The 276,885-nt window shown below is 43.9% G+C and overlaps 3 protein-coding genes and 1 long non-coding RNA gene across 7 annotated transcripts; 2 read left to right on the forward strand and 2 right to left on the reverse strand.

Annotated features, from left to right (window-relative positions):
• Nucleotides 1-2,070: 2,070 nt before the first annotated feature.
• LOC135539932 (homeobox protein cut-like 2) lies at nt 2,071-126,954 on the forward strand. Of its 2 annotated transcripts, XM_064966211.1 has the most exons (22): nt 2,071-2,208; nt 55,325-55,435; nt 57,673-57,720; nt 86,933-87,011; nt 108,877-109,017; nt 109,825-109,972; nt 110,308-110,384; nt 110,469-110,535; nt 113,951-113,999; nt 114,745-114,849; nt 115,080-115,271; nt 115,363-115,421; nt 115,520-115,568; nt 115,744-115,843; nt 116,176-116,817; nt 117,392-117,493; nt 117,683-118,518; nt 118,959-119,124; nt 119,298-119,594; nt 121,434-121,622; nt 122,036-122,312; nt 122,475-126,954. In XM_064966211.1, exons 1-22 carry the CDS (start codon nt 2,146-2,148, stop codon nt 123,289-123,291), a joined length of 4,614 nt encoding a protein of 1,537 aa, XP_064822283.1. In that variant the 5' UTR covers nt 2,071-2,145; the 3' UTR covers nt 123,292-126,954. The 2 variants fall into 2 exon arrangements, with proteins under 2 accessions (XP_064822283.1, XP_064822276.1); XM_064966204.1 differs by lacking the exons at nt 2,071-2,208; nt 55,325-55,435; nt 57,673-57,720; ... (4 more) ...; nt 110,469-110,535; nt 113,951-113,999 and having other exon boundaries at nt 114,471-114,849; nt 122,472-126,954.
• Nucleotides 126,955-127,546: 592 nt separating this feature from the next.
• On the forward strand, nt 127,547-149,007 carry LOC135539947 (myotubularin-related protein 3-like). 3 transcript variants are annotated; one of them, XM_064966223.1, is made up of 21 exons: nt 127,547-127,730; nt 133,170-133,250; nt 133,566-133,639; nt 135,179-135,268; nt 135,658-135,774; nt 139,791-139,873; nt 139,993-140,159; nt 140,266-140,362; nt 140,726-140,839; nt 141,123-141,334; nt 141,576-141,707; nt 141,919-142,030; nt 142,550-142,745; nt 142,936-143,121; nt 143,398-143,568; nt 143,895-144,040; nt 144,675-146,397; nt 146,609-146,719; nt 146,881-146,969; nt 148,090-148,116; nt 148,732-149,007. In XM_064966223.1, the coding sequence occupies exons 3-21, from the start codon at nt 133,637-133,639 to the stop codon at nt 148,907-148,909; spliced, it is 3,954 nt and encodes a 1,317-aa protein (XP_064822295.1). In that variant the 5' UTR covers nt 127,547-127,730; nt 133,170-133,250; nt 133,566-133,636; the 3' UTR covers nt 148,910-149,007. The 3 variants fall into 3 exon arrangements, with proteins under 3 accessions (XP_064822295.1, XP_064822306.1, XP_064822299.1); XM_064966234.1 differs by lacking the exon at nt 148,090-148,116; XM_064966227.1 differs by lacking the exons at nt 127,547-127,730; nt 133,170-133,250; nt 133,566-133,639; nt 135,179-135,268; nt 135,658-135,774 and adding an exon at nt 135,880-135,898.
• Nucleotides 149,008-152,544: 3,537 nt separating this feature from the next.
• On the reverse strand, nt 152,545-205,325 carry LOC135539965 (citron rho-interacting kinase-like). Its single transcript, XM_064966245.1, has 38 exons — nt 205,182-205,325; nt 203,564-203,683; nt 201,221-201,391; nt 201,045-201,098; nt 200,790-200,843; nt 200,152-200,292; nt 197,220-197,345; nt 196,228-196,323; nt 195,885-196,001; nt 195,500-195,609; nt 195,220-195,394; nt 194,564-194,761; nt 194,391-194,444; nt 191,329-191,526; nt 189,906-190,099; nt 189,693-189,828; nt 189,507-189,611; nt 187,357-187,497; nt 178,605-178,715; nt 177,848-178,067; nt 177,520-177,690; nt 172,594-172,767; nt 172,266-172,446; nt 171,888-171,976; nt 170,936-171,040; nt 170,606-170,771; nt 162,597-162,645; nt 161,048-161,128; nt 159,448-159,583; nt 159,186-159,325; nt 158,972-159,064; nt 158,636-158,744; nt 158,285-158,413; nt 155,338-155,418; nt 155,109-155,187; nt 154,622-154,795; nt 154,029-154,320; nt 152,545-153,864 (listed from the first exon to the last, which is right to left on the reverse strand). Exons 1-38 carry the CDS (start codon nt 205,323-205,325, stop codon nt 153,841-153,843), a joined length of 4,938 nt encoding a protein of 1,645 aa, XP_064822317.1. The 3' UTR covers nt 152,545-153,840.
• Nucleotides 205,326-243,597: 38,272 nt separating this feature from the next.
• On the reverse strand, nt 243,598-259,129 carry LOC135549153 (uncharacterized). The gene is made up of 4 exons (XR_010456957.1): nt 258,930-259,129; nt 258,208-258,269; nt 245,445-245,506; nt 243,598-245,250 (listed from the first exon to the last, which is right to left on the reverse strand). It is a non-coding gene; the product is annotated as an uncharacterized LOC135549153 (long non-coding RNA).
• Between the last annotated feature and the right edge of the window lie 17,756 nt (nt 259,130-276,885).

The following is a 276,885-nucleotide window of genomic DNA, read 5'->3' on the forward strand; positions in this document are numbered from 1 at the left end:
TGGTCTTACAAATGCATTTACTTGTATTTATTTAACCTTTATTTAACTAGGAAAGTCAGTTAAGAACAAATTCTTACAAACCCCTTCATGTAAACAGAGGCAGGTTTTCCAGAGTAGTGGTGATGGACATGAATGCCTGCGTAGTATATCGTCTTCGTATTTGATGTACATGTGTCTGTCTACCTGTGCTCTTCAAAAGTAAACTACCACTGAAAAACACTATATCAATATGATATTCATTACATATGAATCCTTCTCTGATTCACAGGCGTTGAGTCAATGTGGAAGAGACATTTCGGATTAATGCATTCAGATGTGCAACTGACTTAGGCATCCCCTTTCCCCTTCCTTTCCCCTGTATAGCCTCCAGATGTGATGAAACAGAAATACACACGTTTGTAACTCCTCAGATACCATATACGTACTGTTTTCACACTATAATCTTTCATTCTCTAATCAAAATTAAGATCCAGTAATTGACCTCATAAACATGTTATTTGACCCCCTACGGGCACTGCTCAGAGTAGACTCTAGAGGATTTCTGTCAATTTGTCAATAATATGCATTATTTTAAGTAGGCTACTCAATACCTCCCATATGCCTTTGTTTTTACAGGTCTCATATCATCCAGTACCAGTCTGTATCCCAGATATACAATACCTAGATTTTTTCTATGCCTGCATACCCACTTTTTCTGAGACCCAGTTAACCCACCATATACCAGCCACTGTTCAATTTCAGATATCAAAGCTAGATCCAATTGCTAGAGTGATCAATTCATTTTCACATATTAACTAAGTTCTAAAATATGTTACATATATTTTTTTATGGAACTTTGAAATATCTAAATAATCAGTAACTAGGCATGTGTGGGAATCATTTTGCAAAGTTTAGACAGTGAAATGTTTATGAAGTTATTTCAAATTAGTTTCAAGTTTTTCTAAGTCATATGTACAGGATACACATGGTATATACTGTCCAATTAAATGCTTACATGCAGGTCCCTTCTAGACAATACAACAACAATAAGAAATAATAAAATATAAGAATTACAAATATAAAGTAAATGGCTCAGTAGAATAGAATAGTACATTTTAGCACAAGTATAAAACAGGAAGGCAACAATCTATAGTACAATATTTACACAAAGCAGTAGCTACTCTTCCTGGGGTCCAGCAACATTAAGGCAGTTATATTCAATTTCAAATATTACATGACATTACATTTCATAACACTTTTCACAACACATTAAGTGGGAAGGGGGGATTTTGGGGCAAGAATTTGAATTGTGCAGTTCTAGCAATAGTAAATAAGAGTATTGTAGCAGCAGTTGTAATATGTGTGTAGTAGCGTCAATGTATGTATGTATGTATGTATGTATGTATGTATGTATGTATGTATGTATGTATGTATGTATGTATGTGTGTGTGTGCACGCGCGTGCGTGCGTGTGCATGTGCGCTAAGGTTTTTGTGGTATTACTATTTCACATTTTGAAATGGTAATGAATTAACATGATCACAAATTAAACTAGTTTTTATTCGTTCACCAGAGCAGGTGCATGCATTGCCAATGATCTGCGCCTATTTATTCAGATGAGCAGAAATCCAAAGTGCAATGGATATATAGTCTATTCATCCATTCACTGTTATTTGTAGCCTAAACTAATGGAGGGAGGGGTGTAAACATAAAAAGAGGTGTTCTGTGTATTTCACTATTTAGGCTCCATTAAGGACTGAAGATATGGACGCAACTGTTTTATACCATGGTAGACGGATTTCCATAAGCACGATATGCATAGATTACATTGTTGTTCTCCTTCCCTTTACCAGACGGTAGGCTATTGATCAACCCCTTACGTCATTATTGATAACTTTGACAAACCAAAATCAAATGCAATTTGTCCGGTTAACCGGGACTGCACAAATGCGTTGATACTATTTTTCTTTTCAAAAACACTCGCGGTCCACCAGGACATCACTTATTTTTTTTAACAAACACATTTGCGTTAGTTCAGTGGACTTTCTTGTGTTCGTTGCATTTTTTTAAAAGTAGAACGAGTAATCGTTAACGTTGTTTAACAAGGGAAATCCAGCCCACATATTTATTGCAGCCGCTGAAAAAAATATCTTCAATATCCCCCAAGATGGCCGCCGAAGTGGGATCGATGTTTCAATATTGGAAGAAATTTGATCTACGGCGGCTTCAGGTTAGTGTTATCCTTTACCTTTTTGCTTGCATGTGTTCATAGAACATTGTGTACTTTAAAATGATGGGAAATATGTTATTGTGGACGAATGGAGAAAGAAATCGGCGGTGTTGCATTGATAGTTATTAGAAATTGATCCTTTTCTGCCTTTGTTCAGTTCAATCATTGATCAGCGATGGAACGACCATAGAGTAGCACAGGCGCTCTGTAGCCTCCGCTCTGCGTTCACCACTGGGATCAGCACCACGGACACAGACCTTATTTTTATACGATTCGGTCTTTATAATGCCCATCAGTGGTGTAGACAGAACGGATTGAAACTTTTTATGTCCTCATGAATCTTGCTCCAAGGACGTAACTTTTCACCAGCTTAATGTTTTATTCCGTTTGTGTCATGATGGTGCGTGGTTTTACGATATCTTTAGCGATATTTGGTTCTATTTTATTTTCTGTGTTTGAAAACAATATGATCATTCGTTTTTGCTTGTCAATCAACTTTGTTTGCCACAATTAGATTGATGAAAGTTTTTTTCTTCTTCTGTTCGTCTGCTAAATAATCATCACTTATTCAAGCCATAGGCTATAGGCTACCGTTGGATAGCCTACTTGATTGACTGTTTGTTATTTCTCTTTTAGATAATAGCCCAGTCAGAAAAACTTGACGCGTATTTATTATAGGCTGAGTCTACCAATGACGTTATCATGTAATCTATTTGGGCTATTGTTCATTCCGGTGTTGCACGTTAAAACATATGTGTAAAATCATGATAGTCTGTTTGGCTAAGGGCAATGATGTAGGATTAATGCAAACCGTGTTCAGTGAATAGTCAGACATTTGAATGAGGATTTCACAAAATATACAGCTTATATTGACTTGGTTATCACAAAGTTGTCAATGATCCTGTTTTACAAACTTGTCTAGTAAATTGACAAATAGTTTTACAACCTATTAGGCTACTGACATACGACTATAGCGTTTTTCTATTAACCTTTTCAATTGAATTTCTGTAAGACTTGACATCACTAAAAAGCTAGAGTGTTGACGATGTAATTCGCTTATCTGTGCGTCTCGGTACAGATGTTTATAGCCCCTTCCTCTCATCTCGAGCCGCATTGTGAGCACAAGGCTATTCGGGCAAGGACTGTTGTAATTGTATTCCTCGCTAATGTTTGTAAATCAGGCTCGGCCAGCGCAAAAGCACAGTCTCTACTGTATGATTGATGTTCTGTAATATGAGAAATGACTGGAGCATGGCAAGCCAGGTCCCGCGGAAAAGCCTGCCGAAAAGAAATCTGATCTGTTCTGGGTTGTCTTGTGTGGCCGGTTGTTATTGTGCCGCCCAATCGCTGGACTACTCATTCAATCAGTGATGCAAAGGGCGAGTTTAGCTATTATGTAGCTATAGGCTACGTCGAGATTCATTTGCATCTTTCCTCTTACAAAATAGCATGTTTTTACATAATTCGTTTGCTGCAATCCTGGCATTAGTGACCAATGCTTAAAATCAAATTGCCAACTTCTCATTTTTTCAGGTTTGAGTCGAATAAATCAATTTGCACATTACTTTTTTTCTACCTGAATGAGGCCTGACACCTCAAAATAAAGTGTTTCCAACCAAAATATCTAAATATCTATCAAGTCTATGATTTAACGTAGCGAGAGGCCACTGATATTCTGTTTGACAAAGTCATTCATGTTCATAATGTAACGTTGAAAATGATAACATGACAAAATTACTGTTAACTGAATAATGCAATATTACTCAAAAGAAACATCTTGAAAAATCCCAATATTGATGTCAGTCATATGTTGGAGTTTATTTAGTAGGCTAAAGTGAACATTTATAGAATCTATAGAAATTACTATAAAACTTATATCTACATGGCCTTCAGGGCCTACAGCCTGAATTAAAAATGGATTAAGTCGGTGGGGGGTTTCTACACACAATGACAAAGTGAAAACATGTTTGGAAATTAATTGAAAATGAAATACAGAAATATCTAATTTACATAAGTATTCACACCCCTGAGTCAATACATGTTAGAATCACATTTAGCACAGATTACAGCTGTTAGTCTTTCTGGGTATGTCTCTAAGCCTGGATTGTGCAATATTTGCACATTATTCTTTTCAACATTCTTCAAGCTTAGTCAAATTGGTTGTTGATCATTGCTGGACAACCATTTTCAAGTGTTGTCATAGATTTTCAAGCAGATTTATGTCAAAACTGTAACTCAGGAACATTAGTTGTCTTCATGGTAAGCAACTCCAGTGTAGATTTGGCCTTAGGTTATTGTTTTAGGTTATTGTCCTGCTGAAAGTGAATTCATCTCCCAGTGTGGAAAGCAGACTGAACCAGGTTTTCCTCTAGGATTTTGCCTGTGCTTAGCTCCATTCAGTTTATTTTTTGTCCTTAACTATTACAAGAATACCCATAACATGACGCAGCCAGATATTATGCTTGAAAATATGGCGATTGGCACTCAGTAGTGTGCTGTATTGGATTTTCCCCAAACATCACACTTTGTATTCAGGCATATTCATAATTGCGTTGTCACATTATTTTCAATATTACTTTAATGCCTTGTTGCAGAAAGGATGCATGTTTAGGAATATTAGTATTCGATACAGGCTTCGTTATTTTTGCTCTGTCTATTTGGTTAGTATTGTGGAGTAACAACAATGTTGTTGATCCATTCTCAGTTTTCTGAACACCATTGGCCTCATAGTGAAATCCCTTCCCCTCCGGCAACAGAGTTAGGAAGGACACCTGTATCTGTGTAGTGACTGGGTGTATTGATATACCACCCAAAGTGTACTTAATAACTTCACCATGCTCAAAGGGATATTCAGTGTATGTTTTATTTTTAATCTACCAATCGGTGCCCTTCCTTGCGAGGCATTGGAAAACCTCCCTGGTCTTTGTGGTTAAATCTGTGTTTGAAATTCACTGCTCGACTGAGGGACCTTTTACAGATAATTGTATATCTGGGGTACAGAGATATGAGCTAGTCATTCAAAAACCATGTTAAACACTATTATTGCATGAGTGCATGCAACTTATTATGTGGCTTGTTTAGCAAATGTTTACTCCTGAACTTATTTAGGCTTTCCATAAGAAAGTGGTTGAATACTTATTGACTCAAGACATTTCAGCTTTTCATTTTTAATTAATTTGTGTGTGAACTTGATTTCTGTGGTAGAATAGTCAGAGATGGCTGATTCACCCCGAACCTAACAAAAAGAGAACAGGTAATGTGAGCATTGAGGTGGAGTGACCTTGGTTCCCGCTGGCCGCAGGTCACACGGCCATTGCCAGTGTAATCATTCACCCCAGCCAGATGGCATTTCCGTGGGCGACCATGGAAAGGACGGGTCAGGAGATGTCCTGCCGGGCCCAAGCCAAGTCTTAGCCAATAGCGAGAACGCCCAGGAATCAGGATATTATTCAGCCAGTAGGGAGCATTCTCAGACCCAGGTGACAAAAAGGTGAGGTCAGACTACAAGAGGACACAGTTTACGAAGTTATTACATTGTAATAACATTGTTTATTGTTTTCACAATATAAAGCACACTTTAGCTATCCAAAATATCAGAGAGGAAACATCATGTGTTTAGAAGATTATTTTTTAAAGTAATCAACCTTCATCAGGTACATTTTGAAGTGTAACGCAATGTGTTTTATCAGATTTCCAGGTAACCTTTTTTATTTTTTTATTTTTATTTTACCTTTATTTTACTAGGCAAGTCAGTTAAGAACAAATTCTTATTTTCAATGACAGCCTAGGAACAGTGGGTTAACTGCCTGTTCAGGGGCAGAACGACAGATTTGTACCTTGTCAGCTCGGGGATTTGAACTTGCAACCTTTCGGTTACTAGTCCAACGCTCTAACGACTAGGCTACCGCCCCACCTTGTCCAAATGTAGACACCAACTATAGCTTCAAATCATTACTGTGCTCCAAGTTTATATAAAATACATTTGAGTATCCCCCTGTTGTCTTATAGTGATGGAATGCTGTGTTCATTATATATGGTTTAAAAGCAATGCACTTATTTGATGGTATTTTCCAGACCCACACATCTCCATACTCTTCTCTCCATCATTCTCTGAGGCAGTGAGTTTACATCAGGAACGAAAGGCTGTGATTGTATACATTTAGCATGACACAGGCGGTCCCGTGTCAGCTCTAATCCACAGACAGAGACAACAGTATTGCCAAACAGTGAAATTGCTTTGCAGCCTGTGAGCCTGGCTGCCGCTGCTACCAGCCTGCTCTCTCTGTGTGCCGTTTGCCGGCTGCTCCCGCCCCCCTAAACCCAACCCTGCAATCTCAAATTGGCTGTGAAAACAGGTCTCTCATTCCCTTTCATTCATGCTTTAATAGATTTGTTTCTCGTTATTGTTTTTGTCACATAAGGCCCTACCATCATTTCATAATTTACCGGAAATGCCAGGTCTAGGGCACTATAGGGTTGAGGGGAGGGTTAGTGTTTGTGTCCTGAGAAAGCTTTGTTCAATATGACTGAGTGATCTATAAAGGAGGAGAGGGGGAAATGGCTCTAGAGGCAGCCATTGATAGCCTCAACCACAAACAGCATGGGCAACCCAGGGAGGCAGCATGGATAGAGACAGAGCCCCAGGGTATGAAATAGGAAAATGCACACACAGACCGACACGCTCATGCACACACATACACGCTTGTGTGTAGACATGTGGACACGTACCTCCTCCATAGGGTACATATTAATCACATAAGGACAGCCATACTCATACATGCACATGTAATGCAAATGTGCAGATTGTCCTTGTTGACTCACTCCCACATACAAACATATGCAGAGTCAGAGATGGATACCAAGCTGACCTAAATTTATACTCGAGTAAAGAGAAGATAGGTCCATCCGTTTAGACCTGCAATCTCCTCTTTGACAGACCTTTCCAAACCAAGCCACAGTGGATTAAGCATGGTTTTTAGAAGCAGTGGGACTGAAGCTGCAGCCTCATCACCACAGGTCTGTGTTGCATCCATGCCCTGCTAGATAAACATTCTTCAAACATGCTTTCACACCTCCTCATTGGGAGATAACGGACGGGTTACGTCTGCCATGGTCTCATTTACCATAAGCCCCTTCTTATTCTTTGACAGTGAGAAGGACAGGAAATAAGAAAGGAGAGAGCTTTTACAGAACTAGCTGGGTTAAATTGAGTTGTGAAATCCAGGAGCCATAACCCGGGTATATAAAACGCAGGCAACATTAGAGAGAGAAGTGAAACAGACTTCAGCATTAAGCTGTTTAACCTCTCTGTGTAGCATTAGTGGTAGAGACTTCAAAGCAGATGCTTCATCGTTTGGAGCGGAATTACAAATGGGTTTAGAGACAGCTACGGTGAGCATTCACACAGAAAGAGTAGACCTGTCATTAATGTCAGCTTAATCACTTTGACCTTCCTTCGAGCAGATTTCCATACCCATCCGCATTCGTTTTTACCTCATTCTTGCCCCTGTTCGCAGGATAAGTACTGCAGTTTGATATGGGTGTGTGATGTCTTTGTAATGATGATGAGTTCTTGCGTTCACAGAACTAGTCATAGGCTTTCTTTGAACAGTGTGAGAACATTTCTAACAAGGATATACATTGAGATATTGTTATTAAGAAACATGGTTTAGTTTTTGATCATCTGTTTATGACCCTCTGTATTCTTCTCAGGTGTCTCACCCTCTGCTTTAGCATTCAGCCTTACCTAAATGTCCTATCCAAAGCCTGCACCCCAATTTTGAAGCAGTAATCCCCCTTGGTAGTTGACAGTGCTTCATCGCAAAAGGCATGTGCTATTTCACAGTCCTGTTTATTATTTTTTTATTCTGCTGCCCCTAGGCTGAAGCAATTGCTTTGCAGGAGTAAATAACCAGCTTTAACAAAACTTCAGGGACACATTAGTCTGCAGGATGAAGGTTCCATGGCGGCAGGCTCCTCTTCCACAGCAGTGGGCCAGGCAGGCAGGCAGGCAGGCAGGCAGGCAGGCCAGGGGGGATTCAGCGGGAGTGGCTCATCGGTATGGGTATAAAGCGGTGTCCCTTCTCCCTGCTGGCAGCCAGTTCCCTGCCCAGTGAGTCCATATTGAGTTGTGTATCTCTACAGCGGCCGCTCTTTATTTGTTTTGATTGTCTGACAGCACTGCAGACGTATTGAGCACCAGCCTTTCTTGTTCATTTTACTGAGCTTACATTGAATCCCCTCCATTTTCCTCCCTTTTCTCTATCTTTCTCGTCCCTCTTCCAGCCTTTCTCTGCTGTATTTGGCAGGGCTTCAGTGGCTGTAATTCATCCCCCTATTGTCCATTTTGTTCTCAGGGATAAAAAGGAGACCCTGGTTTTTGTGTGAGCGCTTGGCTTTGTATGTTGTATGATGTGTGGTGAGGATGCTAGCAGGCCTGTTCTGTTGTGCAGTGGAGGTGTGGATAGTGTGGAGGGTGCTCCTGGGCCCCTAAGCTCTTGACATCAATGCCTTCATGCTCTTCTCAAGGGTCTCTGGGGATCCCTGGCGGTCTTATGTGTCATTGCTCAGAGTGTTTACTAGAAAGGAGGAATATGGTGGACTCTACGTTGCACACCTTTCTAGGGCCCATTTGTCCTCAATTTAACAGAAGAGGGAAGAGAAAATATGGCCCCTTTATTTCTGTGTTTAAAAAAAATAAAATCAAAACAGCTTTTTTATTTCTAAGCAGATGTCCTCTGTTTTATCAAAATGATACAAAAGGTGTGTTACAATAAAAACCGATGAATCAGGCTTGTTATTTTAGCCAGTCCTGTCTTTGTGCAGCTGCTATCACGCTCCATAGAGAGCAAGTCTATCTCTCCATCCAGACCACTGTTTCCCTGCCATCGCTACTGCTCTTGTCATATCTCTTCTTTGGTAATTTCTGCATCTCTTCAACACCATAAGGAAAATGCAATTGTCTTGTCTCTGTACTTCCAGCTAAATATTTTGAAATACCGAGGTAGTTTTGCGAGTCAATGCTAACTAGCATTAGTGCAATGACTGGAAGTCTTGCTAGTTAGCAGTTTGCAACTTCCTTCAAACTAACACATTTCTTTAGGTTGTTGTAACATGGTGGGGACATGACAAAAGATATGTTCCCAAAACAAAAAACCTGTCCAGTTGTGCTGATGATTACAATGTTTCTATTAGGTTGAAAAAACAATCCCCTGACGTTGCAAGAATGTTCCCAGAACACATTTTATGTTATTTTATTGTTCCTTTAGGTTGTGGGAACATAGGAACATTGTGGGGACATTACAAGAGATAGGTTCCCAAAACACTAAATCTGATGATGACATTCTTACAATGATTGTATCAGGCATAGGAGGTTGGCGGCACCTTAATTGGGGAAGATGGGCTCGTGGTAATGGCTGGAGCAGAAAGAGTGGAATGGTGGAGTGTGATCCCTGGAGTGTGATCCCTGGAGTGTGATCCCTGGAGTGTGATCCCTGGAGTGTGATCCCTGGAGTGTGATCCCTGGAGTGTGATCCCTGGAGTTGTTACACTGCGCCTGCTGGGATGAAACTAACAGAAATAGAAACCTGTTTACACCTTTACTCTGACTTCCAGGTTCTGGTCTTTGTCTAGAAAAAGAAGTATCCTTTATTATTTCTTACTCTACAAATGTTTTTTATACACTGTAAAGTCTGGCTGTTTTGATGTTTATTAGTAGCCTACAGGGCTTGAACATGGCAGATCGCAGGTTCAATCCTACTTGATTACCATTTTTTTTAAAAGATCCAGCTATGTCTGGACAGTACCCTTATAAAATATAATCATGTAAGAAGATTGAAATGCCATTTCTTTAAATGTTTGGCAACTTCAGATAATACTGTTACATTACACATCAATATTAGCAGAACATTGCAGCAATGTGTTTAGAACTACTCCCATTATTGTTGAAGTATGTTTTTAGAACAATTCTGGATCGTCATAACCTTAATACTTTTATAAGCGTCTTGCAGGAACGTTTCTTGTTTGTTGTTATAGGTGTTAGTTGTAATATCTTCAACATGAACGGAATATTCCGGGAACTTCTATTGCTCCAGCACTTTATTGCTGGAGTATGTTCAGGGAATGTTATTAGAACCATCATAATGTCACACTATTACATTATGAGACCATTGTAGGAATATTCCCTGCTTCTTGTTATGTGTGTTTTGAATAACATATCCATCAACATTAGCAGAACGTTCCTGTCATGTTTCCTCAGAACCACTTCTATTGCTCCCACATTTTGTTGCGGCAGTATGAACATTACCGGAACATTATGTAATTACATTCCCTGGCAACCTAATGAGAAAGTTAGGGGAATGTTCTGTGGTCTTTTTTACAGATGTTGTGACCAACATTTTAGTGAATGTTAGGATATTCCAAGGATATTGAATAAACTATTTTTAAATTTGTGATCAAAAACATTCTTTGAATGTTTGTGGGACGTTATCATCCAAACGTTATCATCCAAAACTAGAACATAATGGGAATGTTAGCTAATGTTTTGGGAGTGTTCCCAGATTGCTGGGTATGTTCTGAGGGATGAGAGAGCAATGTCGCAGACATCAGTTCTTCCCCCACATAACCATGCTCCCCTCTCCCCATTCCTCACACCTCCGTTTCCATGCAAACGCTTATTTTGGAATCACAACTGATGGCATCCTTCTGTTGTCACTTTCTAATTTATGTTGATGGCGGAGGACGTTGGGGTATTGATTGTGTGTTGCAACTGTGTTCGCAGCTCTGTAATGTAGGCCCTGAGGCAGGCCTCTCTTTTTTGCTAGTCTCAAGGTGGCTCCTGAACTCTCTAATCTTAATTAAATATGCACTTTTTCATGGCAACAGGGTCACTGTTTTTGCATTATAATGTGGTCACAGAATTCCCCTCTTCAGTTGAAAGAAAAGGACTGTTTAGGCATTTTGAATTGTAATTTTAAAAAAAATAAAGGAGAAAAAGAACAAAGAGCTGAATTAAATCGCTTCTTTTCAATTTCCCTTGTTAGTCTCTTACTGCATTCTCCTATAGTTTTTCCCTTTTTTCCAGATTAATTTTATGATAATTTTTTCCCCTCTCTCTCTTCTCGGCTGTTTTCCCCAGACAGGTTCTACAGTGTTTTAGAGGGGATGGATTTAATTGCTCTGTGGGGATTGGTTGGCTGTGCCGGGCTCGGCTGTTTAATTAGTGTACCCTGCCGGGATTGGTTTAATGCTTCATGATCTTGAAATTGTCTGATTGTTCAGCCCTCTGGGGACTCTCTCTGCCTACGTAAGCCAGCAGGTTTAGCTAAACGTTGCTCTAGGCTTCTACAGGATGGGACTGGAGGAAGAAAACCCTGAAGAGAAGAGCAGGAATAGGGAGGCAACGATGGCGGATAAATGAAGATAGTTCACTCAGGCTGTTTACTTTTTTTTTTAAATTGTAAGTTCCTGTCTACTTCAGGGGGTGGCTCTCCCATAAACACCAATGCGATAGCAGCTGGGTCTGGTCTATGTAGTTCATTGACTTCCATTGAAACAGAAAAATGTGGGCGTGGGATGTCTCGCTTTCTCTTCTGTCTCTAGGGAGGTTTAAACCTGAGGGCCAGCGCCTATATTATGACACACCAGTGGACCAGTGGATTGCTGAATAGGGCAGCATTTAAAGTGCATCCCTTACCCTAGGTGCTCTCTCTCCTCACATCAGGAGATGTAGCTTTAGGCAGCATGACTGTCTTTGCACAGAGGATGAGTTCATGTTGCTCTCAAATTGCATGCCTGTGGATGAATGTTAAATATAGCACATGCTCATTAGCCATAGCCATATTACACACAAAACATCTTGTGATTTGCATATTTCCAACTGGTTTGCAATTCTTGTGTATAGAAGGATTATTTAGAACACATTTGACATTGGTTGTTGTATTTTGTGACTTCTGTTTTCACAGTGTTTTGAATGTTCATAGTGCATCTCCCCCACCTTGTTTTCTCATTGTTATGACATCCCCATCAGGAGAGCCCATGTGGATCTCTAAGTTATGTGCATAGTCAGTCACCTTGAGGGACGGAGCTGTGGAAATTACATTTGTGTAAATAAGAGAGGTGTGTGTGTCTGTGTGTCCTCTCTACCCTGCCATGGGATGCCCTTGGTTTGGTTCAGTCATGGCAGAGATGTTGACCTCAACAGTAAATGTGCTTGGTATCAGATGCAGGATAAGCAGAGCACAGTGGTGGAGAGTGGGAGTACATATGCCTATTGAAGGCTAAACTCATTCCGCCTCATCAGACCTATCGAGCACACTCTCTCTTAAAGAACCCAACCTTGAAGTTCATGAATCTATTTTGGATGATATTATAAATATGCTTCTTTAACCCCAGCCTGGACTTGATTATCTTTTTGTCCGCTCAATTGACGATGGCTTGGTGCTTGGGTATACTGTTGATTACTTTTCACTAGTTTGTAAATCTGAACTTACTCCCCTCTGTCGGTGCTACTTTGCCTTGATGTGTTTTGCTGTTGTTGATTGGCTTGTCTCTGGACTACACAGGAGGTTGTGCTCTCCTGTGCCTGTTTTTCCTGTCGTGCTTATCCCTTAGATTGGGCGGATGCACTACATACAGGTCTGGGCATCTCCAGTCCTCGGGGGCCTGATTGGTGTCACACTTTCCCCCCATCCCTAGCAAACACACCTGATTTAAACTAATTGCATTTTTAACTGAAGATCATGATTAGTTGATTATTTGAGTCAGGTGTGTTAGCTGGGGCTGGGGCAAAAATGTGACACCAATCAGGCCCCCGATTGTAGTTGCCCAGGCCTGCGTGACACAACATGATCACCAAGGTGATAGAAGAACTCATGACAACAGAGCGGTTGCCAAGAGTGTTCCCCACCCTTGTGCCTTAACCTCTCAGGGAGAGATGCCCTGATTACTGAATGACTCTCTGCCTGAGGAGGCTGGTGGAAGGAGCTATAGGAGAACAGGCTCATTGTAATGGCTGGAATGGAATAAATGGAACGGTATCAAACATATGGAAACCACGTGTTTGACAGCGTTCCATTTATTCCATTCCAGCCATTACAATGAGCCGACCTCCTTTAGCTCCTCCCTCAAGTCTCCACTGTTCTCTACCGTGGTGGAGGTGCCACTGTAGTGGTTTTAGTTGTCTGTGTGATGATAAGGGGGTAAGTGTATGTAGTCACTAATCAAGGGGGCTCTGTAGGCGAGCTTAGAATTCCTCCTAGTGATTGTGAATTGAAGAGGTATTCCCTCATTTGATGTATTCAGTTTATGATATGAAGTGAACTCTCTTCACCTGAGGGATTTTTTTATTTATCAAATCAAATCACATTTTATTTGTCACATACACATGGTTAGCAGATGTTAATGCGAGTGTAGCGAAATGCTTGTGCTTCTAGTTCCGACAATGCAGTAATAACCAACAAGTAATCTAACTAACAATTCCAAAACTACTGTCTTATACACAAGTGTAAGGGGATAAAGAATATGTACATAAAGATATATGAATGAGTGATGGTACAGAGCAGCATAGGCAAGATGCAGTAGATGGTATCAAGTACAGTATATACATATGAGATGAGTATGTAAACAAAGTGGCATAGTTAAAGTGGCTAGTGATACATGTATTACATAAAGATGCAGTAGATGATATAGAGTACAGTATATACGTATACATATGAGATGAATAATGTAGGGTATGTAAACATTATATTAGGTAGCATTGTTTAAAGTGGCTAGTGATATATTTTACATTTCCCATCAATTCCCATTATTAAAGTGGCTGGAGTTGAGTCAGTGTGTTGGCAGCAGCCACTCAATGTTAGTGGTGGCTGTTTAACAGTCTGATGGCCTTGAGATAGAAGCTGTTTTTCAGTCTCTCGGTCCCAGCTTTGATGCACCTGTACTGACCTCGCCTTCTGGATGGTAGCGGGGTGAACAGGCAGTGGCACGGGTGGTTGTTGTCCTTGATGATCTTTATGGCCTTCCTGTAACATCGGGTGGTTTAGGTGTCCTTGGAGGGCAGGTAGTTTGCCCCCGGTGATTCGTTGTGCAGACCTCACTACCCTCTGGAGAGCCTTACGGTTGTGGGCGGAGCAGTTGCCGTACCAGGCGGTGATACAGCCCGTCAGGATGCTCTCGATTGTGCATCTGTAGAAGTTTGTGTGCTTTTGGTGACAAGCCAAATTTCTTCAGTCTCCTGAGGTTGAAGAGGCGCTGCTGCGCCTTCTTCACGATGCTGTCTGTGTGGGTGGACCAACTCAGTTTGTCTGTGATGTGTATGCTGAGGAACTTAAAACTTACTACCCTCTCCACTACTGTTCCATCGATGTGGATAGGGGGGTGTTCCATCTGCTGTTTCCTGAAGTCCACAATCATCTCCTTAGTTTTGTTGACGTTGAGTGTGAGGTTATTTTCCTGACACCACACTCCGAGGGCCCTCACCTCCTCCCTGTAGGCCGTCTCGTCGTTGTTGGTATTTAGATAGCATGTTAGATCGCATGTTGTGGTAGACAGCACCATCAAAACATATAGCAAATCCCAGTACATATCACCAGCAGCCGAGATGGTCATTGTTTCATTTGGTTTATGTGGTGGTTGAAATATGGATGCACCCAGTGTAACCATGTGTGGATCCATGGCAAAAGTCAACAACACCAGCTTATTACAAATGCCCCCAAAGAGTTAATGTTTTGGCACTAGTTTTCCTTTAGAGATAAAAATATTAGTGGACCCCGGCCACACCCCCATAGCCTTTTGGGAAGGGTGTGAGCCCAGCGTCCGTCTAGACGTGCGACATCATTAACCCGCTGTGACCTCAGCCACTGATGAATTCTCTCTTACATCCCCTGCAGCCCTACGCTATGGCCCCTCCTCCCTCCACGGGTGACTCCGCTGGGACCCAGGGCTCCTCTGGACAGGCCATTAGAGCCACTACCCCTTTCTGCCACGCATAAATAGACAAGGTGGCCGTAGCCTCTGCTAGACTACTGAATAATTCAGGGCGTCTGGGCCGTGTCTGGTCCCGGGGCGCTAGGGGACGGGTGCTGCTGGGGTGCTGTGTGGAGGTGCAGGGGTTAATAACAGGTCTGTGTCAGCTGCTGCCCCACCACCACCTCCACTCCACCTTATCCCACATATGAAAGAATCCTGTTCAGTTGATTAGAATTTTCTAAATGGATCAATTTTTAATCAGTGGAGCATCTGACTACGGTCAATATAATTGTCACTTGGAAGACAGCTGTCTTTATTTACAGGAATGTTTTTTTTCTGTATGCAGATCCAGAGACAGGAAACATCTAAGTCAGGCTACTGCACCACTGCAGTCATGGGTCCGTCTTGCCTGGGCTTTGGCCTTTTTGATACTTATCTGTAAGAGCAAAATTGTTATATTCAGGTCCCAGCAAATCCTCCTCATCCCAGTCTTTCCATATTGTGGGTGTGTCTACTTCTGTAGGAACACAGTAGTGGACAGTTATTGTTATGTCTGTGTTAGTCCAATAGAGAGGGCCTTATCATAGCTGCCTTGGCTTCTCTCTCCCATTTGCATGCGCATAAATGTTGAGTAGTAGTGAGGAGCCAGTGAACTAGCTGTAATACTGCCATGAAATTTTCATAGGGCCATGGGGAGACTCTATCATGTTAAATAATGAGAGGCCTATAAACCCTACGTTCAGTGCCCACTCCACAACAGCTGTCAGGATCTAGTTATGACTTAATATCGGCAGAGAAATATGAGGTGTTTTTCATTTCCTTTGATCTGTTATTATCACTCCTCCTTTTCTCAACTGCCCTCATATTGTCTCTGTGTGTCTCTGTGTGTCTCTGTGTGTCTCTGTGTGTCTCTGTGTGTCTCTGTGTGTCTCTGTCTAAGGATGCTTCAGCATTTTGATCAGGTGTACAAAATATTCTTTGTATGTCCTTTATTATTATCCACCATTTGCTACTCATAGTAGATGTGGTAGTAATATGTAGTAATATGGTTTTGTGCAAAGTTACAAAAAATATCTGCTAAATGACTAAAATGTAGTTGGTGTCACTTTAAAAATGCCTTTCTTACTGATTTGGGAAGATGTTTTTGAGTCTTTGTGCCATGATGCCAAAAGGGTTAATTTCCTCCATTTGCTCTCTGATTATACAACTGTGGATTCTGGGCTAGCTTTTGAATTCCACGCTGATTGCATGCCTGTAGCAAACACACTCTGAGTTTTTCTTTTAAAGCCTCCGTGAAAACCTCCTAACGTTGTACTTTTTTTGCCAATATTGAGACACCATTTACTGAAATAGACAAATGCACGATATGTGTTTTTGATGTAGGGTCTGAAACATACATTTAAAAATGTAACCTTAGGACAGGTATGTGACATACAGTCTGTTCATTGTGCACTGTATTTTGAATGCATCTCTCAAGCCTATCTAATATGCTGACTATCAATTAGATTGTCAACTCCTATTTGTATACATTCTAGAGCACACTGTCTCACTGGGCAAAAACTGGTTGAATCAATGTCATTTCGTTCAAAAAAGTCTGACGGCCTCCTGTGGTCTAAGGCACTGCATTGCAGTGCCAGCTGTGCCACCAGAGACTCTGGGTTCGAACCCAGGCTCTGTCACAGCCGGCCGCGACCGGGAGGTCCATGAGGCGACGCACAATTGGCCTAGCGTCGTCCGGGGTAGGGAGGGTTTGGCCGGTAGGGATATCCTTGTCTCATCGCTCACTAGTGACTCCTGTGCACGGTGTTTCCTTCGACACATTGGTGCGGCTGGCTTCCGGGTTGGATGTGTGCTGTGTTAAGAAGCATTGCGGCTTGGTTGGGTTGTGTTTCGGAGGACGCATGGCTCCCGGAGTTGTAGCGATGAGACAAGATAGTAATTACTAACAATTGGATACCACGATAAGGGGGGTAAAATTTAAAATTTAAAAAAGAAAGTCTGATGACTTTGATTCAGTGTGGAAAACTGCTTGCATTTGCAGAAAGTCATCAACTTAAGGGAATTTCGTCATTTTTTTTCACCCAACTTTTAACCTAAATCCAATGACATGGTGACATTGTTGGTTGATTTCACTTTGAATTCACGTTAGTTTACAATTCAACCAAATGTAAATCAAACTAAACGTTGAACTAATGTCTGTGCCCAGTGGGATGTCTCTTCCCACCACGTCACTGTTCATGTTTAGTTCCTCTCTTGTGCACCAGCAGTGTCTCCATTGTCTGTTTGTCTGCTTAATATGCAAAGGCAGTCATTCAGGGAGTCATTTTGGACCAGTGTAAACGAACTAGCCACAATGATTAGCTTGGGCTGGGAAGCAAGTGTCCATCAGTGCATCTAAATTCATTCTGAGCTCATCAACCCTCATTGCAGCGGCCCTGAGACTGAAATGACAGCATTCTTCAGACATTACCATGAGTGTAAAAATAAAAGTGAATGTACTCCAAAGCGACATTTCCATGCTTATTTCATGCATGGATTAGTAGTCCATTGAATGGCATCTGTATTTTTAATGAATACATGTACTGTATGGATATGCCTGCTTTTTATGGTGGGATTGATTGATTGATTACATATCGTTTTACCGGTAAATAGCGTTTACACAAAGATACAAACACAGTACATTGTCATAACAACAGCACGTGAAAGCATTAGACAGAGGGTCAGGTGGTTTGTGGCTATCTTGCCAATGGTGGCGTTTTTTTTTCATAATATTGAAAAGAGGTGCCGGTGCTTGACTTTATGACAAGTACATTTGTCTGAATTTACAAATCAAAATCAAATCAAATTTATTTATATAGCCCTTCGTACATCAGCTGATATCTCAAAGTGCTGTACAGAAACCCAGCCTAAAACCCCAAACAGCAAGCAATGCAGGTGTAGAAGCACGGTGGTAAGGAAAAACTCCCTAGAAAGGCCAAAACCTAGGAAGAAACCTAGAGAGGAACCAGGCTATGTGGGGTGGCCAGTCCTCTTCTGGCTGTGCCGGGTAGAGATTATAACAGAACATGGCCAAGATGTTCAAATGTTCATAAATGACCAGCATGGTCGAATAATAATAAGGTAGACAGTTGAAACTGGAGCAGCAGCACGGCCAGGTGGACTGGGGACAGCAAGGAGTCATCCTGTCAGGTAGTTCTGGGGCATGGTCCTAGGGTTCAGGTCCTCCGAGAGAGAGAAGGAGAGAATTAGAGAACGCACACTTAGATTCACACAGGACACCGAATTGGACAGGAGAAGTACTCCAGATATAACAAACTGACCCCAGCCCCTCGACACATAAACTACTGCAGCATAAATACTGGAGGCTGAGACAGGAGGGGTCAGGAGACACTGTGGCCCCATCCGAGGACACCCCCGGACAGGGCCAAACAGGAAGGATATAACCCCACCCACTTTGCCAAAGCACAGCCCCCACACCACTATTTACACAGCTAGTAAACAGTCCGTTTTGTTAGTTTGTATTCATATGCAAGCAAAGCGTGCTTCAGGGTGGCAGCATCAACGTCTCCAAGGAAATATCAGCATCATTTATTGGAACCTTTTTTATCTTCAGTTCAATAGGAGGAGTCTGAGGGACTATCTGGAGGAGTCTGAGGGACTATCTGGAGGAGTCTGAGGGACTATCTGGAGGAGTCTGAGGGACTATCTGGAGGAGGTGGAGCCTGGCTTGGCATCAGCCTCAATGACAAGCTCTTATTTACCGTCCAGATCTATGGCTCATTTTATGTACCTAATCGTAAAGCACTGAAATTTATAAGAGGGAATGGGCCAGTGGGGAATACCCCAGGAGACACACTGATTGACCCCCCTTTGAAAAAGGTAGATACTGTAAATTACAATATGTTTACTACATGGGCATCTTTGGAGAAATTGACTCAACTCTGTATTCAAGAAGACATAAGACAAAGGTCTAAGGCCACCTAACTAGCCTAAAGTATCATGCTCAATTCAATAAATGCTAGCAAGGGTTAAGAAAAAACCTGCCACCTGCTCCATTTTGGTTCACTGGTTTGGTGTAATTTATACACAAGAAATTAAAACAAGAAATAAGAAGAACACAACAAAGTAAGAAGCTGAATACAGTGTCAGCTTCAATACCATATTTACAATATGCAGGCGTACTGGAGGGATAGAGGAAGATATGTATAGGGGTAAGGCATCAGCTTATATGATAAACAGAGTAGCAGCATCGTAGATGAAAAGTCAGTATAAATGTGTATGCTTGTTATGTGTGTATTGGAGTGTCAGTGAGTAGAGTCCTGTGAGTGTGCATATAGACAGTGCAAAAATAAAACACAGTACAAGGGTTAAGTCAGATAGTCCGTGTAGCCATTCTGTTAGCTATTTAGCAGTCTTATGGCTTGGAGATGGAAGCTGTTCAGGAGCTTGTTGGTATCCGGTACCGCTTGACGTGCGGAAGCAGAGAGAACAGTCTATGGCTTGAGTCTTTAAAGATTTTCCAGCCCTTCCCTTCAAACTGCATGGTATAGAGGTCCTGGATGGCAGGGAGCTTGACCCCAGTGATGTACTGAGCCATCCGCACCACCCTCTGTAGTGCCAAGCGATCGAGGACAGTGCTGTTGTCGTACCAAGCAGTGATGCAGCCAGTCAAGATGCTCTCAATGGTGCAGCTGTAGAACTTTTGGAGGATTTGAGTGCCCATGCCAAACCTTTTCACCTTCCTGAGGGGGAAGATGCGCTGTGTGAGTGGACCATTTTAAGTCCTTAGTGATTTGGACACAGAGGAACTTGAAGGCCTATCACCATTGTGTCGTCAGCAAACTTGATGATGTTGGAGTCATAAATAGCCACGCAGTCGTGGGTGAACATGGAGTACAGGAGGGGACTAATTAAACACCCCTGTGGTGCCCCTGTTGTTGAGGGTCAATGGCGGAGGTGATGTTGCCTACCCTCACCACCTGGGGTTGGCCCGTCAGGAAGTCCAGGATCCAGTTGCAGAAGGAGTTGTTAAGTCCAAGGGGCCTAAGCTTGGTAATGAGCTTGAAGGGGACAATGGTGTTGAACGATGAGCTGTAGTCTATGAACAGTATTCTCACCAGTGGCGGTCAGTGCTGTTTAAAATGAGGGAGGACAATTTTTGTTTTTCATGAGCATGGCCTTATTTCTATTACAGCATTTTGGATGACTCTCATTCCATTCACCCAGCTCAATGTAACAGTGCTCGGTTTAGGCTACTACATGATACTCAAATGTTCCCTATACCCATCGTGATGTTGCTACCTTTGAATGAAAGTTTACAACGTAGGTGCACACAGGTTGAGAGACAAGTTTGAGGTGACAGACAGTGACACATGGACAGACAGTAACGTTCAATGCCGCCTGCATCTAGCTGATATAGGGTGTAGTCATTAGTCCAACAGTTGCAAATTAGAGTTTCTATTGAACAAATTCAGGTATGTTTATCCCCATTTTCTTCCGTTTGCCTCCATTTAAGAAACTTTTTCAATAGAATCGGCAGAATGAATACACCCCTGATCACACGTAAACACAGTTCACTTTCATAGCAGCCACGTTGTATTCCTTCTAGCGTCTGTACGCTTTCTCCTCTCACCTCTTCCCTTTGCTTGTGGACTTCAATACACAACACATCAGTTGTATGTGACCAGGTGAAAAACGTTACCAAACCAAACCGCTACACACAGCCTACAGCTTTGTCACTATATTAGCTAAAGTAACGTCATAGTCACTAACGCGTTAGTAAACCCGCTACAATCATGCAGTAAGGTTAGTGTACAGTCAGTAAACAGTTACACAGGCGGGCCCCGGTGGCAATAAATTATTAATACCAGCTAGCTAACATAGCATCCCTCTGTTTGAGCAGGGTGTTTCAGGAGGCTAAACTAGCTTGCTGCATTTGCTAGCTAAGTAAGTGAAAGTGCAAAAAAAATATGAAAAAATCTCTATCTCTTGCTTCTCCTTCATTTTGGAAGACATGAATTTGTTCTAAACTGTTCAACTATTATCTTGCTCTCTCTTTGAGTCAACTACTCACCACATTTTATACACTGCAGTGCTAGCTAGCTGTAGCTTATGCTTTCAGTACTAGATCAAATATCTGATATTTTGATTGGGTGGACAACATGTCAGATTATGCTGCAAGAGCTCTGATAGGCTGGAGGATGTCCTCCGGAAGTGGTCATAATTACTGTGTAAGTCTATGGAATGGTGTGAGAAACATGAGTCTCCTAGGTTTTGTATTGAAGTCAATGTACCCAAAGGAGGATCAAAGCTAGCTGTCCTCCGGCTACACCATGGTGCTACCCTAAATAGTGCTGTGGAGGCTACCGTAGACCTTCTTTGCAAAATAGTGTTTTCATCAGTTATTTGGTGACATGAATATATTTAGTATACTTTTATCTAAAAAGGATAGCTTTTTAAATGTATTACCATTTTTATGAAATTCACTGAAGAGGATGGTCCTCCCCTTCCTCCTGAGGAGCCCCCACTGATTCTCACCTAGGTATTCCTCTTATCTAGGTGGGTGAGGGCAGTGTGGAGTGCATTTGAGATTGTGTCATCTATGGATCTGTTGCAAATGCAAATTGAAGTGGGTCTGGGATGATGGTGTTGATGTGTGCCATAACCAGCATTTCAAATCACATCATGATTTCAGATGTGATTAATGGATTAGCGTGAAAACAATCCACCAGGGGTTGACTCTCAGTATGATCGTACGTCCTGTAGTAGTGGGAGATTATTGAAAACTGAGGTTATTGAAATACCGCCTTTTGAAGTGTTCTCGCAGACTCCGAGCCTATTTCAATGAGTGCCGAAAAAGGAAAAAAAAAAAAATGTAATTGTTGTGCATGCTGTTTAATCCAATAACCATCTGATGTTACAGACTGCTATATTATCTCTCAGCATACTTAATCGGAGCGGACTTAGCCCTGTCACTTTGTATTAACCTCTGTTGCAACGGGAGAAGGGTTTCACTAATCTGCCATTGTTGGGTTTTGCAGTCTGTAGTGCAAAACAGACTTGGCAGTCAGCGTGAAAGTAAAGGATTTTTAATGATGACGGGCCCCACTGCTATTTGAGCTTATTAAATTGAATAATGTAGTGCTCTTTGAATTAGATAGGAGGGGGATAGTGGTGGTCTGGCAGGGTTTATTTTAGGGGTTAACTGAAATTGCGTGTTCCCTTTCCTGTATTCCTTTCTCTCCCTCTCCCCCTGGAGGTTGGCAGACAATTTAATCCCCAATGGCCTCTAACTCCGAAGTGTCTGTTAGCAAAAATGTTGTGTCTGGTAGAGACAGTACCCCCAAGTATATGTTGGAGATAATTGCATTTTGTCTATTTTGGTTGTCTAAGTGTTGTATTAGGAATAAATTATGAGCTTCATCAGGAAGTATTTTACTAGGGGAATTCAGTCTCCTGTGACAAGCTGATCTCCTACAGTACAGCAAGGCATCATCTGCAGCGTCATCACAGCACTTAACTTCTGTGTCCCCTCTGAATGCTATCCTGTAACTTAGACAGATAGCTGATCGCTGGCTTGCACACCCTCCTCCACAGCATCTAACATGGATGAGGTTTCAGCTCAAGAGATAAAGTAGCAGTTATTTCTCATGTGCTTTGCTCATTTTGTCAGTTTGACTGTTCCACTTATTCAGTGTTTTCTGACTTGCTGAGCTTGAGGGCATCTGAGTGCCATTTCGCAGCCAGATCTGAGTTGTGTTGATTGAATTAGACAAAGTCGGAAGATAATTAAGAACCGCAAGGCGCTGCAAAACTGTCTGCTCCCAAACTGGTGAAAATGAGACGTTGCCACATCAATGAGCGAGCGCCCGCTCTGCTGGATGTCAGCACTGGGTTATATCAGTTGACACCCTACCTCCTAGAGCTGGAGCCATTTCTCCCCTCCCTTTCATGTTTATCCAAATAGAATTAATCACAAACCCAAAAAACCCTGCTCCTGACAGTGCAAGACATTTGCAAAGCTTTGTTCCCTTCTTTCACCTAAGCATTTCATGACTTTAAGCTGCCAACAGTAGTTTAGCATAAACACCAAAGAGGTGTATGTGTGACAGTGTAATGTGCATGTTAAGTTTCGTTCCCTGCAATGCCATATAACTGCATCCGAAATATGACTAATTATAATGCACTAATGCTCCAATTTAGGTATAGGTTATTTGTGTAAAGTATTCATGAATAAATAATTCATACATTTTATTGAACACTGACACCTGATCACATTTCCTGGTTTTCACATAGGTTTACTTCATGTAGCCTATTTGCTTCGGCGGGCACTGGTTATCTTTTCTGTCCTTGATAACAGATCATTGATAGTGACAGGCATGGATTTGGTGCTTTCTGACCTTGATGTCCTTGGACTGCATGTAGTCTCCTGTTCTTTAATGTTCACCCTGCCCTGTTATTCTCCAGACAGTACAGTTCATATTTGATATATACAGTGTTTATAAGACTCCAAAACTTCACAAACTCACAGTAAACTCAGACTTGAAGATAAATCATCGGAACATCCTGATTCTCTGAACCAGATCCTTTATATTACAACCATAATCCATTCTTCAACACAAAGCAGTCCCATGTAATTCAGTCCCTTCCCAATGCCCCTGAGTTTCTTGTATCAATAAGCCAAAAGGTGAAGCATAATGAACAGCTGCTACTTGACTGAAAAACAAATACTTTCTGGTGTTTAATGTAGAACACAGGAGCTGCTCAATTATATGTTTGAGTCATTAATGTACAGGAAAGGGAGTAGGGCAGTTTTCTGAGGCTTTATGTCTGATGTCTGTCTTGGAAGCTCTTCTACACTCTCACTCACCCTCTGTCTATTTCATGCACTTGGTTTATGGATGTTGGCTGGGACGGCCGCTCCCTCCCCTATGTTCGTTTTGGGTTGGGGAGCTGTGAGTAATGGCTAATGAAGATTTGCTGCTTATATATTTTCAATGGAACAGTAGCTTACAGTATCACAAGGGGTGAGAAAGGGTGCAGTGTTTTTGTTTGTGAAAAGGGATTTGCCTGCGCAGATCCCTTTGGTGGGCTAGGAGGGAGGCGGGGATGGAGTGGAACACTGGCGCAAAAGGCTAATTTTCAAAGCCACTCACTGGCGCCCATCTCTCACCATGAAGTGGCAAGCGTGGTGAGTGGCTTGTACGTTGTCATGGATACTAAAGCATGGGACCCCAGAGATGGGGAGCAGGGGGACGAATGCCGCCCTGCGTATAGGATTCCTGTCAGGTCTGCCCTAACAGATGGCATTGATAGACCATTTGTCATACTCTAATTGTTCCAGCAAACAGGAAATACCCACTAGTAAAAACAGTGCTATGTCGCTGTGCTTTTAAAGCGGGGAAATGGGAAGGGGATGCGTTGATATACTGTCTAGCACTCTCACTTAAAGAGACAATGCCTCTGTTCCGTTTTTCTGGCCAGCTGGACTGATTAGACCAAGAAGAGTGGTGGTGGTGAGATGAAAGCAGGCAGAAGAAAATAAAGAAAGCTAATCATAAAGCAAACGGCAGTCACTTCTCTGTATCGATGTGGCTAGATGGGGGTGAAACAGGCTGAGGAGTGTTGACAGCCTGGGGAACAACAGTGGTGGGGTTGGGAGTGATTCGTTCTCTCTCCCCTCTTTATTCTACCAGTGAAATGCTGTGGGATAATGCTTGTCCAAGATAATAAATAAAGCAGGGCAGAAGCATAGATTAATGGCTGGGAATAGCACTTCTCTCTTTGACACCCGGAGATGGCCAGACTCCTGAGTTGAGTACAAATTGCACTGGGTACAAAGGTATTACTTGTTCGTACCTGTATTGGCAAGGCTCCTGTGTTTCTGGTAATGCTGTTGAGATTAATCTGGTAGTATATCCTGATGGGTGGCTTTCCTCCTAGGCTTCCCTGGTAAGCAGGAGGATCTCTGGATCATATATGCAGACTGCAGACCTCTGGGATCACCCAGGTATTTAAGGGTTCAAGTTGAATTAGCATGTTGAACCCCCTCCCCATCTTACATCCATAGGTCCTAATTCTGTGAAACCTGGACAGATACTCCTGGAGTTAAAGATTCAATTTGATGGCATAGTGCCATAACTCCAGATGGAGAGAATAGTTTAGGACCTGACGACAATACGTCGCTTTAATCATTCATGGAGCCCTGTCAGGAGCATAATAAGTATGAATTTGGAACATATTGTTAGCAATTCCAAAAATCCCAAATTGGTACTTTTTAATAGATTTCAAGGTGATTTTCCCTGAAAGTCTGTGTGTTAAGTTTTCCCCCTGACCTTGTACCCCAATTATTGTCATAGTTATGCAGTAAGTGCTAACGTTACGAGGTGATGAGTCTGTCAGTGGGGCCAGGAGGCCTGGATCCCAGAGACCTATGGGGAGATGAGTGTTCGTAGGGTCACAGTGTGACGGCCCAGCACTTTAGCGTGACCTGGCTGCTCACCTCCAGCCTGATGGGCAGATTAAAGGACCATTAAGTATAATTACAACTTCAGTTGGAGAAGTGAACTCACGGTGTCAGAAATGGTTACAAATTGATGCCCTACCCCATCTGCCTTTTAAATTCTGCCTTTCATTAGATTCATCTACTTTTACGATCAACAAGTTTGGACTTTTGACAGGGAACAGAAGGTGTGGTGGTGTGGGAATGGAAACTTCACAGTGCTGGTGACTCGGAGTGTAAGGGGTGCGAAATATTTTATTTAGCTGTTTCTTCAGGTATTTTGAAATACATTTCTCTGTTTTCCCACTGAATCCAATTGTGTCATGGCCAGTCAAATTGTATTTGATGGCTGCAGAGGAGACAGTGACAGGTAGTCCCAATGTGATCCCATGTGCTGCTGTGTGTGTGGCCTGACTTGCTGTCTGTCCATCTGTTTGTCTGATTATGTCAAATGTGGTGATGTTGGTGCAACATTAGCTGGGTGTTGCCGTGGTGTGCCAGCTCCTTCGGGCAGGTTGCCAGCTTTGTATGTGGATGGTAATGTACTCATCTCTGTATCCATAAGAAAACCCACACTACCGCCCAAGAGAAATTGGTTGATGTCATCATCTCAGGTGGAGGCCCAGGCGGCAGACAAAGTTTTCCCAGTTTTACATCAACAGTAATGTTTAAAAAAAAAAAATCTTTACGGTAACCTTCCCCTCTCCTTCTCATTTGGGGCGATTATTACACCCATAGTGAGAACAAACAGTTTCTCTACTTAATAATTCTCATCACTTTCATCTGATATTCAGTTACCACGGGCAATTTAGTAGTTGAATAATTTTGTGAAAAATTCATTTATTATCGCTGTACATTATGAATCTGGAGAGACATAGAGTGGAGTGGTGGAAGATTTTAAATGGTGTCTGTGGAGCGAAGGATCCAGGGGAAGGTAATGTGTTCTAATGTTCTCAGCCATATGCATTGTTTTCAGGGCTCATCGGTTTTACATCGATTCCCACTGAAGTGTTTAATTGCATCATGAATATGATCTAATTCTGTCCTTTTCTTGGAAACTGGAGCACTCTCCGCCAATGATGTACGGCCTTGACAGCGCCACATCGGGATGTATCTTATATGGAATGTAAATTATAGTGTTAAATTAGCCCAGAAAGATAACTAGCTGGCACGGGGAATGGACTCAACCGTTTAATTTAGTGTCAAAAGGCCGTGAAGGGATAAATCACCTCTTTCACTCCCATCACAGGTTGGAATTACTTCCCTTCCCTTTACTGTATGTATCGTATTTCAGTGCTGCTGCAGGAGTTCTTGTGAAGTTCAAACGTTATGTTTTTTTTGCATGGCATCAACTGACTGGTGCCTGTTGGTCGTAGTCAGAACACCTGCTATGTGGTCTCAGACCTCTTATTCCACAGATCACTCCCTCTTTTCCCTGGGGGTCTGCATTGCCATATACATGTCATGCAATTTTACACCAGTAATACTGCGGTACTGCAGGGTCTGGTCAAATGGACCCGCACTGGCTACTTGCATTTCCCCTTTTCATTCCTCTTTTTATTCCTTCTCCACTCCTTCCCTCAATGTCCTATTCTGAGTAAGAGTGATTCCTCATGAAACCAGGACAAAAACTAAACAAAACATTGAATAATAATGTAGATATAGTTGCAAAGTCTTAAAGGGGTTATTAATATGGTAAGTGCTACAAAGCAAACATTGATGCCATATGAGGCTTTACCGCTTGCTCTGTAATATGAGGACTATTTTCATTTAAATTCAAAAATATTTACATAAAATTATGAATATTGAAAAAAACACCAATATCCCACTCTGGAACGTTGGTATGTCCGTAGAGTATGTTATGTTCAACAATATATAGAAACATTTGCAAAATCAATAATGGTGTTTTTTTCAAGATTCATGTTTGTCTTTCAGTAATCATAAATGTATGTGAATAAAAGCTGTGGGATGTAAAATACTCCTCATATTACAGAGCCAGCTGTAAAGCTTCATATGGCAGCAATTTTTGCTTTGTAGCACCTACAGATGTGACGACATGGAGTCTGAAAGGAGGCCTGGGTTATGCCAAAATGTCATAACTATGCCAACTTTGATACATTTTTTTCTTAATTATGCTTTCAGATACAAATGTCAAGGGCAGGGCTTTGAAACAGATTATTTTAAGTGGGTATTCATGGAGCATTGTGGGTATTCAAGGGTGTTGGATCGGCCTTGTTCATGTGAAGGAACTCTCCCAGTTTCCTGTCTTCAGGAGTCAAGTGCTTGTCTGAGTTCCCTGCCTCTACACTGACTTACCCTGAATGACCCAAATAGACCAGTGTTCCTGCAATCGTCAGCATGATCTTGCTCAGCCATTTTCATTGATAACAACTAACTGAAACATTCAGCCCAATAGGTACGTTTAATGTGAGAACTTCTGTTTCTGGTGTTCCCAGAGAAAAGTCGAGCAGTCTTATGGAACCTGGTCTGGGTATTTACATCCTCAACCTGTCTCCGTCCCCCTGGACTGGACGAGTGTTTGGAACTGGACAGAGACAGAGCAATTCCTAGCAACATAAGTATTACCGTGGAACAAAATTGGCATTAGAGATGGTATAAGTGTGACATGTCATCAAAGTGGTCCTCTCATCTAAGTGTGATGCTTTAGTAATGGTGGTTGACATGAAGACATTATATATTTTTTCTTGCCTTCACTACCTACTATTGGGAATAGGCATGTCCACAGGTGTTCCTCACCACCTACTATTGGGAATAGACATTTCCTCACCACCTACTATTGGGAATAGACATTTCCTCACCACCTACTATTGGGAATAGGCATGTCCACAGGTGTTCCTCACCACCTACTATTGGGAATAGACAGTTCCTCACCACCTACTATTGGGAATAGACATTTCCTCACCACCTACTATTGGGAATAGACATCTCCTCACCACCTACTATTGGGAATAGACATCTCCTCACCACCTACTATTGGGAATAGACATCTCCTCACCACCTACTATTGGGAATAGACATCTCCTCACCACCTACTATTGGGAATAGACATTTCCTCACCGCCTACTATTGGGAATAGACATTTCCTCACCGCCTACTATTGGGAATAGACATTTCCTCACCGCCTACTATTGGGAATAGACATTTCCTCACCGCCTACTATTGGGAATAGACATTTCCTCACCGCCTACTATTGGGAATAGACATTTCCTCACAGCCTACTATTGGGAATAGACATTTCCTCACCGCCTACTATTGGGAATAGACATTTCCTCACCGCCTACTATTGGGAATAGACATTTCCTCACCGCCTACTATTGGGAATAGACATTTCCTCACCGCCTACTATTGGGAATAGACATTCTTCACCCAGTATTGCTGATTTTGACACTTTACCAGAGAAAAGGGCCTTTACATGATCAAGAGGGGCTGTTGTTTTCCTTCTTGTTTTCCTCCGGGGGGGTTGTTGGGTTTGGGAGGGATTGGTATGTTAAATGAGCTATGGGAGGTCTGCTGAGGTGTTTTTTTTAGGTTCAGTCAGATGAGAATTGCTGTGTTGGGAGTTTGAGGCAGCTGTGTGAAGTCATTTTCCAGGAGCGCAAGCGGGAGAGAGGTGCGGATTAGACAGCGCTTCTGAGCCGGAACAAGTCTGTCTGGGAAGGGATGAAGGCTACAAACAATAGATCTAATTCCCCGCTCACACTGCTAGACAACAGAGGCACTCACACAGCCAGTGTGAATTAGGCCTATTTGCTCCTCTCACAGTCTGAACTGAGCGTGCCATAGCACAGGATCTGCCCGACAGAGAGAAGCTGACACATTCTTTACATCCTAGCCTTTCTCCTGATCTTCCAATATTTCTGTTTCCAACCGACCTCCAAAAACTGTCTCCACTTTTAGCATTTTTGTTTCATGTGCTGCAGGTCTTCATTATTGGTGACATAAACATGAACACAGCAGAAAACAGGCTCCAGCATTGTGTTTGAGGGCGAGAAAGGGCATTCCACTGGCGGTGCAGAGAATGTGTGCACCTGTGGCCCCATTTGATTGCATGTTTGAAACTCCAATGCTGAGACGTTCATGCCTTTTTTAATGTCAGTAATGCTTTGCCTCAGGTCATGCCATAGCCCCGAGGTGAGGGAGGGATCACCAGAGTTGAATCACAACAGCCCTCCTCCCCCAGTCGAATCAAACAGACCCAGTACCACCTTCTCTCTCAAACACACACACACCCCTGACCCCCAGAGCCATGTGGTAGGGTAGAGATCAATGTCACTGACCCAAATGGATTTTGTCCCTCTTCTCTTCCTTCTGATTGGGGACAGTAATGGGTCAACCTCTGTTTGGTTGTGTCGACAACTGTTAACGCAGCAGGTAAATAAGCATTTCTATTAGACTGTCGTGACCTGTACATGTAGCATGCTTGTTTGGTTTGGAGCCTACTACTGTGAATGTTTCCTCAGGTAGCCCTCAAACAGTTTCCATGTCAGGATTGCATCTTGCTTTTGAATACCTCATTTAGTATTCAAACAGGAGCAAAATAGCAGCCTGATTGTTTAGAGAAGTGTAGTTGTTATGTGGCAAGTGAATGAGGGAGATGTTGGTATACAGACCTGCTCTTTCCTCTGTGCTTCTCTTTCCCATCTCGGCCATCTCCACCCTGTGAGCCCAGTAATGAGCTGTGGTGGACATGCCTTGTGTTCCCAGGCTAAATTCAATCTCTGGCCTCTGAATGTAGGGAATGGCTCTTTGTGTGTCTTTGAAATGAAATGAAATGGTGTGCACTGAGTGAAGCTGATTTAGAGTCCTGAGAAGAACATGTGGATGCCTGGCAGGCAAGTTTGTGTGTGTGTGTGTGCGCATTTATGCACGTCTGAGTGAATGCATGTACGTGTGTGTCAAGGAATGTGCTGCCTTGTTGGGTGTCTATTGAATTAGGTTTTTTATTTAACTCTGCATTACCAAATGGTCTGCCAAAAATACTGTCTGAATGAACATCTCTAGCCCGCTGGTTCATCATTGAGAAACTCATTGTGCTCTCATTGTGACCCATTACGGGGACTGGCGAAGGACCGAGCAATAGGCTAAGTGATTTTATGAGCCAATGTCATTGGCACAAGTCTTATTCTTTTTTCCAGGAATGCATTTTCCCTTTAGATGGCAACAAACTACATTTGCACTTAAAACATATTATTTAATCTTCTGTTATTTTACATACAAATTGCATCCTGGGCGATGCATTCATCATTGCTCATATCCACCCTGCTCCTAAATGAAAAATGGATCTGAAATGAATAATGGATCTCTCGCTATAGTATAATTTTCTGTTTCTTGAATATAGTCATGTTTCTTCCCCTGCATTCTTTTCCAAATGTTCTTCCTAGTTGCCTGGGAGAGGTTGGGATGTGTGAGGGGATGATATGTTCTTCCTAGTTGCCTGGGAGAGGTTGGGATGTGTGAGGGGATGATATGTTCTTCCTAGTTGCCTGGGAGAGGTTGGGATGTGTGAGGGGATGATATGTTCTTCCTAGTTGCCTGGGAGAGGTTGGGATGTGTGAGGGGATGATATGTTCTTCCTAGTTGCCTGGGAGAGGTTGGGATGTGTGAGGGGATGATATGTTCTTCCTAGTTGCCTGGGAGAGGTTGGGATGTGTGAGGGGATGATATGTTCTTCCTAGTTGCCTGGGAGAGGTTGGGATGTGTGAGGGGATGATATGTTCTTCCTAGTTGCCTGGGAGTGGTTGGGAATTTTTGAGGGGATGATATGTTCTTCCTAGTTGCCTGGGAGAGGTTGGGATGTGTGAGGGGATGATATGTTCTTCCTAGTTGCCTGGGAGAGGTTGGGATGTGTGAGGGGATGATATGTTCTTCCTAGTTGCCTGGGAGAGGTTGGGATGTGTGAGGGGATGATATGTTCTTCCTAGTTGCCTGGGAGAGGTTGGGATGTGTGAGGGGATGATATGTTCTTCCTAGTTGCCTGGGAGAGGTTGGGATGTGTGAGGGGATGATATGTTCTTCCTAGTTGCCTGGGAGAGGTTGGGATGTGTGAGGGGATGATATGTTCTTCCTAGTTGCCTGGGAGAGGTTGGGATGTGTGAGGGGATGATATGTTCTTCCTAGTTGCCTGGGAGAGGTTGGGATGTGTGAGGGGATGATATGTTCTTCCTAGTTGCCTGGGAGAGGTTGGGATGTGTGAGGGGATGATATGTTCTTCCTAGTTGCCTGGGAGAGGTTGGGATGTGTGAGGGGATGATATGTTCTTCCTAGTTGCCTGGGAGAGGTTGGGATGTGTGAGGGGATGATATGTTCTTCCTAGTTGCCTGGGAGAGGTTGGGATGTGTGAGGGGATGATATGTTATTCCTAGTTGCCTGGGAGAGGTTGGGATGTGTGAGGGGATGATATGTTCTTCCTAGTTGCCTGGGAGAGGTTGGGATGTGTGAGGGGATGATATGTTCTTCCTAGTTGCCTGGGAGATGTTGTGATGTGTGAGGGGATTATATGGTCTTCCTACTTGCCTGGGAGAGGTTGTGATTTGTGAAGGGATGATATGTAGTGTAGAGATGGGGATTTTAGAACGAGAAAGCTTCACTCTTAAATAAGGCTGTAGGGAAGATTGCCATCTATCTCTGGCACGATGACCCTGGTTGTGGTCCTTCATTCTACACTATTTTGTGTTGGTGTTTTGAGATGTTTCTGTTTTATATGATAGGCTTATGGATCGGTACTGGAGGCATACATAATATGGGTTGTGGTTGGGTATTCACAGGTGGCTTATAGATGGTAGAGCTGTGATGGGTGGTTGTCCTTTGGGAGGTTATGGGTGGGCAGTGTAGTGTGAACCTGGCAGAGTTGGGGTTGAATACCCTGGTTCTGTGTCTTTATCTGTAATTACATGGTGGAGCTTGGTGAGATTGGGCAGAACTCTAAAGCCCTGTAGATATCTCTGCAGGGACACCGTGCTCTAGGCTGCAGGCAGACAGACAGCAGGGTCTGGGAGTGTGAAGCAGAACCAGCCCTCATCATGCTGTAATCCCACCACAGACGTTTTCTCCTGGGACCAGGGCTGGTGTTCCTTCCTGTCCTCTACGGTTCTGGTTCTGTGGCCTGGCTGCCTGGCGTTCTCTGCCGAGAAGCCTGCTGGGGCGCCGGGAGAGGCAGCCCACTCTGTCGTGCTCTAGTTGTTCTTGTCGGTTTGTCATCCCTAAAGTTTCCAGCGTATCCTAGGAGACGTCCTGACACTCAGTTGCAGATGGTAGCCGGTGGACCATGGCAGTTTGTCACAATGTGTATTGGAATTCACAGTAGGAATGAAATATGAAACAAATATGTCATTATTATACTTATGTGTTTTCAACTTCACTCTATCATTTCCTTTGAACAACTCCCTCCTACTTGTATCTCAACCTTGCCAGGATTATAGGATGAAATACCTGATTTGTCTGAGACATTGTGAATGTCAATTTATTTTACTCCGGTGGCATCCAGCTAATGGTTATATATACTGTGATGCTGCTGGTTAATTTACTTGTTGCATCTGACTGGTCCACTTCACAGTAATGACAATAATTGCATTATGAAAAAGAGGACACTGTCCTGGATTTAACATCTTCATACTCTGCCGTGATGATGATGTTTGGCTTCACCATAAAGAAGAACAGAGAACAAACTTCAGCCCAAATGAAGAGGGCAGAATTATTCCCACTCAGTTAAGTGTCTTTTGAAGTTTAATCTGCAAAAACCAATATGAGGATGCAAAGTGGAGCCTGTAAGTCAACAGTCCCAGTGTTTGATGGGTAAACAGACAGTCAAATGGATGATCTGAAGAGACGTTAATTTTTCTTGAGGCAAATTGGGCTGCTAGGCGACTAATTGATTGATTGCGTGACTTGCTGATACAATCAAAGATCCGGCCTGATTTATGGCGATAAATTGATTGATTAATTTGATTTCCTGTGATGGAGGGGAAACCCTGCGATGGCGGTGAAGAGTGGGGGAAAGACACCACCAAGTCATACATCCATCGTGGAGCCGACAGCCATGAGGGTTTAGTGTGGTAATGAGAGCAGCCTAGATCTCACTGCTGACATTTCCAATGCGCCGGCTACCTCTGACCCACTCCCTAGATTAACCTGCACATGTTCACATAAACACTGCTGATATTAAAAAGATGGGGAGGGAAAGACGTGAAATGAAGACTTTTTCAGTTTATCGGGTGCATGCATCATTAGGGGAACAACTAAAAAAAATCTATTGCACGTTCCAGAGTAAATAAAAACATATCTTGTACAGGGTAACACGAGTGCCTCTTGTTGACTCTGCATATTGCATTTAGCTGGGTGTTTAAATGCTGATTTAAAGCAAGATGGAGCCCATTCTCACCCTTATGGCCCTTTTGAGAGACATGGCAGGGAACTGGCTGTGTGGTACCCACTCCACACCCCCCTGCACACACGTACAGTTCATGCACACACATGCATACATGCAGACGTACACACATACACCCCTCCGAGGAGAGCAGCTACAATAAACTGTGTGCTGTGGACATCAGGGATGCTTTTTATTTGCTGTGGTTCAGAAAAGGCTGTTCTGGTGATGTGCAGCATCTTATAAAACCACTCTCTCTGCCTTCCTTCTGAGATCAGTACTGTACAGTATACTAATGATTTAAGTTGCATTGGGCAGCTCTTTGTCCAGATGTTATTTGCCTTGATAATACAATACAAAAAATACAGGCAGTTCATTTTATTTAGGCATACATTATGAAAGTTACTGTGTTCACCAAAGCAATCTACTTTGCTATTGCAAATCTATAAATTGTTTTCCCATTTCAAATCTCACATAAGATTCCCATTCATGGGACGTTAACGTATCTGCTGGGTCTTGCAGCTTTTGTGACAACAACACTCTGAAGTTTTACACGGCTTGTTGTCAGCCCAGGTTGTATTTTCACTCTCACAGTTCTATTTAAATTCATTTATTTTTGGTTCAAATGCTGGAAAATTATAAGAGCGAGCGATAGTGGCAGAGAATAAAGGAGCCCCTCTCTCTGACAGGTGGCCCTGGTTCATGATGCCGGGCCCCAGGGGCCCCTGGAACACTGAGAGAGAGAGGAGGGACGAGTATCTCAGCGCACAGGTGGTGTGAAACGCAGCCCTCTCTTCTCACCTGAAATATTTAGATTCTTCTGGCGGCGGCGCTTTGATCTTCCTGCAATCGACAAGGGAAAATAGGGGGGAGAAAACAACAAAAAAACAAGAGGAAGATCAGCACACCTGAGAATGAACAGATTGGCATTTTCTTAAGAGAGAATAAACAATCGCAGGTTGTGTGTTTCGCTGCTTCACTATAGTCATTTATGGTGAAAAGTGGGCCAATGTGGTGATGACTTTATTTGTAGAGCTTTACCGAGTTGTCTTATTCTCATGCTGAAATTAATGGTTGGTTTAGGAGAGAGAATTGTCCATCGCAGTCCATACAGTAATTGTAGAGCATCATTCTTAAAATATATATACACTAAGGTTCAAAAGTTTGGGGTCACTTAGAAATATCCTTGTTTTTGATAGAAAACATTTGTTCTCCATTAAAATAACATCAAATTAATCAGAAATGCAGTGTAGACACTGTTAATGTTGTAAATGCCTATTGTAGCTGGAAATGGCAGATTCTTTGCTGGAATATCTACATAGGCGTATAGAGACCCATCATCAGCAACCATCACTCCTGTGTTATAATTTCACGTTGTGTTAGCTAATCCAAGCTTAATATTTTAAAAGGCAAATTGATCATTAGAAAACCCTTTTGCAATTATGTTAGCACAGTTGAAAACTGTTGTTCTGATTAAAGAAGCAATAAAACTGGCCTTCTTTAGACCAGTTGCGTATCTGGAGCATCAGCATTTGTGGGTTCGATTACAGGCTCAAAATGTCCAGAAACAAAGACCTTTCTTCTGAAACTCATCAGTCTATTCTTGTTCTGAGAAATTAAAGCTATTCCATGCGAGACATTTCCAAGAAACTGGAGTTCTCGTACAACGCTGTGTACTACTCCCTTCACTGATCAGTGCAAACGGTCTCTAACCAGAATAGAAAGAGGAGTGGGAAGCCCCGGTGCACAACTGAGCAAAAGGACAAGTACATTAGAGTGTCTAGTTTGAGAAACAGACGCCTCACAAGTCCTCAACTGGCAACTTCATTAAATAGTACACGCAAAACACCAGTCTCAATGTCAACAGTGAAGAGGCGCCTCTGGGATGTTGGCCTTCTAGTCAGAGTTGCAAAGAAAAAGCCATATCTCAGACTGGCCAATAAAAATAAAATATTAAGATGGGCAAAATAACCATTTGTAGACCTCCACAAGTCTGGTTCATCCTTGGGAGCAAAAACCATGGGGCCACGCAGCCGTCATACCGCTCTGGAAGGAGATGCATTCTGTCTCCTGGAGATGAACGTACTTTGGTACAAAAAGTGCAAATCAATCCCAGAACAACAGCAAAGGCCCTTGTGAAGATGCTGGAGGAAACGGGTACAAAAGTATCTATATCCACAGTAAAACGAGTCCTAGATCAACATAACCTGAAAGGCCACTCAGCAAGGAAGAAGCCACTGCTCCAAAACCGACAAAAAAAGCCAGACTACGGTATGCAACTGCACATGGGGACAAAGATCATGCTTTTTAGAGAAATGTTCTCTGCTCTGATGAAACAAAAATTAAACTGTTTGGCCATAATGACCATCGTTATGTTTGGTGGTAAAAGGGGGATGCTTGCAAGCCGAAGAACACCATTCCAACTGTGAAGCATGGGGGTGGCAGCATCATCTTATGGGGGCTCTTTGCTGCAGGAGAGACTGGTGCACTTCACAAAATAGATGGCATCATGAGGTAGGAAAATTGTGTAGATATATTGAAGCAACATCTCAAGACATCAGTCGGGAAGTTAAAGCTTGGTTCGAAATGGGTCTTCCAAATGGACAATGACCCCAAGCATACTTCCAAATTTGTGGCAAAATGGCTTATGGATAGGGGAGATGCTAGCGTCTCAACTGGCCAATTGCTGGGGGAAGTGCAGAGCGCCAGATTCAAATAAAATGCTATAAAATTCAAACTTTCATTAAATCACACATGTAAGATACTCAATTAAAGCTACACTTGTGAATCCAGCCAACATGTCAGATTTTAAAAATGCTTTTCGGCAAAAGCATAAGAAGCTATTATCTGATAGCCTGCACCATCTGCACCAGCAGTAAACAAAGGAGTTAGCATATTTCAACCCTGCAGGCGCTACATAAAACGCTGAAATAAAATATATGCATTACCTTTGACAAGCTTCTTTTGTTGGCACTCCAATATGTCCCATGAACATCACAATTGATCCTTTTGTTATTAAATCCGTCCATATATATTGAAAATGTCCATTTATAAAGCGCGTTTGATCCCGAAAAAAAACAGCTTACAAAAACGCAACGTCACTACAAAAGATTTCAAAAGTTGCCTCTAAACTTTGCCAAAATATTTCAAGCTACTTTTGTAATACAACGTTGGGTATTTTTAAACGTTAATAATCGATCAAATTGTAGACGGGGCAATCTGTATTCAATACAGGAAAGAAAAGAAACCAGCACTGCTTTTCACGTCTTGCATAACTCTCACAAGTGTCCCCAGTTCCGAGTTGGCCTACTTCTTCATAGCACAAAGGAATAACGTGAACCATATTCCAGACTGGCGACATCCAGTGGAAGCGGTAGGAACTGAAAATAGTTCCTATTAAATATCCAATGGCAAAGAAACTTTGCCATTAGAAACTTCAGTGTTTTCTATCCAAATATATGAATAATATGCATATCTTATATTCTTGGCATGATAAGCAGGAAGTTGAAATTGGGCACGCTATTTATCCAAAAGTGAACATTTTGCCCCCTAGCTTTAAGAGGTTTTAAGGGTAACAAAGTCAAGGTATTGGAGTGGCCATCAAAGCCCTGACCTCAATCACATGGAAAATTTGTGGGCAGAACTGAAAAAGCGTGTGCGAGCAAGGAGGCCTACAAACCTGACTCAGTTACACCATCTCTGTCAGGAGGAATGGGTCAAATTTCACCCAACTTCACCCAAGCTTGTGGAAGGCTACCCAACATGTTTGACCCAAGTTAAACAATTTAAAGGCAATGCTACCAAATACTAATTGAGTGTGCGTAAACTTCTGACCCACTGGGAATGTGATGAAATAAATACAAGTTTAAATAAATCATTTTCTCTACTGAGTTTAAATATATTTGGCTAAGGTGTATGTAAACCTCTGACTTCAACTGTGTATATATATACAGTACCAGTCAAAAGTTTGGACACTCCTACTCATTCAAGGGTTTTTCATTTATTTATTTTCCGAATTTCTACATTGTAGAATAATAGTGAAGACATCAAAACTATGAAGTAACACTTATGGAATCATTTAGTAACCAAAATACTGTGAAACGAATCAAAATATATTTAGTATTTGAGATTCTTCAAAGTAGCCCCCCTTTGCCTTAATAACATCTTTGCACACTCTTGGCATTCTCTCAATCTGCTTCACCTGGAATTCTTTTCCAACAGTCTTGAAGGAGTTCCCACATATGCTGAGCACCTTTCATTCACTCTGCGGTCCAACTCATCCCAAACCATCTCATTTGGGTTGAGGTCGGGTGATTGTCGAGGCCAGGTCATCTGATGCAGATCCCCATTACTCTCCTTCTTGGTCAAATATCCCTTACACAGCCTGGAGGTGTGTTTGGTCATTGTCCGGGGAAAAGCAAATAATAGTCCCACTCAGCACAAACCAGATGTGATGGTGTATTGCTGTGGTAGCCATGCTGGGTAGGTGTGCCTTGAATTCTAAATAAATCACTGACTGTGTCACAAGTAAAGCACCCCCACACCATCACACCTCCACCTCCATGCTTCACTGTGGGAACCACACATGCGGAGATCATCTATTCACCTACTCTGCGTCTCACAAAGACACAGTTGTTGGAACCCAACATCTCAAATTCAGACCAAAGGACAGATTTCCACCTGTCTAATGGCCATTACTTGTGTTCCTTGGCCCAAGCAAGTCTCATATTCTTATTGGTGTCCTTTTAGTAGTGGTTTCTTCGCAGCAGTTTGACCATGAAGGCCTGCTCCACTCAGTCTCCTCTGAACAGTTGATGTTGAGATGTCTGTTACTTGAACTCTTTGAAGCATTTATTTGGGCTGCAGTTTCTGAGGCTGGTAACTCTTATGAACTTATCCTCTGCAGCAGAAATCCTGGGTCTTCCTTTCCTGTGGTGGTCCTCACGAGAGCCAGTTTCATCATAGCGCTTGTTGGTTTTTGCGACTGCACTTGACATTCCACTTGACATTTTCCAGATTGACTGACCTTCATGTCTTAAAGTAATGATGGATTGTCATTTCTCTTTGCTTATTTCAGCTGTTCTTGCCTCATTATGGACTTGGTCTTTTACCAAATAGGGCTATCTTCTGTATACCATCCCTACCTTATCACAACACAACTGATTAGCTCAAATGCAAGAAGAAGGAAATAAATTCCACAAATTAACTTTTAACAAGGCATCCTGGTTAATTGTAATGCATTCCAGGTGACTACCGCATGAAGCTGGTTGAGAGAATGCCAAAAAATGTGCAAAGCTATCATCAACAATAGTGTGGCCACGATTAACACTTTTTTTTTTTGGTTACTTCATGATTCCGTATCTGTTATTTCATAGTTTTGAGATCTTCACTATTATTCTACAGTGTAGAAAATAGTGAAAATAAACAAATATCCTGGAATTAGTAGGTGTTTTCAAACGTTTGACGGGTACTGTGTGTGTGTGTGTGTATGTATGTATATATATATATACTGCTCAAAAAAATAAAGGGAACACTAAAATAACACATCCTAGATCTGAATGAAATATTCTTATTAAATACTTTTTTCTTTACATAGTTGAATGTGCTGACAACAAAATCACACAAATTATCAATGGAAATCAAATTTATCAACCCATGGAGGTCTGGATTTGGAGTCACACTCAAAATTAAAGTGGAAAACCACACTACAGGCTGATCCAACTTTGATGTAATGTCCTTTAAACAAGTCAAAATGAGGCTCAGTAGTGTGTGTGTGGCCTCCACGTGCCTGTATGACCTCCCTACAATGCCTGGGCATGCTCCTGATGAGGTGGCGGATGGTCTCCTGAGGGATCTCCTCCCAGACCTGGACTAAAGCATCGCCAACTCCTGGACAGTCTGTGGTGCAATGTGGCGTTGGTGGATGGAGCGAGACATGATGTCCCAAATGTGCTCAATTGGATTCAGGTCTGGGGAACGGGCGGGCCAGTCCATAGCATCAATGCCTTCCTCTTGCAGGAACTGCTGACACACTCCAGCCACATGAGGTCTAGCATTGTCTTGCATTAGGAGGAACCCAGGGCCAACCGCATCAGCATATGGTCTCACAAGGGGTCTGAGGATCTCATCTCGGTACCTACTGGCATTCAGGCTACCTCTGGCGAGCACATGGAGGGCTGTGCAGCTCCCCAAAGAAATGCCACCCCACACCTTGACTGACCCACCGCCAAACCGGTCATGCTGGAGAGGATGTTGCAGGCAGCAGAACATTCTCCACGGCGTCTCCAGACTCTGTCACGTATGTCACGTGCTCAGTGTGAACCTGCTTTCATCTGTGAAGAGCACAGGGCGCCAGTGGCGAATTTGCCAATCTTGGTGTTCTCTGGCAAATGCCAAACGTCCTGCTCGGTGTTGGGCTATAAGCACAACCCCCACCTGTGGACGTCGGGCCCTCATACCACCCTCATGGAGTCTGTTTCTGACCGTTTGAGCAGACACATGCACATTTGTGGCCTGCTGGAGGTCATTTTGCAGGGCTCTGGCAGTGCTCCTCCTGCTCCTCCTTGCACAAAGGTGGAGGTCGCGGTCCTGCTGCTGGATTGTTGCCCTCCTACGGCCTCCTCCACGTCTCCTGATGTACTGGCCTGTCTCCTGGTAGCGCCTCCATGCTCTGGACACTACGCTTACAGACACAGCAAACCTTCTTGCCACAGCTCGCATTGATGTCCCTTCCTGGATGAGCTGCACTACCTGAGCCACTTGTGTGGGTTGTAGACTCCGTCTCATGCTACCACTAGAGTGAAGGCACCGCCAGCATTCAAAAGTGACCAAAACATCAGCCAGGAAGCATAGGAACTGAGAAGTGGTCTGTGGTCACCACCTACAGAACCACTCCTTTATTGGGGGTGTCTTGCTAATTGCCTATAATTTCCACCTGTTGTCTATTCCATTTGCACAACAGCATGTGGAAATTATTGTCAATCAGTGTTGCTTCCTCAGTAGACAGTAGACAGACAGATTTCATAGAAGTGTGATTGACTTGGAGTTACATTGTGTTGTTTAAGTGTTCCCTTTATTTTTTTGAGCTGTGTGTATGTGTGTGTGTATATTATATATATATTTATTTATTTATTTAGAGTGATGCTCTACAGTTCCCTTGCCTTTCACAACTACGAATGGACTGCGATGGACGATTCTCTCTCAGAAACCAAACATTAATTTCAGCATGAGAATAAGACAACACACGATAAAGCTCTACAAATCACCACCACGTTGGACCACTTTTATATACAGTCAAATCTTTATCATTCACATCCAGTCTCCATTTTACCAGACCTTATTTGGCCTGTTGAGGTTGTTTTCACTCAGGTTTCAACCCCCCAGCTTGCTAATGAATCCAGGGAGGTCTAATCAGTCAGTGGCCATGTATTACAGTATGACAATAGACATCCTGATTGTAACCACAGACTTGGAGATGAGGAGAACAATGGGCCTAGCTTAATGATGATAAATAAGCTCTTCTAATTGGCTGTTCAATTAGAATGTTCACCCATAGATAGCAGTTTGAAGGTTCTAATTGGAGGAGATTTAAAGACATCCCTAGGATTCTAGATTCAATGGAAGGGCTATGTTAGGCTGTAGTTTTTATTAGTAAAAAATGTTTAAGGTGCTGTTTCAACTGAAAAATACCATAATGGTAATGTGTTACCCTTTCTTATCAGTGGTTGTGTTTGTGTGTGCACGTGCCTGCTTGCATGTGTTTAAAAAGAGAAAGAAGCGTTGACGGGACGATGTGCTTTGGTGCATCAGGCTCTAAAACTCCCTAAATGAAGCTGGCTATGACGAACAATGTCTGACAACACCAGTCACACCTTTTGCTGATGGTTGTAACGCTCACGCGCCTCTCATCCCCTTTGTGAGATTTAGCTTGCTGTTTAAAGACAGCCTGACTGACTGGGGATTAATTATTTGGGATGATTTATCAGGCTTACTAGTCCAGGGTTTAGAAAGGTGTCAAAATTTAAATGTGATTTTCAGCCTACACAAACTGTTCAACACCACCACTTTCTACTTCCTATGTACTGTACTACTGCTGCACAGTGGACACTGGTACCAATCACTGTACTACTGCTGCATAGTGGACACTCTGATACCAATCACTGTATGGTTTGAACACAGTGGAGAGTGGAGTAATGGAAATGAGAGCAGCTGAATTTTTTTATTTTACCTTTACCTTTATTTTACTAGGCAAGTCAGTTAAGAACAAATTCTTATTTTCAATGACGGCCTAGGAACAGTGGGTTAACTGCCTGTTCAGGGGCAGAACGACAGATTTGTACCTTGTCAGCTCAGGGGTTTGAACTTGCAACCTTTCGGTTACTAGTCCAACGCTCTAACCACTAGGCTACCCTGCAATGAACAGGGAGGTATTATAGTAGACAGTTGTGTAGAGATGTAGAGAGCTGCTTGCCTGTCAGTGGGTCGGTCAGCCCAGGGAGGGAGGCCAGATAAGGGCTCATCCTGTATATGGACAGAAGCCAGCCAAGGCCCTGCCTGCCCTGAACCCCTCTCCCTCCCCAGCCTTGTTTTTCTTTTTCTCCACCCCTCAGCGGCTGGGGGGTGCCAGTAATAACGTTGAGGCCAGACTAGACTGCAGCGATCGGGGCCATTGATTGTGGTGATTTGATTTATAGATCGATCCCACTCAAATGTGGCGTCTGAGATGCGGGGCCAATCTGGTGCCCTACAGAAAATAGGAGGGGATAAGGAATGTATAAAAGGAAACTAGACTTATCTTAATCACACACTGGCTCCAGTGCTGCCTTGCTACGACCAGTGTGTGTGTGTGTGTGTGCTCTTTTGTGTGTGAGCTTGCATGCAATGTGTGTTTGTGTCTCTTGGTGTGCGTATGCAGTGGGGGTTGTGAGGCTCCACAGTCACCAGGCAGAACAGAGTGGATCTATAAATTGATGGAATTCAAAGCCTCCAGCATCGATTACCATTATAACTAACAGCAGCACACAGAATGTCTGATTATTTTTAGACAAAGATTCTGTGCTCTCAGCAGCAATTCTGCTGATGCTGTCACACTTTCAGACATTTGCCTATGATTGCAATTAGATGAGATGCAAAAAGAAAAATAATACCCATCTGCATTTTCCCCTGTCCTCCTCGCCCTATTTTCCCCTTTATTTGTGCTGTCCAAGCCCGCTGCATACAATAGTGTGTGCCTGTGAGTCTTCATTCTATTGCAGTATCTTGGTAGTTTTTCCCACCATGTGTTGTCTTGGTGGAAGGCCAAGAAACAGCTTATGGCCACAGATGTAATTGAGAGGGGTAGGTTTAAGGAATCAATTTCAAATATACTGTTTTACAATATATTAGCTTCACATTTTTACAGAACATTTTATACATGCTTCTCACACACTACTGATTTTGTATGTCTTTTATGTATTGAATGTTTTTACAGACGAACGTCAATGGATATGTCGTGGGATTGATGGACTTAGAAGCATTAATAAGCATTAATATTATTACTACTTGCTAACATCAATGTTTGTAATGGTCCAATGGTGATTTATTTCATAGTATTGTTGATACATTGTAGTACCAGAAATATGATGTTCCTGATATCAAGATCTCTCCACTGCTTTCTTATCACCATTATCCTCCATTTTGCTTGTCTTGTTTTTCATGTCCCTCCGTGGAATCTAAAAGGACTACTCTCTGCAGTCTTTTCAGCAACACAACACACAAGCTTAAATACCTGACCCACCTAATGCTGTGTGACTGGCTTTGTCAGGACATGTGACTTCTCCTCCACAAAGACTGTCCTCAGCTCCTCCACAGATACTGTCCTCCGCAGGACCAGGCCTGGGCACACCCTCCCTCCCTCTGGACCGGCCCTGCTCAGCATCCCCCTTACCCCCTCTCCTCCGTCAACTACCCCCCCCTCTTCCTCCTACCCCCACCACTTCCCCACCCCAGTGATAGCTCTGCCCTCCCTCGGGGAAACTCATCAATTACGTCCGGATGTTTGACTGGCAGAGGCTTAATGACAGGAGCTCGGTATTGACCTGACTACTACATACTGAAAATTCGGTCCCGTTCTCCTTTTTAAAAAACTTGTCAAACGATTCCTGGGAAATTCTTCTTTGCACAGGGAATCAAACTTGTTTACTCCCCCTATTTTCAATGTAAGTAATCAAGAGTATAGTAGGTGTGGATGTGTGTTTTTTTGGACTCTTCATGCGGATTCATGGAGATAAGTGAATCTTATCAGAGACCTCAGTTACCCATAACTCAAGGTGAAATGGATCAGCTTGGATTAGTGAGGTGTAAAATATTTTAGTTCAAGAGACTTCAAGTACACTGTGTTGTACAGTTGCTCCATCATCCGTCTCTTCAAGAAAACCAAACAGGGAAACAATGTTCTGCTTCAGTTCCCTTCAAGAACGTGGGCAGACACCAGGTTTCATTTGATGTGCTATTGCCCAGCCTTTTCAGCTATTGTTGTTTTACTCATATAGATGTATTCACTTGTCTCGTTGGTTGTATCACGACTTCCGCCGAAGTCGGTTCCTCTCCTTGTTCAGGCGGCGTTCGGCGGTCGACGTCACTGGCTTTCTAGCCATCGCCGATCCACCTTTAATTTTTCCATTTGTCTTGTTTTCCTACACACCTGGTTTCAATTCCCTCAGTATTAGACGTGTATATAACCCTCTGTTCCCCCCCATGTCTGTGTGTGGAAGTGTTTGTTGTTTTGTGTATGTGCACACTAGGCTGGTTTGCGCTGGGTTATGTCAACCCATATTGTGTTTAGTGTTCTTAGTGCGGTGTGTTTGTTCGCCGAAATAAAAGGCTCCTTTGGCTACCCAACTTCTGCTCTCCTGCGCTTGACTCCCTTACAGCCAGTTACGCATACCTAACAGGTTGAGCTACTCACAATTGAATGGAAACTGAAATCCATGGTATATTTAACATACAATAAAAATAAGTGGTATGTTATGATGCCATTTGGTAAGTTTATACATTTTACATTCCTTGCCCATTCCTTGACCCAATGTTTAGACTTTTGCAACTAATGAACTTGGTGGAGACTTTGAGAATATACTGCAAACACTGAACTATACACTCCAATTACACTTTACCCACATAACCAGTACTCCCTCACGACGCCAGGACAGCGGAGTCAATCACCACCTTCCGGAGGCACCTGAAACCCCACCTCTTCAAGGAATACCTAGGATAGGATAAAGTAATCCTTCTCACCCCCCCCCTTAAATGATTTAGATGCACTATTGTAAAGTGGCTGTTCCACTGATGTCAGAAGGTGAATTCACCAATTTGTAAGTCGCTCTGGATAAGAGCGTCTGCTAAATGACTTAAATGTTAAATGTTAAATGTTGACTTGTGATGAAAGAAGTGCAGGAGCTGTCTTTTTCCGAGTTGGTCCATTTAGACTATGTTCACCGAAATTCACAAACGATATTTTGCTATAGAGTAGAGGTCGACCGATTTTATGATTTCAAAACCGATACCGATTATTGGATGACCAAAAAAAGCCGATACCGATTATTCAGATGATTTTTATTTATTTTTAATTTTTAAATGTATTTATTTGTAATAATGACAATTACAATACTGAATGAACAGTTATTAACTTAATGTAATACATCAATAAAATCTATTTAGCCTCAAATAAATAATGAAACATGTTCAATTTGGTTAAATAATGCAAAAACAAAGTGTTGGAGAAGAAAGTAAAAATGCAATATGTGCCATGTAAGAAATTTAACGTTTCAGTTCCTTGCTCAGAACATGTGTCACGCCTTGGTCTTAGTATTTTGTGTTTTAGAATATTAGTTGGTCAGGCCAGGGTTTGACATGGGTTTATGTTATTGTGTTGTTGTATTGGGGTTTTTGTAGGCATTGGGATTGTGGTTAATTAGGGGTGTGTTTAGTATAGGTTTGGCTGCCTGAGGCGGTTCTCAATCAGAGTCAGGTGATTCTCGTTGTCTCTGATTGGGAACCGTATTTAGGTAGCCTGGGTTTCACTTTGTATTTCGTGGGTGATTGTTCCTGTCTCTGTGTTAGTGTTCACCAGACAGGCTGTATAGGTTTTTCACGTTCCGTTTGTTGTTTTTGTATTTATAAGTTATTTCATGTATCGTCATTTGTTTCATTAAAGACATGAGTAACCAACACGCTGCATTTCGGTCAGACTTTCTTGCGACAAACGAAGAATGCCGTTACAGAATCACCCACCACACACGGACCGAGCAGCGTGTTAAAAGGCAGGAGCCACAGGAGAGGCAACAGAAGCAGCTTCAGTGGGAGAGGCTACACCATTTGGAGAATTGGACATGGGAGGAAGAACTGGATGGAAAAGGACCCTGGGCTCAGCCTGGTGAATATCGCCGCCCCAAGGAGGAACTAGAGGCGGCTAAAGCGGAGAGGCGCAGGTTTGAGGAGGCAGCACGGCGACGTGGATGGAAGCCCGGGAATCAGCCCCAAAAATGTCTTTGGGGGGGGGGGGGGGGGGCTATCAGGGAGTATGGCTACTCCAGGTAGGAGACCTGCGCAAACTCCCTGTGCTTACCGGGGGGCTAGAGAGACCGGGCAGGCGCCGTGTTATGCAGTGGTGCGCACGGTGTCCCCAGTGCGGGTGCATAGCCCGGTGCGGTATATTTCAGCTCCACGTATCGGCCGGGCTAGATTGAGCGTCGAGCCAAATGCCATGAAGCCGGCTCTACGCATCTGGTCCCCAGTGCGTCTCCTTGGGCCGGCTTACATGGCACCAGCCTTGCGCTCGGTGTCTCCGGTTCGCCTACATAGCCCAGTGAGGGCTATTCCACCTCGCAGCACTGGCAGGGCGACCGAGAGTATTCAACCAGGTAAGGTTGGGCAAGCTCGGTGCTCAAGAGCTCCAGTGTGCCTGCACGGTCCGGTCTATCCAGTACCACCTCCACACCCCAGCCCTCCGGTAGCAGCTCCCCGCACCAGGCTTCCTGTGCGTGTCTTCGGCCAAATACCACCAGTGCCAGCACCACGCATCAGGCCTACAGTGCGCCTCACCTCTCCTGCCCTGTCGGAGCCTTTCTCCTCTCCAGCGCTGTTGGAGCCTCCTGCCTGTTCGGAGCAGCCTGAGCTGCTAGTCTGCATGGAGCAGCTAGAGCTGCCAGTCTGCAAGGAGCTGCCAGTCTGCAAAGAGCTGCCAGTCTGCATGGAGCAGCTAGAGCTGCCAGTCTGCATGGAGTTGCCAGTCTGCATGGAGTTGCCAGTCTGCATGGAGTTGCCAGTCTGCATGGAGCTGCCAGTCTGCATGGAGCTGCCAGTCTGCATGGAGCTGCCAGTCTGCAAGGAGCTGCCAGTCAGCCAGACTCTTCCAGATCTGCCAGTCAGCCAGACTCTTCCAGATCTGCCAGTCAGCCAGACTCTTCCAGATCTGCCAGTCAGCCAGACTCTTCCAGATCTGCCAGTCAGCCAGACTCTTCCAGATCTGCCAGTCAGCCAGACTCTTCCAGATCTGCCAGACTCTTCCAAATCTGCCAGTCAGCCAGACTCTTCCAGATCTGCCAGTCAACCAGACTCTTCCAGATCTGCCAGTCAACCAGACTCTTCCAGATCTGCCAGTCAACCAGACTCTTCCAGATCTGCCAGTCAACCAGACTCTTCCAGATCTGCTATTCAGCCAGACTCTTCCAGATCTGCTATTCAGCCAGACTCTTCCAGATCTGCTATTCAGCCAGACACTTCCAGATCTGCCAGTCAACCAGACTCTTCCAGATCTGCCAGTCAACCAGACTCTTCCAGATCCGCCAGTCAGCCAGGATCTGCCGGATTCAACTGCCTGGCTGGGCTTCATCTCAGTACTGGGCTTCCTCTCAGTACTGGGCTTTCTCTCAGTCCCGAGCTGCCCCTCAGTCCCGAGCTGCCCCTCAGTAACGAGCTGCTCCTCAGTTCAGTGGGGTTCTGGGTGAGGACTATTAGGCCATGGTCGGCGGCGAGGGTGGATCATCCCAGGACGCGAAGGGGAGGAACTATGACATTTATGGAGTGGGGTCCACGTCCCGAGCCGGAACCGCCACCATGGACAGACGCCCACCCGGACCCTCCCTATGGTTTTGAGGTGCGTCCGGGAGTCCGCACCTTAGAACCCCCCCCCCCCCCCCCCCTGTCACGCCTTGGTCTTAGTATTTTGTGTTTTAGAATATTAGTTGGTCAGGCCAGGGTGTGACATGGGTTTATGTTATTGTGTTGTTGTATTGGGGTTTTTGTAGGCATTGGGATTGTGGCTGATTAGGGGTGTGTTTTAGTATAGGTTTGGCTGCCTGAGGCGGTTCTCAATCAGAGTCAGGTGATTCTCGTTGTCTCTGATTGGGAACCGTATTTAGGTAGCCTGGGTTTCACTTTGTATTTCGTGGGTGATTGTTCCTGTCTCTGTGTTAGTGTTCACCAGACAGGCTGTATAGGTTTTTCACGTTCCGTTTGTTGTTTTTGTATTTATAAGTTATTTCATGTATCGTCATTTGTTTCATTAAAGACATGAGTAACCAACACGCTGCATTTCGGTTCGACTTTCTTGCGACAAACGAAGAACGCCGTTACAACATGAGAACATATGAAAGCTGGTGTTTCCTTTTAACATGAGTCTTCAATATTCCCAGGTAAGAAGTTTTAGGTTGTAGTTATTATAGGAATTATAGAACTATTTCCCTCTATACCATTTGTATTTCATTAACCTTTGACTATTAAATGTTCTTATAGGCACTTTAGTATTGCCAGTGTAACAGTATAGCTTCCGTCCCTCTCCTCGCTCCTCCCTGGCCTCGAACCAGCAACACAACAGCCACCATCGAAGCAGCGTTACCCATGCAGAGCAAGGGGAACAACTACTAGAAGGCTCAGAGCGAGTGACGTTTGAAACGATATTAGGCCACGCTAACTAGCTAGCCATTTCACTTTTGTTAAACCAGCCTCATCTCGGGGGTTGATAGGCTTGGAGTCATAAACAGCGCAATGCTTGACGCACAACGAAGAGCTGCTGGCAAAGCGCACGAAAGTGCTGTTTGAATGAATGTTTACGCGCCTGCTTCTGCCTACCACCGCTCAGTCAGATACTTAGATACTTGTATTCTTGTATGCTCAGTCAGATTATATGCAACACAGGACACGCTAGATAATATCTAGTAATATCATCAACCATGTGTAGTTAACTAGTGATTATGATTGATTGTTTTTTCATAAGATAAGTTTAATGCTAGCTAGCAACTTACGCGAATGCAGTAAGCCAAGGTAACAGGCAGTCTCCTTGTGGAGTGCAACGAGAGAGAGGCAGGTCGTTATTGAGAATGTGTTCTTAACTAACTTGCCTAGTTAAATAAAGGTATATAAAATTTAAAAAATCGGCGCCCAAAAATACAGATTTCCGATTGTTATGAAAACTTGAAATCGTCCCTAATTAATAGGCCATTCCGATGAATCGGTCGACCTCTACTATAGAGACCTGATTATTCACAGTTGTGGGTTCCTACACATTTTCCATGACTTCTCCATGACTTAACCACATTTTCATGACTTATTACAGCCTACATGAAAAAGTAACCATTATTGACCCTGGAAGGCTGCTGTGTCTGATCCTATACAGGCCTACCATCTCATGCCATTGTGCTCTTGATCAAGGCACTTAACCGCACACAAAGTAGAACTGCACTATTAGTCACATGTGGTCAACCCTCCACCTGGACAGCTCCTGGGTGTGCAGGCTTGGCATCCAGCCCTGAAACACCCACGTCTGTTTATCAAGGTCCTGTTGAGTAGCTGTTGTTTAGTCTACAATGTGGCTTGAACAAAAGCCTGCACACCCAGTAGCTATTCTGGAGGATGGTTGCCACCTTTGATATACATTTATTGCAATATTACAACCAAATACTTTTGTCTTTATAAAAGGATTCCCTCATTCAATAAATCAGGAATCAAATGGATAAGGTAGGCTACTTCAAAGCAAGGCATCTAATTAGACATGTTTATGTTTAAGGCTCAAATATTCATGTTTCAGGGTAGATGTTTAACATTACATGGCTACTGTTTAATAGAGGTGTCGTAACGTTGTTTTAGTTAATGTGATGACTGTTGCTCATCAAATGATTAAAGGTTTCTAATTGTGTGATTAACTGAATCAAGCAATTATTACCTCATTAACCTGGGGCACCATGGGAAAATTTGTTTTATTGAGTTTCTATTTCCCAAATTAACTCAAAGAATATCAGAACATCGATTTTACAGCAGTTGCTAATGAATCAGTTTCCTCTACAGTCTCATTCTGAACGTCGCATAATCCGGGAATCTGCACGGACCCGGGTCTTACCAATGAGTTCATACCACACCAATCTTAGTTGAGTATTTATTTACTAGAAAGCTAAAATGATGATAAAAGATATACATACACAAAAACACATTCTAGGCTATTGATTATAACTTAGTATAACGGGCCAACACACTATGGCGCGTGTCACCCAAAATGGGGATTTAAAAGAGAGAGAAAAAGAAAGTACACGAGAGAAATATACATTTGGGTGCATTTGTCAGCTAGGCTTATTTTAACCCTAGCCTCGCCCCAAACTGCCACTCTTATGGGTCAGAATATAATGATGTAATTACGTGTGGGAGTTCTCAGATGGGAAGCTCCACGTGGGTCGTTTAGGCTTCTCAATGACTCACTTCTCCGGCGCAACTCTCGGGTCGTCCTCACGATGTCAGTGTCCTTTTGGTCTGATTCCTCGCCCTTGCTCTGGGAGGGGTCTTCTGAGGACAGACAGCTCTGTAGCTCAGAGCTCACAGCGTAGGAATGAAACAGTGTAGATACCACGATTCGATGGAGAGTGGAGGTTAGGTGGTCCGGCTTGAATTCACCCGCTTAGAAACAGCTACTCATCAGTAGCATGGGTAGAAAAATATTTCTTTGTTTTCAACCTTGGGTTGAGTTTTGGGTTCGTTGACTTTTTAGACCTCGGCTGCAGCTCGGGTCACTTAGACTGCCATGTTAATTCTTCACTCACGTCTTATACCCTCGGGTCAGAAGTTGGCGTATCCTCCTTTAGAGCAATTCTCCGGGCGAACAAAGTTAAGAGGCAAGGTCTAGATTTGACTCAAATCCAATTTTAGACAACTAACTTCACATTTCATCTTTACCAAATCATTCTCTTTGATTTGGAGACTTTCCACACAACGTACAATGTATAAACAAAAAGCATATCCTAGTAAAACTTTTACAGTTACAATGTTTCCGTAATAATGTCATCTATTAACCTTTAATAACAAAACAAAAATGACATTCATTTTCATATTCCATCTATCGTCATGACCACCATTGTGGCTGACAGAGGTTAACCTTTAATAACAAAACAAAAATGACATTCATTTTCATATTCCATCTAAACCAGAAACCATTGTTCCAAAGTTCCCTTTATTGCATGTTTAATGTTCTGTGGCTGGTTCTCCATAGTGAGAGGACAAAGGGATGTTGTCTGTGGCCTAAGATTTACCTTGGGTGTGAGGGGTCATAAAACCCCCACATCTTCAGACCCCTAGATCTCTCCTCCTCTGTTGGGGGTCTGTAGGGTTATGGTCTCCTGTAACCTGACCTGATCAGGACAGTCATGACCGAGGGGAATCCCAGCTTTCCAACGGTGCACGTGGAAAGGCGACAAAGACATGAATGCTTAGCTATAGTTAACTTGTAGCAGTTATCGAGCTAGTTATGTTTTGAATTGGCTATCTAGTTAGTCTGTTGTCTGTCATTGTTTTATACGTGCTGCTGAAATGTCGCACTCTCTCTTCTCGGGCAACGGCCCACTCGCACTGGCACACACGCAGCACACACTGGCAGGCACGCAGCACACACTGGCAGGCACGCAGCACACACTGGCAGGCACTGGCACACACTGGCAGGCACTGGCACACACGCAGCACACACTGGCAGGCACGCAGCACTCACAGGCACACACTGGCAGGCACTGGCACACACTGGCAGGCACTGGCACACACGCGGCACACACTGGCAGGCACTGGCACACACGCAGCACACACTGGCAGGCACGCAGCACACACGCAGCACACACTGGCAGGCACGCAGCACACAGCACACACTGGCAGGCACGCAGCACGCAGCACACACTGGCAGGCACGCAGCACACACGCAGCACACACTGGCAGGCACGCAGCACACACTGGCACACACTGGCAGGCACGCAGCACACACTGGCACACACTGGCAGGCACTGGCACACACTGGCAGGCACTGCACACACTGGCAGGCGCTGGCACACACTGGCAGGCACTGGCACACACGCGGCACACACTGGCAGGCACTGGCACACACGCGGCACACACTGGCAGGCACTGGCACACACGCGGCACACACTGGCAGGCACTGGTACACACGCGGCACACACTGGCAGGCACTGGCACACACGCGCACACACTGGCAGGCACTGGCACACACGGCACACACTGGCAGGCACACACGCACACTGGCAGGCACTGGCAGGCACTGGCACACACGCGGCACACACTGGCAGGCACTGGCACACACGCGGCATACACTGGCAGGCACTGGCACACACGCGGCACACACTGTCAGGCACTGGCACACATGCAGCATACACTGGCAGGCACTGACACACACTGGCAGCACACATGCAGCACACACTGGCAGGCACGCAGCACACACTGGCAGGCATGCAGCACACACTGGCAGGCACGCAGCACACACTGACAGGCACTGAAGAGTCATTCCGATAATGGCTGATATGTAGATTAAGTGATTGATCATATTTAAAAGTGTGACTTCATTAATTATATTAACACAAATTATGAAACTCATTTAATTACTTTTTATGACCTCCAAACCTTCATTTGACAACTTGGAATAGTGCATCATGCGTATTCATGACACATTTGCGCAATCTTGAACAGCCTACTGTCACACACGGAGTCACAGACTACTGGCAAATAAACTTGAACAAAGTGGAATCAGGAAATTAATGCCCAGTCTCCATTCAATGCATTCTGCTTTGCTCAACATTCTTTTTCGTCTGTGTGTGCGTCTGGGTCTGCAATAGGCTACTTAGTTTTATAGAGGAGCCGGGAACCAATTCCCCAAACATGAGAAGTGCCAGAATGGCGCTGCTGACAGCTCCGGCCCAAATTAAGCACCGCACATAATTACAATGTAAATACATATGTTATTGGACTTTTCATGTGAAGAAGCAACCAAACATTGTGTTGAATTTGACTGAAATGAGGCATTAATGTGATTTGCTTTACTTTAGTCTCTTCATGGACAATGAAGGGCTGGGCAATTCAGAAACAGCACTATAATCCACACAAAGCCACTTCTAACAGGATTCTCTCTCAGCCAGATTAGCTGGTGGTCTAGGGCTGAATCTGTTGGAGGCTAGCCCACTCCTAACAGCCAAGTCCCAAATCCCCCAAAAGTCTCATCCAATATGGGTTAGAATGGCTGACTGAAGAGCACAGGCAGTCGGAAACCAAATAGGAATGTGTTTCTGACCAAAAAAAAGATTTACAATCTGAGATGCATGAGAATGGAATAAGCAAAGGGAAGTGTAATCCAGTCTGACTCTTGGAGAAAGTCCTTAGGCAAAGGAGCCATCTCTTAAGAAGGCACAACTGTCCCCAAGAGAGCTCAAATAAAACTCATCAATGGGAGCATTCTGTCGCTGGTTTTGGAGAGAGAAAGGTGGCCTCTTTCAAGGACCAGTATAGTAATCTATTTACATCGAGATCTGATGAAACTGAAGGGTTAAACTGTTTCACTGGGAATAAGTGGAATCAGTTACATTTTTCAAATATGGAACTAGAGTTTTCTCTCTTTGGCTCGTGATAATTTATTAAATTGCTTTTAAGTAAGACTGGAGATTAATTAAAACACAGTCAATTTCATTTTCCAGCGTCATATATAAATTCACTGTGTTAATTGAATCCCTCACTCCAGTTTTTATATTATATCCCAGCAGATACAAGGGAAGACCATCAAATAAAACCAATCCAAGAGGACAGGAAAAGAGATGGGATTAAAAGGGACAAACATTGTCAGTGGAGACGAGTACTGTAGCAAGATTTTACATGTGTTTTGTTGGTTTGCAGAAAGAGTTGGAAATTGGATGATTAGTCAGTGGATGCTATTGGATTTGTGAATGGCAAGTGGTGTGGTGAGGCTATAAATGCATGGGTCTGAGGAGTGGCTGTGTACACAGATCGCTGGGAATTGTACAGTGGATGTTGATATGGTGGAGTTTTGGCAAGTACTGTATCACCAGGTATTGAAGGATTTAGACAGATTAATTGTGATTTAGGCAATTGTGACACTAATAGGAAAATGTGGGTTATTAGCACTGGGCCTAGATAAGATACCAGCAGTATATTTATGTTATTAAAATCCACCTGAAATCAATGCAAAGATGTGGAAGAGATTTTAATGAAATAGAGGCTTCAATGTGATCTCTGTTAATCATGGAAAAATAAATTATGTTGTGTGTTGAATTGTGTCTTGTCTTAAAATCAGCTCTTAATTTCTCCAGGAAGCCCTATATGTGTTTATAAGGTTGTTTGTCAGGTTATTGGTTCCTTCACACGTGACTCTGCTTGCCTTGTTTATTCTTTCTCCTCTCATCTCTTCTCTCTCCCCTCTCTCCTCTCATCTCTTCTTTCTCCTCTCTCTCCTCTCTCTCCTCTCATCTCTTCTCTCTCCTCATCTCTTCTCTCTCTCTCTCCTCTCTCTCTCTCTCTCTCTCTCTTCTCTCTCTCTCTCCTCTCTCTCCTCTCTCCTCTCTCTCTCTTCTCTCTCTTCCTCTCTTGCTCTCTCTCTCTCTTCCTCTCTCTCTCTCTCTTCCTCTCTCTCACTGGAGTTCCATGGCCGTTGCAAGCGTATTGATTATTTCAAATACTGATTATCTAAAATGCCTTCTGCTACTGTAGGCATTGGATTTATTTTGGCTTAATTATTTATGGGCCAGGGCTTGCAGTAAGTATTACCTCTATAAGATCATGAAGGATTACATAGTTAATATTCAGCACTGTATTTTTATTTATGTACAATCTAAGCTGCACAGTATTACTGTTGGCAGCCTCTCTAAGTGGCCTCTCTCTCTCTCTCTCTCTCTCTCTCTCTCTCTCTCTCTCTCTCGCGCGCGCACGCTCTCTGCTGCTCTTCCCCTCTCCCTCTTTTTTTGTGTTTATAGAGGGAGTTAAACTCAGTAGCGTCTGAGCTGGCAGGGCGACAGGAAGAGAGCGAGCACTCACACAAGCACCTGGTGGAGCTGAGCCGGGAGTTCAAGAGAAATGTCTCAGAGGTTAGTGCCCCCTACCCCCTACCTCCTACACCCTGCCTCCTCCCTACTCCCTACCTCCTAAACCCTGCCTACCCCCTACACACTGCCTCCTCCCTACCCACTACACTCTGCCTCCTCCCTACCCACTACACCCTGCCTCCTCCCTACCTCCTACACCCGACCTCCTTCCTACCCACTACACCCGGCCTCCTTCCTACCCACTACACCCGGCCTCCTTCCTACCCACTACACCCGGCCTCCTTCCTACCCACTACACCCGGCCTCCTTCCTACCCACTACACCCGGCCTCCTCCCTACCCCCTACACCCTGCCTCCTCCCTACCTCCTACACCCTACCTCCTCCCTACACCCTGGCTCCTCCCTACACCCTGGCACCTCCCTACACCCTGGCTCCTCCCTACACCCTGCCTCCTCCCTACTTCCTACACCCTACCTCCTCCCTACACCCTGGCACCTCCCTACACCCTGGCACCTCCCTACACCCTGGCACCTCCCTCCACCCTGGCTCCTCCCTACACCCTGGCTCCTCCCTACACCCTGGCTCCTCCCTACACCCTGGCTCCTCCCTACACCCTGGCTCCTCCCTACACCCTGCCTCCTACACCCTGGCTCCTCCCTACACTCTGCCTCCTACACCCTGGCTCCTCCCTACACCCTGCCTCCTACACCCTGGCTCCTCCCTACACCCTGCCTCCTACACCCTGGCTCCTCCCTACACCCTGCCCCCTACACCCTGGCTCCTCCCTACCCACTGGCTCCTCCCTACCCACTACACCCTGGCTCCTCCCTACCCACTACCCCCTGCCTCCTCCCTACCCACTACCCCCTGCCTCCTCCCTACCCACTACCCCCTGCCTCCTCCCTACCCACTACCCCTACCCCCTGCCTCCTCCCCCTACCCCTCCTCCCCCTGCCTCCTCCCTACCTCCTACCCCTGCCTCCTCCCTACCCCTTGCCTCCTCTCTACCTCCTACCCCTTGCCTCCTGTCTCCCTCCCACTCCATCCTACTCCCTACCTCCTCCCCTGCCTCCTCCCTACCCCCTACTCCTGCCTCTTCCCTACCTCCTACTCCTTGCCTCCTTTCTACCTCCTACCTCCTACCTCCTACCCCTTGCCTCCTGTCTACCTCCTACTCCTTGCCTACTCCCTACCTCCTACCCCTTGCCTCCTCTCTACCTCCTACTCCTTGCCTCTTCCCTACCTCCTACTCCTTGCCTCCTTTCTACCTCCTACCCCTTGCCTCCTTTCTACCTCCTACCCCTTGCCTCCTCTCTACCTCCTACCCCTTGCCTCCTCTCTACCTCCTACCCCTTGCCTCCTCTCTACCTCCTACTCCTTGCCTCCTCTCTACCTCCTACTCCTTGCCTCCTCCCTACCTCCTACTCCTTGCCTCCTCCCTACCTCCTACCCTTGCCTCCTCCCTACCCTGCTATGAGTTCTGTGTGTCATTCTGTTCATCTCTGCTCCACTAGGCAGACTGATTTGCTCAGTGTTTGAGCCCTGCTTACCTTTGTGCCTGGAATGATTTAGTTAATTTTATAATCCACTTTAGTGCATATAATTTGCGCACAATGCTTGGGACAAGTCAGTATTATTACCACCACCCCCCTTCTCCAGGTATGTAAACATTTAAATTAAAATATGTGGTTTATAGTTAGGTGTTGTTTAAGGCCAGTGTATCTGCAGTACCACTAGGGTCACAGCCAGGGTTCCTAGGATCTCCCAGAGTCAGACTGCAGAGCCCCTATCCCTGGTTGAGAGTGTGGAGAGTATGCTGTAATCTTGTCAGTATAATACAGGTGCAGATGGCAGGATCAGGTTGTCCACACAGGCAGCCCAATCCCTCTACCTGGGGCTCACTGAAAGCCAGGAAGAAGGGAGAAGCTGGAGTCTGAGCTAATACAAGCAGGAAATCCCCACTTACACTCCCCACTTTTAACCCCCCCTTCCTCCTCCACCTCCCTCCCTCGCAAATCAATCCAAACCAGGGACGTTGCTTCTTCTGCTGAAATTTGGCTAAAGAAAAATACATCTGGGATCAAACAGCATTTGACAGTCTTCCTCATCTTAAAGTTGTCCATAACAAGTTAGTATATTCAATACTATTGAGACAAATTATAATACAAGGTGCAGTAGAAGTCTTCCCCTGTTCTCAACAGGGCATTTGGTCCCTAGTTAGATGGAGCTTCTACTGTCTCAAAAATGGTAAACCTTGGTTCTGTTTATCTGTATTCAGGAAGTGCGGGAGATGGTGGCTCCTGTCCTCAAGAGTTTCCAAGCCCAGGTGAGTTGACACCTCCTTGCTTATGTTTTGCCAGTGGGGCTTTGACATGATTTACAGACACTTTACCAATTACATTCTGACACAAAGCACTGTAAGGATGGATGATAGGGTAGCAGGGAAAGAAATTCATGGCCAAGTGTAAGGAGGACCCAGTTTTCATCTTATGCTTATTGACTGATGCCTTTTCTGTCAAAGTGGAGTAGGTGCCATTAGATGATCAGATACTGTATCTGATTGCTCATATTATCTTGGCTGAGACAAGCCCTCATTTCCTGTTGGGATTGTGCATTCTTAGTGCCCTCTCTGACGCTACCATATTGAAAAAGTCATCTGATACCTAACAAGGCTCTTCTCTAGCCATTAAACCAAGGTCATAAATCATATTTGTGAGCTGCGTTATGGTACACAAAGTAGAGGCATATTGAAATGATACTGCAAATAATGTTTCCAGTCACCCTCTCTCTCCTCAACTCACCATTTTGAAAGGTAACCTGAAAGTAACCTGAAACTCCATGGATTGTTTGGTTCTCATTTATTATCATAGTCTACTTGTTTAAAAAAAAGTTTTGTAAATAGCTAGGCCAAAGCAGCAGTCTGTTTTGGCTGGAGTTATTGTATTCAATGCTGCTGCTATGTAAGGTTGATGTCAAGGCAAATTGAATGTCTGTGACCTCAAAGGCACAGACACAAAAATATCAAAAGGGCCCTGCCATATCTTTGTTGTGCAAACATGCAGTAAAAATATTTGAAAGTATTACGAAAGTACTTTTTGGGGGTATCTGTACTTTACTATTTATATTTTTGACAAGTTACTTTTACCTCACTACATTCCTAAAGAAAATTCTGTACTTTTTACTCCATACATTTTCCCTGACACCCAAAATTCACACACTTGTCAAGAGAACATCTCTGGTCATCCCTACTGCCTCTGATCTGGCGGACTCACTAAACAATGTGAGTGTTGGAGCGTGCCCCTCGCTATCGGTAAATTTAAAAAACAAGAAAATGGTGCTGTCTGGTTTGCTTAATATAAGGAATTTTAAATGATTTATTATTTTACTTTTACTTTTAATGCTTAAGTATATTTTAGAAATTACATTTACTTTTGATAATTAAGTATATTCTAAACCAGATAATTTTAGACTTACTCAAGTAGGATTTTATTGGGTGACTTTTACTTGAGTCCTTTTCTATTAAGCTATCTTTACTTTTACTCAAGTAAGACAATTGAGTAGTTTTTCTACCACTGCAAACATTAACCTAGGGGATTAATTTGAGCACTATTGATGTTTGACAACAGGGAATATAGATGTTTAGAAAGTAAATAAAGTAGATGACTGATAATTAAATATAATATTAACGTTTTCTCCAGAGGTATCGGTCTTGAAGGATGCAAGGTCTTCACTGTTACTTTGGATCTCTCTTATCAAACTTCCATATGTATAGAACACAGATTTGAAAAGTAAAATATACTAATGTACATACAATCAATCTCACTATGCATAATCATAAATTAATGAAACCCCTTGTGTTTTCTGGTACATTTTGACCTTCCTGCTTAATGTCAAACAGCTTGCGGAGGCTTGTGAACTTTACTCACAGTAGTCAGCCAGGCCTTAGAGTAAAGCTGTGGGAGTTATACCTGCTGCTTCAGGGGTGAAATACAGTAAGGAGGAGGTGTAGTTGCAGGAGCTTGTTTGGCTGTGTGTTTTGGGATACACTAAAACTCCCCTACAGCTGTGCCGTAAAGGTGGAGTTTGAGCCAGAAGTGTGTGTGTGTGTGTGTGTGTGTGTGTGTGTGTGTGTGTATGAGAGGCACACAGACAAACACACACTGAGGCTCGGAGGAATCCCTCTTGGTGTTTGGATCCTCATCATGCCACTTTTAAAAGAGAAGTCTCTGCCTTTGAAGTGTTTGCGACATGACAGGTTCTCTTTCTTTTCTGTTTCATTTCAATGTACCCCTCCCACTTTTTCTCTCTTCCCTCGTCCGATCCTGGCTTCTAATTATCGCTAACCAGGCGACTGATTAGAAACACGTCGACAACGACCTAGTTTCTACAGCGCTGAAGTACCACAAAGGGTTAATCCCAGAGCTGGTGGCTGTCATTGGTCGCGTCCCTCCTTCTTCTTCTCCTTCTTTTTCATTCCTCTTCTCTTTCCTTCCCTGGAAGTTTGCTAATGAGGTCCCGTCAGAGCTGGGGAGAGGTGTTAATTTGGCCTTGTGAAGTGGGAAGGAGATTAAGGACAGTGAGGAGTTTACAGCTTAAAATACACCGCTGTCCTTATTAATCCACTGGGCCCTGGGAGACCAGCGTTTTTGGTTTTATAATGAACACTGTCTTATAATGAAGGTAATTTTAATAAAATGTACTGCAGAGACAGATGAGATGGTACGTGTCTCCATGGTCTCCGGCACACCTTTGGGGCTGGGGGATATGACAGTTATTTCTCAAATAACCGATGGCAGGAGAGAGAGGCCTTTTGGACTGAGACTGAGCCTCTCTGCTCCACACGCTGTTCACACAACTTTCACACAACCTTCCGCTGTTCACACAACTTTCACACAACCTTCCGCTGTTCACACAACTTTCACACAACCTTCCGCTGTTCACACAACTTTCACACAACCTTCCGCTGTTCACACAACTTTCACACAACCTTCCGCTGTTCACACAACTTTTGCACAACCTTCCGTTGCAATCTGACTATACGGTATGGCAAACTCCACCAAGGATCCAAGAGGCAATTTATACCTCTCTCTCATTCTAGAGTGTAAATCCCCCTAAGGTCTCATATTCTCAACAAAAAACTGTGACGGAATTCTGGAATCTGTTGGCTGTGGATTCCTGTGTGGCTAGATTCGTCTTCATATAGCAAGATACTGTAGATGCCAGATATAGTAGATATTGGCTCTGTATTGGGATGTCAGGCCAAAATGAACCAGTCATCTAATTTCCCCCTCTTCACTTGATGTCGTTCGGCAGCCTACTCAGAAAAAGAAAACAGCAGCCCGGGCTCCTAATTACGGAAACTTGCTTTACAATGATAATCCGAGGAGTAATTTAGCGTGCACAATGAGAGTTGTGGTGCTTGAGTTGCGCAGATGGAGAATCTGATAAATAGTTTGTAACGTGTAATTAGCGGCTCTGCCGGTTACATGCCATTAACCCCTCGAGCACGGAATCATTATTGGCCCTCATTATCAGCCAGAAAGGTACAATGGAGCTGACTAGACATCCAAACCATCAAACAGCTTTTAACACACTGCTGACTGGGGGTTGGGGTTGGATGGTGGACACCTGTCTTTGATTCTAACTGTGCCATCTCTTTCCCTGAGGTTGTGGTGATGTTATTCATACTCTAGTAGTAAATTAAACTTACAGAAAGGAGGTAATCCTACATCTCTTTAAGTCAATAGCAAATACAGTGCCGGGAAAAGAGTTTTTGCCCCTTTTCTGATTTTCTCTATTTTTGCATATTTTTGATACTATATGTTATCAGATCGTCATCCAAACCCTAGTATTAAATAAAGGGAACCTGAGTTTTTATTTAATTAATTAACAAAGTTACGCAACACCCAATTCCCCTGTGCGAGAAAGTACTTGCCCCCTTACACTCAGTAACTTGTTGTGCCAAAATTGGCTGCAATGACTGCAACCAAATGCTTCCTGTAGTTGTTGAACAGTTTCACATCATTGTGGAGGAATTTTGGCCCACTCTTGCATGCAGAACTGCTTTATCTCTGCAACATTAATGGGTTTTCAAGCATGAACTGCTTGTTTTAAGTCCTGCCACAACATCTCAATTGGGATTATTAGGTCTGGACTTTGACGAGACCATTCCAAAACTTTACATTTGTTGCTTTGTAGCCATTTTGATTTTTAGCCATGTAGACTTGATTGTGTGTTTTGGATTATTGTCTTGCTGCATGACCCAGCTGTCAGCTCACAGACAGATAGCCTGCCCTTCTCCTGTAGAATTATCTGATACAGAGCAGAATTCATGAATCCTTCTATTAAGGCATGTCATCCAGGTCCTGAGGCAGCAAAGCATCCTCAAACCATCACACTACTAATGTTGTCACCATGCTTGACCGTTGGTATGAGGTTCTTACTGTGGAATGCAGTGTTTGCGACCCATGTCATCCAAAAAGTTGACTCAAGTTTGCCCATCACCTGGAAGCACATCAAGACTCTTGGAAGAATGTTATATGGACATATGATTCAAAAGGATAACTTTTTGGATGACATGGGTCCCATTTTTGCCTGGCGAAGACCAAACCCTGCATTCCACAGTAAGAAAATCAGTGTGCAAATGGTGTGCCCACCATTTTGACTCAATGCAGCATGACACATCTCCTACAAATAGAATTGATGAGGCTGTTGATTGTGGCTTGTGGAATGTTGTCCCACTCCTCTTCAATGGCTATGCGAAGTTTCTAGATATTGGCGGGAACACGCTGTCGATCCAGAGCATCCCAAACAGCTCAATGGGTGACATGTCTGAGTATGCAGGCCATGGAAGAACTGGGACATGTTCAGCTTCCAGGAGTTGTGTACAGGTCCTTGCGACATGGGGCCGTGCATTATCATGCTGAAACATGAGGTGATGACGGCAGATGAATGGCACGACAATGGGCATCAGCATCTCGTCGTGGTATCTCTGTGCACATTTTCCCACTAAAGTTGGTTACGAGGCCGAACTGCAGTCAGGTCAAGACGCTGATGAGGACGATGAGTATGCAGATGAGCTTCCCTGAGATGGTTTCTGTGCAGAAATGATTTGGTTGTGCAAACCCACAGTTTCATCAGTTGTCCGGGTGGCATGTCTCAGACGGTCCCGCAGGTGAAGAAGCCGGATGTGGAGGTCCTGGACTGGCTTAGTTACACGTAGTCTGCGGTTGTGAGGCCGGTTGGATGTACTGCCAAATTCTCTAAAATGGCGTTGGAGGCGACTTATGGTAGAGCAATGAACATTCAATTCTCTGGCAACAGGTCTGGTGGACATGCCTGCAGTCAGCATTCCTGCTGTCAGCTTCTTGATAAGCCACACATGTTAGGTGGATGGATTATCTTGGCAAAGGAGAAATGCTCACTAACAGGGATGTAAACAAATTTGTGCACAACATTTTAGAGAAATAAGCTTTTTGTGCGTATGGAAAAATGTGGGGATCTTTTATTTTCGGCTCAGAAAACGTGGGACCAACACTACATGTTAAGTTTATATTTTTGTTCAGTGTAGATGTGGTTTTAATTCAAGCTCCATTAATAATCATGCTATGTATGTACATTTCAATGCTTTCCAATCACGGTAGACTTCGGAAGTACTGAATGTATCAGCTGATATGAAACTAATGTCCTGCAGAGACACCAGTCTATCAGTCCCCTGTTGCAGACCTGCCCATGAACCCTGAGCCCAGAGCCTGAACCCATACAGAGCAGAGCGGGCAGCATTGCCGCTAGCTAGGTAGACACACAGTCTTTGATCATCCATCGAGAGGACACCAGTCCTTCCTGTTTTTGATTAATTCCTGAAGGAAATTATAATTTGTCTTGAAGGTCTAAATATGTTATGAATAGTGGAATGAATCAAAGAGTAAAGAATGATGGTTCATTATGGCACTGTGATAAAAGGCGGTGTGTGTTATGACACTGGTTTCCTCCTTGTCATTACGAGAGGCTTCATAATTACTTTTCTACACAAAAAAGCTCCTGGCTGTCCTGCCGGTGGCAAGAGCGCCGCGGCGGTGAGTCTAACGGTCATAAAGCTTTTCCTTGTCTAATTGTCAGTGGGGCCCTATGGCACTTTCATAGATGAGGGACTGTGCCGTTTGTGAAATACAGTGGTGATGCTCCCACTTTAACGACTCAATGAAGACAGATCTTCATTATGGACTAAATTGGTTGGTTATTAGGTGCATATAGGCTGATCAGATGGGTATCATGGGTCGGTGGGTTTGGATTGGTTCGTAGACTCCTCATCTCAATGCAGTTGTCTGTAAAGGTGAGGTTTGGAACAGTGTTGAAGCTGTCACTAAGTACAGTACAGCACAATTTGATACCTAGAAACTCCCCTCACTAAAATTCCACATTCACATATCTCCAGAACATCTGCATTAAGATGTAGCTGTGAGATACGAGATATCTCTGGATCTGACTCACTCCAAGTCTGTGTTGCTGGGTCTATCCCTCTCAACCGTGTCTATTGTCATGCCTGTGTGCTGAGCTGCTGAGGTGGTTCTAATGCTGTCTCTGTCTGCTGTCTGTCTCAGGCTCATTGAGCCAGTCAGCCTAGGCCCATACAGGAACTCCAGGCCATTAGGTATGAACAGCACACACCACACCTCCAACCTATTGTTGGGAATATAATGGACGGCAGGGGCCATGTAAACCAGTGACACTCTCTCGCCTCTCTCCCTCTTGCTATCTCTCTCCCCCCTCTCTTTCTTTCCCTGTCTCCTGGTTTATCACTTGTGTCATCTACATTGGGGAGAGTGTGGGGTTTCTCTGCACCAATAGGAGCTCACATTTAAGGCCCCCTACCCGAGGCAGCAATAGTGCTCCGATTAAGGACATACTGTACTGTATTTGTTTTGTCTCTTTGCTTTTTTATTAACATCATTAGTATAGCTACATTACAGTAGCTGGTAGAGTAAGAGAACACGTTATTCAGTCAAATCACATTTATTTACCAGAGGTTATTGGGTTAGACACAATAACATAATGTCCCTCAGCCCAGTTCATCCATTTTTTTTTACCTTTATTTTACTAGGCAAGTCAGTTAAGAACAAATTCTTATTTTCAATGACAGCCTAGGAACAGTGGGTTAACTGCCTGTTCAGGGGCAGAATGACAGATTTGTACCTTGTCAGCTCAGGGATTCGAACTTGCAACCTTTCAGCTACTCGTCCAACGCTGTAATCACTAGGCTACCCTGCTGCCCATGTAGTCTGTCCTGCGGAACAGTCTTCTCTCTCTGCTGCTGCCTTTGACACTGGTCACAATTAGTGCTGCTGCTCTGCTAATTTGAAGTCCATACACAGAGACAAGGGAGTCGGGACATGTCACAGAAGATTAAACCCAGAGTGAATACACAAAGCTATATGACTGTTCCAGACTTGTCTCATCCATCTTGACTGATGTTTTGACTGGGTTGTGTTTGGGCTGGAATCCCTCATCCTCCATCAGACTCCCAGCGTTAGTCTCATTACACGTCTCAGGGTTGTGTGTGAGGACGCGTTGGGATGTGGTTGTGTTTCGGTGTGTTTGTTTTCCTGTACTGACTGATGCCCTGTCTGCACATCCCAGTTGGAGACATTCATCATTATGGGAGCGTGTTTAGATATAGGGATGCACACCAGGTAAAGAGAGAGAGGCGTGATGTTATAAATAGGCACTTGCCTCTCTAGCCATGTGGAATTGATGAGTTTTAGCACATTGTCCTCTGCGGTGCTAGGTTTCATTTCCACAGTCCTGACAGCACTAACCTCTGAGCCAAGAGACTTCATATCTGAGTAGTGCTGCTGTGCAAATGTTAGCCATGTTTGACGACGGTGATGTGCTGCTGTTATTGGGCATCCGACTGCCCATACATCCATTCTCTGTAAACCTCCCACTACCTTAACAGCCACTCCTCAGACTCCTTTACTCACCCCTTGATAAACAGGCAATCTTTGAAAGAACCACAGTAACTCTCTCCTCTCATCTAACAGGCAGTCTCTGAGACACCTAACTCCAGCCCCAGCTCCAGCCTGAAATGGTCAATTGACTTGTTATGAGACAGGCATTAGGCTCCCCAAGGGATCCCAGTCTGAGAGCAAAGCAGAGTAAAGCAGTTGTGTTCTTGGGATGTTCTGACTCCTAGCTGGCTCCCTCTCCGCTGCTGGCAAGAGCACAGTCGAATTAGCCAATAAAAATGTGTGAAATCGGTGGCTCTGTTCCGGCGAGGACATGCCAGGAGAAATAAACGTCAGCACTTGTACAACCAGGAAAACCCCGTGTGAGGAAGAAAAGGCAGAACAGGGGAGCTGCTCCGCCAATTCCGCGACGTGATGCTGTGATTTCAGGACCAAAGTCAGTGCTACACAGCCACTGAGCCCAAGACCCAGTCAGTCACAGACGCAGATGCAGTCAGAGACGGAGAGCAAATCTTCTTACAGCTACCACAGATACACAGCTAGAGATCAAACCAGTTGCAGCGTAGTCACATACAGAACATGGGCTGCTGTCAGAAGACGAGGTCCTCCCATGTGGTGTTGAAGAGATTTTAATTCTGTTTGTCTGTTCCCCTGCAGAAGTCTGTATCCTGTAGTTTTCATTTCACATTATGTTGGGCTGTGAAGTTTAATTTCAGCAGAATCTAAACACACTAATTAAATATCACAACTTTTCTGAAGAAGGCACTCCTAAAGGTACCTGAAATTTTAATTTAGACTTCAAAAGAAGCTAAGACTTTAAAGTAAATCTATTGTTTTTCATTTAGACTTGTGAAAGCACCGCTGTATGTAGTTTGATTGATCTGGTAATTAAAATATGCAGAGAGGGAAAAATATTAACTGCTTGTTTTAGAAAACAGCCAACACTTTTTCAGCACAGATAATTACATTTCACACATTGATGTTCTTTACACAGCATTCATCGGTCTCATTATTTTTCCATTTTCATCTTTCTGGTGGGAGATCGATAGATTGATAAAATGATGGAGCATATCTTAAATAATGTAAAGGAGAGAAGTTGGGCTCACTTTGCAGCTGGCTAAGTGCTTGAACTTTTATTCTCCTTTCAAATGATGTTTAATATCCCATGAAGGTACTGTAGACTTCACAATGCTACCGTCTTTACTTAATCAATATAATTCAAGGGGTTAAGTCATTTATTTTCATTTTTGCTTTCCCTATAAAGCAAATGTGGAGTTCTGCTGACACTTGTCAGGGCTAATATATAAAACTATAAAGAAACTGGCAATTTGAAGAAAGACCTGCGTAAATTAGGCCAATTAGTATCTAGGGAACATTTAGCTAGGAGAGAGAGCAGCTCAAAATGTCCCACAGACTACCGTTGGGTCCTATTGTTTACAATGTGACCTGACAGTTTGGGTCTCTTCAATTTCGGATTAACTACAGTACTAATTAACATGGAAGGAACTCTACTGCAGAGGTAGACAAATGTGCATTAAGAGAAAAGCAACCCATGTATAGTTTTAATTAAAAGGTTTTTTTCCTTCTACATGCTGTCTAATGTGATTCTTACAGATCCATTTGCACTATTCTGATGGTACTTTTTACGATTGCATCTCCCAAACCCGGGTACCACAGAGCTCTTTGTCTTTCCCACAAACAGATATGTGTGTGTTCAACTCCCCACTGTAGCTCCCCTGTGTGTCTCTTCCCTTCATCCCTCGGTTTCATCAGAGAGAAGTAAAGTGGCAATGGTGGCCTGAAGAAGAGCGAGTGAAAGAGAGTGCAAGAGCGTAAAAACACATCTTCAATTAAAGCCGCAACTCTGCATCTCCCTGTGATTCTGCTTCTATTGCCGAGTTCCGTCCCTTTTAATTGGGTCTCCATGGAGTAGTGTGAGTTCTCGCTCCTTCAGCCTGATGGGCCCAAGCTGGAGAGGGGCTGCTGGGACAGCCAAGGGGAACAGCTGCTGATGTCGGGGCCCTGCCACTGACACTGGGAGAGTGATGGAGGACTGGGGGAGTCAACTGGATCTGGATGGAAAGGGAGGACACACTGGTACAGGGGCTTGGCCATGTATCACTCTTTACAGATGGCCTAGGTTATCCACTCTGTCAGAGACACAGAGCATTAAAGCACAATAACTGATTCAGTGTGTGGCGTGAACTGGTGTGCTGTATGCACACTATTCTGTCTTTGTCAATGTCATTTGTGTGCGTACATGGATGTGTGTGTGTGTGTTGTCTAGCGAGACCCATGAAGAACGGCTGGAGGTGCTGTGAGATTCTGTGATGTCTTTTTTATGATCTCATATTGAGACCAATCTCTGTCCCTTCACCTGAAGGACAGCCAGCTATTCCCCAACTAAATTAGCCAGCATCTGGGAGCAGGCTTTTACAGGCTCCCTTTAATACATGCTTTAGACACACACATGCTCATACACACTCCCTCATGGGCACATACACATGTGTATTCTCAATCTGCCCTCTCCTCCACTTTTCTTTCATAATTTTCCTTGTTTGTTGTGAAAGATGGGGCTGGAGGGTTGGGGTGTAATTGCAGGCATTGTCTGATGGTGCCCCTGTTGGACGGGGCTGGAGACCCCAGCCTGGTGGAGTGTGTGTGACTGTGATGTCCACGGACACTGCCTATCAAGCCTGGCCATGGATACAATACTTACTCTTTGTGTGTGTGGTGTTTGCTTCCTGAAGCCATCTCTAGAAGATTACCATTACATTTCGCCCATGAGGCTGTGGGCAGGAGGCAAATGTGCATTTCTCTTCCACCAGTCTTCACTAATTAAACTTTTTTTGTAAAGGCTGGTTTTCCACTCATGGAGGATGCTTCCTCTCTTTCTAATGAGGCAGAGCCTGAAATATCAGTTGGGCTAGCTAGCGCTGCAGAACTATGACATCCCGTGTGGAAACCTCCCCAAATCACAGTGGCTGCAGCCGTGCGTCTGGTTGCTTTATTTATACCCCGGGTGGAGTTGTCCTACACTGAGCATACGGAGGCTTACGTAACCCATGACAGCCAGTAGGAGCTCAGTCAGGAAACTCTGGTATAAAGCTTCCTGAAAGGTTGCTTTATTAGATTCAATTCATGATGGATCTCCTGTAGCCTAAACAGTGTATATTTTTCATTATGCTCACATGCTTATTAGAAACTCATTTTGAACAATATGATTAACCTTCTATCCTCTGTAGCTCAGTATTCCTCAGTAAGGGCTGATTTCTCCTTATTTTCAGTGTGACACTCATCCCATGTGCCCAACATTAACCCCAGATCTGAACCACTTTTGACCTGTAACATGAGAGATCAGACAAATAAGCTGCTCATTACAGTCATGACACCAAACTTCTGGCAGAGCCCATTTTGTTTTACAGCTTTTAGAACAGTCTTGGCACTGGGGCGCATGGGCTTTTGGCATGCAAGAGGTCCCATTTAGGAGGGAGGGGCGAGCCATGGCCGTCCGGGAGGGAGGGGCGAGCCATGGCCGTCCGGGAGGGAGGGGCGAGCCATGGTCGTCCAGGGAGGGAGGGGCGAGCCATGGCCGTCCGGGAGGGAGGGGCGAGCCATGGCCGTTCGGGAGGGAGGGGCGAGCCATGGCCAGCCCTCTCACAGAGAGAGAGAGGGAGTGTGTGTTATTGTGCCCCCCCACCACCAGACTGCTGATTTACGCTGCTGAAATGGACTGCCACAAACTGGGCTCTCAAGCCTCTAAATGATCCTCAGGTCAGCTGCTAAAAGGCTTTATGTACTGATATGACAGTTACTCCAGTTTTTTGGGAGAATCTTGGCTCACCTCTGAAAGCAGTGCACTATATAACGTTTTCTTTTAAAGTGTCACTCTAACATTGTAATATTTTGTCATCTAATTTTCTCCAATATATAGTGTTGAGAAGCACCCTTACATGCACATACACACCTTGTGAATATTGCTATTTGTCCTTAACTGATTCTAATTATAGTGTATGATGGCACACCTTCACGGAGCCAACAGTGATCTGTCATTGACAGGCCCACAGAGCTCCATGCTCACTGTGAAAGGGAGTGATATCTCTCTGTAAAATATGTATGACATCAAAAAGCCTTAAAGGTTATTACAAATGAATAATGAGTAGTGGGGCGAGAGCAGTAATGTTTAATTTAACATGCACCAATATAGAGCTGGACTGGCTCCCAGCAGTGGTAACTTGCCTGTTGGCCTGGCTGGCCCATACTGCCTGTCTGCCTGCCTGTCTGATAGGAACATGGGCTCCAACACACACATTCTTAAATGAACATTCATGTTCAGTAGTCTGTATGAATGATCATACATTTGGTTTCCTTGAATAGACTCGATCTAGGTCTATATTAACAGCATATTTGATACACACAAGCACAGGCTTCAGTAGCATCATCCTCAAATCCTCTGTAGGTTACAAGACAGAGAAAAGCTCTCTCTCTCTCTCCCAGTATTTCTCTGAAGTAACTTGAATCATGTCTCTGAACAGCTCACGTTAATGTCTTAAGACACTGTACAAAATTGCCTTGTTTATGCCTGTAATGTAACCTGTCTGTTCCAGTGTCGCTCATTCTCAGTGAAACCGGCGACGGTGGCAGCCGAGTCTGGAGTGAATTTGCAGGGCGACTACCTGGGAAACAACAGTCATTAATTATGTAAAACTCTTCTCACAATGGGAGCAGAGAGCAGCATACAACTGCAGCTCCGCCTCCTATTAGAGTCACTGTACTCTACAATAAGCCCTTGCTGCCTGGGGCGCTGTGGAGGGATTATAAACCTTCTCAACAACCACCACCCCCTTGACCCCTGACACACACATATGTGTCCTGGTATGTTTAGCTGGGGATGAGAATGAGATGAGTTTGTGCTGTCTCCCTCTCCTTACAGCCCTATCATTCACTGCTCTACTCTACGGTCCCGGTTATTTGTTTTGTTTGTGTTCTGCAATTGCCTGTTTTCCGGCATCCTCGAAAAACAATAGGTGAAAGAGAAAAATCTGACAGGACAAATTATATATCATACCAGTGGGGAAGGGAAGGGACTGTTTCATTGCTGATGGTGCTGTCATAAATAGCCCTGTTCATAGGAAGTAGTCATTTTGTTCACATGCTGAATTAAGACCTATCTCCCCCAGTGGACATCACTACTGACAGCTGATAGTTGTCGTCCTTTCTTCTTTCAAGTTGGTCACTATTACAAACCGTTTTGGAACACAAAAGGCCTGAATTCAATGTCACCAATCTGTCTACAGACACTTGGCATCAGATGATGGCTGTTTAGAGTTGTGCTTTCCATTGTCCTTACTGTTTACTGTAAGCAGCAAGCATTTGGTTTCATCTCTGTCAGCTGTGCCTCTGAACCCCCATTCAGCACTCGTTCATCAGATGCTCTCTTTTGAGCATCCGGTCGGGCTGTATCACCGCCTGATACGGCAACTGCACCGTCCGCAACCACAGGGCTCTCCAGAGGGTGGTGCGATCTGCCCAACTTATCACCAGGGGCACGCTGTCTGCCCTTCAGGACATCTACAGCACCCGGTGTCACAGGAAGGCCAAGAAGATCATCAAGGACCTCAGCCACCCGAGCCACAGCCTGTTCACCCAGCTACCATCTAGAAGGTGGAGACAGTACAGGTGCATCAAAGCTGGGACTGAGAGACTGATAAACAGCTTATCTCCAGGCCATTAGACTATTCAATAGTCACCACTAGTCGGGCTACCGCCCTGTACCCTGCCCGGATCTTTAGTCACTGTTACTAGCCGGCTACCACCCGGTATTCAACCCTGCACCTTATAGATTGAACACGGGTCACTTTAATAATGTTTACATACTGTTTTACCCACTTCATATGTACACTACCGTTCAAAAGTTTGGGGTCACTTAGAAATGTCCTTGTTTTTGAAAGAACATTTGTCAGAAATACAATGTAGACATTGTTAATGTTGTAAATGACTATTGTAGCTGGTAACAGCAGATTTTGTTTTTTAATGGAATATCTACATAGGCGTACAGAGGCCCATTATCAGCAACCATCACTCCTGTGTTTCAATGGCACGTTGTGTCAGCTAATCCAAATTTATAATTTGAAAGGGCTAATTGATCATTAGAAAACCCTTTTGCAATTATGTTAGCACAGCTGAAAACTGTTGTTCTGATTAACCTGTTGAGTGCAGGGGGCAGTATTTTGATGTTTGGATGAAAAACGTACCCAAATGAAACTGCCTTTTTCTCAGGCCCAGACGCTAGAATATGCATATAATTGTCAGATTAGGATAGAAAACACTCTAAAGTTTCCAAAATGGTCCAAATATTGTCTGTGAGTATAACATAACCTGATATTGCAGGCAAAAACCTGAGGAAAAACCAACCAGGAAGTGCTTCTTATTTTGAAAGCTCCCTGTTCCATTGCATGCCTTCCCTCCATTTAAAGGGATAACAACCAGATTCCTTTCCCTATGGGCTACACATGGTGTGAACAGTCTTTAGACATAGTTTCAGCCTTTTATTCTGAAAAATGAGCAAGAACGATCACATCGCGTCGGTGGATGGCTGGGTCCCAGCAGAGTTTTGCATGTGCAACAGCTTGGAGCAGACATTTTCTCAATCTCTCTCCTATTGAAAAAGCTACGGTCCGATTGACATAATATCGATAATTTATTGTAAAAACAACCTGAGGATTGATTATAAAAACGTTTGACATGTTTCTACGAACTTTATGGATACTATTTGGAATTTTCATCTGCCCGTCATGACCTGCACAAGCCAGTGGATTTCTGAACAAAACGCGCCAACCAAATGGAGGTTTTTGGATATAAAAATAATCTTTATCGAACAAAAGGAACATGTATTGTGTAACTGGGAGTCTCGTGAGTGCAAACATCCGAAGATCACCAAAGGTAAGCGATTCATTTGATTGGTCACGAAACTCAGAAAATTCATTCTACTTTGCTGCTAGATGTTTGTAATGTTTTGTCTGCTGAGAGAGATGTCCTAACATAAACGCTTGGATAGCTTTCGCTGTAAAGCTTTTTTGAAATCCGACACACCAGGTGGATTAACAACAAGCTAAGCTGTGTTTTGCTATATTGCACTTGTGATTTCATGAAAATTTAATATTTTTAGTCATTTAATTTGAATTTGGCGCTGTGCAATTCAGCGGATGCTGACACAAATGATCCCGCTAAAGGGATGGGTGTGCCAAGAAGTGAAAGAAGCAATAAAACTAGCCTCCCTTAGACTTGTTGAGTATCTGGAGCATCAGCATTTGTGGATTCGATTACAGGCTCAAAATGTCCAGAAAGAAAGATCTTTATTCTGAAATTCATCAGTCAAATCAAAGTTTATTTGTCACGTGCGCCGAATACAACAGGTGTAGGTAGACCTTACAGTGAAATGCTTACTTACAGTGTCTAACTAATAGTTCAAAAAAGGTGTTAGGTGAACAATAGGTAAGTAAAGAAATAAAACAACAGTAAAAAGACGGGCTATAAAAGTAGCGAGGCTATAAAAGTTGTGAGGCTACATACAGACCCTTCAGGTTGATTTTGAGGTAGTATGTACATGTAGTTATGGTTAAAGTGACTGCATGATGAACAGAGGGTAGCAGTAGTGTAAAAGAGGGGTTGGCGGGTGGTGGGACACAATGCAGATAGCCCAGTTAGTCAATGTGAGGGAGCACTGGTTGGTCGGCCCAATTGAGATAGTACTTACATGAATGTATAGTTAAAGTTACTATGCTTATATGATAAACGGAGAGTAGCAGCAGCGTAAAATAAAGGGTTTGGGGGGGCACAGAATGCAAATAGTCTGGGTAGCCATTTGATTACCTGTTCAGGAGTCTTATGGCTTGGGGGTAAAAACTGTTGAGAAGCCTTTTTGTCCTAGACTTGGCACTCCGGTACCGCTTGCCATGTGGTAGTAGAGAGAACCGTCTATGGCTGGGGTCTTTGACAATTTTTAGGGGCCTCCTCTGACACCGCCTGGTGTAGAGGTCCTGGATGGCAGGCAGCTTAGCCCCAGTGATGTACTGGGCCATACGCACTACCCTCTGAAGTGCAAACTGGCTCTATTCTTGTTCTGAGAAATGAAGGCTTTTCAATGCGAGAAATTGCCAAGAAACTGAAGATCTCGTACAACACTGTGTACTACTCCCTTCACAGAACAGTGCAAACGGGCTCTAACCAGAATAGGAAGAGGAGTGGGAGGTCCCGGTGCATAACTGAGCAAGAGGACAAGTACATTAGAGTGTCTAGTTTGAGAAACAGACGTCTCACAAGTCCTCAACTGGCAGCTTCATTAAATAGTATTCGCAAAACACCAGTCTCAACGTCAACAGTGAAGAGGCGCCTCCGGGATGCTGGCCTTCTAGGCAGAGTTCCTCTGTCCAGTGTCTGTCTTCTTTTGCCCATCTTAATCGTTTATTTTTATTGGCCAGTCTGAGATATTGCTTTTTCTTTGCAACTCTGCCTAGAAGGCCAACATCCCGGAGTCGCCTCTTCACTGTTGACGTTGAGACTGGTATTTTGAGGGTACTATTTAATGAAGCTGCCAGTTGAGGATTTGTGATATTACGAAGGTGTTCTTAATGTTTTGTACACTGTGTATATTTATATTCCAAACTGACATTGCTTATTCTAATGTTTTATATATTTCTTCATTCCTTTTAATTTTGGGGATTTGTATGTATTGTGTATTACTGCACTGTCAGGTATTACTGCACTGCTGGAGCTAGAAACATAAGCATTTCACTACCCCCGTAATAACATCTACGCTCCCAATACATTTGATGCAGGTTTGGCATGATGTTCCTCTATAGTGAAACAAAGGCTGACACCTGTAATTAATTAGGCTATTATGCATTCTGCAATGATAATTGCTTCACTGGAAAGTCACCAGCCTTCTGAGAGGGAGAGAAAGGAGAGGTGGCTTGAGAACACTATCCATCAAGAACACTCTCTCTCTCTGTCTCGCCCACACTGTCTCACCTTGACATGGTGTAGGCCAGGTGGAGAGGTACATTGTCTTTGTATGTCGAAGGGGGAGATATGCTGCTGTGCCTCCCGCTGCCAAGCATGTGCCATGCTCCACTATTGGCCTCAAGCTGGCATACCCATGCCTTCTCCTCTGCTGTGGCTTTGTCCATGGGGCCGTCTAGGAATGGGAGTAGTCCCTCACACCTCTCCACTCTTTTCTTCCCCACAGTATTCTCTGGCAATGCTGCAATGTCCCTGTCCTAACGAAATGTCATATGATACACTCCACCTCCCTATAGCTCCATTTGTTTACCTTTTATTGAACTAGGCTAGTCAGTTAAGAACAAATTCTTATTTTCAATGACGGCCTAGTGGGTTAACTGCCTTGTTCAGGGGCAGAACAACAGCTTTGTATCTTGTCAGCTCGGGGATTCGAACTTGCAAACTTTCGGTTACTAGTCCAAATGCTCTAACCACTAGGCTATCCTGCTGCCCCGTTCTTGGTACATCCTACTCTCTCCTGTCACGTCACTATAGATTTGTGACTCCTCTTCAGCAGACACACGTTTTCCAACCTTTTATGTCACTCAGCACTTCAAACATTTAGAATCTCATGTCTCAAAAATAAAGGATCCTGTCTTTTGAACTACAAAGACTTTCACAGAAGAGTTATTTTCCTTTATTTGTCTTACTCCGTCTATCTCTGTCTTGACTTTCTTCTGACTTTGAGGTGTTAAGCAGAGGTTTATGTTGGGTTTTGTCGTGTGGGTGGGTGGAGCTGCTGGCTGGCTCTGTCTGTCTGTTCCGTGGTGGTGGTGGTGATGGAGGTGGTGGTGGGACCGAGCCTACTAGACTCCTGCAGGATGGCAGAGCCAAATAGGGCTTTGATCTGAGTTTAATGCCTCACACTGTTCGGTCTCACACGGAGCTCACCATGCCATGTCCATCAGGATTACTCTACTCTACCTTGACTTGCTGGAGATCTGCTCACCGCTCTGCCCGCGTCATTTTTCTCTCTCTCTCTCTCTCTCTCTCTCTCATGTCTCTGTCTAAATCTCTGTGTGTGTCGGTCTTTGTACTATAGCTACTATAGTTCTTTTTCACAAATGTAGTGTCCATCCCCTTTTATTGATTTATTCCCTTTGTTGTTTGATTGGATTGAATGTATTGATTGAGATGATTGATTTCTTTATAATTGATTGGTTAGAGTTATTGCTTGGTTTGGTATTGATTGTTTAGATTGAAATTATTGATTTGTTTGTTATTGATTAGTTAGATTAATGATATTGATTGGCTCAAAGATCATTGTGACCGCAGAACATCACAAAATGACCTTAGATGTTAGGATAATATTGTGGTCAGGTTGAATGGATGAGTCTGGTCTGGTCAGCGTCTGTGTGCTGGCGTCTGTGTGCAGGGAGCGTCTGTGTGCTGGGAGCGTAACAGGAGGAGTGACAGGAGCTGCTGATTGGAATTGACTTGGGGACTGGATGTGTGTCAGGCCACCGACTGCTCCTCTCACTGGGCACCTGGAGACGGACTCAGCCTCAACCTCATCCTCAGCCACCATTCCACCACTCAGAGAGGGGTGTCATCCAGAATAAATGCCCTGCAAATACAGAAGTGTGTGTGTGTGTGTGTGTGTGTGCGCGCACGTCTGTCTGTGTGACTGTCTGTGTGTGTTTGTGTTCTCCCCCTCCTTTAAGCAACTTGAACCAGTGTGGGTGTGTATGACAGTGTGATGTCCCTCTCCTCTACCCACTCATCTGTCACTCAACACCAGTTCATCCCTTCTCTCTTCTCTAAACACTCAAGGAAAAACAAGCACGGATGACAGTGGTTGTAGCTTCACCAGCATTGTAGCAGTAGCCATATTTACTTATAGCTCTCACTCTCGTCACCCAAAGAATGGGTGAAGGACAACCCATCCCTGTCTCACCCCACAGTCCTGTGACTTGCTGCATTATGTTGCGGTGGAATTCCCAGTGTGTTGTTTTAATAGGTATAAAGGCTGACTGGGGCTGTGGTGACACTGTCAGCTCCTGGGCTGTGCTGGGTCTCAGTGAGCAACACAGATCAGTACAAAAGACCAACTGCCATGATTGTGCGCTGACCTTTGCATCATGTGCAGATGACAGGTAATTTAGAGGCCTCTGGGATTGAGGCAACCATACAGTCCCTGTCCCTTATATACACACTGCTTCTCTCACCCACCAGCAGCAATAATCTTACCAACACACACATGTACGCACACACAAACGTGTAGACAGACAGACAGACAGACAGACAGACAGACAGACAGACAGACAGACACCCCCACCGCCCTCACACATTCTAATCACCTGCATCATCACACCCCGTCCTCAAACACCCAAATCACAGGAGGTGGCAAGCCGGTAAGGCTGAGGGGGAAAAAATATGCTTTAGAGTGATAATTGCATAATCACCAGTTGTGATAATTGTAATTGATGACTGCATAATTGCTAATTGCAGTCTTTATGGGAACCTGTCTTTCGCTCTCTCTATCTTTGTCTGTAGTTCACTGCCTGTCTCTGTCTCTCTTCCCTCCACTTCTTTATCTTACACTCATCTTTTTGCAATGACTTGTTTGTCTCTTCTCGCATGCTTGCACACACACACGCACATGCACAGAGACTCACACATCGACCATGTGTTCCACTATAAGTATCCTCCTAGGCCTCAGTAAGAATTTCCCAGCAGTGCTATCCCAGAGACCGCAGCAGTTGCCTGCCCACACGGACTGATCCTCTGTGAAGAATTATGGTCCACTTCTAACAGGTTTCCCCGCTCTCTGTCTCTCTCTTTCTCTAGCTTTTCTCTCTCTCTCTCTCTATCTCTCTCTCCCTCTCTCTCTCTCTCTCTCCCTCTTGCTATCTCGTTCTCGTATTCACTCTCTCTCTTTCTTTCTCAATTCAATTTACGGGCTTTGTTGGCATGGGAAACATGTTTACATTACCAAAGCAAGTGAAATAGAAAATAAATAAAAAATGAACAGGTAACTTTACACTCACAAACGTTCCAAAAGAATAAAGATATTTCAAAAATCAAATGTATTTATATAGCCCTTCGTACATCAGCTGATATCTCAAAGTGCTGTACAGAAACCCAGCCTAAAACCCCAAACAGCAAGCAATGCAGGTGTAGAAGCACGGTGGTAAGGAAAAACTCCCTAGAAAGGCCAAAACCTAGGAAGAAACCTAGAGAGGAACCAGGCTATGTGGGGTGGCCAGTCCTCTTCTGGCTGTGCCGGGTGGAGATTATAACAGAACATGGCCAAGATGTTCAAATGTTCATAAATGACCAGCATGGTCGAATAATAATAAGGCAGAACAGTTGAAACTGGAGCAGCAGCACGGCCAGGTGGACTGGGGACAGCAAGGAGTCATCATGTCAGGTAATCCTGGGGCATGGTCCGAGGGCTCAGGTCCTCCGAGAGAGAGAGAAAGAAAGAGAATTAGAAAGAGCATATTTCAAATGTCATATTATGTGCAAATAGTTAAAGTACATAAGGTAAATAAACATAAATAAGGGTTGTATTTACAATGGTGTTTGTTTTTCACTGGTTGCCCTTGTGGCAACAGGTCACAAATCTTGCTGCGGTGATGGCACACTGTGGTATTTCACCCAATAGATATGGGAGTTTATCAAAATTGAGTTTATTTTTTCAAATTCTTTGTGGGTCTGTGTAATCTGAGGGAGATATGCATCCCTAATATGGTCAAACATTTCGCAGGAGGTTAGGAAGTGCAGCTCAGTTTCCACCTCATTTTGTGGGCAGTGGGCACACAGCCTGTTTTATCTTGAGAGCCATGTCTGTCTACGGCTGCCTTTCTCAATAGCAAGGCTATGCTCACTGAGTATGTACATAGTCAAAGCTTTCCTTAAGTTTGGGTCAGTCACAGTGGTCAGGTATTTTGCCACTGTGTTCTCTCTGTTTAGGGCCAAATAGCATTCTAGTTGGCTTGTTTTTTTTGTTAATTACTTGACACATTGGAAATAATTATATTTTTGTTTTCTCATGTTTTGGTTGGGTCTAATTGTGTTGCTGTCCTGGGGCTCTGTGGGGTCTGTTTGTGTATGCAAAAAGAGCCCCAGCACCAACTTGCTTAGGGGACTTCTCCAGGTTAATCTCTTTGTAGGTGATGGCTTTGTTATGGAAGGTTTGAGAATCTCTTCCTTTTGGGTGGTTGTATAATTTAATGGCTCTTTTCTGGATTTTCATAATTAGCAGGTAACGGTCTAAATCTGCTCTGCAAACATTATTTGGTGTTCTACGTTGTACACTAAATCATGCCACATTGAGCCAAAAGTTTTTTTAAATCAACAAAGCATGAGAAGACTTTGCCTTTGTTTTGATTTCTTTGTTTGTCAATTAGGGTGTGCATGGTGAATACGTGGTCTGTTGTACGGTAATTTGGTAAAAAGCCAATTTGACATTTGCTCAGTACAATGTTTTAACTGAGGAAATGTATGAGTCTGCTGTTAATGCAGAAGATTTTCCCAAGGTTGCTGTTGACACATATCCCACAGTAGTTATTGAGGTCAAATTTGTTTCCACTTTTATGGATTGTCCTGTAGTTCATTCAATGTAATTGGAGAATCCAGTGAGTTCTGGTAGTCTTTTTTGTTTGCTTGTACTTTTACCCCTTCTTCTCTGCAATTGGTAGTTACAGTCTTGTCCTATCGCTGCAACTCCCCATGGTCACAGGAGAGGCGACGGTTGTGAGCCATGCGTCCTCCGAAACACGATCCTGCCAAGCCACACTGCTTTTGACACACTGCTCGCTTAACTCGGAAGCCAGCTGCACCATTGTGTCGGAGGAAACACTGTCCAGCTGGCGACCAAGTCATCTTGCAGGTGCCTGGCCAGCCACATGGAGTCGCTAAAAAGCAATGGGACATGGAAATCCCGGCCGGCCAAACCCTCCCCTAAACCGGACGATCATGGGTCTCCCAGTCAAAGTAGGCTGTAACACATCCTGGGATCGAACCTGGGTGTTTAGTGATGCCTCAAGCATGGCGACGGAGTGCCTTAGACCGCTGTGCCACATGTGAGGCCCCTTCTGGTAGTCTTTAATAGTTGATTCTAAGATTTGTATTTGATCATGTATTTGTTTTTTGTTATACAGTCCAAAACGATTGGAGAAGTGATTTATCCAAACATCTCTATTTTGGATAGATAAATCTTCGTGTTGTTGTTTGTTTAGTGTTTTCCAATTTTCCCAGAAGTGGTTAGTCTATGGATTCTTCAATTACATTGAGCTGATTTCTGATGTGCTGTTCCTTCTTTTTCCGTAGTGTCTCTCTCTCTCTCTCTCTTGCTCTCTCGCTTTCACTTTCTCGCTCTCTCGCTTTCATTCTCTCTTGCTTTCTCACTGTCTCGCTCTCTCTCTGCACTGGGTGTTTGTTTACTGCTTGTAAAGTTAACCTTCATCACATCCCTTTCAGAGAAGCCATAGGACAACCATCTCTGCAGCACTCCACCAATCAGGCCTTTATGGTAGAGTGGCCAGATGGAAACCACTCCTCAGTAAAAGGCACATGACAGCCCACTGAGTTTGCCAAAAGGCACCTAAAGGACTCTCAGACCATGAGAAATAAGATTCTCTGGTCTGTTGAAACCAAGATTGAACTCTTTGGCTTGTTTGCCAAAAAACTGCGGAAAACTGGCACCATCCCTATGGTGAAGCATGATGGTGGAAGCATCATGCGTGGGGATGTTTTTCAGTGGCAGGGACTGGGAGACTAGTCAGAATCAAGGGAAAATATGAACTGAGCAAAGTACAGAGAGATCCTTGAGAGAGATCCTACTCTAGAGCACTCAGGACCTCAGACTGGAGACAAGGTTCACCTTCCAACAGGACAACGACCCTAAGCACACAGCCAAGACATCGCAGGAGTGGCTTCAGGATAAGTCTCAATGGCCTTGAGTGGCCCAACCAGATCCCGAACCCGATTTGAACATCTCTGGAGAGACTTGAAAATAGCTGTGCAGCGACGCTCCCCATCCAACCTGACAGAGCTTGAGAGGATCTGCAGAGAAGAATGGGAGAAACTCCCCAAATACAGGTGTGCCAAGCTTGTAGTGTCCATACCCTAGAAGACTCGATGCTGTAATCACTGCCAAAGGTGCTTCAACAAAGTACAAAGAGTAAATGGTCTGAATACTTATGTAAATGTGATATTTCAGTTTTTATTTTTAATACATTTGCAAAAATGTATAAAAACCTGTTGCTTTGTCATCATGGGGTATTGTGTGTGGATTGATGAGGAAATGTAAAAAAAATATATACATTTTAGAATAAGGCTGTAACGTAACAAAATGCGGAAAAAGTCAAGGGGTCTGAATACTTTCCGAATGCACTGTACATTTAGATACATTGTATCATACTACTATACATATTGAAACATACACAATGGAGAGGTATAGCATAGGTTATGTATGCAGCAGGTAACCTAGTAGCTAAGAGCACCTGGGCCAGTAACTGATGGCCGCTGGTTGGAATCCCCGAGCTGACGAGTTGAAAAATCGGTCGACGTGCCCGTGAGCAAGTCACTTAACCCTAATAGCTTCTGTATGTCACTCTGGATAAGAGTGTCTGCTAAATGAGTGGAAGAGTCCCTCAGATCAGACATTAAACACCACATCTCTGAGGTGCTTTGATGAAACATGCATGAGAGCATCAGCTGTTCCGGACAACTGTGTGATCACGCTCTCCGCAGCCGATGTAAGTAAGACCTTTAAACAGGGCAACATTCACACAAGGCCGCAGGGCCAGACGGATTACCAGGACGTGTACTCCGAGCATGCGCTGACCAACTGGCAAGTGTCTTCACTGACATTTTCAACCTCTCCCTGTCCGAGTCTGTAATACCAACATGTTCCAAGCAGACCACCATAGTCCCTGTGCCCAAGAACACTAAGGTAACCTGTTAAATGACTACCAACCCGTAGCACTCACATCTGTAGCAATAAAATACTTTGAAATGCTTGTCATGGCTCACATCAACACCACTATCCCAGAAACCCTAGACCGCCCCAACAGATCCACAGATGATGCAATCTTTATTACACTCCTCACTTCCCTTTCACACCTGAATAACAGGAACACCTATGTGAGAATGCTTTTCATTGACTACAGCTCAGCGTTCAACACCATAGTGCCCTCAAAGCTCATCACTAAGCTAAGGACCCTGAGACTAAATGACTCCCTCTGCAACTGGATCCTGGACTTCCTGATGAGCCACCCCCAGGCGGTAAGGGTAGGTAACAACACATCCGCCACGCTGATCCTCAACACGGGGGGCCCCTCAGGGGTGCGTGCTCAGTCCCTTTCTGTACTCCCTGTTCACTCATGACTGCACTGCCAGGCACGACTCCAACACCATCATTAAGTTCGCTGATGACACAACAGTGGTAGGCCTGATCACCGACAACGATAAGACAGCCTATAGGGAGGAGGTCAGAGACCTGACAATGTGGTGCAAGGATAACAACCTCTCCCTCAGCGTGATCAAGACAAAGAAGATGATTGTGGACTACAGGAAAAGGAGGACAGAGCACGCCCGCATTCTCATCGACAGGGCTGTAGTGGACCAGGTTGTGAGCTTCAAGTTCCTTGGCGTCCATATCACCAACAAACTAACATGGTCCAAGCACACTAAGACCTTCATGAAGAGGGCACAATGAAACCTATTCCCCTCAGGAGACTGAAAAGATTTGGCATGGGTCCTCAGATCCTCACAAGGTTTTACAGCTGCACCATCGAGAGCATCTTGACAGGTTGCATCACTCCCTGGTATGGCAACTGCTCGGCCTCCAACCGCAAGGCAGTACAAAGAGTAGTGTGTACGGCCCAGTACATCACTGGGGCCAAGCTTCCTGCCATCCAGGACCTCTATACCAGACGTTGTCAGAGGAAGGCCCTAAAAATTGTCAAAGACTCCAGCCACGCTAGTCATAGACTGTTCTCTCTGCTACCGCACGGCAAGCAGTACCGGAGTGCCAAGTCTGGGTCCGCGGTCAAACGACCACCCCTCATCACTGACAAACGCTCCCTAAAACACTTCTGCGAACAGGCCTTCCTAATCAGCCTGGCCCGGGTATCCTGGAAGGATATTGACCTCATCCCGTCAGTCGAGGATGCCTGGTCATTCTTTAAAAGTAATTTCCTCACCATCTTAGATAAGCATGCTCCATTCAAAAAATGCAGAACTAAGAACAGATATAGCCCTTGGTTCACTCCAGACCTGACTGCCCTTGACCAGCACAAAAACATCCTGTGGTGGACTGCAATAGCATCCAATAGTCCCCACGATATGCAACTTTTCAAGGAACCAATACACACAGTCAGTCAGGAAAGCAAAGGCTAGCTTTTTCAAGCAGAAATTTGCATCCTGTAGCTCGAACTACAAAACGTTTTGGGACACTGTAAAGTCCACGAAGAACAAGAGCACCTCCTCCCAGCTGCCCACTGCACTGAGGCTAAGTAACACGGTGACCACTGATAAATCCATGATAATCGAACATTTCAATAAGCATTTCTCAATGGCAGGCCATGCCTTCCTCCTGGCTCCTCCAACCCCGGCCAACAGCTCCCCCCCCACCCCCTCGCAGCTACACACCCAAGCCTCCCCAGCTTCTCCTTCACTCAAATCCAGATAGCAGATGTTCTGAAAGAGCTGCAAAATCTGGACCTGTACAAATCAGCTGGGCTAGACAATCTGGACCCTCTCTTTCTAAAACTCTCCGCCGCCATTGTTGCAACCCCTATTACCAGCCTGTTCAACCTCTCTTTCGTATTGTCCGAGATCCCTAAAGATTGGAAAGCTGCCGCAGAGTTCAGTGTGTCAAATCGGAGGGCATGTTGTCCGGACCTCTGGCAGTTTCTATGGGGGTACCACAGGGTTCAATTCTCGGGCTGACTCTTTTCTCTGTATATATCAATGATGTCGCTCTTACTGCGGGCCATTCCCTGATCCACCTCTACACAGACGACACCATTCTGTATATAGTTCTGGCCCTTCCTTGGACACTGTGCTAACTAAACTTCAAACGAGCTTCAATGCCACACAACCCTCCCTCCGTGGCCTCCAACTGCTCTTAAACGCTAGTAAAACCAAATACATGCTTTTCAACCGTTCGCTGCCCGCACCCGCCAGCCCGACTAATATCACCACCCTGGACGGTTCCGACCTAGAATATGTGGACAACTATAAATACCTAGGTGTCTTGGCTAGACTGTAAACTCTCCTTCCAGACTCCTATTAAACATCTCCAATCAAAAATCTAATCTAGAATCGGCTTTCTATTTTGCAAAAAAACATCCTTCACTCACGCTGCCAAACTTACCCTAGTAAAACTGACTATCCTACCGATCCTCGACTTCGGCGATGTCATCTACAAAATAGCTTCCAACACTCTACTCAGACTGCATCCAGTTTGCCATCACAGTGCCATCCGTTTTGTTACTAAAGCACCACCACTGCGACCTGTATGCTCTAATATGCTGGCCCTCGCTACATATTTGTCTCCAGACCCACTGGCTTCAGGTCATCTATAAGTCTATGCTAGGTAAAGCTCCCCCTTATCTTAGTTCACTGGTCACGATAACAACACCCACCCGTAGCACATGTCCCAGCAGGTATATCTCACTGATCATCCCCAAAGCCAACACCTCAATCGCTGAAGTTGGAGACATTTATTTCCCTCACCAACTTTAAACCTCAACTATCTGAGCAGCTAACCGATCGCTGCAGCTGTACATAGTCCATCTGTAAATAGCCCACCCAATCTATCTACTTCTTCCTCATACTGTTTTTATTTTATTTCCTTTTTGCCTATTTGCACACCAGTATCTCTACTTACACATCATCATCTGCTCATTTATCACTCCAGTGTTAATCTGCTAAATTGTAACTATTCGCTCCTATGGCCTATTTATTGCCTACCTCCTCCATGCCTTTTGCACACACTGTATATGGACTTTCCTTTTTCTACTATGTCATTGATTTGTTTATTGTGTTATTGGCTTGTTTATTGTTTCATCCATGTGTAACTCTGTTGTTGTCTGTGTCACATTGCTTTGCTCTATCTTGGCCAGGTCGCAGTTGCAAATGAGGACCTGTTCTCAACTAGCCTACCTGGTTAAATAAAGGTGAAATAAAAAGGTCAAAGACGTTTCTCAACAGCTTCTACCCCCAAGCATAAGACTCCTAAGACCCCCCCCCCCCCCTACGCTGCTCTCTGTTATTATTACTTTAACTCTACCTACATGTACATATTACCTCAATTGCCTCGACACCGGTGCCTGTGCATTTTGACTCTGTACTGGTTACCCCAAGTATATATCCCCACTATTGTTATTTACTGCTGCTCTTTAATTCTTTGTTATTCTTATCTCTTACTTTTTTGGGGGGGTATTTTCTTGAACTGCATTGTTGGTTAAAGGGCTTGTAAGTAAGTATTTCACTGCAAGGTCTACACCTGTTGTATTTGGTGCATGTGACAAATAACATTTGATTTGATGGTAGTGGCAGCATGCGTAAGGGGAGAGGGTTACGCATACCGAGTGTGCTCACGTGAGGAGGCATCAGGCATGTGATAGATGTCTACTCTAGCAGCTGCAGACAGGTTAATGGTGTGATTGTGGAGGTAATCTCCATGTTCTCTCGTTAAAGGATGATGAAGGGCCAGGAAAATGGAGCTTGTTGCATTCCCAGGTCCTGTGCTTTTTACATTTGCAGTTCAGGGCCCTGTTTGATGGATTCGTCAATGCATTGACACAGTTGACAGTCAATGAGCTCACCATGGCATCATTCACAATGGGACAGTAGCCTTCTTCTTTGTTAATGCATCTCATTGACAGGGAGACAAAGGGCATTTGACATTTAGAAACAGCTGGCAAGTAGCCTATACATATGTGAATAATGTTAATATCTACCGGTTCTTCTTTACTGAGGGTGGATCGGTTTACAGGCACACACAGCACACTACATTTCGTAATTTGGATTTTGGATTGTTTTGGGATTTTGGAGTCAGTCACACATATGCATGTATACATGTTTTGTATAGAGAGGCCACTTATTTTATACGTGTGAAGGCTATTTGCTGAACCAACAACGCAGAGGAAAGAGAGGGGAGAGAGAGAGAGAGAGAGTAGAGGAGTCGGCTGAGAGCTGCAGACTATTACATCTGTATTGATTGGGCTCCAGCTTTTCCATGAACTCGGAGTGGGAGTGATGGGAGGGATTTGTTGGATCTTTATGATATTTCTTTAAACATGATGCTGTCGTTTTGCCTCTCCAGGGAGGACACAAGCCATTTCCAGTAAATCAAGGGCTCTTTGTCTCTCTCTCTGTTTTCCACAGTTGTTATTTATAAGCCTCTAAACAGTTTCTCCACCATTCTCATAAGTGTTTTCACTCAGTGTTCCACAATACTATTGTTGAGCTGAAGATGGACCATTAAAGAACGTCTCAGACATAACCAAACACTTGGCCCCTTCAACAGAAGTCATTGTGTCTGATCAGATCAAAACTATAACACTGACAGGAATTCTATAGACAATAGATGGAAATAATTAGCTTTCACTATGCTCTTGGACTGGAGGGACATTTGAAGTGGAGCTGATGTAATATTTCAGAGTTGCTAAACTACAGATGTACGATCTTAATTTGAGCATGTTTGCTACAGCAGGAAAAGAATCCTGCAGCAACAGGAAAAGTGGTTTGTAATTCATAAACATTTTTGTAGGGGTTGATTACATTTTTCGTAGGGGGCAAATTAGGTCTGAAATTTCCATGTGGAAATAAAAAACTTTAAGAGTTTTTTTAAAACTCAAATGCTCTACAAGTTTGCATTTCCTTCCTCTCAGCAACAAAAGAGTAATCAAATTAAGATCCTACATCTATAAGACTTTCAGCCAATGACATCCTCCGACCACAGGGCTGCTGGTGTATTATAGGAGCTGTGAGGACTGTAACCCATATATCTACCAGGGCAGGTGCCCTCTCCATGGGGCCAGGTGGCGCCTAATTCCCTTCTTTGTCCCTCCTAATGAATTGTTAATTGGTTTGCATCACCCGTGGAGTGGAGAATAGCAGGAGGGTCTGGGTGCCGGTGTGATGGAGGTCACAGACGCTGACATGCCTCATAGAGCACACCAGCACCTGCGTTTTAACAGGACAAATGTCACCTCACTACACACTGCAACGTTGGGGTTTAAGAGGCCAAATATCAGCTTGCAGTATTACCTCAGAACCTTGTTCACATAATTCAGCACACAAACCCCATCAGAATGTCATGTTGGGGATTAACTTCTACAGATAGATCATTGTGGCTTTGTTTCTGTCTGTCTCATTTGCACAATTACTTTATATGCTGGCTGTTTACTTCATATGTCAAAACAGTGTAGAATGCATTTAAATGTAGATTGGCGGTGTGTATGGGTCAATAAATGTCCATTCAGCACAGGTGTAGTATTGATGCCTGAGTGTCACCCTGACGGCTGTGTCCTGTCCTGTTCTCTCTAGGTGGTTGCTCTGAACAAGCGCAGTAAGGAGGCAGAGTCTGCATTCCTGGGAATCTACAAGCAGCTTATCGAAGCCCCAGGTGAGTCTCCCACCTGGAACAGAGCCACACACACACATCACAACACAGACACAGCCAACATACATTACTCATGTAACAACCCTCCCATAGGGGATCACTCTTCCCAGCCAGATCAACTACACACCAAGCCCAAGTCAACATCATTAGGTCAACCACAGAGTTTCTAAACCAAGAGGCGTAACATCGCGAGACTTCCGGGAACGCTTGCGAAACAGACAAAGCAGACCAGGCTGTGGTTTGGGGTTTGAGAAGTCAATGAGAGAAGTGAAAAACTAGTGAAAACAATTTCTCAATATAAAGGCACAACCTAGATTCAAGCCAATGTCTTAAGTAGTTGAACATGTGACAAACTGACACATTTTCGTTAAAAAAAAACATCGAAGGAGGGCCTTCGATTTGACTGCACATGCGCAGTACACAAGAGGACTGATGGGGGCCACTGTGTTAAGCTGCCACGCCTCCATCTTGGCATTCTCTCACCATTGTAAAAAATATTTTGGAAGCTATAGAAAAGCATTTATTAATGTCTACATTTGTTTCTGCCATGTTTATTCTATTACAGACAACTTAATTCATACTTTTAAATTATATTATGTGACCTAAACATACAAATCAAAAATGGAAGAAATTATAAATACTTTAGGGAAAATGTATAATAACAACAACAATAACAAAATACTTAAATACATGTAATTTTGTCCTTGAAACAGTGAAATCCGCAAAACACCAGTCTCAACATCAAGAGTGAAGAGGCGACTCAGATGTTGGCCTTCTAGGCAGAGTTCCTCTTTCCAGTGTCTGTGTTCTATTGCCCATCTTAATCTTCTCTTTTTTTTGGCCAGTCTGAGATAAGGCTTTTTCTTTGCAACTCTGCCTAGAAGGCCAGCATTCCTGGAGTTGCCTCTTCACTGTTGACGTTGAGACTGGTGTTTTGCGACTACTATTTAATGAAGCTGCCAGTTGAGGACTTGTGAGGCCTCTGTTTCTCAAACTAGACACTCTAATGTACTTGTTATCTTGCTCAGTTGTGCACCGGGGCCTCCCATTCCTCTTTCTATTCTGGTTATAGACAGTTTGCGCTGTTCTGTGAAGGGAGTAGTACACAGCGTTGTACGAGATCTTCAGTTTCTTGGCAATTTCTGGTTTGGAATAGGCTTAATTTCTCAGAACAAGAATAGACTGATGTTTTTCAGAAGAAAGGTATTTGTTTCTGGCCATTGAGCCTGTAATCGAACCCACAAATGCTGATGCTCCAGATACTCAACTAGTCTGAAGAAGGCCACTTTTATTGCTTCTTTAATCTGAACAACAGATTTCAGCTTTGCTAACATAATTACAAAAGGGTTTTCTAATGATCAATTAGCCTTTTAAAATGATAAACTTGGATAAGCTAACACAACGTGCCATTGGAACACAGGAGTGATGGTTGCTGATAATGGGCCTCTGTACGCCTGTGTAGATATTCCATTAAAAAATCATCCGTTTCCAGCTACAATAGGCATTTACAACATTAACAATGTCTACACTGTATTTCTGATCGATTTTGATATTTTAATGGACAAAAAAAGTGCTTTTCTTTAAAAAACCAGGACATTTCTAAGTGACCCCAAACTTTTGAACGGTAGTGTATGTTTAAACGGTTTCTCATGCTTGGAGTTTTCACAGATTTGGCAAAAATCGTGTGACATAAAACACTACCTTTCTTTCTTACATTTATGATACTGTTTGTCGTTGTACCATATACTAAGCATTTAACAATTTAATTGCACATTGAACTTGATCCTGTAAAATTCCTGGATATTGCTGTTGTACACTTTTTTTTTTGTATGGAGATTTCGGAATTGTACTGTACCTCCTTAACATTTCGTATCCTGTTCGGGGTGTGTACGGGAAATGAAGTCAGGTGCAGGAGAGCAGAGTGTAGTAAGCAGGCGCACCTTTATTCCGGTCCAAAAATGACAGCGCATAAAAACATATAAACGTGCCAAAAACACGGAACGTAACAAAAGTATGGCGCCTGACAATATCCACATAACAATAAACAATTACACACAAAGACATGGAGGGGAACAGAGGACTAAATACATGCAGTGTGATTATGGAAGAAATCCAGGTGTGTATGGAACAAGACAAAACAAATGGACATATGAGAAATGGAGCGGCAATGGCTAGAAAGCTGGTGACGTCAATCGCCGAACGCCGCCCGAACAAGGAGAGGTGCGGCGGATGTCGTGACATATCTTGCTATCTTATGGTGTGAAAACAGTTGTCATGGGCACACATCCAAAATAATTATGTGGTTGCAAAATCGAATACTTCTAACTGAAAGAGTAACTTTAACATGACTAATAAAACTAAAATGTATACTGTCATTAACGGGGTTCTTCAATAATCATGCATAATAGTTGTTTCATGCACCTTTATCTCGCTGTTTAGTTATGTGGGGACATTGTCACGCAACATCAGCTGATTCAGGAAAGGATTTTCTGAATGACAGTCAACTGATAAAGAGCTTGTGTGATGCTGCACAAGACTGAACAACAGCCAAAGTGCGGGAATTAATGTTTATCTCGAAGATTGACAGAACATTTTGGTGTCTAATGTTGTTAGAGCAGTCAAGTTAATTAATTAGCCTATGTCATGGACAACATTAAGTCAAGATTCCTGAGGTTAGATAACGGTCTGTGTACGTTTTGATCGTTTGCTTTCCAAGTTAAAGCGGCGCTATCGGGAACATGAAAACAGTTTGTTTATTTAAATTTTTATAGAAATATAAATATAAAAAAAATCTTGTTTTTTTTTCTTCAGTTTTTGCTATAAAACCCAAAACGACTTGATATTTCAACTTTCACATGTGGACGGGGTTAAATTTGGAATTCCTGTCATTGGTCAAGTGCACAGCCAACACTTCATGTCCTTTCACTTCATGTCCTTTCAAAGTAGGAGTTCACTCTTCTATCTCTATTCTATGAATCTATTAAAGTATCGGTGTGTGGGTAAAATCCCTGGGGAAGCCAAGCCAGGCAAAAATGTGCTAGGATAATTGTGTTGTTTGCTGTATAACCTATTAGTTCATATGCTCTGACACCATGATATATAAGCCTAAGGCCGAGACAATAAGAAGATACAGTGGCAGAATAAATTCAAACACACCTTTGTCTCATCAGAAAACCTGAGAGTATCATCCACAAAACATACCGCATGTACCAAACAGTTACATGACCTACAGCATGGTCAAGCAAGTTCATGTTTCTGACCTTTTCGGACTACTAAACAACTATTGATTTAGAACCACAGAGAATTACCGCCAGTCGCAAAGAAAACAGGCGCTGCCTCCACTATTCCAGCACCATTTCAACTTCAACATTTCAGCATCATCTAATCACCTCTGCTCAGTCCTAATGCAGTGACAACTAAAATATATCAAAAAACGATTTAGTCAAATAAACATTAGCTAAATATGATGTGGCTGTCCATGCTATCCGAATGATTTCTGTGTGCGTGCAAGTAGAAAGACCTGACTCGCCCTACTTGTAGAGAAACACCAGTACCATCCTCCTCTTTCATGTTGCCTAGATGGTTTATGACTGTCATACAGTACAAGCTTTTAGATTTGATTGTCCTAGGTTACCTGGCTAAAATGCTTGCTCACTAGCCTAACTTCCTTTCATGGGCAACAATGTGGCAGGCCAGCTAGTAGCTAGATGTAGTACGTTTAATGTTAACATGTTGAACTTCCATCCTCTCGTGCCTCCCGAGTGCATTTCTGTGCTAGAAGCATCACTACAGACCCGGGTTCCCAGGCTGTGTCGCAGCAAGCCGCGACCGGGAGACCCATGCGGCGACACACAATTGGCCCAGCATCGTCCGGGTTAGGGGAGGGTTTGGCCAGCTGGGATGTCCTTGTGCCGATGTCCTTGGGCCGGGCGCATGTATGCTAACTTCGGTCACCAGTTGTACGGTGTTTCCTCTGACACATTGGTGTGACTGGCTTCCGGGTTACGGGTTGTGTTTCAGAGGCTGTATGACTCTCAACCTTCGCCTCTCCGAGTCGGTACGGGAGTTGCAGCGATGGACAAGACTGTAACTACCAATTGGATATAATGAAAGGGGGGTAAGAAGTACAAAAAAGAAAGAAAAGAAGGTCCATCCTCTCAGTCCAGGGGCACAATGTCTGATCAAAATCACCGTTATAATCATTAGCCAGTATGGAGAATTAAATCACTGTTATAATCATTAGCCAGTATGGAGAATTGAATCACCGTTATAATCATTAGCCAGTATGGAGAATTAAATCACCGTTATAATCATTAGCCAGTATGGAGAATGAAGTAAAACCACAAGTCCAAACCCTATCTCCATCCATGGCTAATTTAGGAATGCACGATTTTAGCTAGCCACCGGAGGACAATGACACAACGAGATGTGTTGTTAATGTTTAGCTTCTAATGTGATGTGATTGGTTTGAAGCCAAATCCAAACTAACTTCCTTTTGACACTTTTTTTTGGTGCACCAGGACCATTCACAGCTGAGCTCACTCAGTTGGCTATTATTTTATAAAACAAATGATCAAGGGGAGGCCAAATGCTCGCTGGCTTCCCTTGCATTCAATGCTACAGGCAACAACAATGTCATACTCTTTTTGATCAGACAGAATCTGATAAATGGGCTACACATACTGAGACAGAGGGGCGCTGTTTCATTCGCTCGGATGCTTTCTCCGGTGAGATACTGTACATTCAAGAACATTTATGAAACACAGAGAGATGAAAGAGACACTTTATTTGGGGAAGCCTGGCTAACCCAAGGCACCCATGAATACACACCACAGATCTATTATCTATTAATTAATATATTAATAGCTGCACATACCGTGCCACAATGCCAAGATAAAGTATTATTTCTCAAATGTTTGCATAAGATTTAGTGTGTATTGACTTATTAATAAACTGTAAATTGTTAGCAGACTGACATATCCTAGCTACCTACACTACCGGTCAAAAGTTTAAGAACACCTACTCATTCAAGAGTTTTTCTTTATTTTTAGCATTCCTGGTGAAGCTGGTTAAGAGAATGTGCAAAGCTGTCATTGGGTCTTCACCATGTGTCATCGAAATGTACAGCTGTGTGTCATCTGCATAGCAGTGAAAGTTAATGTGATGTTTCCAAATGACATCACAAAGAGGTATATATATATATATATATATATAAGAAAATATATAGTGAAAACAATAGTGGTCCTAAAATAGAACCTTGAGGAACACCAAAATGTACAGTTGCTTTATCAGAGGATAAACCATCCACAGAGACAAACTGGTATCTTTTCAACAGATAAGATCTAAACCAGGCCTGAACTTGTCCGTGTAGACCAATTTGGGTTTCCAATCTCTCCAAAAGAAGGTGGTGATCGATGGTATCAAAAGCAACACTAAGGTCTAGGAGCACGAGGACAGATGCATGAATTAACTCAAAGTGAATGAAATAGATGTTTTATTTTTAAAAGCCCAACAGTGAACAGTCTTGTCAGGAAGGGAGTTCCAAATGTGTGGCACGTGGCAGGAAAAGGTACGGTTTGTTTGGAGCTGGGTCCTGGGTGCATTAAGCAGTTTGGCATGGCTTATGAATTATGTTATACATATGTGATTTAATGTGGGCATGGAAGGAGAGTGCACGGAATATCAAACCCAGGTTGGTGATGACTGAGGAGAGATGGCAGGGCGGATGCTGCAGGAGTTGCCTCGGGCTTGCTGCTGTTGAGTTGGATGAAGTTGTTCTGCATCCAAGAGGTTAACCTCTTCCAGACAGTTGGACAAAGTTGACAGAGCAGATGTTGAGGGGCTAGGGGTTGTTTCTGGACAGGACATAGGTATTATGATAGCCCAGTATGGCACTTTCTAGAAATTTTCATTTTTTTAGACACACACACACACAATGCTTGAAGAGTTTACCAATTGTAATGATTTCATTATTGGTTATTATTATTGTCAAGGATTTTGCATTGTTTGTCTGCCAATCAATGTTTTAGGGACCACCCGCCATAATTCTTTACTTGATTCTACATGCTGTGCGCACTCAGTTCGCAAATTACTTTCAGAGGTGCTAAGTACTCTCGACCAACAAACGCTATTGGTGTGTCTGAGCCTTAACAGTACGTGTGTGTGTGTGTGTGTGTGTGTGTGTGTGTGTGTGTGTGTGTGTGTGTGCGCGCAAGTGTTAAACTTCAAGAACATTGATAAGAGGGAGTAGGCCTACTTCAACAATGGGAACATTAATAGCTGTGTGTTACAGTAACTTGTTGTGTTATTTATGGGTATAATGCAATTAAAAACATTCTGATACAGATTAAATATCCTGTAACATCATAAGACAGTAGCTCTTATCTATGTTTTAGAGTCGGTGTTCTCTGTGGTTTCCAAGACTGTGTGGGGCCACTTCAAAACCTGAGTGCTGGTCCTTGAGAGTTGCATTGCTGAGGAGAGCCGATCCTTGTGGGGATAGACTGGTGATTGCAGCGGGCCAATTAAAAGCCAACTGTAGCTTGTCTTAATGTGGAACGGAGGCCTGATGTGACCAGCAGGGGAAGTGAGAGAGAAAGAGAAGGCGCGAAGGATGGAGAGAAAGACTGTGTTTATTCTGTTGTTGTTTGGTGCCGGGGAAAACTATACAGTATTGCTCTTTGTTGCAGGAGACGAGAGGAAAACACAGTCCAATCTCCAGCTAGATCAGAGGAACACTCATGGCAAGAGTAGAGAATGCTGTTTACAGATTTAATGAATTCAAGATAAAAGTGGATGTCGGAGAAATAGCAACTTACTTTTAAAGGTCTCCATTTTTCATTGAAGTCTCCTGCTTGATATTGTACCACACACTTTGAATTTAGTTATTTTCTTGATAAGAAATGGATGTCTTTTAAGATGTATTCAGTTTGATTTCCTGACCTACACTTTCACGTATCAAGAGCTGAATGAAGGACCCAGGATGGTTTTAGGGGCTATATTTTGTCATAAACACATTTCTATCAAAAGCAGACTGAACCAACAGTGGTAATGTAAGGCAAGGAGGACAACACAGGCATCGACAAGACAGTGTACTCATAAACCATGTGGCGGTTAAACTGTATCGGAACCCTTGTAGCTAGGATAAGGATGGAATTGAACATTTACTTTTACTTGCACGCGCATACACACACACACACACACACACACACACACGCATGCATACTCACTTTCTAATCAATTCCTATTTTCTGTTCATTTGACCAATGTGATGTAATTTGTAAACATATATGACATTGAAGTGGACATCCAATCCCAACAATCAGTTTTTTTTGATTGTCCGGGTTGGGGGTTGAGCCTTGTCTAAAAGTGTGGGCCTCTCTGGCTACATCAGGTGTCCTTGGATTAGCAAATCCAGACACTCATCACCATCTGATTTTACCTAGACCTGCGCTAGCATTAGCATCTAGGAGACTTTCCCTCATCGGAGGCTCTAGTCTTAGCTCTCATACTGTGTGTCACTGCAGGTGTGTGCATGGATGATTTCTCCTGGGCTTACTACACAGAAGGAGTTAATATTGGAGTTGTTTTTTTGCACTGCAGTAAAAGCAAAAACTGCTGATTTTATTATTTGCCTTCTAATCCCATAATGCTATACCAATAATTGTCGTTAACTGCTAATTGCTAAAAGTCTCAATCTGTTAATTATTATCCTTCAGATATTCTTTACCTCTGTCTGATTCCAAACAGGAGTCACAACAACAAGTAGGGTATTTGTGTATCGGCCCCCTCACAGAATATGCCATCTGTGACTGTGAGGTGGGCCTGCGGTATCCAACGCCTGTTTATCATTGTGCATCTCACTGGCCTGTCCAAGGTCACCCCCTCTTCCCAGAATGGATTGCTCCAGGTACACCAGAGGACAGTCAGTTGGCTGTGGTTCCCACTTTATCTCCCTCCTCCCCTATAAACACAACAATGTGCTGCTTTCCCACCAGTCTCCAAACAAATGCTCCAGCTCATGTATTTTTAATATTCTGACAGACGCAATTATTCTTTACACGCCGTGCTCGTTAATCTTAATGCCGTTATTACTATTCATTGCCAGGCATTTTTTTCTCTCGCTCCTCATATTTCAATTGAAAGGATCCTTGCATGCTGGTCGGTCTGCTGACACTCAAAGGCCATTGGTCCAATGAGAGCAGCCGACAGCAGAGTTAATGAATGCAGAAGGAGAGCCGGGGAGGGGGACAAGGGCAGCACCTCAATATGTGACCTGTGGATCCATTTAGCAGTGACGTTTGGTGTCAGGTATCAGTTATCCACAAAAACGATGAACATGTTATGATGCTGTTTTCAATTTCACAATTCAAATGAATGTTATAGACAGAGGAAATACTATACACTGTGTGTCACCAATCTCTCTCTCTCTCCTCTATCTCTCTCTCCTGTGAACACACACATATCCACGGGCAGACATACAGACACTAACATACACATCACTCTGCTCTTTCGGCTGATGTCAACAGAAATCCTCTATACTAATGGCTCATTCTTCATATTTTGTTATGATTTGGCTTTTGTTTTTACTGTAAAGTCAGCAAGTGTATCAATTCCCAGCTGCTAAACAAGATAGCTATCATTATATTTGATGTGTCTGGACTCAGCTTCACTTGACATTGACATTTGTGGTGTGTTTACATATATTTTAGAGGCTACTTATACAGGAAATTGGTATAAAACCCATATAAACTGTATTTATGATAATATAACAATATTTTAGGTTGACAATAATTATATGATACAATACAATTTTGATACAGAGTATCACATGCCTTTGTTTTATTTCCCTACATAAGTAAAATGAGGATAATGGCTCTACTGTCATTCATTCCAATTCGACTGGTTTGGATTTCTCCCTGAACAATATGGCTGCCATTTTCACTTCATTCTGGAACTTCGAGGATTTATGGCATAGCCCCTCTAGTAATTTAATAAGATCTCTGTGGTCCTAACTCCATCCAGATAGGATATGAACACATCATGAAGTTAGCTAGCTTTAGTGGTACCACCCAGAGTGATGCAGAGCGGTGTTGTTTCCTGTGACAAAGAAATACATGTAGCACGACAATGTGACTATGGCAACCTGGACCGGTATCATGAACAGTTCTACAGGGCGTGCTCTATGAGGCAACTCCACTACATCCTATGCATTTTATGGGGAACAGTATATGTTTTTGTCTATGGTCTGAGCAATGAGAACACCTTGAAAATATTATACAAATAATAAAACTATTATTGGGTCTCCAAGCCCAACTGTCACACACCAGAATCATAATGTCTTGCATTTTAAGACTCATATCAGGCCTGGAAAAATACTTGTATACAATGCTTCATTGTTTCTATTTTCACCTCCATACCTTTTGATCAGTGTAAATAAACTAGTTCTCCAACACAGAATGTGGAAAACAGTGACAGTTTCCATGACTGCATTGGCTCTCCAGAGCTATACCTCTCTCCCGGTCTCTCCCGGTCTCTCCTGGTCTCTCCTGGTCTCTCCCGGTCTCTCCTGGTCTCTTCTGGTCTCTCCTGGTCTCTTCTCGTCTCTCCTGGTCTCTCCTGATCTCCCCTCAACTCTCCTGGTCTCTCCTCTCCTCATCTCCCCTCAACTCTCCTGGTCTCTCCTCATCTCTCCTGATCTCTCCTCATCTCTATCCCTCACTCTCCCTCCTGTGTGAGTGTCTCTGACTCTGAGATGGCGTTTGAACCTTGCTGTTTGTACCTGTCACTGTGAGAAGAGGAGCGGGCCTTGTCGCCAGGAGCGTAGCCCTGAGACTGGCGCTCCAGGTGTTTGCTCTGCCTCCCCTCTCTTTACTCACACTCCTCCCTCAGGATCACCCATCCCTCTCTCTCTCTCGCTCTACCTCCATCTCTCCTGAATAACACAGTACCTTTCATCTGAGCAGGGAGCTCACTTACTGTGTGTGAAGAGGTGCTGATCTGAATGCACTCGTATGTTTGTGTGTGTGCGCGCCTGCGTGTGTTTGTGTGTTTTATGTTTGTTGGGCCCTTGGCAGGGCTGAGATCTGCATCTGCTGAAACGTTGGGCCAACAGTGCTTGCTAGTGGTGACAAAATACTACTGCATGGTACAGGTTCAAGGACCAGGTACAACTACTGTATACACACAATTCCATCATGGCTTTGTGACTTCATTGCACAGTGAACATTCATGTATTGAAGTCTCCTTGGCCCGTGAGATTGTAAGTGCAGTACATATTTCAGTCTGTTAGTTATTTCCTTTGGCTCCAAGGTTGTAAGAACAGAGCGTTATTGACTGTTGCGTTGACCCTATTCTATTAAAATAGCATTACTTTCCCCTTGTATCTCTCTATATACGTTGGCAGACACCTGAGAGAGAGAGAGAGAGGCTTATGGACGCCTGTAAGGTATTGAGGGGATTTGTATAATAAATGTGCTGCTGAGTACATTCCATAGAAAATTAGGGAACTCAGAGAGCTATGTGTGTGCCATGTTTGTGGCGGTTTCAAAAATGAAAGCTCCTTTGGGCGGGACAAGATTCTGCACAAGTGATTAATAAGAGCAGTAATAAACAAAGGCCCAGGAGATGTTTGAGGTGCTTAATAATCCATTATGTTCATAAAAGAGCTGGGCCTCTCCAATGGATCCCCGTGGAGCAGAGACCCCAGAGGGACCGGTAGAGTGTGTGCTCAGAACAGAGAGGAAGTGTGTGTGTGTGTGTGTGTGTGTGTGTGTGTGTGTGTGTGTGTGTGTGTGTGTGTGTGTGGAGGGAGAGATACACTACATTACCAAAAGTATATGGACACCTGCTCGTCAAACATCTCATTCCAAAATCATTAATTCATATGGATTTGGTCCACCCTTTTCTGCTATAATAGCCTCCACTCTTCTGGGAAGGCTTTCCACTAGATTTTTGCAACATTAATGTGGGGACTTCCATTCAGCCACGAGCATTAGTGAGGTTGGGCACTGATGTTGGGCGATTAGGCCTGGCTCGCAGTCGGCCTTCCAATTCATCCCAAAGGTGTTTGACGGGGTTGAGATCAGGGTTTTGTGCAGGCCAGTCAAGTTCTTCCACACTGATATCGACAAACCATTTCTGTATGGACCTAGCTTTGTGCACGGGGGAATTGTCATGTTGAAACAGGAAAGGGCCTTCCCCAAACTGTTGCCACAAAGTTGGAAGCACATAATCATCTATAATGTCATTGTATGCTGTAGTGTTAAGACTTACCTTCACTGGAACTAAGGGGCCTAACCCGAACCATGAAAAACAGCCCCAGACCATTATTCCTCCTCCACCCAACTTTACAGTTGGCGCTATGCATTCAGACAGGTAGGGTTCAATGGTGGCGAGCTTTACACCACCCCAGCCAATGTTTGGTATTGCACATGGTGATCTTAGGCTTGTGTTGTGGCTGCTCGGCCATGGAAACCCATTTCATGAAGCTCCCGACGAACAGTTGACGTCGCTTCCAGAGGCATTTTGGAACTCGGTAGTGAGTGTTGCTTCAGAGCTATGTCCCATTTTGTGAGCTTGTGTGGCCTACCACTTCATGGCTGAACCATTGTTGCTCCTAGATGTTTCCACTTCACAATAACAGCACTTGCAGTTGACCGGGGCAGCTCTAGCAGGGCAGAAATATGACCAACTGACTTGTTGGGAAGGTGGCATCCTGTGACGGTGCCACGTTGAAAGTCACTGAGCTCTTCATTAAGGCCATTCTACTGCCAATGTTTGTTTATGGAGATTGCATGGCTGTGTGCTTGATTTTATACACCTGTCCACAACGGGTGTGGCTGAAATAGCCTAATCCACTAATTTGAAGGGGTGTCCACATTCTGCTGTATATATAGTGTATATGGTAGATCTGTATACAAAATGAACCCAGTCAAAGAGGAGAGCAGCAGGGGTACTCTGAGGGACCAGGGTGTAGCTCTGAAAGATGGGCAATCATTTGGGGGAGAGTCAAAGAAGACTGCTGATAATGAAAGAGAACAGGGCTACTAATTGAAGATGCTAATATGCAGTGCTGGATATTCCTTTAAGAGAAAATCTCTAACCGTAAATCTTTTCTAAAAAAGGAATATTGAATACTTGAATGGAATTTGTCCACGTACTTTTGTATATATAGTCTATATAATGGTAAGACTGACACTCAAGCTCTGAAGTCTACATGACTTCAGTTGTTCATTGCTTATTAGTTTTGTAATGCAGAAAGAAAACATGAATGCTTACTCTAGTTTTTTATTTATGTATATTTCTAAGAGTGTCTTTTGACATTGTTGTAGAGACACTAGTTATTGATGTAATGCCATCTATGTCCTTCAGTCTGCCAGACAAAGGCATGTGTGGAACACATACAGCAGAGCATGTTAAAGAGTGTCTCTTTCAGCTTGTCTGTCAGTGAAAGACTCTTCTTTCGCCATTACTCTTTCTGTTTCTTTATCTTTCACTCTCTTCTTCACATCAAGACGTCAAGGGACAAACGTTTGTTCTGCTCTCTGAATATCAGGTGTGTAGTATTGAAAAGACAGCACAGAAACATACTGATTTTACTGTAGTATTAGGATTTTTGTATTTCTTTCATAGGCTTGTCAAAGTTAATATTTTGTTAAATGGTTTTATTGTAGCTACAAAAATCAATATAATCTAGGTTGAAACAAGGATAGACATTAAATAATTGTACCTTGTGAGTGCAAGTGACTGCAGCTGTTAAAAGAATAGATGACTTTGTAAAGACTATTAGACTTGAGCTGCTTTGGATGGAAACTCCCGTACTCTAAGTTTGTTATTTTTTAGTTTAATTTTAAAAAGCTAACCTTTTTCAAAGGTAGTCATTTTGATGATGCACTTTGTCTTTGAAGGTTGAACTAAGGACTAACAGTTCAGTCAACCTAGTTTCGATCCATGACAGTGTTACGGTTTGTTGCAACAGCAGAAAATTATGTTTTTGGACCTTGAAGACCACTTGGAGAAAAACAAAAAACAAAAACAAGACTGTTTTGAATGAAAATAAAAAAACCTTGAAGCACAGCCTTATAAATTAATTTGTTCGTGTTGTATGATGGGAACACAGCTGGCCTCATTAACACACGCACAACACATAATTATAGAGTTTTTTTCCTCTCTCCAGCCAGCCAGTGCTTGGCTAATGGGCTTGCTGGGTTAATTATGTCAGAGCGTAATTACACAGGGCCCAGGGAGACGTAGTGGTGCACCCCGCTGAGCCCACACCGCCTAATGATGGTGTATCGCTGACAGGGCCAAGACGGACCGCCCCAACACACCTGCTTGTCTTGGCTCACGCCACCCTCGTCCACTCCTACGCACCACCACGCCCACCCAAACACATGTTTGGGACCTGTCTGTCCCACCAGACACAGTTTCTATGTGGACAAAAACACAGTGGGCCCTGGCCAAGCCTGTTCTATATCCAACTTCATAGGAACAACCATAGGAGTTAGCTATCCAGCACAAACAGATCTGTGGTGACCAGGCTAGCCCTGGCCTGTCAAGGAGCAACACCCAGCACCCAGAGAGCTCCCCCCTGCTGTGGAATGAGCAATAGCAGAGTAACACCAGACCAGTGGCTGCTAGGAACCAGCCATGGAAGCCCTTTATTTCATCTGTAACGCTGATGCAAACTCTGCTCACAGTGTAAACAATGTAGATGATGAGACCACACACACATAGATTCTATGATAGCTTACACAATAACACCAAACCAGGTAGAACTTTTTAAAGAATTGTGGCGAAGTACAAATGATGCCAGGATCCTGAATGCCATCTTGTCTTTGCTGGTATACTGCGAGGACAGCAGGCGTGTGTGTGTCCAGAATGACCTCTGAACCTCCTCATAAAATTCTGTTCTTCAACACCTTCTCCCAGTCACTGTGATTCATGTGGTAATGAACCATGTTTCACTGAAGAATATGATGTATTAATGTGCTACGATTTATGACCCTCAATGAGGTGCTGTTATGCTATCTGTTATCATGACCTCAGGGCAGATGTCCAATCAACCATAATTAAGATAAGGGCTGAATTAAAACATTTACTGTAGTTGCATAGATAACGATATGACTGACTTCTGTACATAATGGTGGGTCGGCCATGGTTCACTTCATGATTGGGTTTAAGTAATTCTAGGTATAATGGCAGGATAGTGTACTCCATTAAATGATTTAATATTCCTTTTTTTGTAAAGATTTACAGTTAGAGATTTGCTCTTAAAGGAATATCCAGCACTGCATATTAGCAACTTCAATTAGTAGCCCTGTTCTCTTTCATTATCAGCAGTCTTCTTTGACTCTCCCCCAAATTATTGCCCATCTTTCAGAGCTACATCCTGGTCCCTCAGAGTACCCCTGCTGCTCTCCTCTTTGACTGGGTTCATTTTGTATACAGATCTACCATATACACTATATATGCAGCAGAATGTGGACACTCCTTCAAATTAGTGGATTCGGCTATTTCAGCCACACTCGTTGCTGACAGGTGTGTAAAATCAAGCACACAGCCATGCAATTGCCATAAACGAACATTGGCATTAGAATGGCCTTAATGAGAAGCTCAGTGACTTTCAAGGTGGCACCGTCATAGGATGCCACCTTCCCAACAAGTCAGTTCGTCATATTTCTGCCCTGCTAGAGCTGCCCGGTCAACTGCAAGTGCTGTTATTGTGAAGTGGAAACATCTAGGAGCAACTTTGGTTCAGCCCATAAGTGGTAGAACAGGACCACCGAGTGCAGAAGCACCTAAAAATCGTCTGTCCTCGATTGCAACACTCACTACCAAGTTCCATACTGCCTCTACAAGCAACAGCCGAGAGTAGAGTGTTACTTCATTAATCCCAACTGGGGAAATTGTTTCATCACAGCATCATCAAAAATGACTTACAATGACCAACACATGAAGAAAAGGGAAAAAAAGACTTTAGGCACATGCACCAACCATAGTATTCCTAAGATAGTCTGATTCAAGTGCTGTTTTCTATCTTACTCTGGAGGGAAACAAGCCACAAAAAAAACATTTTAATAGAAAGACCTCATTAAACAGTTAATCAATTATACTTTAGGATTGTCCCCGACTAAAAGAAATCTTGGTCCACCGAAAGTTGTCTGTTCTTTCTACCAATGGATTGTTTGACATTTTTTAAAGTATTTTTCCATATATAGGACATATGTTTTAATAAAATCATCTATATGCATTGAGCTTGTCTAATACTTCAAGTTTATGCTTTGATGAAATAAGACATGCCTCACGAGGGCGCCAGAGATCTAGATAACCAGAAGGAAAAAAACTTAGCTGACCCAACGATTCTCCTCCCGCTCCTGCTGGCTTTCGCAGATTCTGCCATTACCCCCCTGAAGTTGATAGGCTACATGAGGAGTCAGCAACCTTTCTCATGTTGAATGCAAATGTATCTTACCATTTCTACCGATCTGCGTGCCAGTTATGGTTTTATATGTAAATGTGCTTGAAACAGTTTCATTTAATGTATAATAAGTCTTCTTATAAGAGCGTCTGCCAAATGACTTAAATGTAAATGTAAAAATGTAACATTGTCATGTGGTTAATCAAAATGATACAATCCTAAAAAGTTACTTATTTGCCATGACCAACTATGTAAAATAGATATAAACATAAAGCCAACAAATGAAAACATTGCAGCCTGCAGGTAGAAAGCATCCTGATAAAAATTAATATCCTAGAAATCACATTGGCTGCACATGGCTTGTCTGCAACATTGTGTAAAATATTCTGGGCCCTCAGTTACCCCGCCAGTGAGCTCCGGACAGACACAGCTGTAGGCTATTTGCAAGGGATAAGAGGCAGTGCTTGACTTAGGGAGCTGAGTATTGGCACCTCAAATGCTCTACTGCTTGAGCTTCTGTTCCTCTTATAGAATATGAGCTCAGTATTATTGTGGAGCTCTTGCACCAAATTAGAAACAGTACCAGCACCCAAAATGAGTACCGGAAACTATTTCAGTCCCTGCCAAGCGCTGAGAAGAAGTGATCAGGTATCAGGCCTATTTTATGACGTTTCCACTGGATCAGAGCATGACATTTTTCGCATTCACGCTGAGTGGTTATCGAAAGGGAGACAGCTGGAAAGATTTTGCAGGTAGCCTAGACTACTTCTATGCGTGCGCGTCATTACTCAACATTGACAGGAGAGCACCAAACAAAAGACAAAGACTAAATTGACAAAACTCGTAAATGGAATGAAATATATCAAAACTTGTTTCTCACAAGTGTACCATAGGTTGTGCAAACAATGTGTCCACTCAGACAATGAGAACGGAAAGACTATAATAATATTGAAAGCATCGAAGTAATTACCGTGACCAATGTAACAAACATTGTAGATTAGGGATTAACGGTATATGTAATGGTGAATATACACTAACAATCAAACGCTAACAATTTGTCAATCCGACGTCTGCATTGGCCATGCAGATTTAGGGTGATATGCAGAAATCAGGGCATTCACTTCTTGTGCTTCACCGAGCAGTGCAGAGCTGTTGTCAAGGAAGTGCGTTTGTGTTTATACAGGATGTGCCGCGCCCACCTACTGTCAACCAATCATGTCAATGCGGAGCTGTACAGAGCTCTCCGTATTGTTGCAACATTTGGGAGGGGCATGGTGATGTGGTACAGAGCTCGATTTGGAGCCTCCAACATGGAGCCTCCAACCATATTTTCGGTTCAAGCATAAATTGGCTTTTAGTTTTGGCCTCCGCGATGGATCAGTTCACTGAGATGGACGCATATATGTATATTTTACCGTTCAAAAGTTTGGGATCACTTGGACATTTCCTTGTTTTTGAAAGAAGCACATTTTGTCTATTAAAATAACATAAAATTGATCAGAAATACAGTGTAGACATTGTTAATGTTGTAAATGACTATTGTAGCGGGAAACTAAATATTTTTTTATGGAATATCTACATAGGCGTACAGAGGCCCATTATCAGCAACCATCACTCCTGTGTTCCAATGGCAAATTGTGTTAGCTAATCCAAGTTTATCATTTTAAAAAGCTAATTGATCATTAGAAAACCCTTTTACAACTGGTGTACTGATTAAAGAAGCAATAAAACTGGCCTTCTTCAGACTAGTTGAGTATCTGGAGCATCAGCATTTGTGGATTCGATAACAGGCTCAAAATGGAGGGAAACAAAGACATTTCTTCTGAAACTCATCAGTCTATTCTTGTTCTGAGAAATTAAGGTTATTCCATGGGAGAAATTTCCAAGAAACTGAAGATCTTGTACAATGCTGTGTACTACTCCCTTCACAGAACAGCGCAAACTGGCTCTAACCAGGATAGAAAGAGGAGTGGGAGGCCCTGGTGCACAACTGAGCAAGAGGACAAGTACAGTAGTTTGAGAAACAGACGCCTCACAAGTCCTCAACTGGCAGCTTCATTAAATAGTACTTCATTAAAACACCAGTCTCAACGTCAACAGTGAAGAGGTGACTACCGGGTGCTAGCCTTTTAGGCAGAGTTGCAAAGAAAAAGCCAAATCTCAGACTGTCCAATGAAAATAAAATATTAAGATGGGCAAAAGAACACACACTGGACAGAGGAATTCTGCATAGAAGCCCAGTATCCTGGAGTCGCCTCTTACTGTTGACGTTGTTTTAGTCGAGCAGTAATAAAATATATATATTACAGCTCGACTAAAACCATCTTGGTTGACCAACAGCCTATTGACCAAACAATCGACCAGTCGACTAATTGGGGTCAGCCCGGACACTCATTAAAATACCTCATCGCTGTGGGTAAAAATGACCGTCTAAACCTCTGGTTTAGACAGGATGAACCTGCAACTGAAGCTGCTCCTGTTTTGTATTTGAGTGCTGTGGAGTGGTCAGCACCATAATTGTTAACTGGGAATTTCATTAAATGGGTTTCCATGGCTGAGCAGCCACACACAAGCCTAAGAGTGGTGTAAAGCTCGCCTCCATTGAACTCTGGATCAGTGGAAACGTGTTCTCTGGAGTGATGAATCACACTTCACCATCTAGCAGTCCGACAGACGAATCTGGGTTTGGCGGATGCCAGGAGTACGCTACCTGCATAGTGCCAACTGTAAAGTTTGGTGGAGGAGGATGCCCCCGTGCACAAAGCAAGGTCCATACAGAAATGGTTTGTCGAGATCAGTGTGGAAGAACTTGACTGGCCTACAGAGCCCTGACCTCAACGCTATTGAACACCTTTGGGATGAATTGGAACGCCATCTGCGAGCCAGGCCTAATCGCCCAACATCAGTACCCGACCTCACTAACACTCTTGTGGCTGAATGGAAGCAAGGCCCCGCAGCAATGTTCCAACATCGAGTGGAAAGCCTTCCCAGAAGAGTGGAGTCTGTTATAGCAGCATAGGAGGACCAACTCCATATTAATGCCCATGGTTTTGGAATGAGATGTTCGACGAGCAGGTGTCCACATACTTTTGGCAATGAAGTTTATCTACCATCATTTTAAATTTGATTTAGCCACTGATTGATAATCCCTGCTTGTCCAGGTTATGAGAGCCTACCGTAATCTCTGCGTTTTGATCATGGAAGGTTAAAAGGATATATGGAAAAGAGGCTGAGGAAGGGATTTCTGTGACAGTGGGTCGATGTGAATAGCACTGTTTTAAGTCATCCTGTTTGTCTAAGAAGAGCTTTTCTCTTCAGTGTGATGTCCCATGTGACTGATGCAATATCTCCAGTGTTGGTGTAACAGTGAACATAGACACGCAGGAGGCTAATTTTACTGTAAACGGTCCTGGGAAAAAATGGTTCAATCGGTTATCTCTGACCCAGTGTTTCTGATGAAACTTCAGATATGTCAAGTGGCTGTGGAAGTCGTTCAACAAATTGCTCATTTAAACTTGTGCGTCCCTGATCAGTGTTTGTATGTTTGACTGTTGTGTTTCTGTGGCCTGTTTAGTCTTGGCTGTCTTGTCTCAGTGGTGTCTGTTGAAGTGTAAACGTCTGTGGTTAGGCTCTCTGAAAAGTCAGTTCTGTCTGTGCCCATGCTATAAAAGGATACGATTGTGATCCACACAGCAGCAGAAAGACGAATGGATGAAAGCTGCGGGAGAAAAGTTTGTGCAGCAAAGCAGCGATTTCCCCTCCTCTTTTGGAGTTTTAAAGGGCTGGTGTGTGTCTCTACATCCTCCCTTCCTCCTTGTCAGACAGCTCCCCTGAGCCTCTCTCTCTGTGCTTTGGCACTAGAAGTCACCTCCTTTGGTGTGCGGCAGGCAGGTACACAACAGGAGCAGCTCTCTCTCTGAGCTGTTGAACTTTTCGGGAGGGGAAGAAAGGGAAGGGAAGATTAAAAACAGCCCTGTGATGTGGAGTGCCGAGTCGCCTCCTGAGAATTCCTGGCATAATAATTTAAATGATCAAATGATACAGAGGAGACTTGTTAGCAGAGAAACAGACTCCTAGTTGGCCCCATGGGGCCCAGCTCTGCTGCACATGCATTGCAAAGCAGCTCCTCTGTTGTGCTAAAGAATCCAGCTTCTTTTTTCTTCCTGTTCGTTTCAGGAGCAGACTTTTTCCACACTTTGTTTAGGTGTATACTCGGGACTCAAGTGCGTGTCATATTCTACTGCAATCTATGCGGTTTACTTTTTAATGAATTTATACATTTAGGTGATGCTCTCCATTGAATTTGATCTCAGTAGTTTAGTCTATTCATGTCATTAGGCCCAGCCTGTGAGATTTTCAAAGGCATCTCATTTGAGTGAATTCCAGAGACACTCTTGGGAACAATTTCTCAGTGGGATTCTGTCTCCTACTGTTGATACTGCTGTGAAGTAGCGCATATGATGCACTGTCCTGTACCGTCTCATGCAGGATTTGGGATAGTAGGCTGTTTAAAAAGTTACATTTTAAAGATCCTGACACAAGTTGAATAATAGGATAAGTATTTTGACAGCAGAACCAGGATAATTGTGATATCTCATTATATTTGATCAAATAGACTGCAATGAAATTCACTTGACTGAAGTGTTGAACTTTATACTTGACCGTTTTTACATTATGTTCAGATGTACAGTTCAGAAAGTATTCAGACCCCTTGACTTGCACATTTTGTTACGTTACAGCCTTATTCTAAAATGGATTAAATAAAAAAATGTTCATCAATCTTCACACAATACCCCATAATGACAAAGTGAAAACAGGTTTTTAGAATAAAAATAAATTATATCAAAATAATACCTTATTTACATACAGTGGGGCAAAAAAGTATTTAGTCAGCCACCAATTGTGCAAGTTCTCCCACTTAAAAAGATGAGAGAGGGAAAAAAGGGGGTTGGGGGGCACACAATGCAAATAGTCTGGGTAGCCATTTGATTACCTGTTCAGGAGTCTTATGGCTTGGGGGTAAAAACTGTTGAGAAGCCGTTTTGTCCTAGACTTGGCACTCCGGTACCGCTTGCCATGCGGTAGTAGAGAGAACCGTCTATGACTGGGGTGGTCAGTGATCAGGCCTACCACTGTTGTCGTCTGCAAACTTAATGATGGTGTTGGAGTCGTGCCTGGCCATGCAGTCGTGGGTGAACAGGGAGTACAGGAGGGGACTGAGCACGCACCCCTGAGGGGCTCCAGTGTTGAGGATCAGCGTGGCAGATGTGTTGCTACCTACCCTCACCACCTGGGGGCGGCCCGTCAGGAAGTCCAGGATCCAGTTGCAGAGAGAGGTGTTTAGTCCCAGGATCCTTAGCTTAGTGATGTGCTTTGAGGGTACTATGGTGTTGAACGCTGAGCTGTAGTAATTGAATAGCATTCTCACATAAGTGTTCCTTTTGTCCAGGTGGGAAAGGGCATTGTGGAGTGCAATAGATATTGCGTCATCTGTGGATCTGTTTGGGCAGTATGCAAATTGGAGTGGGTCTAGGGTTTCTGGGATAATGGTGTTGATGTGAGCCATTACCAACATTTCAAAGCACTTCATGGCTACGGACGTGAGTGCTACGGGTCTGTAGTCATAGCCACAACACAATAATACCAAGTGTCACGTCTGGAGGAAACCTGGCACCATCCCTACGGTGAAGCATGGTGGTGGCAGCATCATGTTGTGGGGATGTTTTTCAGAGGCAGGCACTGGGAGACTAGTCAGGATTGAGGGAACGATGAACGGAGAAAAGTACAGGGAGATCCTCGATGACAACCTGCTCCGGAGTGCTAAGGACCTCGGACTGGGATGAAGGTTCACCTTCCAACAGGACAACAAACCTAAGCACACAGCCAAGACAACGCAGAAGTGGCTTTGGGACAAGTATCAATGTCCTTCCATGGCCCAGGCAGACTTGAACCCGATCGAACATCTCTGGAAAGACCTGAAAATAGCTCTACAGCAATGCTCCCCATCCAACCTGACAACTTGATAGGATAATGGGACAAACTCCCCAAATAAAGGTGTGCCAAGCTTATAGCGTCATACTCAAGAAGACCCGAGGTTGTAATCTCTGCTAAAGGTTCTTCAACAAAGTACTGAGCAACGGGTCTGAATACTTATGTAAATGTAATATTTCCATTTTTTTATTTATAATATATTTGCAACAATTTCTAAAAACCTGTTTTTGCTTTGTCATTATGGGGTATTGTGTGTAGATTGAGGAAAAAACAACAACATTATTTTTAGAATAAGGTTGTAACTTAACAAAATGCGGAAAAAGTAAATGGGTCTAAGTACTTTCCGAATGCAATGTACAAGCTTTTGAATTGTCTTTATTTGTGAGTGGCTGTTTTGTGTGGAATGGTTCATAGAATAATAGCAAATTCCTCTCCATGGTGTGTTTTTGCTCTCAGACCCAGCTCCTGTGCTGGAGGCCACACACACCCTGGAGGAGAGGCTGCAGCAGCTGCAGAGTTCGGCCCCAGACAGTGAGGCCCTGGTCAGGGAGGTCGGCAGGCACTGGAGGAGACACCTGGAGTGCCTTAACAAGCCAGGTCAGTGCCATTGCCACAGCACTCACCCCAGAATGGGCCCAGGCCCAGCTCACTGCTGCTTGTGTGTTCAAAGTTGTAAAGTATTTATTTTTCAGATAAAAACATCTAAGAAAGTGATTTTGTTGTGCAAAAACACACTATAAGCCTCACAAGCAGGGTAGTAAAACAGAAATTATTTAAAAATTGTTTCGTTCTGAACAGAATTTTTTTATTGTCGTTTCGTTTCACTGTTCCCGACGTCTTACCTTTTTGTCATTAATAAATCCAATGTGAAACGTAATAACTATAGTATCCTTAACCAGCATTGAAAAAGTTAATCCATTCTTCTCTTATTAAAAATCTCTCTCTAATTTCTGAATCACGCTTGTAAAGTCAATAGGCTATAGTAGACTGCTTTGGCGGGGCAGGTAGCCTACACACACACACACTGGCAAAGATTTTCAGCTGACAGGCAGACACTTGAATAAGTTTCTGAGTGACAGAGTGAGGGATTTGCATAGGTGCTTTGTTGCCTATTATTTGTTGTGTGACTGGGAAAAAAAATCACGTTTGTAAAAAATAACGCTATTAACCTGTTCCCATGCTTTTAAAATAACGGTTCTGTTCCAGAACGGTATCGATCACTTTTGTTCCTGATTCTGGTCCTTGAAAAATGACGTTGTTTTCTGTTCTGTTCCCTGAATCGTTTCCAACCCAAGTGCACAAGGATGTCTCTGTTCCATACACTCTCTCTGTGGCCCCTCACTTCAGATGACTACAGCTCTCATCTGTACTCCTCTCCCTCTCCTATCCTTCTCTTCTCCACAGACAACACAGAGGACGGCCCAGCAGCAGCATCAGGAGCTGTGGAGGCATCGAGCCGGACCGCCTGTGTGATGACTCCCAAAAGCAAACAGGCCTTCAGAGCCACATGCTCACCTCAGCAGAACCACCAGATCCAGAGTCAGACAGAGGGGTGAGAAACACAGGCCTGGTCCTCGCCTCCTTCACACCCCTGTGTATAATAACCCCTGTGTATAATAACCCCTGTGTATAATAACCCCTGTGTATAATAACCCCTGTGTATAATAACCCCTGTGTATAATAACCCCTGTGTATAATAACCCCTGTGTATAATAACCCCTGTGTATGATGTGTATAATACAGACAAAAATTAAAACAGCCCTCATCAGTCATACTGTACAATGAAAATAGACCTAGATGTAAACGGAATGCAATGCAGTATTGTGTGCTGTATTCCTGAGAGTCTATGAAAGTTTGGTCATCTTAGACATGGTGTCTTCCTCATAGGAAGGCCGAAGACGCAGATACCACTCTGGCCGACAGACTGGGTGAGGCCGAGGAAAGGATCAAAGTGCTGCATTCATGTGAGTATTTTTGTCCGATGGTCCTTTCTGGACACTGTGAGGCGAAAGGACATCATGACTAATGGCCTTCCTTTATCTTTCAAGCTCTGAGCACAGCCCAGACAGACCTGCTGGACCTGCGGTGTAAATACGACCAGGAGAAGGCCAACAAGTAAGAGCCTGGCTGTCTCTCTACACTATGTCCATACAGTCCTCTCTGCTGCTTCTCTAACATGTCCATACAGTCCTCTGCTGCTTCTCTAACATGTCCATACAGTCCTCTGCTGCTTCTCTAACATGTCCATACTGTCCTCTGCTGCTTCTCTAACATGTCCATACTGTCCTCTGCTGCTTCTCTAACATGTCCATACTGTCCTCTGCTGCTTCTCTAACATGTCCATACAGTCCTCTGCTGCTTCTCTAACATGTCCATACAGTCCTCTGCTGCTTCTCTAACATGTCCATACAGTCCTCTGCTGCTTCTCTAACATGTCCATACAGTCCTCTGCTGCTTCTCTAACATGTCCATACAGTCCTCTGCTGCTTCTCTAACATGTCCATACTGTCCTCTGCTGCTTCTCTAACATGTCCATACTGTCCTCTGCTTCTCTAACATGTCCATACTGTCCTCTGCTGCTTCTCTAACATGTCCATACTGTCCTCTGCTTCTCTAACATGTCCATACTGTCCTCTCTGCTTCTCTAACATGTCCATACTGTCCCTCTGCTGCTTCTCTAACATGTCCATACTGTCCCCTCTGTGCTTCTCTAACATGTCCATACTGTCCTCTCTCTAACATGTCCATACAGTCCTCTGCTGCTTCTCTAACTCCATAACATGTCCCTGCTTCTCTCTGCTGCTTCTCTAACATGTCCATACAGTCCTCTGCTCTGTCCATACTGCTGCTTCTCTAACATGTCCATACTGTCCTCTGCTGCTTCTCTAACATGTCCATACTGTCCTCTGCTGCTTCTCTAACATGTCCATAACATGTCCATACTGTCATCTGCTGCTTCTCTAACATGTCCATACTGTCCTCTGCTGCTTCTCTAACATGTCCATACTGTCCTCTCTGCTGCTTCTCTAACATGTCCATACTGTCCTCTGCTGCTTCTCTAACATGTCCATACAGTCCTCTCTGCTGCTTCTCTAACATGTCCATACAGTCCTCTGCTGCTTCTCTAACATGTCCATACTGTCATCATGCTTCCTAACATGTCCATACTGTCCTCTGCTGCTTCTCTAACATGTCCATACTGTCCTCTGCTGCTTCTCTAACATGTCCATACTGTTCTCTGCTGCTTCTCTAACATGTCCATACGGTCCTCTCTGTTGCTTCTCTAACATGTCCATACTGTCCTCTCTGTTGCTTCTCTAGCATGTCCATACTGTCCCCTCTGCTGCTTCTCTAACATGTCCATACTGTCCCCTCTGCTGCTTCTCTAACATGTCCATACTGTCCCCTCTGCTGCTTCTCTAACATGTCCATACTGTCCTCTCCTGCTTCTCTAACATGTCCATACTGTCCTCTGCTGCTTCTCTAACATGTCCATACTGTCCCCTCTGCTGCTTCTCTAACATGTCCATACTGTCCTCTCTGCTGCTTCTCTAACATGTCCATACTGTCCTCTCTGCTGCTTCTCTAACATGTCCATTGCAATCCTTCACTTTTCTCATGGTCTCTCCATCTACACTACTGCATGTCCCTACTCAACCCACCTATGCATACACCACTATGCTCAGCCTTCTCTCTTTAGCCATGCTTGCTCTACCCGAATCAACACATGGTCACTCCCCCACTGTAATGTACTGTACCCATTTCCAGTCTGAACCCTTAGAATGCCATTGTAAAAACAGACCTAGGCTGCATCTGAAATGGCACCCTATTTCCTGACAGTTCACTACTTTTGCCCAGAGCCCGACTCACCGACTAATGCAGGTCAATGGATGGGAGACTCTGTGTTGGCCTCCTCTGTCTGCAGCCAGAGCCTTGACACGCCTCAAGAAGGATGGCTCCATTTTAAAGATTGCTCCAGAAATATTCTACCTTGTCCTGGATCTGTGAGCGCTATGCATCCAGCTCAACGGTTGAAATGAATCTGAAGTTGTATGACGGATGTCGATACACATTAAAAGTATACACTCCTTTGTTTGGGTAGTGCTGCGGACGGAGCACAGTGAGCCGGTGCTAATGGATTGTCTCCCAGGCTTAATGCATGGTGCAATTGAACTGGAGTTTCCAGACCCACCACCATCCATTCTGCTGGATTTGAAACATTTTCCATTTGACTCCCCTCATGTTCAGCAGCTGTCCACAGTGACAGCTCTTTAGCTCCCTGTGAGGAAGAGGAAGGATGGTTGTGTGTTGGTGCTTGGGCCACCGGGCCAGTGCTTCATTTGTGAATGGCTGGGTTTGTAGTTAATGAATAGGTAATGAGTTATACATCCTATAGGGGTTGACATATGAGTGGGTGTTGTCCTCAACTGACTGCAGTAGTCAAATAGGAATACTAAATACACAACCCCCTGGCCCATAATCACCACAACCTCTCTCTCAGGACTCATCCCCATGGCTCTGTGATTCCAACTTTACCTCTTCTTACTCTCAATGACTTTTTCCTTGATGTTGATAATTAGGGTCATTTGGCTACTTTGGCTGATTTTGAGTATCTGAACAGGTAGTCAATATAAAGCCCTTTTCCATGCTGCATAAGTTCATTAAATCTATGTGACACCTCTTACCTTTTTCTGTCAGTGTGGTCCCATCTATCAGAGGCTTATTGGCGTGGCCTGGACACTGCCCAGAGCCCTATGAGTCTTGGACTGTACACCAGCACAACACTACTACTAATTAATATGGAGAAATATTGGATGATTGGGCATTTTAAAGGTCTTGAATTTGGGGTTCTAACTGTTGTTAACCACACAAAATGTTGGAAAGCAATGCTTTGTGACTATTCAGAATGGGTGATGAGTTATGTTGTTTGTGTCATTCATCTTCCTAAAGCAAGCCCATAATAACCAGCAGTGAGATGAAGGGCACTGTGGGGGCAGAGTGAGGTGAGGAAGAACATGGTTGGTTTGAAAAGAGTTTGTTTGATAGTGAACAAGATCTCTGATTTCCTCTCAAAAACACATTTAGTGAAACGGAAATGGGTTTCTTTGTCCTGAAAAATTCCAGAAATCTATGTGCATATTTTAATCAATCTCGCAATCCTCATTAATTCATTTTTCTCCACCTTTTGAAAATCAAGTCCCATGTGTCTAAAAAGAAACTGTTGAACTTCAAACAAACCTCATGAATAATCTGGCTGAGCTGCTATTTAAATTAGACTTCTGATTGTTAGATGTATGGAGGCATGTTGGGATGCATTCTCCACAGAACTCTGAGTAGGGGTCAGACAGGCAGTCCAGGGGCTATGTGAGGACGGATGCTTTCTTGATGTTGTGTGAAGACGGGGTCAGTGTGTGATTTACTGTGAATCATGTAAGGAAAGTGTGTAAAAGTCAAGGAGGGTGTATAAATCATACTATACTATGAGATAGCCCCCTCAGTAACCCACTGGCTGGTTCTGTGTGTGTTCCAGGGTAGAGGAGGTCCGCGTGATCATGATGAACCTTGAGAAGGCGAACCAGGTGAGTGAGACCTGGTGTCCTGTAGGCAGCCCTCTGATTGAGATGCTCATTCGTTAAGGTAATCACTCCTGTAATCAAGCCTCCTGTTTTAATTAGACACCCTGCATCCTGCAGCCCCCATGCCGCCTCCTCCCCTGCCTCCCACTCCCTGAGCCCCTGTGATTAGAGACAGAAAAACCTGGCCCCCGTCTGTGGGTGCTCCACGGCACCACGGCAACACTCAGTAGAGGACAGGAGAGACTGCCGAGCGCGATTGATGTCGGAGTGCCATGAGCTAGGGCTCTTACTTACCTCATTGCCTTGATTGCTATCTTTCCTTCCTAGTGATTTCTCTCTCTCTCTCTCTCTCTCTCTCTCTCTCTCTCTCCCGTTCCTCTATTTCCTTCTCGCTCTGTCATTTGCTCTCTATCCTACCCTCTCTCTCCGCCAGCAGCTCTTAGATAAATGTTCTCAAAATGAATCATTAATTAGCAGCCCGAGTGTGACAGAGCAGGTAAACAGTTTGGGAAGAAAGTGCGCTGACTAAACAGTCCTCTCAGCAAAATGGAGTGGTAGATGCACACTTCTGCTGGTGGGTGTTGTCTCAACCCCTCTCCTATTTCTTTTTTTGCTGAGGGTCTGTCCTCAGATTTGTGTTTCTGTTCTCTTCAGGACCAGTTCATCTGTATATCTGCTGAGTGACTGACAGATTGGTTGTGTCAGTGTTTTGTTGTGTGAGTTGTTATTCTGTGATGTTTGGTTGTAGAAAGTGGAGATGGCACAGAGGCAGGTGGAAAGGCTAAAGGAGCAGCTGGCCGGTGCCCGGAGCACCACCCCAGGCAGCTATAATCCACCAGAGGGCACTAGTGGGGTAAGACAAGACCACATCCACTTCCTCTTTAGATCAATGTGTTCCTCCATTTCTTCCCCTTCAAATTCATTGACAGGGAGCCAAGTCAAGCTTCATGTCATGGATCTTTTAAGTGTGTGAATTCTGGATGGCAGAATATTAGAATTTTCGCCTTTTCATTAACTTACCCTTCAGCGTCTTTTACTCTCTTTGACTTTCTTTCTCTCACACCCTGCCTTTCTTCCCCTTAGGAGAGGGATGAGAAGGGTGGTGTGTTGTCATCCAAGTTGGAGGCTAAGCTGATTGCTAAAGACCGTGAGATCCTCAGGCTGTTGGAGAACGTACAGAGACTGCAGTTCTCACTACAGGAAGTCCAGGACACCTCAGCCAATCAGATCATATCGCTGGAACACCAGCTGGCCTATAAAACAGAAGCTATTGAGGTATGTTCTATAGCACACACTCAAATGGCAAGAGGTACCTTCTTGTTAGTGGAGTTTTGTGAAATATGCTTCCTCTCTTTGACTGTTTCAGAGATTAGAAACTAAACTGCAATCCCAGATGGACTATGACGAGATTAAAACAGATCTCAGGTGACCCACAGTGCTTGATAAGAGACTACTAAATGTTTTACACTGTCTTATATACAGGAACACTATTACATTGATACTGTTTTTTTTTCCTCTTGTAGTATCCTGAAGGTAATGAAGTTGGCCTCAGCGAATGGTAGCTCATCCCAGGTGAGATATTTACTAACGGTCTGCTGTGTTTCCTCTTAATGTTCCACTGCGGTCAAGGAAGGAAACGTACAGCAGGGCCATTGAATGCCTTAGTGAGCAGCATCCATTGTAAGGATATCTACAGCCACTATAATTGATACATCGGTTAACAGCCTGTGTGTGTATGTGTCACCAGGAATCTGCCAAGGCTGCAGAGGCTCTTTTGCTGGACAAAGAGGCCTTTCTTCCCTCTCACAAATACCTGATGGATAAGGCCAGAGTCTTACACAACAATGGTGAGGCAACAGTGTCTATGGCCACGTTCGAGAGCATCAAAACCGTGATGTATCATGGGTAAATTGTGACTGACTGATCTACAAATCATATGCAGTAGTTATTTTTGATGTAAAGGTTATTTGTAGATCAGGGTGTCAGTCTCGACTCACCTTCCAAGTCAGCTGGTATGTCTATGACATCTAATTGTAGTTCTTGAAAGCTGTTTTGTAGTTTATAGACCCGAGACTACACAGTGTATGTAAGCTTCACGTAGTGTCTGTGTTGGTTCTATGCAGCTTTAACCCCAGTGGCTGTGAAAGTGCTGTCAAACTGAGTGTGTCTGTGTCTACAGATGAGGACCAATCGGAGGAGTCAGGCAGAGAGGGGGGCAGGCCCACAGGGTCCTTCTTCTCAGTCTCCCAGGTGGATGTGCGTACCTCGGCCAGCCCTGGTCCTCCCACCATGGAAGTCTCCTCCTCTAGCTACGACCTCCCCCGACCCTTTTCTGTGTCCCCCTGCTCAGGGGGCAGGCTGTCTGTGGACCACGTCCTCCACAAGCAGCTCCTCTACTCCCCACTTTTCAAGAAGGAAGCCGGCAGCCCCATCATGGCCTTCCCCACCGCCCTGTACGCAGCCAAAGCCGCCCTAATGTCAACCAATCAGGGACCTGCAGGAACTGGGGGCATTGAGGCTGGCCTGCCCAGCGACCAATCAGAGAGTGGGAGCTCCACTGCAGGCGATGATGACCAGTTGGAGACAGCAGATATTGCCTTCCAGATCAAAGAGCAGCTGCTGAAGCACAACATTGGCCAGCGTGTGTTTGGTCACTACGTTCTGGGTTTATCACAGGGCTCGGTCAGTGAGATCCTGGCCCGGCCCAAGCCCTGGAGGAAGCTGACAGTGAAAGGCAAGGAGCCCTTCATCAAGATGAAACAGTTCCTGTCTGATGAGCAGAACATTCTGGCCCTCAGAACCATCCAGGTCCGACAGAGAGGTGAGTGGACTGGACAGTGGTTATCCTGAACCACAGATATAACAGCAGATCACTGGGTGTGTCAGGAAATACTGGACAGGATCACAGTGTCCAGCCATGAAAACTCACTTTCTAGACTGAAAGAATTGCAGGCATTCATTTAAAAGCATTGAATGTGCTAAAACTGAAGGTTGTCTGCAGATGTATTGCGGTAGCAGTGTTTTCATTTCAGGATTTTATTAGTGCTGAGGGATAGAGCAGCATTGCCCACTCGTCTCTCATGTGGTGTGTTTTGAAAGGCTGGTGGTGTAGATTCTGGACCTCTCTGCGGTTCAACCTTTTAATCTCCTTGGCTTGCACCTCAAACTTCTTCATGGCTTCCTCTCCCATGTTTGTTGTGTTACTTTTAAACTTTGTTTTCTCCCCAGATTTCAGAGCTTTTGAAAGTTGAACTTGCCGTATACTGCAACCTCAGATGCCAAGATCTCAAAGGCAGCCATTGATCTACCAGTCAAAAGCAACGCCTTGTAACTGCTCTCTGATCAGCCATCCCACTCACCCCCTTTCTCTCTCTCTGTTACCCTCTCTGTGGCAGGGAGCATCACTCCTCGCATCCGAACTCCTGAAACTGGGTCAGACGACGCCATCAAGAATATCTTGGAGCAGGCCAAGAAGGAGATCCAGTCCCAGAGAGGAGGTGGGTCTGGAACAGGTTATACATCTACTCTTTATTCAACTGTGCTAGGTCAGGTGACATTTTGATTATCATTATTTTGGTGTATACATTTTGACAGCAATTGGTTTTGATGGCAGTTTAAGTTTTTGAAGTTGGTATGGAATATGTATTCATAGAGGTGTGTTGTGACTGTGTGTGTGCGCTCTGCAGGTGACATTAAGTCGACCCTGGGCAGCCCCTCGGGCAGGAGCAGTAACGGGGCAGACAGCAGCTCAGACGACACCATCAAGAACATCCTGGAGCAGGCCAGGAGGGAGATGCAGGCACAGCAGCAGGCTCTGATGGAGATGGAGGTCTGTGGCAAGGCCTCTGCCACCAGCGCTGGGCCCCAAGTGAAGCGCCTGGGGCTCCCTGAGCCCTCCAAGGGCCTGCCCCTACCCACCTTCATCAAACAGGAGGAGGGGGGCACGGTGACTATGTGCATGGCCAACCCCATCAGCAGCCCCCAAACCCCCCTCAGTGTCCTCTCCCCTGCCGCCTTCGTTCAGAACATCATCCGTAAAGTCAAGTCAGAGATCGGCGAGGCAGGGACTTACTTCGACCAACACTGGTCCGTGGAGCGGGGGCCCATAGGCATGGTGGGCGGCGTAGGGGGCGGCAGCTCTCAGCCCTTCACCTCAGTGTCTCCCTCCCTGTCCTCTTCCTCGTCCTCGGGCCCCTCGGCCCTGCCCCGGTTGGAGAACGGAGAGTGTCTGCCTAACAGTGAGGAGGCGTCTGCGGCCGAGGAGGACACTGGCTCGGGGATGATGCAGTCTGTGGAGGTGAAGGTGGAGTCCGACGTGTCAGTGAGTGGAGAGTCGACTGGCCATGGCCTGGCCTACTACCCATCATATATCCCCCGCACCCTGAAGCCCACCGTGCCACCCCTGACACCGGAGCAGTATGAGATGTACATGTATCGCGAGGTGGACACCATCGAACTCACCCGACAGGTCAAAGAGAAGCTGGCCAAGAATGGCATCTGTCAGAGGATCTTTGGTGAAAAGGTTTGTTCACTTTACTTTGCTGTACTAACTTCCTTACTTCGTCCTGATTTGTCTGTCCATGCTTCATCTAAAATGGTTTGCATTGTTTTTCTGTGACTCTTTTATGCCTTGTAGCATCATACAACTAGGTAATTAGCAAGGCTTCTTTTTAAGTAAAAGATGATTCCAGAGCAAAAGCTTTATTTAATTTTATAGGTTGTGTGCTACCGCCCTCTAGTGGTTGTAGATATGCAACATTTAAAATAGTAATGTGGTGAAGTTGATTTGCCAGTCACTATTTTGTCACATCTCAAACTGATTTTCATCTTGCAAAAAACTTTTCTCCCCAAGATCTTTATCACCGAGAGTCATATTCACATTAGAAATAGCTGTTTACTATTTACTCCTGTTTACTCTATTTTACTTGCTGACTCTTATCCTGTTTCTGGTGTCCTCTCCAGGTGCTGGGTCTGTCTCAGGGCAGTGTGAGTGACATGCTGTCTCGGCCAAAACCCTGGAGCAAGCTGACCCAGAAAGGCAGGGAACCCTTTATCCGCATGCAGCTGTGGCTACTGGATCAGCTGGGACAAGGCCTCAACCAGCTCCCCAGCCAGAGCCTCTCTCAAGGTGGGCCACTCCATATCACATTGCAACATGGACACATTTATTTACTAGAAGTAATAGTTTGTATACATTTAAGTTCTGGTCAATCAGTTGAATGGAGAAGGTCTCTTTGCTTCTTTATCTGTTTCTCTAACTGATTATATTACCCTCTGATGTTTTGTGACTTCCGCCCATAGATAAAAGCCCAGTGACGGCCCAGTCGTCGCCCTCCCCGCCCCCCAGCCCAGAGGAGATCCACCCCAGCCCGCTGGTGGAGCCCGTCAGCCTGACCCTGGAGAGCAGCAAGGAGAACCAGCAGCCTGAGGGCCTGGTGAACCCCCACCCAGAGGGAGGGAAGTCCACCCCCAGTCTGCTTTCCCTTCACCAGCCCCATACCCCGCTGGGCATCCAGGAGCTGGTGGCCATGTACCCAGAGTTGGACACATACGCTATCACCAAGAAAGTCAAGGAGGTACTGACAGACAACAACCTGGGTGAGTCTGTTGGTGTACAGTGCCTTGCGAAAGTATTCGGCCCCCTTGAACTTTGCGACATTTTTCCACATTTCAGGCTTCAAACATAAAGATATAAAACTGTATTTTTTTGTGAAGAATCAACAACAAGTGGGACACAATCATGAAGTGGAATGACATTTATTGGATATTTCAAACTTTTTTAACAAATCAAAAACTGAAAAATTGGGCGTGCAAAATTATTCAGCCCCTTTACTTTCAGTGCAGCAAACTCTCTCCAGAAGTTCAGTGAGGATCTCTGAATGATCCAATGTTGACCTAAATGACTAATGATGATAAATACAATCCACCTGTGTGTAATCAAGTCTCCGTATAAATGCACCTGCACTGTGATAGTCTCAGAGGTCCGTTAAAAGCGCAGAGAGCATCACGAAGAACAAGGAACACACCAGGCAGGTCCAAGATACTGTTGTGAAGAAGTTTAAAGCCGGATTTGGATACAAAAAGATTTCCCAAGCTTTAAACATACCAAGGAGCACTGTGCAAGCGATAATATTGAAATGGAAGGAGTATCAGACCACTGCAAATCTACCAAGACCTGGCCGCCCCTCTAAACTTTCAGCTCATACAAGGAGAAGACTGATCAGAGATGCAGCCAAGAGGCCCATGATCACTCTGGATGAACTGCAGAGATCTACAGCTGAGGTGGGAGACTCTGTCCATAGGACAACAATCAGTCGTATATTGCACAAATCTGGCCTTTATGGAAGAGTGGCAAGAAGAAAGCCATTTCTTAAAGATAGCCATAAAAAGTGTTGTTTAAAGTTTGCCACAAGCCACCTGGGAGACACACCAAACATGTGGAAGAAGGTGCTCTGGTCAGATGAAACCAAAATTGAACTTTTTGGCAACAATGCAAAACGTTATGTTTGGCGTAAAAGCAACACAGATCATCACCGTGAACACACCATCCCCACTGTCAAACATGGTGATGGCAGCATCATGGTTTGGGCCTGCTTTTCTTCAGCAGGGACAGGGAAGATGGTTAAAATTGATGGGAAGATGGATGGAGCCAAATACAGGACCATTCTGGAAGAAAACCTGATGGAGTCTGCAAAAGACCTGAGACTGGGACGGAGATTTGTCTTCCAACAAGACAATGATCCAAAACATAAAGCAAAATCTACAATGGAATGGTTCAAAAATAAACATATCCAGGTGTTAGAATGGCCAAGTCAAAGTCCAGACCTGAATCCAATCGAGAATCTGTGGAAAGAACTGAAAACTGCTGTTCACAAATGCTCTCCATCCAACCTCACTGAGCTCGAGCTGTTTTGCAAGGAGGAATGGGAAGAAATTTCAGTCTCTCGATGTGCAAAACTGATAGAGACATACCCCAAGCGACTTACAGCTGTAATCACAGCAAAAGGTGGCGCTACAAAGTATTAACTTAAGGGGGCTGAATAATTTTGCACGCCCAATTTTTCAGTTTTTGATTTGTTAAAAAAGTTTGAAATATCCAATAAATGTCGTTCCACTTCATGATTGTGTCCCACTTGTTGTTGATTCTTCACAAAAAAATACAGTTTTATATCTTTATGTTTGAAGCCTGAAATGTGGCAAAAGTTCGCAAAGTTCAAGGGGGCCGAATACTTTCGCAAGGCACTGTATCTAGATATGGGTTTTTAGAAATGAGTGTCTATGTTCTGGTGAATTATTGATATGTGTTGTGGTTTGGTCTGACCACCTGACTAGGAAAAAAAAAAGTCTTAGTTATGTCATGTGTCTACTAGGTCAGCAGTGTTTGGGAAACGTGTTAAGGTGTGTGTTTACACCTTTTTGTTTGTGTGCGTGTTCTAGGCCAGCGGCTCTTTGGGGAGAGTATACTGGGCCTCACCCAGGGCTCAGTGTCAGACCTGCTCTCCAGGCCCAAGCCCTGGCATAAACTCAGCCTCAAAGGCAGGGAGCCTTTTGTCCGCATGCAATTGTGGCTCAACGACCCGCACAATGTGGACAAGCTGAGGGACATGAAGAAGATGGAGAAGAAAGGTTGGTCTATTTACAGCATGGTATCTGGTGTTCTGTTATCAGTATGTGTATTTGCTGTACCTGCTCATATACAGTAGAGCACTGAGTGTATCCATTGATTTATGTACAGCAGCTATTTATTTATTTAATTTTTTTATTTTATTTTACCTTTATTTTACTAGGCAAGTCAGTTAAGAACAAATTCTTATTTTCAATGACGGCCTAGGAACAGTGGGTTAACTGCCTGTTCAGGGCCAGAACGACAGATTTGTACCTTGTCAGCTCGGGGATTTGAACTTGCAACCTTTCGGTTACTTGTCCAACGCTCTAACCACTAGGCTACCCTGCCGCCCTACGGTGTGTGATGTATTGATTCATGTTATTCCGTGCGTCGTCATTGAATTCTCTAACTCTTTCTCTCTCTGTCCTCCAAGCCTATCTGAAGCGGCGGTATGGACTGCTGAGTACCGGCTCAGATAGTGACTCTCCCAGCGCCAACTCTGAGTGTGTGAGCCCGGCCCTGGTCTCCATAGACCTGTGTCCCTACAGCCAGGTGAAGAAGCCCAGGGTGGTGCTGGGGGCTGAGGAGAAGGATGCTCTGAGGAAGGCCTATCTCCTGGAGCCATACCCATCCCAGCACACCATTGAGATACTGGCCTCCCAGCTCAACCTCAAAACCAATACCGTCATCAACTGGTTTCACAACTATAGGTCAGACATTGCTTCAGATCCCCACCCCCAAAGCGACTAGAATAATGACATTTGATCAATATAGTACATGGAATTACTAACAGAATACTTGAATGCTTTTTTAGATGAATGAAATACACGACTCCTTCCAACTGTTTGTTTGATTGTTGTTTTTCTAAGCAGGTCCAGGATGCGACGGGAGGTCCTCATGGAGGGTCTCCAGGACAACGACACGGATGCAGAACACCACAGCTACTCTCCCTCGGCGACACAGAGCCCCACCTCAGACGGGGATGAGAGGGGGCTGCTGCACCCCACTGGACGCACCCCCCACCCCATCCTCCCCCTCAGCGCCAACGCATCACTGCCTCATGTTAAACAGGAGGCCAGTGAGGGAGAGGAGGAGGAGAGAGAGGGCTTCAACGGACAGTCTGAGATCCAGTGTTTCTCTATGGGCGTCCAGTTCCCTCAGTTGAAAACGGAGCATGGGGACCTGATGGTCGGCTGCCAAGAGCCCCACCTGGCTCCACACTATATTCAGAGCCTGAGGCAGGAAGAAGGGATGAGTAGCCAGGCTCAGGGGCTCTTCCATGGGGAGCTCTCCCTTGATGGCCCCCAGAGAGCCAGCCAGTCCAGGCACGAGGGTGACAACTCCAGCAAGTCTTTTGTAGACCCAGTCAGCTTCAAGGCATCATCGGAGCCCTGTCGCAGCAGCCTAGAGGTCTCCCTCAACTCCCCCTCCGCTGCCTCCTCACCCGGCCTCATGATGTCTGTCTCCCCTGTCCCGTCTTCCTCTACACCCATCTCGCCATCCCTGCCCAACCCACCCACCACAAGCACCAACCACAGCCTGGACCCTAACCCCCTGCCTCCCATCCAGAGCCCCAAGCCCAACAAGAGTGTTCAGAGACGCACTGAGAAAATGGCCAACCTCAACAATATCATCCATAGGCTGGAAAGAGCAGCTAACCGAGAGGAGACCCTGGAGTGGGAGTTTTAGGCCCCTCCCTCCCTCCACATTTCCCCAGTCCTGCTGAATCGCACTGCACATGGGAGACTCTCTCAAAGAGAAGCTTCCTGAGCACATGGAGTGGAGCCTGGCTCCTCAACGCCTGTGCTCCCTGTCTGATCACACTAAATAAATAACCCTTTTCGGAAAACCGGGGGAACCAGAGCTAAACTCTTACAGAAAAATTCCCTTAGAGGACTTTTAGAAAATAAAAAATATTTATAGATGTGTTTTAGGTTTTTTGATAATGGATACTACTTTGAAATATATGTAACAGCACTAGCTGTTGTTTTACCTAATGGACTCTGACGTAAAGACTTTTGCAGCTATGGTGTCATGAAATGTACACTGAAGTTGTGTAGATTGCCACTGGGTGAGATTAAAAAAGACCCCTGTCTTAAGCCATCAAAAGCACTATAGTTATTTAAAAAGAGACTGACCAAATTTGCTACTTTTTGAATAGCAATTTTTCAGATTTTGTCTGTAAGACGGGACTGTTTAAGTCAAGTACCGTGAAATTCTACTACTGACTGAGAGATAGTCCTTTAAGACTCTAAATATTCAACATCTTGTATGTACCTGGGTTCTTGGTTGAATGTTTTGAAACATTTGTAACAAACATATAAAGTGTGGTTGTACATGTTGTAGAATTGTCTGCAATAGCCTTCTGAACCAGATGTAGCATGGTACTTCACTGACCCTGTTATCCTCTATAGTTAGTCACCTGTGATATACTTGAGCAAAAATTTGTGAGGAAAAAAAAAACATCTGCAAAAAATAAGAAAGGAAATGTAGAATCTATTTAGTGTATTTTGTATTTATTTTTTATCATTGAGGTTTACTAGGCAGTAAATGAAACTCACTACACATGAGCACAGTTTACATGATTTCTTTCAGACTGCTCTCGTCCTCTAAATCACTGGCGTCAGACTATAATGGGCCAATGCACACCTGGTTACCTCAGTTTTTGTTGATGCAGATCATGCCATGATTGCGTTGTCATTCACACTCATGACCTTCCAACCTTTGAATAAATGGATTAAGATATGTTTGAGTGATGTCTCAGACAACAATGGAACCTGATAATCTTCTAGTGAGGAGTCTCAGGCAAACATGAGCATTCTTTAAAGACCACATTGAGAACCCCTGCTCTTGGATTACAAAGGACAACATGCTTCATCCTCTGCTCCCTTTCTCTCCATCCTAATTCTGTCCTTTCAGAGACTCATGCTGTTCCTCCTGCATTCATGTCGATCTTGTTCTTAGCTCAGTGGGCAAACACAGTCTTGAGTCATTCAAACAACTCTGGTTGGATTACATGGTGGAAACATACTGTAGAAAGAAATAATGCACTATAGAGCACTGACAAGTCCCTCTGTTTGGCTCTGTCTGACTGGAATAAAAATCTGAAAGCATGCAAATGAATCCTGATGGAAAGAACATGATACAGTATGACCAACATTTGACTCCATTGAATTCAGTTAGAATGTACATTCTATGACACAGAATGGAATTGATTGTCTCATTATCCTTGCCGCTGGCCACTACTGTATTGAATATATTAGTTTTGTCATGCTTGCAGTTTGTTATAATCTTCTGTATTTTCCTTCTGTTTTGTACTCAACCATTTTAATAGGACTTCAATACCTTGTGTATGAACTACTTACAGCACTTAGATTTAAATAATTGTGAGGATTCAAAAAATGTAATTTTTAGTGTCCACAAGTGAGTCTTTGCCTTTACTGTATTGTTGAAATTGGTAGTAAACACTGTCTAACTAGTTCAGAGGATTTGGATTGTATATGTATAGATATATAAATATTACACATTTACTGAAAATTATATCTTGTTCTTGAACAAAATGTGCTGCCTATATCGAAATATAGTGTACAGATTTATTCAAGGGATCATTCTTCCAAATGACCAAATGACATTGCTTACAGGGTAAGGAAACCAGTCTACGGACAAGGAACGACAGTAATCCATGCTTTGGCTTTATTTCCCTGGCACTGTTCCCAAATGTTAACCTTTTAGCATTTGTGGCACAAATCCCATTCAAGTCATGTTACCGATATTAGCATTTTCACACATCATGTTCAAATCATCTATAAGCAGCAATTTCACTATACTTGTGCACGTGACAAAATCCCATCCAACAAACTAAACCAAAGCATAGATTGCAGCCAAACCTTGTCCGTAGACTGCTTACAGGGTAAGGTAACCAATATGTAATTTTGTTATTTGGGGGAACTATCCCTTTAACTAAAACCCATATGAGCCAGTTCTGGTCTGGCAAGCATGCCCGTGTTTTAGACCTTCTCTCAGGGTAGTCTTGCTTCTTAAAGCTTTACTGAACCAGTCGCTTTCATAACTGGTAAACACAATAATTAATGAATATAATAACAGAAGAAACCAGTAGACAGAATGGTTCTGCCATATGTTATATGGGATTATGGAAGTTTTAACTATGGGAATGCACATGGAAAACAAATGGTTGTTTTTTGAGAGAAATGGCAGGCTATTTTGTAATCCATTGGTACAATGACAGTGTTAGGTCATTAAATATAGTGTTTTTTTGTGAAGCAAACAGGGAGAGGTAAAAGTATAAAATTGCTGACATCCTGACAGAACTGACTCTTCCATACTTGCTGAGCAGATACAGTATGTGCTTGACACTTCAGAATGACACTGTATACCTCTAAGGATGAAATGGGGAATCTGGATATCCTATATTAATCTATGATGAACTGTCCTTTATTTTTACAACTCATTTTCTATATCAGTGATACTGTGTATGGGAGTACTTAGAAGTAACATTTCTTGTATGAGATCTCATCGTCTTACACAGAAGAATTGACAAATAAATGGCTGAAAATGGAATTGATTTACACAGACCCTTATGGACCTTTACATATTCACATAAACCTAATTTAACTGTTTGAATTTTGCATGCAATTTCATACTGATCACTTAAAAGGGGAATAGACTGTTTTGTATTATTGTTCTGGCGCATTGACATTGAATCAGCACTCATCCCTTTTTACACTGGTGAAACCATGCATGTTGCAATTGGCAATTTTTGTGACAGACACAATGTGTTGTATATTCAACTGACTGAATTGACTCTTTGTAGTATTCACAAGACTGGTTTAGTAATGTGTGAATAAGATGGTGAAATGAATGAAAACCAGACTAAACAAAGTCCCTCTGAAATTTTCTATCCCAAATCCCTAAGTAAAAAGCAGACATTTAGAAATGACTTTTTATCCCATATCAAGTAAGCGTCATGATTTTTCTGGACTTGTTGATAAATTGTGATTTGATGGTCATAGACCTCTGTCACTAGAAGGTGTAAAGTGGTTGAGTACACTGGGTAAAAGCAAGGATGTGATTGTTTTACTGAATTACCTATGAGATTTGGGTTTGATCATAAAGGGATTCCAAATGTTGTTTAACAATATGTGCTCTGGCGTCACCTCTCCTGTCAAAATAAATGTAATTAAAACCTGTTAATACAGATGAGGTGCTCAAAAGGCTAACATCTCATCTCATGTTTCAAGGCATTAGAAGCTGTTAAGGAATGGACAAAAATATACCAAGTGTCTTGGATTCACATATGTATGAAACCATCATCCAATACATTATTGAATAAGATCCTATGTGTGTTGTGTTTTTTGTTACCACTTTAGGCATCACAAATTAGTCTCAGTTTTTGGAGTGCACACACACACACACACCGACACACAGGGAAAATATAATATTCTAATGTATTTTTTTCTGGCAGTGGTTATTGATGATAATTTAAAATCAATAAAATCCAAATGAGTGCTTCAGCTTGATCGTTTCTCAATGCTAAGTTGGTGTCAACATGCACAAAAGCATAGGAAAATAGGTCAATGCTGGTTTTCTACAATGACAAATTCTCTCTGGTGGCCTAGTATAAGTTTAGGCCTACTAAAAATGTATGTAACGTTAAGACAGATGTAAACAAATATAGTAGAAATAGGTTTAAAAACGGTGTACTTTTCTTGGAAAAGTCTCAAACGAATCCTTGGGACATCCCAACTGACGCTACCCAATTGAAGTTAACATTTAAAACGGTTAGGATAGGTGTCAGGGCTTATGGTATGGACGTCCCAACGACACCGGATAGCGTAAAGCTTGCATTTATTTATTTGTTTACATGCTCATGTGATTCGTTTGCGTACCCATCCCCCACATCCAAATAAACGTGGTTACGTTGCGTACCACGTCACGTATAATATTGGGTTGGCGATTCGCAGCGATGGCGACTCGATTCTTCTACGGGACGTATTGAAACTGGCCTCGAATATGACAAATGTATATCCTAACGTGTAATTTATTGCAAACCCAGTGCACGGATCTTCAACTGGATCATTAACGTTTATATTGTCATTTCTTTCTCTCTGGTGAGTCCGCCGGTTGTTTTCCTGCTTCGGTGTGTTTTGACAGAGGCCTCAGTTTTGGGGTCCGCCCTCATAACAACAACAAAAACAGTTCCAGAAAGAGCAAGCAATGGCTAGCCCTGACTACGATTACTAGCTAACTGTAACTTTAGAACTGGAAGAAGCATAACTACGTCGTACCCAAACAGCAATATATTTATTTTGACCTGTCAAAGTCATAACGAGAAAATAGCATTCTCACAGCTTAACTAACTGACGTTAGCCGCTAACTAGCCATGTGATGTATATTGTTTCGATTGACTGGACTAGGCTAGCTCGCCGCTACTAGTTAACGTAACGTTAACGTGTGCTACGTTATAAGATGGCTCAAAGAGGAAACTACAACTACCCAAGTTAGCCAGCTAACTAACGTGGTAAACTCCAATCGGGTACAAAATTGTCTGTATCAATTGTTGACAGTTAACATGAGAAACAGAATGGATATTTGGATAATTAGCCAGCCTGCTAACTAACGTTAACGTAGTTGGGTAATAAAACGTTTAAGATTAGTCTCGCTAATTAGTATTAACCTTGAGTTAGCTAGTTATCCAATAATACTTGTTGAAATTGCTATTTTTCTATTGCACGTCGCGAATCGACCTTTAACATGCATTACATGACCAAAAGTATGTGCACACCTGCTCGTTGAACATCTCATTCCAAAATCATGAGCATTAATATGGATTTGGTTCACCCCTTTGCTGCTATGACCTCCTCCACTCTTCTGGGAAGGCTTTCCACTAGGCGCCGTAACATTACTGTAGGCACTTGCTTCCATTGTGGTTGGGCATTGATGTTGGGTGATTAGCTCCGGCTCACAGTCGGTGTAACAATTCATCCCAAAGGTGTTTGATGGTGTTGAGGGCAGGGCTCTGTGGAGGCCAGTCAAGTTCTTCCACACTGATCTCAACAAACCATTTCTGTATGGACCTCACTTTGTGCACGGGGGCATTGTCATGCTGAAACAGGAAAGGGCTTTCCCCAAACTGTTGCACAAAGTTGGAAGCACAAAATCGTCTAGAATGTCGTTGTATGCTGTAGCATTAAGATTTCCCTTCACTGGAACTGAGGGGCCTAACCTGAACCATGAAAAACAGTCCCAGACCATTATTCCTCCTCCACCAAACTGTAGTTGGCACTATGCATTCGGGCAGGTAGCGTTCTCCTGGCATCCGCCAAACCCACATTCGTCCGTTGGACTGCCAGATGGGGAAGCGTTATTCATCACTCCAGAGAACGCGTTTCCACTGCTCTAGTGTCCAATGCCGGCCAACTATACACCACTCCAGCACATGGTCATCTTAGGCTTGTGTGCTGCCCAAGGGCTGCACGTTTTGTTTTTCATCCTAACCAACGAATCAAATGATCAAATTTATTATTTGAATTAGCTGTGTAGTGTTAGTGCAAAAACCAAAACGTGCACCCCTTGGGGTCCCGAAGACTGAAATGAAATGAAATGGAATTCAAATAATTAAACTTACCTTTGTTTTAATAACCCCAAAATAACATAAATGTTTCATCGCTCAGCACTATATTCTAATTGCTTGCCTTGCTAGCTTAATCTCTGTAAAGATAACAGTCAAGGCAAACTGCTACCGTTCACCAATAACGTTAGTTGGCTATCTGGAATTCAAAAGTTTCTGCTTTGATGCATGATTACTAATATGTTAGTCAAATTATCTGATAGGCTAGTTCTTCTCTACTGGTCCTTGATTAGTGTTGGTGATTCACACAGTTAACAATAAATAGTTTGAGAAACATGTTTTTATTCACTGCTGGAAAGATTGGCTTTGAATGTCACATGTTTTGATAATATCAGGCTTATCTGTCAGAACATTACAGCTAGACTAGCTCATGCCCTTATCATGACTCCAATTCCCTTGCACTACAGTGGAGTCAGTGAACGTCCCTTTTTGCCTTGTGAGGGAAATGGTGAGAATTAGTAACATTTCTAAATGTTAAAGCAGAGCCACAGGATTGTAGTTAGTTAACATGGAGCTGTGGTCAATATGTTTTATCAGTCAGTGCCAGTGAGGAGGAGGGTACCTCTGGAGCATGCACTGCTAACTTAGCTCTCGGCTCAGTCAGGTGACAGAATGACGTCCCTTTAGGCTGTGCCTAGGTCTTCACAATCTAGTAGGTTCAGGTTCTACGGTTCAGAAAGGAATCAGGCTCTTTCAGTCTGCAGGGTCTGACATTTTACAAGCATTTGTGGAACTGTTAATGCAGGTAGGTTGAGGTGAGACAATGAAGGTGCAATGTAAAGGCAAAATGGCCTGGTTTGTAGGGCTGGGCAACATTAGAATTAATTCAAATTCATGTTTTAGAGCAAAGTTCCAAATGCCTGTATCGTAGAAATCAAGGTTTGTTTAAAAAAAAATATATAATGTATGAGTGTTCTGTGTCTTTGGTTTCGACTCCCTCTGTGCACTGTGCAACTTCCCACTCGCACACAGACACCAAGCCCTTCCCACTCACAGAAAAGACGAAAGATGACTTCTTCCTTTCTGACAACAAGCCATTTAAACTCTATTTGAGGTTTGGTCCAACAGAATCGGTCATATGGATACCGTAACGCTTAGACATTATTTGACTGAAATAGACGAGAACTTAATCTTTCTAACGATAGCCTTAGTGATTAGAGCGTTGGGACAGTAACTGAAATGTTTCTGGATTGAATCCCCTTGCTAACAAGGTAAAAATCTGTCGTTCTGCCCCTGAGCAAGGTAGTTAACCCACTGTCTTCGGGTGCTAAAGACGTGACGAGGTATCCCCCTTTGTCTGAACGCCCAAAATGTACAGTGCCTTCAGAAAGTATTCACACCCCTTGACTTTTTCCACATTTTGTTGTGTTACAGCCTGAATCTAAAATTAATTAAATTGAGATTTTTGGTTACTGGCCTACACACAATACCCCGTAATGTCGAGTTATGTGTTTAAAAATATTTGCATATTAATTAGAAATGAAAACCTAAAATGCCTTGAGTCAAAAAGTATTCAACCCCTTTGTTATGGCAAGCATAAAGTTCAGGAGTAAACATTTTCTTAACAAGTCACATAAGTTGCATGGACACACTTGTGTGCAATAGTGTTTTAACATTAATTTTGTATGACTTCCACATCTCTGTACCCCACACGCACACACACACACACTTTGGGTGGTGTATCAATACACCCAGGGACTGCAAAGATAAAGGCGTCTTTCCTAACTCAGTTGCCGGAGAGGAAGGAAACTGCTCAGGTATTTCACCATGAGGCCAATGGTGACTTTAAAACAGTTAGTTTAATGGCTGTGATAAGAGAAACCTGAAACAACATTGTAGTTACTCCACAATACTAACCTTATTGACAGAGTGAAAAGAAGGAAGCCTGTACAAAATACAACTATTCCAAAACATACATTCTGTTTGCAACAATGCACTAAAGTAGTGCTTGAAGAAATGTGGCAAAGCAACTAACTTTTTGTCCTGAATACAAAGTGTGATATTTGGGGCAAATACAAATCTTCAAGCGTAGTGGTGGCTGCATCATAGGGGTATGCTTGTAATTGTTAAGGGCTGGAGAGTTTTTCTTTTTTTTTTTTTTTTTTTCTCAGGATAAAAAAAACAAACAATGTTGCTAAGCACAGGCAATCCTACAGGAAAACCTGGTTCAGGCTGCTTTCCACCAGACACTGGGAGATTAATTCACCTTTCACCTTTCAACAGGACAATAATCTAAAACACAAGTCTAAATCTACAGTGGAGTTGCTTACCAAGAAGACTGAATGTTCTTGAGTGGCCAAGTTAGTTTTGACTTAAATCTGCTCATAGATCTATGGCAAGACTTAAATTGTTGTCTAGCAGTGATCAACAACCAATTTGACAGAGCTTGATTTTTGAAAAGAATGGGCAAATATTGTAACATCCAGGTGTTCAAAGCTCTTAGATTTACCCAGAAAGACTCACAGCTGTAATCTCTGCCAAAGGTGATTCTAACATGTATTGACTCAGTGGTGTAAATACTCTGTAAATTAGATATTTCTGTATTCTGTTTTCAATCAATTTTGCAAACATTTCTAAAAACAGTGTCATTATGGGGTATTGTTTGTAGATGGGTGAGAATAAAACATTTTAAAAAACATTTTCATTCAGGCTGTAACAAGAACATGTTGAATAAGTTGGTGTATGAATACTTTCTGAATGCACTGAAGAACAGAGCAGACCCTACTAAAACGAAAATATCAATGAACGTGGAAAATTAATGCTCAGTTTTTCATTGCAGTACCACACACTGCCAGCAGCATTTTAGTGACTGACTGTGCTGGCTGTCTACTCTGTTTTGTAAATGTAGAATGAGTAATGAATGACACGTTTTAAACTGCATTTGGAAAGCGTTCAGACCCCTGGACTGTTACGTTACAGCCTTATTCTCTAAATGATCAGGATTTTAAAAAAAAATATATAATCTACACACTACCCCATAATGACAGCAAAAACAGTTTAATTTTTATGTTTTGTGGCACAGGTTCTCCCATCTCCAAAGAGGAACTCTTGAGCTCTGTCAGAGTGACCATCTGGTTCTTGGTCACCCCCTGACCAAGGCCCTCTCCCCGACTGCTCAGTTTGGCCGGGTAGCCAGCTCTCGGAAGAGTCTTGGTGGTTCCAAACTTCTTCCATTTAAGAATGATTGAGGCCACTGTGTTCTTGGGCACCTTCAATGCTACCCTTCCCTTCAAACCTTCAATCCCACCCAGATCTGGTACCCTTCCCCAGATCTGTGCCTTGACACAATCCTGTCTCTGAGCTCTACGGACAATTCCTTTGAACCTCATTGCTTGGTTTTTGCTGTGACATGCACTGTCAACTGTGGAACCTTGTATATATTTTATATAGACAGGTGTGTGCCTTTCCAAATCATGTTCAATCCATTGAATTTACCACCAGTGGACTTCAAGTTGTAGAAACATCTCAAGGATTGTCAATGGAAACCGGATGCACCTGAGCTCAATTTCGAGTATTGTTTGGAAATTGTTTTGTCTAATCCATTTTAGAGTAAGGCTGTAATATAAAAATGTGGGAAAAGGGAAGTGGTCTGAATTATTTTCAAATGCACTGTAGCTGTACCTTAGCTTACAGTTACCCCCCCTTATCAGAATTGATGAGCATAGTATACTGTGGCCCAACTGGACGTAATTGGCTTTTTTTCCATTACATAAATGTGTTTTAAGTGGTGTCTCTCACCTCACTTGCAGCCTACTGTACCCACCAGCACAGCTATATTTACCAGGGAATGAAAAGGTCTATTGTAGATTGAATGTTCCAGCGAAAAGTAAGCTGTTTGAGATGTTTGCAGATTAACTATTTGTTCATTCCTTATAATAACTAGTTTCATGTTCTCTTTTTTTTCTTTTCTTTTTTACAGAATTCAATGTCTTCACTCTAACTGAAATTTGCAAAACAGGATCATCAGGATCGCACCTCATCTGTTGCTTGTTCTCTTTTGGTACGTAGCAAAACCGGTGCACATCAGTTCTCGCTACTCATTTTGTTTAGTTTCTTATCATTTTGAAGTGATAACCTATTGAAAAGAACATCTTTGTCTGCGTAAAGGCTGTATTTCATTTTCTACATGTGACACAGAATGACTTTGTGTGCCCTGCACTCCAAATCCAGGTACTGCAGGGTGTTACACTCATCCATGTGGTCACTGTTAATGAGAGATTGTTTACAAGGGATCCTCTGCAATAAGATAGACTACTGTAGTCCAGTTTTATGGCGCAATCAAATGAGATCTTTCCCCTTGTTCCACTCTCTACAGACTTAGATTTGGGGTCCAGTGAAGAAGGCCTGTGGTCCTTGTCCAGTGACCCACACTCCTTCACAAGGGCCATGGTAAAGTCCATCCTTCATCATGACCGTTTTCTATCTACCAGTGCAGAAGAGCTATCTGTGTGTCTGCCGAATCGGAAACTCCATTGATTTTCAGCCTTTTTAAATCCGCTGTGTTTACTGGTAGCTAGATGGTCGCATCGGACATAATGTCAAAGTTCCACCCAGTCTGCTGCCTCAGCAGGGATTGTTTGATTTTGACTGGAAGCCTTAGTGATATGGAGTAGTATTACCACTGCGTGTGATGAGTTACATCTTGGTCAATCATAAACCTTGTTCTGAAAGTGTGTGTGCGGGGATTGACATTAAGGGTAGCCCTATAACTTGGGTGGGGGTGTGACCTCAGCAGTCACGCAACTTGAGGTTGCCCCATTGGCAAGGAGATATAAAATACCTGATATCAATCCAAAAAAATACTCCTGGTTTGCCTGGTGGGCGAGTGTCTTTCAGACCGTAAATACCTGATGTGTATGTCTTTTTATGCGTGTGTGTCTGCCCGTGTGTGTTGTGCGTTCCTGTGCCTGCCCCCTGACTGGCCCCTACAGAGTGTTACCCCAGCCATGCGGACGAACAGGACAATGAGCTTGGCTCCCAGACAGCGTTCAGTTGGTGGGATGGTCACACTGAGCCTGCTGCCCCAGCCATGTCTTTTATCTGCAATGTCTACGGACCACCCTAATCTCTCTTTGTCCTTGCCAGTATTGCCATTATGTTCTCACTAGACTGAACTCCTATTGTGTCCTAGCCTTACTGCGCATGGGCCCCAGGGTGCTGCTGAAACGGACCGGGACAAAGCAAAGAGCACAGGGCCCTATTTCAGAAGGCAGTTTTAAAAAGAATTCTACAATTTAGTCCCTGAATAAAAACTATTAAACTGCTTACGTCTTCATGCCTCACATTACCATCAAAGAAATGTCCTCTGTGGGTTTCTGAAATATGCTCATTAAATTGAGAAGTATGGTATGCAACATCAAAGAGCTCCTCACGTGTGGCACAGACGGATACCAATAGAAATCAAAGGGGACCATAATTGGATCCAGCCACCCAAATTACATTTAGACCTGTAATTATTTAAGACACTTGGTTGTAAAAGGATTACTTATGATATTTTGTACTTGGCGTAGTGTGCTCTGCAGCCGGTATCTGTTTCTGGCTCTGAACTGGGTTACACAGACACAGACTTTAGTACCATGCCAGGCTGTCAGCCAAGGGTGAGGTACTCTTCGCAGGGGACTTGGGCCTGTGTGTGTGTGTGTGGAGGATTGAGAGATTGCACAGGGATGATTTAAGACCACACACCTATTTATAGTTGGTTTTAGTATCAACACTCCTCTGATTACATTTGGCTTCATCATTGGCTGTTTGTGAAAGCCTATTCAATTAAGTTCCTGTTAGAGGTATGGTTAAATGTGGGAGTGGTTGGGGAATGGCTACAGTCGTTGCTGGTTGTAACCAGTGAATGGGGATAGTAGTGGACTATTGAGTTATTTTACAAGATAACGGACATTCCACATAATCAACAACATATTTTCTGATTGGCAGGAGGAGGAGGGGCCGCAGAGCATGGAATGTATCCAGGCCAATCAGATCTTCCCCAAGAAGCCCCCAGTCCTGGAGGAGGGGAGCCTGCAGGTGAGAACACTAATTGCCGGAGCTGGTTAGCACAATTTCAAGTCATGCCTGTACAGTTATCGCAAAGTCATTCTTCTACATGTGTTTGTAATGGTAATTTAGAGTAGGTGTGTATTTATATGGGGCGGCAGTGTAGCCTCGTAGTTAGAGCATTGGACTAGTAACCAAAAGGTTGTAAGTTCAAATCCCGAGCTGACAAGGTACAAAAATCTGTCGTTCTGCCCCTGAACAGGCAGTTAACCCACTGTTCCTAGGCCGTCATTGAAAATAAGAATTTGTTCTTAACTGACTTGCCTAGTAAAATAAAGGTAAAATAAAATACAAAATATGGCACCTTTATAAGTGATAAGGTTCTGTGCCCTTTGATAACTTCCCTCCTGTGGTGCCAGGTGCCCTTTCCCGAGCTGCATGGGGAGTTCACAAAGTATGTGGGGAGAGCGGAGGATGCAATCATCGCCATGTCCAGCTACCGCCTCCACATCAAGTTCAAAGAGTCCATCGTAAATGTAAGTACTGCCGACTAACTAAGTGAAGGCTTGGGACTTGATAGCACACAGTTTATCACCCAGCTCTAACACACACTTTAATTTCACAGACAGTGCCTAAGTGTCTGAAGAAACTCTACAGCTGGTCAGTAAAGTGAAACCCTATTGTCTCCAGTCTCTGCACCTTGACTTTTTATGAATGGAGACTGTGTGCTGGGTCCAGTGACAGTGTGCCACTACTGTTGTGGTAACAAGGCAGGCAGTCTGGAGAGGGCATTCTCAGTTGTTTTGCGCTTCTCTTTCCACATGCCGTTGCCATGGTTGCAAAGATCCCATCAGGGATGCACAACACTTCCGCCCTCTCCCCCTTTTGCCCTGTTTTATAAAGACCGTCTTTGTTACCAATGTGTGGTTATTCTTAGAAATTGACATCTCATTATTACACTGTTAGTAGTATAGAACATTCCCCCAATTTACAAACAAATGACACTGCTTCACTTCCTCTCACTGTAGTAGTATAGTACCTTAGTGATAAACATCATTGTTGTGCAGGTTCTGCGCCTTTTGGATTGGCATGTTTTGACATATACAGGGACATTTTTGCTCAATCACCTGTGTTATAATGTTCCAGTTCTTACCAGCTCGCTCACGTGTTTTTTGTTTTTGTTTTTTTCCTTTTTCCCCCTCCCTTTTCTGCCATCAGTCTAGTTATATTGGAGCTGAATCTCACTATGTTTAATAAAACGGAGTGTGTTCTCTTCACACATTTGGATTGGATGGTAAAGCGTTTGCATCACATGGCTGTGGTTCACCACTCACATAAAGAGAGAATGGAGAGAGAGAGAGCGCGCAGTGAGGCAGGCCGTTAACAAGCATCCGAGGAATTTATTATGTGGTCAGATGTAGATTAGAGAGCAGGAATTATAACAGAGCGTAAGGAATGTGTGGCCAGGCAATAGCAGCAGAACAGACACTGCTTTAACTCTGTTTCCCTTGTCTTTTATTGTCTCTCCTGTTTTGTTTTGAACAACAGAGTGACAGTTGTTGTGAGGTGTCAGTAAGTACCCAGCAGCCCCTGCATGCACAGCGTGTTGCCCTGCTCACAGACTGGGCTGGGATGGATAATGACATGGCAACTGTGTGTGAACCTGTTGAACACTGACCGCCTGTCCATTCTGCATGGCATTGGACCGTGTTGGAATTGTAAAACCAGCATTCGCTGCACTCCCCTCTGAGTCACTGCAGAGCAGAAAATGTGCTTTTGGGTGAAACTTTGCCCTTCCATTTCCTGGTTGCTAAAATTCTTTAATGTTTGCCTAATTTCAGTTTGTGACCAAACAAGCAATGTATAGTGTAAAGTAAGGATATTTAACTCTTACCAGGTCCGGATGCTGCTGTTTTTCCTGATCTACCTGATAATTAATTGCACCCACCTGGTGTTTCAGGTCTTAATCAGTCCCTGGGGGGAAAAAAGCAGTGGGACTGGTTTCGAGGTCCAAAGTTCAGTTTGAGGGGTGTTGAGAATGATCGTATGATCTAAACCACTGTGACATTTTTTGTTTCAATAACCCAAAATTAATATTATTTTCAGCTGTTTGAAGCTGTTGTACAAAACAAAAGCTAAACTCACTCCTCGATCACACCTACAGCGTCTTTGTGTTTTGGTCCAATGGAACGCTGTGTTTGTCTTGCAGGATTGCGTTGCAGAGGCAGTTGCAGTGCATTCTATGTGGTGACTACATTGGATAAATTGAACGTATGCATCAAATTGTACACTTAGACGGCTTGACAGAAATAGCAGAAGGTGAATGTATAACTTTTTTTGCATACATATCCAGATGATGCTGCGTACCATTTTGCACAAGGACGCTGTACAGTCGTGGCCAAAAGTTCTGAAATATTAATTTTCAAAAAGTCTGCTGCCTCAGTTTGTATGATGGCAATTTGCATATACTCCAGAATGTTATGAAGAGTGATCAGATGAATTGCAATTAACTGCAAAGTCCCTCTTTGCCATGCAAATTAACTGAATCCCCAAAAAACATTTCCACTGCATTTCAGCTCTGCCACAAAAGGACCAGCTAACATCACGTCAGTGATTCTCTCGTTAACACAGGTGTGTGTGTTGACGAGGACAAGGCTGGAGATCACTCTGTCATGCTGATTGAGTTCGAATAACAGACTGGAAGCTTCAAAAGGAGCGTGGTGCTTGGAATGATTGTTCTTCCTCTGTCAATCATGGTTGCCTGCAAGGAAACATGTGCCGTCATCATTGCCTTGCACAAAAAAAAAGCTTCACAGGCAAGAATATTGCTGCCAGTAAGATTGCACCTAAATCAACCATTTATCAGATCACCAAGAACTTCAAGGAGAGCGGTTCAATTGTTGTGAAGAAGGCTTCAGGGCGCCGAAGAAAGTCCAGCAAGCGCCAGGACCGTCTCCTAAAGTTGATTCAGCTGCGGGATCGGGGCACCACCAGTACAGAGCTTGCTCGGGAATGGCAGCAGGCAGGTGTGAGTGCATCTGCACGCACAGTGAGGTGAAGACTTTTGGAGGGTGGCCTGGTGTCAAGAAGGGCAGCAAAGAAGCCAATTCTCTCCAGGAAAAACATCAGGGACAGACTGATATTCTGCAAAAGGTACAGGGATTGGACTGCTGAGGACTGGGGTAAAGTCATTTTCTCTGAATCCCCTTACCGATTGTTTGGGGCATCCGGAAAAAAGCTTGTCCGGAGAAGACAAGGTGAGGGGTTGCATCTCAGCCAAGGGAGTGGGCTCACTCACAATTTTTCCTAAGAACACAGCCATGAATAAAGAATGGTACCAACACATCCTCCCAGAGCAACTTCTCCTAACCATCCAGGAACAATTTGGTGACGAACAATGCCTTTTCCAGCATGGAGCACCTTGCCATAAGGCAAAAGTAATAACTAAGTGGCTCGGGGAACAAAACATTGATGTTTTGGGTCCATGGCCAGGAAACTCCCCAGACCATAATCCCATTGAGAACTTGTGGTCAATCCTCAAGAAACGGGTGGACAAACAAAAACCCACATTCTGACAAACTACAAGCATTGATTATGCAAGAATGGGTTGTCATCAGTGGCCCAGAAGTTAATTGACAGCATGCCAGGGCAGATTGCAGAGTCCTTGAATAAGAATGGTCAACACTGCAAATATTGAGTCTTTGCATCAACTTTGTGTAATTGTCAATAAAAGCCTATGACACTTGTGAAATGCTTGTAATTATACTTCAGTATGCCATAGAAAATATCTAAAGACACTGAATCAGCGCAGTTTGTGGAAAACTTTTGGCCACGACTGTAGGTGTGATCGAGAAAGCTTAGAACGGATCTACCAATTATCAGGCTAGATCTATAACTTACATTTTTATGTGAATTTGGTTGAGTTGCCCATGAAGCTACATGTTGGATCTCTTCAGTATAATACTGTAGTTTTGGTGGTATTTGCCTAGATCAGATGAGGGTTTAATAGACAGTAAATATGAGGCGATAGGGCTGCAGATGAACATTTACTGCACATTGATCCAGCAGTTGTACGTACTGAATCAGTACACGAGGGAAGCACATCAAATCGGAAGGCGGTGTTGAAGGAGATGTGAAAATGGCAACCTTTGCCTGGGAAATGCTATTTGACATCTAATGCAGCTAGTTTGCAGCTGTGAAGGAGTAGTATGTGCTCAGATTTTCAAGGTGACAGCAGTGTAGCTTTTAGTTCTCTTGGCATGATCGGCATTATCACACTTAACGTGAAACATTTAACTAACCTACTAACTTTTTTTGAAATGTAGACATTTTGTTGGTGGCATTATTGCACAAGCATTTACTGCATGTGCTTGTGACTTCTGCTCTTTTACTTTAGGATGTCCCCTTGTGTGACTGTAGAGCACATTTAGGCCTGGAGCCTGAAACTAGCTTATTTGTTTGTGCGAGAGAAAGTCAGCTTGCTGGTTTGGAGATTGTGGTACACCAGAGTGTGACTGTTGTGTTCCTGTGTCTGTGTTTATTCTCTCACCAGGTCCCTCTGCAGCTCATAGAGACTGTGGAGTGTCGTGACATGTTCCAGCTCCATGTCACCTGCAAGGACTGTAAGGTCGTCAGGTAGGAGGACCAACTGAAACAATACACACATGCATATTGCGTGCAACATTTTTGCTGATGTTCATGTCTTGGTTTAGGCCTATAAGCTAGTATGTATGATTGTGCTGCTTGTCTCCCAGGTGTCAATTCTCCACCTTAGAGCAGTGTCAGGAGTGGCTGAAGCGGCTGAACGCTGTGGTTCGCCCTCCGTCTTGCTTGGAGGACCTCTTCTCCTTCCCCTTCCATGCCTGGTGTGTGGACGTGTATGCCGGGGAGAAGGAGCAGCACGGGGAGCTGTGCAGGCCAGGTACATAGACCAGGACACCGGTGTCCTCAGACAACCTCTACTCAGATCCTTCCCGTCATTTTGGCTAATCTCATCTCTCCTCATGTGTCCCTGTGTGCTCTGTTAGGAGAGCATGTGACCTCCTGGTTCAAGAATGAGGTGGAGAGGATGGGCTTTGACACTCAAAACGCCTGGAGGATATCTGACATCAACAGCAAGTTCAGGTATGAGCAGCTAACAGCCCCCTGACAGCCTGCATCCTACAGGGCTGATCTGATTACCAGGCCTCCCAGGGTAGTGCCATGATAACGGTTTGCTGTCACCCTGCTGCACACACTGCTCTGTGTGTCTGATACAGAGGCTGGTTGTACTGTTGTCCTCCACTGGTGAGGAGCCTCCTGTAGATAAGGACCTTGTCCACGATTAGGTGTCCAGGGATAGGGACTTTTTAGAGGCATCACTCAGCCTGTGCCCCCCTCTCCTCCTGTTCTAACCCCTGCCCCCCCTCCTCCCCCCCCCCTCCTCCTGTTCTAACCCCCTCTCCTCCTGTTCTAACCCCTGCCCCCTCTCTCCCCTGGCATTGCCAGGTTGTGCTCCAGCTATCCGCAGCAGCTCCTGGTGCCAGCCTGGATCACAGACAAGGAGCTGGAGAACGTGGCAGCCTTCCGCTCCTGGAAGAGGTTCCCGGCCGTTGTGTTCAGGTGGGGCTTTCTGTCTTTGTGTAGCGTTGTTAGTCAGTGAGAGAGAACAGGGATAGGTTATCTGTGAATACAATGCAAAGCAAGGACAACTCCTTTCACCCCGAGGTGTGTTTCATGAGTAGGGAGGCTTCCATCTTTGAATATGTATGTTTTTTTGGACCCAATCCTTTTCCTTGTTATTGACTCCAGATGCCAAATGGATCAGAGTTGCTCCATGTTGTTTTCCCACACAGTGCAGTCTGCTCTCCTGACTGTCCCATGCCTTTCCTCCCCTGTCCTCCAGGCACCAGAGCACTGGGGCTGTGATCGCCCGCTGCGGCCAGCCGGAGGTCAGTTGGTGGGGCTGGAGGAATGCAGACGACGAGCACCTGGTCCAGTCCATCGCCAGGGCCTGTGCTGTGGACTGCAGCTCCCGCAAACACCTGGCAAACGGATCCTACATCAATGGAACCAATGGAATCATCGGCACCAATGACCTCGTGGACACTGACTTCGGTCAGTCCACAACACACAAACATGCACACATTCTCACACCCATACCATACACACAGAGTGCTGAAGCAGCACCTTCCCATCTGTTTGTGTGGCTTTGCTGCAGACACATGGTTGTGCAATGTGGGCCTGTCAGGACTAGTGCTGGTCCCTCTTAGACATTTATTACCGCTTTTATTTGATAATACTGACTGTCATCGCCTATGCAGGGATTTAATTCCGGTTGTGTCTCTTCGTGTTTCAGAATCGTCCCTGACGAACAGCTCTGAGGTAGAGACACTGGCCATCCAGCCACAAAAGCTGCTGATCCTGGATGCCAGGTCCTATGCAGCGGCTGTGGCCAACAGGGCCAAGGGAGGGGGCTGTGAATGCCCAGGTAAGATGGCTCATCTCTGGGCCAGTGGATCCAGGAGACTGAGGTCAATGGGTTTGCATGGAAGCATGTTATTGTCAACTTAATGTCAACAGAAAAACTGTACAAACTCGCAATCTGTACTGTTATTTTTCTGCCCTAGAGTAGTTGTTTTAGTATTAATGATATGTTAATTTGTCACAAACTGACTCTCATCATCTCCTCCTCCATACAGAGTACTACCCCAACTGTGAGGTTGTGTTCATGGGCATGGCCAACATTCACTCCATCCGCAAGAGTTTCCAGTCCCTGCGCTTCCTCTGCACCCAGATGCCAGACCCGGCCAAGTGAGTTGTGCCTCTAGCACTGCAGTGGAGGTCCATTCCGACTAGGCTCACAATCCAAGATGAATTACAAAAGCAGAGACCACCTACTCCACTCCAGTTTGTTGCCATGGGGGCTTAGTAACTGTACTAACCCCAGTTGGGTTTTAGCCTTGCCCACACATCTGGTTCTGGTTTAGGAACCCGGCCCAGCCCACAACTAAAGGATCTCTTTCCATCTGAACTTTCACATTCCACTCTGCCATTTGTAATTGAATCAAAATGTCTCCCTTGAACCAAGAGTATGTTGTTGAAAGTACTCAGACTCAATAATAGTAAGCCCTTTTCATAACTATGGTCAAATTCAATGAAACAGACATATTAAACATACATATTTAAGAGCCTCTTGCTCATCACATTTAGAGGTCTTTGGTTTGTCTTTATCTAAGATGAGCTGTTGTGTTTATAAGTCAGTGCTTGGTGTGACTGAGTGTATGGGAGTAGTTTGTGTACACTACAGCTTAACCGGCTCTCCCTCTGTAGCTGGCTGTCTGCTCTGGAGAGCACCAAGTGGCTGCAGCATCTGTCTCTGTTGCTGAAGGCTGCCCTGTTGGTGTTGAACGCTGTGGACCGCGACCACAGACCTGTTCTGGTGCACTGCTCTGACGGATGGGACCGCACGCCCCAGATCGCTGCCCTGTCCAAGCTCTTGTTGGACCCATACTACCGCACCATTGAGGTAGGCTGGTTGGGACAATCATTGGGCCACGTTGATCGTTGTATTGGAACATTTTTAGGTTGATTAACAATTAGACATAAACAGAGGCACATTTTAGATGGCTGGAATAAATGCATATGTGCCCCTCTTAAAGTATGACATCCATTTTGACTGAAATGTATCTCTTGCTGTTGATATGATTTCTCTACAGGGTTTCCAGGTGCTGGTGGAGACTGAGTGGCTGGACTTTGGCCATAAGTTTGCTGACCGCTGTGGCCACGGGGAGAACTCAGAGGACCTGAACGAGCGCTGCCCGGTCTTCCTGCAGTGGCTGGACTGTGTTCACCAGCTCCAAAGGCAGTTCCCATGCTCCTTTGAGTTCAATGAGGCCTTCCTGGTAAGGAGGATGACCATAGACCTGAATAGGATGGAATCAAACTCACTTAGTCAGGAATTGGATGCAACTCAAATGTTTATATTTGGATTAGTATGAATGACAGTCAAATGTTGTTGGTTTGAGTTACTGTTTTTATCTAGCTGATCTGTAATTACCTTTGTAATATTTTAGGCTCCGAGATGCATGGCATTTTTTACTCACTATCATTATCATACCTGAGATTTGAGCATGCTCCGACATGTTTGTGTGTTTCTGGTCCTGTGTTTGTCTGTGCAGGTGAAGATGGTGCAGCATTCCTACTCGTGTCTGTTTGGCACCTTCCTGTGCAACAGTGGGAAGGAGAGGGAGGACCGTCAGGTTCGGGAGAGGACCTGCTCCGTGTGGTCACTGCTGCGACCAGCCAACCGCGCCTTGAGGAACATGCTCTACTCCTCCCACTCCGAGACTGTATGTCTGCTCTCTGTTTGCTCAGCCCTTTATATTGGAACATTCCTCCATGCCTTTTATACAATGGGGGGGGGGAGGGGTACTTCTAGGGGATGCCCCAGAGTGCTATAATTTATTTTTGTTTACTTAAAATGTTCATGGTCCTATAACTAAACTCTAATTTATGACAATGTCATCTTATCTATCTATTTTTGTAGCCACTTTGTTGACATTGTACTGTCTTGCCTTGCTTGCTCAAGTGTGAATATTTTGTCCATCACATACATTAATATTTATGTTCAACCCCCTGCATATTCCTATATCTAAAGTTGGGTCTGTTGTTGTAGGTGCTCCACCCAGTTTGTCATGTACGTAACCTGATGCTGTGGACGGCAGTCTACCTTCCCAGCTCCTCCCCCACCACGCCCTCTGATGAGTCATGTGCACCCTATCCTGTGCCAGGTGCCAACCCTGAGGACACTCCCCTGGGCAGGTGAGCCTGCCACTCTGCTCCCTCTGATGTAAGATAGACCCAGGTTTCGGGCACCACAGCCAGAGGGACCTCTCTCTGTAACCTGCTCTATAACTAGCTCAGCTGCCTAATTGCTTTTCACTCACACAATGATCGGTCTGGGAGATGCAAATAGTGTTATCCTCTGCTTATTTAATCTCCCATGACTTTGTCAGAGTCTTGAAAAGATAAAAAATACGTCGGTTGAGGCAGTTTTCAACAACATACCTCAAAGTATTTTTGTAGCCATTTATTGACGATAACTGTGTTGAGGACGTGTTTCAAAAACAGTGCTGAATCCATTCCATTTTTTTTTCTCTGCAAGATTAATTGTCTGTTTTTAGTGTTTCCTTTTCAATAGGTTATGGGGATACATTTGATTACAACACACATTTTACATAGTCTTCTCAATCACTTGAGCGATGCTTCGCTCCATATTTTCCATTTGTGGACATGCATGTCTTAATCCTGAACACTATAATATAATTACCTGATTATATACACAGCCTCCACTTCAATCATGAGGCCTCAATGATACAGAGCCATTGTTTAGGGATAAAAGGCTATTTTTTCCATGTGCTAATCAACTCAATTCATCTCTTTCCTCCCTCGACAGACGTCCGAAGACCCGTTCCTTCGATAACTTGCCCAGCGCCTGTGAGCTGGGGAGCTCGCTGGCCCCAAACCGGCGCTCCAGTGACCCAAACCTGAATGAGAAGTGGCAGGACCACCGGCGCTCTCTGGAGCTCAACATTGCTATGGGTCCCGACGGAGGGGGAGCTCAGGAAGGGCGTGCTAACGGCCAGCCTGGAGCAGCAGGGCCTCAGGCAGGCACGGCCGACTCTGAGCCAGAAGACAGCCCTGAAGGAGGGCAGATTGAGCTGAGAGACAGAGCCTCCAAGGGGTTGTTAGCAGCAGGAGATGAGCTTGAGCTCTCCATTGAGCTGGCTGTGGCAGAGGGACAGATGGAGAACATTCTCCAGGAAGCAACAAAGGAGGAGGTTGGTGCCGATACTCAGAGAGAAGCTAATGCTGCTGCTCCTCCTATTGTCGTGGCTCAAACTCTATTTGATGCTAATGTTAATGGAAGAGAGACGGAGAAAGAGGCCAGCACCAGTGATGGTAAGGCTGATAAACAAGGTAACATCAATGGGGCTGAGAATCAGACGGGGGCTACTATCACTAATGGGCATCACCCAGAGAAGGGCACAGATGAACCTGAGGAGGAGTCTAGTGTCTCTCCAGGCAGTCCCACAGACGTTCCAGAGGAGCAGGAGGTGGACGTTCCAGAGGAGCAGGAGGTGGACGTTCCAGAGGAGCAGGAGGTGGACGTTCCAGAGGAGCAGGAGGTGGACGTTCCAGAGGAGCAGGAGGTGGACGTTCCAGAGGAGCAGGAGGTGGACGTTCCAGAGGAGCAGGAGGTGGACGTTCCAGAGGAGCAGGAGGTGGACGTTCCAGAGGAGCAGGAGGAAGTGTTGGTGAAGCATGTTCTGGAGAACCGTACTGCCCAGGAGGAGCCAGACCACAACCCTAGCACCAGCACCCCCAGCCCAGCCCACGCTGCCCTTAGAACTATGATCAATGGCTTTGGAGAGAGGACACCAGTGGCTGCTGAGAATCACCTTCCACCAGAGCTGAAGTCCAGCAGACATCTCTCAGAGGTCCTGGTGCAAGCTGACAAGAGGGCCTCCCTCATGGAGAGCTCAACAGAGACTCTGACTGAAGAGGCCTGCACCAGGCCAGAGGCCCCAGTGCAGGTACCCATCTGTGCAGGCCCCCAGCCCTGCTCTGAAGGCAGGAGTCAACCCCCCTGCCACAGGAGAGTGAACGGGGAGGCAGAGCCAGAGCAGGGGGCACCCAGGACTTCAAATGGAGGACACAAGCGGCCCTCCGTCAGTGCCTTCCAGTCTTTGAGTGCTGATCCCAGCAGGGAGGGACCCTGTAATGGCGAGAGCTTGGAGGGGGAGCCCTGCAGTGGCCCTCACTGGGCCAAGGTGAATGGGGAGCGGGCCCCACTGAGCCGCCAGGTATCCCTGGCCTCCTGCAGCTCCCTGACCCACCACCGCCGGGGCAGCTGCTCCCAGCACCGCTGCCTCCATGCCCTACTGGGGCGTCCTGCCGCCACACCCAGCCCCGAGCAGCCGGCCCGCAGTCACCTGGACGATGACGGCCTGACGCTCCACACAGACGCCATCCAGCAGCGGTTGAGGCAGATCGAGGCAGGCCACCAGATGGAGGTGGAGACGCTGAAGAAGCAGGTGCAGGAGCTGTGGAGCCGCTTGGAGAGCCATCACCACGCAGCATCCCTCAGGATCAACGGAGATATGGGAGACGAAGTGGTAAGACCCGGCCTCGTCCTGCAGAGAGATGACTTGGCAGTTAAGAGCTGTGACTAAGTGATTTGAGTGAGGATTTTCAAAAATGATTTGATCAGACTGACAGTGCTGGAACTAGACATTTGAGGGGAGAACCACTTTAATTGTTAATATTTACTCCGATGTGAAATTACAAAGATACTGAGTTTCTGTTATCTCATTCCCTCCCACTCAGACCTCAATGACAGACTCTGAGTATAACCTGGATGCTAGCTGCCTGTCCCGCTGCAGCACAGAGCTCTTTTCTGAGGCTAGCTGGGAGCAGGTGGACAAGAATGACACTGAGGTAAGCTGCCTGGCAGAATGGGATGCTACAATAGGGGACCTGGAGGAGGGGTGGAAGATGAATGATGGACTATAGTGGCTGTAGAGACTGGGAGTTCACAGATAAAGTTTGGCTGACCTTAAGATGCTAGCTGAGAACTGCCATTTGGCTGCCTGTTGCAGGTGACCCGCTGGTACCCGGACCACTTGGCAGCCCAGTGCTACGGGTGTGAGAGTAGGTTCTGGCTCGCCACCAGGAAGCATCACTGCAGGTAACCAACCACAGGCTTTTGTCCTTGCTATGGTTTGAACCGGGCCTTGGCTGCACTTAGACACACTGCTATCACTTCTGATGTGATGAGACTTAACTCAGTAGACACTGCCTCAGTTCAAGCTTGTTGATATCAGTTTTCTACTCATTTTTTAAAATTCCTTCCCCCTGAGATCCTGCTGTTGTTCCGTTTGGGTCTTTTTTTGCTTTGTGATTAGCCTTATGCCCGCAGACACCTGTAATAGAATGACAATTTTTATTATCATTTATCATGACCATTTTGTGAGAGAAGACAAACATTTTGTTTTCTTCATGGATGTTGTGGATGTGCTTATGAATGGGACAGATCTGCCATGCAGGTGCTGTAGTGTCTGCATTCCCTCTTGGTTTTCTCATTTCCTCATATTGTTATCCTTTCTACTTCCCTGGTACTCTGGGCCAATGTGGGACCGCTTCAACATGTTGCCACTGCTATTTACATTTCCACGGTGCTCCAAAAGCTGCATATCTATAAGCTGTCTGTACCTTTTGGTTAAGCCATAGTCAGCAAATTAGTTTACCAGCACCATTTTGGTCCCTGTCCAACAGAATGCTCACAATGCCACATTGTAGCCTACAAACAGAGCATTTTAGTTTCTTCCCTGTTATGCCAACTGGAGCTTTTACAAGGCGCCTTGTGTTTGAGCCCATGTGTAAAGGCCTTACATGACAATTAGCTTGTTGGCAATATGTTAACATTTGGGCTATTTGCGACGTTTGCAAAACTGTTTAGGGCTGATTGCAGACTTCCAGTGAAATTTAGAGATTGTTTGAATGCGCAGTTTAAATCAAGGCCATTCAAGACCGACCTTTTCATAGTATGTGCTACTGGTATCACCCGGTCAAGACCACAGTGAAGGAACGTTTTTGAATCTGTGCCGTAATGGGAGCAGCCTATGTAAAGAGGGCTAGTGATTGTTATGCATGTAACTGGGAAAGTAGGGTTTCTACAGTATCTGAGTGTGATAGGGAGAGATGTTGTCTGTATTAGCAGTGTAGACTAGATGAGAGCAGTGTTTGTGAGTCTGGTCTGGGCCACACTGATGGTTGCTCTTGTCCATTCTGTACCCTCTCCTCCACAGTGACAGGGAGCCTGTCCAAGAGGTCTGGTGAGATATGGCTTCACTGTCCCCTCTCTCCCCTCTCACCTACCTTCCCTCTAATCCTGCATTGCTCCACCTTTTTGGTTGACTTCATCCTAACCTAACCCACCCCTTGCCTATTGGTAAACCACCCTGCTCAGACACTTTATGTTGGCAGCATTCTCCTTAAGAAAGTCAGATGGCTCTCACATGACCGTGATGGCCATTTCCTGTCTGGTCATGTGGAAGGTATGAGCATGAAGCTGAGAATGGCTGGCAGTTGTCTGCAAATATGTATTAACAACTCATCTGTTTTTTATGGCAGTGCAAGGGGTGCATTTAGTGAGTGGGCTATAGGGGAAGTTTTTGTTTTCAGGCCTTTCGCCAATACTTCCACCTGGAAATGTCTCTAATTAGTGACCAAAGTGTTGAGCCACTAGTCTGAAAACGTACAGGACCATGTCAGGTTTTCTTATCGGGGTGTCAGTATAACATGTTATGATGAGTATAAAGATTGTGTGCTACATATTAAATCAAAGGGTCTTACTTTTAATTGCTGCATGGATTTTTCTCTCATATCCACTAAACAGTCCCTCTGTGCTGGAGACTGAACCTGTGCTGTCTCACTGTCTCCCCCTGTAGGAACTGTGGGAATGTATTCTGTGCCAGCTGCTGCGACCAGAAGATACCCGTGCCAAGCCAGCAGCTGTTTGAGCCCACCCGTGTTTGTAAGACCTGCTACGGCAGCCTCCAGATCAATACAGCTCCCAATCCCATGGAACTGGAGCTGGAAGAACCCATCACAGCCAGCTCCAACTAGGGCCCTGGGAGGGGCTAGGCCGAGCCCCCCAGCCAATACTCAGCTAGCCACTGACACGGTCAGGCACTCTACTGATGAGCTCAGGAGCTGCAGAATGTCCCATGTACGTGTGTGCTGCATAATATGGATTTTCATGTATATAGGTCTGCAATGCCAGATGTAGTAGAGGTGGTGAACAAAGTGTTTTTGCTAGATGCTAAGCACTTTGAATGGTGGTTATGCACAGGAATGGATGAATGGACAGATTGATGGACAGAGGACTGCTGGTAGTGTTTGTCGACGTGGTGTAGGACTGGGACAGCGATAGAGCAAGGATAGTCTGTCTGGTCCCGCTGTCCAGGGAGGGGCACGAGAGGGTCATCTCCGAATGATGCTGCAAAGTCTTCTTGAGGGCTTGTGTTCATTTTTTTTTAAACCCACTTATAGTTATCTTACAGGAGTGGTAGCATCATCCATCCCCTAGGGACTTTTCTGAAGCTCCAGTGCTTCAGAAACCACTTCTCGTGTCCAGAATAGGGCTGGACTGTGTTGGCAAGACCTTCCATTGACTTCTGGGGAACACCTGGATGAACTTGGGCAGAATTTCAACTTGAGTTGTGTCTGAAGTTAGGACTCTGCCCTAAGCAGGGAGGGTATTTGGGAGTTACTGAGATCTAACAAGTGTTAGTTTTTGAATTGCATCAAAGTATGAATCCTCTCATAGCTGGTTCCATTTTGCAACTCTCTTGGCGTGAATAGGTGACACACACTAATGGTAGACGGTGTAGATAATGTTGACAGCTGGTATTATGACAGAGCTTCTAAACCAATGCCGCGTTCAAAACAACTGGGAACTCAGATCAATCATGTCAGTGATCGTCAGGTCGGAAAGTCAGAGCTCTAGAAAGAGGCCTGAATGCCCAAGTTGGAATTCCGAGTTGGATGACTGTTCACATAGATTTTTACCAGTTGGAACTATTTTTTTACGAGTTTCCAGTTGTTTTGAACGCGGCATTAATTTAATTTGGCATTGTCACTTGTTTTCAGAGACCTAAATAAGCTTGAGGAGAGGCTGTGGAAATGCATTCATTTACTCTGCCCATCACTTCAAATTAGGATTACCCCCCCAATTTCCCCAGCAGGCACTTGGCACATGGTGGCATGACGTTCAATCCATCACAACCAGGGTTTAATAGGAAGTGGTGTAATGGTTGTCATGGGGTCACTAAGGGCTGTGCTTTAGTCATGTTACTGTATCAGTGTCCTCCTGTGATGACAGGAACTCATTTACCAATGTGTCCTCATCTGCAGGATGGGTGAATTATTACCCAACACTGACTGCTTATTTACTAACTAACTTCCTTGAACATAATGAAACAGCCCTAAAATATTAAGTTGAGTCATACATGCATCACAATCTTTCCCTTTGAACATCCTCAACCACCATTGCGTCATGTCCTATATAAACCGAGGCAGTGCTAGATAGTACAAGGGGATGAAATGTATAGTACTGTGTCTCTGTGGAACATCCAGTGTTGTTCTCTTAGCTGGTTAGCTGGGTTTTCTCCTGCTGAATTGAGAAGTCACTTATTTCATCTCTCTTCAATAAACTCCTCTCAGATACATTTTTGTAACATAAATAATATATTCAGATAAGTATATAGCGTTTAAGAAACGATGTATAGAAGAATCCTTTTATAGTGGCTTACCAAATTAGTCACCATAAACCTTTTCATTTCTATCTTTTGCTGATTGCTGAAAAAAACTATAATTTCAACCTGTTGGAAACAGGAATCTTTATTTTTTTAAGGGGCATGTTCCTGTTTTGATGCTGCAGTGGTTTTCCATTTTATTGCGATCAGTACCTGTTTTCATTATTTATTGATGTTGTATTCTTGAATTGCTGTCTCAAATTTAGACAATTACATTGCCACAGGATAATCAGTGTTTATCAGTAGTGGATCTTAAGGGCCGTGAGAAAAGATGGCCCAAATCGATGAGATTCCCATGCACTGACAGAAACAACAACCTAATACTAAACCCCCACCTCACTACGGTCACGCATACCCCACTCATATACAGTACATGTACACACTACCTCTACCATACAGACAGGAGCTCCACACACTCATACATGCACACAGATATTCTCACTGTGCTTGTAGTAGTTGATATTTGCTTTTCAGATGTTCACCATCAATATTGGCCTTTTGTTATTAATGATTTTGGGGTTTTACGAGCATTAATGTACAAATACAACCCTATACGATGTCAAATTATATCCTTCAAGACTGCCAATCATTAGTAATGCCACTTATCGTAGCAGGACACAAATGAATCACAGGATTTCAGCAATTGTTATTATTCACAACTCTCTACCTGATCAGCAGACTGTGTGAAAGAGCCATGTATAGTTTGGACAGCCATCTTGTAAAACCATCTGAGGGCTTAGACCAAACTCTTGACTGTTGATCTCTTTCAATGACCCCCTGAATAGCTTATACTGTGTACATTTCAATGGCTGGACTAAGTGGTCCATAGCTTCAGATCTCAAAGCCATGTGGGTCTTTCTGGTCATACTTTCCCAAACTGAGGTTTGACATTGAGGGCTAAATTAGGTTCAGAGTAATGCTCCTTTAGACACTCATTTACTTCTGGCTTCCATTAGTGTCCATGTCGCACTCTGGCATGGCGAGGCATGTAGGGCAGTTTCACCATTAGTTGTTTTGCACAGCATTTCAGTGAAAGTAGACACTGCCACAGAAATACATCAAACAATAAAGCTGAAAATGAGTCTGTTCTATTCAATATCATCCACAGGACTCCCATGAGGGATGAGCCTGTTTTTCTTTTGGTGCTGTTGTGGGGCATAGCTGGATATGATGATGGGAGTATGTGGAGGGGTTGGATTTACACATTGTCTGTCTGGAGGAGCCCTTACACTGTGTCCAGTTGGGTTTTTGAGTTATTTTGATCTTCTTTGGCTTTCATTTCTCTTCCCTCGTGATTTAAGAAGCTGTCCATCATGTAGTTCCCCATAGGAGGCATCCCTGCAATGGCCCAGGAATCCGGTGTAAATGCAAGTGTTTCCGAACGTGTGTCAGAGGGAAACTGGTGCCAAGCAGTTCTTATACAGGTCTTTAACAAAGCAGTGGAGTCTGCTGAGAGACAGCTCATAATGGCCCATAATAATGGCCCGACCAGCGCAAATGGAATGGCATCAAATACATGGAAACCATGTGTTTAATCTATTTGATACTATTCCCACTCCAGCTATTACCATGAGCCCGTCCTCCCCAATTAAGTTGCCACCAACCCCTGTGTAATAAAGGGATAACTAATGTGCTCTTGATTTGTTTTCCTCCTTTACCGTTATCTTTAACAAGCACTTTCAACCTTCTCATGTATCGTCGGTCGCAGAGGACTTTGTAGCTGTTTCCTGTAACAGGACATAGCAGTTTCTTGTAACAACAAGTGCTCTTTTTGTTTAGTATGTTTATTTTTGTTTTGTTGAATTTACTTTAAAGAGCATTACATTGATGTAGAAATAAAGGAAAATAAAGTGGGCTATTTCCATTGGTTATTTGCTAGCCGGAATAGTTTCTCATGCAAAATGAAAATATGTAAGATGTATGGTACATATCTTGACACATTGCCAGGGTAGGTCAATCATCTTTAATGTATGTACAAAAACCTTTACTTGTCTTGCAACAATGTATACTTATTGAATACAAATTCATGTGACTACATGACACAAACACAAACCAAAAATCAAGGTAAAAAAAAAGCAACTGCTGCTCTAAATGACTCATGCTCTTCTGATGTGACAAATGTAATATTTTATCAATTGAAATCGAAGCGATAGTGACGAACCCTGAAGATTACTGGACTTCATAGTTATTTCACTGCACAGAAGTAAGAACAGGACATCTGTACCATAATAAGCAGCTGCAGGCAGCAGACTAATGGTCAGCCAGCTCCACTGCCTGCTGGTTCGAATCAAAGTTTATAGGCGTATTATTCTTCTTAAGCTACAAGTGTTCCTTGTATTAAATATACTTAACATTTATTTTGTCCATTAGTATGGTAAGACTGTTTAATAACAATCATATGCAATTAGATATCAAAGTCCATTTAATCAAAAAGAAGACTGGTCATGTAGAAACATTGAATTTGGAATCCTGCACAGTTAGGGCTCTATTCAGTCTTTAAAGCTGAAGTGTTACAGATTCCATGATAGAAATGTAAAGGTAATTTCAGATTGAGCCGACATGCAGCGTTTACCGTGAATGCAGCCTCCGCTAAACCACTAACATTGCTTATACATTTCAATCATGCTGTAAAGCTGAATTTCTGCGATGCAGATTGACTAGAGCCCTTAATCTCAAGTACAAAGTGAAAAGCTCATGAGTATTGCCTTCTCAGAACCCATATTATTTGTACAGTACGGGGGTGATTAAATGTTGGCATGATTGATCTCCAGAGAAAAGCAAAAATTACAGTATTGCATCTGGGATGATGAAGATGAGATTTTGAGATTAGATTTCTCTCCCTGCAACATCATTAGAAACACGTCCTTAATAAATATAGACTTGGCTGTACCAGCCTACTATTCCCTTTTCGCTATAAAAACTGGAACAATATTTACAACTTTGAATTTAGTACTTATAAAGGTTTATATCCTCGACCCATTAGATCCACAGGGGTTCCCTGCTAATGCTGCTCTGTTGAACAACTATCTGCCATAGGACCATAGCAATGAATACACATATCAGAAAGGACAAGATTGTCAAAGGACATTTCCCCAGTGCAATAGTGTGTTGGCAAATTAATCCAGATTGCACTATACAGGCGATGGGTTTTCTGGTTGGTCACCCTTAGATGGTGTAGCCATGTGCAGAGTGGACAGAGGGTCACACAGCTCCTCTCTCCTAAACCTCTCCTTGTGTTACTCACACAGACGACTGGTCCCACACCTAAAATACAGAGATAGATAGCCATAGAGACATGGTCACAGAAGAACAACTCTACTCATGTAGTACTGCACTATTCAATGTGCCAGCTTTACAATCGATCATAAAAACAATTGGTCAGTCGATGTAATCGAGATACAATTTCTAGTGTGGCTGTGTAACTGTACCTTGTTGACAGGGGTGAGCTGTGTGCGGCGGTCAGAGCCGGAGTGGAGACGTTGGCGGTCGTCAAACCTCCCAGGGGACCTCTCTCTGCGGCTGTCCAGTCTGGGGCCTGGGGACTTCTCTCTGTCCAGGGGGCGCGCCGGGGACTTGTCCCGCCGGAACTCAGTTCGGCCCTCCCGGAAGCGGTGTGGTGTGCTGGGCTCACGGTGAAGCCCCTCATGGTTGCTAGGGCCCGAGGCCAGACGCTTGGAGATGTGCTCTGTGTATGTAGGTGGTCCTCTCTTACTGGGGCTGCTGTAGATGCCAGAGCAGAAGACAAATGTATGAAGACAAATATGCTGTTTCAGCTCAAATGAGACAAAAGTAATTGAAACAATGGCTAAAATATATTTGGCTGCCAAACTTTGCTAAGTATCAGCAATGAAAACTCAAAACAGCAGGTGGCACTGTATACCCTTCTAACATTTAGCATTGGACTTATAACCCAGTGTTTCCTTTGTTTACTTGTATGTGCAAGTACTACCCTTCACCATAGAAGTAGTTGATGGTACAGGGCCATTAGCTAAAGGTTTAGAACATGACAGGGAGAGCTCACCCGCGGCTAGAGCCGGTCCTCTGCAACTCCCCAGACTCCCTGACCAGGTTGCCCTTGCAGCAGATGACCCGCAGCTTGTTCTGGTAGGAGGAGGCCAGGTAGATGGCCCCGGAGGAGATGGCTGGACCCAGGTAACGGGGGTTAGGGATGTCCAGGTGGGCTAGCACTGGAGGGCTACACACAGGTACATAGAGAGGCAGGGTTAGGATTAAGTCTGGAAATACACTACCCAACATTCAATTCAGTGAATTGAGAGGAAGTAATAACATCATGCTTAATGGCCTACTGGACAAATAAATCAATAACGTCTGCCATTTAGCACAATGGATGAATAGAACAATTAGCATCAGACAGGGAACATTATTGTACTGTGTGTTATTCTCAATTTGTCTTATTGATTGAGGTTACATACTCAGATGGATACTGATGCATTTGTCATAATCACGTTCTTATTGTGTAAGTTTGTATTTCAGTCGTTTTCCTTTACCCAAGTGCAGCATGTCCCTGAACCTCGATCACATCCAAAGAGTTAAAATATGTCACAAACAGGTAGGGCTCTCTGTAAGCTGTGCAAGACCGAGAGGAAAGGGTTACATTACAAAAGGCATGGCACACACATTCGTAGCACGTCATGACAATATTGTGTCAAATCCACCACAACGTATACCACTTTGTTAGAAATGTACTGTATGAAGACAAAGCTTTTCTGTACACACCGAAGGCCAGGGGCAGGCGACTCCATTTGATCTCTTCAGTGCGGCTCCTTCGTCCATATGCGTCCACAAACACTCCAAACTCTGTGACAGAACAATGGTGTAGAAGAATGAACCTTGGAATGTTTTACAATCATTCTGTGGGCAATAGTTTTTAGTTTTTATTTCACCTTTATTTAACCAGGTAGGCAAGTTGAGAACAAGTTGTCATTTACAATTGCGACCTGGCCAAGATAAAGCAAAGCAGTTCGACACATACAACGACACAGAGTTACACATGGAGTAAAACAAACATACAGTCAATAATACAGTATAAACAAGTCTATATACGATGTGAACAAATGAGGTGAGATAAGGGAGGTAAAGGCAAAGAAAAAGGCCATGGTGGCAAAGTAAATACAATATAGCAAGTAAAACACTGGAATGGTAGATTTGCAATGGAAGAATGTGCAAAGTAGAAATAAAAATAATGGGGTGCAAAGGAGCAAAAATAAATAAATTAAATACAGTAGGGAAAGAGGTAGTTGTTTGGGCTAAATTATAGATGGGCTATCTACAGGTGCAGTAATCTGTGAGCTGCTCTGACAGTTGGTGCTTAAAAGCTAGTGAGGGAGATAAGTGTTTCCAGTTTCAGAGATTTTTGTAGTTCGTTCCAGTCATTGGCAGCAGGGAACTGGAAGGAGAGGCGGCCAAATAAATAATTGGTTTTGGGGGTGACTAGAGAGATATACAGTGCCTTGCGAAAGTATTCGGCCCCCTTGAACTTTGCGACCTTTTGCCACATTTCAGGCTTCAAACATAAAGATATAAAACTGTATTTTTTTGTGAAGAATCAACAACAAGTGGGACACAATCATGAAGTGGAATGACATTTATTGGATATTTCAAACTTTTTTAACAAATCAAAAACTGTAAAATTGGGCGTGCAAAATTATTCAGCCCCCTTAAGTTAATACTTTGTAGCGCCACCTTTTGCTGCGATTACAGCTGTAAGTTGCTTGGGGTATGTCTCTATCAGTTTTGCACATCGAGAGACTGAATTTTTTTCCATTCCTCCTTGCAAAACAGTTTGAGCTCAGTGAGGTTGGATGGAGAGCATTTGTGAACAGCAGCTTTCAGTTCTTTCCACAGATTCTCGATTGGATTCAGGTCTGGACTTTGACTTGGCCATTCTAACACCTGGATATGTTTATTTTTGAACCATTCCATTGTAGATTTTGCTTTATGTTTTGGATCATTGTCTTGTTGGAAGACAAATCTCCGTCCCAGTCTCAGGTCTTTTGCAGACTCCATCAGGTTTTCTTCCAGAATGGTCCTGTATTTGGCTCCATCCATCTTCCCATCAATTTTAACCATCTTCCCTGTCCCTGCTGAAGAAAAGCAGGCCCAAACCATGATGCTGCCATCACCATGTTTGACAGTGGGGATGGTGTGTTCACGGTGATGATCTGTGTTGCTTTTACGCCAAACATAACGTTTTGCATTGTTGCCAAAAATTTTGGTTTCATTTGACCAGAGCACCTTCTTCCACATGTTTGGTGTGTCTCCCAGGTGGCTTGTGGCAAACTTTAAACGACACTTTTTATGCATATCTTTAAGAAATGGCTTTCTTCTTGTCACTCTTCCATAAAGGCCAGATTTGTGCAATATACGACTGATTGTTGTCCTATGGACAGAGTCTCCCACCTCAGCTGTAGATCTCTGCAGTTCATCCAGAGTGATCATGGGCTTCTTGGCTGCATCTCTGATCAGTCTTCTCCTTGTATGAGCTGAAAGTTTAGAGGGACGGCCAGGTCTTGGTAGATTTGCAGTGGTCTGATACTCCTTCCATTTCAATATTATCGCTTGCACAGTGCTCCTTGGGATGTTTAAAGCTTGGGAAATCTTTTTGTATCCAAATCCGGCTTTAAACTTCTTCACAACAGTATCTCGGACCTGCCTGGTGTGTTCCTTGTTCTTCATGATGCTCTCTACGCTGTTAACGGACCTCTGAGACTATCACAGTGCAGGTGCATTTATACGGAGACTTGATTACACACAGGTGGATTGTATTTATCATCATTAGTCATTTAGGTCAACATTGGATCATTCAGAGATCCTCACTGAACTTCTGGAGAGAGTTTGCTGCACTGAAAGTAAAGGGGCTGAATAATTTTGCACGCCCAATTTTTCAGTTTTTGCTTTGTTAAAAAAGTTTGAAATATCCAATAAATGTCGTTCCACTTCATGATTGTGTCCCACTTGTTGTTGATTCTTCACAAAAAAATACAGTTTTATATTTTTATGTTTGAAGCCTGAAATGTGGCAAAAGGTCGCAAAGTTCAAGGGGGCCAAATACTTTCGCAAGGCACTGTACTTGCTGGAGCATGTGCTACAGGTGGGAGATGCTATGGTGACCAGCGAGCTGAGATAAGGTGGGACTTTACCTAGCAGGGTCTTGTAGATGACATGGAGCCAGTGAGTTTGGCGACGAGGATGAAGCGAGGGCCAGCCAACGAGAGCGTACAGGTCGCAATGGTGGGTAGTATATGGGGCTTTGGTGACAAAACGGATTGCACTGTGATAGACTGCATCCAATTTGTTGAGTAGGGTATTGGAGGCTATTTTGTAAATGACATCGCCAAAGTCGAGGATTGGTAGGATGGTCAGTTTTACAAGGGTATGTTTGGCAGCATGAGTGAAGGATGCTTTGTTGCGAAATAGGAAGCCAATTCTAGATTTAACTTTGGATTGGAGATGTTTGATATGGGTCTGGAAGGAGAGTTTACAGTCTAACCAGACACCTAAGTATTTGTAGTTGTCCACGTATTCTAAGTACATACAGTACATAGGTTGTGTGTGGGAAATACAACACACTATTTCTTCCAATATGTACAGTAAAACAGGTAATACAATATCACAGATGTTAAGATACATTTATTTAAATTGCAAATGTCAAGGCAGATCTCACCATGGAAGCAGAGCAGGTACTCCTCCTTCTGCAGAGTGCTGGTGACCTGCATTATGGAGATGGGGAAGCTGTGGCAGGAGGAAGCAAACACCGCCGAGGCCAGAGACACATCCTTCTTATCCAGGAACTCTACAAGGGCGACACAGAGTACAACACGCTCTCTGTCACAGATAAAGAAATGTCATGGGAATGATTTTGTGGCATCAACCTTTAAAATGTGCAGTAGAGTGACTAATTTACATGTAGCACTTTTGGATTGGCAACATTTCATTTCTTGGTACACATGAGTTCCAGTGGGTTTACTGAGAGAAACTGTACAGCAAAAAAAAAAACTCCAAAAAGCCCACTAACCCTCCAGAACATACTGCTTCATCTCAACCTCATAGAACTTGTTGGTGCCGATGATGATGCTGTAGCTGGTCAGGTGGAGGCAGCTGCAGGGCTCCAGTGTCTCTATCTCCTGATAGAGGGGTGGAGGAAGGAGGGCGTTAGGGGACTAGTGAGGGAATACAACTGATTAACTGATAGGAGGAACAGATTTTCTTCAGGTACAGTTCAATATAAATGCATGTCTAGTCACTGTGAGCTGTCTTGAGGGTTAATTAAATGTCCTCTGTAACCAGAAAATGATATGTTTATCATTCCATCTGATTATTTGTGTGTAGTGCACATTGAGGTGATACTCACCTTGCGAATGCAGAACTTGTCGAGGTTATCATTGTAACGCAGAATTGTAATCTTGTTCGGCATTGCAGCACAGATACAAGGCCCATTATCTATCTGTAGACAGACAAATTCACAACATCAGCCACACAGCGAGCATAAGGGATAAACATTTCTTCTGCCAAGGGATAACCAACTGAAACAATGTCCCCAAACCATTGAAAACCAGTGGACTTACTCTGCCTGCAGAGAAGAGGTGGCAGCCCTTGACCGTCTCAAAGATAAATGGTTCCAGTTCAGACTGGGCAGGCAGGTGTGACTGGGCCAGAGACTGCTTCACCTTTTTAATCTCCACCAGACACAGCGCCCTCTCATCCCCTACAGGCCAAACACAGACATTACACCTCTATTCAATTCAGTCTAACTGACAAATAAATTAGACAGTAGTAGACTATGTATATGTGCTGTTATCACTGGTGGAGTCAAGTCGGCTGTCTCACCAACAATCATCAGCAGCTTTTCATGTTCTTTCATGATGTGGATCTGGAAGACGGAGCCCAGGCCAGGGATGTGGGTCAGGGAGTTCTTGATCAGATTCAGGGCGTACAGACCCTCCTCAGAGCCCACTAACACTATCTGTGGGAGGGGAGAGGCCAGACTCACATCACTGAGAGTGTATTGTACACTGTGGCACTACATGAAGTGCATATACAGCACCAGTCAAAAGTTTGGACACACCGACTCATTCCAGGGTTTTCCTTTATTTTTACTGATTTTTACATTGGAATTATGGAGTAACTAAAAAAGTTGTTAAACAGATTCTTCAAAGTAGCCACTCTGCCTTGATGACAGCTACAGTTGAAGTCGGAAGTTTACATACACTTAGATTGAAGTCATTCAAACTCGTTTTTCAACCACTCCACACATTTCTTGTTAACAAACTATAGTTTTGGTAAGTCGGTTAGGACATCTACTTTGTGCATGACACAAGTCATTTTTCCAACAATTGTTTACAGATTATTTCACTTATAATTTACTGTATCACAATTCCAGTGGGTCAGAAGTTTACATACACTAAGTTGACTGTGCCTTTAAACAGATTGGAAAATTCCAGAAAATGGTGTCATGGCTTTAGAAGGTTCTGACAGGCTAATTGACATCATTTGAGTCAATTGGAGGTGTACCTGTGGATGTATTTCAAGGCCTACCTTCAAACTCAGTGCCTCTTTGCTTGACATCATGGGAAAATCAAAAGAAATCAGCCAAGACCTCAGAAATAAATTGTAGACCTCCACAAGTCTGGTTCATCCAGCAATTTCCAAAAACCTGAAAGTACCACGTTCATCTGTACAAACAATAGTACGCAAGTATAAACACCATGGGACCACGCAGCCATCATATAACTCAGGAAGGAGATGTGTTCTGTCTCCTAGAGATGAACGTACTTTGGTCAGAAAAGTACAAATCAATCTCAGAACATGACCATCGTTATGTTTGGAGGAAAAAGGGGGAGGCTTGCAAGCCGAAGAACACCCATCCCAACAGTGAAGCACGGGGTTGGCAGCATCATGTTGTGGGGGTGCTTTTATGCAGGAGGGACTGGGGCACTTCACAAAATAGATGGCATCATTAGAAAGAAAAATTAAGTGGATATATTGAAGCAATATCTCATGACATTAGTCAGGAAGTTAAAGCTTGGTCGCAAATAGGTCTTATGGACAATGACCCCATGCACACTTCCAAAGTTGTGGCAAAATGGCTTACTGACAACAAAGTCAAGGTATTGGAGTGGCCATCACAAAGCCCTGACCTCACTCCTATAGAACATTTGTGGGCAGAACGGAAAAAGCGTGTGCGAGCAAGGAGGCCTACAAACCTGGTTACTACATGATTCCATGTGTTATTTCATAGTTTTGATGTCTTCACTATTATTCTCCAATGTAGAAAGCATTAAAAATAAAGAAAAATCCTGGAATGACTAGGTGTGTCCAAACGTTTGACTGGTACTGTGTGTTAACAACACAGGGAAAAAAACGAATCTACCCATAACACTCAATGGCTGGTTGGCTGTTGCCCAATATATGCTTGCCATTATATTACCTGGTCTGTGAGGGGGAGAGTACAGTTGATGTCAAGTCTGTCATCACCCTCCAGCTTCAGCAGAGAGTTCCCCAGCAGTTTCTGGTGGACGGGGGAGAAAAACAGAGGTCAGGAGGCTTAGCTTCAGTCAAGTTGGGAATCTGTCAGGGTTTGTATAGGAACAGAGAGAGAGGGGGTCTATGTGCAGGTAGGTTGGGGTGGTGACAGTGTATTAAAGAGAGGCAGTGTATTCTGGCAGAGTGAACAGGGGGCAGAGAGACAGTGTATTCTGGCAGAGTGAACAGGGGGCAGAGAGACCGTGTATTCTGGCAGAGTGAACAGGGGGCAGAGAGACCGTGTATTCTGGCAGATTGAACAGGGGGCAGAGAGACAGTGTATTCTGGCAGAGTGAACAGGGGGCAGAGAGACAGTGTATTCTGGCAGAGTGAACAGGGGGCAGAGAGACCGTGTATTCTGGCAGAGTGAACAGGGGGCAGAGAGACCGTGTATTCTGGAAGAGTGAACACAGGGTAGAGAGACAGTGTATTCTGGAAGAGTGAACAGGGGTAGAGAGACAGTGTATTCTGGAAGAGTGAACAGGGGTAGAGAGACAGTGTATTCTGGAAGAGTGAACACAGGGTAGAGAGACGGTGTATTCTGGAAGAGTGAACAGGGGGAGAGAGACAGTGTATTCTGGCAGAGTGAACAGGGGGAGAGAGACAGTGTATTCTTCTGTATTCTGGCAGAGTGAACACGGGTAGGGACAGTGTATTCTGGAAGAGTGAGGGGGCAGTGTATTCTGGAAGAGTGAACAGGGGGAGAGAGACAGTGTATTCTGGAAGAGTGAACAGGGGGCAGAGAGACAGTGTATTCTGGAAGAGTGAACAGGGGGCAGAGACAGTGTATTCTGGAAGAGTGAACAGGGGGTAGAGAGACAGTGTATTCTGGAAGAGTGAACAGGTGGCAGAGAGACAGTGTATTCTGGCAGAGTGAACAGGGGGCAGAGAGAAGCTACAGGGTGGGAGAAGTGAAAGTTGATGGTACTACCAGACCACTTGTCCTTGCTCCAGGAAGGCCTATCACATGCATAGGTCTGGTTATATCCATGTAATAGGTTTGTGATGAGTCTATGTTCATTCATCTTGAAAGTTCCACACCTCGCAGAACATCAGAAATCTAACATTTAAGTGAAACAATATCCAGCAAAAAGACTACCAAATGATCTAATCACAATACATCTGAGCAAAGATGTTAAACAAAACACAATCATGTCTGATAGTTGCCAGGTGCTATAACAGTCAGACAATCACAGTAAACACAACGTTGATATGACAATAGAGGAAACAATAGTAAGGACTGTGGGAAAAACAGTGTGTGGGCACAGCAGGAAAGATGAACCCACATTCAAGACAAACATGCACAGCATTGTTCTCAATATTGTAATTCTAATGTAGTACTGTAATTGAAAATGTATTGTGATTGTAATTTTATTGTAATTGTCTGTATTAAGTGGCTGTGTGTCTGGTATCAACAGGAAAGCAGATAACAGCAGCCTCGTTGGACTCTTTACCTGGACCAGAGGAGGCAGAACCATCTGTCTTTTGGACACAGCAGCCGATGTGCAGTGAAACCCCATAGAATGGGCAGAATAGAGCAAATCAACGAAACATGCCCACATACAGGGACATACAGTATGACATGATGAAAAAGCAACAAACAGGTGTGAGAGAAAGAGAGAGCGAAAGAGACAGAGAGAGAAGAAGAGGGACAATTAACGACACATTCAGTTCAATAGACATCAGAGGTTGCTCACAAAACTTTACAACTGCAGTAAAATTACCACCTGATTTTTTTTTTAAACCACTAAAAATCATTCATAAACATTTAATGGATGCATCATATTCATCACAAGTATGATGTGTTAAAGAAAACAACTGATGGTAATTGTAAATGCACTGGTAAAGTATTATGGATAAACCCCATACAGTAAAAAAAAAATTTAACCCTTGATGAGTCAGACCTGAGGCAGCTAGACAGAGCAAATACCTTAAAAACATTAGCCAAGGGAAACAAGGGCCTATCCACCTGGCAGCCCTGACATCAATGACAGCTATTGGCTGAGGCTATTGTTAGGGTTAAACTGGGATGTGGACATGAAGCTAGGGTTAGAGTTAGAGTTGTGCCTGGGGTTAGGGTTGAACTGGGATGTGGACATGAAGCTAGGGTTAGAGTTAGGGTTGTGCCTGGGGTTAGGGTTGAACTGGGATGTGGTCAGGGTTGAACTAGGGTTAGAGGGTTGTGCCTGGGGTTAGGGTTAGAGTTGTGCCTGGGGTTAGGGTTAAACTGGGATGTGGTAAACATGAAGCTAGGGTTAGAGTTAGGGTTGTGCCTGGGGGGTTAAACTGGGTTAAACTGGGATGTAGGGACATGAAGCTAGGGTTAGAGTTAGGGTTGTGCCTGGGGTTAGGGTTGAACTGGGATGTGGTCATGACAGGGTTAGAGTTAGGGTTGTGCCTGGGGTTAGGGTTAAACTGGGATGTTGACGCTAGGGTTAGAGTTAGGGTTGTGCCTGGGGTTAGGGTTGTGCCTGGGGTTGAACTGGGATGTGGTCATGAAGCTAGGGTTAGAGTTAGGGTTGTGCCTGGGGTTAGGGTTAAACTGGGATGTAGACATGAAGCTAGGGTTAGAGTTAGGGTTGTGCCTGGGGTTAGGGTTGAACTGGGATGTAGACATGAAGCTAGGGTTAGAGTTAGGGTTGTGCCTGGGGTTAGGGTTAAACTGGGATGTGGTCATGAAGCTAGGGTTAGAGTTAGGGTTGTGCCTGGGGTTAGGGTTGAACTGGGATGTGGTCATGAAGCTGGGATTAGGGTTAGAGTTAGGGGGTTTGTGCCTGGGGGGGTTACTGGGATTGGAACTGGGATGTGGTTAAACTGGGATGGAAGCTAGGGTTAGAGTTAGGGTTGTGCCTGGGGTTAGGGTTGAACTGGGATGTGGTCATGAAGCTAGGGTTAGAGTTAGGGTTGTGCCTGGGGTTAGGGTTAAACTGGGATGTGGTCATGAAGCTAGGGTTAGAGTTAGGGTTGTGCCTGGGGTTAGGGTTAAACTGGGATGTGGGACTAGGGTTGTTAGGGTTGTGCCTGGGGTTAGGGTTAAACTGGGATGTGGTTAGAGTTAGTTAGGGTTGTGCCTGGGGTTAGGGTTAAACTGGGATGTGGTCTAGGGTTGAAGCTAGGGTTAGAGTTAGGGTAGAGTTGTGCCTGGGGTTAGGGTTGAACTGGGATGTGGTCATGAAGCTAGGGTTAGAGTTAGGGTTGTGCCTGGGATTAGGGTTAAACTGGGATGTTGTTAAGGGAATTTGTATCTATAATGACTAATTATGTATACATTTCAAATCAGGATGTACTAATCAGAATACAATTATGCTACTGTACATGTATGAATTTTCTCTCTTGCTCCCATTATTGAATATAATGTACTTGACTGTAGTCAGGAGTTTAGAACAATGCCTTGGTACAAATGAAAGAACCATCTCCAGATGGCAGGGACGGACTATCTCCAGACTGTCTAGAATGCTTATCTACACTGACTGACCTTGGCTCTAGGCGAGGAGGGAAGGCTTGAGAACTATAGGGCCTTTCTACCAGTGTCAAGAAGAGACTGAACATTTAGAAAACGCTGATGTCATTTTCAGTTTATAACCTGTGGTAAAATGTGTATGAACTCAGTACTCTCCCGAATGAAAGGCTGTTACTTGACTTTTAAGACTGGGGCTCTGTCCATTCTTATAAAATAAGGGTCTTACAAACCCTTATGCATTGACAGAGTGTTTAATTTTGATTGGGAATTAAAACAGAGGAATTAAATTCCTTCAACAATTGGTCCTTCGAAGCCGGGATCTAAAAATCTGTCCCTGCCATCTGGAGGTCCTACGCCAGAAAAAACGTGCACGTTTATCAATTTTAAAAAAAAGACCTGGCTTCTGGATTGAGGTTAAAAACAGGCCGGTGTTTAACCCAGATGGCAGATACGATGACAGATCCAAATGAACAATGCTTTTCCCAGTCGGCAGCAGGTCAGTAGCCTTTATTCTCGAATTTGGGAGGGATTATTTAGGATATTTATTGATTAAAATGTTATAAAGGAGTTGGATTTGATCAATAATAGGTGCTTGAATATTCTGAACAAATACAATGGGTTTCTACCTTGGGTTTTAACCAAAATCAATAGGAAGGAAACAGGGAAATTGACCTGTGGTAAGGTGCACTACCATAAATAAACTAGAGCTTAATAAATCCTGGTTTTGCAAGCCAGAAGGTTATTAAGGAGAGATATAGTACGCATTGGAGAATTAGGACGCTTGTTCCGTACAAATAGGATAGCCATTAATTCAAACAAATCTTTGAACCTGAGTCGTCTATCTGTATATGGGAAGTAGTCTGACTATCAAGAAGTAGCAGATAAGATATATATATATAACAGGTGAGGATAAATTAGGCTTGGTGAGAAGGCAGGGTAATTATAGGCGAACAGAATAATTGAACCTGTACAATGCTGAAAGAAATGAATATCAAAGGATGAGGTTAACTTAGTCTAGAGTAGTGAGATATGAGACATTAACGTTGAAAGTCCCAAAAAGAATATCCTATGGGTGAAATGTGATGTCCGATCAAAAGTCTTCTATGGACGGTGGTTCACAGGAAGGAAAATAAATAGTGACTATCTTTAAAGAGACACACACATAATAAAGTAATTAAGTAACGGTAAATTGCTAATTCGTAGAAAGACACGGACATAGAATTTAAAATTAAATATATTAAGGCATAGATAAGTGATTAAATATCATAGCTACCAGTAACGGTAAGGATTAAGAATGGGTGGAAATGCCTCAAAAGAAGCGCCGGAACTAAAGGGAGACGAGCGTTATATGGAACAGAGAGACAAGAGAAACATTGGTTTCGGTCTAAGATGGAGAAAGAAATACAATTTTGATGGCCGTCTAAATGTAGAAAAGATGGAATCACTTATAAAACAGATACATAAGGAATGTGGAAATAATGTGAAAAAGCAGAATAAACAGGGGTTATACACAGCCGGAGTTTGGCTTTTGGAAGCAAAAAAGAGAATTGGACGCGCAGGAAAAAATGTTAAATCTGACAAGACTCAAGAGGCGCTGCCCTCCGCTCCCGCAGATTAAAAAGTTAACCAATTGGGTGGAGGTGAGGGTAACAAACTATATCTTCCTCGATTATACCAACAATACAGAGATAATCCAGTCGACGAAATAGTGGTTGTAAGAATACGGCTGCAGGAGCTACCTGTGAAATTACCACCCATGTATGTGGATCCCGCTGAAGTCGAGGGAGGTATAATGGAGTTAGAGAAGGGAAGAAAGTCGAGAAGAGTGGATAAGGTGAGTCAAAAGAAAAATATAAAATGTTTTAATTGTAACGAAATTGGACATTTCGCCCGGGAGTGTAACACTCCCTGCAAACGTCGTCAACAAGGTTGTAATTTAACTGAGGGGGTCAGAGGCGACAATCGGGTAAAAAAAAAGGAAGGGTCAGATACAAAGACAGCGAAATTAAGGAGAATCCTAACTGAGGGAAAACTTTGGGTCGTTAAATTAGCCCTATTTTCTGTTGTCCAGAGGCCGGAGTTACAAATTTAAACAGAGAAGATGGGTCTATTTGCGGAGAATCTTAGTCAGTTCCAGTGTTGGTAGTATAGTGGTGAGCGCAGCAGTCTTACCAACGGCAATCCACGGTTCGGTTCCCAGCCGAGGCGGTTAACTAAAACTGATATTAGATTGTAATTCACCTATTTGCATGTTTTGCCTGAAAAATACGGTCACCAGTGTTTTTATAAATTAACTGAACATTTATGTGTTTTAGATTGAATTGAAAAAAGAAGGCATTAAAAATAATGGTGAGACAATTTCGATGTAATATGCTATTTTGCCCAAAATGATCTGGTGGAATAATGTATTGAGATGGGAGTCGTATTTAAATAAATGCATCATAGAAGAGATCAGCCCCAGGGGAGAGCCATTTGTATAATGAATTGTGGTCAGTTGGGTTACTCATTTTAAGGTAAATTAGTTATAATGGAGTTTAGTTTGGGGTTTAGAATTATTGTTTGAATCACTGAAGCTGATTTACAATATTAGCTGTGAAGTTTTGAATTGGCTATTATGGATTTGATATTACAACAGAAAATAGTTATATTTATCATTGAGAATAAATAGGGGTGATAAATTACTGTAGATAAGGTATTCCACACTATGCAACATATATTAAATTCATGTTATTGTCAGATAGGATACTGAAGATCCCTGAAGGAAAGAGCTTGTAAAGTGTAGGAAGGATTTCAATATGGTTAGCATTTGTTTTGTTTTTTCTAAAATCAATGATTTTAGATAGTCAAACAGTGAGACATGTAGTTCAAATTTGGAAACATGAGAAAAAGAGCTACAGACAGATAGGGGGAAAAGGCAGACAGAAGAGCCCTCCCCCGCACTGTAGAGACCTTGAAGTTTGGAGAGCAGAGAGGAGAAGTTTTAGAAGGGGAGCCAGGACGAGCAAAGATACAGAATGTGTAGATAACAGTTACTGAATGGAGACAAAAGGGAGAATTGGACATACATGATAATGTCAGAAAATAAGGATAATTTACTAATCCTACCTAAGTCATTATTTAGGGTATATAAGGTTGTTACCTGAGCAGAGCCAGGTATCAAAAGGGGGGTGGGTAAGTTAGTGGCCTATTGGATAAGAAACTAATAATAAAAAAATAAAAAATAAAAACATTTTTAGCTAACAAATAGGCATATAAGTTAAAGATATAATCAGATAAAACATATAAGAAACTGTTTGTTAACCAAGCCTGTATGTCCAGGATTTTATGCATTACAGGTGAACTACAGGTGAAGTCACTCAATCCAGTCCCAGAGGCTTGTTGGGGGGACCATACCAAGGACTCCTGGTGACAGCCAGCTGAAAGAGCTACCCGGATTCATATCGCACGGTGGGAGGGTAAGACACACTGACACTGTCTAATAATAAACAGTGTTCGAGAGGAGAACTGGAATTAGCAGAAATCCAGGGGCCATCTCTCGAATGAAGAAAATCCTTCCAGTCTTTTCATCCCTGTTTTTGTTCATAGAAGTGAAGGTGTGTCTGGCTCTTGCTTAGTGATGTGTTCTCGGGGAGAGGGTGGGGCTTCACATGGAAGCTGTTCGTCTGAGCTGTCTTATCGTGGGTGACATATTCCTGATACAGCACGTCCTACTTGAGTATGCGGAGAGTGGTAATTTGACCCATGGTTTAGACGATGAGGATTTTGTTCCAAAAAGAGCATAAGAGATCCCTAGATCTGGGTAGACAGGAAGTTAGAGTAGAGGTTGGGCAGGATCTCTCAATGGAGTTTTATGTAGACCAAAATGGAGTCTCTAACTACATGGCAGTCTAGGACACTGAGCCATTATGGCATATATCGGTGCAGGTTCCCATATTGATCGTGGACACAGGTCATAGCTCATTTGGAGAGAGAGGGCTATATGAATCCACTCACCCAGTGTGGAAGAAGGTAGAGTATAGTGAAGGTGAGAGTTTTTGATTGTAATCCGGAGAGAGGGATGTATTGTATAAAGATACACCTAACCCTTTAAACAGTAATGAAGGAGGATCTAGGGTTGTGGTATGATGGATATGACCAGTTCTGGGTCAACACCCTAGTACGGTTCTGGGTAGAGGAGTTTAGGCCGGTATGGTAAAGCTGTTCACGAAAGCAGGAATGCCAGATAATGACAGTTGTATTGATTTGCACTATTTATATCCCCAGGTTCCCTTTAAATCAAGACTTCCTCCCTTTACAGTGACCGGAGGAGATTATTACCGTTTGGCCCGGTACAGTACTCTTGGGAAATGATGTCAGGGTGAGGTTTTACCGACAGATTGGACAGGATTATGCTCCCTTGTACATTTGGGAATGCCTTTCACACTCATTCAACACCAAGACATGAAGAATAGCCAAATGAGAGAAAAGAACTACTCCATCCGGGTCTCTTATTGAGTATGTATACATTGATAACATTGGGGTTCCACGGACGAGGACTGGATTAATTATATTTAATATAATCAACAGCGCTTTAACAATTATACCAGAGATGCTATTAAAGGTTTTGCAGAACAGACTGAAGCAACCAGCCTGATGGCTTGGCAGAATAGAATTGCATTAGATATGTTATTGGCTGAAAAGGGAGAAGTATGCGTGATTATTGGGACCATGTTTGTACTTACATCCCAAATAACACAGCTCCGGACGAATCAGTGCCCGAAGCCTCAGCTGGTTTGACCACCCTGGCTCACAGGTTGGCAGAAAACTCTGGGGTGGATACTTCTCTGACTAATTGGGTTTGATAGTATGTTCGGAAAATGGGATTTTTTTTTAAAATTATGATCACTGTATTATGGGCTACATTCCCTGTGTATGAGGCTTTATTTCCAGGACTCTGGAGAAATCGATGACAATAGATGGTGAATTACCAGGGGATTCCAGGTTCTGACCCGCGGAGTGCTGATTGTATGTCTACAGGACAAGTGGACGAATCTGGATCCTTCAGTTGAGGGGAATATGTTTGAAGAGACTATTTTTGATGTTTAGGGAGGCTAGGTTGTATCCCGTTTCAATAATAGACTGTTTTTTATGAAGATTGTAACGAAAAACCTGATAAGAAGAGTTATGATTCTGATGTAGGCCTGAGAAACAGTTATGGCGAATGCAAGTATGGGGTTGTTTAGGTGATGTTTTGATGACAAGAAATATCTATAATAAAAATAGAAATAGGCTTTTTAATATTACAATATAACTACATGTGTGATTGGATGTATAATATTTAATCAAAGGGTGGATATGTTAAGGGAATTTGTATCTATAATGACTAATTATGTATACATTTCAATCAGGATGTACTAATCAGAATACAATTATGCTACTGTACATGTATGAATTTTCTCTCTTGCTCCCATTATTGAATATAATGTACTTGACTGTAGTCAGGAGTTTAGAACAATGCCTTGGTACAAATGAAAGAACCATCTCCAGATGGCAGGGACGGACTATCTCCAGACTGTCTAGAATGCTTATCTACACTGACTGACCTTGGCTCTAGGCGAGGAGGGAAGGCTTGAGAACTATAGGGCCTTTCTACCAGTGTCAAGAAGAGACGGAACATTTAGAAAACGCTGACGTCATTTTCAGTACATAACCTGTGGTAAAATGTGTATGAACTCAGGACTCTCTTGAATTAAAGGCTGTTACTTGACTTTTAAGACTGGGGCTCTGTCCATTCTTATAAAATAAGGGTCTTACAAACCCTTATGTATTGACAGAGTGTTTAATTTTGATTGGGAATTAAAACAGAGGAATTAAATTCCTTCAACAGATGTAGACATGAAGCTAGGGTTAAGGCTACAGGTAGGTTTAGGGCTAGGGTTAGGTTTAGGATTGGTTGAGTGTGTTTGTGTGTATTAGTAAGTAATTATACTCATTTAACTCCACAGTACTGTGGTACTCACTGCATCTGCCTCAGCCTTCTCCCGGGATGCTCGCCCCCCTGCCACCACAGACTCCAGCACGGCCACCCAGCGCTGCTTGTCTGGGAAACTGGGAGCCATGAAGTACAGAGTCTGTCCGGGCCAGCACGAGGTGTGGGGGTGGGACTCCAGTTTTAGCACATACTGCACGTCTACACACACACACCACAGCACAGTGAGGGAACAAGGAGACAGTCCATTCCTAAGCAGATCATGATACTAATAAGTAAAGCGCTAATTATAACCAGTTGAGGCACTATCCTAGCTCACCTACTGTGGCAAGGCTTTGCTATGAGTGTGAGTAAGTTTGGTGTACCTGACTTGGCGGTGTTGGGCAGCTCAGACGCCCCTACTGCACCATGCACCATCAAGTCTACATCAGACAGACATAGCTCAAACTCCTCCAACGGCTTCACTGACTCTGAACAACACAAACAGAGAGAAATCAAAATGTACCAAAAACAACACAGACCAAAATACACCACCTGCCAGCCATCAAGAACACTGTTAGCCCAGCGGAATAAGAATTGTTTGTTTTGAAAAATGCTACTTGGAGTTCGACCTACAGTGAGCTCCAATAGAATTGCGATAGTCACAATTTGTTTTCGCTTTGGCGCTGTACTTCAGCACTTTGGATTTTAAATGATGCAATGACAGTGAGGTTAAAGTGCAGACTGTCATCTTTAATTTGAGAGTATTTGAATCCATATCGGGTGAACAGTTTATGAATTACAGCACTTTTTGTACGTAGTCCCCCATTTTAGGGGACCAAAAGTATTGGGCCAAATTCCCTTATACGTTTATTAAAGTAGTCAAAAGTTAAGTATTTGGTCCCATATTCCAAGCACACAATGATTACATCAAGCTTGTGACTCTACAAGTTTGTTGGATGCATTTGCTGCTTGTTTTGGTTATGTTTCAGATCATTTTGTGCTCAATAGAAATCAATGGTAAAATGACATGTATTGTGTCATTTTGGAGTCACTTTTATTGTAAATAAGAATAGAATATGTTTCTGAACACTCTTACATTAATGTGGATGCTACCATGATTACAGATAGTTCTGAATGAACCGTGAATAATGTTGAGTGAGAAAGTTACAGACACACAAATATCATACCCCCAAGACATGCTAACCTCTCACCATTACAATAACATGGGAAGTTAGCATTGGGGGGGGTATGATATTTGTGCCACTGCCCAAATACTTTTGGAGCTCACTGTATTTCATAATCAAATTTACTATAGGAACATTAAAATTGTAGGACCTTCTCTGGGCTCTGTTTCGTAGATGGTCACCTTGGTCCCATCCAGAACCACATACTTCTTCTCCCAGCCCTGGCCACGCTTCACATTCCTGCAGAACACACACATGTTTGTCACTGGGCCAGCAGCATAGACTACCACAGAGTCAGACAATCAATACCTGGGACAGATGAGCGTAATGCTGTAGTCTACAATTATACTTCAGCACTAGAGAGCCATCTCAGATGATATCAAATACAGTATGAGGGATCAGCAATCAGTCTACATTGATCAAGGGCAAGCAGACAGGCAGTGTTGATCTATAGCACAGTGCTATTAATCAAATCTGTTTCACAGTAATAGAAAGTATGAAGTCCACACGCCAGAGTTACCAGACCCACCTGGGCTGCTTCATCCACCCCTCCAGGTGAACATGTCCACTGGCCTCTTTGAGCTGCAGGCCAGGGGAACTGCCTTTGTCCCGGCACAGCCCCTCAGCCATATGCAAGGCACAGTCCCCAGGCATGCCACACGCAGCAGGAAGACAGCGGGAGCATTTTGGATGGCACAAAGCGTGACATTCTGAAGGAGAGAAGAAAACACTTAAAGACAAGGGACTACCAGAAACACAGTACTGTACAGGCTACCCTTCTGAAAAAGCCTTGCTCAACAGAAATGTGCCATGACTAGTCAACGTGACAGGGAGTGGATGGTTGGAACGTAACATACCGATACAGGTGGCTGCCTGACGACCGAAGTGCACAGTGTCCAGACACACAGTACACTTGGCAGCCCTCATGTTGAGTCCCACAGTGAAACGGTGAGGGGTGTTGTGGTGAACGCTCTCCCTCTGCCTCCCCCTCTCCCTGTCTCTCTGACTGTCCTTCATGCGATGGCCGTACTCTGAACACAGCCAGAGAAGACAGTGAGTAGGGAAAGTATCCATAGCAACCACAATGATTGTATGAAAAATCAAATCTGTCCACCATGCCATGTCAGCTGTGCAAGTGAGGCAACAAACAGGAAGTGTCACCAAGACAACGTTCACAAGGATCTGAAGCAAAAAGGTAAATCATATTAATAGCATCATCCACCATCAGTTCATGACTGGAACGTAACACATGCATCCAGGAATCTTCTTATTGAGGGAATTGGATTCATATGTTCCAACAGTGCGGTATAGGCTGTAAAGCTGAAAAGAAAACACCTCTGTGTATGTATGGTGTGCAGGTCTGGGTTGAGTTGCAGGGCAGATAGCTGTGTGAGGGTCAATGGATTGGAGTGTAGGTCAACAGATGTAAGGGAAATTGCTTCAGATTTCCAAAGCTGAGCACTTAAATAATGATCCTCGTGCAGAGCTTTTAAAATCTGGCCCATTCGGAGTAGAGGGTTAAAGGGATGGGACAGAAAACCGAGGGCTCCAGAGTTAGGAGAACTAACTTTCAGAAGTGACCCTCCTTCTCTCTGTTGAGTGTGAGAAAAAAGGACAAAGGCATTAGGAGGAAGATGAATATTTGCAGGATGGTAGTGACCATCAGGAAAGTTTGCCTGGTTACTATTGCAGTTCCAAGTAGCTGTATTATATACTGCGTTATATGGAAATATGGACACATTGCTGAAGCCCACACAGATGTCTCATCTGGTGGTGTGTGTGTTAGCTGTGCACAAGGTCTTTCTGTAAATAACGGGGCCAATGTGTGACATTGGGATACACATTTCTAAATGGTTTGCAACTAATATAAAAAGGATATGTATACAGTACACTACCGTTCAAAAGTTTGGGGTCACTTAGAAATGTCCTTATTTTTGAAAGAAAAGCTATTTTTTTGTCCATTAAAATAACATCAAATTGATCAGAAATACAGTGTAGACATTATTAATGTTGTAAATGACTATTGTAGCTTGAAACGGCAGATTTTTTAATGGAATATATACATAGGCGTACAGAGGCCCATTATCAGCAACCATCACTCCTGTGTTCCAATGGCACGTTATATTAGCTAATCCAAGTGTATCATGTTAAAATTGCAACTGTTTTACTGATTAAAGAAGCAATAAAACTGTCCTTCTTTAGACTAGTTGAGTATCTGGAGCATCAGCATTTGTGGGTTCGATTACAGGCTCAAAATGGCCAGAAAACAAAGACATTTCTTCTGAAACTCAGCAGTCTATTCTTGTTCTGAGAAATGAAGGCTATTCCATGCGAGAAATTGTCATGAAACTGAAGATCTCATACAAAGCTGTGTACTACTCCCTTCACAGAACAGCACAAACTGGCTCTAAACAGAAGAGAAAGAGAGGTGGGAGGCTCCGGTGCATAACTGAGCAAGAGGACAAGTACATTAGAGTGTCTAGTTTGAGAAACAGACGCCTCAAGTCCTCAACTGGCAGCTTCATTAAATAGTACCCGCAAAACACCAGTCTCAACGTCAACAGTGAAAAGGCGACTCCAGGATGCTGGCCTTCTAGGCAGAGTTGCAAAGAAAAAGCCATATCTCAGACTGGCCAATAACAAGAAAAGATTAAGATGGGCAAAAGAACACAGACACTAGACAGAGGAACTCTGCCTAGAAGGCCAGCATCCCGGAGTCACCTCTTCACTGTTGATGTTGAGACTGGTGTTTTACGGGTACTATTTAATGAAGCTATATTACCAGATTATATTGCACATTTTTTTGTCATTATATCCACAATAATTAATAGGAATTGCATTGGGTGCTGCGCAATAGTCTAGCCTACACAATTGCGCACAGTAGACTCGGTGTCCAATCCGAGGCACAAAACACATGAACACATTACCTTGATGCTTTTCCTGTTAAATCTAAGAACACCCTGCTGTAAATCAAGCAGACAACAACAGATGATCAACCTCAATATTAGTTTCAATGTGGTACCAGGCACAACTCTCTTCATGAATGAGACACAAATAATCTGGATATTCCTTGCGAACACCTTTTTTCCAGCACTTGGTCTGTTGTTGCCAGAGCCGGGTGGCCCTATAAACTCACTACACAAGTTGCGTAGGGCCCCGCAAATTACGCAAGGGCCCTGCCTCCCCCTCGTAAACATTGACATCCGCTTTGACACAACTTCAATAAGAGGATGAAGTGGAACTAACCTTCTGGTCACGAAAAGATAAAAAAATAAAACACCATGAGAGTGAATTGCGGGAACAGCAATCAGGTAAACTTGTGTTCTCTCCTCTCCAAGTTTGATGTCAGCAAATAACTGTGCCGTTAAGTTGTGCTAACTTGCAGTGCATCTCTCTCTAGTCTGTCTGTCTTGCTAACCTAGCTGGGCAGTGCATCTCTTGGTCTGTCTGTGTCTTGCTTGCTTGCCAGCCATTTCCAAAGCTGTGTTCTGTGACTTTGTGCCTGACAAAAGTGAGAGTGAAATACAGATATTTATTACGTTTGATAAACGCCAACGGGCAACGGTGTTTATAAACTGTAACTCGGGAAAAGATAAACGCATCGCACATGAACATGCGTTCATATGCTCGTGCACAAAATGAAACTCGCGCTTTCCAGCAGCATCCAAAGCTAATTGTATAATATTGTGAGGACTGGACTAATTACCAGGCAGCAGAGCCAAAGCTCTCCAAATTACTTATGTTTATATTCACTTATCTTAAGATTCTATAGAAAATATTTTATTCAATAAATATTGTTTGTTTATACCTCATTCTGTTCTGTATAGGTCTACTTATTCTTAGACCGACAGATGGAGCAAACTGTTTTAAAGGAGGGAGGATAGTAGTGGGAGTACAGGGGTCTCAGGTGTGACTGTGTGGCAATGGCAAATAGTTTACATGGCTCACAGGTCAGGTAGGAGGGCCCCTTAGCAGAATGTTCCTAGGGCCCCAGGGATGTCAGGACCGGCTCTGGTTGTTGCATTGCATGTGAAATCACAACAGCTGTCCGTCACTTGACTGTCATTTGGAAAATTCCTTCCTGGATCCGATGATGTGTGAAAATATTACTGTGTATCTAATCAACAGGACACCAATCGCGCATCCAACAAGTATTATGCATAGTTATTGAAGAACCACATTAACGACAGTATCGATTTCGGTTTGAAGTATCAAGGTAAGGTGACTCTTTTGGTTAGAAGCATTCGATTTTGCAATTGCATTAATTATTTTTGATTTTTTTTGTGCCCATGAAAACTGTTTTCACCCTGTAACATAAGGATACACAAACTGTTATATAATTATGCTGCATTTCTGAGATGTCTATATAAAAACCTGTCAGACAGCCAGATCCAGGATTCTTACAGGATTCAAGTTCAATGTCTAATTTAACTGATTAATGCTTAATATATGATATAACAACAACTAACGCTGCCATAAATGTACAGAAAAGTAGTGTTTTATGACACACGATTTTGGAATTCATCAAGACACCAACCATGATAAAGGGTTAAACATTTCAATCAACTTGTGAATTGTATTGAATATAGCTATGACCCCCCTTATATCTTAATGTAATGACATGAAGACAAATGGCAGATTATTATCACTGAATTATTTTATACGTATTTACTTCACCTTTATTCAACTAGGCAAGTCAGTTAAAGAACAAATTCTTATTTACAATGACGGTCTACCAAAAGGCAAACGGCCTCCTGCGGGGACGGGGGCTGGGGCTGGGATTAAAAATACTAATAAATGAAACAAAAATATAGGACAAAACACACATCACGACAAGAGAGACAACACAACATAAAGAGAGGCCTAAGACAACTGCAACACATGACAACACAGCATGGTAGCAACACAACATGACAACAACATGGTAGCAGCACAAAACATGGTACAAACACTATTGGAAACAGACAACAGCACAAAGGGCAAGAAGGTAGAGACAACAATACATCATGCAAAGCAGCCACAACTGTCAGTAAGAGTGTCCATGATTGAGTCTTCGAATTAAGAAATTGAGATACAACTGTCCAGTTTGAATGTTTGTTGCAGCTCGTTCCAGTCGTTAGCTGCAGCGAACTGAAAAGACGAGCGACCCAGGGATGTGTGTGCTTTGGGGACTTTAACATAATGTGACTGGCAGAACAGGTGTTGTATGTGGAGGATGAGGGCTGCTGTAGATATCTCAGATAGTGGGGAGTGAGGCCTAAGAGGGTTTTATGAATAAGCGTCAACCAGTGGGTCTTTGCGATGGTTATACAGAGATGACCAGTTTACAGAAGAGTATAGAGTGAAGTGAGTATAAGGAGCATTGGTGGCAAATCTGATGACCGAATGGTAAAGAACATCTAGCTGCTTACCTGCTGATCTATAAATTATGTCTCCGTAATCTAGTAGGATAGGATGGTCATCTGAATCAGGGTTAGTTTGACAGCTGGGGTGAAAGATTACGATAGAGTCTAGATGTAACTTTAGCCTTCAGCTTTGATATGTGCTGAGAGAAGGACAGTGTACCATCTAGCCATACTCCCAAGTACTTGTATGAGGTGACTACCTCAAGCTCTAAACCCTCAGAGGTAGTAATCACACCGTTGGGGAGAGGGGCATTCTTCTTACCAAACATATCAACAGCTGTAACAAGTTGTCCAGTGTAGGTAATCCTCACTGGTACCCTAGTTTATAGAAAGACTCATAGATACTCCCATGTCCACTACTTCTCCAGAAGGACTCACCCTCTGGGGGGGCAGCCTCCTTCCTGCGGCCAGAGTTCGAGGTAGCCAGCAGGTTGCCTGGGCCCTGCTGGTGCTCAGGAGACTTCACCATGGCAGACATCATCATCTGCTGCCGCGTTGTGGCAGGGGTGTCAGGGGTACCACCATGGTCCACAGGTTTGTACTGGACTGCTGGATGTGTGTATAGAGAGAGAGAGAAATCATAAAGGGAAAGTTTGATGTGGTGTGAGTTTGATGTGCTACTTGTTGTGAGATAGCATGTGCTGGACCACAGCAGTGGTCTTCAGTGGGATTATTTCCTGTTTATTTGAGATGACAGTGTCCTCACCCTCCTCTCGTAGGGAGCGCAGCTCCAGTCTCATCTTCTGCAGTGCATCCTCCAGCTCAGAGCAGCGGGAGCGCTCCTTGTCCAGGGACACTTTCATGTCACTGTATTGCAGGGGCACCGGCTTCATGGAGGGTGCAGGGGATACCTGCTGGGGCACCTGGGACTGGCCCTGGGCTGCCATGGCAGCCAGCAAGTCCTCTCTGCGCCGCCCAAATAGACCCTGGAACAAACATACACAAACACACACACACAACTGTCACTGAAAAACATTGAGAAAATATTTGGGCTAAAATGAAAAGGTCCATGAAAAGGTGCTCTAGAAATGGTAATGTACCGTGGGGCAAAAAAGTATTTAGTCAGCCACCAACAGGTGTCTTTTATACTGATAAGAAGTTCAAACAGGTGCCATTAGTACAGGTAACGAGTGGAGGACAGAGGAGCCTCTTAAAGAAGAAGTTACAGGTCTGTGAGATCTAGAAATCTTGCTTGTTTGTAGGTGACCAAATACTTATTTTCCACCATAATTTGCAAATAAATTCATTAAAAATCCTACAATGTGATTTTCTGGATTTTTTCTCTCGTTTTGTCTGTCATAGTTGAAGTGTACACCTATGATGAAAATTACAGGCCTCTCATCTTTTTAAGTTGGAGAACTTGCCCAATTGGTGGCTGACTAAATACTTTTTTGCCCCACTCTATGTATTACTGTAATGCACTCTGTGTCACTGTACCTGTATTGTGAGCTGTCCAGTCTCACCTTTTTCTTCTTAGAGCCCCCCTGGTCCACCCTGGCCTGGAGGAAGTCTATGAGTTTGGATTGCTGGGTGATGGTCCCCTCCAACTTCACTTTCTCATGGGAGTACACAGCCTGCAGGTGGAGCTAAGTGAACATTACTAAGGCATTGAATTTCTACTCATGTATGTCTGTCTGTCGAACAATTCCCAACAACTACCTAATACACACAAATCTAAAGGGATGGCATAAGAATATGTACATATAAATATATGGATGAGCAGTATATACATATGAGATGAGTAATGTAAGATGTGTTAACATTATTAAAGTAACATTATTTAAAGTGACTAGAGATATGTGTGTGTGTGTGTGTGTGTGTGTGTGTGTGTGTGTGTGTGTGTGTGTGTGTGTGTGTGTGTGTGTGTGTGTGTGTGTGTGTGTGTGTGTGTGTGTGTGTGTGTGTGTGTGCTCATCAGTGTTAATGTTGGTACTCTTTTTAGATTTAGTCTAGTCTTAGTCATTTTGACTAAAATATCATTAAGTCACATTTTTTTTCATAATATAATGATTTAGTCTAGTTATTCAAAATGATGAAAATGATGAAAATAGTAAACTAAATGCCCTTCCTTTTTAGTCATATTTTAGTCACATCACATTTGTATTGCCTCATTAACCTATAGTAAACATAAATCACTGACTTCCATGTGCACAAACATACTAGCCTTGTCCTATCAACACATTTTTCGGCTTAACATCTGTTGTGGAAATTCTTACACAACGATTCTCTTCCCAACAGCCAAATTGTCAGTAGAACACATTACTCTGCAGCAGATAATACATTGCATACCTTGACAAGGGCTCCAGACTAATATTTTCCACAGTGCCACCAACTTTTTCAGTGGCACCAGCCGATCATTTTGTAGCACCAAATTTTTCTTATCATTCATCTTATAAAGTAATTCACAGTGCTTTAGACTGTGTAATAGAGGTGGTATGCTATTCAATAAATAAGTTGTTTCATCTAACATGTCCAAGCAGGAATGCATGATTCGAGATATTTTGATGTGCAACCTAATCCAGTGATTGTCATGAATTGTGAGTTGACAATAGGGTATTGTTGTTTGTTATATTTTAATGTTAACCACATGAGGAAGTGAACTCTAAACACAATTAGCTAGCTCTCTAATTAAGCATTAAGGCACAAGAGAGTGCCTGGATACAGCCCTTAGCCATGTTATTTTGGCTATATAATACAAACACCCGAGTGCTTTATTGCTTAATTAGAGATCTAGCTAATGTGTTTAGAGTTTTCACTTCCTCATGTGGTGAATTCTGGAGCCCTATTTTAACAGTAAAATATAACAAACAACAATACCCTATTGTCAGCTCAAAATTCATTACAATGGCTAATGCGCATTTCGCACACTTCATAATTTAAAGCCATATCAAATATCTGGGTTGTAAAATACAGTAGTTGCTACTGAGTTCAATATTAAGAGATTACAAATACAAATTATACACAGAAAGCTGAGAACAACAGAAGTTGTTTTCATCGCTATGTATTTCCAGCAATTTGACTTTTTAATCTTTAATACAATTAGAAGCCATTTTCTTCTCGTTCGGAGAGCACATCAAGTGGTTTGCTCATTACAGCAGCAGGCCCCAGCAGAACAGGCCCCAGCAGAACAGGCCCCAGCAGAACAGGCCCCAGCAGAACAGGCCCCAGCAGAACAAGACCCAGCAGAACAAGACCCAGCAGAACAGGACCCAGCAGAACAGGACCCAGCAGAACAGGACCCAGCAGAACAGGACCCAGCAAAACAGGCCCAGGGGCTGGACAGACACTTTCGTTACAGGAATCATGAGGATAATGCACTTTCATTTTAGCCGCCCAAAAAATATGAAGTTTTGAAACTCTCGCCCGGAGCGTACATCAAGTGGCTCGCTCATCACAATAGCAGGCCCCAGCAGAACAGGACCCAGCAAAACAGGCCCAGGCGAGGTTTGGGATGAGTTGGACCGCAGAGTGAAGGAAAAGCATCCAACAAATGCTCAGTATATGTGGGAACTACTTCAAGACTGTTGGAAAAGCATTCCTCATGAAGCTGGTTGAGAGAATGCCAAGAGTGTGCAAAGCTGTCATCAAGGCAAAGGGTGGCTACTTTGAAGAATCTCAAATATAAAATACATTTTGATTTGTTTAACACTTTTTTTGGTTACTACATGATTCCATATATGTTATTTCATAGTTTTGATGTCTTCACTATTATTCTACAATGAAGAAAATAGTAAAAATAAAGAAAAACCTGGAATGAGTAGGTGTGTCCAAACTTTTTGCTGGCACTGTAAGTATTCACACCCCTGAGTCAATACATGTTAGAATCACCTTTGGCTGTGATTACAGCTGAGAGTCTTTCTGGGTAAGTCTCTAAGAGCTTTGCACACCTGGATTGTACAATATTTGCACATTATTCTTTCAAAATTCTTCAAGCTCTGTCAAGTTGGTTGTTGATCATTACAAGACAGCCATTTTCAAGTCTTGCAATAGATTTTCAAGCAGGTTTAATAACAAACTGTAAATATGAAGAAAATAGTTCAATAACGAGCCTAGTTGGTTTTCCCATGGAAAAATACAGGAATCTTCCAGACAAACTAAACACCTTTTTAATCCGCTTTGAGGATAATACAGTGCCACCGACGTGGCCTGCTACCAAGGACTGTGGGCTCTCCTTCTCCGTGGCCGACGTGAGTAAGACATTTAGACGTGTTAACCCTGGCAAGGCTGCCGGCCCAGACGGCATCCCTAGTCGCGTCCTCAGAGCCCAGACCAGCTGGCTGGAGTGTTTAAAGACATATTCAATCTCTCACTATCTCAGTCTGCTGTTCCCACATGCTTCAAGATGGCTGCCATTGTTCCTGTACCCAAGAAGGCAAAGGTAACTGAACTAAACGACTATCGCCCCGTAGCACTCACTTCTGTCATCATGAAGTGTTTTGAGAGACTAGCCAAGGATCATATCACCCCCCCTTTACCTGTCACCCTAGACCCACTTCAATTTGCTTACTGCCCCAATTGGTCCACAGACGATGCAATCGCCATCACATTGCACACTGTCCTATCCCATCTGGACAAGAGGAATATCTATGTAAGAATGCTGTTCATTGACTATAGCTCAGCATCCAACACCATAGTACCCTCCAAGCTTATCATTAAGCTTGAGGCCCTGGGTCTCAACCCCACCCTGTCAATTGTGTCCTGGACCTCCTGACGGGCCATCCCCAGGTGGTGAAGGTAGGAAACAACATCTCCACTTTGCTGATCCTCAACACCGGAGCTTTACAAGGGTGCATGCTCAGCCCCCTCCTGTACTCCCTGTTCACCCATGAATGCGTGGCCATGCATGCCTCCAACTCAATCATCAAGTTTGCAGATGACACAACAGTAATAGGCTTGATTACCAACAACGGCCTACAGGGAGGAGGTGAGGGCACTCGGAGTGTGGTGTCAGGAAAACAACCTCTCACTCAACGTCAACAAAATACTTTACTAGATGCTGTTCTTCCACTAACCTCATTGCAACTCCCCTCCAAGTCTCCGACCACTACCTTGTATCCTTTTCCCTCTCGCTCTCATCCAACACTTCCCACACTGCCCCTACTCGGATGGTATCGCGCCGTCCCAACCTTCGCTCTCTCTCCCCGCTACTCTCTCCTCTTCCATCCTATCATCTCTTCCCTCTGCTCATACCTTCTCCAACCTTTCTCCTGATTCTGCCTCCTCAACCCTCCTCTCTTCCCTTTCTGCATCCTTTGACTCTCTATGTCCCCTATCCTCCAGGCCGGCTCGGTCCTCCCCTCCCGCTCCGTGGCTCGATGACTCATTGCGAGCTCACAGAACAGAGCTCCGGGCAGCCGAGCGGAAATGGAGGAAAACTCGCCTCCCTGCGGACCTGGCATCCTTTCACTCCCTCCTCTCTACATTTTCCTCCTCTGTCTCTGCTGCTAAAGCCACTTTCTACCACTCTAAATTCCAAGCATCTGCCTCTAACCCTAGGAAGCTCTTTGCCACCTTCTCCTCCCTCCTGAATCCTCCTCCCCCTCCCCCCCCTCCTCCCTCTCTGCAGATGACTTCGTCAACCATTTTGAAAAGAAGGTCGACGACATCCGATCCTCGTTTGCTAAGTCAAACGACACCGCTGGTTCTGCTCACACTGCCCTACCCTGTGCTCTGACCTCTTTCTCCCCTCTCTCTCCAGATGAAATCTCGCTTCTTGTGACGGCCGGCCGCCCAACAACCTGCCCGCTTGACCCTATCCCCTCCTCTCTTCTCCAGACCATTTCCGGGGACCTTCTCCCTTACCTCACCTCGCTCATCAACTCATCCCTGACCGCTGGCTACGTCCCTTCCGTCTTCAAGAGAGCGAGAGTTGCACCCCTTCTGAAAAAACCTACACTCGATCCCTCCGATGTCAACAACTACAGACCAGTATCCCTTCTTTCTTTTCTCTCCAAAACTCTTGAACGTGCCGTCCTTGGCCAGCTCTCCCGCTATCTCTCTCAGAATGACCTTCTTGATCCAAATCAGTCAGGTTTCAAGACTAGTCATTCAACTGAGACTGCTCTTCTCTGTATCACGGAGGCGCTCCGCACTGCTAAAGCTAACTCTCTCTCCTCTGCTCTCATCCTTCTAGACCTATCGGCTGCCTTCGATACTGTGAACCATCAGATCCTCCTCTCCACCCTCTCCGAGTTGGGCATCTCCGGCGCGGCCCACGCTTGGATTGCGTCCTACCTGACAGGTCGCTCCTACCAGGTGGCGTGGCGAGAATCTGTCTCCTCGCCACGCGCTCACCACTGGTGTCCCCCAGGGCTCTGTTCTAGGCCCTCTCCTATTCTCGCTATACACCAAGTCACTTGGCTCTGTCATAACCTCACATGGTCTCTCCTATCATTGCTATGCAGACGACACACAATTAATCTTCTCCTTTCCCCTTCTGATGACCAGGTGGCGAACGCATCTCTGCATGTCTGGCAGACATATCAGTGTGGATGACGGATCACCACCTCAAGCTGAACCTCGGCAAGACGGAGCTGCTCTTCCTCCCGGGGAAGGACTGCCCGTTCCATGATCTCGCCATCACGGTTGACAACTCCATTGTGTCCTCCTCCCAGAGCGCTAAGAACCTTGGCGTGATCCTGGACAACACCCTGTCGTTCTCAACCAACATCATGGCGGTGGCCCGTTCCTGTAGGTACATGCTCTACAACATCCGCAGAGTACGACCCTGCCTCACACAGGAAGCGGCGCAGGTCCTAATCCAGGCACTTGTCATCTCCCGTCTGGATTACTGCAACTCGCTGTTGGCTGGGCTCCCTGCCTGTGCCATTAAACCCCTACAACTTATCCAGAACGCCGCAGCCCGTCTGGTGTTCAACCTTCCCAAGTTCTCTCACGTCACCCCGCTCCTCCGCTCTCTCCACTGGCTTCCAGTTGAAGCTCGCATCCGCTACAAGACCATGGTGCTTGACTACGGAGCTGTGAGGGGAACGGCACCGCAGTACCTCCAGGCTCTGATCAGGCCCTACACCCAAGCAAGGGCACTGCGTTCATCCACCTCTGGCCTGCTCGCCTCCCTACCATTGAGGAAGTACAGTTCCCGCTCAGCCCAGTCAAAACTGTTCGCTGCTCTGGCCCCCCAATGGTGGAACAAACTCCCTCACGACGCCAGGACAGCGGAGTCAATCACCACCTTCCGGAGACACCTGAAACCCCACCTCTTCAAGGAATACCTAGGATAGGATAAGTAATCCTTCTCACCACCCCCCCCCCCCCCACCCCCCCTTAATGATTTAGATGCACTATTGTAAAGTGGCTGTTCCACTGGATGTCAGAAGGTGAATTCACCAATTTGTAAGTCGCTCTGGATAAGAGCGTCTGCTAAATGACTTAAATGTAAATGTAAATAAAGGAGATGATCGTGGACTTCATGAAACAGCAGAGGGAGCACCCCCTATCCACATCATTGGGACAGCAGTGGAGAAGGTGGAAAGTTTTAAGTTCCTCGGCGTACACATCACGGACAAACTGAAATGGTCCACCCACACAGACAGTGTGGTGAAGAAGGCGCAACAGCACCTCTTCAACCTCAGGAGGCTGAAGAAATTTGGCTTGTTAGCCAAAACCCTCACAAACTTCTACAGATACACAATTAAGAGCATCCTGTCGGGCTCAATCACCACCTGGTACGGCAACTGCATCACCCACAACCGCAAGGCTCTCCAGAGGGTGGTGAGGTCTGCACAATGCATCACCGGGGGCAAACTACCTGCCCTCCAGGATACCTACAGCACCCGATATCACAGGAAAGCCAAAAATATCATCAAGGACAACAACCACCCAAGCCACTGCCTGTTCACCCCGTTACTATCCAGAAGGTGGGGTCAGTACAGGTGCATCAAAGCTGACCCCGAGAGACTGAAAAATAGCTTCTATCTCAAAGCCATCAGACTGTTAAATAGCCATCACTAGCACAGAGAGGCTACTGCCTACATACAGACTTTAAATCATTGGCCACTTTAATAAATGGATCACTAGTCAATTCAATAATGCCACTTTAATAATGTCTACATATCTTGCATTATTCATCTCATATGTTTATACTGTATTTTATATCATCTATTGCATCTTGCCTATGCCGCTCTGTCATTGCTCATCCATATATTTATACGTATATATTCTTACTCTTATTCCATTCCTTTACTTAGATTTGTGTGTATTAGGTAGTTGTTGTGGAATTGTTCAATTACATGTTAGATATTGCTGCACTGTCGGAACTAGAAGTGCAAGCATTTCACTACACTCGCAATAACATCTGCTAACCATGTGTATGTGACCAATACATTTGATTTGATTAGCTGAGCTAATGGATGGGCTGGACATGCCGAGAGAGGAGTTCGGATTGGTCTGACATGCTTCCGTCTATAATATGAGCTGCAAAGTATGTACGGAAAATCATGTCTACCGTAGCTTTTTTTGAAAGATATCATGAAAACTGAAAAAGTTTTGCTACTGATCTACATATTGCTGCCCTGACGTTAATAGCGCTATCGGTGTTGTTGTCACAGAAGAAGTTGACAAGAGTTTTGAAATCAGTGGAATGCCATGTGGAAGCAGAGAGATGATTGCCAAATGCGGAGTCCAAAAAGAGAACACAGTAAGAAGGCTGTTGTATAAAACACCTGTCTCCGGATTACATCTTCAAACTAAGGGAAACCATGGCATCCATGACAGAGAGAGAAGCGTTCATCCATGTATACGGATGGGTAAGAGTCTAACTACATTTTCGGAAATTATAAGTTTCTAATTTGTCAGAAATTCGTTTTTATTGCAAGTTAAAGTGTACTGTTAGCTAGTTAAAGTTATCTGGCTTGCTAACTAGCTAACATTACATGTATGATCTGTGTAGGAGCTCTAGAAAGAGGCCTGAGTTCCAGAGTTGAATTTCTGCCTTGGGTGACTGTTCAAATCGATTTTTCCCAGTCTGAGTTTGTTTTTTCAGAGTTCCCAGTTGTTTTGAACACGGCATTAGAGTTGGGATTATGGTTCATCGTTTTAGCTAGCTGGCTAGCTAGATGTCTAAACAACACACTCCACTATGCAAGCAACCATTTCACTGTACCGTTTACACTTCTGTATCCTGTGCATGTGACAAATAAACAAAGATTTTATTTGATATAGTGTGTGTTTACCAGAGACTGTAATGTGAAGAACAATAAGACCTTCACCAAAGTCAGTTTAGGATATAGGCCAAGGACTAGATACATTTAATTTGTAGTACTACTTTTTGCTACTACTTTCACCACTTTTAGTCTTGAAATCTTTGGTTGTTTACAACACTGTGAATCGTCAAAGAGATGGGTGAGGCTTAAGAGTGTGTGAACGATGCTGACTGGGTGTAAATAAAGAAGAGCTCTCCAGTAGGTGTACCAGAAATTCACAGGCCATTTTCTCAGAATTGGGGTAACAAGTTTTTCAACTTTCAAAGCAGGATTACTTTCTCAATGTTTCTCAAATGCAGTGTACCATTTTCTAGCTCGGAGTCTCTACTTTTATCCAATGTAAAAAAAAAACACCATTACAAATGTGTCTACAGCGCATTTGGAAAGTATTCAGACCCCTTCCTTTTTTCCACATTTTGTTACGTTACAGCCTTGTTCTAAAATTGATTCAATAAAAACATCTCAGGACCTCAGACTGGGGCAAAGGTTCACCTTCCAACAGGAAAACAACCCTAAGCACACAGCCAAAATAACACAGTAGCGGCTTCAGAACAAGTATCTGAATGTCCTTGAGTGGCCCAGCCAGAGCTGGAATTGAATCCGATCGAACATCTCTGGAAAGACCTGAAAATAGCTGTGCAGCGACGCTCCCCATCCAACCTGACAGAGCTTGAGAGGATCTGCAGTGAAGAACAAGGAAAAATCCCAAAATAGAGGTGTTCCAAGCTTGTAGCGTCATACCCAAGAAGACTCGAGGATGTAATCCCTGCCAAAGGTGCTTCAAAAAGTACTGAGTAAAGACTATGACTACTTATGTAAGTGTTTTTGCTTTGTCATTATGGGGTATTTTGTGTGGATGGATGAGGAAAACAAACAATTGAATCAATTTTAGAATAAGGCTGTAACATTGAAAAATGTGGAAAAAGTCAAGGGGTCTGAATACTTTCCGAATGCACTGTGTGTGTGTTTGCTCAAGCATGCGTGCGTAGAGTACCTGGATGTTCTCCAGCTGGTACTCCAGGTCAGTCCTCTCAGTCTTCAGCAGGTCAGTCTGGTCCACAGCATCCTGCAGCCCCTGGGTTAGCCGGAAGATGTGGCTCTTCTGAACATCTAACTGCTGCTGCAGGTTTCCTTGCTGAGGGAGGGACACAAACAGTATCAACAAAGTGATATTTCACTTCTCACAAGCAAACAAACATACTCGGTTATAATAGAGGATTTTCTATTAAGCCCAGGTATGTGACATTATATATATATTTTTTTTTATTTTACCTTTATTTAACTCGGCAAGTCAGTTAAGAACAAATTCTTATTTTCAATGACGGCCTAGGAACAGTGGGTTAACTGCCTGTTCAGGGGTAGAACGACAGATTTGTACCTTGTCAGCTCGGAGATTTGAACTTGCAACCTTCCAGTTACTAGTCCAATGCTCTAACCACTAGGCTACCCTGCCGCCCCATATGATATAAATAACTCAAATATACAGTGCCTTGCGAAAGTATTCGGCCCCCTTGAACTTTGCGACCTTTTGCCACATTTCAGGCTTCAAACATAAAGATATAAAACTGTATTTTTTTGTGAAGAATCAACAACAAGTGGGACACAATCATGAAGTGGAACGACATTTATTGGATCTTTCAAACTTTTTTAACAAATCAAAAACTGAAAAATTGGGTGTGCAAAATTATTCAGCCCCTTTACTTTCAGTGCAGCAAACTCTCTCCAGAAGTTCAGTGAGGATCTCTGAATGATCCAATGTTGACCTAAATGACTAATGATGATAAATACAATCCACCTGTGTGTAATCAAGTCTCCGTATAAATGCACCTGCACTGTGATAGTCTCAGAGGTCCGTTAAAAGCGCAGAGAGCATCATGAAGAACAAGGAACACACCAGGCAGGTCCGAGATACTGTTGTGAAGAAGTTTAAAGCCGGATTTGGATACAAAAAGATTTCCCAAGCTTTAAACATCCCAAGGAGCACTGTGCAAGCGATAATATTGAAATGGAAGGAGTATCAGACCACTGCAAATCTACCAAGACCTGGCCGTCCCTCTACACTTTCAGCTCATACAAGGAGAAGACTGATCAGAGATGCAGCCAAGAGGCCCATGATCACTCTGGATGAACTGCAGAGATCTACAGCTGAGGTGGGAGACTCTGTCCATAGGACAACAATCAGTCGTATATTGCACAAATCTGGCCTTTATGGAAGTGGCAAGAAGAAAGCCATTTCTTAAAGATATCCATAAAAAGTGTCGTTTAAAGTTTGCCACAAGCCACCTGGGAGACACACCAAACATGTGGAAGAAGGTGCTCTGGTCAGATGAAACCAAAATTGAACATTTTGGCAACAATGCAAAATGTTATGTTTGGCGTAAAAGCAACACAGCTCATCACAATGAACACACCATCCCCACTGTCAAACATGGTGGTGGCAGCATCATGGTTTGGGCCTGCTTTTCTTCAGCAGGGACAGGGAAGATGGTTAGAATTGATGAGAAGATGGATGGAGCCAAATACAGGACCATTCTTGAAGAAAACATGATGGAGTCTGCAAAAGACCTGAGACTGGGACGGAGATTTGTCTTCCAACAAGACAATGATCCAAAACATAAAGCAAAATCTACAATGGAATGGTTAAAAAATAAACATATCCAGGTGTTAGAATGGCCAAGTCAAAGTCCAGATCTGAATCCAATCGAGAATCTGTGGAAAGAACTGAAAACTGCTGTTCAACAATGCTCTCCATCCAACCTCACTGAGCTCGAGTTGTTTTGCAAGGAGGAATGGAAAAAAAATTCAGTCTCTCGATGTGCAAAACTGATAGAGACATACCCCAAGCGACTTACAGCTGTAATCGCAGCAAAAGGTGGCGCTACAAAGTATTAACTTAAGGGGGCTGAATAATTTTGCACACCCAATTTTTCAGTTTTTGATTTGTTAAAAAAGTTTGAAATATCCAATAAATGTCGTTCCACTTCATGATTGTGTCTCACTTGTTGTTGATTCTTCACAAAAAAATACAGTTTTATATCTTTATGTTTGAAGCCTGAAATGTGGCAAAAGGTCGCAAAGTTCAAGGGGGCCGAATACTTTCGCAAGGCACTGTATAACGGGCAGAATAAGAAAAACGTAGCCTACATCATCCAGCAGCCTCTGCTTCTGCTCACTCTCAGTCTCCAGCTTCTGCTGCAGACTCCTTGTGTTCATCTCCAGCATGGCATGCTTCTTCTCCAGGTCATTCAGCTAGAGGGACAGAGACAGAATGTACGGGTCTGCTTTAGACAGAGAGATAGACAGAGAGACAGACAGACACATAAGGCTCACTGTGTCAGAGAGGCTCTCTGCTTTGAGTTTCTGGTCCTTGAGGGCCTCCTGCAGGGCCAGAATCTCAGCCTTGTGCTCCTTCACTGCCTGCTCAATAGACTGACGTGCCTCCGAGTTGCGCAGGTCAGCACGTAGCCTGAAGAGGAATAAGAGAGGGGACCATATGAGTGTGTGTTTGTGTGTTTATGTATGTTGTGTGCGTGTGTGTGTTACCTGTTCTGCTTCTCGTTGTCCAGCAGTCTCTGGATCTCCCTGGTCCTCCTCTCAGCCTGGTTCTTCTCTTCCTCCAGGGCTCCCCTCCAGGCATCCCATTGCCTCTCCTTCTCCAGCAGCTCATCATTCAGAGTCTCCAGCTCCAGGACCTGCTCCTCCAGCATGGTGCACGTGGTCTTCAGTGTCTCAATGTTCTAACACAGAACATGGAAAACATAGGAGGGGTTACGAATAGAAGTCATGCTATTCAACTGTTCAACTGGTCTGTTCTAACAGACAACATGAACATCTTAGAGAGATTGTAAGAGATGAACTTACATGAGACATCTATTTAAGGTACTTTCAATAGAGTTTTGTGGTCTTAATGATGACTGTTCTGAAGTCAGCCCTCTGAGTAATGGACATAGTGTCCCAAACCAACGTCAGTAATGTCAGATTCTGATCATCAGGAACATTGACATTCAATGGGTTGTGCTCCACAGTTAAAAATAGATACAAGTAACTTTGAGAGATAGGGCACATACTGAGCTACGTCTGTATGTTTCCTATTTCCTTTGCTTGAGACAAACTCTGGGATAAAAATATAGCTGCAGCAGCACCATGGTCCTCTGAAGTCCACCCATCCAGGGCTGACATGACCTGGGAACGATGCGGATGACACATCCCTCCCACTCATGGTCGGATCCCTCTATGACTTCCATCCCTGGTTACACAACCACTAGCAAGGACAGAGAGACAGAGCTCTAGCTACTAAACGCCTACACACACCCCATCCCACAGGGGCAGAGCACAGCATCACACAGCCTCCCCCCTCCCCCTCCCTCCCTCCCTCCCCTCCTGAGCTGGAGTTACATAACAATAGAACAGTCAAGTATCTTCTGCCTGATTTATACTTTCTCCACTCAATCACATTAGCTGGTATAGTGTGTGTGTGTGTGTGTGTGTGTGTGTGTGTGTGTGTGTGTGTGTGTGTGTGTGTGTGTGTGTGTGTGTGTGTGTGTGTGTGTGTGTGTGTGTGTGTGTGCGCAAGTCTGTGTAACCTATAATTGATTGCTGAGGAGTATGGAGAGATGTGTGTGTCAGTTTGTGTGTTTGAGGGTATGTGAAATGAGATGTCTGTGAAAGAAAGAGAAAAAGAGAGAGAGAGAGAGCTCTCTATTATCCCAATTCTGTTAACATGTTAGAGTGTGTTTGTTCTATACGGTACTATGTACCTATGGTCATGAGTGAGTGTATGTGTCACACCTAGGGTTGCAAAATTCTGTGAACTTTCAATAAATTCCCTGGTTTTCCAGAAATCCTGGTTGGAGGTTACCAGATCTCCTGCTTATTCCCTCCTGATTCCGGGATCCTCAGAACAGGGATTTCGGGAAAAACAAGAAGTGTATTGAAAGTTTGCAAAATTTTGCAACCCGAATCACACCTGTTTTTGGTTGTTGAGGTGCATCTCGCGGTCAGCCACCTCGTGGCGGAGGCGGTCCACATCCTGACCTAGATGCAGGCGGTCCTCTGTCTCGTCCGTGGCCTCGTCCAGCTGCTTGGACAGGTAGAAGTTCTGACGGTTCAGCTCAGAGTTCTCCTGGGTCAGCTGGGTCAGCTGCTCCTCCAGGTCTGTGATCACCTGAGGGAAGGAGGGTGGGAGACATATTATACTAGGCTCATTGCCAACTTCTACACAATATTATATCATTTGAATGTATACTACTGCAAGATGTATTGACGTACAGTGTATTTGGAAAGTATTCAGACCCCTTCCCCTTTTCAAAAAATTTCAGACCCTTTGCTATGAGTCTCGAAATTGAGCTCAGGTGTATCCTGTTTTGATTGATCATCCTTGAGATGTTTCTACAACTTGGAGTCCACCTGTGGTAAAGTCAATTGATTGGACATGATTTGGAAAGGCACACACCTGTCTATATAAAGTCCCACAGTTGACAGTGCATGTCAGAGCATTGAAAAAAATGTCTGCAGCATTGAATGTCCCCAATAACACAGTGGCCTCCATCATTCTTACATGGAAAAAATGTGGACCTCCCGAGTGTTGCATCGTTCTAAGGCACTGCGGAGTCACTTCAGCCTGGGGTTCGATCCCAGGAGAACTTTCCAGAAGGACAACCATCTCTGCAGCACTCAACCAATCAGGCCTTTATCGTAGAGTGGCCAGACGGAAGCCACTCCTCAGTAAAAGGCATATGAAAGCCTGCTTGGAGTTTGCCAAAAGGTACAGTGCCTTGCGAAAGTATTCGCCCCCCTTGAACTTTGCGACCTTTTGCCACATTTCAGGCTTCAAACATAAAGATATAAAACTGTATTTTTTTGTGAAGAATCAACAACAAGTGGGACACAATCATGAAGTGGAACGACATTTATTGGATATTTCAAACTTTTTTAACAAATCAAAAACTGAACAATTGGGCGTGCAAAATTATTCAGCCCCTCAGTGCAGCAAACTCTCTCCAGAAGTTCAGTGAGGATCTCTGAATGATCCAATGTTGACCTAAATGACTAATGATGATAAATACAATCCACCTGTGTGTAATCAAGTCTCCTTATAAATGCACCTGCACTGTGATAGTCCCAGAGGTCCGTTAAAAGCGCAGAGAGCATCATGAAGAACAAGGAACACACCAGGCAGGTCCGAGATACTGTTGTGAAGAAGTTTAAAGCCAGATTTGGATACAAAAAGATTTCCCAAGCTTTAAACATCCCAAGGAGCACTGGGCAAGCGATAATATTGAAATGGAAGGAGTATCAGACCACTGCAAATCTACCAAGACCTGGCCGTCCCTCTAAACTTTCAGCTCATACAAGGAGAAGACTGATCAGAGATGCAGCCAAGAGGCCCATGATCACTCTGGATGAACTGCAGAGATCTACAGCTGAGGTGGGAGACTCTGTCCATAGGACAACAATCAGTCGTATATTGCACAAATCTGGCCTTTATGGAAGAGTGGCAAGAAAGCCATTTCTTAAAGATATCCATAAAAAGTGTTGTTTAAAGTTTGCCACAAGCCACCTGGGAGACACACCAAACATGTGGAAGAAGGTGCTCTGGTCAGATGAAATCAAAATTGAACTTTTGGCAACAATGCAAAATGTTATGTTTGGCGTAAAAGCAACACAGCTCATCACCCATCCCCACTGTCAAACATGGTGGTGGCAGCATCATGGTTTGGGCCTGCTTTTCTTCAGCAGGGACAGGGAAGATGGTTAAAATTGATGGGAAGATGGATGGAGCCAAATACAGGACCATTCTGGAAGAAAACCTGATGGAGTCTGCAAAAGACCTGAGACTGGGACGGAGATTTGTCTTCCAACAAGACAATGATCCAAAACATAAAGCAAAATCTACAATGGAATGGTTCAAAAATAAACATATCCAGGTGTTAGAATGGCCAAGTCAAAGTCCAGACCTGAATCCAATCGAGAATCTGTGGAAAGAACTGAAAACTGCTGTTCACAAATGCTCTCCATCCAACCTCACTGAGCTTGAGCTGTTTTGCAAGGAGGAATGGGAAAAAAATTCAGTCTCTCGATGTGCAAAACTGATAGAGACATACCCCAAGCACCTTACAGCTGTAATCGCAGCAAAAGGTGGCGCTACAAAGTATTAACTTAAGGGGGCTGAATAATTTTGCACGGACAATTTTTCAGTTTTTGATTTGTTAAAAGTTTGAAATATCCAATAAATGTCGTTCCACTTCATGATTGTGTCCCACTTGTTGTTGATTCTTCACAAAAAAATACAGTTTTATATCTTTATGTTTGAAGCCTGAAATGTGGCAAAAGGTCGCAAAGTTCAAGGGGGCCAAATACTTTCACAAGGCACTGTACCTAAATGACTCTCAGACCATGAGAAACAAATTTCTCTGGTCTGATTAAATCAAGCTTGAACTCCTTGGCCTGAATGATAGATGCCTCACAAGTCCTCAACTGGCAGCTTCGTTAAATAGTACCCGCAAAACACCAGTCTCAACGTCAACAGTGAAGAGGCGACTCCGGGATGCTGGCCTTCTAGGCAGAGTTCCTCTGTCCAGTGTCTGTGTTCTTTTGCCCATCTTAATCTTTTCTTTTTATTGGCCAGTCTGAGATATGGCTTTTTCTTTACAACTCTGCCTAGAAGGCCAGCATCCCAGAGGCGCCTCTTCACTGTTGACGTTGAGACTGGTGTTTTGCGGGTACTATTTAATGAAGCTGCCAGTTGAGGCATCTTTTTCTCAAACTAGACACTCTAATGTACTTGCCCTCTTGCTCAGTTGTGCACCGGGACCTCCCACTCCTCTTTCTATTCTGGTTATAGACAGTTTGCACTGTTTTGTGAAGGGAGTAGTACACAGCGTTGTACGAGATCTTCAGTTTCTTGGCAATTTCTCACATGGAATAGCCATCATTTCTCCAAAAAAGAATAGACTGGGTATACATTTTTCATAACATCAACCTTAATACAAGACTAATTGAAAACAGAGAGAGAGAGAGGTGGCATACCGCACAGCTGTCTCTGAGGGCATCATACTTGCGCTGGATCTCGTCTCGGTGGGCCTACCAGACAGAGAGAGGGACAGGTTTGGTGGCTGTACTAGAGTACTTCATCATAGCATAGTAATAACATGAGTAATAACAATAAACTGTTACAGTATGTATGTCCCTCTTGCACTCACTCTAAGAACACAGATTTCCTCCTCAGCCTCAGCGGTGGTGTCCTCGAGCTCTGATTTGGCCTGCTGCAGCTGACTCTCCAGGGATTGGCGTGCCGCTTGTAGCCCACTGATCTGAGAAACCCTCTCCTGTAACGACAGAGTCAGCTCCGTCACCTGACGCTTGATCTCCAGCTTCTGCTCCTCATGCTCAAGGCCCATCTAACGACATGACGGACACACAGAGAGAAGGGAGAGACAGAAAGGGGTCAGGCTGAGGAAGGAGAGTCAGAGAGATGAGTCACCCAGAGGAACGAGAGAGTCAGAGAGTTGAGTAACCCAGAGGGATGACAGAGTCAGAGAGACGGTCAAGCAGTGAAGGAAAGAGTCAGAGAGATGAGTCACCCAGAGGAATTATAGAGTCAGAGTGGAGTCATACAGAGGAATTATAGAGTCAGAGAGGTGAGTCACCCAGAGAGAGGAGATAATCAGAGAGATGCTGATCTGGCAAAACAACTACCTACATGACCCTCTATCTGGCATTTCTCTCTGCCAACCCCCGACAGCTCTTCTGGCTCCTTCCTGCACTCCCCTCTCCTCCTTCCTGTGACACTAACCGTTCTGTCCTCTCCTTCCTTCTCTGCCCTCCTCACCTCCCCCTCTCCTCCTTCTCTCCTCACCTCTCTCAGCATGTTCTCCAGCTCCAGCACTCGGCTCTTGTTGCTCTGCTCCTGCTGACTCATCTTCTCTAGGTGCTCTTCCAGCTTGGCGTTCTGGGCCTCTATTTTCCCAGCCTGAGACTCCAGGTAGAACTTCTGTTGTCTCAGCTCCGAGATCATCTCCTCCTGGGCTTTCCTGTCAGGCCAGACAGATAAACAAACACGCAGCACAGTCAGTATCACTGTGTGGCGAATCCTCCTAACTAATTAACCAACTAACTAACTAGTCCACAACACTCACATGTTCTTCTGGGTGTAGATGCTGCTGTTGGCTGCCAGTTTGTTGGCCTCAGATAGCTCAGTAATCCTCTGCTCCAGGCTGGCCATCTTTGAGTCCATGGCATTTATGGTCTGGGATGGACAGAAGAGTCAAGTTTCAACACACATTTACATGCAACCTCAACATGTCTGACAATTTGCAGTACATTCATAATGTTAACTAATTTATAAAATGCTCACTACTATTGTCAAAACAAAACAGTACATGTCCAATATATGACAGTTGCCTTGCAACAAGTTCTTGCGAGTTTGAAATAAACCAAGTCAGTGTGATTAATGTGAAAAATAAACCACTTCAGTGTAATGTGAAAATAGGCCACATCCTAACTCGGCTGGCCAGCTCTTACCGCCTTCTGCTCACTGATGATGCTGCACTTCTCCTGGACCTCCTCCTCATACTTGCTCTGACTGGATTCCAGCATCTCCTTATCTGCCATGCTTGCCTTCATCTGGTTCTCCAGAACCTGGTTAATATAAGAGAGACAACACAATATCAACGAGGCTACAGCTCAGGATCAAGGCCCAGTCAGAGTTTTCGTGACCAAGGGACCGGCCCAGGAAAAACTCTGGGCCCTAGTTAAAGCCGACAACATCCCCTAACAGTGTGAATACACCAGTAATCCTTAATATGATACTCTCCTGAATGGGTGTGCTAAACAGCAGAGAGACGTTGAGGCTCTGGAGCTCTACCTTGATCTTCTCTTCATAAAGCTTCTCCTTGTGCTCCAGGTGGGTCTCCACGCGTTGGGCTGTGGACTGGCTCTCACGCAGACTCTCCTCCAGGTCCTATGCAAACGAACACGTTAGAGTACATTATTTATTCAGCCTTTTCACATTAGGACACAATGCCATGATATTATGCAGTAGAGCAAGGATAAAATGTACACAAAAAAATCTCAGGCACAATAAAAAAAAATGATAGCTGTGCCACCAGATACTCTGGGTTGGCGCCCAGGCTCTGTCGTAACCGGCCGCGACCGGGAGATCCGTGGGGCGACGCACAATTGGCATAGCGTCGTCCGGGTTAGGGAGGGCTTGGCCGGTAGGGATATCCTTGTCTTATCGCGCACCAGCAACTACTGTGGCGGGCCGGGCGCAGTGCACTTGGTGCGGCTGGCTTCTGGGTTGGATGCGCGCTATGTTAAGAAGCAGTGCAGCTTGGTTGGGTTGTGTATCGGAGGACACATGACTTTCAACCTTCTTCTCTCCCGAGCCCGTATGGGAGTTGTAGCGATGAGACAAGATAGTAGCTACTAACAATTGGATACCATGAAATTGGGGAGAAAAAAGGTGAGAGAACTTTTTTTTTTAATTAAAGAAAACATTTAAAAAAAAATAAGATCTGTGTTCACAATCTGTCACTTTTGGGTCTGAGACAGAGAGAAACCACGCTGTGAATGACCCCCAGAGGGTGAGGGCTGAATCCTAATGTGAGATCATCACTGATGTCAATGGGAGATGCTTGAAAATTACACTTACGAACGCAGATCTCAAGTTAGGATTTGGCGCAGACTGAATAATAAGGTGAGGGAGTGTGAGTATGTGTGTGTATCTAAGTGAGTGTGTGTATGAGCAGTGAACACACATATGTCCTGAAGGGCTTGTGTGATAATCACTCCAAAGAAGGGCATAGTTGTGAGGGCCAGAGGGGGGCTGAGGGCCCCTCTTTCCCCTCCCCTTACCATGATTTGATCTGTCATCTGCTGGATCTGCTGGGCCTTGCTCTGCATGTCCTCCTTCAGCTTACTCTCCCTGCCCTCAACTATCTCCAGCCTCTTCACTTGGCTCTCCAGGGTCCTCCTGCCATCCTGCACACAAACACACACACACACCCACCACTCAGGCTAGAGAAAGTCTGCTGCCACCAGTAAAAGTGAGTTTATCCAGCTCTCTTTTTTTCAATTAATCCTTTCTTTGTTGTTGTAGTTGTGGTCTGATCAGTCAGTACTGGGGTTGTTATGGCGACCACATTACCACCACACCCGTGGTCACCAGTCATGATGGCAGTCAAATTCCATGTGACCGTCTAGTCACGGTAATTAGGCTTCTCCAAGCTCTGATGCTGCTGATGGTCATTTGATGCTGCTGATGGTAGACTACCAAACTTGCTAACTGCCTGGTACTCAGCACTCTATTGCCCCTCTAATTACTCTGACATCAATGCAAATGTAATCAAAAATCTAATCAAACACTTCGTGAGAGCCCATGAGCTAATGTTGCGCAACATTTCGATAGGCTACACAATTGCATTAGAAAACAAGAGTGATGGTCTCTATTAAAAAAGAGGCGGCTCCAATAAACTTTCTATAGGCTAGGCCTACTATATTTATTTTCAACTTCCTCACATTAAGCACATTGCTTCTCTTTACAACAGGATCATAGCCTACTTGGCTGGCATGAAAAGGAACCACAAGAAAAGCGTCCTCCATTCGTTATTTAAGTGCATAGATGACATGCCCAGCTTAAGGCAAATAGCGCATGCTTTTTTTGCTACTTTTTCAAATCATAGTTGCACAGCTCATGTAGCCTAGCCCATATGCCTATATGTTTTGATACGGTTTATATCACAACTAAAGTGGCCAAATAACTTCTTAAAATGAACCATATGAATCTGTTTTAGGGGTGTAGAGCCTAACTGGCATACATAAGCAGCAGATGAGTTTCAAGTTTGGGGAAGATAATTTCCAGAGTAAGGCATTACATGCATAATCGCATTTGTGGTCACTTTTGAGAATGGTGTTTTCCTGCTAATGGAACATTTCCGCTTACAGCCTACTGCCCTGTGCGCATTCCTGCACTTATAATGTGACAGTCTAATGGTTTATCAACATTTTAACTTCTTAGTGTTCCCTTCACACGCCCGGGATTGATTTGACAACACCCAGTGAAATAGCAGCGCGCCAAATTCAAAAACAGAAATAATCATAATAACAATTCATAAATCTTACAAGTGTTATACATCAGATTAAAGATGAACTTCTTGTTAATCCAGCCACAGTGTCAGATTTCAAAAAGGCTTTACGGCGAAAGCAAACCATGCTATTATCTGAGGACAGCACCCCAGCAAACATACACATGAAAATCATAATTCAACCTGCCAGACACGACACAGAAGTAAGAAATAACATGTAATTCATGCCTTACCTTTGAAGATCTTCTTCTGTTGGCATTCCAATATGTTCATTAAACACCACAAATGGTCCTTTTGTTCAATTAATTCTGTTGTTATATCCCCAAAATGTCCATTTATTTGGTGCATTTGATTCTGAAAATACTCCGGTTCCAACTCGCGCAACATGACTACAAAATATTTAATAAGTCACCTGTAATCTTGATCCAAACATTTCAAACAATTTTCCAAATACAACTTTAGGTATTTTTTAACGTAAATAATCAATAAAATTTAAGACGGAATAAACTGTGTTCAATAGCTGATAAAAACAAAGTGGCGGGAGATTTCAGGTTGCAGACTGTTTGGAATATTTATTTTCCCACAAAATAGAATAAGTAGACTTTTGTACTATGGGTGATAGTAGGTTGTTGCTTTTGCTAGCAACGGCTAGTGCTTTTGCTGTTCGTTAGGCATGCTCATCTTGTTGACTGACAAAAAGTAAATCTGGGTAGTTCTTCCAATATCTTCAATATGCATCTCGGAATTGCACAAGAACACGCTGCAGTTGCGTCCTGGATGTGTCTGTCTTCACTTGTAGCTCACGTGACTGAAAACCATGTGAGTAGGAGGTGCCTCCACATGCAGCAGGGAGAAGGGAATTATAATTATTATATTCAGCCCAAGGGCACAACGACCACTGGCTGCAAATGTATAGTTTTTTTTAGGGGGATTATGGCCACACAATGGGGATGCAGCCGGGAAATTCGAGGCATTATCAAATGCTTGTCAAATTGTGAATGAAAGACTGATGAATGGTGTCTGCGCAAAAAAAGAAAGTAGAGCTCATGCCTTTCATGCGACTTTTTAAATTAATCATTAGTGGCATCATGCAGCCTATTAAAAATGTATTGAAAATCAAAACATAGAGCCTAACATTTGTATCACAACTAAAGTTACATAAATAAAAAATAAAATAAAAAATGCATATAGGATTACCTGTTTATTTTGTTAACCGCTCAACACAGAATGGCTGTGGAGAAAATATCCTTTCTATTTCCTTCAGCGTTGTTCTATTGTATTATTCATACTATAAAGTAATATAAAATAATGCCACGGAATTCTAAGCAAATCTTGTCTGCTAAATGAACTAGTGTAGCACACAGCCACATAGCATAGCCAGATCAGGGCCTAACATAAGGACAACGCAGCGTACGCTATTATGTTCTTCTGAAATAGACTGCATTTTAGTCATATCATAATTCTTTAGACCGGTGTAAAATAAATAAGGGATTTATTGGGAAGGTGTAGGCTATACTACATGGATTTATTAGACTTTAAAATGTAGATGTTCCAAAGGTCTGCATCAGTGGCTTGTAGACTATGCGTGGAAGCCAGGAGATGCTAAATGTGTGTATGCTAATTAACGGTCAATTGGCAGTTATTTGCTAGACAATCACTGGCTGACAAAATGTCATTCCACAGCCCTAGTCAGTACTGCATACCTCTGTCTCTCTTAGGCGTCTGCGGAGGCTGTCACTGGAGTCCTCCTTGGTCTGAAGCATCTCCAGCTCATGTTCCATGCGCTCCTTAGCCACCCTGATACTATAGAGGAGATCTGTGGTCTCACTGCTCGCCTTCACTGCCTGTGTTATTGGCCGGGGAACAACAAAGACTTTCTGTCACCTATCTGACATTTACATAACTTTAAGGTCTACGGGCTCTATTGGTAATTGCATGCATGAATAGCCGAGAATACTGGGTGAAAATGTGATTGATTGTGCCTCTAAAATATGTGCCCATACAGCCTGGAGAATTCCATTAGGAAATGGCTTTAGAGTTATTTTGAAAATGTCTTCATTTAATGTAGTCATTGCTATAAAACATATTACTTAGAGAAACCAACATTGTCTGTAAAATATTTTGATAGCTGGCAATTAAGCAGAAACTGACAAATTATGATTTTTAGATACAATTGATTTATTCTCAGGCCTCAATTCAACATTTGCTTTACAGGACAATGGAGGAGTTGACACATAATTAGCAGATAGAGAGGACTTTCACATGTCTGTGTTTGATAAGCATCTATTCTTCCCTTAAAGCACACGCTGAATATGAATTATTTTCAACAAAAATATTCTACCTTGGCAAGCTTATATTGGAGATCCTCAATTTTCACTTGCTGTTCAGCATTGGTCTGAAACAGAGAAATAGAGAGAAAAAACATTTTAAGCTAAATATTTAACAATCCATATGAGTTCAGTCCCAAACCATCTTCATGGTTTCATTCATGATGGGATAATTTGTCTCCTAAACACTGAACATTACGTTAAGGAAAATATATACTGTATGACCATCCAAGGCGTCAACAGGAGATCCACATGGACTGAAGTTGTACCTTCTCCAGCTTTGACAGAAGCTCCTCTGTATCAGTTTTTCCTTGTTCCTTGGCCTGTGTGAAAATAACCAGAAAATCAGTTAAACCTCCTGCTTTCAAAACCAACACATGCCTTTAAGTTCTCTGAATGTGGGTCAGAGTCAAGAGATCAATATCAGAGTGAATAGTTACAGCACCTTCTGCATCCTTTGTTGACAGTCTGCTGCTTTCCTCTTCAGCTCTTCGCTGGTCTGACGGGACTCCTTCAGCTCCGACTCATACAGGTCGCTACGACGACGGGCCGCAGACAGGTCCTCCTCCAGCTGCCTGATGGCCACGCGCATCTCCTCCAGCTGGGCATGATACTCCTGCAGAGGGATGAGAGAGGAACGAGGGATGAGAGAGAGGGATGGAGGAGTGCAGAGGTGAAAGATATACGGAAAAGGATAAATGACAAAAAGGTGAATAGAAAGGAACAAATGGAAAGCATCCCAGAAAGAGATTAGACATGAGAGAGGGAGTGATGGGGCAGAGTGGTACAAAGAATAGACAGAAGAGGATATACGGTATAACAGAGTCTTTTGAACAAAGAGTTATGGAACAAGAAACGTTGTGGCAGAGAAAAATTGCACTAGCCAAAGTCATTTAGTGTCCTTGTCCTCTAAGGGTCGAATGATGATTAGATACGGCTAGCAGCCTTCCTTTCCACATCGTGGCCGAGTGACGCGGCATGCAGCATTCCTGATTATCAGGCTGGTTAGGACTAGCAGAGGCTAATGAAAAGTAGCATGACCCCGGTGCCTTGGGAGAGTGAGAGCACCCTGACAATGGAACATGACAGGTGCAGCAGATAGCATCAGCAGCACCAGCCAGCACCTCGTCAGTCCCCTTTCAATTAAAAGTGCTCCTCCTGTTTCCATTCATTCAAACCCTGCTAAGTGCCTGAAACGTGTCTCCAAGGACGTCCACCTGTCATCTACAGTAAGTGTCAGGAAGACACCTCATGAGTCATGAAACATTATAGTAACACACATTTTTTTAAATGTTGCATCCTCTAATTTAGTGTGCATTATTATGAAAGACAAAAGAATGTCATATTCAGCACAATTTAAGTTGTGATACGGTGTGCTGTATCAGTGAGCGGTAAGTATACCATCCATGGACGACCATGGATTGGCTGTGAAGACTACAGAGCAGTGTAAATGGCAGTGAAGGGGTTAACAACAACACTCTCGTTCCCATAATGTAAGATCCAAGGCCCCCATCGCCTCATCATGACAGCCTGCCCACTGCATCAGCAGCACTGCACACTCTCCACTTCTAGGTATGGATGATTCACATTGCCATGGCAACCATCACACTATAGAGCTTGTGCCTGGTAACCAATGCCAGCAACTGCTAAGGGGAACAGGTTGTTTTTCTATTACCTTTTTTTTGGATTCTGCTCTGTGGTTTGGAGGGGGGGGGGGCATATATTGTATGCTGTTTGCTGTTCTCTACCGTCAACCTCTCAATATCCTAATTCTCAAACCTTCACCGAATCAGATCATTGTTTATGTGCACACACACACCAGACTATTTGGATAATGGTTGTCTCAGTGTAAATCTGTCATTCCTCTACATTACTCTGTTGATCAGCAGAGTTCAGGAGACACTGCATCACTCCTGAGAGTAGCGATGGATAGATACACAGGAGACACCTTGAAGTACTGCGGCACTGAGCTATGCAGAGGCATGCTACTATCAGAGAGATGTCCACTGAGCCTTTTTCATGGTTAGGACTGCTCAAATGCATGAGAGTGCATTTGGGTTCATGTCCACTGTTAGAACAGCATACTGCAGACTGCTAGGAAAGGCTCAATGTTGATACTCACGGAAGGTAATCGCTACTATTACTTCTATTGCTATCAGACTTCTATTATGTGGCACTCAAGCCTTGTTATAGTTTTCTGCCTTACTCTGATTATCCTTATTCGATAAAGGCAATGAAACCACATTATTAACACAAATTCATCTGAATAGGGTTCCAGCAGTCACGAATCCTGAGCCAGGGTGTTTAATAGTACACTGGCTCCACCTGCACAGGGAGCACTGAGCACGGAGCATGGAGCACGGAGCAAGGAGCACAGAGCACGGAGTAGGGATCACGGAGCAGGGAGCAGGGAGCAGGGACCAGCGAGCAGAGAGCACAGAGAAGAGCGCACGAAGCAGGAAGTAGGGAGCACAGAGAACGGCGTAGGAGGCAGGGCGATGGGAGCAGTGGGGAGGCCTCAACACCCTCTTCCTCTGTAATTAAAATGGCTGTAGCAGGAGTAGCACTCGACTCACACACCACAGGGATGGGCAAGGTCAGGTCAACCCAGAACTGTACATCCATCCACAGCACTCTGGATAGAAGCTAGAAGGATAGAAGGATCAGCTTACCATCCCCAAATCTTAACCCTAAACATTATAGTTTAGGGGCAACTTTGTGCAACTCCCTCAACAACCCACAAACCCTGCCAGACCTCTGTTGCCCCACAGGAGGGGCTCTCCTCTACCTGTTCTTTAATCTCCTGCAGCTTGTTGCTCTGCTCCCGGATGCCGTGGAGGAGCTGCAGTGCCTTGTCGTCTTCCTGGGAAACCTCCATACGGGCCTGCTCCAGACTAAGCTTCAGACTCTGAAACACACACATACAGTGCATTAGGAAGGTATTCAGACCCCTCTAATAGTTTTTTAAAACTCATAAATCTACACACAATACCCCATTGTGACAAAGCAAAAACAGGTTTTTAGACATTTATGAAAATGTATATATTTTTTTAATGGAAATATTACATTTACATAATTATTCAGACACTTTACTCAGTACTTTGTTGAAGTACCTTTGGAAGTGATTAAAGCCACAATTCTTCTTTGGTATGATGCTACAAGCTTGGCACACCTGTATTTGAGGAATTTCTCCCATTGTTCTCTGCAGATCTTCTCAAGCTCTGTCAGGTTGAATGTGGTGCGTCGCTGCACAGCTATTTTCTGGTCTCTCCAGAGATGTTCGATCAGGTTCAAGTCCGGGTTCTGGTCAGGCCACTCAAGGACATTGAGAGACTTGTCCCGAAGCCACTCCTGCATTGTCTTGTCTGTGTGCTTAGGGTCGTTGTTCTGTTGGAAGGTGAACCTTTGCCCCAGTCTGAGGTTCTGAGTGCTCTGGAGCTGGTTTTCATTAAATATCTCTCTGTACTTTGCTCTCTTCATCTTTCCCTCGATCCTGACTAGTCTCCCAGTCCCTGACACTGAAAAACATCCCCACAGCATGATGTTGCCACCACCATGCTTCACCATAGGGATGGTGCCAGGTTTCCTCCAGACATGTTGCATAGCATTCAGGCCAAAGAGTTCAATCTTGGTTTCATCAGACCAGAGAATCTTGTTTCTCATGGTCCGAGTCCTTTAGGTGCCTTTTGACAAACACCAAGCGGGCCATCATGTTCCTTTTACTGAGGAGTAGCTTCCATCTCTACCATAAAGGCCTGATTGGTGGAGTGTTGCAGAGATGTGGAAGGTTCTCCCATCTCCACAGAGGAACTCTGGCGCTCTGTCAGAGTGACCAGCGGGTTCTTGGTCACCTCACTGACCAAGGCCCTTCTACCCTGATTGCTCAGTTTGGTCAGGTGGCCAGCTCTAGGAAGAGTCTTGGTGGTTCCATACTTCTTCCATTTAAGAATGATGGAGGCCACTATGTTCTTGGGGACCTTCAATGCTGCAGAAATTGTTTGGTGTACCTCGACACAATCCTGTCTCGGAGTGCTACAGACAAATCATGTACAATCAATTGAAACTCCAATCAAGTTGTAGAAACATCTCAAGGATGATCAATGGAAACTGGATGCACCTGAGCTCAAAATCGAGTCTCATAGCAAAAGGTCTGAATACTTACGTAAATAAGCTAGTTCTGTTTTTAATTTTTAATAAATATGCTAGCATTTCTAAAAACCTGTTTTCACTTTGTCATTATGGGGTATTGTGTGTAGATTGATGAGGGGGAAAAAGTATATAATCCACCTTAGAATAAGTTTGTAATGTAACAAAATGGAGAAAAAGGGAAGGACACACACACACACACACACACGCACACACACACACGCACACACACACACACACACACAATTTGGGCCACTCACGTTACACTCTGTGATGTAGGTAGCCAGGTCTTGCTCCAGGATGGTCCTCTGTGTCTCTGAGGCTTTCAGCTCCACATCCTTCTGCTGCAGTACTGACTCCAGATCAGACATCTTACTCTGGACTAGAGAGATCTCCTGTTCCATCTGAATACAACAACATGTAGGACGTTACCACGACAGCATAATTTGTCCATTTCAGCATTAGTTCATTTTCCCAATGTCAATTGAACTCTTGCAGGTGACCGAAACGTTATATTACCGTAAGAAACTTGTTTTTTTATGCTTTTTAAACATAGTCATTTATGTAAACATATTTTAAGACTGCAGTGAAATGCAATGGACTGAAGTTGATTGTGATAAAATGTAAAAGCATCTCATTGATCACAGCTGTTGGGGTTGAAGAAGACTGTGTGGTGAAAACATAGATGAATCATTGCTGCTGGACTTCACAGGATAACACATAAAAGACAACAGAACATTATGTAAAATAAATCACATTGCCAAACCTCCTTTGAACTGAGCCACAAATAAGAAATGGTGAGGTAAAAGATGAAGCTATAGGAAGTTATTTCTGCCTCACCTAAGCTAAGCTGCTCATCTCAGTTTGCATATGTGGTTTAAGAGATGAGCCAGTAGGGTGATGGATGGATGTAATTAAAGAAGCCATTAGAGCCCGTGAGGAGCACTGAGAGTCACATAGGCAGAGCCAACCGAGACAGATACACAATCACAATGCATACCGAGTGGTATAGAACACGTACAGTACAGGAGTACCACTGACACAGTCACAACATAACATGCAGAAAAGGGTTATGGTATAGAGTCACAGCATTGAGTAGCAACACAGGGCACAACAGAAATGTAAAGTGACAACAGAGTACAGTACATCACATAACAACAGCTCAGCCTCAGGGCAGAGAACCATCAGTCAGTCACAGGACATGAACCGTGTCATGTTATCACAGATGAGTACAGAATCATGGAGCACATGAAACTAACATAAACAAATAGGTACAGCACATGGTACAGAATGTTCCTGTGACATAGACTCACAGCAAAGACTATGACAGCAGGCCAACTGATAGACAAACACAGAGTAACTTCACAGACCTAAGAGTACCTGTGACATGTGTTTTGTATCTCTCAATGTCCTCTGCATTTAGTGTATAAGAGTTTGTTTCAAGGGAGCAGGACAGGTCTTATCTAGAGAGCTGAGGGTTGTAGCCACTAATCTGCAGGGGGAAGAAAGAGCGTGGGAGAGAGACAAATGGCAGCACACACTTTATAGGCTATACACAATCTCTCCTGAAAGCTGTGGGGCTGACTCAAACCATTCATTTACAGCTTTTATCTTTTCATGTCATACTGCTGTACCAGACCACCTTTTACAGTTTTCAAATGGGAAATTATTATCTCCATTGAATCTATGTTCAATGTTGTAATAACACTACATCCAAAGCATTCAGAAAGTATTCAGACCCCTTCCCCTTTTCCACATTTTGTTATGTTACAGCCTTATTCTAAAATGGATTAAATAACTGTTTTTACTCATCAATCTACACGCAATAACCCATAATGACAAAGCAAAAACTGTTTGCTTTTTAAATTTATTTTAAATTTTTTAACCCCTATTTCGTGGTATCCAATTGTTGTAGTAGCTTCTATCTTGTCTCATCGCTACAACTCCCATACGGGCTCGGGAGAGACGAAGGTTGAAAGTCATGCGTCCTCCGATACACAACCCAACCAGCCATACTGCTTCTTAACACAGTGCGCATCCAACCCAGGAAGCCAGCCGCACCAATGTGTCGGAGGGTACACCGTGCACCTGGCAACCTTGGTTAGCGCGCACTGCGCCCGGCCCGCCACAGGAGTCGCTGGTGCACGATGAGACAAGGACATCCCTACCGACCAAGCCCTCCCTAACCCGGACGACGCTAGGCCAATTGTGCGTCGCCCCACGGACCTCCCGGTCGCGGCCGGTTACGACAGAGCCTGGGCGCGAACCCAGGGACTCTGATGGCACAGCTGGCGCTGCAGTACAGCGCCCTTAACCACTGCACCACCCGGGGCAAAAACTGTTTTTTAGACATTTTTGCAAATGTATTAAAAAATAAAAAACAGAAATACCTTATTTACATAAATATTAAGACACTTTTCTATGAGACTTGAAATTGAGCTCAGGTAAATCCTGTTTCCATTGATCATCCTTGAGATGTTTGATTGGTTCAACTGATTGGACATTATTTGGAAAGGCTAACACCTGTCTATAAAAGGTCCCACAGTTGACAGTGTATGTCAGAGAAAAAAATGAAGCCAAGAGGTCAAAGGAAATGTCTGTAGAGGTTAGAGACAGGATTGTGTTAAGGCACAGATTTGGTGAAGGGTACCAAAACATTTCTGCAATATTGAAGGTCCCCAAGAACACAGTGACCTCCATCATTGTTAAATAGAAGCAGTTTGGAACCACCAAGACTCCTCCCAGCTGGCCGGAGGTGACCAAGAACCTGATGGTCACTCTGAGCTCCAGAGTTCCTCTGTGGAGATGGGAGAACCTTCCAGAAGGACAACTATCTCTACAGCACTCCACCAATCAGGTCTTTATTGTAGGAATTCCCCAGGGTAACTGTTTAGGCTCCTAAACCTTTCTCAATTTTTAATAACGACATGCCACTGGCTTTGCACTGTAAATGACCTCTATAAAAAATAAGAATATTCCATTTCCTGAACGTATTCTTCTGGTTACATATTGTAGCCTGCATAAGAATTGGTATAAGAAGAGAAAGCCCTGTACAAAAGCTGTTTTTTTAGTGCTATTCATAATCATAATGAATAATGAAACGTTGTATTCTAATCAAACAATTAAGGTAATTAAACAATTAAGCTGATCAAGCGAAATGCAACTAATAAAGAATTCAAAAAAACAAAACATCCATTTCATGCCCACGTTGAGGGCTCAATTAAAAAATAGTAATCAGACCAAGCCAAAGACTAGAGGCTCAAGTAGCACAGCACTCGACGGCAAGTCAAACTTCCATGCTGTATATCTTGATGCATGCTCCTTACAATACAGAATCACAAACATAATTAGCAATTCAAAAATGCTCTACTCTGAGAACTACTTTTAATCACAGAGTGGAAAACATAGAACCATACTGTGTGTATCACACTTATGTGTGTATTCTGGAATAAGGCAAACCTATAAATACAGTTGGAGTCTGAATGTGTGTGCACACAGCCACCTCTTTAACCACTCTTCAAAATATTTGGCAGCCTTTGAGATGGAGAGGCAGGAGAATGAGTGACAGAACAAGAGTATAATAAAAGCATGACTTCTCTCCCACTCCTGCTCACAGCAGCAGTGCAGTGGAGTATCTTCAACAGCCATAGGCCCAGGGGTTTCATATCACATATCACACATTTCATATCACTTTCCATGATGCAATGGAGAATACAGAACATTAATCCACCCCCATAAGATAACACTTCGCACATCACAGCCAAACATCATGTATCATGAAGAGGCATGTGTGGTCTCCGGACGTCTTGCCTTGCTGTTTCAATCCTCACTCTCTCTCTCTCTCTCTAACCCTCTCCCTCTCTAACCCTCTCTCTCTCTCTCTCTAACCCTCTCTCTATCTAACCCTCTCTCTCTCTAACCCTCTCTCTAACCCTCTCTCTCTAAACCTCTCTACCACACCTGCTGTCTCGACCCCTGAATGTTTGGCTATGAAAACCCAACTGACATTTACTCCCGAGGTGCTGACCTGTTGCACCCTCTGTTGCACAAACATTATAATTTGCTGGTGCATAACATTATCTCACATCACATGCATGGCAAGACATGATTGATGTAATTAGATGCTCTAGAGAGATCCCACCCTCCTTCCCCAACACATGTAGAATGCTTAGAAACCACCAGAAACCTGTGAAATAGATCAACAGATGATGTTTTATCTCCTCTCAAGGTCTGTTGGTTTACAGTATCTCAGAATCAGGAACTGTCATATCCCATGTGATATGTCAAAACAAGTTGATGCATGTGTTATCATGTTGCATTGGGTTTGTATTTGTATTTATTGTGGATCCCCTTTAGCTGCAGCAGCTACTCTTCATTGGGTCCAGTAAAATGAAGGCAGTTATAAACATCCCTATACATTCACAACAGATTTCACAAAATCCATGTTCCTGTTTGATTTCGGGGTAGGCTGTCAACAGCACGTACTGTGACACTATGATATGTATTCTGATCAAGTCAACAATACTTCTAGGCATATCTGACGTCATGTATTTGATATCTTTATGTGAAGGTTAATGTCCATATTGACATCAGTTCATTGTGTTTGAGGACGGTTCACTGACGGGGTTTCGACGGATACGATTAGATAAGACAAGTTTAACAGTTACAGCACAGCAACAGAAGCCTATCAGAACAGCTGCAGTATCAGAGGCGCAGAGCCTTAATTAACGGGCTACACAAAATGGCTGACGACAGCCAGGTAAGGTTAATTTTAGCCCACGTTTAACGAGCTTTACAGTTGTCCTAATTCCATCTTGTTCTAATGGCAAGTCTGCCTTAAGTGCAGAAACGATGGTTGATATTAGAAAATAAGTATGATTGGAAGTTTAGGCAAGTAATTCCAATTGGGGAATTGTTGTGGGATGTTAGCATAACATATTGCGCGTGTAGCATTCGTGCCATGGAGGATTGTGCAGGCCGGCAGGTTGCTACAGGATCCTAGTATCATGTATGTTATAGAGATCAGATCTGGCTGACTTTTTCACCTGAACTGCTCATTGGCTGTCCATAATGAGCCCAGCGAGCAGGATGTGTAGCTGGGCTCTGCAATAATTAGGTCCCAGAGCAATTACAAATACCTTTTGTTGTTTTAAAAGCGTCATTACAACTAGCAACATGACAGGCAGTCACCTCTAAGCAGGACTCAGTAGAAACGCCATGTGTTGGATTTGTCCATGTCTCGCTAAATTAACCTAGCTACCAGAACAGCTGTGGAGAATTTATACTACAGTTTTAAGGGATCTCTGAAGGTTTTAGATGATACAATGGTGCTTCGTCCTCTGGATGAAGAACCATACATCTCGGCTTGGCTTCATTGCATTATTATTTGGGGAACGTTGACATGCCATTTGTGTTGACGGATGGGTGAAAATAATGTAATTATAGTATCGTTATACATAGGTTAGCAGAAAATCCTCATGAGATATCCATAGAACTGAGCCCTGCTCCATTTCAGCACCATGCCGCGGTCTCAGGTGCTGCCCAGACCCGAAACTTTTCAGCACCATGGCACAGTCCCCTGACGCCAAGAACGTCATTGATTTTAAATTATTCTAGGTGCAAGTGGTTATCATCTATTGCATGTCCTAGTTTTGCAGCTTTGCAACCTCAGAATTATAGCTAATGGATGGCAGCGAGTTACGTTTTTGTGCATGGCGATGAATGAGGATGCTTGATAAACCATAAATTAAACGCAAAAACGTGCACTTACAAATATTTTCGTTTGGCAGAACTTTGACAAGCTATGATCTGTTTTCTAATGACATTGACAGTTCATATAGACATTAGACTTAGGCCTAATTGTGACATCATGTGTGTATGACATCTTTGAAGAATGCCCTGGCTTCAGCCAATCGGAATCGAGTATTCAACAATGCTTTGGCATAATTCAAGGACGTTCATATTCACTTCAGTTGTCTGCGGATGGTTCACTGACGTTTTTTCAAAGGAGATATTAGTATTTCCTCTAAACAGCCTACAACTATAAGCTACACATCATGTCAGATGACAGCAAGGTATGGTTCATTTAGCCTATTTTGAGTTTAGAGGAGAAATTACTAACAATATAGTAGGTCACTAACACAGCAGTAGGTCTCACTGGTTTGATCCATGGACTGAAATCTGACCACTATTGCCGTTTTGTTTAAAATAGGAGCGAATAAGTTGTTTCACAAAGTCACAACCAAGGACTGATATTGACCTCTCATTTATCCACCAGTGCGTGAAATGGGAGGATCCCCCGGATGACCAAAATAAGGTTGTGGGAATATGAAGGATGAAACAGAGACACATGAGACCAACAAGAACAGGACAGGAGGCAAGGTAAGAAATATGCTGTCCATTACACATGTTCTGCCTACTTAGGCACAGATCTAGGATTAGTTTACTATCACTAAATCCTAGCCTGAAAGCATTAGGAGGAGACGCTACACTGACCTTAGATCTGCTATGAGACCTATAATATGTTGTCATGTAGGCTAAACGTAAGTCCAGTGGCCGTGCCAAGAAGACTTCCGTGGAGGAGGACAGCAGCATTGGTGCAGGTCGAGATTACTTCATGTTGGGTGCAGGTTGTGTTCAAATTCATCAGCACTGATCTGAGAAGATAGTATCTATATAGGTGAAAGCAATATAGTGGAGGCCCGCAGAGAGATGTGCTTTTACCTGTCCAGTGCAATCAAATCACTAAAGGTGAAGGAAATTAGGGATCAAGTTCAGATTCAACTTTAGATTTCTCTTTGCGGTTTCCCAGAGTCTTCTCAGACACCCGGGTGTGGTTTCCGGGAAAGGGGATCTATCATTGAGCAGCTGGAGAAGGAGGCTCAGAGGACTCTAATGCCTTCTCTCAAGATTGAGACATGCTGTGCCCCAATCCTCCTCTCCTTCCTGAGGAGTCTAACTGATGAGCAAGTGCCATGTCTTTTTCCAACCTCACATACAACAACTCTGAATGTATAGTCATAGTGCACCTTCTAACCACAAATGGGATTTTAGACACTACACCTAACATCACTGTAACCACACCCCTAACTCTTCCTGTAAATCAAGAACAAAATGTCTCATGTACTTGCTAATAGCTTAATTAAATACACTTTTTTATTTTCCCTGACATGGCTATCTAGTGACTCCACTAACTCAACAACAGTGTGCAGGTAAAATATGTTTCCTTTCTTTTCTTTTCTCTAGCCAATGGAGAGTGATTCAGCATGGCATGAAAAATAACGTAAGTCTCTCCACATAAGGTTCTGGTCAAAAGTTGTGCGCTATATAGGGAATGGTGTCATGGAATTGCTTGATTGACAAAAACATTCCTCTGTTTGTTGGCCATAGCTCACATTCGAGCAGCTCTCCATGCTGTGTCTGAAGATTGTTAAAGTCGTGACCCAGACAGCCCTCCGCATTCTCCTACCAGCGCTAGCTCGTATCATGGGGGTGAACCTGAGGAGTGGGCCAACCTCCCCAGAATCCCAGTGCTCTCTGACAGGGTCTGAGGATTCCTTAGGCAGTCTGGATGAGAGAGAGAAAAGGCTGCTGATCAGTGAGATGAACTACTGGACTAAGGAGAGGAGGAGGAATGGCAGTGCAGGGTGCCGCCATAAATCCACTCGCAGAACCTTATCACCATGCTGTTCGCCTAAGAGGTATGTTCACAGCAATATTTCAACTTAATAATTGCAAGACCTGACCCATACTTATCAGAAATTATTAACTTGGAATTCACACCTTGTAGTTTTAAGTTCTGGTCAGAAATGTTGCCACTGAGGGGGTGGGTCCAGGTGAAAGTCATTTTTAACTGGGTAAGCCATAAAGTCATCTATGAATAAATAGATCAGGTACATGCCTTTCAGAATTAATCATATTCTGATGTCGTACAAACATAAAAATCAGGCAAAAAATCGTGTCAGTTGGCTTTAGACTTCTAGAACTACGGTGGTATGAGAAGTAAACCATCATTGCTCTAATTTGGTTATCAGGCTCACTAATGACCCAGATTAGATACCAGTTGGTCACATTTGCATGGCATAAGTGGTGATTGTGTGTTTATCTTCAAGGTCCCAGACCTCATTGCAGAGCTTGCCTGCAACTAGAGAGGCTCCCCTCATGGAGGAGCCTCTGAAGGCTCTTTTTGGGGTAACGGAAGAGAGCCTCCTGATATCCCTGGTTGAGGGTCACTCCAACCCCACCTCCTCCAGCTCCTCCGATTTGAGCTGTGCTATCGTGGGAGAGGTAGTACACCAGCTTAACTCTGGCCTCTCAGTGGCCATTCAGGCCAGCTCGGGAGTTGCCCCCCTATGGACAGTCAGGACATAGCAGCAGGCAAGGAGGTCATTCGGGTAGCCTCGGTGCAGATCCTGGCCGAGCTACAGAGCCAAACGTCTGAGCCAGAGTTGGTAGGGTTTATGGAGCCCCTCATGGACCCTGTGACCGATGATGTTCTGGATGCCATTGTCGGCACAATGGACAAAATGGCACAGGACTTCAACATCCTATTGGATCTGGCCAAGAAGATGACAATCTTGGGGTCTAAATTTCTGACCAATCTTCAGTGTGACCTTGATGTTGAGTGTCCACCTGGGAAAGAAGGGACCACTCACTTTTGCAAAGAGACTGGATCCTCTACCAGTGTGGTGGCCAGAAAGATTCAGACCCTCTCTAGCCCCGACTTTCAGTCTAAAGCCCTGAAGGCGGTGAGCACCATCCTTACAAGGAAAGTCAGCAGCTCTTCTGGCATGGCTCCTTCCTCTAGGCCTTCTAGTGCAGCTCCTAGCCTTACTGAAGCTCCCCTGAATACCAGCTGCACAGCCCTGACACCTGTAACCTCCACTGCCACAGTGATTGTTAAGGCATTTGTGGGAGGCATGGAGACGATAGCATCATTTGAAGGCACATGTGAAGCAGTTGATTGGCCAGTTCCTGTAAATGACCACAAAACAGGATCTTCACAGATGATAACCTTCTCTCTTGCCCGCACACTCTACGGCCGTATACGAGCAAAGCTGAGGGACCTTTTAACTCTATCCGCTCGAGAAGAAGGTGTGGCTAAGGATGCTTCTCTTCAGGAGTCTTCATACACCCTGGAAAAGGCAACTGTTTCAACTGTTGAGGTCCAGCTACCCAGCACCGAACTTAGTAGAGTTCCCAGTGAGAGCCAACCAATACCAGCTCTCTGTCTCTCCAATCTGGATACCAGTACTCAAGAAGTTCTTAGCAGTGTTTTTTCCATCTACAAGTCAGAGTTATCAAAAGTGGAGAGTAAATCCTTGGCCGTTGTCAGTTCATCTGATGAGTCCCTAGAGGCTTGTTGGTTTGTTGATGGTGTCCTATCAAAGCTCGATGACTATACTATTTCCCAGTCACCCTCACCCAATGAAGACTTGAGCGTGAGTACTCAATATTCTCAACTGAGCTCAGAGGAGAGTGTCAGAATCACAGAGTCCTCTACTAGTCTGATTCAGAGCATTAAGAAGCTCTCTAGCAATGACTTCCAGACTCAGGCAGAAGAGGCAGTGAGTAAAGTGCTGATGAGATCCAGTCATTCCTTTATCACACAGATCAGCCATACTGGTCTCCAGAAAAGTCTGCAGGCTGGCTTATCATCTAGCTCACCATCAGAGATCCATGTCCTTTCAGAATCCATGTCCTCTGAGAATACAGCCTCTGGATTAGTGGAAACCTTTGTCAAAGGAATGGTGACTATTTTCCAGAAAAATGAGTCCACTGACACTGTGCTACTGGAAAGAAGTGGGAGAGTTTCGCAATGCTCCCACGGGGGCTCCCAACTGGATGATACTGAATTGAGTGTTAAAATATCAGAGGAGAAGCTTTGGTCAACAGCTAAGACCATCTGCGTCAGTATGAAGAACACACTTAAGGATTTCTTCACAGGGCTGAAGCCACCCGGATCCGAAAGGACAGAAAATGCTTCTTCCAAAGAGACCCTTGGGGAAATCCTGGTTGCTATCCAGAGTGAAATCTCAAACTTAGGGCGAATGAAGGATTCCAGGGAGCTCCTTCAGATCAATGATATGGTAGGAACTATGCTGAAGGAGGTTGAGAAAAGTGAGGATGACAGTGAACAAGTCTGCCAAGACATCCCTAGAACCTGTTCATCTTTGTCCACTTCTTTAAATGGTCGTAGTTCCTTGTCCAGCTCTTCAAAGAGTCCTAGGTCAGAGTGTGAGTTAGAGATCAACCTCCCTGGCACTCCCATCCCTGACGAAGTGCCTTTTGATCTGACCTGCCCCATCGTCAGGAGCTCCTGCATCGACACCAGGGTCTCTAAAATGCCAGAGATTTCTTCAAGTGACCTAAAGACAAAGATGATGGCACACACAGATGAACCCCTGCATCGTAACAGTCCAATGACTGACAGCAGTCGACCACCGAGTGCTAAAGGCTCTTTTCGATCCTCCACTCCGTCTTTCACCAGCAAGGGAACCTCTTTGGTACCAAAGGGAGATGGGATTGACATTGAAGAGAAGGAGGAGTGTATCCCCAGCAGCTCTGGCCATCTGAGGGAGCTCTTAATCACCCCGGACATCAGCGGTGCCACTGCATTCCCACTGCAGTACTTGATGGACTCCAGCAAAGATGATGGCATCTGTTTTGTCACCATACTGGTGATAAGGTTGCTATCGGAGATCAGACCCTCAGCCCTAGATGGACCCTCCCAACAGGCAGCAGACATGACAGAAACATCTCAGCAACTCATCAGACAAGTCCTGTCTGAGTTCTGTGCTGCATCCAGATTCTCCAGGACACAGCAATATTCCCAGAACCTGAACATCCAAAGGGTGTTCAGAGGTGTCCATAAAAACCTCATGGAGGAGTTTGGCTCTTATAACACCCTGCAAGCAGCTATTTCCTCCCAGGACCCTGCATTTGACAGAGTCCTGGTAAAGTCCTTGACCCAGCAGCTGGTACAGGGATGCAAGGTGGCATCAAGACCAGCTTCTGCTGCAACAAACCCATCAGACCAGGCTGAGACCGAGAGGGGGGCTGAGCAGAAAGCAAGAAGGAGCTTCCTTTGCTTTTCAATGACCAAACTCAGGATCAACTTCAAGGTATAGCAGGGAGTTAGCAATTGTTTTTTGTTCCAGTTATGTGCCTATGTTATTGATGTGGCTATGATAAGACAAATACATGAAATAAATATGTTTTATTAATCACTAAATTGTTGCCTTGGATTCAGAAGTGTTCCATTTATTTATTTATTCTCTGTACCATTTTCTTTACCTTTCTTCTGTTAGCGTTCCAAGAGAGGAAACAAAAAGGACTGCCATTCAGTCCAGGAACAGACTGAGATTCCCTCTACTGATGGACATTGCATAGGTAAGGATTTTAGAGCTCTGCTAAAGCTTGTAGTTTTGTTTAGGTGTGTGTTAGAAACGTAGGTATGCCTACCAAACTCAAAGCACTGTTATTTTTCAACGTTACTATACTGCATCGCTCTCTCTCTCTCTCTCTTTCTCTCTCTCTCTCTCTCTCTTAACCCATCCATTTCTCTTGTGTTTCTAGCTCCAGTTGGAGAGGTTTCTCCCTCCATATCTCAGCCTGTCAAAAAACGATCCTTGATTGTCAGGGTCTTTTCAGCAATGATGAAGCCATTCAGGCGCTTCACCAAGAAGAACCTGTAACCTCTTACGCTGCATGAATAACTACTTTTGTAACAGCAAGACTTTTGACAAGAGGAATTTCTGCATGTCTACCCTTTCAAAGTCTATTTGATCAAATAAATGCACATTATTTTACAAGTATTTCAAGTGTTTTGGAAGATTAGTAAAACTGAAGCAGAGAAATGCACTAGTTCCCCCTTGGTTACACATTTATTGTGCAGTTGTTGAGTTGGCAGGACTTGGGGCAGCAGGTAGCCTTGTGGTTAGAGCGTTGGGCAAGTAACTGAAAGGTTGCTAGGTCAGATCCCTGAGCTAACTATGTAAAAATATGACGTTCTGCTCCTGAACAAAGTAGTTCACCCATTGTTACTAAGCTGTCATTGTAAATAAGAATTTGTTCTGAACTGACTTGTCTAGGAAAATAAATAAAATAACCACAGCTTGACTCTAATACAATAGTTGCTGCATAGACTGTCAGATAACCAGATGTCTATTAATTTAGTTTGATTGGTAAGAGCTTATTAGCAGCAAGGGGAAAACACATAGAGGATAATTAGCTATCTGCAGCTAGATGTTTTCTATATGTTGAAAATATAAGGTCCAACAGTTGACAGTGTATGTCAGAGCAAAAACCAAGCCATGAGGTCGAAGGAATTGTCCATAGAGCTCAGAGACATGATTGTGTCAAGACACAGATCTGGTGAAGGGTACCAAAACACTTCTGCAATATTGAAGGTCCCCAAGGACACAGTGGCCTCTGTCATTCTTAAACGGAAGAAGTTTGGAACCACCAAGACTCTTCCTAGAGCTGGCCGCCAGGCCAAACTGAGCAATCGGGGAGAAGTGCAGTGGAGCAGCAGTGCAGTGGAGTAGCTTCAACAGCCATAGGCCCAGGGATTTCACATCACATTCCATGATGCAATGCAGAATACGGCTTCACACAGAACAATCACCAAACCCATAAGATAACACTTAGCACAGCCAAACATCAAGAGGCATGTGTGTTCTCCAGACGTGATACCTTGTCATGGACCTGCTGTTTCGATCTTCGCTCCCCCCCTCCACTCCACTCCAGAGGTGCTGACCTGTTGCACCCTCTATAACCACATTATTTTGTTGACTCTGCTGGTCATCTATGAAGAATGTTTGAACTACAGTACTTGAAGAACGATCTGGCCTTAATGGCCATGTACGCTTATAATCTCCACCGGCAGAGCCAGAAGAGGACTAGCCACCCCTCAGAGCCTGGTTCCTCTCTAGGTTTCTTCCTAGGTTCCTGTTTTTCTAGAGAGTTTTTCCTAGCCACCGTGCTTCTAAATCTGCATTGCATGCTATTTGAGGTTTTAGGCTGGGTGTCGGAATAAGCATTTTGTGACATCTGCTGATGTAAAAAGGGCGTTATAAATAAATTTTGATGATTGATTGTATGAAATGGAGTAGCATATATCAATCATGTAAAATGAACATTGAGCACTGTCTCCATGGAGTATAGCACTGCAGCCTTTGGCAATGTATATTTACGTGGTGCATAACATTATCTCATATCACATGCATGGCAAGACATGATTGATGTAATTAGATGCTCTGGAGAGATCCCACCCTCCTTCCCCAACACATGTAGAATGCTTAGAAACCACCAGAAACCTGTGAAATAGATCAACAGATGATGTTTTATCTCCTCTCAAGGTCTGTTGGTTTACAGTATCTCAGAATCAGGAACTGTCATATCCCATGTGATGTGTCAAAACAAGTTGATGCATGTGTTATCATGTTGCATTGGGTTTGTATTTGTATTTATTGTGGATCCCCTTTAGCTGCAGCAGCTACTCTTCATTGGGTCCAGTAAAATGAAGGCAGTTATGCAATTGTAAAAACATCCCTATACATTCACAACAGATTTCACAAAATCCATGTTCCTGTTTGATTTCGGGGTAGGCTGTCAACAGCACGTACTGTGACACTATGATATGTATTCTGATCAAGTCAACAATACCTCTAGGCATATCTGACGTCATGTATTTGATATCTTTATGTGAAGGTTAATGTCCATATTGACATCAGTTCATTGTGTTTGAAGACGGTTCACTGACGGGGTTTCGACGGATACGATTAGACGAGTTTAACAGTTACATAATAGCTACAGAAGCCTATCAGAACAGCTGCAGTATCAGAGGCGAAGAGCCTTAATTAACGGGCTACACAAAAATGGCTGACGACAGCCAGGTAAGGTTAATTTTAGCCCACGTTTAACGAGCTTTACAGTTGTCCTAATTCCATCTTGTTCCAATGGCAAGTCTGCCTTAAGTGCAGAAATGATGGTTGATATTAGAAAATAAGTATGATTGGAAGTTTAGGCAAGTAATTCCAATTGGGGAATTGTTGTGGGATGTTAGCATAACATATTGCGCGTGTAGCATTCGTGCCATGGAGGATTGTGCAGGCCGGCAGGTTGCTACAGGATCCTAGTATCATGTATGTTATAGAGATCAGATCTGGCTGACTTTTTCACCTGAACTGCTCATTGGCTGTCCATAATGAGCCCAGCGAGCAGGATGTGTAGCTGGGCTCTGCAATAATTAGCTCCCAGAGCAATTACAAATACATTTTGTTGTTTTAAAAGCGTCATTACAACTAGCAACATGACAGGCAGTCGCCTCTAAGCAGGACTCAGTAGAAACGCTATGTGTTGGATTTGTCCATGTCTCGCTAAATTAACCTAGCTACCAGAACAGCTGTGGAGAATTTATACTACAGTTTTAAGGGATCTCTCTGAAGGTTTTAGATGATACAATGGTGCTTCGTCCTCTGGATGAAGAACCATACATCTCGGCTTGGCTTCATTGCATTATTATTTGGGGAACGTTGACATGCCATTTGTGTTGACGGATGGATGAATATAATGTAATTATAGTATCGTTATACATAGGTTAGCAGAAAAATCCGCATGAGATATCCATAGAACTGAGCCCTGCTCCATTTCAGCACCATGCCGCGGTCTCAGGTGCTGCCCAGACCCGAAACTTTTCAGCACCATGGCACAGTCCCCTGACGCCAAGAACGTCATTGATTTTAAATGATTCTAGGTGCAAGTGGTTATCATCTATTGCATGTCCTAGTTTTGCAGCTTTGCAACCTCAGAATTATAGCTAATGGATGGCAGCGAGTTACGTTTTTGTGCATGGCGATGAATGAGGATGCTTGATAAACCATAAATTAAACGCAAAAACGTGCACTTACAAATATTTTCGTTTGGCAGAACTTTGACAAGCTATGATCTGTTTTCTAATGACATTGACAGTTCATATAGACATTAGACTTAGGCCTAATTGTGACATCATGTGTGTATGACATCTTTGAAGAATGCCCTGGCTTCAGCCAATCGGAATCGAGTATTCAACAATGCTTTGGCATAATTCAAGGACGTTCATATTCACTTCAGTTGTCTGCGGATGGTTCACTGACGTTTTTTCAAAGGAGATATTAGTATTTCCTCTAAACAGCCTACAACTATAAGCTACACATCATGTCAGATGACAGCAAGGTATGGTTCATTTAGCCTATTTTGAGTTTAGAGGAGAAATTACTAACAATATAGTAGGTCACTAACACAGCAGTAGGTCTCACTGGTTTGATCCATGGACTGAAATCTGACCACTATTGCCGTTTTGTTTAAAATAGGAGCGAATAAGTTGTTTCACAAAGTCACAACCAAGGACTGATATTGACCTCTCATTTATCCACCAGTGCGTGAAATGGGAGGATCCCCCGGATGACCAAAATAAGGTTGTGGGGAATATGAAGGATGAAACAGAGACACATGAGACCAACAAGAACAGGACAGGAGGCAAGGTAAGAAATATGCTGTCCATTACACATGTTCTGCCTACTTAGGCACAGATCTAGGATTAGTTTACTATCACTAAATCCTAGCCTGAAAGCATTAGGAGGAGACGCTACACTGACCTTAGATCTGCTATGAGACCTATAATATGTTGTCATGTAGGCTAAACGTAAGTCCAGTGGCCGTGCCAAGAAGACTTCCGTGGAGGAGGACAGCAGCATTGGTGCAGGTCCGAGATTACTTCATGTTGGGTGCAGGTTGTGTTCAAATTCATCAGCACTGATCTGAGAAGATAGTATCTATATAGGTGAAAGCAATATAGTGGAGGCCCGCAGAGAGATGTGCTTTTACCTGTCCAGTGCAATCAAATCACTAAAGGTGAAGGAAATTAGGGATCAAGTTCAGATTCAACTTTAGATTTCTCTTTGCGGTTTCCCAGAGTCTTCTCAGACACCCGGGTGTGGTTTCCGGGAAAGGGGATCTATCATTGAGCAGCTGGAGAAGGAGGCTCAGAGGACTCTAATGCCTTCTCTCAAGATTGAGACATGCTGTGCCCCAATCCTCCTCTCCTTCCTGAGGAGTCTAACTGATGAGCAAGTGCCATGTCTTTTTCCAACCTCACATACAACAACTCTGAATGTATAGTCATAGTGCACCTTCTAACCACAAATGGGATTTTAGACACTACACCTAACATCACTGTAACCACACCCCTAACTCTTCCTGTAAATCAAGAACAAAATGTCTCATGTACTTGCTAATAGCTTAATTAAATACACTTTTTTATTTTCCCTGACATGGCTATCTAGTGACTCCACTAACTCAACAACAGTGTGCAGGTAAAATATGTTTCCTTTCTTTTCTTTTCTCTAGCCAATGGAGAGTGATTCAGCATGGCATGAAAAATAACGTAAGTCTCTCCACATAAGGTTCTGGTCAAAAGTTGTGCGCTATATAGGGAATGGTGTCATGGAATTGCTTGATTGACAAAAACATTCCTCTGTTTGTTGGCCATAGCTCACATTCGAGCAGCTCTCCATGCTGTGTCTGAAGATTGTTAAAGTCGTGACCCAGACAGCCCTCCGCATTCTCCTACCAGCGCTAGCTCGTATCATGGGGGTGAACCTGAGGAGTGGGCCAACCTCCCCAGAATCCCAGTGCTCTCTGACAGGGTCTGAGGATTCCTTAGGCAGTCTGGATGAGAGAGAGAAAAGGCTGCTGATCAGTGAGATGAACTACTGGACTAAGGAGAGGAGGAGGAATGGCAGTGCAGGGTGCCGCCATAAATCCACTCGCAGAACCTTATCACCATGCTGTTCGCCTAAGAGGTATGTTCACAGCAATATTTCAACTTAATAATTGCAAGACCTGACCCATACTTATCAGAAATTATTAACTTGGAATTCACACCTTGTAGTTTTAAGTTCTGGTCAGAAATGTTGCCACTGAGGGGGTGGGTCCAGGTGAAAGTCATTTTTAACTGGGTAAGCCATAAAGTCATCTATGAATAAATAGATCAGGTACATGCCTTTCAGAATTAATCATATTCTGATGTCGTACAAACATAAAAATCAGGCAAAAAATCGTGTCAGTTGGCTTTAGACTTCTAGAACTACGGTGGTATGAGAAGTAAACCATCATTGCTCTAATTTGGTTATCAGGCTCACTAATGACCCAGATTAGATACCAGTTGGTCACATTTGCATGGCATAAGTGGTGATTGTGTGTTTATCTTCAAGGTCCCAGACCTCATTGCAGAGCTTGCCTGCAACTAGAGAGGCTCCCCTCATGGAGGAGCCTCTGAAGGCTCTTTTTGGGGTAACGGAAGAGAGCCTCCTGATATCCCTGGTTGAGGGTCACTCCAACCCCACCTCCTCCAGCTCCTCCGATTTGAGCTGTGCTATCGTGGGAGAGGTAGTACACCAGCTTAACTCTGGCCTCTCAGTGGCCATTCAGGCCAGCTCGGGAGTTGCCCCCTATGGACAGTCAGGACATAGCAGCAGGCAAGGAGGTCATTCGGGTAGCCTCGGTGCAGATCCTGGCCGAGCTACAGAGCCAAACGTCTGAGCCAGAGTTGGTAGGGTTTATCGAGCCCCTCATGGACCCTGTGACCGATGATGTTCTGGATGCCATTGTCGGCACAATGGACAAAATGGCACAGGACTTCAACATCCTATTGGATCTGGCCAAGAAGATGACAATCTTGGGGTCTAAATTTCTGACCAATCTTCAGTGTGACCTTGATGTTGAGTGTCCACCTGGGAAAGAAGGGACCACTCACTTTTGCAAAGAGACTGGATCCTCTACCAGTGTGGTGGCCAGAAAGATTCAGACCCTCTCTAGCCCCGACTTTCAGTCTAAAGCCCTGAAGGCGGTGAGCACCATCCTTACAAGGAAAGTCAGCAGCTCTTCTGGCATGGCTCCTTCCTCTAGGCCTTCTAGTGCAGCTCCTAGCCTTACTGAAGCTCCCCTGAATACCAGCTGCACAGCCCTGACACCTGTAACCTCCACTGCCACAGTGATTGTTAAGGCATTTGTGGGAGGCATGGAGACGATAGCATCATTTGAAGGCACATGTGAAGCAGTTGATTGGCCAGTTCCTGTAAATGACCACAAAACAGGATCTTCACAGATGATAACCTTCTCTCTTGCCCGCACACTCTACGGCCGTATACGAGCAAAGCTGAGGGACCTTTTAACTCTATCCGCTCGAGAAGAAGGTGTGGCTAAGGATGCTTCTCTTCAGGAGTCTTCATACACCCTGGAAAAGGCAACTGTTTCAACTGTTGAGGTCCAGCTACCCAGCACCGAACTTAGTAGAGTTCCCAGTGAGAGCCAACCAATACCAGCTCTCTGTCTCTCCAATCTGGATACCAGTACTCAAGAAGTTCTTAGCAGTGTTTTTTCCATCTACAAGTCAGAGTTATCAAAAGTGGAGAGTAAATCCTTGGCCGTTGTCAGTTCATCTGATGAGTCCCTAGAGGCTTGTTGGTTTGTTGATGGTGTCCTATCAAAGCTCGATGACTATACTATTTCCCAGTCACCCTCACCCAATGAAGACTTGAGCGTGAGTACTCAATATTCTCAACTGAGCTCAGAGGAGAGTGTCAGAATCACAGAGTCCTCTACTAGTCTGATTCAGAGCATTAAGAAGCTCTCTAGCAATGACTTCCAGACTCAGGCAGAAGAGGCAGTGAGTAAAGTGCTGATGAGATCCAGTCATTCCTTTATCACACAGATCAGCCATACTGGTCTCCAGAAAAGTCTGCAGGCTGGCTTATCATCTAGCTCACCATCAGAGATCCATGTCCTTTCAGAATCCATGTCCTCTAAGAATACAGCCTCTGGATTAGTGGAAACCTTTGTCAAAGGAATGGTGACTATTTTCCAGAAAAATGAGTCCACTGACACTGTGCTACTGGAAAGAAGTGGGAGAGTTTCGCAATGCTCCCACGGGGGCTCCCAACTGGATGATACTGAATTGAGTGTTAAAATATCAGAGGAGAAGCTTTGGTCAACAGCTAAGACCATCTGCATCAGTATGAAGAACACACTTAAGGATTTCTTCACAGGGCTGAAGCCACCCGGATCCGAAAGGACAGAAAATGCTTCTTCCAAAGAGACCCTTGGGGAAATCCTGGTTGCTATCCAGAGTGAAATCTCAAACTTAGGGCGAATGAAGGATTCCAGGGAGCTCCTTCAGATCAATGATATGGTAGGAACTATGCTGAAGGAGGTTGAGAAAAGTGAGGATGACAGTGAACAAGTCTGCCAAGACATCCCTAGAACCTGTTCATCTTTGTCCACTTCTTTAAATGGTCGTAGTTCCTTGTCCAGCTCTTCAAAGAGTCCTAGGTCAGAGTGTGAGTTAGAGATCAACCTCCCTGGCACTCCCATCCCTGACGAAGTGCCTTTTGATCTGACCTGCCCCATCGTCAGGAGCTCCTGCATCGACACCAGGGTCTCTAAAATGCCAGAGATTTCTTCAAGTGACCTAAAGACAAAGATGATGGCACACACAGATGAACCCCTGCATCGTAACAGTCCAATGACTGACAGCAGTCGACCACCGAGTGCTAAAGGCTCTTTCGATCCTCCACTCCGTCTTTCACCAGCAAGGGAACCTCTTTGGTACCAAAGGGAGATGGGATTGACATTGAAGAGAAGGAGGAGTGTATCCCCAGCAGCTCTGGCCATCTGAGGGAGCTCTTAATCACCCCGGACATCAGCGGTGCCACTGCATTCCCACTGCAGTACTTGATGGACTCCAGCAAAGATGATGGCATCTGTTTTGTCACCATACTGGTGATAAGGTTGCTATCGGAGATCAGACCCTCAGCCCTAGATGGACCCTCCCAACAGGCAGCAGACATGACAGAAACATCTCAGCAACTCATCAGACAAGTCCTGTCTGAGTTCTGTGCTGCATCCAGATTCTCCAGGACACAGCAATATTCCCAGAACCTGAACATCCAAAGGGTGTTCAGAGGTGTCCATAAAAACCTCATGGAGGAGTTTGGCTCTTATAACACCCTGCAAGCAGCTATTTCCTCCCAGGACCCTGCATTTGACAGAGTCCTGGTAAAGTCCTTGACCCAGCAGCTGGTACAGGGATGCAAGGTGGCATCAAGACCAGCTTCTGCTGCAACAAACCCATCAGACCAGGCTGAGACCGAGAGGGGGCTGAGCAGAAAGCAAGAAGGAGCTTCCTTTGCTTTTCAATGACCAAACTCAGGATCAACTTCAAGGTATAGCAGGGAGTTAGCAATTGTTTTTTGTTCCAGTTATGTGCCTATGTTATTGATGTGGCTATGATAAGACAAATACATGAAATAAATATGTTTTATTAATCACTAAATTGTTGCCTTGGATTCAGAAGTCTTCCATTTATTTATTTATTCTCTGTACCATTTTCTTTACCTTTCTTCTGTTAGCGTTCCAAGAGAGGAAACAAAAAGGACTGCCATTCAGTCCAGGAACAGACTGAGATTCCCTCTACTGATGGACATTGCATAGGTAAGGATTTTAGAGCTCTGCTAAAGCTTGTAGTTTTGTTTAGGTGTGTGTTAGAAACGTAGGTATGCCTACCAAACTCAAAGCACTGTTATTTTTCAACGTTACTATACTGCATCGCTCTCTCTCTCTCTCTCTCTCTCTCTCTTTCTCTCTCTCTCTCTCTCTCTCTTAACCCATCCATTTCTCTTGTGTTTCTAGCTCCAGTTGGAGAGGTTTCTCCCTCCATATCTCAGCCTGTCAAAAAACGATCCTTGATTGTCAGGGTCTTTTCAGCAATGATGAAGCCATTCAGGCGCTTCACCAAGAAGAACCTGTAACCTCTTACGCTGCATGAATAACTACTTTTGTAACAGCAAGACTTTTGACAAGAGGAATTTCTGCATGTCTACCCTTTCAAAGTCTATTTGATCAAATAAATGCACATTATTTTACAAGTATTTCAAGTGTTTTGGAAGATTAGTAAAACTGAAGCAGAGAAATGCACTAGTTCCCCCTTGGTTACACATTTATTGTGCAGTTGTTGAGTTGGCAGGACTTGGGGCAGCAGGTAGCCTTGTGGTTAGAGCGTTGGGCAAGTAACTGAAAGGTTGCTAGGTCAGATCCCTGAGCTAACTATGTAAAAATATGACGTTCTGCTCCTGAACAAAGTAGTTCACCCATTGTTACTAAGCTGTCATTGTAAATAAGAATTTGTTCTGAACTGACTTGTCTAGGAAAATAAATAAAATAACCACAGCTTGACTCTAATACAATAGTTGCTGCATAGACTGTCAGATAACCAGATGTCTATTAATTTAGTTTGATTGGTAAGAGCTTATTAGCAGCAAGGGGAAAACACATAGAGGATAATTAGCTATCTGCAGCTAGATGTTTTCTATATGTTGAAAATATAAGGTCCAACAGTTGACAGTGTATGTCAGAGCAAAAACCAAGCCATGAGGTCGAAGGAATTGTCCATAGAGCTCAGAGACATGATTGTGTCAAGACACAGATCTGGTGAAGGGTACCAAAACACTTCTGCAATATTGAAGGTCCCCAAGGACACAGTGGCCTCTGTCATTCTTAAACGGAAGAAGTTTGGAACCACCAAGACTCTTCCTAGAGCTGGCCGCCAGGCCAAACTGAGCAATCGGGGGAGAAGTGCAGTGGAGCAGCAGTGCAGTGGAGTAGCTTCAACAGCCATAGGCCCAGGGATTTCACATCACATTCCATGATGCAATGCAGAATACGGCTTCACACAGAACAATCACCAAACCCATAAGATAACACTTAGCACAGCCAAACATCAAGAGGCATGTGTGTTCTCCAGACGTGATACCTTGTCATGGACCTGCTGTTTCGATCTTCGCTCCCCCCCCTCCACTCCACTCCAGAGGTGCTGACCTGTTGCACCCTCTATAACCACATTATTTTGTTGACTCTGCTGGTCATCTATGAAGAATGTTTGAACTACAGTACTTGAAGAACGATCTGGCCTTAATGGCCATGTACGCTTATAATCTCCACCGGCAGAGCCAGAAGAGGACTAGCCACCCCTCAGAGCCTGGTTCCTCTCTAGGTTTCTTCCTAGGTTCCTGTTTTTCTAGAGAGTTTTTCCTAGCCACCGTGCTTCTAAATCTGCATTGCATGCTATTTGAGGTTTTAGGCTGGGTGTCGGAATAAGCATTTTGTGACATCTGCTGATGTAAAAAGGGCGTTATAAATAAATTTTGATGATTGATTGTATGAAATGGAGTAGCATATATCAATCATGTAAAATGAACATTGAGCACTGTCTCCATGGAGTATAGCACTGCAGCCTTTGGCAATGTATATTTACGTGGTGCATAACATTATCTCATATCACATGCATGGCAAGACATGATTGATGTAATTAGATGCTCTGGAGAGATCCCACCCTCCTTCCCCAACACATGTAGAATGCTTAGAAACCACCAGAAACCTGTGAAATAGATCAACAGATGATGTTTTATCTCCTCTCAAGGTCTGTTGGTTTACAGTATCTCAGAATCAGGAACTGTCATATCCCATGTGATGTGTCAAAACAAGTTGATGCATGTGTTATCATGTTGCATTGGGTTTGTATTTGTATTTATTGTGGATCCCCTTTAGCTGCAGCAGCTACTCTTCATTGGGTCCAGTAAAATGAAGGCAGTTATGCAATTGTAAAAACATCCCTATACATTCACAACAGATTTCACAAAATCCATGTTCCTGTTTGATTTCGGGGTAGGCTGTCAACAGCACGTACTGTGACACTATGATATGTATTCTGATCAAGTCAACAATACCTCTAGGCATATCTGACGTCATGTATTTGATATCTTTATGTGAAGGTTAATGTCCATATTGACATCAGTTCATTGTGTTTGAAGACGGTTCACTGACGGGGTTTCGACGGATACGATTAGACGAGTTTAACAGTTACATAATAGCTACAGAAGCCTATCAGAACAGCTGCAGTATCAGAGGCGAAGAGCCTTAATTAACGGGCTACACAAAAATGGCTGACGACAGCCAGGTAAGGTTAATTTTAGCCCACGTTTAACGAGCTTTACAGTTGTCCTAATTCCATCTTGTTCCAATGGCAAGTCTGCCTTAAGTGCAGAAATGATGGTTGATATTAGAAAATAAGTATGATTGGAAGTTTAGGCAAGTAATTCCAATTGGGGAATTGTTGTGGGATGTTAGCATAACATATTGCGCGTGTAGCATTCGTGCCATGGAGGATTGTGCAGGCCGGCAGGTTGCTACAGGATCCTAGTATCATGTATGTTATAGAGATCAGATCTGGCTGACTTTTTCACCTGAACTGCTCATTGGCTGTCCATAATGAGCCCAGCGAGCAGGATGTGTAGCTGGGCTCTGCAATAATTAGCTCCCAGAGCAATTACAAATACATTTTGTTGTTTTAAAAGCGTCATTACAACTAGCAACATGACAGGCAGTCGCCTCTAAGCAGGACTCAGTAGAAACGCTATGTGTTGGATTTGTCCATGTCTCGCTAAATTAACCTAGCTACCAGAACAGCTGTGGAGAATTTATACTACAGTTTTAAGGGATCTCTCTGAAGGTTTTAGATGATACAATGGTGCTTCGTCCTCTGGATGAAGAACCATACATCTCGGCTTGGCTTCATTGCATTATTATTTGGGGAACGTTGACATGCCATTTGTGTTGACGGATGGATGAATATAATGTAATTATAGTATCGTTATACATAGGTTAGCAGAAAAATCCGCATGAGATATCCATAGAACTGAGCCCTGCTCCATTTCAGCACCATGCCGCGGTCTCAGGTGCTGCCCAGACCCGAAACTTTTCAGCACCATGGCACAGTCCCCTGACGCCAAGAACGTCATTGATTTTAAATGATTCTAGGTGCAAGTGGTTATCATCTATTGCATGTCCTAGTTTTGCAGCTTTGCAACCTCAGAATTATAGCTAATGGATGGCAGCGAGTTACGTTTTTGTGCATGGCGATGAATGAGGATGCTTGATAAACCATAAATTAAACGCAAAAACGTGCACTTACAAATATTTTCGTTTGGCAGAACTTTGACAAGCTATGATCTGTTTTCTAATGACATTGACAGTTCATATAGACATTAGACTTAGGCCTAATTGTGACATCATGTGTGTATGACATCTTTGAAGAATGCCCTGGCTTCAGCCAATCGGAATCGAGTATTCAACAATGCTTTGGCATAATTCAAGGACGTTCATATTCACTTCAGTTGTCTGCGGATGGTTCACTGACGTTTTTTCAAAGGAGATATTAGTATTTCCTCTAAACAGCCTACAACTATAAGCTACACATCATGTCAGATGACAGCAAGGTATGGTTCATTTAGCCTATTTTGAGTTTAGAGGAGAAATTACTAACAATATAGTAGGTCACTAACACAGCAGTAGGTCTCACTGGTTTGATCCATGGACTGAAATCTGACCACTATTGCCGTTTTGTTTAAAATAGGAGCGAATAAGTTGTTTCACAAAGTCACAACCAAGGACTGATATTGACCTCTCATTTATCCACCAGTGCGTGAAATGGGAGGATCCCCGGATGACCAAAATAAGGTTGTGGGGAATATGAAGGATGAAACAGAGACACATGAGACCAACAAGAACAGGACAGGAGGCAAGGTAAGAAATATGCTGTCCATTACACATGTTCTGCCTACTTAGGCACAGATCTAGGATTAGTTTACTATCACTAAATCCTAGCCTGAAAGCATTAGGAGGAGACGCTACACTGACCTTAGATCTGCTATGAGACCTATAATATGTTGTCATGTAGGCTAAACGTAAGTCCAGTGGCCGTGCCAAGAAGACTTCCGTGGAGGAGGACAGCAGCATTGGTGCAGGTCCGAGATTACTTCATGTTGGGTGCAGGTTGTGTTCAAATTCATCAGCACTGATCTGAGAAGATAGTATCTATATAGGTGAAAGCAATATAGTGGAGGCCCGCAGAGAGATGTGCTTTTACCTGTCCAGTGCAATCAAATCACTAAAGGTGAAGGAAATTAGGGATCAAGTTCAGATTCAACTTTAGATTTCTCTTTGCGGTTTCCCAGAGTCTTCTCAGACACCCGGGTGTGGTTTCCGGGAAAGGGGATCTATCATTGAGCAGCTGGAGAAGGAGGCTCAGAGGACTCTAATGCCTTCTCTCAAGATTGAGACATGCTGTGCCCCAATCCTCCTCTCCTTCCTGAGGAGTCTAACTGATGAGCAAGTGCCATGTCTTTTTCCAACCTCACATACAACAACTCTGAATGTATAGTCATAGTGCACCTTCTAACCACAAATGGGATTTTAGACACTACACCTAACATCACTGTAACCACACCCCTAACTCTTCCTGTAAATCAAGAACAAAATGTCTCATGTACTTGCTAATAGCTTAATTAAATACACTTTTTTATTTTCCCTGACATGGCTATCTAGTGACTCCACTAACTCAACAACAGTGTGCAGGTAAAATATGTTTCCTTTCTTTTCTTTTCTCTAGCCAATGGAGAGTGATTCAGCATGGCATGAAAAATAACGTAAGTCTCTCCACATAAGGTTCTGGTCAAAAGTTGTGCGCTATATAGGGAATGGTGTCATGGAATTGCTTGATTGACAAAAACATTCCTCTGTTTGTTGGCCATAGCTCACATTCGAGCAGCTCTCCATGCTGTGTCTGAAGATTGTTAAAGTCGTGACCCAGACAGCCCTCCGCATTCTCCTACCAGCGCTAGCTCGTATCATGGGGGTGAACCTGAGGAGTGGGCCAACCTCCCCAGAATCCCAGTGCTCTCTGACAGGGTCTGAGGATTCCTTAGGCAGTCTGGATGAGAGAGAGAAAAGGCTGCTGATCAGTGAGATGAACTACTGGACTAAGGAGAGGAGGAGGAATGGCAGTGCAGGGTGCCGCCATAAATCCACTCGCAGAACCTTATCACCATGCTGTTCGCCTAAGAGGTATGTTCACAGCAATATTTCAACTTAATAATTGCAAGACCTGACCCATACTTATCAGAAATTATTAACTTGGAATTCACACCTTGTAGTTTTAAGTTCTGGTCAGAAATGTTGCCACTGAGGGGGTGGGTCCAGGTGAAAGTCATTTTTAACTGGGTAAGCCATAAAGTCATCTATGAATAAATAGATCAGGTACATGCCTTTCAGAATTAATCATATTCTGATGTCGTACAAACATAAAAATCAGGCAAAAAATCGTGTCAGTTGGCTTTAGACTTCTAGAACTACGGTGGTATGAGAAGTAAACCATCATTGCTCTAATTTGGTTATCAGGCTCACTAATGACCCAGATTAGATACCAGTTGGTCACATTTGCATGGCATAAGTGGTGATTGTGTGTTTATCTTCAAGGTCCCAGACCTCATTGCAGAGCTTGCCTGCAACTAGAGAGGCTCCCCTCATGGAGGAGCCTCTGAAGGCTCTTTTGGGGTAACGGAAGAGAGCCTCCTGATATCCCTGGTTGAGGGTCACTCCAACCCCACCTCCTCCAGCTCCTCCGATTTGAGCTGTGCTATCGTGGGAGAGGTAGTACACCAGCTTAACTCTGGCCTCTCAGTGGCCATTCAGGCCAGCTCGGGGAGTTGCCCCCCTATGGACAGTCAGGACATAGCAGCAGGCAAGGAGGTCATTCGGGTAGCCTCGGTGCAGATCCTGGCCGAGCTACAGAGCCAAACGTCTGAGCCAGAGTTGGTAGGGTTTATCGAGCCCCTCATGGACCCTGTGACCGATGATGTTCTGGATGCCATTGTCGGCACAATGGACAAAATGGCACAGGACTTCAACATCCTATTGGATCTGGCCAAGAAGATGACAATCTTGGGGTCTAAATTTCTGACCAATCTTCAGTGTGACCTTGATGTTGAGTGTCCACCTGGGAAAGAAGGGACCACTCACTTTTGCAAAGAGACTGGATCCTCTACCAGTGTGGTGGCCAGAAAGATTCAGACCCTCTCTAGCCCCGACTTTCAGTCTAAAGCCCTGAAGGCGGTGAGCACCATCCTTACAAGGAAAGTCAGCAGCTCTTCTGGCATGGCTCCTTCCTCTAGGCCTTCTAGTGCAGCTCCTAGCCTTACTGAAGCTCCCCTGAATACCAGCTGCACAGCCCTGACACCTGTAACCTCCACTGCCACAGTGATTGTTAAGGCATTTGTGGGAGGCATGGAGACGATAGCATCATTTGAAGGCACATGTGAAGCAGTTGATTGGCCAGTTCCTGTAAATGACCACAAAACAGGATCTTCACAGATGATAACCTTCTCTCTTGCCCGCACACTCTACGGCCGTATACGAGCAAAGCTGAGGGACCTTTTAACTCTATCCGCTCGAGAAGAAGGTGTGGCTAAGGATGCTTCTCTTCAGGAGTCTTCATACACCCTGGAAAAGGCAACTGTTTCAACTGTTGAGGTCCAGCTACCCAGCACCGAACTTAGTAGAGTTCCCAGTGAGAGCCAACCAATACCAGCTCTCTGTCTCTCCAATCTGGATACCAGTACTCAAGAAGTTCTTAGCAGTGTTTTTTCCATCTACAAGTCAGAGTTATCAAAAGTGGAGAGTAAATCCTTGGCCGTTGTCAGTTCATCTGATGAGTCCCTAGAGGCTTGTTGGTTTGTTGATGGTGTCCTATCAAAGCTCGATGACTATACTATTTCCCAGTCACCCTCACCCAATGAAGACTTGAGCGTGAGTACTCAATATTCTCAACTGAGCTCAGAGGAGAGTGTCAGAATCACAGAGTCCTCTACTAGTCTGATTCAGAGCATTAAGAAGCTCTCTAGCAATGACTTCCAGACTCAGGCAGAAGAGGCAGTGAGTAAAGTGCTGATGAGATCCAGTCATTCCTTTATCACACAGATCAGCCATACTGGTCTCCAGAAAAGTCTGCAGGCTGGCTTATCATCTAGCTCACCATCAGAGATCCATGTCCTTTCAGAATCCATGTCCTCTGAGAATACAGCCTCTGGATTAGTGGAAACCTTTGTCAAAGGAATGGTGACTATTTTCCAGAAAAATGAGTCCACTGACACTGTGCTACTGGAAAGAAGTGGGAGAGTTTCGCAGTGCTCCCACGGGGGCTCCCAACTGGATGATACTGAATTGAGTGTTAAAATATCAGAGGAGAAGCTTTGGTCAACAGCTAAGACCATCTGCGTCAGTATGAAGAACACACTTAAGGATTTCTTCACAGGGCTGAAGCCACCCGGATCCGAAAGGACAGAAAATGCTTCTTCCAAAGAGACCCTTGGGGAAATCCTGGTTGCTATCCAGAGTGAAATCCCAAACTTAGGGCGAATGAAGGATTCCAGGGAGCTCCTTCAGATCAATGATATGGTAGGAACTATGCTGAAGGAGGTTGAGAAAAGTGAGGATGACAGTGAACAAGTCTGCCAAGACATCCCTAGAACATGTTCATCTTTGTCCACTTCTTTAAATGGTCGTAGTTCCTTGTCCAGCTCTTCAAAGAGTCCTAGGTCAGAGTGTGAGTTAGAGATCAACCTCCCTGGCACTCCCATCCCTGACGAAGTGCCTTTTGATCTGACCTGCCCCATCGTCAGGAGCTCCTGCATCGACACCAGGGTCTCTAAAATGCCAGAGATTTCTTCAAGTGACCTAAAGACAAAGATGATGGCACACACAGATGAACCCCAGCATCGTAACAGTCCAATGACTGACAGCAGTCGACCACCGAGTGCTAAAGGCTCTTTTCGATCCTCCACTCCGTCTTTCACCAGCAAGGGAACCTCTTTGGTACCAAAGGGAGATGGGATTGACATTGAAGAGAAGGAGGAGTGTATCCCCAGCAGCTCTGGCCATCTGAGGGAGCTCTTAATCACCCCGGACATCAGCGGTGCCACTGCATTCCCACTGCAGTACTTGATGGACTCCAGCAAAGATGATGGCATCTGTTTTGTCACCATACTGGTGATAAGGTTGCTATCGGAGATCAGACCCTCAGCCCTAGATGGACCCTCCCAACAGGCAGCAGATCTGACAGAAACATCTCAGCAACTCATCAGACAAGTCCTGTCTGAGTTCTGTGCTGCATCCAGATTCTCCAGGACACAGCAATATTCCCAGAACCTGAACATCCAAAGGGTGTTCAGAGGTGTCCATAAAAACCTCATGGAGGAGTTTGGCTCTTATAACACCCTGCAAGCAGCTATTTCCTCCCAGGACCCTGCATTTGACAGAGTCCTGGTAAAGTCCTTGACCCAGCAGCTGGTACAGGGATGCAAGGTGGCATCAAGACCAGCTTCTGCTGCAACAAACCCATCAGACCAGGCTGAGACCGAGAGGGGGCTGAGCAGAAAGCAAGAAGGAGCTTCCTTTGCTTTTCAATGACCAAACTCAGGATCAACTTCAAGGTATAGCAGGGAGTTAGCAATTGTTTTTTGTTCCAGTTATGTGCCTATGTTATTGATGTGGCTATGATAAGACAAATACATGAAATAAATATGTTTTATTAATCACTAAATTGTTGCCTTGGATTCAGAAGTGTTCCATTTATTTATTTATTCTCTGTACCATTTTCTTTACCTTTCTTCTGTTAGCGTTCCAAGAGAGGAAACAAAAAGGACTGCCATTCAGTCCAGGAACAGACTGAGATTCCCTCTACTGATGGACATTGCATAGGTAAGGATTTTAGAGCTCTGCTAAAGCTTGTAGTTTTGTTTAGGTGTGTGTTAGAAACGTAGGTATGCCTACCAAACTCAAAGCACTGTTATTTTTCAACGTTACTATACTGCATCGCTCTCTCTCTCTCTCTCTCTCTCTTTACCCATCCATTTCTCTTGTGTTTCTAGCTCCAGTTGGAGAGGTTTCTCCCTCCATATCTCAGCCTGTCAAAAAACGATCCTTGATTGTCAGGGTCTTTTCAGCAATGATGAAGCCATTCAGGCGCTTCACCAAGAAGAACCTGTAACCTCTTACGCTGCATGAATAACTACTTTTGTAACAACAATACTTTTGACAAGAGGAATTTCTGCATGTCTACCCTTTCAAAGTCTATTTGATCAAATAAATGCACATTATTTTACAAGTATTTCAAGTGTTTTGGAAGATTAGTAAAACTGAAGCAGAGAAATGCACTAGTTCCCCCTTGGTTACACATTTGGGGCGGCAGTGTAGCCTAGTGGTTAGAGCGTTTGACTAGTAACCGAAAGGTTGCAAGTACGAATCCCCGAGCTGACAAGGTACAAATCTGTCGTTCTGCCCTTGAACAGGCAGTTAACCCACTGTTCCTAGGCCGTCATTGAAAATAATAATTTGTTCTTAACTGACTTGCCTAGTAAAATAAAATAAAAAATAAAAATAAAAAATTTGTGCAGTTGTTGAGTTGGCAGGACTTGGGGCAGCAGGTAGCCTTGTGGTTAGAGCGTTGGGCAAGTAACTGAAAGGTTGCTAGGTCAGATCCCTGAGCTAACTATGTAAAAATATGACGTTCTGCTCCTGAACAAAGTAGTTCACCCATTGTTACTAAGCTGTCATTGTAAATAAGAATTTGTTCTGAACTGACTTGTCTAGGAAAATAAATAAAATAACCACAGCTTGACTCTAATACAATAGTTGCTGCATAGACTGTCATAACCAGATGTCTATTAATTTAGTTTGATTGGTAAGAGCTTATTAGCAGCAAGGGGAAAACACATAGAGGATAATTAGCTATCTGCAGCTAGATGTTTTCTATATGTTGAAAATATAAGGTCCAACAGTTGACAGTGTATGTCAGAGCAAAAACCAAGCCATGAGGTTGAAGGAATTGTCCATAGAGCTCAGAGACATGATTGTGTCAAGACACAGATCTGGGGAAGGGTACCAAAACATTTCTGCAATATTGAAGGTCCCCAAGGACACAGTGGCCTCCGTCATTCTTAAACGGAAGAAGTTTGGAACCACCAAGACTCTTCCTAGAGCTGGCCGCCAGGCCAAACTGAGCAATCGGGGGAGAAGGGCAGTGCAGTGGAGCAGCAGTGCAGTGGAGTAGCTTCAACAGCCATAGGCCCAAGGATTTCACATAAGATAACACTTAGCACAGCCAAACATCATGTATCACATGAAGAGGCATGTGTGTTCTCCAGACGTGATACCTTGTCATGGACCTGCTGTTTCGATCTTCGCTCTCTCTCTCCCCCAACTCTCTTTCTCTCTCTCTACAACACCTGCTGTCTCGACCTCTGAATGTTCGGCTATGAAAAGCCAACTGATAATTACTCCAGAGGTGCTGACCTGTTGCACCCTCTGTAACCACATTATTTTGTTGACTCTGCTGGTCATCTATGAATGTTTGAACTACAGTACTTGAAGAACGATCTGGCCTTAATGGCCATGTACGCTTATAATCTCCACCGGCAGAGCCAGAAGAGGACTAGCCACCCCTCAGAGCCTGGTTCCTCTCTAGGTTTCTTCCTAGGTTCCTGTTTTTCTAGAGAGTTTTTCCTAGCCACCGTGCTTCTAAATCTGCATTGCATGCTATTTGAGGTTTTAGGCTGGGTGTCGGAATAAGAATTTTGTGACATCTGCTGATGTAAAAAGGGCGTTATAAATAAATTTTGATGATTGATTGTATGAAATGGAGTAGCATATATCAATCATGTAAAATGAACATTGAGCACTGTCTCCATAGATTATAGCACTGCAGCCTTTGGCAATGTATATTTACGTGGTGCATAACATTATCTCATATCACATGCATGGCAAGACATGATTGATGTAATTAGATGCTCTGGAGAGATCCCACCCTCCTTCCCCAACACATGTAGAATGCTTAGAAACCACCAGAAACCTGTGAAATAGATCAACAGATGATGTTTTATCTCCTCTCAAGGTCTGTTGGTTTACAGTATCTCAGAATCAGGAACTGTCATATCCCATGTGATGTGTCAAAACAAGTCGATGCATGTGTTATGTTCTATTTATTTATTTCACCTTTATTTAACCAGGTAGGCAAGTTGAGAACAAGTTCTCATTTTCAATTGCGACCTGGCCAAGATAAAGCAAAGCAGTTCGACACATACAACGACACAAAGTTACACATGGAGCAAAACAAACATACAGTCAATAATACAGTATAAACAAGTCTATATACGATGTGAGCAAATGAGGTGAGATGAGGGAGGTGAAGGCAAAAAAAAGGCCATGGAGGCAAAGTAAATACAATATAGCAAGTAAAACACTGGAAGAATATGCAGTGGAAGAATATTGCAGTGGAAGAATATGCAAAGTAGAAATTAAAATAATGGGGTGCAAAGGAGCAAATTAAATAAATACAGTAGGGAAAAGAGGTAGTTGTTTGGGCTAAATTATAGGTGGGCTATGTACAGGTGCAGTAATCTGTGAGGTATGGTAGGATGTGAATACAGTGGAGGTAAACCTAGGTATTGAGTGATGAAGAGAGAGATATTGTCTCTAGAAACATCATTGAAACCAGGAGATGTCATCGCATGTGTGGGTGGTGGAACTAATAGGTTGGATAAGGTATAGTGAGCAGGACTAGAGGCTCTACAGTGAAATAAGCCAATAAACACTAACCAAAACAGCAATGGACAAGGCATATTGACATTAAGGAGAGGCATGCTTAGTCGAGTGATCAAAAGGGTCCAGTGAGTAGAGGTTGGTTGGGGTCCCGGCGATTTAGACAGCTAGCCAGGCCATCGGTAGCAAGCTAGCATAGGATGGAGGTCTGTTATTAGCCACCTCGTGCGTTCCGTCGGTAGATTAGTCGGGTTCTGTGTGGTAGAGGGGATTAATCCAAATCACACAACAACAACAAAAAAACAATAGATATAGTTATAGAGGCCCAAGAAAAAAAGAAAAATAATAATAAAAATAAATAAAATTGTCCAATAGGTCTATTCAGATAGCAGCCGATAAGACAGCTAACGGTTAGCGGACCGCAGATGGGCGTTCAGGTAACGTCGCGACGGAGGAGCCAGCCGGATAACTCCTTTGGGTAGATAACGTCGGTAGTCCAGTTGTGAAGGCCCGGTGGGGCTCCGCGTTGGCAGTAAAACGGGTCCGGATAGGTGATAGTAGCCCAGGAGTGATTGATGGAGCTCTTCAGCTGGCTAGCTCCGGAATAATTGATGTTTGCTCCGGAATCGACGAAAGCCGATAGTCATACGGATAGCAGCTAGCTAGCTGCGAGATCCAGGTATGAATGTCCAAAGTTAGCGGTTGATATCCAGGGACATGGAGAGAAAAATAGGTCCGGTATGTTCAGTTCCGAGCCGTACAAAACTGGCGATAGATTTTCGAGCTAAAGGATAGCTGATGACCACAAACCGTGGTTAGCTGAATACTAACGATTAGCCAGTAAAGAAGCTAACTAGCTTCTGATTAGCTTCTGGCTAGCTTCTATGGAGGATTACAGATTTGAGGTAAATAATACTTTTTTTATATAAATATAAATCGGAGAGGCGGGTTGCAGGAGAGTGTTTTGAAGATGAGTTTATGGAAAATAAAAAGGTATTTGAAAAAGGTTTCATGTATCATGTATGTTATAGGGATCAGATCTGGCTGACTTTTTCACCTGAACTGCTCATTGGCTGTCCATAATGAGCCCAGCGAGCAGGATGTGTAACTGGGCTCTGCAATAATTAGCTCACAGAGCAATTACAAATACTTTTTCTTGTTTTAAAAGCGTCATTACAACTAGCAACATGACAGACAGTCACCTCTAAGCAGGACTCAGTAGAAACGCTATGTGTTGGATTTGTCCATGTCTCGCTAAATTAACCTAGCTACCAGAACAGCTGTGGAGAATTTATATTACAGTTTTAAGGGATCTCTCTGAAGGTTTTAGATGATACAATGGTGCTTCGTCCTCTGGATGAAGAACCATACATCTCGGCTTGGCTTCATTGCATTATTATTTGGGGAACGTTGACATGCCATTTGTGTTGAAGGATGGATGAAAATAATGTAATTATAGTATCGTTATACATAGGTTAGCAGAAAAATCCGCATGAGATATCCATAGAACTGAGCCCTGCTGCATTTCAGCACCATGCCGCGGTCTCAGGTGCTGCCCAGACCCGAAACTTTTCAGCACCATGGCACAGTCCCCTGACGCCAAGAACGTCATTGATTTTAAATTATTCTAGGTGCAAGTGGTTATAATTTATTGCATGTCCTAGTTTTGCAGCTTTGCAACCTCAGAATTATAGCTAATGGATGGCAGCGAGTTACGTTTTTGTGCATGGTGATGAATGAGGATGCTTGATAAACCATAAATTAAACGTAAAAACGTGCACTTACACATATTTTCGTTTGGCAGAACTTTGACAAGATATGATCTGTTTTCTAATGACATTGACCGTTCATATAGACAATAAACCGAATTGTGACGTCATGTGTGTATGACATCTTTGGAGAATGCTCTGGCTTCAGCCAATCGGAATCGATTATTCAACAATGCTTTGGCATAATTCAAGGACGTTCATATTCACTTCAGTTGTCTGCGGATGGTTCACTGACGTTTTTTCAAAGGAGATATTAGTATTTCCTCTAAACAGCCTACAACAATAAGCTACACATCATGTCAGATGACAGCAAGGTATGGTTCATTTAGCCTATTTTGAGTTTAGAGGAGAAATTACTAACAATATAGTAGGTCACTAACACAGCAGTAGGTCTCACTGGTTTGATCCATGGACTGAAATCTGACCACGATTGCTGTTTTGTTTAAAATAGGAGCGAATAAGTTGTTTCACAAAGTCACAACCAAGGACTGATATTGACCTCTCATTTATCCACCAGAGCGTGAAATGGGAGGATCCCCCGGATGACCAAAATAAGGTTGTGGAGAATATGAAGGATGAAACAGAGACACATGAGACCAACAAGAACAGGACAGGAGGCAAGGTAAGAAATATGCTGTCCTTTACACATGTTCTGCTTACTTAGGCACAGATCTAGGATTAGTTTACTATCACTAAATCCTAGGCTTAAAGCATTAGGAGGAGACGCTACACTGACCTTAGATCTGCTATGAGACCTATAATATGTTGTCATGTAGGCTAAACGTAAGTCCAGTGGCCGTGCCAAGAAGACTTCCGTGGAGGAGGACAGCAGCATTGGTGCAGGTCCGAGATTACTTCATGTTGGGTGCAGGTTGTGTTCAAATTCATCAGCACTGATCTGAGAAGATAGTATCTATATAGGTGAAAGCAATATAGTGGAGGCCCGCAGAAAGATGTGCTTTTACCTGTCCAGTGCAATCAAATCACTAAAGGTGAAGGAAATTAGGGATACAGTTCAGATTCAACTTTAGATTTCTCTTTGCGGTTTCCCAGAGTCTTCTCAGACACCCGGGTGTGGTTTCCGGGAAAGGGGATCTATCATTGAGCAGCTGGAGAAGGAGGCTTAGAGGACTCTAATGCCTTCTCTCAAGATTGGGACATGCTGTGCCCCAATCCTCCTCTCCTTCCTGAGGAGTCTAACTGATGAGCAATGTCCCATGTCTTTTTCCAACCTCACATACAACAACTCTGAATTTATAGTCATAGTGCACCTTCTAACCACAAATGGGATTTTAGACACTACACCGAACATCACTGTAACCACACCCCTAACTCTTCCTGTAAATCAAGAACAAAATGTCTCATGTACTTGCTAATAGCTTAATTAAATACACTTTTATTTTCCCACACATGGCTATCTAGTGACTCCACTAACTCAACACCAGTGTGCAGGTAAAATATGTTTCCTTTCTTTTCTTTTCTCTAGCCAATGGAGAGGGATTCAGCATGGCATGAAAAATAACGTAAGTCTCTCCACATAAGGTTCTGGTCAAAAGTTGTGCGCTATATGGGGAATGGTGTCATGGAATTGCTTGATTGACAAAAACATTACTCTGTTTGTTGGCCATAGCTCACATTCGAGCAGCTCTCCATGCTGTGTCTGAAGATTGTTAAAGTCATGACCCAGACAGCCCACCGCATTCTCCTACCAGCGCTAGCTCGTATCATGGGGGTGAACCTGAGGAGTCTGAGGATTCCTTAGGCAGTCTGGATGAGAGAGAGAAAAGGCTGCTGATCAGTGAGATGAACTACTGGACTAAGGAGAGGAGGAGGAATGGCAGTGCAGGGTGCCGCCATAAATCCACTCGCAGAACCTCATCACCATGCTGTTCGCCTAAGAGGTATGTTCACAGCAATATTTCAACTTAATAATTGCAAGACCTGACCCATACTTATCAGAAATTATTAACTTGGAATTCACACCTTGTAGTTTTAAGTTCTGGTCAGAAATGTTGCCACTGAGGGGGTGGTTCCAGGTGAAAGTCATTTTTAACTGGGTAAGCCATAAAGTAATCTATGAATAAATACATCAAGTACATGCCTTTCAGAATTAATCATATTCTGATGTAATACAAACATAAAAATCAGGCAAAAATCATGTCAGTTGGCTTTAGGCTTCTAGAACTACGGTGGTATGAGAAGTAATCCATCATTGCTCTAATTTGGTTTTCAGGCTCACTAATGACCCAGATTAGATACCAGTTGGTCACATTTGCATGGCATAAGTGGTGATTGTGTGTTTATCTTCAAGGTCCCAGACCTCATTGCAGAGCTTGTCTGCAACTAGAGAGGCTCCCCTCAGAGGCTCTTTTTGGGGTAATGGAAGAGAGCCTCCTGATATCCCTGGTTGAGGGTCACTCCAACCCCACCTCCTCCAGCTCCTCCGAGTTGAGCTGTGCTATCGTGGGGGAGGTAGTACACCAGCTTAACTCTGGCCTCTCAGTGGCCATTCAGGCCAGCTCGGGAAGTTGCCCCCCTATGGACAGTCAGGGCATAGCAGCAGTCAAGGAGGTCATTCGGGTAGCCTCAGTGCAGATCCTGGCCGAGCTACAGAGCCAAACGTCTGAGCCAGAGTGGGTAGGGTTTATCGAGCCCCTCATGGACCCTGTGACCGATGATGTGCTGGATGACATTGTTGGCACAATGGACAACATGGCACAGGACTTCAACATCCTATTGGATCTGGCCAAGAAGATGACAATCTTGGGGTCTAAATTTCTGACCAATCTTCAGTGTGACCTTGATGTTGAGTGTCCATCTGGGAAAGAAGGGACCACTCACTTTCTCAAAGAGACTGGATCCTCTACCAGTGTGGTGGCCAGAAAGATTCAGACCCTCTCTTGCCCCGACTTTCAGTCTAAAGCCCTCAAGGCGGTGAGCACCATCCTTAAAAAGGAAAGTCAGCAGCTCTTCTGGCATGGCTCCTTCCTCTAGGCCTTCTAGTGCAGCTCCTAGCCTTACTGAAGCCCCACCTGAATATCAGCTGCACAGCCCTGACACCTGTAACCTCCACTGCCACAGTGATTGTTAAGGCATTTGTGGGAGGCATGGAGACGATAGCATCATTTGAAGGCACATGTGAAGCAGTTGATTGGCCAGTTCCTGTAAATGACCACAAAATAGGGTCTTCACAGAAAATAACCTTCTCTCCAGTCCGCACACTACGGCCGTATACGAGCAAAGCTGAGGGACCTTTTAACTCTATCCGCTCGAGAAGAAGGTGTGGCTAAGGATGCTTCTCTTCAGGAGTCTTCAGACACCCTGGAAAAGGCAACTGTTTCAACTGTTGAGGTCCAGCTACCCAGCACCGAACTTAGTAGTGTTCCCAGTGAGAGCTAACCAATACCAGATCTATGACTCTCCAATCTGGATACCAGTACTCAAGAAGTTCTTAGCAGTGTTTTTTCCATCTACAAGTCAGAGATATCAAAAGTGGAGAGTAAATCCTTGGCCGTTGTCAGTTCATCTGATGAGTCCCTAGAGGCTTGTTGGTTTGTTGATGGTGTCCTATCAAAGCTCGATGACTATACATACTATTTCCCAGTCACCCTCACCCAATGAAGACTTGAGCGTGCGTACTCAATATTCTCAACTGAGCTCAGAAGAGAGTATCAGAATCACAGAGTCCTCTGCTAGTCTTGATTCAGAGCATTAAGAAGCTCTCTAGCAATGACTTCCAGACTCAGGCAGAAGAGGCAGTGAGTAAAGTGCTGATGAGATCCAGTCATTCCTTTATCACACATATCAGCCATACTGGTCTCCAGAAAAGTCTGCAGGCTGGCTTATCATCTAGCTCACCATCAGAGATCCATGTCCTTTCAGAATCCATGTCCTCCATGTCCTCTGAGAATACAGCCTCTGGATTAGTGGAAACCTTTGTCAAAGGAATGGCGACTATTTTCCAGAAAAATGAGTCCACTGACACTGTGCTACTGGAAAGAAGTGGGAGAGTTTCGCAGTGCTCCCACGGGGGCTCCCAACTGGATGATACTGAATTGAGTGTTAAAATATCAGAGGAGATGCTTTGGTCAACAGCTAAGACCATCTGCGTCAGTATGAAGAACACACTTAAGGATTTCTTCACAGGGCTCAAGCCACCCGGATCCGAAAGGACAGAAAATGCTTCTTCCAAAGAGACCCTTGGGGAAATCCTGGTTGCTATCCAGAGTGAAATCTCAAACTTAGGGCGAATGAAGGATTCCAGGGAGCTCCTACAGATCAATGATATGGTAGGAACTATGCTGAAGGAGGTTGAGAAAAGTGAGGATGACAGTGAACAAGTCTGCCAAGACATCCCTAGAACCTGTTCATCTTTGTCCACTTCTTTAAATGGTCGTAGTTCCTTCAAAGCTCTTCAAAGAGTCCTAGGTCAGAGTGTGAGTTAGAGATCAACCTCCCTGGCACTCCCATCCCTGACGAAGTGCGTTTTGATCTGACCTGCCCCATCATCAGGAACTCCTGCATCGACACCTGGGTCTCTAAAATGCCAGAGATTTCTTCAAGTGACCTAAAGACAAATATGATGGCACACACAGATGAACACCTGTATTGTAACAGTCCAATGACTGACAGCAGTCGACCGCCGAGTGCTAAAGCCTCTTTTCGATCCTCCACTCCGTCTTTCACCAGCAAGGGAACCTCTTTAGTACCAAGGGGAGATGGGATTGACATTGAAGAGAAGGAGGTGTGCATCCCCCAGCAGCTCTGGCCATCTGAGGGAGCTCTTAATCACCCCGGACATCAGCGGTGCCACTGCATTCCCACTGCAGTACTTGATGTACTCCAGCAAAGATGATGTCATCTGTTTGGTCACCATACTGGTGATAAGGTTGCTATCAAAGATCAGACCCTCAGCCCTAGATGGACCCTCCCAACAGGCAGCAGACATGACAGAAATCTCAGCAACTCATCAGACAAGTCCTGTCTGAGTTCTGTGCTGCATCCAGATTCTCCAGGACACAGGCATATTCCCAGAACCTGTACATCCACTGGGTGTTCAGAGGTGTCCATAAAAACCTCATGGAGGAGTTTGGCTCTTATAACACTCTGCAAGCAGCTATTTCCTCCCAGGACCCTGCATTTGACAGAGTCCTGGTAAAGTCCTTGACCCAGCAGCTGGTACAGGGATGCAAGGAGGCGTCAAGACCAGCTTCTGATGCAAAAAACCCATCAGACCAGGCTGAGACAGAGAGGGGGGCTGAGCAGAAAGCAAGAAGGAGCTTCCTTTGCTTTTCAATGACCAAACTCAGGATCAACTTCAAGGTATAGCAGGGAGTTAGCAATTGTTTTTTGTTCCAGTTATGTGCCTATGTTATTGATGTGGCTATGATAAGACAAATATGTACATGAAATAAATATGTTTTATTAATCGCTAAATTGTTGCCTTGGATTAAGAAGTGTTCCATTTATTTATTCTCTGTACCATTTTCTTTACCTTTTGTCTGTTAGCGTTCCAAGAGAGGAAACAAAAAGGACTGCCATTCAGTCCAGGAACAGACTGAGATTCCCTCTACTGATGGACATTGCATAGGTAAGGACTTTAAAGCTCTTCTATAGCTTGTAGTTTTGTTTAGGTGTGTGTTAGAAACATAGGTATCCCTAACAAACTCATAGCACTGTTATTTTTCATTGTTACTATACTGCATCTCTCTCTCTCTCTCTCTACCTCTCTCAACCTCTCAATTTTCGGCTATGAAAAGCCAACTGATAATTACTCCGGAGGTGCTGACCTGTTGCACCCTCTGTAACCACATTATTTTGTTGACTCTGCTCGTTATCTAGTCTCCCGTCTGTCCGGAGCTGCCAGAGTCTCCCGTCTGTCCGGAGCTGCCAGAGTCTCCCGTCTGTCTGGAGCTGCCAGAGTCTCCCGTCTGTCCGGAACTGCCAGAGTCTCCCGTCTGTCCGGAACTGCCAGAGTCTCCCGTCTGTCCGGAGCTGCCAGAGTCTCCCGTCTGTCCTGCGCAGTCAGCCAGCTCTGGCAGGTGGGGGAGGGGGGTCATTGTCTCTGATTGGGAACCATATGTAGGTAGCCTGTTTTGTCATTGTGGGTTGTGGGTGATTGTTCCCTGTATCAGTGTTTGTGCCACACAGCACTGTTTCGTTTATATTCACTTTGTTATTTTGTAATGTGTCATGTTCAGTTTATTCTATTAAAACATGGACACTTACCACGCTGTGTTTTGGTCCGATTCTTGCAACACTTCAGACGAAGAGGGGGAAATCCGTTACACCTTTGAAATAGATCAACAGATGATGTTTTAACAGATGATGTTTTATCTCCTCTCAAGGTCTGTTGATTTACAGTATCTCAGAATCAGGAACTGTTATATCCCATGTGATATGTCAAAACAGGTTGATGCATGTATTATCATGTTGCATTGGGTTTGTATTTGTATTTATTGTGGATCCCCTTTAGCTGCAGCAGCTACTCTTCATGGGGTCCAGTAAAATGAAGGCAGTTATACAATTGTAAAAACATTCCTATACATTCACAACAGATTTCACAAAATCCATGTTCCTGTTTGATTTCGGGGTAGGCTGTCAACAGCATGTACTGTGACACTATGATATGTATTCTGATCAAGTCAACAATACCTCTAGGCTTATCTGACGTCATGTATTTGATATCTTTATGTGAAGGTTAACGTCCATATTGACATCAGTTCATTGTGTTTGAGGACGGTTCACTGACAGGTTTTCAACGGATACGATTAGACAAGTTTAAAACCTGTTGAAACTAGGGGGCACTATTTTCATTTTTGGAAAAATAACGTTCCCAAAGTAAACAGGCTATGTTGTCAGGACAAGGTGGTAGAATATGCATATAATTGACAGCTTAGGATAGAAAACACTCTAAAGTTTCCAAAACTGTAAAAGTATTGTCTGAGTATAACAGAACTGATATTGCAGGCGAAAGCCTGAGAAAAATCCAATCAGGAAGGAACTCTTATTTAGAAAGCTCTTCGTTCCTATGCGTCCCTATTGAGCAGTGAATGAGATATCAACCACGTTCCTTTTTCTATGGCTTCCCTAATGTGTCTAGTGTCGGAATACATAGTTTCAGGCTTTTATTTTGAAAAATGAGCCTGAACGTCAACATTGCGTCAGTGGTCAGCTGGAGGCTCTCAGTGTTTTGTGCATAAAAGACAAATGCGGCCATTGTGTCAACTTCCGGCGCCGACAGAGATGGCCGCCTCGCTTCGCGTTCCTAGGAAACTATGCAGTTTTTTTTTTACGTGTTATTTCTTACATTAGTACCCCAGGTCATCTTAGGTTTCATTACATACAGTCGAGAAGAACTACTGAATATAAGAGCAGCGTCAACTCACCATCAGTACGACCAAGAATATGAATTTCGCGAAGCGGATCCTGTGTTCTGCCTTTCACCCAGGACAACGGAATGGATCCCAGCCGGCGACCCAAAAAAACGACTTTGTAAAAGAGGGAAACGAAGCGGTCTTCTGGTCAGACTCCGGAGACGGGCACATCGTGCACCACTCCCTAGTATACTTCTCGCCAATGTCCAGTCTCTTGACAACAAGGTTGATGAAATCCGAGCAAGGGTAGCATTCCAGAGGGACATCAGAGACTGTAACGTTCTTTGCTTCACGGAAACATGGCTCACTGGAGAGACGCTATCGGAGTCGGTGCAGCCAGCTGGTTTCTCCACGCATCGCGCCGACAGAAACAAACATCTTTCTGGTAAGAAGAGGGGCGGGGGCGTATGCCTTATGGCTAACGAGACGTGGTGTGGTCACAAAAACATACAGGAACTCAAGTCCTTCTGTTCACCTGATTTAGAATTCCTCACAATCAAATGTCGACCGCATTATCTACCAAGGGAATTATCTTTGATTATAATCACAGCCGTATATATTCCCCCCCAAGCAGACACATCGATGGCTCTGAACGAACTTTATTTGACTCTTTGCAAACTGGAATCCATACATCCTGAGGCTGCATTCATTGTAGCTGGGGATTTTAACAAGGCTAATCTGAAAACAAGACTCCCTAAATTGTATCAGCATATCGATTGCGCAACCAGGGCTGGGAAAACCTTGGATCATTGCTATTCTAACTACCGCGACGCATATAAGGCCCTGCCCCGCCCTCCTTTCGGAAAAGCTGACCACCACTCCATTTTGTTGATCCCAGCCTACAGACAGAAACTAAAACAAGAAGCTCCCACGCTGAGGTCTGTCCAACGCTGGTCCGACCAATCTGATTCCACACTTCAAGACTGCTTCCATCACGTGGACTGCGATATGTTTCGTATTGCGTCAGACAACAACATTGACGAATACACTGATTCGGTGTTAGAGTTCATTAGAACATGCGTTGAAGATGTTGTTCCCATAGCTACGATTAAAACATTCCCAAACCAGAAACCGTGGATTGATGGCAGCATTCGCGTGAAACTGAAAGCGCGAACCACTGCTTTTAAATCAGGGCAAGGTGACCGGAAACATGACCGAATACAAACAGTGTAGCTATTCCCTCCGCAAGGCAAACAAGCTAAGCGTCAGTATAGAGACAAAGTAGAATCTCAATTCAACGGCTCAGACACAAGAGGTATGTGGCAGGGTCTACAGTCAATCACGGATTACAAAAAGAAAACCAGCCCCGTCACGGACCAGGATGTCTTGCTCCCAGGCAGACTAAATAACTTTTTTGCCCGCTTTGAAGACAACACAGTGCCACTGACACGGCCTGCAACCAAAACATGCGGACTCTCCTTCACTGCAGCCGAGGTGAGTAAAACATTTAAACGTGTTAACCCTCGCAGGGCTGCAGGCCCAGACGGCATCCCCAGCCGCGCCCTCAGAGCATGCGCAGACCAGCTGGCTGGTGTGTTTACGGACATATTCAATCAATCCCTATACCAGTCTGCTGTTCCCACATGCTTCAAGAGGGCCACCATTGTTCCTGTTCCCAAGAAAGCTAAGGTAACTGAGCTAAACGACTACCGCCCCGTAGCACTCACTTCCGTCATCATGAAGTGCTTTTGAGAGACTAGTCAAGGACCATATCACCTCCACCCTACCTGACACCATAGACCCACTCCAATTTGCTTACCGCCCAAATAGGTCCACAGACGATGCAATCTCAACCACACTGCACACTGCCCTAACCCATCTGGACAAGAGGAATACCTATGTGAGAATGCTGTTCATCGACTACAGCTCGGCATTCAACACCAACTGGGTACTGGACTTCCTGACGGGCCGCCCCCAGGTGGTGAGGGTAGGCAACAACATCTCCAGCCCGCTGATCCTCAACACTGGGGCCCCACAATGGTGCGTTCTGAGCCCTCTCCTGTACTCCCTGTTCACCCACGCCTGCATGGCCACGCACTCCTCCAACTCAATCATCAAGTTTGCGGACGACACAACAGTGGTAGGCTTGATTACCAACAACAACGAGATGGCCTACAGGGAGGAGATGAGGGCTCTCGGAGTGAGGTGTCAGGAAAATAACCTCACACTCAACGTCAACAAAACAAAGGAGATGATTGTGGACTTCAGGAAACAGCAGAGGGAACACCCCCCTATCCACATCGATGGAACAGTAGTGGAGAGGGTAGTAAGTTTTAAGTTCCTCGGCATACACATCACAGACAAACTGAATTGGTCCACCCACACAGACAGCATCGTGAAGAAGGCGCAGCAGCGCCTCTTCAACCTCAGGAGGCTGAAGAAATTCGGCTTGTCACCAAAAGCACTCACAAACTTCTACAGATGCACAATCGAGAGCATCCTGGCGGGCTGTATCACCGCCTGGTACTGCAACTGCTCTGCCCACAACCGTAAGGCTCTCCAGAGGGTAGTGAGGTCTGCACAACGCATCACCGGGGGCAAACTACCTGCCCTCCAGGACACCTACACCACCCGAAGTTACAGGAAGGCCATAAAGATCATCAAGGACAACAACCACCCGAGCCACTGCCTGTTCACCCCGCTATCATCCAGAAGGCGAGGTCAGTACAGGTGCATCAAAGCTGGGACCGAGAGACTAAAAAACAGCTTCTATCTCAAGGCCATCAGACTGTTAAACAGCCACCACTAACATTGAGTGGCTGCTGCCAACACACTGACTCAACTCCAGCCACTTTAATAATGGGAATTGATGGGAAATGATGTAAAATATATCACTAGCCACTTTAATAAACAATGCTACCTAATATAATGTTTACAAACCCGACATTACTCATCTCATATGTATATACTGTACGCTATATCATCTACTGCATCTTTATGTAATACATGTATCACTAGCCACTTTAACTATGCCACTTTGTTTACATACTCATCTCATATGTATATACTGTACTCGATACCATCTACTGTATCTTGCCTATGCCGCTCTGTACCATCACTCATTCATATATCTTTGTGTACATATTCTTTATCCCCTACACTTGTGTGTATCAGATAGTAGTTTTGGAATTGTTAGATTACTTGTTGGTTATTACTGCATTGTCGGAACGAGAAGCACAAGCATTTCGCTACACTCGCATTAACATCTGCCAACCATGTGTATGCGACAAATAAAATTTGATTTGATGTGTTTCTCTCTTTCCTTCTAAGAAGCCACCAGTCCCGGTTGATATATTATCTAATAGATATTTCAAAAACACCTTGAGGATAGATTATAAACAACGTTTGCCATGTTTCTGTCGATACTATGGAGCTAATTTGGAATATTTTTCGGTGGTTGATATTAGAAAATAAGTATGATTGGAAGTTTAGGCAAGTAATTCCAATTGGGGAATTGTTGTGGGATGTTAGCATAACATATTGCGCGTGTAGCATTCGTGCCATAGAGGATTGTGCAGGCCGGCAGGTTGCTACAGGATCCTAGTATCATGTATGTTATAGAGATCAGATCTGGCTGACCTTTTCACCTGAACTGCTCATTGGCTGTCCATAATGAGCCCAGCGAGCAGGATGTGTAGCTGGGCTCTGCAATAATTAGCTCCCTGAGCAATTACAAATAACTATTCTTGTTTTAAAAGCGTCATTACAACTAGCAACATGACAGTCAGTCACCTCTAAGCAGGACTCAGTAGAAACGCTATGTGTTGGATTTGTCCATGTCTCGCTAAATTAACCGAGCTACCAGAACAGCTGTGGAGAATTTATAAAACAGTTTTAAGGGATCTCTCTGAAGGTTTTAGATTATACAGTGGTGCTTCGTCCTCTGGATGAAGAACCATACATCTCGGCTTGGCTTCATTGCATTATTATTTGGGGAAACGTTGACATGCCATTTGTGTTGACGGATGGATGAAAATAATATAATTATAGTATCGTTATACATAGGCTAGCAGGAAAATCCGCATGAGATATCCATAGAACTGAGCCCTGCTCCATTTCAGCACCATGCCGCGGTCTCAGGTGCTGCCCAGACTCGAAACATTTCAACACCATGGCACGGTCCCCTGACGCCAGCGGACAGCTCCACAGTGCTGAAAAGGTTCAAGTCCCCTAGAACGTCATTGATTTTAAATTATTCTAGGTGCAAGTGGTTATAATTTATTCCACGTTCTAGTTTTGCAGCTTTGCAACCTCAGAATTATAGCTAATGGATGGCAGCGAGTTACGTTTTTGTGCATGGTGATGAATGAGGATGCTTGATAAACCATAAATTAAACGCAAAAACGTGCACTTACAAATATTTTCGTTTGGCAAAATTTTGACAAGCTATGATCTGTGTTCTAATGACATTGACAGTTCATATAGACATTAGACTTAGGCCTAATTGTGACATCATGTGTGTATGACATCTTTGAAGAATGCCCTGGCTTCAGCCAATCGGTATCGAGTATTCAACAATGCTTTGGCATAATTCAAGGACATTCATATTCACTTCAGTTGTCTGCCGATGGTTCACTGACGTTTTTTCAAAGGAGGTATTAGTATTTCCTCTAAACAGCCTACAAAAATAAGCTACACATCATGTCAGATGACAGCAAGGTATGGTTCATTTAGCCTATTTTGAGTTGAGGAGAAATTAATAATAATATAGTAGGTCACTAACAAAGCAATAGGTCTCACTGGTTTGATCCATGGACTGAAATCTGACCACTATTGCCGTTTTGTTTAAAATAGGAGCGAATAAGTTATTTCACAAAGTCACAACCAAGGACTGATATTGACCTATCATTTATCCACCAGAGCGTGAAATGGGAGGATCCCCCAGATGACCAAAATAAGGTTGTGGAGAATATGAAGGACGAAACAGAGACACATGAGACCAACAAGAACAGGACAGGAGGCAAGGTAAGAAATATGCTGTCCATTACACATGTTCTGCCAACTTCGGCACAGATCTAGGATTAGTTTACTATCACTAAATCCTAGCCTTAAAGCATTAGGAGGACACGCTACACTGACCTTAGATCTGCTATGAGACCTATAATATGTTGTCATGTAGGCTAAACTTAAGTCCAGTGGCCGTGCCAAGAAGACATCCGTGGAGGAGGACAGCAGCATTGGTGCAGGTCCGAGATTACTTCATGTTGGGTGCAGGTTGTGTTCAAATTCATCAGCATTGATCTGAGAAGATAGTATCTATATAGGTAAAAGCAATATAGTGGAAGCCTGCAGAGAGATGTGCTATTACCTGTCCAGTGTAATCAAATCACTAAAGGTGAAGGAAATTAGGGATCAAGTACAAATTCAACTTTAGATTTCTCTTTGCGGTTTCCCAGAGTCTTCTCAGACACCCGGGTGTGGTTTCCGGGATAGGGGATCTATCATTGAGCAGCTGGAGAAGGAGGCTCAGAGGACTCTAATGCCTTCTCTCAAGATTGAGACATGCTGTGCCCCAATCCTCCTCTCCTTCCTGAGGAGTCTAACTGATGAGCAAGTGCCATGTCTTTTTCCAACCTCACATACAACAACTCTGAATGTATAGTCATAGTGCACCTTCTAACCACAAATGGGATTTTAGACACTACACCTAACATCACTGTAACCACACCCCTAACTCTTCCTGTAAATCAAGAACAAAATGTCTCATGTACTTGCTAATAGCTTAATTAAATACACGTTTATTTTCCCTAAAATGGCTATCTAGTGACTCCACTAACTCAACATCAGTGTGCAGGTAAAATATGTTTCCTTTCTTTTCTTTTCTCTAGCCAATGGAGAGTGATTCAGCATGGCATGAAAAATAACGTAAGTCTCTCCACATAAGGTTCTGGTCAAAAGTTGTGCGCCCTATAGGGAATGGTGTCATGGAATTGCTTGATTGACAAAAACATTACTATGTTTGTTGGCCATAGCTCACATTCGAGCAGCTCTCCATGCTGTGTCTGAAGATTGTTAAAGTCGTGACCCAGACAGCCCTCCGCATTCTCCTACCAGCGCTAGGTCGTATCATGGGGGTGAACCTGAGGAGTGGGGCAACCTCCCCAGAATCCCAGTGCTCTCTGACAGGGTCTGAGGATTCCTTAGGCAGTCTGGATGAGAGAGAGAAAAGGCTGCTGATCAGTGAGATGAACTACTGGACCAAGGAGAGGAGGAGGAATGGCAGTGCAGGGTGCCGACAAAAATCCACTCGCAGAACCTTATCACCATGCTGTTCGCCTAAGAGGTATGTTCACAGCAATATTTCAACTTAATTATTGCAAGAACTGACCCATACTTATCATAAATTATTAACTCGGAATTCACACCTTGTAGTTTTAAGTTCTGTTCAGAAATGTTGCCAGTGGGGGGGTGGGTCCAGGTGAAAGTCAATTTTAACTGGGTAAGCCATAAAGTAATCTATGAATAAATAGATCAGGCATGCCTTTCACAATTAATCATATTCTGATGTCGTACAAACATAAAAATCTGGCTCACTAATGACCCAGATTAGATACCAGTTGGCCACATTTGCATGGCATAAGTAGTGATTGTGTGTTTATCTTCAAGGTCCCAGACCTCATTGCAGAGCTTGCCTGCAACTCCTCCCCTCATGGAGGAGCCTCTGAAGGCTCTTTTTGGGGTAACGGAAGAGAGCCTCCTGATATCCCTGGTTGAGGGTCACTCCAACCCCACCTCCTCCAGCTCCTCCGAGTTGAGCTGTGCTATCGTGGGGGAGGAAGTACACCAGCTTAACTCTGGCCTCTCAGTAGCCATTCAGGCCAGCTCGGGGAGTTGCCCCCCTATGGACAGTCAGGACATAGCAGCAGGCAAGGAAGTAATTCGGGTAGCCTCGGTGCAGATCCTGGCCGAGCAACAGAGCCAAACGTCTGAGCCAGAGTGGGTAGGGTTTAGTCCCCTCATGGACCCTGTGACCGATGATATGCTGGATGTCATTGTCGGCACAATGGACAATGGACAATCTTGGGGTCTAAATTTCTGACCAATCTTCAATGTGACCTTGATGTTGAGTGTCCATCTGGGAAAGAAGGGACCACTCACTTTTGCAAAGACACTGGATCCTCTACCAGTGTGGTGGCCAGAAAGATTCAGACCCTCTCTAGCCCCGACTTTCAGTCTAAAGCCCTGAAGGCGGTGAGCACCATCCTTACAAGGAAAGTCAGCAGCTCTTCTAGCGTGGCTCCTTCCTCTAGGCCTTCTAGTGCTGCTCCTAACCTTACTGAAGCCCCCCTGAATACCAGCTGCACAGCCCTGACATCTGTAACCTCCACTGCCACAGTGATTGTTCAGGCATTTGTGGGAGGCATGGATATGATAGCATCATTTGAAGGCACATGTGAAGCAGTTGATTGGCCAGTTCCTGTAAATGACCACAAAACAGGATCTTCACAGATGATAACCTTCTCTCTTCTCTCTCTTCTCTCCCAACTGGATGATACTGAATTGAGTGTTAAAATATCAGAGGAGACAATTTGGTCAACAGCGAAGACCATCTGCGTCAGTATGAAGAACACACTTAAGGATTTCTTCACAGGGCTGAAGCCATCCGGATCCGAAAGGACAGAAAATGCATCTTCCAAAGAGACCCTTGGGGAAATCCTGGTTGCTATCCAGAGTGGAATCTCAAACTTCGGGCGAATTAAGGGTTCCAGGGAGCTCCTTCAGATCAATGATATGGTAGGAACTATGCTGAAGGAGGTTGAGAAAAGTGAGGATGACAGTGAACAAGTCTGCCAAGACATCCCTAGAACCTGGTCATCTTTATCCACTTCTTTAAATGGTCGGAGTTCCTTGTCCAGCTCTTCAAAGGGTCCTAGGTCAGAGTGTGAGTTAGAGATCAACCGCCCTGGCACTCCCATCCCTGACGAAGTGCCTTTTGATCTGACCTGCCCCATCGTCAGGAGGTCCTGCATCGACACCAGGGACTCTAAAATGCCAGAGATTTCTACAAGTGACCTAAAGACAAAGATGATGGCACACACAAATGAACCCTTGCATCGTAACAGTCCAATGACTGACAGCAGCCGACCACCGAGTGCTAAAACCTCTTTTCGATCCTACATCTCAGCAACTCATCAGACAAGTCCTGTCTGAGTTCTGTGCTGCATCCAGATTCTCCAGGACACAGGCATATTCCCAGAACCTGAACATCCACAGGGTGTTCAGAGGTGTACATAAAAACATTATGGAGGAGTTTGGCTCTTATAACACCCTGCAAGCAGCTATTTCCTCCCAGGACCCTGCATTTGACAGAGTCCTGGTAAAGTCCTTGACCCAGCAGCTGGTACAGGGATGCAAGGAGGCGTCAAGACCAGCTTCTGCTGCAACAAACCCATCAGACCAGGCTGGGACAGAGAGGGGGGCTGAGCAGAAAGCAAGAAGGAGCTTCCTTTGCTTTTCAATGACCAAACTCAGGATCAACTTCAAGGTATAGCAGGGAGTTAGCAATTGTTTTTTGTTCCAGTTTGGTGCTGATGTTATTGATGTGGCTATGATAAGACAAATACATGAAATAAATATGTTTTATTCAACACTAAATTGTTGCCTTGGATTCAGAAGTGTTCCATTAATTTATTTATTCTGTTCCATTTTCTTTACCTTTCTTCTGTTAGCGTTCCAAGAGAGGAAACAAAAGGACTGCCATTCAGTCCAGGAACAGACTGAGTTTTCGTCTACTGATGGACATTGCATAGGTAAGGATTTTAGAACTCTGCTAAAGCTTGTAGTTTTGTGTGTGTTAGAAACATAGGTATGCCTACCAAACTCATAGCACTGTTATTTTTCAACGTTACTATACTGCATCTCTCTCCCCTCCCTCCCTTCCTCCCTCCATCCCTCCATTTCTCTTGTGTTTCTAGCTCCAGTTTCAGGTTTCTCCCTCCATATCTCAGCCTGTCAAAAAACGATCCTTGATTGTCAGGGTCTTTTCAGCAATGATGAAGCCATTCAGGCGCTTCACCAAGAAGAACCTGTAACCTCTTACGCTGCATGAAGAACTACTTTTGTAAAAGCAAGACTTTTGACAAGAGGAATTTCTGCATGTCTACCCTTTCAAAGTCTATTTGATCAAATAAATGCAAATTATTTTATAAGAATTTCAAGTGTTTTGGAAGATTAGTAAAACTGAAGCAGAGACATGCACTAGTTCCCCCTTGGTTACACATTTATTGTGCAGTTTTTGAGTTGGCAGGACTTGGGGCAGCAGGTTGCCTTGTGGTTAGAGCATTGGGCAAGTAACTGAAAGGTTGCTAGGTCAGATCCCTGAGCTAACCATGTAAAAATATGACGTTCTGCTCCTGAACAAGGTAGTTAACCCACTGTTCCTAAGCTGTCACTGCAAATAAGAATTTGTTCTGAACTGACTTGTCTTGGAAAATAAATAAAATAACCACAGCTTGACTATAATACAATAGTTGCTGCATAGACTGTCAGATAATCAGTCTATTAATTTAGTTTGATTGGTAAGAGCTTATTAGCAGCAAAGGGAAAACACATAGAGGAGCATTAGCTATCTGCAGCTTGATCAACCCTCTGAGATGTCCATAGAGCTCAGAGACATGGAATTGTCCATAGAGCTCAGAGACATGATTGTGTCAAGACACAGATCTGGTGAAGTGTACCAAAACGTTTCTGCAATATTGAAGGTCCCCAAGGACACAGTTGCCTCCATCATTCTTAAACGGAAGAAGTTTGGAACCACCAAGACTCTTCCTAGAGCTGGCAGACAGACCAAACTGAGCAATCGGGGGAGAAGGGCAGTGCAGTGGAGCAGCAGTGCAGTGGAGTAGCTTCAACAGCCATAGGCCCAGGGATTTCACATCACATTCCATGATGCAATGCAGAATACGGCTTCACACAGAACAATCACCAAACCCATAAGATAACACTTAGCACAGCCAAACATCATGTATCACATGAAGAGGCATGTGTCTTCTCCAGACGTGATACCTTGTCATGGAGCTGCTGTTTCGATCTTCGCTCTCTCTCTCTCTCTCCCTCTCTAACACACCTGTTGTCTCGACCTCTGAATGTTCGGCTATGAAAAGCCAACTGACAATTACTTCGGAGGTGCTGACCTGTTGCACCCTTTCTAACCACATTATTTTGTTGACTCTGCTGGTCATCTATGAAGAATGTTCGAACGACAGTACTTGAAGAACGATCTGGCCTTATTGGCCGTGTACGCTTATAATCTCCACCGGCACAGCCAGAAGAGGACTAGCCACCCCTCAGAGCCTGATTCCTCTCTAGGTTTCTTCCTAGGTTCCTGTTTTTCTAGAGAGCTTTTCCTAGCCACCATGCTTCTAAATTTGCATTGCATGCTATTTGAGGTTTTAAGCTGGGTGTCAGAATAAGCATTTTGTGACATCTGCTGATGTAAAAAGGTCTTTATAAATAAATTGTACTGATTGATTGTATGAAATGGAGTAGCATATATCCATCATGTAAAATGAACATTGAGCACTGTCTCCATGGAGTATAGCACTGCAGCCTTAGGCAATGTATATTTACGTGGTGCATAACATTATCTCATATCACATGCATGGCAAGACATGATTGATGAAACCACCAGGAACCTGTTGTCACACCCTGACCATAGTTTGCTTTGTATGTTTATATGTTTTGTTTGGTCAGGGTGTGATCTTAGGGGCAATCTATGTTGTATCTATGTTGTATGTCTAGTTTGTCTGTTTCTGTGTTTGGCAAGATATGGTTCTCAATCAGAGGCAGGTGTTAGTCATTGTTTCTGATTGGGAACCATATTTAGGTAGCCTGTTTTGTCATTGTGGGTTATTGGTTCCTGTGTCAGTGCCACACGGGACTGTTTCGTTTATATTCATGTTGTTATTTTGTATTGTGTCATGTTCAGTTTATTCTATTCTATTAAAACATGGACACTTACCACGATGCGTTTTGGTCCGATGCTTGCAACACTTCAGACGAAGAGGAGGAAATCCGTTACAGAATCACCCACCACAAAAGGACCAAGCGGCGTGGTAACGGGCAGCAGCGATGTCAGGATTTCTGGACATGGGAGCGAGATCTGGGCTGTGTCACTACTTGGGAGGAGATAAACAGGTGGGCGGTCGACCCAGGGAGAGTGCCGGAGTCCGCTTGGGATTCTCTGGAGCAGTGTGAGTGATACCGGCGACTGGAGTCAGCACGGCGGCGCGGGAGGAAGCCCGAGAGGCAGCCCCAAAAATGTCTTTGGGGGGGGTGGCACACAGCGCAGGGGGGCACACGGCGCAGGTCTCCTACCTGGCTTCGCCACACTCCCCAACTCCCCGTGCTTACGGGGGAGAGAGAGAGGGGAACCGGGCAGGCACAGTGTTATGCTGTGGAGCGCACGGTGTCCCCGGTGCGGGTGCATAGCCCGGTGCGGTACATTCCAGCTCCATGTATCGGCCGGGCTCGAGTGGACATCGAGCCAGGTGCCATGAAGCCGGCTCTACGCATCTGGTCTCCAGTGCGTCTCCTTGGACAGGCGTTCATGGCACCACTTTGTTATTTTATATTGTGTCATGTTCAGTTTATTCTATTAAAACATGGATACTTACCACGCTACGTTTTGGTCCGATCCGTGCAATACTTCAGACGAAGAGGAGGAAATCCATTACACCTGTGAAATAGATCAGATGTTTTATCTCCTCTCAAGATCTGTTGATTTACAGCATCTCAGAATCAGGAACTGTCATATCCCATGTGATGTGTCAAAACAAGTTGATGCATGTGTTATCATGTTGCATTGGGTTTGTATATGTGGATCCCCTTTAGCTGCAGCAGCTACTCTGCATGGGGTCCAGTAAAATGAAGGCAGTTATACAATTGTAAAAATTCACAACAAAATCCACAAAATCCATGTTCCTGTTTGATTTCGGGGTAGGCTGTCAACAGCACGTACTGTGACACTATGATATGTATTCTGATTAAGTCAACAATACCTATAGGCATATCTGACGTCATGTATTTGATATCTTCATGTGAAGGCTCTTGTAACTACCCATTCGGACCCGGGAGAATTGTCATCAACTGACACGAAGTAGCATAACGCAATGGACAAATCTTACTAGAAAATATTCATGAAATCACAAGTGAAATATATCCAAACACAGCTTAGCCTTTTGTTAATCACCCTGTCATCTCAGATTTTGAAAATATGCTTTACAGCCAAAGCAAGACAAACATTTGTGTAAGTTTAGCCTGCTGCTAGCTAGGCATAATGCTATGCTAGGCTATCTGGTCACGAAAATCAGAAAAGCAATCAAATTAAATCGTTTACCTTTGTGCTTCGGATTTTTTCACTCACGAGACTCCCAGTTTGGTAGCAAATGTTCCTTTTTTTCCATAAATTATTTTGTAGCCAAAATTAGCTCCGTCAGTTCTTCACGTTTGGCTGAGAAAACGACCGGAAATTGCGGCCATGACAACTCCGAAAAATATTCCAAATTAGCTCCATAATATCTACAGAAACATGGCAAACGTTGTTTATAATCAATCCTCAAGTTGTTTTTCAAATATCTATTTGATAATATTCAACCGGGATAGAGCTTTTTTCAATAAGACCAGGTGGAAAAATGGCTACCTCGCGTAAAAGACAAAAGAGCCATCAGGTGGACACTGACGCAGAGTCTCTCAGGATAATTTAAAAAAAATAACAGCCTGAAACGATGTCTTGTGATACTAGACACATTAAGGAAGCCATAGAAAAAGGAATCTCGTTGATATCCCATTCACTGCTCAATAGGGAAGCATAGGAAGGGACTCTTTTTTTTAGAAGCCGCTGCGTTCCTGATTGGATTTTTCTCATTCTTTTGCCTACAATATCAGTTCTGTTATACTCACAGACAATAGCTTTACAGTTTTGGAAACTTTAGAGTTTTCTATCCTAAGCTGTCAATTATATGCAAATTCTATTTTCTGGTCCTGAAAAATAGCCCGTTTACTTTGAACGTTATTTTTCCAATTAAAAAACAAGACCCATAGATTCAACAAGTTAATGCCCACATGTTAATTGTGTTTGAGGACGGTTCACTGACGGGTTTTCAACGGATACGATTAGACTAGGTTTAACAGTTACAGAACGGCTGCAGTATCAGAGGCGCAGAGCCTTAATTAACGGGCTACACAAAATGGCTGACGACAGCCAGGTAAGGTTAATTTTAGCCCACGTTTAACGAGCTTTACAGTTGTCCTAATTCCATCTTGTTCAAATGGCAAGTCTGCCTTAAGTGCAGAAACGATGGTTGATATTAGAAAATAAGTATGATTCGAAGTTTAGGCAAGTAATTCCAATTTGAGAATTGTTGTGGGATGTTAGCATAACATATTGCGCGTGTAGCATTCGTGCCATAGAGGATTGTGCAGGCCGGCAGGTTGCTACAGGATCCTAGTATCATGTATGTTATAGAGATCAGATCTGGCTGACTTTTTCACCTGAACTGCTCATTGGCTGTCCATAATGAGCCCAGCGAGCAGGATGTGAAGCTGGGCTCTGCAATAATTAGCTCCCAGAGCAATTACAAATAACTCTTCTTGTTTTAAAAGCGTCATTACAACTAGCAACATGACAGACAGTCACCTCTAAGCAGGACTCAGTAGAAACGCTTATGTGTTGGATTTGTCCATGTCTCGCTAAATTAACCTAGCTACCAAGAACAGATGTGGAAAATTTATACTACAGTTTTAAGGGATCTCTCTGAAGGTTTTAGATGATACAGTGGTGCTTCGTCCTCTGGATGAAGAACCATACATCTCGGCTTGGCTTCATTGCATTATTATTTGGGAACCGTTGACATGCCATTTGTGTTGACGGATGGATGAAAATAATGTAATTATGGTATCGTTATACATAGGTTAGCAGGAAAATCCGCATGAGATACCCATAGAACTGAGCCCTGCTCCATATCAGCACCATGCCGTGGTCTCAGGTGGTGCCCAGACTCGAAACATTTCAGCACCATGGCACGGTTCCCTGACGCCAAGAAACGTGTCAGCACTATGAAGCGGACAGCTCCATAGTGCTGAAATAGTTCAAGCCCCCTAGAACGTCATTGATTTTAAATTATTCTAGGTGCAAGTGGTTATAATTTATTACATGTCCTAGTTTTGCAGCTTTGCAACTTCAGAATTGTAGCTAATGGATGGCAGCGAGGTACGTTTTTGTGCATGGCAATGAATGAGGATGCTTGATAAACCATAAATTAAACGCAATAACGTGCACTTACAAATATTTTTGCTTGGCAGAACTTTGACAAGCTATGATCTGTTTTCTAATGACATTGACAGTTCATATAGACATTAGACTTAGGCCTAATTGTGACATCATGTGTGTATGACATCTTTGAAGAATGCCCTGGCTTCAGCCAATCGGAATCGAGTATTCAACAATGCTTTGGCATAATTCAAGGACGTTCATATTCACTTCAGTTGTCTGCGGATGGTTCACTGACGTTTTTTCAAAGGAGATATTAGTATTTCCTCTAAACAGCCTACAACAATAAGCTAGACATCATGTCAGATGACAGCAAGGTATGGTTCATTTAGCCTATTTTGAGTTTAGAGGAGAAATTACTAACAATATAGTAGGTCACTACCAAAGCACTAGATCTCACTGGTTTGATCCATGGACTGAAATCTGACCACTATTGCCGTTGTGTTTAAAATAGGAGCGAATAAGTTGTCACAACCGAGGACTGATATTGACCTCTCCATTTATCCACCAGAGCGTGAAATGGGAGGATCCCCCGGATGACCAAAATAAGGTTGTGGAGAATATGAAGAATGAAACAGAGACACATGAGACCAACAAGAACAGGACAGGAGGCAAGGTAAGAAATATGCTGTCCTTTACACATGTTCTGCCTACTTAGGCACAGATCTAGGATTAGTTTACTATCACTAAATCCTAGCCTTAAAGCATTAGGAGGACACGCTACACTGACCTTAGATCTGCTATGAGACCTATAATCTGTTGTCATGTAGGCTAAACGTAAGTCCAGTGGCCGTGCCAAGAAGACTTCCGTGGAGGAGGACAGAAGCATTGGTGCAGGTCCGAGATTACTTCATGTTGGGTGCAGGTTGTGTTCAAATTCATCAGCACTGATCTGAGAAGATAGTATCTATATAGGTGAAAGTAATATAGTGGAGGCCCGCAGAGAGATGTGCTTTTACCTGTCCAATGCAATCAAATCACTAAAGGTGAAGGAAATTAGGGATCAAGTTCAGATTCAACTTTAGATTTCTCTTTGCGGTTTCCCAGAGTCTTCTCAGACACCCGGGTGTGGTTTCCGGGAAAGGGGATCTATCATTGAGCAGCTGGAGAAGGAGGCTCAGAGGACTCTAATGCCTTCTCTCAAGATTGAGACATGCTGTGCCCCAATCCTCCTCTCCTTCCTGAGGAGTCTAACTGATGAGCAAGTCCCATGTCTTTTTCCAACCTCACATACAACAACTCTGAATTTATAGTCATAGTGCACCTTCTGACCACAAATGGGATTTTAGACACGACACCTAACATCACTGTAACCACACCCCTAACTCTTCCTGTAAATCAAGAACAAAATGTCTCATGTACTTGCTAATAGCTTAATTAAATACACTTTTTTATTTTCCCTGACATGGCTATCTAGTGACTCCACTAACTCAACACCAGTGTGCAGGTAAAATATGTTTCCTTTCTTTTCTTTTCTCTAGCCAATGGAGAGTGATTCAGCATGGCATGAAAAATAACATAAGTCTCTCCACATAAGGTTCTAGACAAAAGTTGCGCACTATACAGGGAATGGTGTCATGGAATTGCTTGATTGACAGAAACATTACTCTGTTTGTTGGCCATAGCTCACATTCGAGCAGCTCTCCATGCTGTGACTGAAGATTGTTAAAGTCGTGACCCAGACAGCCCTCCGCATTCTCCTACCAGCGCTAGCTCGTATCATGGGGGTGAACCTGAGGAGTGGGCCAACCTCCCCAGAATCCCAGTGCTCTCTGACAGGGTCTCTGAGGATTCCTTAGGCAGTCTGGATGAGAGAGAGAAAAGGCTGCTGATCAGTGAGATGAACTACTGGACTAAGGAGAGGAGGAGGAATGGCAGTGCAGGGTGCCGCCATAAATCCACTCGCAGAACCTCATTACCATGCTGTTCGCGTAAGAGGTAGGTTCACAGCAATATTTCAACTTAATAATTGCAAGACCTGACCCATACTTATCATAAATTATTAACTTGGAATTCACACCTTGTAGTTTTAAGTTCTGGTCAGAAATGTTGCCACTGAGGGGGTGGGTCCAGGTGAAAGTCATTTTTAACTGGGTAAGCCATAAAGTCATCTATGAATAAATAGATCAGGTACATGCCTTTCAGAATTAATCATATTCTGATGTTGCACAAACATAAAAATCAGGCAAAAAATCATGTCAGTTGGCTTTAGACTTCTAGAACTACGGTGGTATGAGAAGTAAACCATCATTGCTCTAATTTGGTTATCAGGCTCACTAATGACCCAGATTAGATACCAGTTGGTCACATTTGCATGGCATAAGTGGTGATTGTGTGTTTATCTTCAAGGTCCCAGACCTCATTGCAGAGCTTGCCTGCAACTAGAGAGGCTCCCCTCATGGAGCCTCTGAAGGCTCTTTTTGGGGTAACGGAAGAGAGCCTCCTGATATCCCTGGTTGAGGGTCACTCCAACCCCACCTCCTCCAGCTCCTCCGATTTGAGCTGTGCTATCGTGGGAGAGGTAGTACACCAGCTTAACTCTGGCCTCTCAGTGGCCATTCAGGCCAGCTCGGGGAGTTACCCCCTATGTACAGTCAGGACATAGCAGCAGGCAAGGAGGTCATTCGGGTAGCCTCGGTGCAGATCCTGGCCGAGCTACAGAGCCAAACGTCTGAGCCAGAGTTGGTAGGGTTTATCGAGCCCCTCATGGACCCTGTGACCGATGATGTTCTGGATGCCATTGTCGGCACAATGGACAAAATGGCACAGGACTTCAACATCCTATTGGATCTGGCCAAGAAGATGACAATCTTGGGGTCTAAATTTCTGACCAATCTTCAGTGTGACCTTGTTGTTGAGTGTCCACCTGGGAAAGAAGGGACCACTCACTTTCTCAAAGAGACTGGATCCTCTACCAGTGTGGTGGCCAGAAAGATTCAGACCCTCTCTTGCCCCGACTTTCAGTCTAAAGCCCTGAAGGCGGTGAGCACCATCCTTACAAGGAAAGTCAGCAGCTCTTCTGGCATGGCTCCTTCCTCTAGGCCTTCTAGTGCTGCTCCGAGCCTTACTGAAGCTCCCCTGAATACCAGCTGCACAGCCCTGACATCTGTAACCAAAGACACCTCTGGTCTCAATAATCTACTTTAGACAACCCTGGTCTCACAAATCTACTGTAGACACCCCTAGTCTCAATCTATATAGACACCCCTGGTCTCAATAACCTACATATTTCCCAGTCACCCTCACCCAATGAAGACTTGAGCGTGAGTATATTCTCAACTGAGCTCAGAGGAGAGTGTCAGAATCACAGAGTCTGATTCAGTGCTAGTCTGATTCAGAGCATTAAGAAGCTCTCTAGCAATGACTTCCAGACTCAGGCAGAAGAGGCAGTGAGTAAAGTGCTGATGAGATCCAGTCATTCCTTTATCACACAGATCAGCCATACTGGTCTTCATAAAAGTCTGCAGGCTGGCTTATCATCTAGCTCACCATCAGAGATCCATGTCCTTTCAGAATCCATGTCCTCTGAGAATACAGCCTCTGGATTAGTGGAAACCTTTGTCAAAGGAATGGTGACTATTTCCCAGAAAAATGAGTCCACTGACACTGTGCTACTGGAAAGAAGTGGGAGAGTTTTGCAGTGCTCCCACGGGGGCTCCCAACTGGATGATACTGAATTGAGTGTTAAAATATCAGAGGAGAAACTTTGGTCAACATCTAAGACCATCTGCGTCAGTATGAAGAACACACTTAAGGATTTCTTCACAGGGCTGAAGCCACCCGGATCCGAAAGGACAGAAAATGCTTCTTCCAAAGAGACCCTTGGGGAAATCCTGGTTGCTATCCAGAGTGAAATCTCAAACTTAGGGCGAATGAAGGATTCCAGGGAGCTCCTTCAGATCAATGATATTGTAGGAACTATGCTGAAGGAGGTTGAGAAAAGTGAGGATGACAGTGAACAAGTCTGCCAAGACATCCCTAGAACCTGTTCATCTTTGTCCACTTCTTTAAATGGTCGTAGTTCCTTGTCCAGCTCTTCAAAGAGTTCTAGGTCAGAGTGTGAGTTAGAGATCAACCTCCCTGGCACTCCCATCCCTGACGAAGTGCCTTTTGATCTGACCTGCCCCATCGTCAGGAGCTCCTGCATTGACACCAGGGTCTCTAAAATGCCAGAGATTTCTTCAAGTGACCTAAAGACAAAGATGATGGCACACACAGATGAACCCCTGCATCGTAACAGTCCAATGACTGACAGCAGTCGACCACCGAGTGCTAAAGCCTCTTTTCGATCCTCCACTCCGTCTTTCACCAGCAAGGGAACCTCTTTGGTACCAAAGGGAGATGGGATTGACATTGAAGAGGAGTGTATCCCCAGCAGCTCTGGCCATCTGAGGGAGCTCTTAATCACCCTGGACATCAGCAGTGCCACTGCATTCCCACTGCAGTACTTGATGGACTCCAGCAAAGATGATGTCATCTGTTTGGTCGCCATACTGCTGATAAGGTTGCTATCGGAGATCAGACCCTCAGCCCTAGATGGACCCTCCCAACAGGCAGCAGACATGACAGAAACATCTCAGCAACTCATCAGACAAATCCTGTCTGAGTTCTGTGCTGCATCCAGATTCTCCAGGACACAGGCATATTCCCAGATCCTGTACATCCACAGGGTGTTCAGGGGTGTACATAAAAACCTCATGGAGGAGTTTGGCTCTTATAACACTCTGCAAGCAGCTATTTCCTCCCAGGACCCTGCATTTGACAGAGTCCTGGTAAAGTCCTTGACCCAGCAGCTGGTACAGGGATGCAAGGAGGCATCAAGACCAGCTTCTGCTGCAACAAACCCATCAGACCAGGCTGAGACAGAGAGGGGGGCTGAGCAGAAAGCAAGAAGGAGCTTCCTTTGCTTTTCAATGACCAAACTCAGGAACAACTTCAAGGTATAGCAGGGAGTTAGCATTTGTTTTTTTGTTCCAGTTTGGTGCTGATGTTATTGATGTGGCTATGATAAGACAAATACATGAAATAAATGTTTTATTCATCACTAAATTGTTGCCTTGGATTCAGAAGTGTTCCATTTATTTATTTATTCTCTGTACCATTTTCTTTACCTTTCTTCTGTTAGCGTTCCAAGAGAGGAAACAAAAAGGACTGCCATTCAGTCCAGGAACAGACTGAGATTCCCTCTACTGATGGACATTGCATAGGTAAGGATGTTTTAGAGCTCTGCTATAGCTTGTAGTTTTGCTTAGGTGTGTGTTAGAAACATAGGTATAGGGCCTCCCAGGTGGCGCAATGTTTAAGGGCGCTGTACTGCAGCGCCAGCTGTGCCATCAGAGACTCTGGGTTTGCGCCCAGGCTCTGTCGTAACCGGCCGCGACCGGGAGGTCCGTGGGGCAACGCACAATTGGCCTAGCGTCGTCCGGGTTAGGAAGGGCTTGGTCGGTAAGGATGTCCTTGTCTCATCGCGCACCAGCGACTCCTGTGGCGGGACGGGCGCAGTGCGCGCTAGCCAAGGTTGCCAGGTACACAGTGTTTCCTCCGGCACATTGGTGCGGCTGGCTTCCGGGCTGGATGTGCGCTGTGTTAAGAAGCAGTGCGGCTGGTTGGGTTGTGTATCGGAGGACGCATGACTTTCAACCTTTGTCTCTCCCGAGCCCGTACGGGAGTTGTAGCGATGAGACAAGATAGTAGCTACTACAACAATTGGATACCATGAAATTGGGTAGAAAAAAAATAAAAAAATAAAATAAACATAGGTTATGTTATTTTTCAACGTTTCTATACTATACTTCTATACTGCATCTTTCCCCCCCCATCCATTTCTCTTGTGTTTCTAACTTCTAGCTCCATATCTCAGCCTATCAAAAAACGATCCTTGCTTGTCAGGGTCTTTTCAGCAATGATGAAGCCATTCAGGCGCTTCACCAAGAAGAACCTGTAACCTCTTACGCTGCAGTTAGAACTACTTTTGTAACAGCAAGACTTTTGATGAGGAATTTCTGTATGTCTACCCTTTCAAAGTCTATTTGATTAAATAAATACATTATTTTACAAGAGTTTATTGTGCAGTTTGAGTTGGCAGGACTTCAACCACAGCTTCACTCTAATTCAATAGTTGCTGCATAGACTGTCAGATAACCAGATGTTCTCTATTAATTTAGTTAGATTGGTAAGAGCTTATTAGCAGCAAGGTGAAAACACATAGAGGAGAATTAGCTATCTGCAGCTAGATCAACCCTCTGAGATGTTTTCTATATGTTGAATAATGTGTGGTATGAGTCAGTCCTTTTGCAGGGGAGGAGAGCACAGAGGTTTCACCCCAGTCTTGGTGTTGCTCTACATTCAGACTGCAGGGTGACCAGAGGCCACGGGTGATACTGTACCGTATGGGCTGTAGGCGGCAGTGAATCACTAGCATGTTACACGAGTACATCCGTGGCACAGATTCTGTCAAGATACCAGTTCTAGTTTCCCTACCTAAACCTATCAGGTCCAATCCCTAAACCCTAAAACTGACACTGTGATTGTTTTCTATAGCTAAGTCCCTGGTCACGACATCAGCAACTCAGAAAACCTTGATGCCATATGGGAACATTCATTGGTACATCACACAAAGAGGATCAATCGGCAGGGATAAGCAGGCCTTTGGAAATGACACTTGAGGGTATGGGAGAGCTACAGCAGCAGAGCTCTTCTCTCATCACGACTCACATTAACATGCATGGATTTGCGCCCGAGCGCAGCTACACCACCTGGTTCTATCTGCTCACCGCCTTCAGCCCTTTCTCTTTCTCCAAGTCACATTTCACACGGTTTTGCACCGCCTCCTGTCTACAGGTGAATACAAGTGCAAATTCACATATTCCTCTCTTGACAATTCCTCTTGCCTACCCCACACTTCTTTCATTAAATGGATACTCCCTAAATACGTTCCATATTTTCCATATGCAGTACCTTCAGAAAGTATTCACACCCTTTGCCTTTCTCTCCATTTTGTTGTGTTACAGCCTGAATTTAAAATGGATTCAATTGAGATTTTGTCACTGGCCTACACACAATATCCCATAATGTCAAAGTGGAATTATGCTTAGAAAAATGTCAATAAGTATTCAACCCCTTTGTTATGGCAAGCCTAAATACGTTATGGAGTAAACATTTGCTTAACAAGTCACATAATAAGTTGGATGGACTCTGTGTGCAATAATAGTGTTTAAGATACATTTTTAATGACTTCATCACGTCCGTACCCCAAACATACAGTTATCTGTAAGGTCCCTGACTTGAGCAGTGAATTTCAAACACATATTCAACCACAAAGACCAGGGATGTTTTCCAATGCCTCGTAAAGAAGGGCACCTATTGGTAGATGGGTTAAAAGAAGAAGCTGACATTGAATATCCCTTTGAGCATGGTGAAGTTATTAATTGCACTTTGAATAGTGTATCAATCCACTCAGCCACTACAAGGATACAGGCATCCTTAACTCAATTGCTGGAGAGGAATGAAACCGTTCAGGAATGTCACTGAGGCCAATGGTGACTTTAAAACGGTTACAGAGTTTAATAGCTGTGATAGGAGAAAACTGAGGATGAATCAACAACATTGTAGATGCTCCACAATACTAACCTAAATGACAGATTGAACAGAAGGAAATCTGTACAGAATACAAATATTCCAAAATGTGCATCCTGTTTGCAATAAGGTACAAAAGTAAAACTGCAAAAGAATTTTAAAGAAATGAATACAAAGCATTGTGTTTGGGGCAAATCCAACACATCACTGAGTACCACTCTACATATTTTTAAGCATGTTGGTGGCTGCATCATGTTATGGGTATGCTTGTCATCTGTAAGGACTAGGGAGTTTTTTAGGATAAAAAGAAACAAGAGCTAAGCACAGGCAAAATCCTATTGGAAATCCTAGTTCAGTCTGCTTTCCAACAGACACTGGGAGACAAATTCACCTTTCAGCAGGACAATAACCTGAAACACAAGGCCAAATATACACTGGAGTTGCTTACCAAGAAGACAGTGAATGTTCCTGAATGGCCGAGTGACAGTTTTGACTTAAATCGTCTTGAAAATCTATGTCAAGACTTGAAAATGTCTATCACTGATCAACAACCACCTTGACAGAGTTTGAAGAATTTTAAAAAGAATAATGTGAAAATATTGTACAATCCTGGTGTGCAAAGCTCTTAGAGACTTACCCAGAAAGACTTACAGCTGTAATCACTGCCACATGTATTGACTCAGGGGTGTGAATACTTACTGTATGTAAATTAGATATTCTAGTCCATTGAAAATACATGAATATGCCTTCATCAGTCACCTCAGTGTAAGACCGAGGGGAAAGGCAGATATTTCATAGTAATCATCATACATTTTTAATGATGACCATTTTAAAGCAAGTGAGGATGAGGTGTATTGTAACAAGACTAAAGACTTGAATATCATAATTTATTATGAACCACTATGATTAATATGTACATATTGTAATACAATTGGCTGTGGGCCTTATAAAGAAACAGGAGCTGTCACCTGCTCTGAGAGGAACCTGAGGAAGAAATGAGAGAGAGACAGAGGGAAACAACTGTTTCTATGGAAATACATTTTTGATGATTTTGATAATTTCGGACTTTTCTGCTTTTCCTTTTTTAATTACAGAATATATTGGCGCACACCCAAGACAGTTGGTAGAGGTGCTGACTAACAGCAAGTATAAAAAATATATTCTGTAGGCTACAAAATAAAGAGAATTGCACACTGTATATACAAATTCCTAGAAATGTATTGGGTAAATCATCAACGTTTTGGCTTCACCCTGAAGAAGGCACAGTGATGCAGAAACGTTGGTGGTTTACCCAATACATTACTTGGAGCTTGTATATCGAGTGTGCAACTCTCTTTATTATTTTGATAGCCTACAGAATATATTTTTGCCACACAGGCCTACCAATGCACACGTTCAACTGACAATAACTCACTAAGTGCCTTACCAATGGCAAACTCAGGACACAAATCAAAGTTCTGTGGTCCAAAATTTGTGGGGAAAAATTCATGTGATTCCCGATTGAACTATCAAGAGAGATGATTGTTTGTTCTACCAAGTTACGATCTAACCTGCACTGTATGTTTATTTCCTACATCGAGATCTAGGCAAAAGAAAGCCATCAGAAAAAAAGTGAGATTTAACACGGATATTTTCAGAATCCTTTGAAGAAAACAGTACATCATAGCAGAGAGAGGCATCAGAATGTGAACGCTGTGATTCCCCTATGAAGTTGGAGATCGACTGTATGAGAGGTGGGATGCTACTGCACATTGATGCTGAAGAAGACGGGTAAACAAAGACACATTTAATGCTAACACAGCATCTCAGTGTCGTGACAATAGAATACTCTTCCCTACTACCGGAGCAGGCAGCTGTTCTATAGCGCTATCACATCTGGCTAAAATTCCCCTGTCATAGTATAAGAACTAATCAATCAACATGCTGAGATGATGAGATGGGCAAACAAACGCAGAACAGTTACAGGCAGTTAATATGCGCTACACACACAATCTTGTCATCACACACATTCTTTGTTGTTACTCTGTCAGTGCTATCAATACCACCTTGTTATCAGTGAAAGATTCCTTCAGAGCAGTACTTACTCAGACCTGGCCGGTGCTGTCAGTGCCTTTGCTGAAGAATCACTTTAGAGGGGGCAAGTCCTCACCCAGAAAGCCCGATCTTGTGGGGTCTTGCTGGGCAGCCACCTGGCAGTAGGAGAGGCTCGCTGGTTCATCAAAACTGGGGATGCCATCTTCACTGTAGAGAGTAGAGACGAAGGCAGGAGAAAGAGATTTGAGCAGTGAGAGCGAGTGAAGATTAGCATACGGAGAGAAAGAGTGGAGGAGAGAAGGAGGGAGTGGAGAGAGGGAAACTGTATTGTATATGAACGCAGTAGACCAGTGAAAACACAATCGCATTGACATTCAGGGAAGCTCTCGCTCCACCACTCTCTATTTTTTTCTCTCTCTCCCCACACTGCAGTAGCTCCAGCTAATCACAGTAATACATGCAGCGTGAGTCACTGCCTAAACTGTGTGTTCTCTCCTGCATAACACAGGCATTTCAGTAACAACAACCACTCCACAGAGACCCCAGCTCTTTTCAGACTTCAAACACAGAGATCTATTTGGAGAGACTGTGTTAGGTAGGCCTATCACACGGCTATCAAATGTCAAATGTAGTGGAAGGCAAAGTGGTCCTCTAACTGATAGGACTTTTCTTTGCTATAGAAAAATCTTCAGATACAAGTTTTCCACATGACATGTTGAATGCACTGAGCTGTGTGAACTGCTGGGGCACAGCTCGGACACCCATTAATACCCCACAAGACATGCCACGAGGTCTCTTCACAGTCCCCAAGTCCAAGACAGACTATGGGAGGCGTACAGTACTAGATAGAGCCATGACTACATGGAACTCTATTCCACATCAAGTAACTGACGCAAGCAGTAAAATTAGAATTTAAAAAACATAAAAATACACCTTATTGAACAGGGGGACTGTGAAGCAACACAAACATAGGCACAGACACATGCATACACACACACACACAAAAACATGCGCACTATACACACACATACACATGGATTTTGTACTGTAGATATGTGGTGGATTAGGGGCCTGAGGGCACACAGTGTGTTGTGAAATCTGTGAATGTAATGTTATGTTTTTAAAACTGTATGAACTGCCTTCATTTTGCTGGACCCCAGGAAGAGTAGCTGCTGCCTTGGCAGGAACTAATGGGGATCCATAATAAATACAAATACCTGTCCACACCTGCTCCAAATCAACTCCGCTGTATGAATACACTTCAAAGCTCAGCTGTTTAGACATGCTTGTAAACTGTATTAGAAATTCTACAGAATTGTACAGATTCGTTGATAAAGCAAATTCATCATATCAAGATAATCCCTATGTCATGGTCATGCTGGTTGGGCTTTCTGTCACTCTCAATGCTGAGATGAGTCAGACACACACACACGACAGACATCACCCTAGGGCCTCTGAGATCCCGGCTTTGGAAAGGGTGGCAGGACCTGTCCGAGCAAGCAACAATTGTGAAAAACTGAGTTTAAATGTATTTGGCTAAGGTGTATGTAAACTTCCGACTTCAACTGTAAGTTGACAGTGCATGTCAGAGCAAAAACCAAGCCATGACGTCAAGGGAATTGTCCGTAAAGCTCAGAGACAGGATTGTGTTGAGGCACAGAGAAGGGTACCAAAAAATGTCTGCAGCATTAAATGTCCCCAATAACACAATGACCTCCATTATACTTAAATGAAGAAGTTTGGAACCACCAAGACTCTTCCTAGAGCTGTCCGCAAACTGAGAATTCGGGGGAGAAGGGCCTTGGTCAGGGAGGTGACCAAGAACACGATGGTCACTCTTGAAAGAGCTCTAGAGTCCCTCTGTGGAGATGGGAGAACCTTCCAGTAGGAGAACCATTTCTGAAACACTCCACTAATCAGGCCTTTATGGTAGAGTGGCACATGACAGCCTGCTTGGAGTTTGCCAAAAGGCACCTAAAGACTCTCGGACCATGAGAAACAAGATTCTCTGGTATAATGAAACCAATATTGAACTCTTTGGCCTGAATGCCAAGTGTCAAGTCTGGAGGAAACCTGGCACCATGCCTATGGTGAAACATGTTGGTGGCAGCATCCTGCTGTGGGGATGTTTTTCAGTGGCAGGGACTGGGAGACTGGTCAGGATCGAGGTGACGATAAACGGTGCAAAGTACAGAGAGTTCTTTGATGAAATCCTGCTCAGGAGCGCTCAGGACCTCGTACTGGGGCCAAGGTTCACCTTCCCACAGGACAATGACCCAAAGCAAACAGCAAAGACAACGCAGGAATGGCTTCAGGACAAGTCTCTAAATGTCCTTGAGTGGCCCGGACAGAGCCCGGACTTGAACATCTCTGGAGATACCTGACAATACCTGACAAAGAGGATCTGCAGAGAAGAATGGGAGAAACTCCACAAATACAGGTGTGCCATGCTTGTAGTGTCCTACACAAGAAGACTCGAGGCTGTAATTGCTGCCAAAGGTGCTTCAACAAAGTACTGAGTAAAGGGTCTGAATACTTATGTAAATTAGATTTTCATTTTGTATAAATTAGCAAACATTTCTACAAACCTGTTTTTGCTTTGTCATTATGGGGTTTTATGTGAAGATTGATGAGGGGAAAAAACTTTTTAATCAATATTAGAATAAGGCTGTAACGTAACAAAATGTGGAAAAAGTCAAGGGGTCTGAACACTTTTCGAAGGCAATGTATAGACATCTTTTAAAATCCTTTGACGTATAACTAATTGTGAGGATTTATAGGATTTATAAACAGAACCCACTTTTGTCTCAACAGAATTGCGTAATACAGTGTGCTGCCAGAGAACCACTATCAATAGCCTTATGCTGCATTTCCACTTATATCTGATCTAACTGCAGCTAAACCCTGCCTATCTGTCCCCTCACTGCGTCTCTAAAACACCACTAAATCAAATTAAACGCAACGAAACTGTCACAATTCCAAATCATTACAGTCTTTATCGTGCATCAAAAAACATTTTGTGCCATTTGTATTGTAGCTCATTTGAGATACACGTATGCAATAGTAGAAATGTACAATATATGAATAAAGTTAACGAATTACTGTTGTCAACATTTGTCAACAGATCTTATTGGTTTTCAGGATGACACTCCTCTTCAAAACACACAAATAGTTATGGGTTCGTAGAGAGAACATGAGGATGGTAGAGGTTTGTTTCTGATGTTACCAAGCAACAAGCTATTGTAAGTCCCCAAGGCTAATCACATCTTAATATCAAAGGAGGGAGAATACATTTAGCAGACACTCTAATCCAGGGCAATTTACAGGAGCAATTAGTGTTAAGTGCCTTGCTCAAGGGCACATAAACAGATTTTTCACCAGAAATATTTTGGCTACTGGCCCAACACACTAGGCTACCTGCCACCCCAAACTTCATCACAATTCACTGAGTTTATATGAATGATCATTCAGACTGTCTTACTCTGTTGCTAGAGTACAGAGGGTAATTCTTAATCCAGGGAAAATGACACTCGAAAAAGAACAATAAATTCAACCTATACTCCACTCATCTTTATAACAATGCATCACAGTCTTCTTTCATGCACAATGAATGCTGAATTTCAGGGACATCAGTGGGACAAAGTTGTTTTATGTGTGAGAGCTCTATGCAAAGCTCAATAGATAAGCCTGTAATACAGTACAATCATAATGGGGATGACCACTGGGTGCATAACACTGAGGCTCTCCTAGAGAAGATACCAGTGATGAAATATTGCCCTCCATTGGTACAAAAATGAAATGACATTACAGGCTATAACACATAATGGTTAATGCATTGGGCAGAGTTCTTAGAGAAGAGACTCTTACATAAAAAGAGTCTGGAGGATCACTCTTGTATTGGCTGAAATGTAGCAAACAGGCAGCACACTGACAGCAGACACAGTGTCAGACCAGACCAGGCCTGATGTATGACTAAGGCAGATGTTAGATAAGTGTTGCTTTGAAAAACAGCTTCTATCTCCAGGCCATCAGACTGTTAAACAGTCACCACTAGCCGGCCTCCGCCCAGTACCCTGCCCTGAACCTTAGTCACTGTTGCTAGCCGGCTACCACTCAATACTCTACCCTGCACCTTAGAGACTACTGCCCTTTGTACATATAGTAGAGTTATTTTTATCATGTTTAAATATTGTTTTATCCTTTATATATATATATATATATATACTTGCAGATATTATCGCAGGTGCATCGAAATGCTTGTGTCTCTAGCTCTAACAGTGCAGTAATACCTAGCAATACAAAACAATACACACATAATCCAAAATGTAAAAAAATTAAGAAAAATCAGAACGAGCAGAACGAGCAATGTGGGGCAGTGGGGCAAAAAAAGTATTTAGTCAGCCACCAACTGTGCAAGTTCTCCCACTTAAAAAGATGAGAGAGAACTGTAATTTTCATCATAGGTACACTTCAACTATGGCAGACAAAATGAGAAAAAAAATCCAGAAAATCACATTGTAGGATTTTTAATGAATTTCTTTGCAAATTATGGTGGAAAATAAGTATTTGGTCAATAACAAAAGTTTATCTCAATACTTTGTTATATACCCTTTGTTGGCAATGACAGAGGTCAAACGTTTTCTGTAAGTCTTCACAAGGTTTTCACACACTGTTGCTAGTATTTTGGCCCATTCCTCCATGCAGATCTCCTCTGGAGTAGTGATGTTTTGGGGCTGTTGCTTGGCAACACGGACGTTCAACTCCCTCCAAAGATTTTCTATGGGGTGGAGATCTGGAGACTGGCTAGGCCACTCCAGGACCTTGAAATGCTTCTTACGAAGCCACTCCTTCGTTGCCCGGGCAGTGTGTTTGGGATCATTGTCATGCTAAAAGACCCAGCCACGTTTCATCTTCAATGCCCTTGCTGATTTATTTATTTATTTTATTTCACCTTTATTTAACCAGGTAGGCAAGTTGAGAACAAGTTCTCATTTACAATTGCGACCTGGCCAAGATAAAGCAAAGCAGTTCGACACATACAATGACACAGAGTTACACATGGAGTAAAACAAACATTCAGTCAATAATACAGTATAAACAAGTCTATATACGATGTGAGCAAATGAGGTGAGATAAGGGAGGTAAAGGCAAAAAAAGGCCATGGTGGCAAAGTGATTTCAGTTTCAGAGATTTTTGTAGTTTGTTCCAGTCATTGGCAGCAGAGAACTTGAAGGAGAGGCGGCCAAAGAAAGAATTGGTTTTGGGGGTGACTAGAGAGATATACCTGCTGGAGCGTGTGCTACAGGTGGGAGATGCTATGGTGACCAGCGAGCTGAGATAAGGGGGAACTTTACCTAGCAGGGTCTTGTAGATGACATGGAGCCAGTGGGTTTGGCGACGAGTATGAAGCGAGGGCCAGCCAATGAGAGTGTACAGGTCGCAATGGTGGGTAGTATATGGGGCTTTGGTGACAAAACGGATTGCACTGTGATAGACTGCATCCAATTTGTTGAGTAAGGTATTGGAGGCTATTTTGTAAATGACGTCGCCAAAGTCGAGGATTGGTAGGATGGTCAATTTTACAAGGGTATGTTTGGCAGCATGAGTGAAGGATGCTTTGTTGCGAAATAGGAAGCCAATTCTAGATTTAACTTTGGATTGGAGATGTTTGATATGGGTCTGGAAGGAGAGTTTACAGTCTAACCAGACACCTAAGTATTTGTAGTTGTCCACGTATTCTAAGTCAGAGCCGTCCAGAGTAGTGATGTTGGACAGGCGGGCAGGTGCAGGTAGCGATCGGTTAAAGAGCATGCATTTAGTTTTACTTGTATTTAAGAGCAATTGGAGGCCACGGAAGGAGAGTTGTGTGGCATTGAAGCTTGCATGGAGGGTTGTTAACACAGTGTCCAAAGAAGGGCCAGAAGTATACAGAATGGTGTCATCTGCGTAGAGGTGGATCAGAGACTCGCCGGCAGCAAGAGCGACATCATTGATGTATACAGAGAAGAGAGTCGGTCCAAGAATTGAACCCTGTGGCACCCCCATAGAGACTGCCAGAGGTCCGGACAGCAGACCCTCCGATTTGACACACTGAACTCTATCAGAGAAGTAGTTGGTGAACCAGGCGAGGCAATCATTTGAGAAACCAAGGCTGTCGAGTCTGCCGATGAGGATGTGGTGATTGACAGAGTCGAAAGCCTTGGCCAGATCAATGAACACGGCTGCATAGTTATGTTTCTTATCGATGGCGGTTAAGATATAATTTACGACCTTGAGCGTGGCTGAGGTGCACCCATGACCAGCTCTGAAACCAGATTGCATAGCAGAGAAGGTATGGTGAGATTCGAAATGGTCGGTAATCTGTTTGTTGACTTGGCTTTCGAAGACCTTAGAAAGGCATGGTAGGATAGATATA

Source organism: Oncorhynchus masou, chromosome 1 (genome assembly GCF_036934945.1).
Source record: "Oncorhynchus masou masou isolate Uvic2021 chromosome 1, UVic_Omas_1.1, whole genome shotgun sequence".
In the NCBI taxonomy this organism is placed as follows: Eukaryota; Metazoa; Chordata; class Actinopteri; order Salmoniformes; family Salmonidae; genus Oncorhynchus; species Oncorhynchus masou.

Coding starts and splice junctions, on each gene's coding strand:
- LOC135539932 (XM_064966211.1), top strand. CDS start 2,146: ATGGCCGCCGAAGTGGGATCGATGTTTCAATATTGGAAGAAATTTGAT. Junction 115,844..116,175: donor CAGAGTCTTACACAACAATG/GTGAGGCAACAG, acceptor CTGTGTCTACAG/ATGAGGACCAATCGGAGGAG. Junction 118,519..118,958: donor AGAGGATCTTTGGTGAAAAG/GTTTGTTCACTT, acceptor TGTCCTCTCCAG/GTGCTGGGTCTGTCTCAGGG.
- LOC135539947 (XM_064966223.1), top strand. Junction 135,269..135,657: donor TGGAGGAGGGGAGCCTGCAG/GTGAGAACACTA, acceptor CTGTGGTGCCAG/GTGCCCTTTCCCGAGCTGCA. Junction 144,041..144,674: donor GAGGACACTCCCCTGGGCAG/GTGAGCCTGCCA, acceptor CTCCCTCGACAG/ACGTCCGAAGACCCGTTCCT.
- LOC135539965 (XM_064966245.1), bottom strand. CDS start 205,325: ATGGAACAGGAGATCTCTCTAGTCCAGAGTAAGATGTCTGATCTGGAG. Junction 194,762..195,219: donor TGGAGAACATGCTGAGAGAG/GTGAGGAGAGAA, acceptor TCATGTCGTTAG/ATGGGCCTTGAGCATGAGGA. Junction 194,445..194,563: donor AGGAAATCTGTGTTCTTAGA/GTGAGTGCAAGA, acceptor TCTGTCTGGTAG/GCCCACCGAGACGAGATCCA.